The sequence below is a fragment of the Elephas maximus genome, chromosome 17 (genome assembly GCF_024166365.1).
Source record: "Elephas maximus indicus isolate mEleMax1 chromosome 17, mEleMax1 primary haplotype, whole genome shotgun sequence".
NCBI lineage: Eukaryota > Metazoa > Chordata > Mammalia > Proboscidea > Elephantidae > Elephas > Elephas maximus.
This window is the reverse complement of record NC_064835.1, coordinates 14,252,866-14,541,223: the sequence shown is the minus strand read 5'-3', so window position 1 is coordinate 14,541,223 and position 288,358 is coordinate 14,252,866. Positions and strand designations below refer to the sequence as shown.

At 43.4% G+C, this 288,358-nt stretch overlaps 1 protein-coding gene across 4 annotated transcripts; it reads right to left on the bottom strand.

Annotated features, from left to right (window-relative positions):
* Nucleotides 1-85,424: 85,424 nt before the first annotated feature.
* On the bottom strand, nucleotides 85,425-285,099 carry SORL1 (sortilin related receptor 1). Of its 4 annotated transcripts, none has more exons than XM_049856795.1 (48): nucleotides 284,286-285,099; nucleotides 262,932-263,048; nucleotides 254,525-254,650; nucleotides 247,082-247,243; nucleotides 245,471-245,538; nucleotides 237,821-238,001; nucleotides 224,889-224,990; nucleotides 223,492-223,661; nucleotides 214,366-214,558; nucleotides 211,432-211,549; nucleotides 209,543-209,616; nucleotides 201,039-201,127; nucleotides 191,147-191,325; nucleotides 189,479-189,665; nucleotides 186,493-186,621; nucleotides 183,375-183,460; nucleotides 179,151-179,323; nucleotides 178,507-178,638; nucleotides 175,799-175,890; nucleotides 174,381-174,627; nucleotides 173,518-173,656; nucleotides 163,344-163,517; nucleotides 160,857-160,970; nucleotides 157,244-157,366; nucleotides 154,372-154,491; nucleotides 147,697-147,822; nucleotides 145,167-145,274; nucleotides 143,871-144,002; nucleotides 143,022-143,153; nucleotides 142,096-142,230; nucleotides 141,152-141,307; nucleotides 136,327-136,476; nucleotides 124,720-124,851; nucleotides 124,066-124,189; nucleotides 123,738-123,907; nucleotides 121,307-121,419; nucleotides 120,551-120,655; nucleotides 119,219-119,291; nucleotides 114,935-115,017; nucleotides 113,303-113,399; nucleotides 110,555-110,739; nucleotides 104,418-104,537; nucleotides 102,909-103,073; nucleotides 101,516-101,690; nucleotides 100,426-100,532; nucleotides 97,235-97,427; nucleotides 91,491-91,703; nucleotides 85,425-89,664 (listed from the first exon to the last, which is right to left on the bottom strand). In XM_049856795.1, exons 1-48 carry the CDS (start codon nucleotides 284,973-284,975, stop codon nucleotides 89,597-89,599), a joined length of 7,047 nt encoding a protein of 2,348 aa, XP_049712752.1. In that variant the 5' UTR covers nucleotides 284,976-285,099; the 3' UTR covers nucleotides 85,425-89,596. The 4 variants fall into 4 exon arrangements, with proteins under 4 accessions (XP_049712752.1, XP_049712755.1, XP_049712753.1 ...); XM_049856798.1 differs by lacking the exon at nucleotides 284,286-285,099 and adding an exon at nucleotides 280,905-281,000; XM_049856796.1 differs by lacking the exon at nucleotides 160,857-160,970.
* Between the last annotated feature and the right edge of the window lie 3,259 nt (nucleotides 285,100-288,358).

Below are 288,358 nucleotides of genomic sequence, written 5' to 3'. Positions count from 1 at the left end.
CACACTCCTAAAATTGAATATGGCTGCCAAGTAATATTGCAAGAGCTAAATAGATGACATCTGGAAAGAATAATTTTAAAACCCGCTGTTTCATAACACCCTTCTATGTCTCTATAGGGAGGGTGAAAGGGAGAAGTGAGGCAGCAAAGGGAGCCTCTGAAACTTACTTTTGGAAGAAAATAATGGGGAGGATTGATGGTAAAAAATTATTTTCTGCATTTCCCTGACACACCAAATGCCCATTCAAACAATTAGGGTGAAGCAGAATGTTGTCTATTAAGCAGGGCTTCAAACCGGTTCTTGCCAGTTCAATCATGGCTGAGGAAGTGACACTGGAACAAACCTGAATTTTTAAAATTTGGGTGAACCAGAACCACAACCGAAACAGGAAAACTTATGTGTGGGAGCCTTGCTAGAATATCAATCTCCTTAGAAAACAAGGGCAGCATACGTGTTGCATAGCAACAAATCTCTTGCCTGTTGGATTTTGTGCAAAGTCGGAAACAGCGTTGCCCTGCTCAAAGATGGCACCTGACCATGCCACTTTGAATATGTGTTGCTGTCCTCAGTCCTGGCAATAATCCAACCTCATTCATCAGGCTTATGAACGAGCTCACTACACCTCTTCTGGGTCTCTCGTTCCAGGGCTTTGACCTGTAATTTTTCCTGTTCCGGTTATGGTTCCAGATTATCCAAATTTTAAAAATTTGGTTTTTTTCTGGTTTCACTTCATCAGCCATGATCTCTTGCACCCTCCTCTCTAGATACATCGAACAGATCACCAAGCCCCAAGTCTAGGGTTAGTTGTCTTTGCCTATGGTGCTCTATCTGCTTTGCTACCTCCCCCTAACAAACCTCCAATCATCCCATAAAGACCAACTTGGAAGTTACTTCTTCCGAGAATCTTCTCCAACCACGGCTCCCACCCTACACCCCGATTCGCTCCTCGACTTCATCAGCCTCACCCATACATTCCTGTGATAACACAGAGGATAATCACAATTATTTGCGCACATGTCTATGTAATCCCACTAGACTGAGTTCCTCCTGTGGTGGGGACTGTTTCCTTCACCTCTGTATCCCCAGTGCCGGTACACAAAGAGTGCTCACCAAATGTGTGGTGTGTGCTGGCTGGCATCATCCAAATGGGCTGTCCACTGTCATCAAATCCATGCCCCAAGCTCAGTTCCTCGCTTTGTCTTTGGGGCTGTGTTCTTTGCCTTCCTCATATTACATCTTGATACACTAACGAGGAACAAGAAACTGATGAAAGTGAGACAACAGGGATGAACAGCGAATACCAGGTCGTTATGGATCAGTTACTGTGATCAAAAAAGGTATTTCCAGATCAAGTCTATATGTCCTGCTTCATAGTTGTTGTTTTTTGTTTTCCTCTTCTCAACTAGTAAGCCACAGGTCTTACTGATTCCCTGTTGTCATGGATTGAATTGTATCCTCCCAAAATATGTGTCAACTTGGCTAGGCCATGATTCCCAGTATTGTATGATTGTCCACCATTTTGTCATCTGATGTATTTTCCTATGTGTTCTAAATCCTACCTCTATCATGTAATGAGGCAGGATTAGAGGCAGTTATGTTAATAGGTAGGACTCAATCTACATTGGGTTGTGTCTTAAGACAATCTCCTTTGAGCTATAAAAGAGAGAAGCCAGCAGAGACGGGGGAGCTCATATCACCAAGAAACAAGAACCAGGAGAACAGCACATCCTTTGGGCCCAGGGTCCCTGCGCTGAGAAGCTCTTTGAGTGGAGAAGATTGATGAGAAGGACCTTCCTCCAGAGCCGACAGAGAAAGAAAGCCTTTCCCCAGTGCTGACACCCTGAATTCAGACTTCTAGCCTCCTAGATTGTGAGAGAATAAATTTTTCTTTGTTAAAACCATCCACTTGTGGAATTTCTAGATGACTAAGATACGTATTTAAATGTCTCCCTCATCTATTCCCACTTTTAGATCACCTTTGGGCCCTAGTCATATCTTACCCGGGGAAAACTAGGAGAATTTCCCTGACCTGAAACTTCTAAAAATTTACTCAGATCCAAGGTTTTGGAAACCAGTACCTGGAACACTTCCTTCTTGTTAAGTCTTGTTAGGTCTCCTTAAACCTCATCATAGTAGCTTCAAGGCAATATGATAAGAGAGACAGAGAAAGAGAGACACTAGACTATCAATCAAGTCACATAACTGTTAGTTCTACCCCTACCACTAATTAGTGGTACGACTTCGATCAAGATACTTTACCCCTCTCTGGGCCTCAGTTTCCTTTCAGTTGTTAACTTGAAAAAAGGTCCCAGAAAAGCCTCCCAGAATAAATAAAATTTGAGCTGATCTTCTACCAGAAGATGGCCTCTAAGGAATTTCTAGCTATATAACACTTGGGTTCTGGAGTTCTCTATTTCTCACTTCCCTGCCTTCTTGCTTTCCCTCCCCTCCCCTCCCCTCCCCTCCCCTCCCCTCCCCTCCCCTCCCCTCCCCTCCCCTCCCCTCCCCTCCCCTCCCCTCCCCTCCCCTCCCCTCCCTTCTCCTCTCCCCTCCCCTCCCCTCTCCCCTCCCTTCCCCTCTCCCCTCCCCACCTCTTGTCTCCTCTCGTCTCCTCTCGTCTCCTCTCTTCTCCTCTCCTCCCATCCATACATGCCCAGACCAAGCCTGAGCAAAGCCTTGACATTTTATTGGAATTTATTTCAATTATTACCTTTATGTCAAGACCTCCTACTAGAAATAGGAACGGTGACTATAAAAGATCTGTTTCCTTTCCATTGTGTTTTCCCCTCCCCTTTTTAGTGAAAATGGCCTATTTGGAGAAGCCAAAATGCTTTTGACTTGAATTCACCAAAGTAATATACACAAGGTTTTAATTTACAGTTTTGGGTCTCCAGGCCCCTGCATATGAGTTCTATAAATGAGTCTTGTTGCTACAATGAGTCCCGCTGGGAGAGGCTGGACTTAGACTGAGAACAGCTGTAGAGCTATAATCCAACAAAGTCAGCTTCTGAATCAGATATGAATTATTGGTTCAGTCACAAAGTTATGGGTATGCTTTCCCCACAGGCACTCACATATGGCCTTTGGCAGAAATGAAAATATCTTTCCCCCCTTTACTGGGTTTGGTTAATCATGAATCTTTATTCTGCATATTTTCTTATGCCTAAACTTCCTTTCTCTTTGTTCTCTTTCAGATTTCCTCTTTAGGACCTCAGCACAGCCACCTGTACCAGGTGAGGGTAAGGGCTCTTTTAAAGTCATTCAAAGCTAATGGAAATCAAGGCATTTTAGAGAGTGGTTATCAGCCTCCTACACTAGAGTGTCTTTCAAAACTCCCAGTGCCCACTCTGCACCCCAGGCCAATTAAATTGGTAACTCTGGGAGTGGGACCAAGGCATCAGCATTTTCTAATCACCCAGGCAATTTCAGACTGCAGCCGACATTGAAACCACTGCATTAAAGTCAAGTATGTCTAACGTATAAACAGCCTTTTTCCCTAGCCTCAAACAACGTGTGGGAAACATGGGTACAAAACGCTTCCCTCTTGATGCTGACATTTCTGAAATCTTCATTCCTGAGACCAAGACTTGTCTTTTTAACCAAGGTGTGTCACCAAAATCTCCAAAAATTTACCCAGCTACTATAACTTTTGGAGCTTCCTGATCCATGAAGCATTTAGTTATGAGGCCTGGAGGTTTGCAGGAGACAATGAAATTTGTACAAGATAGGCTGGGACTCAGGGACTCTGCTTTGGATGCTACTGCCATTGGAAAAACATGTTTTCAAATGTGTGGCTTCAGTTCCTAATCTGTAATCTGATGGTTTCCTGCACCAACCATCTGGGGCTATCAGGTTGATCAAAAATGTATAAAGTGCTACCTTTGTAAATTCTGCCAATTAATGTACTGCAAATGTGCTCTTAAGTAATAAATAATAGTAATAAATTTTTAAAACTCTGTCCTTTCCAGAACTGCCAAATATTTGGTGAGACAATTGGAGGGAGTTTGAGGTGAATCATCCAGATATAGGATCTTCACCTTGATATTGGACAATAGAAAAATAAAACAACCACTCTCTTTGTCATTTCAGCCATTATAAGGCCCTAAATCCTTCTGACCCAGTTAACCAGTTACCTTCAAGTTGATTCCAACTCATGACAAACCCATGTCCATCAGAATAGAACTGTGCTCCACAGGGTTTTCAATGGCTGATTTTTGAAATTAGAGGGCCAAGCCTTTCTTCCAAGGTGCCTCTGTTGGACTTGAACTGCCGACCTTTTGGTTAGCAGCCAAGTGTGTTAACCTTTTCCATTACCTGGGGACTCCTCTGCTCTGGTAGGGAAGCCAAATCCCTCTGAGTCTCCTCTCCTTCCTCCTTTGTAAAGGACTGAGCTCAGCCATGAGTTCACTGAAGACCTCTAGTTTCTATATGATCACCTTTCAGCCCCTGTTGCTACACTGTTAGTTCCGAATCATTCATATTGGGTTGAACATGACCCACATTTTGTCAGTTTTCCCCTTTTGTGAACTGTAAATAGACTGTGTCAGAGTTGGACACAGTGCTTTCCTGCCTGACTCATTAGGATAATTCATGCTGGATTCTTTTTTCTGCCTTGACTGTCACATACAATTATCTCCCTTATGTTCTTTTTTAATAATCTCTGAAATCCATTCTTCACTTTCCATTCCCATTCCCACTGATCTGGTTCAGGCACTCACTACTAGGGAAAGTTGTGCTTCAGAAGAGATGTCTGCAACAAGTGAGTACGGGAGGTGATACCCCCTCAGGTAGCCAATCTATCAATGGAGGGGGGTAATTATAAGAGAAGTGGAAACCAGAACTCCTTTCCGACTTAATACAGACCTTCATCGCTTCTTTCCTGGACAACTGCAGCAGTTTCCTGATTGGCTCATCTCCTGATTAGCTCATGGCCCACCACCATCCTTAGTCCTTCTTGAACAAATGATACATATTAAGCACTGTGCTTGGTGCAAGGACTAGAGATAAATCACCCCGGTCCTGCCTCCATGGAGCTCCCAATCTAGCAGATGAAATACAAGTAGGAAAATCATTGCCACACATTGGTAAGTTTTTAGTTGTGGCATCAAAGAGAAGGATATGGCAAACTGTGAACAGGAAAATTATGGAGGGTTTCAGAGCACAGGTGGTATTTGAGTTGAGGGACATTTCAAAGACGACACAGCAGATGCAAAGGCCTGAGGGTAGGGAAGATGACAACTTATTATGGAACTGTAGCTAGCACAACACAGTAGGCATTCTGATAAAATACTGTGAGGACCAGGGGTTGAAAAAGTAGGCAGGGGCCAAAACACGAAGAGCCATGATGCCACATTGCAGTAAGGAAGTTAGATTTTGCCCATCATCCATTAGGTACATGGAAGGACTTTTAGCAGGGATGTCACATGATCATACTTTATTTTAGAATGCTGTCTTTGATACTTGACCGGAGGATATCTTGAAAGAGACAAAATTTAGGGGCAAAGAATGTTGCAAAAATCCATGTGAGAAAAAATGAGACCTAAATGAAGGTAATAACAGCAGGACTTGAGGGATATTAAGCTTTAAATTATGTGGATACTTGTTCTGATTTCCTCCCAGAGTTTGAGTGTTTTCTTTTTTATTGTTGTTGGCTTTTCTTTTTTTTTTTTTTAGCATGTATGGAGTCTCCCACGGTTTCATAGCTATCAATTAAATCCCACTACACCAACAAAAAACAGGTATTAGTATCTCAGTTTTACTGATGAGAAAACTGATTCAGAGGATTTAAGTAAGTTACCCAAAGCCACACAGCTAAATGGCCGCAGAGAGCCTAGTGCCCAGATTTTCTGTTTTACCCCAAGTGCTGTTTCAACTGTAACTCCACTAAGTTGCTCCAGACTTGTTCTATTTCTTCCCTATGCTAGGTTGAAGCGTGGCAGATAATTTGTCTGGACATAACTTCAGTGGCTCAGAAGGCAACTATAGCTAAGAGCCTGACTTTGGAGTCTGACCAACACGGGTCTGACTCCCAGCCTTGAGCAATGTAACCCTTCAGGCTCAGTCTCATCTGTAGCAAGAGGGTAATAACACCATGCAGAAGGTTGCTGGGAGGGTTCAATGAGATCAAAGCACCCAGTACAGTGTCTGGTACATAGTTTTCTCTCAAGAAACAGTCACATCCTCTCCCTCTCCAATAGTCAGCAGAGAGTAAAGCCATAACCAGAAGATAGTTCCTATATTTGACTCAGGAATATGCTCCTAGAGGGAGGAATACGCATAAATCAGGAACCGAGAAAAAAAAAAATTGCGTGGTTTTGATATCTCCCCCCTCTAAGACATTTTGTTTGCCATTCCATTTGTGTGGCTGAGGTAACTGGCAAAAACACCCCTCCACCCCCACCTCAAGCCAGCTTAATACTTAGCCCAGTAGATCCTTGCACTAAGTCACTTTGGTGGTGGGGGATTGTGTTCAATTTCTCTCTCTCTCTCTCTCTCTCTCTCTCTCTCTCTCTCTCGCCTTTCATGCTAGAGTTAAGAAACCTGTAACTTGCTGCTTATCTCATTATCTCCTGCCTTGCATTTTAATGCCTCGCCTCTAAAAAGACCTCATTGATATTCCAGTTATGCATGTGTTTGTTTGTGTCTCTTGGGAAAATTTGCTACCGATCTTCCAAGTTGAGCACCAGCATCCTTACAGCTCAAAGCTGGATCTCCCTTTTGTATGAGGAAAAAAAAAAAGAGATGGTTTGAATATTTTGCATCTACAAGAAGCTGTAAATAGAACAGTTCAAGAGTCTCAATCCAAATCTACGCACAAACAGGCAGGTGAAGGATTGGGAATCGTCCCAGGGTGCTGGCTTATGTCGATGAATAATTCAAGCCTAAAGGCTCTTAAAAGGACACAGTTACCTGGTTTTCCAGATAATTAGAGAGCCTGACAAAAAGGTTTTAACCTAATTTAACCAGATAATTAACCAGATCATCCAGAAAAGAGCAAGCCCTTTTTTCTGCCTGTTATCCAGAGTTTCATCATTATTAGGAACTGACAACCTTCTCTACTTCCTGCTATAAAGGGTCTACACTGCATGGAGCTGAATCGAGCCTCAGGTTAATAGGTGAGATGAACAGGAGAATCAGGGAATTATCTTAGAAAATCTCGGTGCTTTTTTCAAGTATTACAGATTATGGCTACCTCTATCCAAAATGTATGTGGAAGCTTAGGGAATTATCTGAAACAAAATTAAAAAATCCAACCATAAGAAAAACTAGATTTGATGGAGACCTGATTTTATTGGCTTTTTGCACAGATTGGGTCATTTAAATAATGGCTGGCTTTGTATTACTTTGCTCATTTATTAGCATTAGGAGATAGAAGTAGCATTTCTATGTGTCTGATATTATGACTATTACTGTCAATGATGAAATTTTGTCACTTTATTAACCAGCTCCTGCTTCCCCAAAACAACCAGTTGAGAAATTTAAGGAGTTAGTTGTTGCTAATACTAATAAAATATATTATTTACTGGACACCAAATATATGCTAGGTCTTTAACATTCATTACTTCGTTTAAAATGTCAAAAAGGCCCTTTAAGGTAGGCTTCATTATCCCCATTTTCCTGATGAGGACACTGAGACTTTGAGCAGTAATGGGACAGTGAGTGGCCGTGCTGGGCCATGAACCCAGATTGGATTGACTGCAGAATGGATGCTCTCTGCACCCTGCCCTGGGCCTACCCACAGGAACCACTGCCTATGTGAACATGAATCTTCGTCAACATTGCCTGGATCGGACTTTCAGAGGTATTGATGATGACACTAAGAACAATCATAAAAAGGATGGAATGCAACATTTGTCATCACTTTTCTCTCTTCAGAGGTAAACACAAGTAGGATAGCTTGGTGATTAAAACCAGGGTCCGTGGAGTCAACCTGGAGAGAATTCTAGCTCTGCTACTTATTAGCTGTGTAATTTTAAACTAGTTACTCTCTCTAATCTCAGTGCTCCCCTTTGTAAAATGCGGGGCCATTGAAAGTAGTAAGATAGTTAAGGCATACACAATATCTGGCAGGCAGTAAGTGCTTAATAATTGTTGGTAGTTGTCATTAAACATGGAGTAAAGCAACCACCCACCTCTCGTCTGTCAGTCTGTCATACTCTGGTGGCTTGTGTGTTGCTATAATGTTGGAAGCATGCCACTGGTATAACAAATACCAGTAGGGTTACCCATGGTGCACAGGTTTCAGCAGAACTTCCAAACTAAGAAAAACTAGGAAGAAAGATCTTACCACCTACTTTCAAAAATTAGTCAATGAAAACATTATGGATCACAACAGAATACTGTCTGATATAGACCTAGAAGATGAACCCCCTAGGTTGAAAAGCACTACAATGGACTGAAATATACCAACAACCATGACGATGGCCCAGGACGAGGCAACATTTCATTCTGTTATCAGAAGATCGCCATGAGTCAGAGCCAAGTCTCCAACAACTAACAACAACACAGCAATCATTCCTAGGGAATGCAATGAATGATTTAAACAATTCTTCATCAACAGCTAACGATCTGGATAACTTAACTGGTGACAACTACCATTTGTATAGTCAGGCAATGCTTAAAGCGTTTTTGCACATGTTAACTTGTTTAACGCTGACAATAACTTTCTGAGGTTGTGCACTATTATTATACCATTTTACAGATGAGAAAGTTAATTTAACTCTTGAAAATCAGAGAGGTTAAAAAGATAAAACAGGTCAAGGTCACAGCTAGTAAGTAACAGCTGCGATTTAAACCCAAGTGGTCTAGCTCCAAGTTGATAATCTTAGGCACTATATTCTATACCTCCCCCACAACTGACGAAAAACGGGATTTTCACTACAGTTACGAGTCATGTCATCATCATCACTGTTATCCTCTCTATGCTGAGTTGTTGGCCATAGCTTCCTTTATTCACCCAGCACTAAAGCTTCCCTCATTCTTCCAGGCTAATGAGGTTTATGGAAATTCTAACCGTAATGTCTTAGGACTGACCATTTTACATTTGCTCCATTGTACTAGTGGAATCAATAACAAGAGGTAAAAATTATTTCTACTTAACCACAGATTCTAGCCCTCCGTGTGGTTGCTACAGGCTATTAACGAGGGAACAAACTTTGCCTTGACAAAAAATAGTGGAAGAAAGCCAGATGTCCCATTAAAAGTCTTTTCTACCCTAAATGAGTTTGTGACCGTGTGTGTTTATACGTGTGAAGATAAAGCATAGTGTGAATGCCATCTCTCCTCGTGGATAAGCTGCTCTCTGAGAAAGGGGCCCTTCGGGAGGCTAATTGAGCGCTGGGGGCTGTCTACACAGGCAAAGCAAAGAGGAGAGATGGAGCTTTCCACCCTGCCCACGCACACATATGCACACACACGCACAACCAAGGAAAAGTCTGCTTAATTATTCAGGCAGGCAATATCATCTGATAGTGGATCCAAATAACCTTCATTTTGCCTCTATAGCAAAATATGTTTATGCTTGCAGGATCCTGGGCTTTCAGATGCCTGGGTAAGAGTCTCAGCTTCCCTATTGAGTAAAATGGTCCTCACAGTGCTTCTGAGAATCGGCTGTGCCCATTCAGCTCAGACCAACTTAGCCACCATACCCAGCACTGTCTTTTGGAGCCCTACTGCTCCAGCCCCTGCCATTTTGTCATTTAAAGGAGAGTATTTAAAAGGAAAAATAAAGGTGGTAAAGAATCACATAAAAGGTCAATCCCATATTCTGTATAAAGATGTTATTTTTTGTTGGTTATTTATTACCACTGGCCTTTTTGGATTAATTATGGTGCCATTTTTATAAGTGGCAGGAGCAATCTGTCATCCTGAATTACACAGAAGGCCACCCAAGCTCCGTGTTTCCTGTTGTCGTGCTGTAAATCAGTGTAACTTGCAGGAGAGCATGCCACAACGCACGATGGCCGGGCCGTCCTCCGTTACAATCAATGCAGTGCCCGGCACTCCCCTCCGCTCGCTCCCGAATGGGTCCTGAAAGAGGATTTGTCCAGGAACGCCACAACCCCACAGCACGCTGACTTCATAAAGGGGCGAGGTGAAGTAACACTTTTCTTTTTAATACCCCGTGGTGTTGAACTGAAATTGCAGCCTGCTTCTATTTTCAGAGGCCTCCTTGGTAAGAGAATGTTTTTTATCTGGAGATACAATGACTGTGCCCCGTACCCTGCAGTTCCCATGAAGCCCTTGCCAAAGTCCATGAATGCTTGCTTTATGAATCGGTCTTGCAGGTGTTCAGGGGGGTATGTAATCACTAATGAATAGTCGAAAAACACAGAGACTCTACGGAGCCTCTGGCACCGAGAGCTGCTGGGCTTTATAAATCTGTGAGAAAACACACACGCATCTAAAGCTTTCCCTAGGCGCCAGCGTTGCCTAAGGCCAAATATTCGTCACAGTCCATCCCTGGGCTGGTGGTACGTTCCAGAAAGGAAGGGATCTGTAGTAACCCTGTGGCCTGGAAGTTAGTGGCCCTTTCAGAATTCCACTGCCCTGACTTGGTACAGGCATTATTTTGGCCAAGTGGACCATCTTTATGCACAGGCCATTTATGTAACTCAGCAGGCTGACCATCTGGAGATTTGATGAAGATCTCACAGACCTAGGTCCAGGCAAGCTGCCTGCCCAGAGAAAGGAGGCACTGGAAGGTCAAGACCAAGTGACCTCAGACAATCTGCACATATTCCGGGACAGGGGAGGGAGCTAGAAATGTCAGGAGTTAAGTATAAAGTATTTTTCTCAAACGAGGCATTGGTGGTTCAGTGGTAGAATTCTCGCTTCTCATGCGGGAGACCCCGGTTTGATTCCCACCCAATGCATCTTATGCATGCCGTGCCAGTGACGGCTTGCATATTGCTGTGATACTGAACACGTTTTTGGTGGAGCTTCCAGACATAGGCAGACTAGGAAGAAAGCCCTGGCAATCTATTTTTGAAAATCAGCCAATAAAAACCCTATAAATCGTAACAATCCCGTCCCCAGTCGATCATGGAGATGGCACTGACCGGTCAGCATTTTGTTTCATTGTGTGTGGGGTCACTCTGAGTCAGAGGCTAACTCAATGGTAGCTAACAGCAACAAACTTTTTCTAGCAGGGTGGATAAAGAGGAGGAAGCTGTGAAAGAAAATATCGAGGTATTGGAGGCCTACAGAGCAAGAAGGCCTTAAATCTAAATAGAATCTGTCATATCTCCTCCCCGTAAGAAAAGCTGGCCGAGAATCAGTGATGGGGAGAAGAGTGACACTATTAGCTGATCTAGCTTTTCCTTCCCAGCCTCAGCCCTAAGGAGACAGCAGGGCTAAAACACCATAGATGTGAACAGAAATGTTTGTTGTTTTTCTCGCTTTCCTTACCTGCCTTTCTCTCTCTGAGCCAGTAACAGGAAAAATCTAAGAGTGGTACCTAGATCAGCTCTCCAGCCCTCCTTTGGGAACCCTGCTGAGAGACTTACCACTTCTCTGGCACTTTGGGGAGGTAGCCAGTTCCCTTTCCCATTACAGACTCCATCCCCAGTGTTGTCACCTTCAAAGCACACCAACAGCGCATGAGAAAGACCAGAGCCTAGGATGCGGAGACAGAATATTGGGCCTTAACATGCGGCACCTCCTAGCAGCCTCCCTAGACAGGACCACCCAGATCCTTGCAACCAGGAGCCTACAGAGGCACTGGTGAAGGGAAGTGGGGGGCTGACCATCATGGTGGGGGCTTGGCCTAGGGACACTGAGGACAAGTTCTTTTATCCAAAGCTACCAGGAGTGTCCCCAGAGGAGAACTAGAACTGGAATTCAGAAGTTGAACTGTTAAGGCTACTCATAAACACTGAAAAAATTAACTTTCTTGCTTTAGAGTTTGAAAGAATTTCAAAGTCTGGGAACTACACAGATAGCAGACTCTCACAAAATACCCCCCTTCCCTGGCTTTTCATACCCCTCTTTATACATAGTGCACTAACATTTCCCATCACCTACACTGACACCTGAGACGTCAAAACTATGTTGTGGGCCACCCTAACAGAGCTAAGTAGAAGCAAAAGTCTTTGAATTAGTTATATTTCAGAAACACAAAACAAAACATTCTATTTCCAAAAATATTTCCCGGGGTGGCTCCCCAAAACCAGAAATTCCACAATTAGAGATGTATTTCTTTGGCTTAACCCAGGCTTGAGCTACCATAAACATTAACTTAATCAGCAAATATCTATGGAACACTTTCTTTGTGCCATTCACTGTGCTGGATATGAGATAGACAGGGGAAAATAACGTAAGTATGGTATCTGCCCTCAGGGAACTTGTATTAATCTATATCAGTCATTTAAAAATGAATTCATTGGCAGAGCCAACATGGCACAGTAGACAGAAGCACCATGCCGTCCCTCTCCAGCAAAGACCCAAAAAACAGATACGAATGTCAATCCTAGAACCCTAAGCATCAAAGGAAGGGATGAAGAACTAGATCAAGCACCGAATGGAAGAAGAAACACAGAAAACAGAGAACAAGGAGAGATACAGAGTGGAGGTCTCCTGCTACCTAACACGGCGCAGCGTCACCATCTTGTAGCACAGCCAACAAGGACCCCGGACAGGGAGTACAGAAAGGCAACTTCATGGAACTCCCAACAGGAGACAGAGCACTTGGTAACGAAAGAAACACGCTTTCCCATCACTCACCTTTCTGCCCCATATACTATCTCTACCCATTCCCAACAAGCCACACCATGCCACTCAGCTAAAGAGCCACCCACCATACCAAGTCAACCCCGCCCCTACCCACCCACCCCCCCCCAGCTGCCATCACACCATTTTTTTCTTCCCTTTTTTTTCTTTCTCCTTCTCACCTAGCCCTATATGCTACTTCCACCCCTTCCTGATGGGCCATGCCACACTGTTTGGCTAGAGAGCCACTGACCAGCTGCACCCTAGGTCTGCCCCACCCGTACCTGCTGGCTCCCTCCACACCATTGTTTTTTTCTTCCCTTTCTTTTCTCTCTCCCACCTAGCCCCATACACCACTTCCACCCTTTTCCAACAGGCCATGCTCTGTCACTCGGGTAGAGCGCCATCAGCTTGCTGCTGCCCAGGATCAACCCTGCCTCCCTCTGCTGGCTCTCACTACCCCATTTTTTCCCCTTTCTTCCTTCTCTTTTTCCCTCCCATCTAGCCTTGTAAACCACCTCCCCCACCCTCACCATGGCTAGAGAGCCATTGGCCCACTGCTGCCCTGGGTCTGTCATGCTCCCGCCCACCAATTTGCCCCATGCAGCCATACATATTTTTGTTTTGTTTTGTTTTGACTTTTTGCTTTCTCTTCTTTCTTTTCTTTCTCCCTCCCACCTAGCCCAGAACTTTCACCTCTCCTTTCTTCTAATGGACCTTTGGGTTTACCCCACCCCCACAACATCACCAGTTTTTTTTTGTTAGTTTATTTATATAGTTTTATTTTATTACTTTTTTCTTTTATTTCTTCCTTTTCTTTCTCACTCCCACCTAGCCCCATAATCAAACTCTCCCTGCTGTCCCACACCACTGGGTTGATTCAGCTAGAAAGCCACTTGCCCACCACTGCTCCAGATTGGTACCACACCTAACCACCAACTCCTGCCATGCCACCATTTTTTTTTTTTAATTGTCCTTTAGGTGAAAGTTTACAGCTAGTTAGTTTCTCATATAAAAATTTATACAAACATTATTATGTGACCCTAGTTGCTATCCCTATAATGTGACAGCACATTCCACCTTTCCACACTGGATTTCCCATGTCCATTCAACCAGCTCCTATCCTTTTCTGCCTTCTCATCTCACCTCCAGACAGGAGCTACCCATTCAGTCTCATGTATCTACTTGAACTAAGAACCACACTCTTCACGAGTATCATTTTTTATCTTATAGTCCAGTCTAACCTTTGTCTGAAGAGTTGGCTTCAGGAATAGTTTTAGTTCTGGGTTAACAGAGAGTCTGGGACCATGTCTTCTGGGGTTCTTCTAGTCTTAGTCAGACCATTAAGTCTGGTTTTTACATGAACTTGAGTTCTGCACACCACTTTTCTTCTGCTCCATCAGGACTCTATTGTGTTCCCTGTCATTGGTGGTAGCTGGGCATACTTTAGTTCTGGTCTCAGGCTGATGGAATCTCTGGTTTATGTGGCCCTTTTTGTCCCTTGGCCTAATATTTTCCTTGTGTCTTTCATGTTCATTCTCCTTTGTTCTAGGTGGGTTGGGACCAATTGATGTATCTTAGGTGGCAATTTGCTAGCTTTTAAAACCCCAGCTGTAACTCACCAAAGTGGTTGCAAAACATTTTCTTAATAAACTTTGTTATGCCAATTTATCTAGATGTCCTCCAAAACCATGGTCCCCAGACCCCCACCCCTGCTACTCTGTTCCTTGAAGTGTCTGGTTGTGTTCAGAAACTGTCTTAGTTTTTGGTTTAGTCCAGTTGTGCTGACTTCCCCTGTATTGTGTGTTGTTCTTCCCTTCACCTAAGATAATTCTTGTCTACTAAATAGTTAATGAATTCCTCTCTCCCTCCCTCCTCACCCTCATGTCCATCAAAGAATGTTTTCTTCTGTGTTTAAACCTTTTCCTGAGTTCTTATAATAGTGGTATCATACAATATTTCTCATTTTGCGGCTGACTAATTTCACTCAGCATCATGCCTTCCAGATTCATCCATGTTATGAGATGTTTTACAGATTCATTGTTTTTCTTTATTGTTGCATAGCATTCCATTGTGTGACTATACCATAATTTGTTCATCCATTCATCTATGGGCACCTAGGTTGTTTCCATCTTTTTGCTATTGTGAACAATACTGCAATGTGATGGCTCTTATTTCTCTAAGATGTATTCCAAAGAGTGGAATTGCTGAATTGTATGGTAGTTCTATTTCTAGCTTTTTAAGGAAAAGGAAGCACCATTCAATTTCCAAAGTGGTTGTACCATTTTACATTCCCACCAGCAGTGTATAAGTGTTCCAGTCTCTCCACAACCTCTCCAACATTTAGTATTTTGTGTGTGTGGTTTTTGTTTTGTTTTGTTTTTGGATTAATACTAGTTTTTTTTGTTGTTGTTGTTGGGGTGAGATGGTATCTCATTGTAGTTTTGATTTGCACTTCTCTAATGCCTAATGATACTGAGCATTTCCTCATGTATCTGTTAGCCACCTGAATGTCTTCTTTGCTGAAGTGCCTGTTCATAGCCTTTGCCTATTTTTCAGTTGGGTTATTTGTCTTTTGTTGCTGAGGTTTTGCAGTATCTTGTAGACCTTAGAGATTAGAGCCTGATCAGATATGTCGTAACCAAAATTTTTTTTCCCAGTCTGTAGGTTGTCTTTTTACTCTTTTAGTGAAGTCTTTTGATGAGCTTAAGTGCTTGAAATTTAGAAGCTCCCAGTTATCTAGTTTCTCTTCTGGAGTTTATGCATGCCACCATTTTTTTATAATTATCTTTATTTTCTTTCATTTCTTATTTTACTTTCCCCCCTCCCACCTAGCTTCATACGCCACCTCCCTTTCATTCCCACCAGCCATTGGGTCCTCCTGCCCCCATTCACTGGCCTCCACCACGCAGCCAGATTTTTTAAATTTATTTTCTTTATCCCTCCCATCTAATCCTGTACACCTCCCCCCCCCCTTCCTGCTAGACTCCACTGAACCACTGGAGCTAGAAAGCACTGGCACACCAGCCCACCCTGTCCCAGGTCCACACCATCTCCATCCAAGGGCCCCAGCATGTCGCCAATTTTTTTCTTTCTTTTTAATCTTTTCTTTCTTCGTGCCACCTAGTCCTGTATGTAACCTCTCCCCCTTTCCCACTGATCTCTGAGTCTGCCCCACCCCCACTAGCAGACCCCAGCCACGCCATAATTTTTTCCTTCATTTTATTTTTCTCTTTTACTTGTCCTTTCTTCTTTTCTCTTTCTTCCCTTTTCTTTATTCCTCCAACCGAGCCCCATATGCCACCTCCACTTCCCGGCAGTACTCTGAACCTACACCAGTTCCACACTGCCCCTACCCACCTGCCATTCAACCAGCTACTGAACAGTGGGAAGTGAGCCTGTACCACCCCCAGTCTGACACACCCACCTGTCCAGGGAGGGGCTATGAATTTTCCCATACCGTAGGATAAGCATCAGGAGGCAGACAGTGCCTGCCCAATCCACCCTCAGCTGCCTCACCAAACCACTGTAGAATGAAGTAAGCTCATCCTGCCTGCTGCTGAACCTGCCTGCCCACACAAAGTGGTGAGAGCTATCATGCCCACAGGGGAGAAAGCAGCAAAGCATGTCTGGCTCACTCACCTTGACAAGTCAAAATAAAACAAAAAAGCAGGATGAAACAAATGAATATACTCTCAATAAATAAAGAAAATAATACCTTAATGTCTCAGAGACAGCAGACAATAACAAAACATATACATTAAAAAAAAAAAAAAAAAAAAAAAGCCAGGACAGGGTGACTTCCACAAGTGACAAAAAAAAGAATTAAAAGATCTTCCAGTAGAAGAAAAAGCAGTGGAACTACCTAACATGCAATTCAAAAGACTAATATTTAGGGCTCTCCAAGAGATTAGGAAAATAAGGATAAAACCAATGAAAAAGAGACAAAATAATGAAAAACACAAACAAAATGTAAACATAGCCAAAATCAAGGAAAACACAAAGCATATAGAAGAATTGAAGATAATAATACAAGAACAAAAGGTCAAAATAAACAATTAGAAAGCATAAGAAACAGCAACTAGAAATCCAAAACATAAACAAAAAATCTTCAGAAATGGACAACTCAAGAGATTTTAGGAGCAAATTTGAAAAAATGGAAGATAGAATCAGTGAGACTGAAAACAAATCAATGGGCACCACTTTGGGGAAAAATCAGAGAAAAGAATAAAGAAAAATTAAGAAAATGTAAGAACTATGTGGGACACAATTGAGAGCAAAAATTTGTGCATGATCACAGTTCCAGAACAGAGGGAGAAAATGGAAAACACAGGGAAGATTGTTGAAGATTTCCTGGCAAAAAATATCCCAAATGTCATGAAAGATGAAAAGCCAACCATCCAAGAAGCTCAATGGACCCCATGTAAGATAGACCTCAAAAGCAACTCACAAAGACATATCGTAATCACACTTGCCAAAACCAAGGACAAAGAAAAAATCCTGAGAGCAGCTCAAGAAAAACAAAAAGTCACTTACAAAGGGGAAACATTAAGACTAAACTCTGATTACTCAGCAGAAACTATGCAGGCAAGAAGGCGATGGGATGACACATATATAAAACCTTGAAAGAAAAATAAACTGCCAACCAAGAATAATATGTCCTGCAAAACTCTTTCACAAATGTCATCTCAAAATAGGACATTTACCACATAACCAGAAATTAAGAGAATTCATAAAAACCAAACCAAACATAAAAGTAATATTAAAAGGAATCCTTTGGTTAGAGAACAAATAACATCAGAAAATAGCTGGAGTCTAGGACACAGGACAGCATTAGCCAGATATGAACCTAGGTAAGGAACTCTCAATAATAAGCACAGTAGAAGACTTGAAACAGGGAAACAGAGATATCAATCTGTAAATGACAACAACATCAAAACAAAAAAAGGGGGGAATAAACAGTGCAAGTACAGAGCTTTCAAATGGAGAGAAAATGAAGATGATATCAAGTCATAAAAGACTGGTTCAAACTTAGGAAGATACAAGTAAATTTCAAGGTAGCCACAAAGAAAGTTGACAAATCTACTCATCAGAATAAAAAAGAATAAAGAATAAAAGCATAAAGACTCAGTAAACATAAACAAACTCAGCACAGGAAAGTAAAAGAAACAAAGAAAATGTCAGCACCACAAAAAAAGCACAACAATATAACAGCAATAAACTCATACCTATTGATAATCACACTGAATATAAATGGCTTAAATGCACCCATAAAGAGACTAAGAGTGGAAGAATGGATTAAAAAAAAAAAAAAAAGACCCATCACTATGTTGCCTACAAAAGACACACCTTAGACACAAAGACATAAATATACTAAAAATCAAAGGATGGAAAAAATATATCAAGCAAACAGTAACCAGACAAGGGTGGGAGTAGCAATAGTCATCTGAGATAAAATAGACTTTAAGGTAAAATCTACCATAAAAGACAAGGAAAGATATATAGTGATTAAACGGACAATCCACCAAGAAGACATAACCTTAAAAAATATTTAGGCACACAATGACAGGGCTCCCAATTACATAAAACAAACTCCAACAACACTGAAAAGAGAAATAGACAGTTCCACAATGATAGTAGGAGACTTCAACACACCACAGTTGCTAAAGGACAGAACATCTAGAAAGAAACTCAAGAAAGATACAGAAGATCTAAAGGCCAAAATCAACCGATTTGACCTCATAGATACATAGAACATTTAACCTAACAACAGAAAAGTATGTATTCTTTTCCAACATACATGGAACATTCTCCAGAAAAGGCCATATTTGAGGTCACAAAGCAACGCTCAATAAAATTCAAAACATCAAAATTATACAAAGTATTCTTTCTGATCACAACATCATAAAAGTAGAAATCAATTAACAGGAAAAGCAAGGGGGAAAAAATCAATTACATGGAAACTGAATAACACTTTGCTTAAAAACCACTGGGTAACAGAAGAAATCAAAGAGGGAATAAAAAAATTCCTAGAAACAAATGAGAATGAAAATGCATCATACCAAAACTCTTGGGACATAGCAAAGCCAGTGCTCAGAGTACAATTTTATTGCAAACTATGCACACACCAAAAAAGAAGAACAGGTAAGAGTGAAAACTTTAGCCTTACAACAAATAGAAAGAGAAGAGCGAGAAGCCCACAGCCGCCAGCAGAAAGGAAATAATAAAGGTTAGAGCAGAAATAAATGAAATAGAGGATAGAAAAACAATAGAAAGAATCAACAAGATCAAAAGTTAGCTCTTGGAAAAGATCAACAAACCATCATCCAAACTGACAAAAGAAAAACAGGAGAGGAAGCAAATAACCCATATAAGAAATGATACGGGGGATATTATAACAGACTCAACTGAAATAAAAAGGATCCTAACAGAATACTATAAGAAAAATTGTACTCCAATAAATTTGAGAACCTAGAGGAAATGGACAAATTTCTAGAAACACACTACCTACTTAAATTAACAAAAACTGTGATAGAAAATCTGAATAGACCCATAACAAGAGAAGAGATTTAAATGGTAATTAAAAACAAACAAACAAAAATAAAGCTTTGGCCAGGACAGCTTCACTGGAGAATTCTACCAAATATTCAGAGAATAGCATACACCAGTACTACTCAAAGCCAGCATAACCCTGATACCAAAGCCAGGCAAAAAAAAAAAAAGAAAGAAAGAAAAGAAAACTACAGACCAATATCTCTCATGAATACAGATGTAAAAATTCTCAAAAAGAAATTCTGGCCAGTAAAATTCAGCATCATATCAAATAATAATAATACAAGTGGGATTCATACCAGGTATGCAAATATGATTCAGCATTAGAAAATCAATGTAATCCACTACATAAATAAAATAAAAGAATCACATAATCATCTCAACACAAATAAGGGATTTGATAAAGTCCAACACCCATTCTTGATAAAAATTCTCCATAAAAAAGGAATAGAAGGGAAATTTCTCTACATAATAAAAGACTTCTCTGCAAAACCAATAGCCAACATCATTCCCAATGGAGAAATGCAGAAAGCGTTCCCCCTGAGAATGGGAAAAAGACAAGGATGCCCTTTAATACCACTCCTATATAACATTGTGCTGGAAGTCCTAGTTAGAGCAACAAGACAAAAAAAAAAAAAGAAACAAAGGGCATCCAAATTGGAAAGGAAGAAGCAAAATTACCCCTGTTTGAGGATGATATGATCCTATACATAGAGAACTCCAAAGATTTCGCAAGAAAACTACTGGAACTAATAGAAAGATACAGCAGAGTAACAGGATACAAGATCAACGTACAAAAATCAGTTGGATTCCCATGCACAATGAGAACTTCAAAAATGAAATCAGGAAAACAATATAATATATAATAGCCCCTATTTTTGTTGTTGTTGTTGTTGTTGGGTTTAAAGAGAGAAAATGCTGAGGAATAAATCTAACCAGGGACATAAAAGACCTATACAAGGAAAACTACAAAACACTATTGCAAGAAACCAAAAAGAGACCAACATCAATGGAAAAAATACCATGCTCATGGATAGGAAGAGTCAACATTGTAAAAATATCAATTCTACCCAAAGCAATGTACAGACATAAGCAGTCCCAATCCAAATACCAAAAGCACTCTTTAACAAGATGGAAAAACTAATCACCAACTTTATATGCAAAGGAAAGAGGCCCCAGGTGAGCAAAGCACTACCGAAGAAAAAGAACAAAGTAGGAGGCTTCACACTACGTGATCTCAGAACCCACTATGCAGCCACAGTAATGAAGACAGCCTAGTACTGGTACAATGACAGACACATTGACCAGTGGAACAGAACTGATCCACTTATGGTCAGCTATTCTTTGATGAAGGATCAAAGTCCATCAAATGGGGAAAAGGCAATCTTTTTAACAAATGGTGCTGGCAAAACTGAATGTCCATCTAGTAAAAAAAAAAAAAAAAAATGCAAAAGGACCCATACTTCACACCATTCACAAAAACTAACTTATGTTCATTCAAAAGACTTCACCAAAAGAGTAAAAAGAGAACCTACAGTCCGGGAAAAAAATTTATCTATGACAAATCTGATAAGGGTCTAATCTCTAAAATTTATAGAATACTTTGATGCCTTAACAACAAAAAGACAAATAATCCAATTAAAAAATGGGCAAAGGTTATGAACAGACACTTCACCAAAGAAGACATTCAGGCAGCTAACAGTCACATGAGGAAATGCTTGCAGTCATTAGCCATTAGAGAATGCAAGTCAAAACTATAATGAGACACCATCTCACCCTGTCATTACCGGCATGAATCAAAAAAACAGAAAATAACAAATGTTGGAGAGGCTGCTGGGAGCCTGGAACTCTTATGTGCTACTGGTGGCAACGTAAAAGGGTACAACCGTTTTCGAAAATGGTATGAAGCCTCCTTAAAAAGCTAGAAGTAGAAATACCATGCCCAAAAAACCCAATGCCGTCAAGTCGATTCCGACTCATAGCGACCCTATAGGCCAGAGTAGAACTGCCCCATAGAGTTTCCAAGGAGAGATACCATATGATCCAGCAATCCCACTCCTAGGAATACACCCTAGAGAAGTAAGAGCTGTCACACAAATAGACATATTCACACCCATGTTCATTGCAGCGTTATCTACAACAGCAAAAAGTGCCCATCAACAGATGAATGGATAAACAAATTGCAGTACATACACACAGTGGAATACTTTGCAACTATAAAGAACAATGCATCCAAGAAATATATCGCAACATGGATTAACCTGGAGGGCACTGTGCTGAATGAAATAAGTCAGTCACAAAAGGAAAAATATTGTATGAGACCACTATTGTAAAAACCCAAGAAAAGGTTTATACACAGGAAAAAAAAAAAAAAAAAACTTTGACAGTTACAAGGGACAGAAGGGTTGGGGAGGGGAAATCACTAACCAGATGGTAGACAAGTTAACTTTGGTGAAAGCAAAACGACTTGACCAAGATAAAGTCAAAGAAGCTTCCTAGACACATTAATACACCTTGAGGGACTGAGTTACTGGGGCTGAGGGCTGGGGACTATGGTTTCAGGGGAACATCTAGATCAATTGGCATAACATAGTCATAAAGAAAATGTTCTACACCCTGCTTTTTTGAGTAGCATCTGGGGTCTTAAAAGCTTGCGACCAGCCATCTAAAGTATATCTATTTGTCCCATCACGTTCGGAGAAAAGGAATATGAAGAAAACTAAAGACACACTGAAAATATCACTCTAAAGGAATAACAGACCACATGAACCACAGCCTCCACCAGCCTGCGCCCAGAAGAACTAATTGTGCCCGGCTACCACCACCACCAATTGTTCTGACAGGGATCACAATAGAGGAAGAAAAACATAAAACAAAATTCAAATTCACCAAAAAAGACCAGATTTACTGGTCTGACAGAGACTAAAGGAAGAAACCCCCAAGACTATGGCCCATGAACACCCTACTAACTCAAAACTGAAGCCACTCCTGAAGTCCACCCTTCACCAAAAGATTAGACAGGCCTATAAAACAAACAATAACACACACATGTGAGGAATGAGCTTCTTAGTTCAGTCAAGTATAGGAGACCAAATGGGCAACACCTGCCCAAAAGCAAAGATGAGAAGGGACAGGAAATCTGGAAGAATGGACACAGGGAACCCGGGGTGTAAAGGGGAAGGGGGAGAGTGTTGACACATCGTGGGGATTGCAGCCAATGTCACAAAACAATTTGTATAAATTTTTGAGTGGGAAACTAATTTGCGCTGTAAACGTTCACCTAAAACACAACAAAATAAACAAATAAACAAGCTTATCAAATTATTTCCTGAAAGGGTGGTGATGGGCTACCCATGAACAGAAAGGCAAAAGAACACAGAATGGCCAGACAGGGGCCACTGAGATAAATGTCATGTATCTCAAATGGATACCTGATGTCCTTTGGCAGCTTACTCGGGAATTCTAAAAGATAAATTATAATCTTTTATAAAAGATAAAAATGCTTTTTATTTTACAAATGAATATATCTGTTTTGGTACAAACAACTCTCATTCATTCATTCATTCACAGTGTACCATCAGTGCCAGGGACTGTGCCAGACTCTGAAGACAAAAAAGAGCAAAAAGCACAGGAAGGGGAGGGAGGGTATTTTATTTTCTTCTGTTTCTGGCTTAGTTGTTACTTCTCCTGTTGTTATTTGCAGCGAATGCTAAACATGCATTTTTTCCTCATTTCTTCTGCTTACTCCTTTGCTGGCTCACCAAACCCCTGTAAAGGGGAGATTGATGCCCAGCACATCACAGATACTCAATAGATGCTTACAGAGCGTGATCAATGCAGGCCCACTATTTGCACCTTTCCAGGCTGGGAGGGAGTGGCAGTGGCTCCGGCCAGGCACCATCCTGCCCAGTGACCTAGAAGCTCAGGAATCTGATCAGGCCACTGTGCAGAGACCTGCCACCCCACCAACTGACCATCAGTTTTCATCCAGCCGGCCAAGAACGAGAACAAAAGAAGTGAAATGCCAGCAGCTTTCAGTCTTTCCTTATCCAATTCGATGGCCTTTTTGTTTTCAACTCTCTGAATCTATTCTGGGAACTGTTAAGCAAAGGGCCATCTGATTTTCTCAAACTGCTATTCTTAATTCTCAGGAAGAAAAAGGCATTCACAGTTTCTCCTTCCACAGAGTGAAAAAAAAAAAAAAAAAGGATGACGGAAAATCCTAGATATAGCGTATCCTCTATTATGCTTTTGGCAGCTAGGTTTCTGGGTGGTGCAAAGAGTTTGTGCTTGGTTCAGAAAAGTTGCCTGTTCGAATCCACCCAGAGGCACCTCGGATGAAAAGTTTAGTGACCTACTTCCAAAAAATCAACCATTGAAAACTATGGAGCACAGTTCTATCCTGACACACGTAGGGTCTCCATGAGTCAGAGTCTACTGGACAGCAGGTTTTCTTTTGTTTTGTTTATTACCACCTAATATTAATTACACTTCCTTACAGCCAGTACCAAACAGGTTCAAACTGCTTCCTTCCACATACAAAATTTCCTGAGAGATGGATGACACAGGCAGAACTGTTAGCATTAGGTGAGGAATCTGAAACTAGGTATAGTCAGGCAACTTGCTGGAGATAACAAGACTAGCCATATGGGAACGAGGAGTTGAAGCCAGGTCTTTCAAACAAGTAACAGGAGCACAGGAGTGATCAGCATTTTGTTGTTGTTGCTGTGTTAGGTGCTGTTGAGTAGCCACTCATAGCGACCCTATGTGCAACAGTCTTCCAAATTTCTTGGCATAGACAAGTGAGCATTTCCATCACTGCATCAGTTTCTCATCAGTCTGTTGAAACATCTCAATTGGCATTCCATACATTCCCAAAGCCTTGCTTTTTTGCTAATGCCTTTAGCGCAGCTTGGACTTCTTCCTTCAGTACTAGGGGTTCTTGATCATATGCTACCTCCTGAAATAACTGAAAGTCAACCAATTCTTTTTGGTACATTTTAGAGAAAATAAATTAGTGCAGATCAGCACCGTACAACAGAAATACAGTGTGCAACACTGTACACTGAGCTACATATATAAGTTAAAAATTTTCCTGTAGTCATATTAAAAAAAGTAAAAGGAAAAAGGTGAAATTAATTTTCATGTTTTTAATTAATGCAACATATTTAAAAGTTAGTATTTCAACATGCAATGAAATTTAAAAATGTAATGAGCTATTTTACCTTCTTTTTTGAATTAAGCCTTCAAAATCTAGCGTGTATTTTATACGTACAAGACACCTGAATTCATACTAGTCACATTTCAAGTGTGTAATAGCCACACATGACTGGTGACTACCATATAGGACAGTATACAGGCATAAAGAAGGGAAGAATAAGAGAATAGATTTCATTTACAAATTTCCTTCAAAAAGGCAAGTGTGTTGTAGAAGTATTTTACCCAGAAAAGGAACTGAGGACAGCCACCATGGGCCCCTCCTCCACCCTCATGAGTCTGGAAGCTCCGCTGAATCACGGCAACATGCAAGCCTCTATTGACAGATGGGTGATAAGTGCACATGAGGCGCATTGGCCGGGAATTGAACCCGGGTCTCCTTTATGAAAGGTGATCATTCTACCATTGAACCACCACTGCCCTCTATGAGAAGACATACTAGGGGCTTATAAGGCTCCTGTCACTAAGAAACGAGGCGCCACCATAATTTTAACCACAGTAGACCTTGACAGGAAACCGACCTCATTAATCAGACAAATTACCTCCTGCAGCCAGACTAGCCTACCTCCCACTATATCCCCCAATTACACTCCAGCTTTTGAGAGACTTCTTCTTAGCTTTCTGGAGGGAAAGAGCGGGTAAGAGGGAAGGTACACAGAGAAGCCTTGAGTGCCCTGGATACCATAAGCCCTAAAGTTGTAAATCATTGTCAGTCAGTATGAAAACAAGTATACTCAGGAGTTAATCCTGACTTGCTGGGTGTGCCTGTGCCGGTTAGTTCCCCTCTCCGGCCTCTCACTTGCCCTATCAGAAAGTGGCCACAATAGTGCCTGCTCCTCTGTAACCACAGGTTGTGAGCTCCTTAGGTAGCAAAAGGCCATTGGTTGCCATAACATTCGAACTGCGTTTGAAGAAAGTGGTCTGTGATACTCACACTGGAATCCTTGCGACTTGATACCTGGCAAGGAGACCAGAGAGACCTAGAAGAAACCACTAGAAAACAAGAGTTATAATATACAAGTCTAAAGCTCAAGAAAGAGATCTTTTGTGAAAATAGATTTGGGAGGCCCAAGCGGGTAGGAAACACCCTCTTTTGGCCTCTGTCCCCTTTGTAGACAGGAAATCTGTGCTCCTGCTTGATAAACAGTAAACTGTAAGCTTGGGCAAAGGCAGTATCAAACCAAAGTCCATTAAAACGGAGCAGCACATGGGACTATTCAAATAGCAGTGGACTGGTTAGTTAGAAGACTGAAAGCACATCACAGCACCTCTCTGAGTTTGCATTTATGTGTCTAGCAAAACAAGTAAAGTGATTCGAACGTACCTTCCAACTCTGATGTTGACTGAATCTAAATCTGACTTCTCTGCACATTCTGCACATGTCACAGGCTCTTTGTTGTCAGCAGCTGCCATCGGGTCCGTCCCCAGCTCATGGCAACCCCATGGACAATGGAACAAAATGTTGCCTGGCCTGCGCCATCTTCACGGTTGGTTGCCCACTAGACCATTGCGATCCATAGGCTTCTCATTGGTTGATTCTTGGAGGTTGATCACCAGGCCTTTCTTCCTAGTCCCTCTTGGTCAGGAAGCTCCACTGAAACCGTGTTCAATATCATAGCAACAAGCAAGCCTCTAATGATGGACAGGCCGGAGCTGCACATGAGGTGCAAACCCAGGTCTCCTGTACAAAAGGTCAGAATTCTACCACGAAGCCACTAACATCCCCTTCACAGGCTCTTTATCACTCAGCAAGTGGACAAGTCAGTACATTTCCCCCGAGACAGCAAGGTAGCTCTATTAACATTTCCTCCTTACTCTCACTCAAAATGCCAAGGTGCTAGCAATCCATTCCATAGAAAGGACCAGAAAGGCAGGTGCATGCTGGAAAAGGGCAGAGGTGAAGATGAAGAAGTTTCCATTACTTGGGGAGCCCAGCATCTTGGCATCCCAGGCACGGCTCTCCTGCTTCCACCTGCACCTGTGCCCTGTGCGCCAGCTCTGGGCTATTTCCAGTCAATTTGTGTCCCCTCAATCTGTGGAATTTCTCCAACGCTCCAAATTTTCTGGCTGGTTTAACAGCCTTATGGAAGGGTTAAAATCTCACATTTAAACTGTCAAAGCTGTTTAAGGTCTAACAAAGCCTTACCCATCTAACTGAAACCAGGGTCTTTTCAAAGATGCTACTGAGCACCACAGTCACTAAGCTTTTGGAAACTCCACTTTTTTAAGAACCCTTGACATAATCCCAGGAGGCAACTAAACATACGGTGAAAATAAAGGCGATCTAATTTCTTGCTACTGTCTTGAGCTCTAGTTCATATCAGTCATAGAAGCTTAAAACGGTGATTCCTGGAGCAACTGCTCCATAACTTGCCAGCATCATGTGGGCACAGGCTGCCAAAAGACCCACATTTCTCTTGTCTTCACTCCGGTTTTTTATGTAAAATCGGGCCACTTGTTTGAATCTCCTGAACCTCAGTTTCACCATCTGTGTTATCTTCTACCTAGCAACCTATATTGAGAATATAATATTGGAGTGACTTGAATTGGAAGGAAAGAACAGCAAAATAGTAAGAAGGACGGTGGTAGCATTATAGGTAGTTTTTTTTTTTTCCTCCCTTTATTCTCCAACAGCTTTACAATGTGATTGCATTACTTAAGTAGAACAACTAATTTATTGCAAAATTTAAAATAAAGTAACTTGAAATTGATGAATCTCAATTCTGAATTATCCATGTGCCATTTAATTCATTAAGTGTTTTGTCTATAGCCATTTTGTAAAATCCAAATGGAATACCTCTGCTCACTATGAACACCTCTGAGACAACCTTAATCAGTCAATCAAAAAATATGAATATACATTTTTATTTTGAGCTCTGAACTGAGCACTGTGGAAAGGCACTTGGGAAATATGGAAGGCTCCCCTCCTGACCTGAAGGAGTTCTCAATGATAGTGGAAAAATAGGACTAACATCTGTGACAAAACACAAATGGAAAATCTGTGGCTATGATTAAGCAGCAAACTGTAGGGAACAAACTCTAGAGGTGAATGAGGGCTCAGAGTAGCCATGGACAATGTTATGGAAAGTTGGTATTAGGTGAAACCTTGAAAAATGGATAATATTATCAGGAGAGGCAGATGGAAGAAGGGGGAGCCCTGCCAAAGAAGAAACAATAAAGCAGGAAAAAGGAACGAATATTTGCTGACACCCACTACTCACCAGGCACTGTTCTAGGTGATATCACACATGTAATCTTGCTTAGCCTCACAACTACCCTGTGATGCGGGCATTTTTTAATATCTCCATTTGACAAATGAGGAAACTGGGCTTCAATTATTGTGGTGTGTTCACAGGACAATGCAGGAACCTTATAGGAGATAGGTGTGCTGGTAATAAAAATAAATTAGACTAAATAAAGAGCTGTTCTGTCTAATACGGTAGCCACAAACCAAGGTGCCTATTGAGTACTTGAAACATGGCTAATGCAATTAAGAAACTGAAGTGGCTTAAAATATTTTTCTGTTAAACACAACTTTATAGTTTTGGCAGGACAATTTTTTACTTTAACTATTGAAAAGTTAGCTTCCAAACTGAGATGTGCTGTATGTATAAAACATACCCTGAATTTTGAAAACTTAGAATGAAAAAGGAATGTAAAATATCTCACTAATATTTTTTAATATTGATTAAACACTGAAATAATATTTTGGATATACTGGGTGATATAAATATAAAAAAATATATAGCAATAGATTAATTTAACCTGTTCCTTTTTACATTTTTAATGTGGCTACCAGAAAATTTTAAATTAGGCTCACATTGTATTTCTCTTGGAGGGTGTTAATATAGACATCAGCTACTAGGAAATTTTAAATTACAGATGTGGCTCACATTGTATTTCTCTTGGAGGGTGTTAATATAGACATCAGTAAAATATGTTCTTAGATGCCACAAGATATTTTTTAGTATTTACCTGAACTAAAATTCCCTTGAACTATAAATTAAAATATATTCCCAATGATTTTAACCACTTGCTTTTTATAGGATCATCTATAATGATTTCATTTGTACTCTACACTTTGCAAAGCACTTCCACACATATTATGTGAAACTTACATCCCTGTTGTGTGAGGGGGAGGTTATCATTACCCCCATTTTACAGATGAGGACACCAAAGCTCAGTTAATCTGATAGCTAGTGGGAGGAAAAGAAGACGAGCCGTTTTTCAGCTTCAGTTTCTCACCCTTGCTTGGCCAGTCTGCCTTCGTGTCCCCATTCTCACTTCCAAATCCCTGTGAGACCTCCCCATGCAGCAATATTGCTCAACAAAGGAATCGAGAATGTTTTCCTACCAACGCACAAACTATTGCAACACACCAACCCTTTGTATACAAAACTATTGTTACTGCCTCTGCACCTCAGGCTCAGGCCTTCTGGATGCCTGGATATGTGGGTGCTGATCTAGCTGCACTCTAACCTCTTTTTCCATGTGGTTCCAGGAGCCATTTGTGAGCAGGCTGTTTGGCTCCAACAGGCCATTTGAGAATGAGATTGGATCAGCCAGGCAGCAGGAAACCACCTGCAAAATGTATCTGACCAAGCATATGCTGGATGCTCTTCTTCCAGGCCTGGGTACACGGGCTGCTTACTCAAGGGCCCACTAGTGTGTGCATCACCTTCCTGACTCCACCTGGAAGCTCCAATTGCTTGCTCAGCTCTCTTCCTCCCACAACCCCCTATGAATAGTCCCTTGCACAAGGTTGATGCTTAATCATGTATGCTTGGACAGCAAGGTACGGAGAAGTGAGCACCTTCTTATGATATAAATCCAAGGAGTCTTCCTGATTCAGACAAGGTGAAGAGTGGCTGTATGGCCCAGTGATGAGTGTACAGTGTCTAGAGTTAGATGGAGGCTTGGATCAACTTTCTGATTTACCCAGCTGGTACTTGCATGGCTTGGGCAAGCTGTATAGGCGTTCTGTTCTTCTGGACTGCCCCTTCCCTTCCTTCTTTCCCCAAAAGTCAACTTATCAGAGGAGTCACTCCCTGTCTTAGTTTCCTATGGCTGCCATTACAAATGGCCACAAACTGGGTATCTTAAAACAACAAGCATTTACTCTCTAATAGTTCTGGAGACCAAAACCAACCAACAAGCATTTACTCTCTAATAGTTCTGGAGACCAGAAGTGTGAAATCAAGGTGCCAGCAGGGTTATGCTCCCACCGGAGGCTCTAGGGGAATTTCTATTCCTTATTTCTTCCACCTGCTGGTGGCTATCAGAATTCCTTGACTTGTGGCTGTGCCACTCCAATCTTTCCCTCCATCTTCCCATGGGCTTCTCCTGTCTGTCCAATCTCCCATATGTGTCTTTTGTAAGGACACTTGTCATTGGATTTAGGCTCCACCTGAATAACTCAGGATGATCTTTTTATCTCAAAATCCTTAACTTAATTATATCTGCAAAGACCCTTTTTTCCAAATTAAGGTTGCATTCACAGGCTCCGGGAATTAGGATATGGACATTTGGGGGGGGGGCCGCCATTCTACCCACCACACCCTCAATTACCCTTCATACATAACGCACACCCCACCATCACACATTTACTCCTCGCTGTGGCTTTTGTCCTGCACCTACCACTGTTTGACATGTTATGTATTTGTTTATTATTGGTCTGTTGTTTCCTACTAGAATATAAACTCCGCGAGAGCAGAGATTTTCTTTCTGTTTTCTGCTGTATCCTCATACCTGTAACAGTGTCTGACATAGTGGATGCTCAATAAATTTTGGCTATGAAAGCTTGAAAGATTGGTGTCCTCTTTGTTTCCTTCCTCTCTACTGTATGCCATCTTTGATCAATCCCAACAGCTGTCATTTCTCATTTTGTGAGAGCTGTAATATCCAGGCCTTTTCTCCCTGTTCTCCAGCCTCATCTCACCCCACATACGTATGTCCTGGCTCCTAAATTTCCTGAATTGCTTCACAACAGGTTTCTCTGCCTCTGCCTCTGCCTCTCCCTCCTTTCAATACATTCTGCTCATCACTGCTAGATCAATCCTTAAACACTACTTTCATTTTCAAAGGTCTTTAGAGTAATGAGTCTTATAAATCTTGGTATAATCCATGTGTGGTACTTAGTACGTGCTTAAGAATTGTAAGAAATATTTGTGAATGTATCAAATTATTTATAATTCACCTTAGTCCACAAATACTATGGTTGTTTTATCCTGCAAGTTCCTGACTCATAACACTTTAAGGCTTTCCCCCACAAACTATAGGACAAAGTCTAAACTCATCCTGGCATTTATGACCCACCATGATCTGAATCTGCTTACCTTATGGTTTTCCCTCTTCTATATAATTATCCTTCTCTGCCTCAACCATGCCTTCCCCCTCTTTGCCTCTTCTTAGGATAACCTCCTTATGTCCATTTATCCAAATTCTACCTACCCTTCAAATCTGGGTCAAGCCCCACCTCTCCTTCAAGGAACTTCTAATCACTCCACCACAAGTGAGCATCTCCTCTCAGTCCTCTTGTAGGTCTTCCTGTTAGCATCAGTCATTTGGCATTTAGCACATCCTGACATTCATTCATCATTCATTCTATGGATATTTATCCTGGTGGCAGAGTAGTCAAGAGCTAACCAAAAGGTCGGCAGTTCGAGTCCACCAGGCCCTCCTTGGAAACTCTATGGGGCAGTTCTACTCTGTCCTGTAGGGTCGCTATGAGTCAGAATCTACTGACAGCAATAGATTTGGATTGGGTTTTTGCTTTATATTAGCAATAATTTCTTTCCATAATTGTACCTTATCTATTCAGTTATAAACTCTTTGGAAGAGAAAACTATGACTTAAACGTGTTTGAATGGTCTATGCACACTATATATATATGTGCGTGCATAGACCATTCAAACATAAAATATATAACTACAAAATATGAAAGTTTAAAAAGTTATACATAAATATTATATTACATATATAATGGTTTCAAGCTTTAAAAAAAAAGTCAAATCAAAGAGAATATGGTCTGTTTTGAGCTTCTGCGTTGCTATATATATATTGGCTTATTTGCCTAGAATGCCCTCTCTCCAACTTTTATCACTCCCATTTGTTAGGTAAATTCTTACTCATCTTTAAATAGATAGCCATGCTGGACTAACTCTCCTTCTTTGGGCCTCCTCTACCCTCTCTTGTTTGGCTGTTATCCTGGTGCTTTTATCAACTGTCTTGCTTGTTGAACAATTCTGCATACTAAAACCACTAACGATAGTATTCTATGTTATAGTTAAGTACTTTAAGTCGTTCTTCAGGGGAAAAGCATTAATTAAGTTCATGCAGGTGATACAGTGGTTGTCGTACCAAATATTTTTATGAACTTTAAACGCACATTCTCATTACTAGTACCTTAAGTAGCTAAAATGTTTCCACCCTCACAACATCCATGTGAAGTTGCATAGAACATCCTCCTACAGTATTCGAACCAATGAGTTCTGCAGTTTCATGCCCCTGTGTTGTTTGACATTGTGTTCCACTTGCCTGGAACAGCCTAAGAGTAGAAAGAGGTTACATGACTTAATCAGGAAAAAACACCTGATGCACAATAATGGTCTCATTATAGCTCATATTTGGCACTCCTTGGGTACTTCAAACTATATTTAAAAATAGAAACCGAGTATAAATGTCTGACTACACTACAAATTTTTTAAAAAATCATAAAGATTGAGAAAAGTGATACTAAGGATATCCCAGTGGCTAAACCAGTAATTGCTAATCAAGATGCCTTGACTCGAACTTCAGCCCCACCGTTTTTTAGTTGTGTGTCCTTCGGCATGTGACTTTATATCTCTAAATTTCAGTTTCTTCATCTATTAAATGGGCATAAAAAAAAGTACCTAACACATAGTATTGTGATGATTCAAAAAGATGATATATATAAAATATGTAGCATGCCATCTGGCACATAGTAACCACTCTATAAATTTAAAACATATCTATATATATTATTGTGTCAAAAGACCAGAAAGAGGCAAATACTTTCATATTTTTAAAAAGTCAAATTTTGAAACTGCTTAACTAGCAAACATATTATTCTCTGGTAGAATCCTAGAAGATATTATTAAACAGAAGGCTTATGAAGAGAAAGAGGTGATCCCTATAAGTTATCATAAATTCATTATGACCAAGTCAAATCCACTAATCATGTTTCCTGTTTGGAAAGGATTACTAGACAGGTGAATTAACATGATCATACACAGCTAGTGTATCTCATTTTATGTAAGGCTTTATGCCATTTTTGGTAACTTCTTTATAGATAAGCAGAAATATAGACCAGATGAGAATTCTGATATGTAAGCTGAGGGCCATGATGGGGTAACTGATACCAGGCTTGCCCTCTTGTGGTAAACAACTAGAAAACTGGACAAAATAAATGGAACTATTACTTTCAGACATTAGAAAACAGACAGTGCTGGATTGTGACACTTGAGAAAAGAGATGTAAGTTAGATGAGCCATATGATAGGTTAGAATTCTGTCTAGAGGCATTTTCAAGGCTACAGTACACACAGAAGCAGACGAAGAAAAGTACAGAAGACATACTGAGTTCAGGAAGTAGAGATCAGATTTTGAGGATGACACACAAGGCAGTTGGAATTTGTGGTACAGAATACCATAAAGGAGAGATTTACACAACAAAAGTTCCCCAGAAATCTGCATAAAGCTACCCTTTAGTCTTCCATTAGGTACTAAGATGCACACTCTTAGGAAGAAATTCTGTGAAGGTAGGCAAAGAACAACTACTGGAATCCAAAAGCTGAACTATTTCTACAGCTGGGAGAGAGTCAAGTTCCAACCACCCCGCACGAAAAGAGCTCATGGAACCTAAGGACATTCAGTAGAGACCCTAAAAGAGTCACATCTTAGTTGGATTTATCCCAGGATGCAAGGGTGGTTCAACGTTAGAAAATAAATCAATGCGATATACCACATTAATAGAAGAAAGAACTACATGATCATCTCAATCAATACAAAGAAGGCCTTTAACAAAATCCAGCACCCTTTCATGATAAGAACATTCAACAAGCCAAGAATAGAAGGGAAATAAAGGGTATTTGTGAAAAAAAAAAAAAAAACCCCACAGCTAACTTTACATTCAATGGAGAAAGACTGAGAAACTTCCCCTTAACATCAGGAAAAAGACAAGGATGTCCACTCTCACCACTGCTATTCGATATTGTACTGGAAGTCCTAGCCAGAGCAATTAAGCAAGACAAAAATAAATAAATAAAAGGTATTCATATTGGGAAGGAAGAAGTAAAACTATCTCTTTTTACAGATCCTACACAGAAAAACCCAAAGAATCCACAAGAAAGCTATTAGAGTTAATACATTAATTCAGCAAAATGGCAGTATACAAAGTCAACGCACCAAAAATCAGTCAGGTTTCTACACATCAGCAAAAATTCTCACGAAAGGAGAGACTGAAAGGGCTGACTCAAGACGGGGAGAGCAAGTGGGAGTACGGAGTAAGATGTATGTAAACTTATATGTGACAGACTGATTGGATTTGTAAACGTTCACTTGAAGCTTAATAAAAGTTAATAAAAAAAAAGCATTCTGAAATAGAAATTAAGGAAATAATTCCATTTACGACAGCATCCAAAAGAATAAAATACCTAGAAATAAATTAACTAAAGAAGTGAAAGACTTGTACAGTGAAAACAATAAAACATTACTGAAAGAAATTAAGACCTAAATGAAAAAACATCCTGTGTTTATGGAATAGAAGGTTTAATGTATTAAGATGTCAATACTACAAAAAGCTATCAATAGATTCAAAGCAATCATCATCAAAATTCCAACCACTTTCTTTGCAGAAATGAAAAAGCCACTCCTCAAATTTATATTTCAAGATCTGTGTTGAAGTACAACGCTGTCACTGGTAGGATAATATCCAAACGCCTACAAGGAATACCAGCTAATATGACTATTATTAAAATTTACTCACCAACCACTAAAGCCAAACATGAATAAATTGAAGATTTTTACCAAACTCTGCAGTCTGAAATTGATGGAACATGCAATCAGGCTACATTGATAATTACTGGTGATGGGAATGCAAAAGTTGGAAACAAAGAAGGATGATCAGTAGTTGGAAAATACAGCCTTGGTGATGGAAATGACGCCAGAGATCACACGACAGAGTCTTGCAATACCAACAACTTCTTCATTGCAAATACCTTTTTCACCAACATAAACAGTGACTATACACGTGGATCTCACCAAATGGAATGCACAGGAATCAAATCAACTGCATCTGTGGAAAGACACAATGGAAAAACTCAATATCATTAGTCAGAACAAGGCCAGGACCAATTTCTGACCAGACCATCAGTTGCTTCTATGCAAGTTAAAGTTGAAGCTGAAGAAATGAAAGCAAGTCCACAAGAGACAAAGTACTACCTTAAGTATATCCCACCTGAATTTAGAAACCATCTCAAGAATAGATTTGATTTGATGTGTTGAACACTAATGACCGAAGACCAGACAAGTTGTGGAATGACATCCAGGACATCACACATGAAGAAAGCAAGAGGTCATTAAAAAGACAGGAAGGAAAGAAAAGACCAAAATGGATGTCAGAAGTGAGTCTGAAACTTGCAAATGGAAGAAATGGTGAAGTAAAAGAGCTGAACAGAATATTTCAAAGGGCAGCTAGAGAAGACAAAGCAAAGTATTATAATGAAATGTGCGAAGACCTAGAGTTAGAAAATCAAAAAAGAAGAAAACACTTGGCATTTTTTAAAATGAAAGAACTGAAGAAAAAATTCAAGCCTCGAGTTGCAATATCCAAGGATTCTTTGGGGGAAAATATTAAAGGACGCAGGAAGAACCAAAACAAGATGGAAGGAATACAGAGTCACTATACCAAAAAGAATTGGTCGATGTTCAATTTCAGGATTTCAGGAGATCGCATATGATCAGGAACCAACGGTACTGAAGGAGAAGTCCAAGTTGCACTGAAGACACTGGCGAAAAACAAGGCTCCAGGAATTGACGGAACACTGATAGAGATGTTTTAACAAACGGATGCATCACTGGAGGTGCTCACTGATCTATGCCAAGAAATTTGGAAGACATCTACCTGGCCAACTGACGGGAAAAGATCCATATTTATGCCCATTCCCAAGAAAGGCGATCCAACTGAATGTAGAAATATCACACGCAAGTAAAATTTTGCTGAAGATCATTCAAAAGCAGTTGCAGCAGTATATCAACAGAGAGCTGCCAGAAATTCAAGCTGCATTCAGAAGAGGACATGGAACCAAAGACATCATTGCTGATGTCAGATGGATCCTGGCTGAAAGTAGAGAATACCAGAAGGGTGTTTACCTGTGTTCTATGACTATGCTAAGGCATTCGACTGTGTGGATCATAGCAAATTATGGATAACATTGCGAAGAATGGGAATTCCAAAGTCTTTCATTGTGCTCGTGAGGAATCTGTACATAATTCAAGAGGCAGTCTTGGAAACGAACAGGGATATACTGCATGGTTTAAAGTCAGGAAAGGTGTGCGTCAGAGTTGTATCCTTTCATCATACCTGTTCAGTCTGAATGCTGAGCAAATAATCTGAGAAGCTGGACTATATAAAGAAGAATGGAGCATGAGGATTGAGGGCAGATGACACAACCTTGCTTGCTGAAAGTGAAGAGGACTTGAAGCACTTACTAATGAAGATCAAAGACCATAGCCTTCAGTATGGATTACATCTCAACATAAAGAAAACAAAAATCCTCACAACTGAACCAATAAGCAACATCATGTTAAGTGCAGAAAATGTTAAAGTTGTGAACAGTTTCTTCTTACTTGGATCCACAAATAATGCCAGTGGAAGCAGCAGTCAAGAAATCAAAAGACGCATTGCATTGGGCAAATCTCCTGCAAAAGACCTTTTCAAAGTGTTGAAAAGCAAAGGTGTCACCTTGAAGACTAAGGTGTGCCTGACCCAAGCCTTGGTGTTTTCAATTACCTCATATGCATGTGAAAACTGGACAATGACTAAGGAAGACCTAAGAAGAATTGACGCCTTAGGATTGTAGTGTTGGTGAAGGATATTGAATATACCATGGACTGCCAAAAGAACGAACAAATCTGTCTTGGAAGAAGTGCAACCAGAGTGCTCCTGAGAAGCAAGGATGATAAGACTACATCTCACATACTTTGGACATCTTATCAGGAGGTATCAGTCCCTGAAGAAGGAAATCATGCTTGGTAAAGTAGAAGGTCAGAGAAAAAGAGGAAGATCCTCAACAAGATGGATTGATACAGTCGCTACAAAAATGGTGCTTAAGCATAACAACAATTGTGAGGATGGCACAGGACCAGGCAGTGTTTTGTTCTGTTGTACATAGGGTCATTATGAGTAGGAACCAACTCAACGGCACTGAACAACAACAACAGAATCTACAATGTAACATATATATTATATAGATAATATAATTTTTGATAAACAAGAACAAAGTTGGAGGAATTACCTGATTTTAGATTTACTATAAAGCTGCACTAAGCGAGAGAGGGAGTATGTGGGGTGGTGGGGACCAATCAAATCCTCTTTTTCTAACACCAATTTTGAGGATAATAATCAACATAAATCAAAATCTCCACTTTGAACTTCTCTGTTCAGACACCAGCTGCCATAAAGCACTTCTTCCTCTGACCTTAACCACTCAGAACTAGGTCAGAGTTCACAGTAAAATGACACAGTCCTCCAGACTACCAAATCAGCCCAAGACTTCAGACACCAGCCTCAAGCTTGGCAGTCTCCGGGGCTCTCCTCACTTCTGACCTGCTGACTATAATGTTGGGGTTTCCCCAAAACTCCCTCGGGATGGCAGCAGCAAGCTCAGAAATTCCCAGTCCCCCCTCATTTCTGACCGCTGGCTCCCACTACTCCTTTGGGTTTAATAATTTGCTAGAATGACTCACAGAACTCACAAAAAGTGCAATACTTAAAATTACAGCTTTGTTAAAAAGGACACATATCAGGATCAGCATAGAGAAGAGACGCCCAGGGCAAGGTGTGGGAGGGTTCCCAAAGCAAAGAGGGCCCATCACCCTCCCAAGAGCAGGTGTCTTCTGCCAACCAGGAAGCTCATGGATACGCAGCGCACAGAGTTTTTATTGAGGATTCTTTCCATGTCTTGTAAAGTGCTCATCATGATGTGGTCTTCATGAGATGGGTTCCTCTGGCCATGTCATTATGAGGAAATTATCATGAGGTGATTATCAAGAGGTAGGTTCCTCTGGCCTGGCCGGCTCCAACCCCAGTCACCCCTCCAGCATAACCTGTCAAGTCTGGAGTCTTTAAAAAGGACACTTAAACCATTAGGGAAATTCCTAGATTTGGGGATTATCTCTCAGGAATTAAAGACAAAGCCTAAATTCTTTGGGTAAAGTTAATGTAAACCCCACAGTGTGGTTTTGGTGGTATAAAGGGAGAGTATAGAGAATCCAAACCCACATATATTTGATCAGTTGATTTTTCAACATTTTGGTCAGTACATTCAAACAGTGAAATTGTCAAGGTAACTCAATAGAGAAAAGACAATCTTTTCCAAAAAAATGGTGTTGGAATAACTGAATATGGGGAAAAACCATAAATCTTGTCTTTTACTTCACATTATACACAAAACAATAACTCAAAATGGATCATCAACCTAAACCTAAAATTTACAACTACGAAACTTCTACAAGGAAACATAGGAGAAAATCTTACCAATCTTGGGTTAGGCAATGATTTCTTAGAGCAAATACAGCATTAACCTTCAAAGGAAAAAAAAATTATAGATTAAACTCCATCAAAATTAAAAAATCTGTTTCTGCTCTTTGGAATACACAGTCAAGAAAATGAAAAGGAAAGCCACATATTGGGAAAATATATATCAGATTATATACGTAAATATATGTATTTGAGTGTGTGTGTGTGTATATATATATATACCCATTGCCGTTGAGTCGATTTTGACTCATAACAACCCTATAAGACAAAGTAAAACTGCCTTGTAGGGTTTCCAAGGTATGCCTGGTGGATTCGAACTCCTGACTTTTTGGTTGCCAGCCATAGCTCTTAACCACTATGCCACCAAGGTTTCCATATATATATGTGTATATATATACATACATATGTATAAAAATATATACGATTATGCAGAATATGTGTGTGTGCGTGTGTGTAATCTGACTCGGGACTTGTATCCAGAATATAAAAAGAACTTTTACAACTTGAAAATAAGAATATGGATACAACCCAAATTAAAAATAGCACAGAAGATTTGAACAGGCACTACACAAATGAAGACATATGAACAACCAGTTAGCACATGAAAGAAACCCAACGTCATTATTCATCATGGAAATAAAAATTAATTGTACATTGAGATGCCACTACACCCAATAACAAGTGTTGGCAAGTATGTAGAACTGGAACTCTCAGATACGGCTGGTGGAAGTATAAAATGGGATAACCACTACTGGAAACTGTTTGACAGTTTCTAATAAAGTTAAGCATATACTCACCATATGACTCAAAATTTCCATTCTTAGATATTTATCCAAGAGAAATGAAAACCTATCTCCAAACAAAGACTTGTATACAAATGTTTGAGACATTTAATCACTGTAGCCCAAAACTAGAAGACAACCCAACAAGTGAATAAATAAATTGTGATAAATCCATACAATGGATTTATCCTCCTCAGCAATAAAAAAGAACAAACTAGTAACATATGCTTCTACATGAGTGAATCTCAAAAGCCAGATACAAAGAGTACATACTGTGTGATTCCACTCATATGAAATCCTAGAACAGGCAATACTGTACTAATCAATAGTGACAGAAAAAAGATTTGTGGTTGCCTGGGTCCAGGGAGGGTTGGAGATTGACTGCAAAGGGTCATCACAGCTGATGGAAATGCTCTATGTCCTGATTGTGATTGTGCTTACGTGGGTTCATACATTTGTCAAAACTCATCAAAGTGTACACTTAAAATGGGTCCATGTCATTGTATGTAATTTATTGGCAAATTCTACCTCAATAATGCTGATTTTAAGAAGTTAAAGAGTTGTATATTTTGTATTAAGAATATATAGCTTTGCTCTCAACTTTGCCCTATTTTATATTGTTATATAACAAGAAATAATGTTTATCAAATTTACTGGTGGCACATATCTGGGAGAGTTTCTTGTATTTGTTTAGTCAACAAATATTCTCTAAGCACTTATGACGTGCTAGCTGTACTAGACATTTAAGGCTATAATAACCGAAAAACCAACCCAGCTGCCATTGAATCCATTCCAACTCATGGCAATCATGTGTGCTTCAGAGTAGGACTGCACTCATAGGGTTTTCGGTGGCTATGACTTTTCACAAGTAGATTGCCAGACACTTCTGAGGAGACTCTGGGTGAATTTGAACCTCCAACCTTTTGGGCAGCAGCCAAGCACCTAACCATTTTCACCATCCAGGGACTCCTAAGGCTATAATGGTGAACATAAAAATAAGGTCTCTATTCTCATGGCATTATACTCTTATGGGTGAGGCAGGCTCTAATGGAATAAGTAAGAGGTACAATTTTAAGCCGAAAATAAGCTAAACAGCTCTATGAGACCATGTAAAGAGGATCCTGGCCTAGTCTAGAGGGTCAGGAGAAGCCTCCTGAGGAACTGACCACCCAGTTAGGAGCTTAAGAATGATTGGGTTGTTGTTGTTAGGTTCCCTCGAGTTGGTTCCTACACATAGCGACCCTATGCACAACAGAACGAAACACCGCCCGGTCCTGAGCCATCCTTAAAATCGTTGTTATGCTTGAGCTCATTGCTGCAGCCACTGTGTCAATACACCTTGTTGAGGACCTTCGTCTTTTCCGCTGACCCAGTACTCTGCCAAGCATGATGTCCTTCTCCAGGGACTGATCCCTCCTGACAATATGTCCAAAGTATGTAAGATGCAGTCTCCTCATCCTTGCTTCTAAGGAGCATTCTGGTTGTACTTCTTCTAAGACAGATTTGTTCCTTCTTTTGGCAGTCCATGGTATATTCAATGTTCTTCGCCAACACCACAATTCAAAGGCATCAATTCTTCTTCAGTCTTCCTTATTCATTGTCCAGCTTTCACATGCATATGATGTGATTGAAACTACCATGGCTTGGGTCAGGCGTACCTTAGTCTTCAAGGTGACATCTTCGCTCTTCAACACTTTAAAGAGGTCCTTTGCAGCAGATTTACCCAATGCAACGCGTCTTTTGATTTCTTGACTGCTGTTTCCATGGCTGTTGATTGTGGATTCAAGTAAAATGAAATCCTCGACAACTTCAATCTTTTCTCCGTTTATCGTGACGTTGCTCGTTGGTCCAGTTGTGAGGATTTTTGTTTTCTTTATGTTGAGGTGCAATCCATACTGAGGGCTGTGGTCTTGGATCTTCATTAGTAAGTGCTTCAAGTCCTCTTCACTTTCAGCAAGCAAGGTTGTGTCATCTGCATAACTCAGGTTGTTAATGAGTCTTCCTCCAATCCTGATGCCCCGTTTTTCTTCATATAGACCAGCTTCTCATATTATTTGCTCAGCATACAGATTGAATAGGTTATGGTGAAAGAATACAACCCTGACGCACACCTTTCCTGACTTTAAACCAATTGAGGGGGTGCGTTTTGCATTTACAAAGTCCCTTTGGTAGGAGAGGGAACCATTTTGAAGGGAGAGCGGTGTGGCTGGAACCCCAAGAGCAAAGGTGAAATGAAGCAAGCAAGATAAAGCATGAACTGCAGGAATCCATGCCAAAGCCACGCCCTGAGAGCAATGAAAAGCCATTGAAAGGTTCTAAGCCAGAGCGATGAGATCATTCTTGTGTGGCAGTGAGCCAGGATGGATGCCAGGAGACCAGCTAGGGGAAGAATAGTTCAACAATCCTGGTGAGAGAATTGACAACTTAAACTAGGTGATGGCAGTGGGCTGGTAAAAAGTAGATGAATTTGAGAAATGGTTAGGAAGTAAAATAGACGGTTTTGAAGGATTGGACATGGGGGCTGAGGGAGACAAGGGGTCAAGGATGAAGGGTCACGGTTTCTGCATTGGACCATTCTGTAGAAGGCAGCACTCTCCACCGAGATAAACGTACAAAAGTGAAGAAGCAAATTTGGGGGTGGGGAGGAGGAGATGAGGGACATACTGGCTCTAAAGTGCCTGAAGGTCACTGTCTAAGTTATCTAGTGCTGCTATAACAGAAATTCCACAAGTGGATGGCTTTAATAAACAGAAATTTATCTTCTCACAGTCTAGGAGGCTAGAAGTCTGAATTCAGTGCACTGCCTCTAGGGGAAGGTTTTCTTTCTCTGTCAGCTCTGAGGAAAGGTCCTTGTCTCTTCCGCTTCCGTGTCCTGGTTCCTTGGAGATTTCCATGTGTCTTGGCACCTATTTTCCCCCATCTCTGCTTGCTTCCTTGCTTGTTTAATCTCTTTCATATCTCAAAAGAGAATGACTTAGAATACACCCTCACTGATAAAAGGTCTCATTAACATAACAAAGAAAATCTATTCCCAAACGGGATTATAAACACAGATATAGGGGTTAGGATTTACAACACATAGTTTTTGGGAACACCATTAATTCAGTCCTTAACAGTCTATGTTCTGGAGAAGTCTGGATTACCAGACGCACTATCCTAAGGTTGGAGAGATCTGGGCTGGAGCTACAGGTAGGCAGTCATCAGGATAGAACAGATCATCACAACCTTTGGGAGGATGAGATCACCAAAGCAGAGAGTGTGAGGTGAGTAGTAGGGCCAAGACCAACCCAAAGGGGAACCTACATTTAAGGCCTGGTCAGAGGAAGCAGGGCTCACAAAGACATTGAAAAGGAGGGACGAGGAGGAGGAAGGAAAAATAGAAAAATGTTATTCCACAGAAGCCAAAGAAAGAAACAGCAATTCAAGGAGGATGGAGTCATGAACTGTGTCCCTTCCAACTCAAGTTTCCAGGCCCATCCAGAAGGCCAGCGGGAGATAGGGATGATACTGACTAAGGACTGGGGAGTTGCTCTGTATGTAGGACACTGTGTACATGCAAGTGCTGGATGTGAATCAGCTCATGGAATCACGATAACAGTAGCAATGGGTAGGAGAAGGGGTAGCACTATGGTGGAAATGACTCTCTAGATTGCCCTGCTAGAATCAGATTTAAAACAAGAGGTCCTGACTCCTATTCCAGCGTTCCTCCCTTTTTGCTGGCCTAGCCAGCCTGGCCATCTATTTCTCCAAAATACCCCCCGCAGGCATGGTGATCCAAATTCTCTGCACTGTTAGATATGGTATTCACCAAAGATATTTGAGCCTTTGGATGCCTTTCTGGCCCACCCTGGAGCCAGCTGACCCTGTAGAGCCAGGGCAAGAGGCAGCTGCCAAGTCTATTGCCGGGAAACAGCATCTACTCCTGCCGGCACGTGGTGCATCCTAACTTTATTATTCCTCGTACATCACACAGTTGGTCCAAGAACTTCTGCAGAAAAAGGGATTATCCCCTGCAACCTGCGGGGGATGGACAAGGGGAAGATCTCTAGCTCAGTCCCCAGGGTGGCCCCACACACGCTCTCCCCAGGCCCTCCCTCGCCATCCCATCCCTCAGATCGGCAGGGGTTCTCTTTCCTTCCCCCGCCTTATATAGTCATGCGGTTTCACAAGTACCAAGGCAGACTGTCTGCCAGCGCCTTGAACCACCCTGCTGCCAAGGCGATGGCTGAGGCGAGCTGCAAATCCCGCATCAGAGCAAGACACTGAGTGTATCCGTTTTCTGCCTCAGGAGCCAGGCACCCAGACAGCCTCAGGGTGCCCTGGACCCCTTCCCAGCTCATGCCACAGGCACCCCACAAATGCTGACAGGAAACCAAGATGCCAGCTTGTGTGGGCCTCCGTGCCTAGGCCTGGGGGTGGGGCGGGGGGGGGTAGTGCTGGCTGGCTGGAGGCATGCGCATGGACGTCCAGCAGGTGCCAGCCCCCGCCCTGCTGGTTCTCAGTGCGCAAGGCTGCAGTTCTTTGTGTCTGAGTTTCTGCTTGCTGTCTGCACTAGGCTGGGTGGGGTGGGCAAAACCGGAAGCAGCAAATCAGCGTCTGGGTCTTGAAAAATGCATAGAAAGGTGGACATTTTTATTAGAAACCTTTGCACATTTGGAGAGAGCAAGTCTGCCTGTGCAGCGGCCTTCCCCTCCCTGGCCCCCTTTCTTCCTCCACCCTCTACTCCCTATCACCTCACCTCCCCCTCCTGATTTCCCCACCAATCCTCCTCCCTCCCTGGTCATCTGGATCTCGTTTTTTCTTGCATTTCCCCAACTGCCTGTTTGCATTTTCAGTCCTGCAGAAGCAGGGACACACACGTGCTAACTAACGGCGCCTCCATCCTGTGTCCCTTTACCTCGACAACCCACCTTTCACACATTTACAACACAATTCTTTTCCTCGTTCCAGGACCCCTTTAAATAGAATGGGGTCCTTTATTCCAATGGGTATAGTTAACCAGAGGGAAGGAAGCCACCAGAAGAGCTACATCTTTGTATGGGAAAGTGGGTAGGATATTTTAATCCTTTTCCAAAGAACAGACTATATGAATAATCTATTTCTCCCCTCTGGGTGATTCCCTGAAGGAAGACTGTTAAAAGGCATGTGCAGAAAACACAATGCGCAAAATGCTTTCCCCTTTACTGCACCTAAAGACCTTTTGCTCCATCCCGTTACTGGTCATTATTTATTTTAGATATTAACCAATGTGCTGGGAAAGTTTAGCAAAAATTTAGGACATTGTCGCTTTAAGAATCGAGACTAAAACACCTCAAATGAACTCTGCAGCAGACAGATGAAAAAAAAAAAGAAAGAAAGTAAAGGCCCTTCCCTGGCCCTTGCTGCTTTTGCCATTATTCATGATGTAATTTTTCAGGTGTTAGTTTGGCAGAGAAAGATTGGAACATGGCTTGTTGCTAGGACATGAATGAAGAAGAGGAATCCTATTGGGTCTCTGGGACTTCGCAGGAGCCAATGAGCTAGAAGGGGATGGAGAGGAAAAAAGCCACCAAAAAAAAAAAAAAAAAAAACAGACTCTATCCGGTTAGACTATTATTGTGCTTGCCATGTTAAAGTGCAGTACTGTAAATTTATGGGGATTTTTCAGTCTATTTTTTTAAGGTGTAGGTGGGTAGTGGTGTCCGATGGACCAATGCTGAAGAAAGCAATGAAGAGGCAGCTTTGTTCAGACTGTCCTGGGTTCCCACTTAATAGCTCACTGTCACTGGCAGTCTGGAGCAGTATGCAAACGAAGCCGGGCACATTTCACACCCTTACCCTGCTGCTGCACACTGTTCAGAGAATGCAATTATGCTAGCATGGGAGGCGGGGTGTGGGTGGAGGGGTGGCCGGATTCCTCTTCTCATCTAGACCTCCATTAGGTGAACCCCAAACAACCTTTTGCAATGCAAGTGAAACAGCTCTGTGTGAGTGTAAACTACGGGTCAGCATGTTCCCTGCCCAAGGCTCAGGAGCCGCCTCCCAGCACACTGCCCTGGCCATCTCGGTGGGTCATAGTGAGATCTCGTCCAGCAAAACCTCCAGTTCTGATAACAACCATGTGTACACAGCTACAGCGCTGCAGGGAATGTCGTTGGGGTTTCCAGACCAAGGCTATAAAACATTCACCCACTTAAGCCATTTGAGTCTCGGCCTCCTGGCTAGCAAAGTCGGCGGTTTTGTGCACCAGTCATCCTGAACTGTTTGATTCTAGGCCGTTCCTTGCAAACCTGGGCAGGAAGAAAGGCCTCGGTCCCCTCACCCCCAGCTCTGCATTTTCCTCCATTGACTGTGTAGACTTGACAATCATGGCAGGGCCTCCCTTGCCATAGTCCATTGTCTCGGCTCCAGCTGTAACACACACCTTTTCCTTAATAAATGGCCAGGGTTTGGGCTAGGCGACTTGAAACACTCATGTAATAAATCGACTTCTATTGGGTTATAGACCTGGCCAGTTTATTTACACCCTGGAGGGGTTCAACCTCAGCCAGATTCCTAACTTCAGAGATTTTGTGGCTGGAATCCAGCAACATAAAAGGATTTCTCCTTGTAATCAGAGTACTTCCTAAGACCACAGGCAGTTTCAACCAATTAAAATCTCCGATTGCAACAAAAAATTTAGGAGACTCAGAAGGACCAGGAGGGTTTTCAACCCCAAGCCTTTGTTGGATCCACGGCAAGGATTGATCTAATTATTGATTTCTTGCTGATTTCTGTAACTTCTCAGGTTGTTGGAGATTTGGGGGGAATGGAGGGTGGGGCATGGGCAGAAAATGGGAGTTTTTTGTTTTTTTAAATTAAGCAGGGGGAGCTTTTTAAATAGGCTTTTTTTTCTTTCTTTCTTTCTTTCAGCCAAACAAATCCCAGGCTCTGCTCATGTCCACCCCTGATCATTGACAGAAAACACAACTCCAAGGGCAGCCCTGAGTACCTAATGGCACCCTTCGGGTGACAAGTAGTCTGTGTGCCTCAGTTCAAAGTCAAAGACAGTGGTGTGTAAATCTGATTTCAGACAGTCAGCATTTCAAACTAAAGAATTTCAACCTTGAGCCTCCTTACAGCCTCTGACCAGGAATCCTGAGAGGCACACTTCAGGCCAGGTCTCTGCTCGAGACTCACTTTGTTCTCCATTCTCAGAAAACCACAATCTGCTTCCAAAACTGCGAAGCCTGAACTGAGCTGAGGCTCCAGAGACCAGTGCCAGGGAACGTAGCATGTTCGGGAAGGACGGTGCAAGCAGCCAGCCTGAAGGGCAGCCACCAGAGGCGGACAAAAGGCCCCCCCAAAAGGAGGAAGGAGGGTGGCATGGTGTCTCTCTCACTGTATCTCAATCCATTCATTAATTCAGGGCCCTTTTACATTTACTAGGGAAAATGAGTGAGAATCGTAAGAGCTGAGTGCTCTCTTTCATGAACAAAAAGACAAAAAAAGAGGAATATGGGACCAGTTGACCAGCCTGTCATTTAAGCAACACAGACTGTATTCAAGGCCAGGCTCCAACTTCCAGCCTGTAAATATCCAACTTATGTATTATTAACTCAGTCTAAAAGCATTGGCATTCCCCAAAGTTTATCAGTGGTTACCAAGAGTGAGAGGAAAGGAGGGGAAAAGGCAAACTCCCTGCTTAGGGGAAGCGGAGCTGCTGTTCAGGGTAGTGGGAATATTTGGGAAGAGATAATATTAATGGTTGAACAACAGGATAAATATACGTCATGTCACTGAATTGTACACATGAAGAATGTTGAAAAGGTAAATGATTCGTTACATACGTATTTACCACCAAAACCAAACCCAGTGCTGTCGAGTCGATTCCAACCCATAGCGACCCTATAGGACAGAGTAGAACTGCCCCGTAGAGTTTCCAAGGAGCACCTGGCAGATTTGAACTGCCGACCATTTGGTTAGCAGCTGAAGCACTTAACCACTGTGCCACCGGGGTTTCCATATATACCACACACACACACACACACAAAGAGTTAACAAAGGCCCAGAAAGTTAAGAGATCTGCTTAGTGACACCCAGTAGGCCCTAGGTCAGAAGCCAGGAACGGACACCCCCACCCTGATCAGGAGAGGCGCCTTCCCCTGTGAACCAGCTTTAGAAACGAGCACAAGTTCATTGCCAATGCATGAACTATAAGCTAATTATGTTTTCCTGCAAGGGAAGCAAATTATATTGATTGTACAATAAAAGCTATTGTCATCCCCAGTATATTCATCATGACTCAGAAAGATGCAAAAATACCGATGTGCCCGAAATAGCATTTTAGCTTTGTCTCAAGCCAGCAGTTTTTAAGGCTCAGAAGGACCACAGACAATTTTGTTAACTGGTCCTGTGATGGGAACATACATAGCAGAAGAGATGGGACTTATGGGCCAGACCTGGCCCACTGTGTGTACACGGCAGAGCACTCCAGGGGAAAGGGTTAAACCTTTCAGACCTCATGAAAGAGTTAACCTCAGTTATTACATATATATATTTTTGAATTCCTTAAAACTCCCAACAGTACCTACAGTAACAATAACGAAGCCCACTGACATCTCTGAAAAGAAAGTGATTAATTAAAGTAGTTAGGCTGCACTGAATTATTAAGATATGAAGTCTTACGTGGGGACAACCAAAAAAGACAGAACATTTTTTGCAGCTCAAAAATTAAAACCATATCCTGGTTCATTAGCTGAGATGGAAACTCACACATTTTAGCCTACAATCTTATTCACAGATGCGTAAGTATCTACTATTTCACACCTTTGTAATGCCTCTTGTAAAATTAAAAAAAAAAAACTGACTTTATTTTATCACTTGTAGAGCAGAGGAGATGTTTGAAAGAATGACAATGAACCTTTCGGGTTTACTTTGGAAAGCCCCCAGCCTTTGAAATGCCAGGTGTGTTGGGGCCTGTGACGAGAGTCAGACTGGGGACAGTGAAGGCCAAAGAGGCACCTTTTAATATATTCCTCTGCTGTGTCTTCAAAGCAGTCGATGTTTCTTTTCCTTCCTACTAAATCAAATCTGACTTTTTGGCCTGACTTTAAAATCTCTCATCTTGTTGCTCTGTTTCAACCACCTCCACCGTTGGAAACCTATTCCCAAGTCAGTCAGACAAATCCCACTGTCTCCTGAACAAACCATATCCATTCCTACTTCTACATCCCTGGTCAGCTGGGTCCCTGCCTGGAATGTCCTGTATTTCTCTCCGATTAGCCAGAGCCTCTCCATCTCTCCAAACCCAGCTTCAGATCCTCTTCTTCACAGACTTTCTGCCCTTTTCTCTCAGATTTTCACACTCAGGACCTGGGATGTTTATTCTTCAGCGTCAGATCTGATTATGTCACTCCTCCTGCTTTAAAGCCTTCAATTTTACCCTCTGCCTTCAGAGTAAACGTCCAGGTCCACGAGCCCGGTGTTCATTGCTCTCTCATTGAAAAGACTATAGGTTGAGTCAGATAATAGTCTTTTCAATCATCTCACAGGCATGCAAAAGTTGGACGATGAAAAAGGAAGACAGAAGAAGAACTGATACATGCGAACTGTGTTGTTGGTGAAGAATACTGAATGTACTGTGGACTAGCAGAACAGTGAATGAAAGAAATATCATATTTGGAAAAGTAGAGGACCGAGGAAAACCCTCAATGAGCTATACTGACACAACAGCCTCAATGATCGTGAATATGGTACAGGACTGGAAAATTTTTCCTTCTGTTATACATAAGGTTGCCTAAGTCAGAGCCGACTCAACAGCGACTAACAACATATCCCTCTAGGATCTGGCCCTAGCCTCTAATCGGTGATTAACAGCACCCCTGTAGAGCCAGACTGCTTGGGGGAGAATCTCAACTCTGCCACATACTAGTATGGCCTTGGACAAGTAACTTCTTTGAGCCTCAGTTTCCACAAAAGATTATTGAGATGATTAAATGAATTAATACCTATGAAATACTTAGAACCACGCCTGGCATATGCTTAGCACTCAGTAGTTGTTGTTGTTAGGTGCCATTTAGTTGATTTTCATAGCGACCCCTTGTGACAGAGTAGAACTGCCCCATAGGGTTTTCTAGTCTGTAACCTTTATGGGAGCAGATCGTCAGGTCTTTCTCCCACAACGAGCCACTGGGTGGGTTCAAACTGTCACTCTTGGATACCAGCTGAGCACTTAACAGTTGCACCACCAATTTGCCTTCCAGAAAACTGAACCATTCACTGTTCTATGTTGCTTTTCCACCAACATGCCTATGTTCATAAAGTCTATCAAAACCCACTTCAAGGCCCACTCTAATGCTGTCCTCCAAAGTCCTGTCCGGAATTCAGTCCCACCAATCTGTCCTGCCCCTAAACTTCCACAGCCCTTCATTGGTATCTCACTGACGATGCTTAGCCCATCTGCTTTGAATCCTAATTTTGAACAGGAATTGAGGGTAGGAGCTATATCTATCTTGATATCCACTCGCCACCTGTAGCAGAAACAAATAGTGCTCATCAAATATTTTATGTGTTCTATATTATCCAGGCTTCCTTGAGTGACCTTGGGGTCAAGCGACTAGTTTAGGTCATGTGAGCAGAAGTGGCAGATGTGACTCCTGGGCAGAGAGTTAAAAGCCAGTATGCCTCCTCCATCCTCCTCTTCTCTTGCTTGGAAACCTTGAGGTCACAAATCCCAGAAAGTGCATTTACAAGATGGCAGAGTGTCCATCAATCAGTATGGGCCCCCAGGTGATTTTGTAGAGCAGACACTTCTGACAACCCTTTTTGGACTTGTTACCTGAGTAAGAAATAAACCTTTGTTGTGTTAAGGCTCTGAAATTTAGGGACTGTTGTTACTTTGGAGTCCTTGGTGGTGGTGCAGTTAACGTGCTCAGCTGCTAACCGGAAGGTTGGAGGTTCAAGTCCACCCAGAGGCTCTTCGAAAGAAAGGTCCATTGATCTACTTCTAAAAAATCAGCCATTGAAAACCCTAAGGGGCACAGTTCCACTCTGACACACATGAGATCACCGCGAGTTGGAGTCAACTTGACTGCTACTGGTTTGTTTGCTTGTTTTTGGTTGTTACTTCAGCATAGCCTAGCTTATCCTATTATACCACCCCAGCTTTTCAACACCTGATATGGGAAATTTAGTACATAGGAGATATTCAATGTTTAAATGCCAAATGGATGATATATCATTTTTTAATAAACATGTCTAATATCTTGTATTGTTCAATTCAACGTTGTCCATTTTATTTGGTCTCCTTATCTAGAACACGTACCCTTTGTGGGTTTTCTCCATTGCCCTAAGGACCTACCACAGTACTAGGCATGTGCTTAATGAGACTCATTGATTAACACAGAGTCAGCCCCAGTTGTCTCACCAGAAATCCACTCCATCTGAGATCACAGTTTGGTAGTGATTGTGGATTCCTCCAGAGCTACTTCTGACCCCAACCATGTCAGAGGTGGAGAGATGCTGGCTGTCCACTGCCCTGGTTGTCCCGGCTCCAGAGACCAGAGATCTCCTGTATATGGTACAGCTTTCTTCTCTCTTCATCCCAGATCACCAGGTCTCATATGAAACTCCTCCTGTCTCCAAAGAAACTCTTCCTGTGGTGGGAATCTGAAGACCCAGTTTCAAGTCCCAGATCCACCAAGGAGGTAACTAGATCCGTTTTTGCTTCAATTTTAATCCATAAAAGGGAAGGGTGGGGGGATTCCTCTCTCCTTCCTGCCCCCCATAGGATTGTTTTTGTTGTTAGCTGCTACGAAGTTGGTCCCTGACTCATGGTGACCCCATACACAGCAGGACAAAACACTATCTAGTCCTGCATCATCCCTATGATCAGTTGTGAATCAAACCATTGTGATTTATAAGGTTTTCACTGACTGAATTTTGGAATTAGATCACCAGGCCTTTCTTCCTTGTTTGCCTTAATCTGTTCGGCATCATACCAACATGAAAGCCTCCACTGACACACAGGTGGTGGCTATGCATGAGGTGCACTGGCCAGGACTTGAACCTGGCTCTCTCAGGTGGAAGGCAAGAATTCTACCACTGGGCCACCCATGTCTCAAGATTGTTGTAATGAAGATGAAGTAAGATACAGTGAAAAAACTGCTTTGAAATAAAAAGATGGGGATATTTTCCTTCTGGCTTTGTAATAAAAGCCCCTATCCTCTAGAACACACACATAAATGTGCCTGCACAAATCTACCTTTCAGGACTCTAACGTGTGTCTGCGGTGTACGGTCTACTTCTTAAAGAGAACACGACACTCAGAAATCTAGGTGCCATGCTACCCTTCACTGTCAGGGTCATAGAAAGTTGACACATGGGGAAACACTTGAAATACCTATTGGGTAAAAGCAACTCAATTCAAAAGGAGAAGGCTAAGCTGTGTGGTTTTCTCTATTGAGTAGAGTTTAAGAGAAAACATTGATTAAGGGGAGGTGAATTTTGTCACCTCAACCACGGAAAACACTCTGGGGTCATGCTCTGAATCAAGATGCCATAAACCCAAGACCACTGCACCTTCACCCTCTCAACAGAGAAAAAAAAAAAAGCTGAACTTCTTTAGAGGCAGGAGATTCAAGAACATCATTTGGGTGAGATGAACCAACTAAACTGGGCTTCTTCCCAGAATGTCAGAACCTTATACAGAGCATCCAGGGATTCCAGTAATCACCGTCCTACTGATTTAGAAATACCTGCCAATGGCAGATTATGTCACAGGTCCCCTGGCATCTATCAGCTGCCCTCTGGACTGGTTTTATCCTGTGCCAGCCAATCTCAGAGCCTCTAAGTGCCAGTTTGTCCTGTGGGGCATTGCCCCTAAGTGGACAGAACTAGCTCAGATCTGCCAGGACCATCAGGATCTCAAGCTGCCCTGAACCACTAAATGGGCAAGCGCAGGACATCACAGAGCAGAAGGGCTGGCTGAAGTTGACCCAAGGAAGCTGCAGCCAGGAGAGATGGGCTTTATCAGGTCACTGCTTAAAATGCAACAGGGAAGAAAGGCTGGTCTCTCAAGCCAGGTGGGAGCCAAGGCCGGTAATTAAGAGGTAAGTGACACTGAAGCCAGTGAGCTGGGAATCAACTAAGCAGATGGTGGAGGTGGAAGTGCAGTTGCTCCCCAGCCAAGTGCCCTTGTGCACAGATGACATTGTTGGTTAAGCATCCTAGCGAGGGCTCCAGTTCTTTGACACAGCAATGCGACTTTTCTGCCTCCTGCTGTATAGAGACGCATCATACCACACCTACTGCTGCACGTCCCCAACTGTTGGAAACAGTGCAGACCTCAGCTTCAGAAATCTCTGCTTTGAGGGCATTTTATTCTCCTGCTTGGAGAATTCATTAGACAACTAGCAGGTGCTTATTATCTGCCCAGATTTGTACTATGCTCTGGAAATTCTAAGACAAATAAGACGTGATTCCTGCACTCAAGACATTCAGTCTAACTGGGAAGACAGGCAAGTAAGTAAGTACACCAAGGGGATACAGTTCCTACTACAGAAACTTCACAGGGATGACCACTGCTTCCTTCTTATTGTCTTCTCTAGGTTTTGGGGACACCACACTGACCCTCCTAACTCAGTGACTCCTCCATCTCATTTTCCTTTGCTGGCTCTTCCCCCTCTATATCTCTACATTTCAGAAAGGTCCAGGGCTCATTCCCAGGCCCTCTCCTTCCTTGGGTAATAGCCAATCCAGTGGCCTCAGGTACTATCCATGCACTGACAGAGAAGCAAGGATGGCAAGCTTACATCTCACATACCTTGGACAGGTTATCAGGAAGGACCATTCCCTGGAGAAGGACATCATGCTTGGTAAAGTAGAAGGTCAGTGAAAAAGAAGAAGACACTCAATGAGATGGATTGACACAGTGGCTGCAACAATGGGCTCAAGCATAACAATGATTGTGATGATGGCACAGGACCAGGCAGTGTTTTGCTCTGTTGTACAAAGGCTTGCTATGAGTCAGAACCAACTTGATGGCACCTAACAACATAAACTGAGAATCTCAAATTTATATCTCCAGCCCACACTTCTCCCCTAAGCTATATTTCATATATCCAACTGCTCACCAACATCTATACTTGGATGCCTAATAGACATCCATCCTACCTCTACCCTGCTTGCCTTCCATTGAGTCTCTCCACCCTGAATTATCTGAGGTGAAAGAAAATACTTTAAATCAATACATAATTGAATGGATCCCTTTGAGAATCTCATAAGAGTTACATGATCCTCTCTACAGAAAATATACATACACCCACATATACAATCTTTTGCAAATACTTTTAGAGGTTTCACAGACTCATTCACAGACATTGGGGGAGAGGGTTGTCAATAGATTCCAAGTTAAGAAGCCAGGCCATTCATTGGCTGCTACAAATGAATGTTTATATCTGTTTAACAGTTTTAGATGTTAAGCTACTTAGGGACAGGGATCCTTCATGTAATTATCTCAGCAGGGCACCTGGCACAGTGCCTCATGCAGCTAATCCCTTAATTAAGCCTTTTTGAATATAATATGGAGAAGAAAATTAACCATTCATCCAATAAATATTTGTTAAACACACACCATGTGCACTGTTCTGTGCTGGTTGTCATGGGGGATACAAGGATTTAGACAAAACATACAGAATAGTGTGGATAGGCAGGAGATGTGGTGTTCTAGGTTCAGGGTCCAGCACTAGCAAAGATGCAGAAGAGGGAGAGGACAAGACAGGTTTGTTGAAAAGTGAGGCAACCCAGCCTGGATAGAAGTGAGAGACTGCACAGGGGCTCAGTGGCAGCCAAGATTGGGAGGGGAAGAGCAGTGGAAACAATGCTCAATACCTTCCTATGGCTGACTCAGCAGGAAGGATAAGGTGGTGCCATTCAAAAACCATTAAGTCATTGAAAGGTGCTGGGCAGGTTCCTTTATTGCCCCATTTTCACACTGAAAGATCGAAAATGGGTTGGGTCAATCTTCTTAGAGAGCACTGGGGCATTGGGGTACTTATAGGGAGCTCTGGGGTATTAGGGTAGTTATTGAGAGCACTGGGGCACTGGGGTACTTATACAGAGCTCTGCGGTATTCGGGTACTTATAGAGAGCACTGGGGCATTGGGGTACTTACAGAGAGCACTGGGGCGTTGCGGTGCTTATAGAGAGTACTGGAGCATGGGGTACTTAGTCACATATTATGTGTTTTAAGTAGTTCACAGGCATGTGTCATGGCTTCCTAGTATGACTGTAAGCTCTTTGAGGGTGGCTATAATAATAATTGCTATCACTACTGCAATACTTAAAAGCCTATGAAACACTTTAACATGCATTATCTTACTTAACCCTTAAAATTTCCCAGTGAAAAAAAAAGAGCTGTTATTACTATGCCCATTTAGCGAAAATTCAGAGAGGAAGGGAGAGAAAACTCATATTATTGAGTATTGATCTGCTTCTGAAAGGTCACAGTCATGAAAACTCCACAGAGCACAGTTCTCTACAGCATATGGAGTCGCCATGAGTCAGAGAGCAACTGGTTTGGTTTTTTGGTTTACCTGGGTAATACAAATGGTTAATGCATTCAGCTGCTAACTGAAAGGTTGAAGGTTCGAGTCCACCCAGAAGTGCCTTGGAAGAAAGAATCTACTTTCTGAAAAATCAGTTATTACAAACCCTATGAGGGAGAGAGCAGGATAAAAATGTAGAACAAAATTCAAATTCACAAAAAAAGACCAGACTTACTGGTCTGATGGAGACTAGAGGAACCCCTGAGGCTATGGCCCCGGACACCCTGTTAACTCAGAACTGAAACCACTCCCGAAGTCCACCTGTCCGCCGAAGATTAGACAGGCCTATAAAACAAAGAATAACACACGTGAGGAATGTGCTCTTAGATCAATCAGGTAGATGAGGCCAAATGGACAACACCTGCCCAAAAGCAATGGCAAGAAGGCAGGAAGGGACAGGAAAACTGGATGAATGGACACGGAGAACCCAGGGTGGAAAGGGAAAGGGGGAGAGGGCTGACACATTGCAGGATTGCAACCAATGTCACAAAACAATTTGTGTAAAAAAATTTTGAACGAGAAACTAACTTGCACTGTAAACCTTCACCTAAAGCGTGCGCAAACACACACACACTAACAACCCTATGAAGCACAGTTCTACTCTGAAACTCATGGGGTCGTCATAAGTCAGAATCAACTTGAAGTCAACTGTTTTCATTTTTTTCCACCAAATGCTGGAGTGTAACAAACATATTTCATTTATTCTTCACCAAAATGCCACAAAACAGTACAAATATTCCTGAGTAACAGGTACAGAAACTGAGGATCAGAAAAGTTAAGTAAATTGCTGATAAACAAGTAAGGGATACATCCAGTGTTTGAGGATGGGGTGGACCCCTTACCACTAGTACCGAGCACAGTGCTAGACACCAAGCGGATATTTAATAAACACATCCTGAATCAGTGGATTAATAGATGGTGGGATTGATAGATGGAAGAAGTGGCCTGCAAAGGCCTCCCCTCACTACAACATAGAACATAACACCGTTCAGACTCACGGGACTCAACAAAAGCCCCCTGTAAGAAGTAACTCTGGGACACAAGCAAAATTAATTTCAAACTTATCACTCCCTTTCATCTAGGGGTGCCTGAGCTCCCACAGAAAAAGCTTTATCTACCGTTTTCCTGCAGGCACTAAAAATCCTTCTTGTGAACATCTGTTGAGTCAATTCTGAATCATGGAGAAATCTGTCAGAGTTGACCTGTGCTCCATCGGGTAGTCAGTGGCTGATTTTTTTGGAAGTAGATCACCAGGCCTTGCTTCTAAGGTACTGCTGGGTAGACTCCAATTTCTAACTTGTGGGTAGTAGCTGAGTGTGTTAACTGTTTTCACCACCCAGGGACTTCAATCTCTCTTTTAGTGGGTCTTTACCCAGTGCCATATATCTTGAGGACAACCCACAGTTCTGACTTTCTGTTCTGATGACTGTGGACCCTTGGCACCAAAGTCAAGGGAAGAAGAGTGCCCCCAAGTTATGAAAGTAGACCATATATAGGCTTCTTATCACCAGTGTTCTGAATGGCAGGTAGAAGGATGGCTGTTTTCAAAGACAGAGAATTTAGAGATAATGTTTCTAAGTGAATGGGTCTTAGAAAATTGAATTTACAACCAGCCTATTTTTTTTCTTAGGAACTTGCATCTAAGACTCTCAGTTCAGTATAATCTCCCCCACTCCAGCCAGGCTGCTATTGCCTGGGATCTCCCATCTCTACATCCAATTTACCTAATTGAGTCTGAGGATGAAAGCAGTTCTGAGGTGCCACAAGAAGTTGAAGGTGGAGATGGGATATAGACCTAGAGACCCTTGAGGAGAAGATCAATGTCTAACTCATAATATTTATGTCCCCATAACATCTAGGGTAGTGCCTTATTCATAACAGTTGTTCAAAAAATAATCAGTGAATTTCACTGAGCTGGACTTAGCCAAAATGGCTCTGTAAATAATGGGATTCTGTGAATAGTGCTCAGCAGAAGGTGTACTATGTGATTCTTTGATGACAGGCTTAGTCATTTGTCAGGGGAGGATCCTGGTGCTTCTGGTTTAAGGAGACAGAATAAAGAGATGAGAATTCCTTAGGAGTCCCTAACGCCAACTTGGCTGCCAGAAGTCCATACTTGGTGAGTGCAGTCACCAAAGCCACTTCAAGTTGTCCTATGTGAGATTTGAGCTGCCATCTGACATAGCAGAAAACTTTTAGTTTCTACAAGCATCCCACAAACATGGTCAGCTTGGCCCTGAATTAAAAAGCAACCAGAGATTCATTTCCTGTCCTTCAGAGGTAAAGGCCTGGGGGTGAAAAACGGGGCAGGGACAGTGAGAATATTTTGAAAACAGAAATCAAGGAAACACTGCCAGGACAAAACCCACAAGCCAACACAATTACTCACCATCTGTTCTATGGACCAAGGGTGGTTAGTTAGTGATCAGAGCAGACCCCATGGTTCCTGGCCTGAGCTATTCACTTACACTGCTGTGTGTTCAGAAGTTGGTGCCCTCGTCCTTCTGCACAGAATTTACCAGCCTATGAAAAAGAGGTGAAAGGGCCATGTCCCTTAGACATGATGAGAATGCATTTTCCACACAGACTGGACAGGGGTATGACTCTAGGAGTCTACATATTTGAGGATCTGTTGATGAAAAGGACCTCATATAGGGGCAAAGTATGATTACTATAGTTTATGACTCAATTCTTTTCCCAAGCTCTGTGTTGATACATCTTGAAACCCCACTGTGATTTCAAAGCAAGATCCGATCTCCTACCTGCATTGGAAAAACAGCTTCCCAGAGGAATAACACTAGCAGCTCTCCCTGTCTCAGGGAATCACACTTAAGCTCACATCAATACAAATAAATGCAGAAATGGAGTTTCAATAAGGCCGACTCACCGTGACCTATTTATGGCTTTTGCTTTCTACACAATTGTCAATTCTCAATTATGCATTCAAATAAGGGGACTAATGGTGCAGAAATCTAAATAGATGGTATTGAAAAGGAATTTCTCTTTCTGTTCATTCACTCATCAGCTCATTCCTTTAATAAGCATTTATTGAGCACCTACTAGGTACCAGGGAGGGTATTAAGACCTGAAGAATTCAAGACGACTAAAACATTGGATTTGTCCCTTAGGAACTCATGGTCTAGTGGGGGAAATGGACAAAGGAAATAATCACAGTACAATGTAAGTATTATAAGTGATGAGGATACATGATATTTTTCTGGGAACATGGAGGAGGGATGCTCTCGTTCCACTGGTGAAAGCCCACAGACACCAATCTAGCTCGTGTGAGTCCCTGGGCCAGCAGCCAAGCCTCTTACCTGTAGTCCTGGATCCATGAGGCCAGCAAACCAAGCCTACCTGAAGAAACCAAAGAATCTTTTGAACTCAAGCAGAGCCGCAGGCAATTATGGGGAGCTGAGTTGTAGAGCCAAAATCCTGGAAATCTAAAATAGGGGTTAATTCTGGAGAAAGTAGCTGGGACTCATACCAGAACTGGCTGTCGTCAAGGTTGGCCTTATGTGCTCTCTACAACATGGGGAGTGATTGTGAGTTCAGTCCAAGAACAGGAACAGAAAAGGCCACGGTGACTAATTCTGTCCATGCAGGCTGGAGAAGACTTCAGAGAGGAATCGAGGAATCACATGCGCTCACTTTGAAGGAAGAATGGGAATTTGCCACAGAAAATTGATGAATTAGGTAACCAAGTGTTGACAGCTCTGTAGCAGACAGTTGCGGATGCAGGATGAAGTATGCATTTATCCAACTCACTGGCTTTCTGGTGGTGAGGAGAACTCAGGCAATGACTTGTCCAAGGTCACACAGCGAACCTTTGCCCTTGACTCCCTGTCCAACTTTCAACTTCACCTGTTTTTAAGCCATGACTATGTCTGGGCTCTTTATCTCTTTTGTTCCCAACAAATTTCCTCAACCTTCAGGCATCGAAGATCTCAAAGCATTCAAGATCTCTGTTCTCAGGAACAGAGAGACAAGCCAGTGACCACTTCCTTGTCCACACAGGATGAAGTCCATTTCTGAGGGTGTCATCTCCACTGGGGAAAAAGCCAACAGCATCTTGAGCAGCCCATAGGGAAGGGTAGTGAGAGTAAACCAGTGATCTACCACGGTGGGAGGTAGTATGCCTCCATATTCATTTTGCCTCTGCCATCCACTTACCCTGAACACATCATGGAATATTTTTAGGGCTCACTTGACTCATCCACAAAAGCAAATCGTTGCCAAGCAGTTATCACCGATGGTGACCATTTGCAGGTGTGAATCCCTTTTCAAAATGCAGGTGGTAGATGAGGAAAATCAGGGTGAAGGAGATTCTCTTTCTGTTTGAGTACTGGCATTTATTTAAAGCATCAGAACTGAAAATTCCTCAATAATTTTAAGGTATTTTTTTTCTTTCTAAATGTCTTACAGACAACAGCAACCCGGTTTGTGGCTTTTGCTATTTCATTGAACAGGGAATAGCAAGTGAAGAAACGCCAGTGTCTCAGGCATTAAGAGGTCTGAAGATTGGGGGAAAGCTTCAGTCATCACTGAGGAGCCAAGGGTCCTATGCAGACATTCCAGTCTTCGACTTGAACTTGTGTGACCTTGGGTGAGCCACTTAACTCTTAGGAACCTCATCTGAGGGAAGTTGTGTTAGAATTACAGTGATTGTCACCCCTGGCTGCTCTTTAGAATCACCTGGGAGGAGTAAAAATTGTGATATCCAGTCCCCTTGACTGGATTCTGCTTTCAATAGCTCTGGGGTGGGGTCAGCCAGGGGTGAGAACCTCTGGATTACAGGAGCTCCAAAGTCTGATTCCCAGAAAGGAAGAAACTAAATGTGGCATTGAAAAGGAAAACTGGAATTTCTCAGCTCTTCCTGGCACACAGGGGCCATAAATATTGTGCTAGCTTGTCTTCCTGACATGGTTATTTCCTAAGGCCGAGCACCTCCTAGGATCAAGGTAAGGCTTCGGCCGAGCACCTCCTAGGATCAAGGTAAGGCTTCGGCCACGGACAATCTGCATTTTCCCAGCAACCTGTGGGGACGCGTGTTTTTTTCAGACCCAAAGGAAGACGGCAGGAAGCCTGGATCTCTACAGACTGAGGGGGCTTAGCCTGCTGTGTAGAGGTCCCACCACCTTTCCTGTGCCTAATCCAGGCAGAGAGGAGGCTGCTGGGGCAGGGAGGAGGGGGCAGAGGCTCCACCACATCTAAAAAGATGGCCGTTCGGCCCGCCTGTCTGACTGACGCCAACGCCAGCCACTCGCTCCTACACGCAGAACTTGAAGCATCTGCCAGACGGGTGCCGGCTTTTGATCAGTACCATGTCGAGCCAGAGACCTGCAGGGAAACGGCCAGGCTCCCTGTAGCTGGCTAGCAGGAAAACGCCTGCAAACTTGAGAGAGGTGCTTGAAGAATTTGAGCGCAGATTTAAAAGTGGGGTGCTGGGAAGGGGGAGGGAGCCTGCATGGCGGAGGCTGTCTCTGGCAAAGTCAGGTTATTCCATCTCAGCTACAGCAGAGCAAGCCACCCTTTCTTGTCTGGTGGTTCGCACGGGAATCCTCAGCTGCCTTTGCAGAGTTCGCTGCTCTGCCCCAGGGCTCGGAAAGAAAGGCTCAGCTGACATATCTGTAAAGCCCTGAGACCACTGGAGTGGGTCTCTGGTCTCCCGTATCAAGCCCGGGGTGCTGCGGTGGCCGACTGTAGCAGGGCTGTTTACAAGACACTTGTGGACTCCAGCCGGTCCCCTTGTCCTCTCGCCAGAGGCCTGCGATAGCCTCTGTCTTCCACATGAGTCCTTCGGGGCCTTGCGCTGTGCCCTGAGGAAACCCAGTCGGCATCCTTAGTATGGCGATTCAGAGTGGGCCCAAAAGCTATGTGCTAAAATAGGGTACCCGCCTGCTCCCCGGCTCCCTTCCCGAGGACCCAAGCCAAGTCTTAAGCAGGGGCCCAGCCACAGACAGTGCGTGTTTTGTGTCTGACAAGAGTAGCTTTCGCGATTTGAAGGCTCTTGTCTTAGGAAACCAAAGGCCCACCAGTTTTGCTTATTTGCTCTAACCTTCAAAGAGCCCAGAGATCCCTTCCTAGTTCAACAAATAAATCCAGTTCCACTCTAGCAGGCTTCGGACGACAAAGTTTTATTGTTACGCCTTCCCTGAATTTCCCTGTTCGCTCTCTCTTGGGCACCCCAGCCCCATGCCCGCTCACCCCGCTTTGGTTTTTTGGATGAATCAACCTCCTTTTTTTTTTTTTTTAATCCTTTCAAAGGGTAAGGAATGTTGACACCCCCTGAAACATGCCTCTGATGTCTAGTTAGACTTCAGACGGCTGCATTTGAACGTGCACTGACGCAATCGGGCAGATTGGGTTAAACCAAATATTACAATTGCAAGAACTCATCTGGAACTAATAATTTTGAGGCCACCGAAAGTAAAAGGGCCCCGCTTTGGGGCTGGCCAGCGGCGGAGGCCAGCTCGGGCCAATGCTGCCACCTGCCGTGGGCGCGAGGAACAGGGCGCGCCTCCCCAGCCTTCCTGTTTTGTTCAAAACCCACTGGCTCCCACGCAGACATGTTCCCCAGCCAGCAGGACCAGGTCTATTTAAAAAGGCTAGCGCCTCTCTCCAGCCCTTGGTGTAAAGATAGCTGGTCTGACTGCCCTGACTCCTCTGGCTATAAAGGCAGATGCAGTCGGAGCTCGATTAAACATGTGCCTCTTGGATTAAACAGATCGTGTGTCAGTGGCTTAGAAGGAAGGCTCGTTTAAGTAAGAATTTTTAGTTTGCGGGGGATGAAGGGAACGCACAACTCTGGGTTATGTCGGCACATTGCTGAACTGCAAGTCACATGCCAGATCCAGAAATGATGAAAACATCTGTTTTTGCTTTAGACCAGCAAGGCTCTGGTGGCAGGGAGGGGTGGGGGAGGAAAGGGAAAGGCTTTGCTCGTGAGCGCCATCTGCTGAGACGGCTGTAGAAACGCATGTATCTTAAGCACAATGCAGGTTGCCACTCACCCAGGGAAGGGGGAGATCAACAGGTGGGGGTCTCTGACCCGGCGATCATTCTCCCTCCAGGACAACCCTGATTGTGCCCTGGGGACTGTGCAGTTCCATATTGTCTCAAAGTGTTCACAACAAAGAGCTTTGTCCCCGGGGACTGCTCTGGGGCCGAGGAGGAGGAGAAGGAGGAGGAGGGAGAAGCAGCAAATGAAGTCCCAGGTTGGGAAGGAAGGAGGTGAAGGGGGAGGGGAGTAGCTAGTTGGTGGTTTGCAGACAGTAAAATTTGCAGTTCCTTCTGGCTGAAATCTACCAGAACAAAGGAACCAGGGTCTCTAAGAAAACTCCCAGCTGCATCTCCCCCAGGCACCCCTGCTTTCTGCTACGGTGGCTTTTACTCAGGAGGCCTGAGAATTTTCCAGTGCTCACAGAGACCTTTCTGGTCAGGCAGGGCTTTACCAGCCCTTTAAGGTGAAATCTACCCAGCCTCCTATATGACTGGAGCTCTGGGAATGGGTTATGAATAGGCACCAAGTCATGGCATTCTTTCAGCGTTCGGCAAATGTTTAATGCCTGCCAACCAGGTGCCCAGCACCCACTCAGCACAACGACTTGTCATACAGTTTAAAAAACAATACAAATATGTCAGAGGAAAATGTATGTTTAGTGTCAAGGGAGTGTTTCAGACAGTGACAGCTGCGAGTTCAGAGGCAGGGAGAGGATTCCAGACCCTGAATCTACCTTTTCTCAGTGTTTGGAGCAATTCTGAGAAGGTTGACTCTCCCAATCATCAATTGTATAATCTAACTCCCTAAATACCTGTTTTCAATCAACCTGCTTCAGCCCTGACCTCTTTCCTCCAAGCTTTAAACATAAATCCTTCTCTGCAGTTCCTGGGGACTCATTGCCGCCAGATATCACTGCTAGAGGATGATCCAGATTACCCCCCATGGGGGCACCCTACTACCCCCAATCAGAAATGGGTGGAGACCTACACTCAACTCCCAGGAATCTCCCTGAGCCAGGAGCAAAATTCTTAGATGCAAGCACGTGAACAATGCTTCTCAGCAATACGCAGGCAGTAAGGAATTAATCAGAAGGAGAAAGAACTTTGGTCAAATGGAAAGGCCCAGGCTTGCAGACCTCATTAAGTAGTCAAATTCTCACCCTTCCATGAGGGAGACCCCGGTTCGATTCTCAGCGAACCGCCCTCATGTGCAGCCACCACGCATCTATCAGCGGAGACTTGTGTGTTGCTATGATGCTGAACAGGTTTCAGCGGAGCTTCCAGACTCACTAAGGTCTGGTGATCTACTTCTGAAAATCAACCAGGGAAAACCCTATGGATCACAATGGTCTGATTTCCAACAGCACATGAGGATGGCACAAGACCAGGCAGGATTCTGTTAAATTCTGTTGTGCTTGGGGTTGCCATGAGCCAGGGTGGCCATGAGTGGGAAGCTGACTGGCCAGCAACTAACAACAACAATTTCTACTGCCTCACTTCCCTCCGTGGATCTTGGTGTGATCGTGCTTCACACTGAGAAATAACCTTTGTTTGGTTGTTCTCATCTGTTGGACACATCCAGCAGGTATCTGCTGCCCACAAAAGAGGTTCCCAGAGGAGGTGCTAGTGTAGACTGGACTGAAGTCACTCGGCTCATTTTTGTCCATCTTGCCAATAAACTCCCCAGTTCAAAGGAAATGGAGGTTCTACACTGGGGACTGTCTTAGTTATCTAGTGCTGCTATAACAGAAATACCATATGGATGGCTTTAACAAAGAGAAATTTATTTTCTCACAGTCTAGTAGGCTTGAAGTCCAAATGCAGGGCATCAGCTCCAGGGGAAAGCTTTCTCTCTCTGTCATCTCTAGAGGAAGGTCCTTCTCCTCAATCTTCCCGTGGACTAGGAGCTTCTCAACACAGGAACCCTGGGTTTAAAGGACACGCTGTGCTCCCAATGCTTCTTTCTTGGTACTATGAGGTCCCCTGTTTCTCTGCTCGCTTCTTTCTTTTATATCTCAAATGAGATTGGCTCCAAATACTATCTAATCTTGTTGCTCTTATCAATATAACTGCCACTAATCCATCTCATTAACATTATAGTGATAGGATTTACAACACATAGGGAAATCACATCAGATGACAAAATGGTAAACAATCATACAATACCGGGAATCATGACCTAACCAAGTTGACACATATTTTGGGGGGACACAATTCAATTCATGACAGGGTTTAATCCTTCCCCTTCTTCAATTTCACCTCCAAATGGAGAAAGACTGCCCTCTGCTTGGGCCTGGGCACCTGACTACCGTCTAAGGGAGTCAGTAAAAGACTCATTGTTCCCATTTTTCAGCTGGACAAATAGTATGAGAACAAGCCCAGCCCTCACAGTATCACCATACACTGGCTGTATCCCCACTGGTCACATCTGTCTCCATAGGATTCAAGTTCTTAAATTGTTAGGGCCCAAACTGATCTTCGGAGCCACCTACAAATCAGCCTGTTGCCTGCAGCTGCTCTGCTTTGGGGCTGGAACTTTAGGAGTCAAGGGAAACCACGCAGATCCATACGATCTACTTCACTTTCTGTTTCAGGCCTTAAAACATTAGAACGTGAGATTTTATTTTAGTCCTTTTTGGTATTGGTCTGAAACGGAGAGTTTTAATAAATTTTCTTTTTTTTGCAAACTGTGGAAACCTGATCACTGACCCATATTTCTTTTCTGGGCTCTTTTCTTAACACCTTCTCTCATTTCTACCTGGTTTTGCAACGGGTCTGTGTTGTGATCAATCGAAGGCTGAATATGGATTTTTTTTTTTTTTTTTTTAATGCTGCTTTGGTACCTTTGATCTCAGAATTTAGGGTATTTAGACAACCAACATTCAGCAAAAGAAAATCTCTGGGCTGGACTCAAACAATAGGGTAGGAAAACTGCAGGAGAAAAAAAAAGTTGCATGACAATAAATATTGGTGATTTCTTGCTTTCTTAGACTCAGGATGCTGGCCTTCTAAACCGTTTTCCCAGCGCTAGCTAAGACTCTCTCTTCCTCATTATAAAAATCACTTCTATTGCCCCACTTCCCTCCACGCATTTTGCTGTCACTGTGCTTCACAAGGAGAAATAACCTTTGTTCGAAGCTTCGCTCTCCTAAGCTGTAGTGAATTCTGCAAGATCACTCTCCACATACAAGATTAGCACCTCCTTTCCAGCTCCAAATAGACTATAATCCAAAAGCTGCTCCTTTAAATAGAGGTTTCCTTTATGCTTAAATTCCTAAATAAAAGAAACATCAGTGCTACGGCTACTCTCCCCGGTGAAATCCGATTTGCAGGAAATGCCACACTCAGGAATCAGGGTGTGAGCTGGAGGCCGGTCTCAAGGATCACATTTGGAATTCTCCAGTCTTTCTCTAGCTGGAGGGCCCTCCAGTGGCCAAAATAATACCTGATACAAACAAAGACCACCAAAGCAAGTGGTTACAACAAAGACAGAGGACGGACAGATGGACGCCAGCCTACATCTAAAATGCCACAGCAGAGCTCCACAATCTGCTTCCATAGGGGTGTGTCTTATTTTGAAAAAGCCAAGACAGCACCTCAGCTCTCAGAACTGATACATTATTTGCATTACAAAAGGGCCCTTCACTTGACAAAAATAAGACTCAGGTTTGAACTCCATCAAATGACAACTCCCCTTAATTTCTTTAAGATCCTGTTGAATTTGCAAAAACGGATTGACAGACAAATTTCCAGAGTAGGTCTGTGGCATGTGACAAGGTACATTTGTACTCACTCTGAACTGCTTGACCCCCATTCCTTCTTTGGAAACCTCATGAGCATGCTGACCCTGAGACACAGGATCTAAAGGCTTGGATGTAAGTTCAAGGTCCTCTGAGCCCAGGGCTACCTTCCTGGAGTAGTACGAGGGTTGCTCAGATACTCTTCCCTGTGGAATTAGAAACCCTGGTGGCATAGTGGTTAAGAGCTACAGCTGCTAACTACAAAGGTCAGCAGTTCAAATCCACCAGGTGCTCCTTGGAAACCCTATGGGGCAGTTCTGCCTTGTCCTATAGAGTCACTAAGAGTCGGAACTGACGATGGCAACAGGTTTGGGTTTTTGTTCTGTTTTGTTTCCTTGATTTCCCAGAAGTAAGTTATAGCTGTGCTACATAGTAGCTTGTCATGTTCGGCAGGCATGCCTCAGTTTCTTCTGGAATGAAATGAAAGACTGGATCACACAAGCCAGATGTGAAGTTCCAGGATCTTTGACTTCTACCCATAGTCATGATCTGTTTCCTGAAAGATTTGTGGGGAGGGGGAGGAGACATTTCCCCACAAAGTCCCTTCAGTTTCTGCCTCAGCACTCTCCCAGCACGTGGCCTGCAAGTGGGGAGAACTGCTAAACCCTTCCCCAGACCACAGTCTTCACCATCCCACCCTCACTCATCCTCCATCCACTAGGTGAGCTCCTCCTCATGCCACATGGCCCAGGTCAAATGCCTTGCCCTGTTCCCCTTTATGTCCCCATACCTGTGTGCCTGCCTCTCTCACAGCACTTAGTACTGCTGCTTCCCTCTAGCCTGAGGGTTGGAGGGCGGCCTGATGCCTCCCAGGTCTTTTTGCACCATCCAGTCACCCTCATCCCCTCCCCACCCCCACAGCCCATGCTGAGGAAATGGCTGCTGAGTGAATGTTGAATGAAAGGGGGATGGTCCTGAGAGCAGGGCTTCTCTCCTTCCATTCCCTTGGGAAGACAGACAGGGGTCCAGAGCCAGCAATGCCTCCCAGGCCTGCCCAGACCCAGGACCTAGCATGCCACCACCTGAGGATTGAGAAAGAGAACAGGGGTCTCTCCCCCAGTAGAGCATGGTAGTGATGGAGAGGATGTACTATCTGCCCCATCTCTTGCTCCTAATCAGGCCCCCACCTGTCGTAATGACCAGGGACCTTGGTGTGTCAGTCAGGGTTCTCCAGACAAATGGAAGCAATAAAATGGATACATAAATGGTGATGATAGATGGATCAATGGAAGGACAGAAGCATGGTTGGATGGATAGGTAGATGGGTGGGTGGATGGGTAGACGGGTGGATGGATGGATGGATGGATGGATGGATGGATGGATGGATGGATGGATGGATGGATGGATGGATGGATGGATGGATGGATGGATGGATGGATGGATGGATGGATGGATGGATGGATGGATGGATGGATGGATGGATGGATGGATGGATGGATGGATGGATGGATGGATGGATGGATGGATGGATGGATGGATGGATGGATGGAGGTATTTAAGGAATTGGCTCATGGGATTGTGGAGGCTGGCAATTACAAAATCTGTAGGGGCAGGCCAGCAGGCTGGAAATTCAGCAAGATTCTGGAGGCAGAATTCCTTCTTTCTTCAGGAAATCTCATTTTTTTACTCTTAAGGCCTTCAAGTGGTTGGATGAGGCCCATCCAAATTATGGAGGGTAATCTGTTTTACTTAAGGCCAATTGATTGTAAATGTTAATTGCATCAACAAAATGCCTTCATAACAACATCTAGACCAGTGTTTCACCAAACAACTGGGCACCAGAGCCTAGCCAAATTGACACATAAAATTAACCATCATCACTGGGTTTTCTTTTTTGCACTTTCAGAAGCAGCAAACCTAGTTCAGGAGAAAGGATGTGTCTGAAAGAGGTAACCATAGCCTGAGGCAGACGAGTGGTGTGGGCAGTAGAGCTGTGAGTGCAGAGGTGGCAGGGAGCTGACTGATGATGAGAGGCTGCAGGGCCAGCCTCCCACCTCCTGGGAGCCATCCCCAGCTCTCCCAGGACATTCACACCTCCCCTATGCCCACCAAAGTGCCCACTTCTTTCCCAAACTAAAAGATTCCTCCCTGGATCTTTTTTTTTTTTCCCCACAATAAACCCATGTCTTGAAAGCAGAGCCTAAAGTCACTCCGCCTCTTCACCTCCTCTTCCATGCTTAACTTATACTAACCTAGCATCCACGTACGCCACGTCCCAAAAACCAAACTGCTGGACACACCGATGGTTTTTCTCTTCTGTGAAAACAGGACCAGCCTCCCAGGGCTGTAGAAAGGATAAAAAGTGTTCACATTCATAGATGACGTTGATTGAGTCATGGCATTACATACGTATTATCTAACTTATCTAATTTAATCTTCTCAACAACCCCATGAAGTAGATGCTAAACTATCCTTATATACAGGTGAGAAAACTCCCATACAAATAAGGTTAAGAGATCCACTCACAGTCACACAGCTCCAGAGTAGCAGAGACACTATTAGAACCCAGGTGGTCTGGCGCGAAAGCCAGGCTCTTGACTGCATGCTGTTCTGCATGAGAACTGCTCACAAGGGTGCCTTTGGATGGAGGAAGTGCATGTAGATGTCAGTCATCATCCTTTGAGCAACAGTGTGGTATTCGGCAGAATGGGTAGTCCCTCAGGAGCCCTGGTGGCACAGTGGTTAAAAGTTGGTCTGCTAGCTGAGGGGTTGATGGTTTGAACCCATCAGACACTCCAAGGGAGAAAGATGTGGCAGTCTGCTTCAGTAAATATTCACAGCCTTGGAAACCCTATGCAGCAGTTCTACTTGTCCTGTAGGGTCACTATGAAAAAAAAAAATATGAGTAGGAATCAACTCAATGGCAACGGGTTTGGGTACTCCTCCCTGGAGTCTCTGCTCTTGGCTCCTGAGTGCTCCTGGGGTCTACCACAGCTCTAGCCTTCCTAGCACAGCTTGTCCCAGGCTCCTTTACTGTGGAAACTTCCTTAAATGAGGTCTCTTCTCACTCCTAAGAGTCTCTCCACACTTTTTTCTCTACCCATCCCTCTAACCACCATTACAGATAAAATTCTCCTGCACGCCTCTCCAGCCTAGACCTGACTCTGAGTTCCAACAACTGTCTGAACTGCCTTCCCCACCCCTCCCACACATTCAGTTTTCCTTACGAAGCTATTTTTTTTCCCCGTGGCAGCACTTATCACCTTTGTACAGACTATGTCATTTATTAATCACTTTGTGTATATTGTTTATTTTGTCTCCCTCTGCTTGAGCCTAAGCTCCCCAAGGACAGGGATTTTTGTTTGTCCACTGCAGTATATCCAGTTCCTGGAGCGTGTCTGGCACAAAGCTGTTGTTATTGTTGTTTTTAGTTGCCATGGAGTCAGATCCAACTTACAGTGACCTTATGTGTAACAGAACATAAACAATGCCCTGTCCTGCAGGATCTTCATGATCATTGGTATGTTTCAGTCCATTTTTGTGGCTACTATGTCAATCTATCTCATTGAGGTTTTCCCTCATTTTTGTTGGGCCACTACCTTCCCAAACATGATGTTCTTTTGTAGCAATTGATCTTTGGCATCAAGACTAGAGGAAGACTCATTAACAATCTGCGATATGCAGATGACACAACCTTGCTTGCCTAAAACGAAGACTACTTGAAGCTAAATGAAGACTACTGATGATGGTCGAAGACTACAGTCTTCAGGATGAATTACACCTGAACATGAAGAAAGAAAAAGTTCTCACAACTGGACTGCTAAACATCATGATAAGTGGGGAAAAAAACTGAAGTTGTCAATGATTTAATTATATTTGGATCCACAATCAACGTCCATGGAAGCAGCAGTCAAGAAATCAAATTACATGAGGGCTGTGGAGACCATGGTCTTGGGGAATATCAAGCTCAAATGGCATAACATAGTTTATAAAGAAAATGCTCTACACGCTACTTTGGTGAGTAGTGTCTAGGGTCTTAAAAGCCTGTGAGCAGCCATCTAAGATACTCCACTGGTCTCACCCCATTGGGAGCAAGGGGGAATGAAGAAAACCAAAGATATGAGGGAAAGATTAGTCCAAAGGACCACATCTACCATGGCCTCCACCAGAATGAGTCCAGTACAACTAAATGGTGCCCAGTTACCACCACTGACTACTCTGACAGGGATCACAATAGACGGTCCTGGACAGAGCTGGAGAAAAATGTAGAACAAAATTCTAACCCACAAAAGAAGATCAGATTTACTGGCCTGACAGAGACTGGAGAAACCCAAGAGTATGGCCCCTGGTCACCCTTTTAGCTCAGTAATGAAGTCACTCCTGAGGTTCACCCTTCAGCCAAAGATTAGACAGGGCCATAAAACAAAACGAGACTAAAGGTGCACACCAGCCCAAGGTCAAGGAGTAGGAGGCAAGAGGGGACAGGAAAGCTGGTAGTACGGAACCCAAGGTCAAGAAGGGAGAATGCTGACATGTTGTAGGGTTGTTGACCAATGTCATAAAACAATATGTGTACTAACTGTTTAATGAGAAGTTAGTTTGTTCTGTAAACTTTCATCTAAAGTGCAATAGAAAAAAAAATTTTAATAATACATAAAAAGTTAAAAAAAAAAAAAGAAATCAAACAGCATATTGCATTGGACAAATCTGCTGCAAAAGACCTCTTTAAAGTTTTAAAAATCTAAGATGTCCCTTTGAGGACTAAGGTCCATCTGACCCAAGCACGGTCTTTTCTTTTTAATGGCACATAGTAGTCATTCAATAAGTGTTTGTTAAATAAATGAAAGCAGCTGTCAACTGGCCATTTCCGCTTGGATGTGCCTCTTGTCCTTCAAACACATGTCCAAAGCAGAACTCACCCTCTCTCCCCAGGACCTGTTCCCCACCTGCCTTCCCTATGCCACTTAAAGACACCTGCTCAGATTTATACAGGCTGGGGACATCCAAATCATCCTGAACTGGGCTCTCCCCTCCTGCCCCCTCTCTTAGAAGGTCAAGGCTAGCTACATTCACTACTTTGCAAATGCTGCAGCCCCTGGGGTTTTGCAAAGTAGTGAGTGACCCTGGCCCATGTGCTCAAGGAGACCCCTTCCTACCTTACTGGAGAGAAGAAGTGTTCACAGATGAAATAAGTAAGGAACAATGTGAGACTGGATAATGAAATGTGTGGTACAGCTAGTGTGGTATGTGTGGTAAAATCAGTCCCAAGAGAAATTTTCCCGCTGCTGTTGAGTCAATTCCAACTCATGGTGACCCCATTTGTGTTAGCCTAGAGCTGTGCTCCATAGGGTTTTCAGTGGCTGTGATCTTACAGAATTAGACTGCCAGGCCTTTCTTTTGTGGTGCCACTGGGTGGATGTGAACCACCAATCTTCCACTTAATAGTGGAGCACAAACTATTTATGCCACCCAAGGCTAAAATGATCATTCTGTGAACACTCTCTCCTTTCTCTGAACACCTATGGAAGCCAGTATACTGCTCTCCAGTTTAAAAGCACTTGTACTTATATTTCTTTCAGACCTCCCAACAACTTGTGGTATCGCTTTAGCATTATTCCATTACGTGGACAAGACGACTATGGCACTAGAGAGATTTGGTGAATCATCTCAGTGGCCACATAGCCAGGAAGCTTCAGAGTCACACTGAGACCAGGCCTGCTGCCTTGCCTCCATTCTCCCCTGCCCCTCCTCAGAGCTGGACCCATCTAACCCCGCCCTCTAAAGAAGTGGACTTGTTTTGTTTTCTAACTTTTCATTTGTTTTACTTTAATCTACCAATGACTCTGTGTGGCAGAGATTACTAGTTGCCTGGCCAATAGCTCCCCTCCCCTTCTTCTCTCCAACCAAAGCCCGGTCACTGGAAGTGGCAAGGGGCCCAGTGAAAGGAACTACATTTCCCAGACTTCCTTACAGAAAGGGGTGGCCAATGAAACATAAATGGAAGTTTTTAGGTGGAGATTCTGGAAAAGCTCTTTAAAAGGACCCAGCTCAGCTGTGAGACTCTTTTGCCCTCACCCCTTCCTCATTCTCCACACCTGAAACTTCGATGTGATGGCTAGAAGTACAATTACATGCAGACTGCAGACCATGAGGAGACCGAAAGGGAGAAAGCCATGCTAAGGATGGGCAGAACAGAAAGACAGACAAAAGCCTGAATTTCTAATAACTGAACAAACAAACCTACAATCCATCTGTTTTAAAACAGTTTCAAGAATAGGTTAATTTGGCCCTTTATTCATTCAACAAATTTACTAAGCATCAAGGATTGTTCTAGGCATGATGGAAATATGACAGATAAGGGACTCACAATCTAAACCATTCCTTGTTTTCTACTTCTTCACCCCCACCCTGTCCCAAACTTTACCCAGGATCCTGAGCTGATGGGTGACGGGGTTTTATTTCACAATTGCCTATCTGCATTTTAGGGAGATTGCCTGTCTTCATGTCTGTGCTATCCCTTCCTCGCTTACTGCTCCATGGACAGAGCTGACCTGTGCTCCTGAAATGGAGAGGTGGTGTTGTGTGCACCCATTGGGTGGCTATCAAAGCCACATCTGGTCACACAGTATGTGGTGAAGAGCAAAACTCACTTGAGGTTGGAATGCCTTTTAAAGAAAAGTGGGCCCCACAGGATTGCCTCAGTCTGGCCTTATTCAAAAAGCTTGCTACATCTTGGAAGTGGATCCATTCCTTCTAATATGTTCAGCATATTATTTTGGAGCAATAAGGGATATTAAAGGCCATATCACATACATCTCTCAATCTCTCTCTAGTTATAAGGATATAGGAGGTCAGATAAATCCCTCCACATCATGTCATCTCCTCAAAAACACAACTTCCGTATCTTCTCCTTTCTCTCTACCTTCCCTGGAGCCTCCAGGGCTCTGAACACAGGAAAGAAAGTCAAAAACATAAACGTTCATCTCACACACATCTGACCCTCCATTAACCAGTGTAGTGAGGCTAACCTCTGGATCAGAAAAACCTGGGCTTTAAAACTAGCTTTATCCCCTCTGATGTAAAATGCCAGTACTAATGACTACAGAAGACCCTCAGTGAGATGGATTGACAGTGGCTGACACAGTGGGCTCAAACATAGCAACGGCTGCGAGGATGGCACAGGACTGGGCAGCGTTTCGCTCTGTTGTACACAGGGTTACTATGAGTTGGAACAGACTTAACGGCACCTAACAACATCAATGAATATATTTAGAGTCCCTGGATGATGCAAATGGTAAACGTGCTTAGCTGCTTACTGAAAAGTTAGAGGTTCAAGTCTACCCAGAGGTGCCTTGGAAGAAAATCCTGGTGATCTAATTCCAAAAAATCAGCCACTGAAAATCCTGTGGAGCGCATTTCTACTCTGACACACATGGGGCCAGCATGAGTCCGAGTTGCTCCACGGAAACTGGTTTAATGACTATATTTACCTCACCAAACCAAACCAAACCCAGTGCCGTGGATTCCGACTTACAGCGACCCTATAGGACAGGGTAAAACTGCCCCCATAGAGTTTCCAAGGAGCGCCTGGCAGATTCGAACTGCCTACCCTTTGGTTAGCAGCCATAGCACTTAACCACTATGCCACCAGGGTTTCCATATTTACCTCAGAGGAGTTTTGATACTAAATGAAATGGCAGTGCTTGGCACAACATCAGTCCCCGCTTGATGGACGTTGTTATTAACCGTTCATCCATCTGTCCACTCAACAAGTAATTTCAAAATAATCTTAGATTTAGAGCAGTGTAATAAATGTGGGTGATATGAAAGAAATATACACTCTGGTCTTTAGAGAACTTTGTTTTGCCATCCAAATAAGAATTTATGGGAAAATCTGACCAGGTAAAAAGAAAAATCGATTTCCCTGCAAAGGGTTCCAATACCCATGGACCATGGATCCTTTGCCATCAGAATAATTTTCCAATGAGTCTTCCAGTGTGGTTTGTCCCAGTAATGAACCATATCCCTTGTCAGAATATATATATCTATGGGTGTCATTCCTTCACATAGCCCTACCTGGGAGACTAACAGAAGAGGGAAAAAAAAAAAAAGATGCCGTTGAGTCAACTCTGACTCACGCAGACCCTCCTGTGTGTCAAAGTAGAACTGTGCTCCATAGGGTTTTCAATGGCTGAATTTTTTGGAAGTAGATTGCCAGGCCTTTCTTCCAAGGTGCCTCTGGGTAGATTTGAACCTCCAACCTTTTGCTAGCAGCTGAACATGTTAAAATTTACATCACCCAGGGACTCAAAGAGAGCTGGGTTTAAATGAATGATGTGTGTGGCAAGGGGCTAGCCTGGGCTCACGGATACGTTCTTGTTTTCCATTCTATGATGACCTTGTTACAGAAGTTGACAGGAAGAAGTATTCAGGGAAGGACTCCATCACCTGCATTTACCTGGTTCCTTGGGGCATGATGCTATGTTCACATCAACAACCTTGTGGGTATTAGCATATAGCTGGTTGAGCCAGTGTTTCTAGAGCCGTCTAAAAAATGAGGCAGGGGACAAGAATCCCAGCCATCAGGTACAGGGTAAGAAGGAAAAAGCATCTTATTGATTTATGTTTTTGAGGCTGATTTTTAGTATGAATTACATTGCAGAGTTCAGGATGAATTCAATAAGATCTAAGTATTATCTGTGCTAAAAAAAAAAAAAAAAAAAAAAGGGAGCTGAGAAGCCCTGGAAAAATTTTAAGAAGTGGGTTATTAAAATTTTTGTTCTGTATGTGTGTTTTGTAAATTAAAAAAAAAATCACCAACTTCCATACATTTCACTGAGGTTATTACAATCAGCTTTCATTTCTCCAGGATAAAATAACTGAGTAGTGATAGAGATCAGGTAGTCCCCGACTTACTACTCCTACGACTCCATCCTAAGTCGGGCCTGACATGTTGAATACTTTTTTCTTTTTTAATTTTCATTATTATTGCACCTTTTATTATCAGTATCTTTATTAATCTGATCTTCATTTGTCCTTAGGAATTGGAGACATTACATACAAACTGACAGATATATTTTAATATATATATACATTAAAAAAATACACACTCCAGACAGTGACTAGACTGGACTATAAGACAGAAAATGATCCTGGTGAGGAGTGAACTATGTGGGCAGCTCCTGCCTGGAGGTGAGATGAGAAGGCAGAGGAGGACAGAAGCTGGCTGAATGGACACAGGGAATACAGGGTGGAGAGGAGGAGTGTGCTGTCTCATTACAGGAAGAGCAGCTAGGAGATCATAGCAAGGTGTATATAAGTTTTTGTAAGAGAGATTGACTTGATTTGTAAACTTTCACTTCGAGCACAATAAATAAAAAAAAATTTTTTTAAAGGAAACCTGCAATTAATAAAGGAAAAATATGGATATTTTTGACAAAAAAAATACATAAACCATAAAAATTTACTCCACTGATGAAAAAGAGTTGAACATGGGTATTTTGTCAGTTGCGGTAATAACTCCACTTGTGGAAAGTTCTGGATCACCTGGATTATCCCTCGGGGTGGGGATGGCGTCTGCAGTCAGAAAATTAGTGACAGTTGTCTGTATGCTCTTTTTTTTTTTTCCTTCATGCATTTCTTGGTGACATCTCACTGCTTCCTGAATCTGCCTATCGACTTTAGCAAAGTGTTTAGTGTCTTTGGCTCCATGTTTTCAAGCAACTGAAGCCCCTGATTTAGTTTAGAAAACAATCTATTTGGCAATATTTTGAACAGTAAATCATAAAATTGAGTATCTGTGAGTGAACATCTGAGACTAATAACGTCAGCAAATTATGGGCTGCAACGCTGTATGTAGTATACATTACTAACAATAAAATGGACCCCCCCCAAAAAAAATAACAGTTTTAAGTGTGGTTCAACGTAACTCGAATATGTCGTAAGACAGGGACTACCTGTATAAGACAGTAGTCACTGGGATTCTTCCATTCACGTCTCCTTCCGTCTTAGGGAGTGTACGTATATATATACATACACACACACGTATGTATGCATGTGTATATATGTGTGTGTGTGTGTATATATGCCAAAGAAAACAAGGACTCACTTTATTAATAAAAGCTGGGTGAACAGCCAGTGGCACGCTCTTCCACCCCAAAACAGGGCTTCTCTATGAAGCTGAGCTGGTGCCTGTGGCTTAGGCTGGAAATCAAACCAGAACCTCTTGTTGATAGTTGCCACAGAGCCAGCTTCGATTCACAATGATCCCCTGTACGACAGAATGAAACGTTGCCTGGTCCTGCGCTAGCTCCACCAGGGTTAGTCTGCTCAAGTCTATTGTTGCAGCCACTGTGTATTTTGAGTGCCTTCCAAACTAAGGGGCTTATCTTCTAGCACTATCCCAGATAATATGCTGTTGTGATTCATAAGGTTTTCACTGGCTAATTTATGGAAGTAAGTTGCCAGGCCTTTCTTCCTAGTCTGTTTTAGTCTGGAAGCTCCACTGACCTGTCCACCATGGGTGACCCTGCTGGTATTTGAAATAGTGGTGGCCTAGCTTCCTGCATCAGGGCAACACGGAAGCCACCACAGTACAAAACTGACAGACGGGTGGCGATGGAACCTCCTCCTCCCTGTAATGTAATCATGGGATCCCCAAGTACTAGCGACTTCAGGGCTTTAGGACTAAGACTGAACAGCTCACTAATTAGCTGAGATCTTAGGCAAGTCACTTAACATCCTTAGTCTCAGCTTGCTCTTTATAAACTCATTTATACCAGCTACATGTTGACTGGACCCAATGGCCTCGTAACCCTGAGGCTTACTCTGTGTTGACTCAGAGGGCAGAAACCATACCCGTCTTATTTCACCTATATCCCTGGTGGCTAATACAGGACCTGGTATAGACGAAACACTCAAAAAGTATTCTTGAATGAATGTTGCTATGGGGTCCATAAATCAGGTGCCCTACTGACCAGTGACTTTTGAGTCTTATCAGGCCAGAAGTTGATTAATTAATCTTTAATTCTTCCAAGAACTGCCCCAATCCTCAGGATTCTCTCTTCTTTCTACTTGATATCTCTTTATCCTAGAGGCCGCAGACATTTAAGTGACTCCAATATGGGGCTCAGCATATATTCAGGTATAATCCTCACTCCATACCCTCTAGCTCTGGCATTACAATCTCCATCACACCCTTGTGCTGCAAACCAACCACTCAGGGAAGCTGTGGTACCATGAACCCACTCCTTGCCCCGCTGAAATGGAGAACTTGTTCACCATCCAACACCGAATGCCTCCACAGTGTCAAGCTCTTCACACATCTTATTTTGGACCCCAAACAGCTTGACAGTTCCCAACACCCTCCAAAGAGGAAATCTTCTCCCCACTGAGATGAGTCAACAGAATGTGTTTAAGAGTCTGAAGGCAGTGCACCCAAAAGTTCCTGCTTCTGGAGAGAGACTGAAAAATAAGTTTTAATTATAAAACCTCTTCATTCCATCAGTCTTGAAGGCTTTAGGGACTGGGGTGCAACCCAAGGGCAAATTTCATAAAAGTCTGATTTACATTTAAATCTGAGTCTTTTTCTTCTGCAAAGTTTGCTGATGTTGAGTTTTAAGTATGAAATGTCATTGTTTTTATACAAATATTCCCAAACATTACCGGTTGTCATTTTGCCATTAAATAGGGTTACGACATTACAATTATAACATTAGCATTTTAAAAAGCGTAACATCATTGTTCTGCTGGAAATTGTTACAGACTCAAATTACCTTACACATAATCTTTAAAAAAGAAAGAATGGGGTACCAGAATCAAAGCCAGTTAGGGCTGGATGAAAAGAATGGCAGTCACCTCCTTTTGGGGGGAGCCTAATGGTCTCCTGCTAGCCCAATTATCATCCTAATAGAACACAGGGCAGCAGCTTGCCTCACTGTGTACTAAGTAAAGGTGAATGCAATGTGTGCTGAACATTCTTTTCCCAAGATGCAAAGGGTTTGGATGAAATCTAACTGGATTATGGCAAAGCGAAAGAATTGGTGTTTCTTCTTAATTACTGAATTCTTTACAAAAACACTGTCCAATTAAAAAAAAAAAAAAAGCTTCATTGATGCAGAATCAATAGGGAATATTGTGTTCCACATAAATGAGTCTGCAAAGAAATTTAAGCATATTTGTGTCTCCGAACTTCATTTTTAATCTCCTTGATGGGAATCCTTTAAAAAATGTATTACCTCTGCCCCTGAATTCCTTAAAGTGTGCCACTATTAAAAAAAAAAATTTTTTTTTTTTTTTTTACTATTATAAGCCTCTAATATTATAGCAAAATGGTGAAACAGTACAGTGATTAAAAACACAATCTTTAGAATGTACTGAATCTAAGTTCAAATCCTGACTCTCCCACTTAGTACTTGTTCAATCTTGGAGAAGTTACTCAACCTCTCTTAAGATTAATTTTCCTCATTTTTTTTTTTTTATTTGTGGTGGTCTTGAAAATATATACAACAGAACATACAGCAATTCAACAATTTCTACTTGTACAATTCAGTGACATTGATTACATCTTTCAAGTTTTGCAATCATTCTCACCTTCCTTTTCCGAGTTGTTTCTCGCCCACTAACATACTCAAAAAAATATATGCTGAATTTAATTGAAGTGAACGAATAGGAGATATATTATGTACAGGCCCTATAACTATCCCCAAGCTGAGGCCCAGATCTGCTTTCTTTCTTTCCTTTTTTTTTTAAATTTTGCTTTAAGTGAAAGTTTATAAATCAAGTCAGTCTCTCACACAAAAATTTATATACACTTTGCTATGTACTCCTAGTTGCTCTCCCCCTAAGACAGCACACTCCTCCTCTCCTGTATTCCCTGTGTCCATTCAGCCAGCTTCTATCACCCTCTGCCTTATCTCCCCTCCAGGCAGGAGCTGCCCAAATAGTTTCATGTGTCTACTTGAGCCAAGAAGCTCACTCCTCACCAGTATCATTTTCTATCTTATAGCCCAGTCCAATCCCTGTCTGAAGAGTTAGCTTTGGGAATGGTTCCAGTCTGGGCTAAGAGAAGGTCTGGGGACCCTGACCTCCGGGGTCCTTCTAGTCTCAGTCAGACCATTAAAGTCTGGTCTTTTTATGAGAATTTGAGTTCTGCATCCCACTGCTCTCCTGCTCCATCAGGGATTCTCTGTTGTGTTCCCTGTCAGGGCAGTCATCGGTTGTAGCAGGGCACCATCCAGTTCTTCTGATCTCAGGCTGATGTAGTCTCTGATTTACGTGGCCCTTTCTGTCTCCTGGGCTCATAATTACCTTGTGTCTTTGATGTTCTTCATTCTCCTTTGCCCCAGGTGGGCTGAGATCAATCGATGGCCACTTGCTAGCATGTAAGTCCCCAGATGCCACTCACCAAAGTGGGATGAAGAATGTTTTCTTAATAGATTATGCCAATTGACCTAGATATCCCCTGAGACCATGGTGCCCAAACTCCCGCCCCTGCTTCTTTGGACTTCAAAGTGTTCGGTTTATTCAGGGAACTTCTTTGTTTTTGGTTTAGTCCAGTTGTGCTGACCTCCTGTACTGTGTGTTGTCTTTCCCTTCGCCTAAAATAGTTCTTGTCTACTATCTAATTAGTGAAAACCCCTCTCCCTCCCTCCCTCACCACCCTTGTAACCATCAAAGAATATTTTCTTCTGTGTATAAACTATTAAGATCTTGAGTTCTTATAATAGCGGTCTCATACAATATTTGTCCTTTTGCAACTGACTAATTTCACTCAGCATAATGCCTTCCAGATTCCTCCATGTTATGAAATGTTTCATGGATTCATCATTTTTCTTTACCGATATGTAGTATTCCATTGTGTGACTATACCATAATTTATCCATTCATCCGTTGATGGGCACCTTGGTTGCTTCCATCTTTTTGCTATTGTAAATAGTGCTGCAATGAACATGGGTGTGCATTTATCTGTTCTTGTAAAGGCTCTTATTTCTCTAGGATATATTCCAAGGAGTGGGATTGCTGGATCATATGGCAGTTCTACTTCTAGTTTTTTGAGGAAGCACCAAATTGATTTCCAAAGTGGTTGTACCATTTTACATTCCCACCAGCAGTGTTTAAGTGTTCCGGTCTTTCCACAACCTCTCCAACATTTATTATTTTGTGTTTTTTGGATGAACGTCAGCCTTCTTGAAATGAGATGGTATCTCACTGCAGTTTTGATTTGCATTTCTCTAATGGCTAATGATCATGAGCATTTACTCATGTATCTGTTAGCTACCTGAATATCTTCTTTAGTGAAGAGCCTGTTCATTTTCTTTGCCCATTTTTTACTTGGGTTTTTTTTTTTTTCTTTTTGTTGTTGAGTTTTTGCAGTACCGTGTACATTTTAGAGATCACATGCTAATCGGAAATGTCATAGCTAAAAACGTTTTCCCAGTCTGTAAGTAATCTTTTTGGTGAAATCAGTGGATGAGCATACGTTTTTGATTTTTAGGAGTTCCCAATTGTCTAGTTTCTCTTCTGGTGTTTGTGCATTGTTAATAATGTTTTGTATACTCTTTATGCTATGTACTGGGGCTCCTAGTGTTGTCCCTATTTTTTCTTCCATGACCTTTATCGTTTTAGATTTTATATTTAGGTCTTTGATACATTTTGAGTTCATTTTTGTGCATGGTGTGAGGTATGGGTCTTGTTTCATTTTTTTGCTGATGGATATCCAGTTATGACAGCAGCAATTGTTAAACAGGCTATCTTTTCCCCAATTTAACTGACTTTGGGCCTTTGTCAAATATCAGCTGCTCATATGTGGATGGATTTATGTCTGGATTCTCAATTTTGTTCCATTGGTCTATGTATCTGTCATTGTACCAGTACCAGGCTGTTTTGACCACTGTGGTGGTATAACAGTTTCTAAAATCAGGTAGTGTGAGGCCTCCCACTTTGTTCTTTTTCAGTAACGCTTTACTTATCTGGGGCCTCTTTCCCTTCCATATAAAGTTGGTGATTTTTTTCTCCATCTCATTAAAAAATGTTGGAATTTGGATCAGGATTGTTTTGTATCTATAGATTGCTTTAGGTAGAATAGACATTTTTACAACGTTGAATCCTCCTATCCATTAGCAAGGTATGTTTTCCCACTTACGTAGGTCTCTTTTGGTTTCTTGTAGTAGCGTCTTGTAGTTTTCTTTGTACAGGTCTTTTGCGTCTCTGGTTATATTTATTCCTAAGTATTTTGTCTTCTTGGGGGCTACTGTAAATGGTAATGATTTGGTGGTTTCCTCTTTGATATTCTCTTTGTTGGTGTAGAGGAATCCAACTGATTTCTGTATGTTTATCTCGTATCCTGATACTCTTCTGAGCTCTTCTATCAGTTTCAGTAGTTTTCTTGAGGATTCTTTAGGGTTTTCTGTGTATAATATCATGTCATCTGCAAATAAAGATACTTTTACTTCGTCCTTACCAACCTGGATGCCCTCTATTTCTTTATCTAGCCTAATTGCTCTGGTTAGAACCTCCAGCACAATTTTGAATAAGAGTGGTGATAAAGGGCATCCTTGTCTGGTTCCCAGTCTCAGGCTGAATGCTTTCAGACTCTCTCCATTTAGGATGATGTTGGCTGTTGGCTTTGTATAAATGCCCTTTATTTTTATTTTTTTATTATGTTGAGGAATTTTCCTTCTATTCCTATTTTGCCAAGACTTTTTACCATGAATGGGTGTTGGACTTTGTCAAATGCCTCTTCTGCATCAATTGATAAGATCATGTGCTTCTTGTCTTTTGCTTTTTTTATATGATGGATTACATTGATTGTTTTTCTAATGTTGAACCATCCCTTCATACCTGGTATGAATCCCACTTGGTCATGGTGATTTTCTTTTTGATATGTTGTTGAGTTCTATTGGCTAGAATTTTGTTGAGGATTTTTGCATCTACGTTCATGAGGGATATAGGTCTGTAATTCTCTTTTATTGTGCTGTCTTTACTTGGCTTTGGTATCACGGATATGCTGGCTTCACAGAATGAGTTTGGAAGTATTCCATCCTTTTCTATGCCCTGAAATACCTTTAGTAGTAGTGGTGTTAACTCTTCTCTGAAAGTTTTGTAGAACTCTCCAGTGAAGCCAACCGGGCCAAGGCTTTTTTTGTTGGGAATTTTTTAATTACCTTTTCAATCTCTTCTTTTGTTATGTGTTTATTTAGTTGTTCTACTTCTGTGTTAGTTTAGGTAGGTAGTGTGTTTCTAGACATTCATCCATTTCTTCTAAGTTTTCAAATTTATTAGAGTACAATTTTTCTAGTAGTCTGGTATGGTTCTTTTAATTTCAGTTGGGTCTGTTGTGATACCGCCTATCTCATTTCTTATCCAGATTATTTGCTTCCTCTCCTGTTTTTCTTTTGTGAGTTTGGCCAATGGTTTATCAATTTTGTTAATTTTTTCAAAGAACCAGCTTTTGGTCTTGTTAAGTCAATTGCTTTTTTGTTCTCTATTTCATTTAATTATGCTCTAATTTTTATTTGCTTTCTTCTGGTGTGAGGCCCAGATCTGATGCATTAGCCAGGGAATTAGCGTGATAGTGCAGACTCCCAGGCAATGTGCAGATGGAAATGGCAAGCACGGATCCTCTCCCCACCTCTGCCCTCTGTTTTGCATGTAAAAATTATGGATAAAATAGAGCAAAATCATTTTTAATGATCTGTTGTTATAGTTGGTTGCCATTTAGTTACCTCTGACTCATGGCAACCCCACGTACAGAACAAAATGTTGCCCCGTTCTGTACTATCTTCATGATTGTTGGCATACTCGAGTCCATTGTTGCAGCCAGGATGTAGAGTGCCTTCCAACCTAGCGGCCTCACACTCCAGCACAATGTCAGTACTCTGCTACGATCCATAAAGTTTTTTTTGCTTTTTAATTTTTATTTTGTTGTCATTGTTGAGAACACACACAGCAAAACATACACCAATTCAACAGTTTCTATATGTCCAGTTTGGTGACAGATTACGTTCTTTGAGTTGTGCAACCATTTTCACCCTCCTTTTCTGAGTTATTCCTCCCCCATTAACATAAATTCACTGTCCCCTAAGGTTCCTATCTAATCTTCCTAGTTGCAGTTGTCAATTTGATTCCATCTAGTTCTTAAAAGAGCATAATGCTCAAGGCAGACAAGATTAACAAAATCACAGCATCACCTTTAGAATTAAAAAAATAAAGCATTTATAAAGAGTTTAAGCAGTGACTGGCAATATAACGAAATTCTCCTTATGCTAATCAAGTGAACTACTCAACATGTAGGACTCTTTGTCCCTACACTGAATGGTCCCAAGAAGTTGTGTTTTGTTGAGTTCCTGAAAAGCTAAGCATAGGGCTCTTTTGTCTTTTATTGTTATTGTGTTTGCCTTTAGCAGTCTCTATTTTTACCCTGGAAACCATGGTGGTGCAGTGGTTAAGAGCTACAGCTGCTAACCAAAAGGTCGGCAGTTCAAATCCATCAGGCGCTCCTTGGAAACCCTATGGGGCAGTTCTACTCGGTCCTATACGGTCACTATGAGTTGAACTCAAAAGCAATGGGTTTGGTTTTGGTTTTTCTATTTTTCTGAGTGCCTGGATGGTTAGACTATCAGGAACTCAACAAAACACAACTTCTTGGGACCATTTTGTATAAGGACAAAGAGTCCTACACGTTGAGTAGTTCACTCAATTAGAATAACAATTCCCTTCTATTGCCAGTCACTGCCCTGGTGGCGTGGAGGTTAAGAGCTACAGCTGCTAACCAAAATGTCGGCAAATGCAACAGCTGCTCCTTGGAAACTGTATGGGGCAGTTCTACTCTGTCCTACAGGGTCTTTATGAGTTGGAATCAACTCGACGACAATGGATTTGGGGGGGGGCGTGGTTTAAACAGTTAACGCACTCGACTGCTAACAAAAAGGTTGGAGACTCGAGTCCACCCAGAGGCACCTTGATGGAAATGCCTGGCAATTTACTTTAAAAAAACCAGCTATTGAAAACCCTATGGAGCACAATTCTACTGTAAAACACACGGGGTCGCCATGAGTTGGAATTGATGTGGTGGCACCTGGTTTTTCCATTTTTAATTTGCTGTGAGGTAGGGAACCAGAGAATTGACAGATGTGGTCACAATCCAAGGGCTCCATCCAGGAGTGCCCTAGAATCGAAGAGAGTGTTCTCCCAGAGTTAAGCTTTAAAAATCAACATGTAAGTTAGGCCAGAAAAAATCCTAGAGATAAAATGGCTCTTAGATTAGGAATATATGTCTGGATAAATTATTATTAGCTAAAAAATGTTTCAGTGAAGGGGAGGAGTTTGTTCAACCACAAAACACGGGAAAAGATAGGTTAGAATGGCAGACATAGGAAGTGCCTAAGCCCTGACCGAGGGAACCTTAGCCACCAGCAAGATTTTCTTACATATAAATGAATACAGGGAGTTGTAACCTGAAGGTTTCAAATACTAAGTTCATATTGAGTAGATTTTTCCTGTTGTAGAACATCAATCATTTGTTCATTCAATATTTATTGGGCAACTACCTTCCAGCACAGATCCCTCCTACTTTCTTTATCAGTGTACCCATGCTCACCCAGCAAACTTCTAGTAGTGACTCCCTTCATGGGTAGATGTCCCCATAGGATAGAATATAGTAGTCATGCCAGCATCTTATGTGACAGGACTATTTCCCATGAATTAACAAATGAACATAATGGTATTGCATATTAGTCTCAGGAGCTTGGTCAGAGTGTGTTTGCCTGTGAGAGAGGAATTTCCAATCATGTGTTGACATAACAAGGTATTTAAGGCTGAAAAATAAGGGCTAGGTCACAACTGCTCCCTGAGTAGTACAAACAGTTATCAAAAAGCTGGAAGTTTGAGTCCACCCAGAGTTACCTTGGAAGAAAGGCCTGGTGATCTACTTCCAAAAAATTAGCTACTGAAAATCCTACGAAGCACATTTCTGCTTTGACACACATGGGTTCACCATGTGTTGGAATCAACCAGCAACTGATTACTGGTAGGCCCAAACCAAAAAATCAAACCTGCCATGGAGTCAGTTCTGACTCATAGAACCCTATAGGACATAGTAGAGCTGCCCCATAGGGCTTTCAAGGAGCAACTGGTGAATTCGAAGTGCTGACCTTTTGGTTAGCAACCGTAGCTCTTAACCACTGCACCACCAGGGCTCCACCAGGTAAATTCACCCATGAGGTATAGTATCCTTTGTGAGTTCTCTTGAGAGATAGCTTTTAGTACAATGTGCTGGACTGTGTTCCTTCTGACACTGGTTTATGTGAGGCAGCGTGACACAATAATATAGAATACGATCGGGGTTAGTAATACCTAGAAGGTATTATTAGAAAGGCCTACTAACAGATGATAAATACCTAAAGGCTGGTTTTGCCATTTACTATCTGGTTTCCCCTAAGCAAATTACCTAACCTCTCTGAGTCTCTTTTTTTGCATCTATAAAACAGAATAATACCTCAGTTTTGTTTGGGGTAGTATCTAAACAAGAGTGGCACACGAGAGAAAAAAAAAAGTGTTAAATTCAAAAAGCCTGCCCCGCTCACCTAGTTCCACACTCTCCAATGTCAAATTCTAGGTCTACTTACCTTTCACATACTTATAGGTAAGTGCAGCACTCTTCATAAGACTTCATTTTCTATGGAAACCTACTGAACATGCTGTCTGACACACAGCTTCGTGCTACTGCTATGCTTTCTTCTTTTAGATGTGAAAACTGCCTTCTTAGCAAATTGTCTCTTAGCAAATGTAGTTACAGCTTTAAGGGAGCCACTTCAGTCACCGTCCCTGTGGAATACCTCTATTTACTTCTAAACAACCGCCATAACGTCTCCCCACTCCACAGCCAACACAAAGACATCGTGTTCTTCAAGGGTCCACCTTCTGAGACCAGCTTGTTAATAACAAAATGATTCCAGGTCTTAGTGCTCTCTCGTCTATGAAATAAACATCCTTTTAAGACAGACAAATCAAGTGGTGTTCAGAGACGGCATTCGCCATCTTTATTGCACTCCAAAGAACAACTCAAGACACGCATAAACTGGATGTTTTCCTGACCCAGTTAAATTTTTATTCAGTGAAAAAAGTTGACATGGAGACAAAAATCATCTTAAATTGTGCAACAATATAGTAAAATCTTCAGCAGAAATCAGTGACTTGGAAACTTATCAAGGCAATTGAAATTATAAATACCTAATTTCACTTTGGAGAGAAACAAGCACACAGTGTCTCACTTTAAATAAGAGCAGAGTAGGCCTTTATTTCGCTGCAAATACTTTTGATTTCGCCTAAAGTTTCTAATAATTCATAACAAGAGTCTCTTGATGAGAAGTGACATGGAATATCCGAGAATAATGTTCCACTCCTGCACTCATGCAGCTTCCATTTGAGCTATTACACATGAAACTAACACCATTCTTGGATTCCTTGGTTGTGATGATTTAATTTATAATATGGCTGCTCAAAATTAGTAGTGGGCAGAAACATACAACCTATCCTCTCTCAGTCCATGTTAGGTGGTGGTATCCTTTCTGAAAATGTACTTATTGTCCGTGTACCCAAGAACACATATCTCTTGCTATCTATTCCATATCGCAGTCTTGCATAGAAAGTAGTCTATATAAACTTAATGCACTGGCTTGTATTACACAAAAATTGTACCTGAAAGGCAGCACACACTCCAGTTAAGAAAAATAACATAATAGGAATATCCAGATACAATCCCAAAATAAGTGAAGAAGTGAAGGTTTTGCAGAGTTTTAAAGTCAATTCCTAAAATCAATGTGGGGTGGTATCCATTTTGGTTATATTCCTAGAACTCTTAAGGGACCCTCAGCTCTCTGCCAAAGTTAGAGAAAAATTTTCTTGGGGATTCACCATCACCCCTTCTATGCAAGTGACCAAGCAAACATGACAGGATGGAGCTCTTGCCCTTGAGGAAGTACTGAACATAATCTTACTAGGTGGAGTGACCACTGGGTGCACATTGAAGGCAGAATTCTCCAAAGGATAAATAGGTGCTTATCTATAAAGGTTTCACCATACCATGGCTCTCCCCAGTTCCCCTCAAGATGGCCACTGCTTTGAGAAAAGGTTACATTCCTAAATCATTAAGCATAGCTTCATCTATGGACCGTATAGGATGGACAGGCAAGAACATGAAGCTCTTATGCTCCACAGCTTTTCCATCCAAATGTCCCTAGTGACACCACCAGAGATGGAACCAGGCCCCAGGAACCACTTTTCCAAAAGTTAGGCATTTCAACAGGTTACCCAGCATCATAACTATTTTCCCATCTTGCCAGGGTACCAAATAGTTGCTGGAGCTTCTCATCTGTCTGGAAATAGGTCTGTGTAGACAGGGTTTCTCCCTGGAATCGTCTGGAGAATTCTACTCTGTCATTTTATCCAATGTACCCATGTCTCATAAAGCCCAAGGAGCATCAATACATAAAGGGGAAAACTCAGCTTCCAGTGAAAACCCACACACAGTTCCCTGCCCATGAAATTTGACTGGTCTGTTAATGGTCCATGAGGTCCACATGGATGTGGGCATCTGACATTCTGCTGTGCCCTGGAAAGAACAAAAGCTTCTCCCTGTACAGTTTACCCTGTAGAGATGGCATCTCCAACAAGGTACCAAAGCCCCTTCTTATGCATAAGTAACCAGGGGCTCCAATTGGTCACAATGAAAACAATTATCTGGTCCCTTCAAAGGCTGGGTGTAGTTTCTGTTCTCATTTCCTATTGCTGTTCCCACCTCTGGACTCTTGCAGACAGCATCTCTACATCAAAACTCCACAAAACTATACAGACGGAAAAAGAGTGCGTGCATCAGAAGTTCATAAAAATAGACAATTTACACATAGCTGCATCTAGCTAGTCTTCAGGAACTTAGCTCTTCTGTGTATATAAAATACTCTAGCCCTAAAAGGCTGCTTTGCTCAAACAGCACAGTGGCATTTTCCAAGGAGAGAGGTGATGGCCAGTCTACACAGTACTGTGCACAAAGCATCGCGAGGCACTGATAACTAGAACTTAATTCTCAAAAGCATCTCAAGTTGCCAGCGGGAGACATATGCTCTATAAGAAAAGCTCGCCTGTGGGAAAACTGAAAATAATGTCTCAGAGCCTTTTATACCAGCTTTTACAAACGCCATCAAGAAGTTGGCAGAAACAGAAGAAAATATAGTTTCTAGTGGTTCGATGAAATTACTTGCCTTCCACCAGATTTTCAGTCTTTCAGCTATTTAAGGAGCTTATTAAAGGAGAGGTGGCAGAGGCTGGAGCTTTAAAGAAAACTCCCAGGCTAGACATGATAAAGCCAAGGAACTTCCAGCTTTTAAACATATAAAAAAAGGAAAGCGAGAGGGAAGAAGGAAAATATGCTGGAAGTAGGCTCATCATGACCACCACTTATTTCAATTAAAAAAAAAAAAAAATAGCGCCCTACCCACACGGCATGCTAAATTTTGACAGGTTAAAATACTACTCACCTAAAAAAATAAAAATTAAAACAAAACCAAAAAATTTAATTGGCTTTTTTTGTTTTGTTTTGTTTCCCAAATAATCCCTAGGAAGAATGATACTTCTGGTTAAAATAAACCAGTCGCTGGGGAGAAGGTGATACATTGCAGCTCAAGGGAGATGAGGTTTACCAGGCTTGCATATAAAGGATGCTTCATTAGAAGCATGATTTTGGAATTTTCCCAGAGCTCCCTGCTTCTCAGCCGGGAAGAAGTTTTGCAGTGAGAGAGTCACAGTCCGGTCACAACGATGCTAGACTTGGGTACCTACAACACTACAGCTAAACAGTGGGCGCTGGCCCACAATGGATTCCACAGAACCAGCCGGCAAGTGGCCATGATTTGAATACAGGGGTGGCATTTTAAAGGCAGAAGAAAAAGCACAGCTCATTTTGCAAAGAGAATAAATGAACAAACTCTAGTGCTGTTGCTACTGTTAATTGGATTCAGTGGCCTCAAATTTGTCGATTTCTTGTATCTCTGTGATGATGAATAGCACTTTCTCTTTAGGTTGGATAGGGACAGGGGTAGAGAAGGTGAAAGAAAAGGAAAAAAATAGAGACAGAGAAGGCACTGACCCAATTCAAAAGGACTGCATATATCAGTATGGATTTTTAAGGACAAGAAGTGGCCACCTCAACACAAATATAAAATTTTACATTCGAGATTCTTCAGTGGTAAGTTAAAAAAAAAAGTAAAACAGATAACTTAGGTACTAGATTAGCCAGTGTATCTGTTAGTCACATTATGGCACAGATCTCAGAACTCTCTCCCCCAACCAGAGTGATTTTTTGCAATGACAATTAGACCAGTGTATAATAAAGCAGTGCTACAAAAAAAAAAAAAAAAAAAAAAAATTTTTTTTTTTTTTTTTTTGGTACCATTTTGTAGATTTCAAAGTTACATCTTGTACAGAGCCATATACAGAGATTCCATTAATGAACAGAAGAAAGAGGAAGCTGTTGGCTTGCAAGGCTTCCCAAGCTGCAGCTCTGCTGAACTACAATTGAGCAATGACTCAATGCTCCCTCCTATCAAATACCATTATGTGACACACAAGTGAAGGAAAGTGGGCTGCTTCCGGAATGGCAACAACAACCCTTCTGCGCCCCCGCCCCAATCCTATGGGCAAGAAGCTCATCACACGTGCAGTGTCAGATGACTACTAAAGCCTGGCCTTAAACAGAGTCCCAATAAATTAACAAAATAACACAAAAGAACCTTCCCCCATAATATACCCAAAACACTTTCATGTCAACTAAATCCGAACAAAACTTAAAAAGTTGATCACACCTTCAAGGAGAAGGGATTCCACCCATCATTCTCTCTTGAAGAGTTTATTAAATACATTTCTGCATCTTAGAAAAATAAAAGAAATGGCCAATTTACTGAACTAAAATGATCTCACAGACTTAAAAGCATGTCCAGCAAGCACAGCCCTGTAAGACTACGTTAATGTCAAATGAAAGCCATTTGGTTACTAAAATCAACCTGGTTTCAAGTTCACAGTTGATTACTACAAAGTTTATTCATTTGTTTCTTTCCTTTTTGTTTGTTTTGTTTTTGTTTTTGGCCCATATAAAAATAACAATATTGCAACTCAAAGTGCATCTTTTTAAAATAAACCATCGACTATCTTTATCAAATAAAATATTTACACCATTTGGTTTCTAGTGAGGAAAGCTCTTTCAGGCTATCACCATGGGGACGTCATCTGAAAATCCAGTTATCATAGGAGCATCTTCATCATCCTCCCCTAAAGGCGAAACAGTTTTTGGTGAGTTCCAGTACACATTTGCCAGATACCGCATCCCACCCTTTTGCCCCCTTCCTCCAACACCCTCCTCACAACTCTCAGCTAGGAAAGTCAATACCACAGCCAGCCAAGCACAGCTGTCAATTCTGAAACCTAGCCCAGCTTCCCTCCACTATTCTCGGGTCACCCTTCTCTCCATCATAATAACCAAGCCTATTCTTATGATAGCTTGAGCTTAGCAAAATAAGGGAAGCCAATCTTTTAGGAAGAAGAATCTCATTAACTTATCCCAAAAGCTAAAGGTGGGGTTTGGGTTCCCCAATGTGAGTGACCCACAGCCTACATCAGCAGTTAACTTCATAGTCTGCTTTCTCCTTTGAACTCACACTTCTCTTAGAAAAAGGATCTTGGAGGGGTTTAAGTTTTTTGAGGACAGCTTCCCAGGCTCATGGCCCCTGGTACAACACTGTAACAATCCATGTTCTGTCATTGCTATGTGGCACCTTTGACTCCTTTTGCCCCCAACAGAAGTAAACAACACCCCAGCCCCCAATTCACGTGAGGCAGTCCATGTGCTTGCTTCGTAAGGAAGGAAAGAAATCAAGAATAAAAGGGGACAGAGCGAATAGCAAATGATTGGTGAATGGGAATGCACAAATGTCTTTATATACAAAGCAAAAGTAATTACAACTAATTTTACTGAGGAAAGAGTTATGTAAACTCACATTCACCAAACTGAGCTTTGGGAAGTCTTTTAACACTCCCATTTTATTATATGAAGTGTTTAACAATCTGAACATACAGACATTTCTGAAAGGAATATGTCCTTTTTCCATGCTGTATGTTATTGATACATCAAATATGAATGCTTGGCGAGATTGCAGTAGCAATGTAAGAGAAAAAAGCCACACAGAAAGGACATCTACTGGTAGAAACTGAGTGGGAAAGCATTATTTTTTTCTTATCTAGGACCTCCAGAAGGAGCCCAGGTGGCACAATGGTTAAGGGCTCAGTTGCTAACCGAAAGGTTGGTGATTCAAACCCACCAGTCGCTCCATGGGAGAAACAACCTGGCAATCTGCTCCCGTAAAGATTACAGCCTAGGAAACTCTATGGGGCAGTTCTACTCCGTCGTATAGGGTCGCTATGAGTCAGAATCGACCCAATGGCAACAGATTTGGTTTTTAGTTTTTGTTACGGATTGAATCATGTCCCCCGCAAAATATGTGCTGAAATCCTAACCACTGTACCGTGAATGCGACCCTGTTTGGAAATAGGGGTTCTCTTTTACGTTAACGGTCATACCTGAGCAGGTGGGTCCTAAACCTAATCTCTGCTGAGCGGTATCTTATAAAGGGTAATACAGACAGAGAGACAGACACACACAGTAGGAAAAGACCATGTGAAGAAATGTCTACAAGACAAGGAACACCCAGGCCTACTGACAAGAAAGGACCCTCCCCTAGAACGGATGCCCAGATTTGGACTTCTAGCGTCCAAAACTGTGAGACAATAAATTTCTGCTCTTTAAAGCCACCTACTTTGTGTCATTTTGTTATGGCAGCACTATGTAATTAAGACACTCTCTCAGATCAGAATTAAGGTTACTGAAGAGAATACTGGTATTCTAATCTCAAGATAGTTAAAATCTAAGGGGTCTAACTGGTTTATCCCAAAGCAGCAGAATCACTGATTAATGAATAACTCATTTGAAGTAAAGGCTGAAGTGTCCACCGATGGGCTTAAGGTAGGTGTTTCCCATACTAGTCATTGGCTTTGTGTGGTCTGCTCGGAGAGGAAGAACCAACCTCCCCTGGCCCACTTACCCAGGTCATCCCCTGAGGAGAAGATGGCGGAGCCTAGCCTGGAGCTGTAGTGGCTATTGGCAAATGCAGTGAAGCTGCTTTGCAGCCTCCGATGCTTCATGTAGAGGATGGCAAACCCGACGCCCAGGCTCAGCAGTATCAGGAACAAGATGGGTACCACCACTGCAGCTACATCGGTAGATCTGGCACCCTGAATCGCTGATGCATCTGCACCTGCCAAGGCATGATTTCAACCAATAAGCCTCCTACCTATGGACAGGAGAATGAACAAGCACCCCACTCAACAAAAACACTAGGCATTTGCAATAACTACCCAAGCCAAGTCCTGGGTGACCCAAACAGTTAATATGGTCAGCTGCTAACCAAAAGGTTAGAGGTTCGAGTCCACCCACAGGTACCTCAGAAGAAACGTCTGGTGATCTACTTCTGAAAAATCAGCCATTGAAAACCCCGTGGAGCACATGACACACACGGAGCTGCCATGAATCAGAGTCGACTCAATGGCAAGTGGTTTTACCCGAGCCACCTGCCTGATGTGACACATTCCTGCACGTGATGCTTGGCTGTTTCCTGACTACTTGCCATGAGCTGAGAGTCCATGGGCCTTGTGCATGCAAATACGATAATTACATTAGACTCCTAATCACTGCCTTGTTGGTTATTTAGATAATCTCTTGGAAGGGAGACCTTTGTTGGGGCATCAACATTGATTTCATTAGCATTATTACTTAAGACCACTTGCTTGCCTTGCATAAGAGGATGTGAAATCAGACCACTAATTAACGAGATTGCAATTATTTTCCCCTACTTGGTGCCAAAGTCACTCTGAACTGCAATTACCTGAAGCTCCATTAAGTGATACAAATGAGATTTCCTTTACTAGAACACTGGCTTAACAGCTCATGAAGTTTTACGAGGTTTTTTACTTAAATAAAAGAGAAAGAGACAGAACCTTTCCTTAAACATTTAACATTTTGAAAGCTCTTTGCAAAGCCACTTAGGTGCTTATAACAGTGATGCCCCCTCCCCACTGTCTTACATGCTCACTTTATCATATGGTTTAGTGACAGATTTGTGCTACTGAGGCTGAAGGGCCAAGCCACACCCCGTTGGGTTGGGGGCCAGTCTCCTTGAAAGGGATATACTATTCGTGCCAAAAATCTTATGAAAAGGCTGAGCCTGAGGCAGAAAATGGAACTTAGGAGGCAGTTCTTTGCCGAGGAAGCGGAAGAGACTTTCCTGGATCTAGGTCTCCACGAGGAGGTTGTTCTCTGATGTGGGGGGAGGAGGTGTGGGCAGGCAGCGCCCTCACTACCCAGGAGCATTCTGGCAAGGAACTTGTAAAGACGGACAAGAGAGCAATCACTCTTTGTGAGCCTAATCAAATAATTCAACACTCATTTCTTTATTTAAATTTCCTTGGTTAAAGTACCTAAAAAAGAAAAACTCTAGAAAAATCATATCTAATGTGTCCCAACCTAACCTCATTCAGGCAATGGTAAATTAAGGGACCATTTTAGGCTGCAGTAACAAACTGGACACCAGCATGGCAGAAGCAACAGAAATTAGTGAGCTTCCACCCCCCACTTCCAAGGAGAAAGTGAATACCAAGGGCAAGATGTAGGCCACGAGGTCTAGCCAAGAGACTCTGCCTAACAATCTTGGTTTTATGAAGACAGTTGACCTCCCAACAGTTTTTCCCAAAGTTTATTTCATAGGTTGCTAACTGGTTTTACTTAAAGAAGGGATTCTTTTTGAGAAATGGAGTCCCTGGGTGGCACAAATATTTAAGCGCTGAACTGCTAACCCTAAGGTTGGCAGTTCAAACCCACCCAGAGGAGCCTTGGAAGAAAGGTTTGGTGATCTGCTTCTGAAAGGTCACAGCCTTGAAAACCCTATGGAGCACAGTTCTACTCTGCACACATGGGGTTGCCAGGAGTAGGACTCAGTCGATGGCAACAGGTTTTTTTGCTGTTGTTGTTTATTTGGAAAACACTAGGTTAACAACCATCTCAGTGTTTGTTTTTTGTAGGAGTTCTCAGTCTCTAATATGCTAATAAAAAACCAAGCCAAAACCACAGCAACACTATGGGACAGCACAGAACTGCCCCGTATGGTTTTCAAAGCTGTAAATGTTTACAGAAGCATGCGGCAAATTATTTTAAATTTATCTTTACACTCTTCTTCATTTTCTATACGTTCTATAATAGTCTTTATCACGGGGAACTAACAACAACACCTAACAACAATGGCACCTAACAACGACAACATTCACTGTCTAGATTTCACATGCATATGAGGAGACTTAAAATACCACGGCTTGAGTCAGCTGCACCTTAGTCCTCAAAGTGACAGCTTGGCTTTTTAACAAATCAAAGTGGTCCTCTGCAGCAGATTTGCCCAATGCAATACATCATTTGATTTCTTGACTGCTGCTTCCATGGGTTGTTGACTGTGGATCCAAGTAAAATGAAATCCTTGACAACTTCAATCTTTTCTCTGTTTATCATGATGTTGCTTATTGGTCCAGTAAGGATTTTTGTTTTTTTTCTGTTGAGGTGTAATCCATACTGAAGGCTGTGGTCTTCGACCTTCATCAGTAAATGCTTCGGGTTCACTTTCAGCAACCAAGGTTGTGTCATCTGCATATTGCAGGTTGTTAATGAGTCTTCTTACAATCCTGATGCCTCCTTCTTTCTCATATAGTACACTAGATAACCTGCTCAGCATACACACTAAGTATGATGAAAGGATACAACCCTGATGCACACCTTTCCTAATTTTAATCCACACAGTATCCCCTTCGACTGCCTCTTGGTCTATGTACAGGTTCCTCAGGAGCATGATTAAGTGTTCTGGAATTCTCATTGTTTGCAATATTATCCATAATTTGTTATGATCCACACAGTTGAATGCCTTTCCATAGTCAATAAAACACAGGTAAACATCTTTCTGGTATTCTCTGCTTCCAGCCAAAATTGGTTAGATATCAGCAATGATATCCTTTGTTCCACGTCCTTTTCTGAATTTGGCTTGAATTTCTGGTAGTTTCATGTTGATATACTGCTGCAACCACTTTTGAATGATCTTCAGTAAACTTTTACTTGTGTGTGATATTAATGATATTGTTCAATAATTTCCGCGTTCTGTTGGATCACCTTCTTTGGAATGGGCACAAATACAGATCTCTTCAAGTCGTTTGGCCAGGGGGCTGGCTGTCTTTCAAATTTCTTGACATAGATAAGTGAGTACCTCCAGCACTGCATCTGTTTGTTGGAACATCTCAATTGGTATTCCATCAATTCCTGGAACCTTACTTTTTGCTAATGTCTCCAGTGCAGTTTGGACTTCTTTCTTCAATACCATCGGTTCCTGATCATATGCTACCTCCTGAAATGGCTGAACTTCCACCAATTCTTTTTGGTACAGTGACTCTGTGTATTCCTTCCATCTTCTTTTGATGCTTCCTATGTCATTTAATATTTTGTCCATAGAGTCCTTCACTATTGCAACTAGAGGCTTGAATTTTTTCCTCAGTTCTTTCACCTTGAGAAATGCCAAGTGTGTTCGTCCCTTTTGGTTTTCTAACTCCAGATCTTAGCACATTTCATTGTAATACTTCACTTTGTCTTCTCGAGCTGCCCTTTGAAATCTTTTGTTTAGCTCTTTTGTGTGATCATTTCTTCCATTCCCTTTAGCTACTCCATGCTCAAGAGCAAGTTTCAGAGTCTCTTCTGACATCCATTTTGGTCTCTTCTTTCTTTCCTGTCTTTTTAATGATCTTTTGTTCTCGTCATGTATGATGTCCTTGATGTCATCCCACAACTTGTCTGGTTTTCGATCATTAGTATCCAGTGTGTCAAATCTATTCTTGGGATGGTCTCCAAATTCAGGTCGGAAATACTCAAGGTCGTATTTTGGTTCTAGTGGACTTAATTTTCTTCAGCTTCAGCTTGAACTTGCATATAAGCAATTGATGGTGTGTTCCGCAGTCGGCCCCTGGTCTTGTTATGACTGATGATATTGAGCTTCTTCATTGTCTCTTTCCACAGATGTAGTGGATTTGATTCCTGTGTATTCCATCTGGTGAGGTCCATGTGTAGAGTCGCCTTTTACTTTGTTGAAAAAAGGTATTTGCAATGAAGAAGTCGTCGGTCTTGCAAAATTCTAGAACATGATCTGTGGTGTCATTTCTATCATCAATGCCATATTTTCCAATTACTGATCCATCTTTGTTTCCAACTTTCGCATTCTAATCACCGGTAATTATCGATGCATCTCGATCACATGCTTGATTAATACCGGACTGCAGAAGTTGGTAAAGGTCTTCAATTTCTTCTTCTTTGGCATTAGTGATTGGTGCATAAATTTAAATAATAGTCATATTAACTGGTCTTACTTTCAGGCATATGGATATTATCCTATCACTGACTTGTACTTCAGGATAGATCTTAAAATTTTTTTTTTTTTTTTTTTACAACGAATGGGATGCTGCCCCTCTTCATTTTGTCAATCCTTTTTTTTTAGCATAGACCATATGGTTGTTTGATTCAAAATGGCCAATATCAGTGCATTTGTGATCTTTATGAGCTCCACTTCATTTCTGATGACTTTCAATTTTCCTAGACTCATACTTCATACATTCTACGTTCTGACTATTAATGGAAGTTTATAGCTGTTTCTTCTCATTTTGAGTCGTGCCACATGAGCAAACGAAGGTCCCAGAAGCTTTACTTCATCCACGTCATTAAGGTCAACTCTACTTTGTGGAAGCAGCCCTTTCCTAGTCATATTTTGAGTGTCTTCCAACCTGAGGGGCTCATCTTCTGGCACTATATCAGACAATGTTCCACTGCTATTCATAAGGTTTTCACTGGTCAATTTTTTTCAGAAGTAGACTTCCCTAGTTTATCTTAGGTCTGGAAGCTCCACTGAAGCCTGTCCACCTTTGGTGACCCTGCCACTATTTGAAATATCAGCGGCATAGCTTCCAACATCACAGCAACAAGCAAGCCAACGAAGTACGACAAACTGACAGATGAGTGGTGGAAATATGCTAATGGACCCAAAGAATCTCCAAAGGGGCTGTGGTCTGCAATGTTATCCTTTTATAGGGTGGCTCCAAGAGGAATTATTCCACCAGAACACACTGTGGGAAGCACTACACAATGGAACATTAAACTCTATGACAAAATGTGGACTTGACCACTGGTTAGTACTTGGCTCGGAGTAAACAGAACTAAAAAGACCTGTCGCATATTGTTGTTTCTGTTTTTGTTTTTTTTAATTCCTGGCCAAGCTATGATGATATAAGCAGACTAACTTTCTGTGTAAAAACAGTGTGGTTCCAACACAACGGCCCAAATCTGTGACTGTCTATAAGACAGAGATCCCAGGTCAAATTCAGGTCTTGATCTGAGGCCAGCAGTATGGGACTTATAGCTACTACGCAAGGATGGAGGAGGACATCGACTGACTTGTATCAGCCTTGCATTTCCTCCCCCCACAATGGTGCTTTACATTCAGAATATGGTCACCTTTGAAATCCCAGCTCCTCGGACCATGCCTGGCTCAGGACCGTTTTTTTGTTACATCAATTAGTGACTAATTAAAACGGTATACAAATGATTTTCTCTTGAGCTGAGAGAATATTTTAAATGCGTTTCAGAAAGATACATGTTCATCAAACCACATGCCTCCTTGCTACCTTCCCAGAACTGAAGACAGCAGTCACAGTGACTTACCAGTTCCCAAATCGTCAAAGAGCAGGACAGCAGGCTCCCCACAGATCTGGTTGCCAAAAAGGCATCTTGCTTGGACAGTGAAAGTGTAATTATGACCCATCTTCAGATTGGAAATTTTAAAGAAATTGTCAGTGGTATTCCCAAGGTAAGCTGAGATATTCATGGCACTATCAAACATGTGTACCTCGTACCCCTGCGAACAGACACACAGAGAGATGGCTCAGGAAGCTGAACAAGGAGCCTGACAGTGTCATTACCGGTTCAACTTTATGTGGACTCCTTATGCAGGATTTTATAGACACTAAAGCACTTTGGGTTTCTTCCCAGTTGTTTTTATATTACAACTAAGATACTGGACTCAGAAGATAGGAATTTTCCCACCCCAAATGTCTGAAATAACTGATACACCCACTTAGCAGCTGAATAGTGAAAAATGAAAAGTGTAGCCCTAAAAAAAGCCATTTTAGCAAATATTTTGGTACACACACACAAAGTTCCAGACAGCAGTCCACTTGTCTCAAGCAACATTGTTATTGTTGTTAGTTGCCACTGAGCCAGCCCCCAACTCATGGTGATCCCATTCCCAATGCAATGAAATACTGTCCAGTCCTGCACCTTCCCCATGATCAGCTGTAGATCAGACCATGTGATCCATAGGATTTCACCGGCTGATTTTTCACAAGTAAATCACCAGGCCCTTCTTCCTAGTCCATCTTAGTCTGGAAGCTCTGCTGAAACCTGCTGAGCATCATAGCAATAGGCAAGTCTCCCCTGACAGATGGGAGATGGCTGTGCATGAGACACACTGACAGGGAATCAAACCTGGGTGTCCCACATGGACGGTGAGAATTCTACCGCTGAAACACCAATACCCCTCACTCAAGCCATGTTAAATACCTCTAATGAATCTGGACAATTTAGTAACAATTTTTTGTATAGGGATTTGACTAATAATAAATCCAGGTCATGATGGTCTCAAGCATTAAAGCAGGGAAAGGGAACTTGTAATTAGAACAGACAGGGCATTTCTTTCTGAAACTACGTGCAGGGACACTACTGTCCGAGCACAGCTCACTTTCTGTCTCCTCTTCAAAGCAGATCTCAGGCCCCTATTCACTAGAGGAGAGTATTCAATCTCTTGCTAGTTAGACTGACTCAGGAAGAGCCCTAGGCTCCTGTGTTGAGATAGATTAACTCTGAGTACAGCCCTGACCCAGGATGTGGGCTGCAATCAGGGCTGACTACTGGACTTGTCTGCTGATCTCCAAGTACTTCAGTGACAAGACTACCAATCCTCCATCACCTTTCCTTCCCTCTCTCCCCTCCAAAAAAGACTTCATGCCTTATCTCCCAGTTACATATTGGGCCCTAGTTCACAGTTTTGGTCTCTTCATCCCCATTCCACTGACTTGCCCTATTATCTGACTCACAGTAAAGTCAGAAGAAGGATATGCTATGCTTATGCCAGGACCCTCTGCTAGGAATGGAATACTAACCTGCAATCTCCACTTAAAAGCTGGGCTTCCACCACCCAGAGAGGTCCTCTTATGTCAAACAGCTGCCAAACTGGGCCCTGCAATACCACCTGCCTGGAATCCCATTCCTCTGTGGTTTTAGGAACTAAAAAAAACTAGCATTTATTATTTTCTAGCTAATATGTATGCTGAGTAGAATATTTATAAAATACATAAAGGCATAAAGAAAAAAAATTAAATTACACAAACATCAACCACTCATAATTCATTTAACCAGTCACCTTCTGTTGGGCATTTAGGTTGTTTCCTATTTCTTGTTATTATAAAAAATGTTACACTGAACAGCCTTGTACATAAATTCTTTATGCACATTATTTTCTTAGAGTAAATTCCTAGAAGACTTGTGGAGATAAAGGATGTGAGCACGTTTAATGTTTTTGATACATATTACCAAAGGGTCTTACAGAAGTTTGAACCAATTTATATTCCCACAGTACTTATTTTGCTAACTATTCCCAATTCTGGTAATGTTCTTCCATCCCAAATCTTTGCCAATTTAATAAGAAAGTGCTCTCTCTTTGTTGTTAAAATTACTAATGAGGCTGAATGTTTTCTTCTTTTGCTTACTGCTGCTGAAATTTTTTACGTTGCTACCTGTTGCTTTTTGAGAATTAAGAATATTAGTGCTTTGAATTGATATGAAAGTTCTCTTTAAGTTTAAGGGTGCTAATTATTTATCCGTCAGAGTTGCGAGAGTGGAGAGAATTCTCACAGAGTTGTGAGAGCTTTCAAATGATAATTTAGCTTCGCATCTGGCATTAACCTGTGACTATATAGAACCCTAGGGCAGTCTGCCTACAGCACACCTTCAAGCAGAGACCTTGGGTGGTACAAAGGGTTAAGGCACTTGGTTGCTAACAGAAAAGTTGGACGCTGGAGTCCACTCAGAGGAACCTCGGAAGAAAAGGCCTGGTATCTTCACAAAAAATCAGCCACTGGAAACCATATGGAGCATAGTTCTACTCTGACACATGCCATGATTCGGAGTTGACTCAACGGCAGTTGGTTATGGGTTATACCTCCAGGAAGCCATAGTTCACTCGCTGGGTTTCTATTTAGCTAATGTTTTGATGTTAATCAGGCCAACCCAGTTCCACTCAAGAATCTGTCCACTCCTGGATGGCAAACCTACTCCCAAGTCTCGGCTCCCCTTCCCCTATCTCCTGTTATGAATACAGGAATTGGCTGTGTCTTGCTTACAACACACAAAACAACAAACAAGGTGGTTTTCTTATGTCAATGGAGTATCTTCAAGTTCTTGCTCCCTCTAATTTCTCTGAGATGACAAATCAGCTCCTGGCACTCAAGCCACAGCCTTTGGGAGTGATGAGATTCTTGGCTCAGATGCTGAACCCCAGCCCAGCTTCAGGAAGCACAGTGAGGGCTCCCTCACCCATTTCCCTTTCTTTCAGGGAAGACAAGTTCAGGATTAAAAAGTGCTTAGTGTAGAGATTCTCATCTTTAATGGGCAGTAGAAACGTTTCACTAATTAGCAATCCCACAGATAAAGGTCTTTTAACTCTCAAGTTCACTTCCTTGTCCTTATTCTTTTTTTTTTCTTCCTCTAGCTATGCCAGCATGCTGTTCACAGGCTCATCTCTAAAATCACGTTTCAATTAGATCTCGAAAGTCATGGAGAATGAGGGAGGAACTTACCCTGCTTTCATTAAAATGCTTTTCCTTTAAAGCTAGGCTCTTCCAAAATAGTAGAACGTGGTCATTTTCCGTTATGATTTTTAAGGCATCAGGTGCTGATAACGAAACTGAAAATTAAAGACAAAATAGGATGCAGTTAAAAGTTAACAGATACACATTCAAACCTCCATTTCCTTGTCTGTAAAAGGGAGATCAGTAATATTAACCTTGAAGGGCTGGGTGAGGAAACGCATATATACTGGTCAGTACAGAATCTAGCACATGGTTGATACTCTTTAACTAAAAAAAAAACTAGCACCTGTTTTTTTATTATTATAACACATTTAGCCAAGAAATTTGGAGAGGGCTTGGTTTGACAGCTTATGGACCCAAGGATGGCCAAAAGCAATGGAGGTGGGAAGGCTGGAGGTATGGGGACCTGGCTCCAAAGCCTCCTTGATACGGCACGCTGTACATCTGCCTGGATGTCTGCACTGGTTCCTGTCCACAGAGGATCCTCAGAACTACAGAGCTCTGCCTGAAGACGGAGCCTTGGAGTGACAGGGGATAGCCCAGGAACACTGCTCATACTGCCAGCTGTATGGGACACAGCCTCCATTACTGAAACTCCCGACACTATCTGCTGCCATCCGAATAACTGAATATGCTATATGTACTCTGGCTGCTGAGTCAGCCTTCTAATCTACTGCCCAGTTATTGGGGTCCCTCTCCATTTCTACATGTCACATTGCCACAAGAGACTACCGCGACTTCAGATCAGGTCCCCAGATGCAAGCTTGGCCTGACTGGCAAGTCTTCAGTTTTGTTTCCTAACTCTTGGGCTTTCCTCCTTTTCTCCCCTAGCAGTATCAAAAATAGCTAGGAGAGAGGAGACTAAAAGAATGTGGGAAGCACCAGCCATTCCCAGCCCATGGTGCCCTGGCCACCAGACTGCAGCCCAGACCACTTGCCCCCCTCACTGCCCTCTCCATTGGGCACAAAGAGGGCCTTTCCCATACAATTCCAAAAAGAAAGGGCCCATCTAGAGCTGTCCTAATGCTCCGTGGGAGCCTTCCACCGAGAGAAGGCCTCTAATCTCCCTGCGGCTTACCCGTGGTAATTTTTATACTGGAATCTTTGCTCATGTTCCCCAGTTGGACAATGACATGGTATTTCCCTCCAGGTTCCAACTTGTTAATGGTGTATTCCACGGTACTGTTGCGGGACCTGACTTTGTAGCTCCTGTCGGTCTTCCTTATTAGATCTTTAACTGCAATTGCATATAACTAAAAGAAGAAAAAAGCCACCTTAACGGTAATCAGAAGCTTTGCATTTTTTACTCTTTGAAGTTCAACAGTGCACAACGTCACCTAAGTATATCAGTGGCTGTGACCAATGGCAACATTATCTTGAGCTCCAAAGTCTGGCTTCGTCCTTTGGAAAGCCTTTGGACTGGCCAGATCCAACCTTATTAACAGGCATTCATCCACAGAACTGTGTATACAATTATCATTTAGATCTAGAAAAGGCCACATTAATTGTGACATCAGCAGATAGGCTGGAGTAGCCAAGAAAAACCCAAACTCAAAGTTGAGTATCTCCATCATGCCATGGCTTGGGAATATTGTCAGTAGAGAAGTAATGAATAATAATGTTTAGTCCTAGCTCTAATGAACAGAAAACTAGACTTGATTCTCATGTGTACGGGTAAGGGAAAAATAAAGAGGCATATCGTAGGTACCAGAAACTCAACCATAAGGAAGAAGTTGAGAGTCAAGAGGAGTCATAATATTGACGAGAGTAATCATGCATTTAAAATTAACCACCCCAGTGAGGGTGGAGTAAAAGCAGCCAAGAGCAATGGAAAATGGAAGCCATTTTCTAGAATCACTGTCCTTTCTTTGAGCAGAGGTCAGCAAACTTTTTCCGTAAGGGGCCAGACAGTAAGTATTTTAGACTTTGGTTGCCAGATGGTCTCCATCACAACGACTCAACTCTATTGTTTGTATCATAAAAGCAGCCATATACATTATGCAAAAAAATGGGTGTAGCTTGGTTCCAATAAAATTTTATTTACAAAAACAGGTGATGGGCTACACTTAGCCCACAGGCTACAGTGTGCTGACTCTGTTTTAGAAGGTCAGGGAGGGAATGCGAGAGAAGAGGGAGGAAGGAGGGACAAACCAAATGACAGCTGGGCATAATGGTGAAGAGCCAACTAAAAAGAGGCCCCTGTTCAGTTCACACAGAGATGAAAAGCCAGGTGATCTAATTCTAAAAAATCATCCATTGAAAACCCTATGGAGCACAGTTCTATCCTGACACATATAAGGTCACCATGAGTCAGGGTCGACTTGAAAAGTGGTCAGTTATAAAGACTCTGTATTTAGCCAGGTAGAACTGGGCAGGTGTTCCAATCACTAGGCCTATATTTCTTGCCCCATTATCGGATGTCTCCACCCATCCCAAGAACAAGCAAGGCTGCTGGATGCCTGTCCGCTTACCAGGTCCTGGTCAGGAGAATCATACGGTGACTCCCACTTGATGACAGCTGAGGTTTTGCCTGTATGCACCGCATGCAGGTGACGGGGTGGAAGCCTGCTGTCCGGGATCATCTTCACTACAACGTAGTCGGACGATGGCCCTTCATAGGGCTCCACCACACGGACCTAGGGCCCAAGCACATGCACAGGAAGTAAACACTGCATGAGTTTTAGACAATCTCTACTAGAATTTTTTTTTTTTAAACAAAATAGTGGCTCATGTATACAATATCAGTACAGAAAGATATAAGATGTAAAATAATTCCCTACCTACCCCAGGTCTCTAATTCATTTTCTCACAGTCAGCACTGGTAGCAGTTTCTTGTGCTTCCTTCCAGAATTATCCCATACATGCAGAAGCAGAGCTGTAAGAGTGGGTGTGTGCACATACATATACAAAGCGTGTGTATGGGTATAGGAGCCCTAGCGGCGCAGTGGTAAAGAGCTACGCCTGCCAACCAAAAGGCTGGCTGTTCAAATCTACCAGCTGCTCCTTGGAAGCCCTATGGGACAGTTCTTCTCTGTCCTATAGGTCGCTATGAGTCAGAATCAACTGGATGGCAATGGGTTTGGTTTTTTTTGGTATGTGTATAAATGTATATATACACATATATGAGCATGTACGTATAAACAGGAAACCCTGTTGGCATAGTAGTTAAGTGCTATGGCTGCTAACCAAAGGGTCGGCAGTTCGAATCTGCCAGGCGCTCCTTGGAAACTCTATGGTGCGGTTCTACTCTGTCCTATAGGGTCGCTGAGTCAGAATTGACTCAATGGCACTGGGTTTGGTTTTTTTTTTTTTTGGATGTATATATATATATATATATATATATATATACATACACATGCATGTGCATAAATGGATACGTGTATAAATGCATACATACGTGTGTGCATAAATGTGTACATATACATATATGCATGTGTGTGTATGTAGCTTATTTTATCTTTACACAAATGAAAAACAGTACCCATACTATTATGCTCTTTGATTCTTTCACTCAACAAAGCAGCTTAGAGATTTAGACTTGAACTTCTTTTGGATGGTTGCCCAATACTCCGTCCCATGGAGGACCATAGTATCTTTCACCAGTCCTCTCTCGACACTGGTTTCCGGTCTCTTGCTATCCCAAGTACTGCTGCCCCAAACATCTTTTCACATGTATCTCTGGACACACGTACAAGTATACAGGTTAAATTCCTTGAAATGGAATCCTACAAAAGCTTTTGATTTATGCATTCTTGTGACTCATTCGCCTAATTATCAATACTTTGCCATAGAGCTGCAGTTGATCAAGCTGCTGTCCTGTTTCAGGCAGGTGCTGGCGAAATGGGAGCAACTTCCCTCTCGTCACACACTCAGTGTCTGGACTCCAGGCCTCCAGATCCCCAGGCTCTGGGTCAGGGCTCAGGAGGCCGCCAAGTATGGCATCCCTCAAAAAACAGAAACTGCACAGACATGAAGCTTACCAGAAACAAATACTGCTCGTCCCCACTGACAATAACTGTCCCGTTGTGCAGTGAAGTCGTCAGGCTCTTCGGGTTGCCATAGAGGTCAAGAAAGGACGTAGCGTAGAAAATACCATAAACCTGACAAACGCAGAGAATGGAAAAGGACATCAGCTCACTAGTTAATGACCTCATCCTCTTGAAATCCCTAATTAAGCCCCTTCGAACTGCATCAATATTTACAGAGAAGGCACATTGAGCTAGGCACCATATCAGCACCTAAAAAGATAAAGATGAGGTGGTCTCTGTCCTCTAAGAGCCCAGTCTTGAGGAGAGATGGACGAGAGGAAAAACAGACATGATTATATCTGAGAAGGTTCACGTACAGAGCTTTCAATGCTATCCTAGCCAGCTAGGAGGGTTAGCAGGGAGGGTGGCCCTCTGCCCATCTGCAGCACAGATGGGGGAAATGAGTGGATTTGCTGAGTGAGGTAGAGGCTGTGGGAGTCTGCAGAGGGTAAACAGCACAGGAAGTATGTGTGTGGAGGGAGGCCAGGATGGATACTGCTAGCTGCCCAGACAATACCCATTCTCCTTTTCTTCCTTAGTATGACTCTGGTTGACAGTGAGAATCGCCATCTAGAAAAAAGATAACACCTGGAAGCCAGGAGAGGCCACATGACTAAGTGTTGGTCAATGTATCTACACAGAAGGGTAATGTGGGATCTTCATGATGGCTCATTAAAAGAGGGACAAGCCTTCCCCTTCCTTCCTGCTGCCTGGGTACAGACAGTAGTTGTGGCTCCTCTTGGACCACGAGGTGACCTTGAAGATAGACACCACATACTAAAGATGGCAGAGCCAGGGTCCGGGATCAAATTGTGCTGCTGCTACAGAAGCCCTGTGTCTAGTCACCTAGTGCTGCTATAACAGAAGTACCACAAACGGATGACTTTAAAAAGAGAAATATATTTTCTCACAGTTTAGGAGGCTAGAAATCTGAATTCAGAGTGCCAGCTCTAAGGGAAGGCTTTCTCTCTCTGTCAGCTCTGGAGGAAGGCCCTTATCTCTTTGAGCTTCTGCTCCTGGGTGATCTTCAGGTGGCTTGGCACCTCTCTTCCCCCATCTCTGCTTCTTTCCCTTGCTTATTTAATCTCTTTCACATCTTGAAAGCAACTGACTTAAGACACATCCTACACTAATCCAGTGTCATTAACATAACAAACACAATCCACTCCCAAATGGGATTATAACCACGGGCATAGAGGTTAGGATTTACAACACATAATTCTAGGGGACATAATTCAATCCATAACACCTTGGATGCTGATCTCCAAACTTCTTTTGATTGAGAGGGAAACAGACTGTATAAAGTTACTGTTACTTTAGGTTCCTTGATCCCAGGCAACCATTCTTAATGCTGACACAAGTGAGAAACTGGAAGAGCTGAAAACAGGGGAGTGGGGATTTGAAGGACCTGTAGCAGAAGGGAAAAAGCCGAGGGAGTTTATGACAGGAGGATGAGGAGCTAAGGAAGTTTCCTTTGTTAGATAGGATCACAGAGCATTTTCTCTGAGAGTAGATGAGTAGGTAAAAAAACAAACAAACAAAAAACTCGTTGCCATCGAGTCGATTCCGACTCACAGCAACCCTATTGGACAGAGTAGAACTGCCCCATAGGGTTTCTAAGGAGCGGCTGGTGGATTCAAATTACCAGTTAGCAGGCAAGCTCTTACCTACCAAGCAGGTAAGATGGGATTTAAAGGGAACTGTAGGAGTCCAAGGAAACCCTGGTGGTGCAGTGGTTAAGCGGTATGGCTGCTAACCAAAGGACAGCAGTTCGAATCTGCCAGGCGCTCCTTGGAAACTCTATGGGGCAGTTCTACTCTGTCCTATAGGGACAGCACTGGGTTTGGTTTGTTTTTTTTTTTTTTTTGTAGGAGTCCAGAAGAATGGTAAGAATGGAGAGGTGACTGATCAAGGGATAGGGATATATGCAAAGTTCCAGGCAATGGTGTAGTTCTTCTCCAGCATGGCTCAGAAGCCAGGAGAGGACTGGAGAGGGGACAGTGTGGATAGAAAAACAGGAAGAGAGGTGCTGAAGGGGGTGATAAGCTCAGAGACGGTGAGGAAAGAGAAGAACAGAGGACCAAGATGTCAGAAAGTAAATGCAAATGGACGGGAAGAGGGGAACAAGAGTGCAACAGAGCATGGGAGGGGTCAATGTGGCCAGAGTGGGAGCTTGGAGCTCAGAGCAGGCTTGAGCTCAGAAAAGACAGCCTGTGACTGCCATGGGCTGTAGGACTATGGGAAGGAAAGGGACCTACAGATAGAAGGGAGTCGGGGTAAGAACGGACCCCACATGGACACTGAAGATAACCAGATGACAGTGGCTACTGTGATGAAGAGGGATAGAAGCTGAGGGTTTCTTCTTCTTTTTCTTCTGTTTAATTGTGGTAAAATGCATATAACAAGAAATACCGTCATTTTAATCATTTTTAAGTGTGTTGTCGTTAGGTGCTGTGAAGTCAGTTTTGACTCACAGAAACCCTATGTGTAACAAAATGAAACACTCCCCGGTCATGTGCTATGTTTGAGCCCACCGTTGCAGTCACTGTGTCAATTCATCACGGTGAGGGGCTTCCTCTTTTTCGTGGACCCTCTACCAAGCACGATGTACTCCTCCAGGGACTGACCCCTCCTGACAACATGTCCAAAGTACATGAGACATGTCTCACCATCTTTGCTTCTAAATAACATGCTGGCTGTACTTCTTCCAAGACAGATTTGTTGGTTCTTTTAGCAGTCCATGGTATATTCAATATTCTTCATCAACATCATAATTTAAAGGCATCCATTCTTCTTCGGTTTTACTTATTCACTATCCAGCTTTCATACGCATATGAGGCGAGTGAAAACATCATGGCTCTGGCCAGGTGCACCTTGGTCCTTAAAGTGACATCTTTGCTTTGTAACACTTTAAAGAGGTCTTTTGCAGTACATCTGCCCAGTGCAATGCGACCTTTGATTTCTTGACTGCTGCTTCCATGAGCACTGATTATGGATCCAAGTAAAATGAAATCCTTGACAACTTCAATCTTTTCTCCATTTATCAAGATGCCACTTATTGGTCCAGTTGTGAGGATTTTTGTTTTATGTTGAGGTGTAATCCATACTAAAGGCTGTGGTCTTTGATCTTCATAAGTGCTTCAAGTCCTCTTCACTTTGAGCAAGGTGTGTCATCTGCATACTGCTGTTGTAAAATTTCATGTTACAGCATTTACGGAAACTATCCCTTATTCTTATGTACTTCTTGGTGTCTTCATTTACCTTGGTAAAGTTGTGCAGGTTTCACCCATATAGGGTATTGCTTTTCCCATCACCAAAAATAATAAGTATCCACTATATAGAAAATGATTCCCCCTTTCTCCCCCCTTATCCTTGGTAACCATCAAAGAACATCACTTTTTGTGGGTATACCTATCCTTGACTTTTTATAAAAATGATATCATACAATATTTGTCCTTTTGTGATTGACTTATTTCACTCAGCATAATGTCTTCCAGATTCATCCATGCTATAAGATACTTCATGTGCTCATCATTATTCTTTATCATTGTGTAGAATTTCATTGTGTGTATGTACCACAATTTATTTATTCATTCATCCATTGATGGGCACTTAGGTTGTTCCCATCTTTAGGCTATGCGAATAATGCTGCAAAGAACATAGGTGCACATTGTGTCTACTCATGTACAGCTCTTATATCTCTAGGGTATATACCTCGGAGTGGGATTGCTAGATCATAAGGTATTTCTCTTTCTAGCTTTCTGAGGAAGTGCCATACTGCTTTCCATAGTGGCTGTACCATTTTACAATCCAATTCCACCAGCAGTGTCTAAGAGTTCTAATTTCTCCACAACCTCGCCAGCATTTGTTGTTCTCCGTTTTTTTTGATTAGTGCCATTTTTGCAGGGTAAGATGGTATCTCATTGTAGTTTTGATCTGCATCTCTGATGGCTAAGGATCGCAAGCATCTTTTCATGTATTTGTTAGTTGCCTGAATGTCTTCTTCGGTAAAGGTTCTGTTCACGTCCTTTGACCATTTTTTTTATTGTATTGTTTGGTTTTTTTGTTGTTGCGTTGTTGAAGTTTTAGAGATTAGACCCTTATCAGATATGTTGTTGCCAAAGATTTTTTTTCCTAGTCTGTATGTTCTCCTTTTACTCTTTCATTAAAGTCTTTTAATGAGCATTGAGTATTTAATTTTTAGGAGGTCCCAGTTACCTAATTTGTCTTCTGTTGTTTGTGTATTTGTAGTTGTGTTTGATAGACTATTTATGCCAAAATTTAGATCCCCTAGTTTTATCCCTATGTTATCTTCCAGGAACTTTATAGTTTTAGCTGTAACATTTAGGTCTTCAAGCCATTCTGAACTAGTTTTTGTGCCTAGTGTGAGGTATGGATCCTATTTCATTTTTCTGCAAATTAATATCCAGTTTTGCCAGCACCATTTGTTACAGAGACAGTTTCTTTCCCATTAAATGGATTTTCACCCTTTGGCAAAGATCAGCTTCCCATAGATGGATGGATTTACTTCTGGTTTCCGATTCTGTCCCATTGGTCTATGTGTCTGTCACTGAACCAATACCAGGCTGTTTTGATTACTGTGGCTGTACAGTAACTTTTGAGAATAGGAAGTATGAGGTCTTCTCCTTTGTTCTTCTTTTTCACATTCCAGTGTTCTTTGCATTATTCTGTGAAGACAGTCGTGGGTGACAAGGTAGTTGGGTATACAAATGGAAAGACCCCCTTGTGGGCAGAATCTACTTCAAGGTAACAGGGAGTTCTGGGATGGTCCTGGACATTCTCCTCACCGCCTCTGCCTCAGAAGCAAGTTCTAGAGTATTCAAAGAGATTGTTAAACTGGTCAAACCTGAGCTCAAATGCAGAGTCTACTGTACACTAGAGCTTCAACTTTGTCACGTTGCTTAGCCTCTTTGAGCCTTAGTTTCCTCACTGGTTGAGAGGAGTTATTTACCACATAGAGTTGATGACAGGGTTAGCATGAGATTATATACAAAGGGGTTTTGCATTGTGCCTGGCACACAGCGGGTGCTCAGTAAATCTTAATTCTCCTTCCGTCTTCACCACTGACCTTACAGACAACTGCATGCAAACCTGCAAACTCTGGTTACTTCCCTGCAAATCAATACTATATCAAATGCACACTGGGGACATCCACGGAAGACAAGACATGAGCCGCTTCCTCTACTTATGTGCTTAGTTCTATATGCTTTTTCCATTTGGAAAACCCAGGAAACAATCCTTGCCTTCAAGGAGCTTACAAACTAGTTGGTAACAGACAAAAAGTATCAAAAAGGATAAAGCAGTGGCTAAAAAAGCACTGTGTCATATGTATGGCACAGACTAGAAACACTTTAGGAGTTCATAAAGGAAAGAGATCAGGATTTGATTGTAGGGAAGGAGGGAAGCACTCTGGGGAGGAGAAAGAGCCTAAGCCAAAGGTTAGAGGCAGGGGCGGGGAGTGGGATGTGCTAAGAACCTTGGCAAGGCACACCTTGGGCATAGGTGCGAAGTGAAAAATCAGAATCAAAAAGAAGCACAAAACTAATCACTATAAATATTTAGAAATAAAAGAGAACAAAGAGCTGTATACACATGCAGCGGGTATACTGGAATGAATGCAGGTGCACGCTTAGGAGGACCTGGTCACAGAAGGCCAGCTGGGGGGCAATCACACAGGTGCGAAGGGGCTGGGGAAGCGGAGGGCAAGATACTTTAGGACTTAGTTGCAGTACACATTGTCAGTACTGCTGACTTCTCACCAAGCCCATGAGCTAGCACAGTTCCTCAGCACAGGAATATGCCACCCTCTCGCCCTCGAGGTTCATTAAACAGCAAACATCACAGAGTGCTACCTCTCAGAAACCAGGCCAGAGTGTGGAAAGTCACGCTGGGGCTGGGATGTCACTTTCCTCTACAAGATAATCCAGAACCAACCAAGAGGGTAGCTTGTGTTCAGGGTGAGAAAAGGAAGCAGCAACAGCAGAGGAGAAAGCTCTGGGACTTTCCAGTGGCCTAGCATCAAAGGAGAGGCCAGACTTACTTTGTGATGGTCATCCTGGTCGACTTACCACATTCCTGGGGCCAGTCCAGGTGCATTCCACGGCAGTCTGATTGATGGCCTTGGCTTTGAGGCTAGGAGCGGGTGGGCGAGTCCCTTTGGTCATGACATGCTCAAATGCCAAAGGACTATCTCCCAAGTCAGTCTTGGCCCAGGCAGAAATCTCATAGGATGTATGAGCTGTCAGATTGCTGACTGGGAAAACATGGACAAGATGATGGGAGGAAGCTGAGGGTGTTAGTCAAAACTGAACATCCTAACATACACACCCCAGGTTAAAAAAAAAAAAAAGAAAGTCATCTCTCAATATAGGTAGTTCCACATGTTGTAGGGCTTCCATTATTCAATGTATGTATTGATGACTACTACATGTCATGGAAACCCTTGGTGGCATAGTGGTTAAGAGCTACGGCTGCTAACCAAAAGGCTGGCAGTTCAAATCTACCAGGTGCTCCTTGGAAATCCTATGGAGCATTTCTACTCAGTCCTACAGGGTCGCTACGAGTTGGAGTCAACTTGATGCCAACGGGTTTGACTTTGTTTTTTTTTTTGGACTACATGTAATGCTGTATGGAAACTAGGTAATTTCTTTTAGTTTACCACTTAGAGATATAAGTTGGTACAACACTCCCAGAAACCCATTTGTCCTTGTGTAACAGAGCTTTGAAAATCTTTATATTTTTCAATCCAGTCAGACGGTGAAATCAGAGAGGGACCCAAAAATTTGCATAATGAAGATATTCATCACAGTGTTAAGACAGAAAAAAACTGTACACAGCCTGACTGCCCAGTGACAGTTCAATAAACTTCGCTGCATGCATTCCATGCACTGGAAGTTGTGCTTTCAAAGAACATTTAACGTCATGGGAAATTCTCACAGTTGTGCACTATATGAAAAAGGTAAAATACAAAACCGTATATAATATTATTCCAATTTTATGAAAAAAAAAAAAAGGTCAATTCACAGAAAAAACAACAAAAATACATTAACTTAGTAGATAGCCACAATGTAACAGTGATTTCACCAGAATGTGAAATTACGGGAAATTTTCTTTTTGGGTGTGTTTTCTAAATTTTCTGTAATGAGCATGTGCTTTTATAATTAGGGTAGATGTTTAAAAAAATCAAAGAGCAGTGCGCAAAGGGAAAGATATATTAAGAGCATGGTCTTTAGAACCAGAAGGTTTTGGGTTCAAGGCGTAACTCTACAGTTGTATAACCTTGAGTAAAGTATTTAACTTCTTAAAGTCTATTTCCTTGTTTTTAAAGTAACAGCTGGCTGTTACACAGCTATAGTGGAGATTAAAAAGGAAAATGGCTGTAAAACACTTGGAGTGAGGATTAGCACGGAGCTAGCCCTTACCGTATTTCAGAGAGTAGCTGCTAAACCAAAACCTGTTGCTGTCAGGTCGATTCCAACTCATAGTGACCCTATAGGACAGAGTAGAACTGCTCCACAGGGTTTCCAAGGAGCGCCTGGTAGATTCCAACTGCTGACATTTTGGTTAGCAGCCAAGCTTTTAACCACTGCACCACCAGGGCTCCGATAGCCGCTAAGACCTGTGTTTTGTTCCTGATTCTGTGAATTTCTAGTGGTGTGACATTGAGGCAATGCCGGTCATAGGCTTTGACATAAAAAAGATGTGGGTTCCAGTCCTGGCTCATAAATTAATCTCTGAGCCTGCGTTTCTCATCTGTGAAATGATGTGACCCACAGAGTTGTTTTTATGGTTATCTAAAGCAATATAAATAAAACCCCTGGGTACGTGTCTGCACACAGTAAGTATGCAATGTTATTTTTACTTAGGCAAGTTACTTAACCCAGTGGACCCTCAGTTTAAAAAAAAAAAAAAAAGACAGTAAAAGGACACATGTGCTTTCTGTTTCATAAGGTTATATCTAGGACTGCAGGAAAATATAACTGAAAGTGCTTTACAAGCCGCTAGAAGAGTGTGCTGGTGAACGCCCCGGTGCCCCGTGCAACATTCAGAGGCAGCCTTGGCTGTTTGTTGAAGGCTTTGTCTTTGAAAAAAATTGAAATCCTGCCCTTAACATATTGGTAGATTTGGTAACTTTAACGGAGGCTCAGTCTTTCCACAAATGTAGAGGGACTGGACCACTTCCTCCCTTAGTTTGTCTGTGTGTTCATTCATTCAAAAACACGTACTGAATGCCAGCTATACACTACTAATTAGCAAAGCAGGAGCAAAGCAAGCTGGAAAAGACTGACAAAAATCATCTGAGGGCAGTTAATCTGGCCACTTTCCAGTTTTTCCTCCTTTTTACCCTCTGATGTCCATACAGAGCCATCAGGTTAAAAGGACCTTGAGCACCTGTCGGGTATATCCCTCTACCCTGAAGGCAGTCCCACAGACACTATCCTCAATGCATAAGGACTGTTCCATCCACAGTGACCGCAGGGAAGATCCCACCGCCTATCCCAGGCACTGCATACACACCAGGAAAAGGTAAAACCAGTTGCCATCCAAGCCAACCCCAACTCATGGTGACCCCATGTGTGTCAGTGTGTCAGAATAGAACTGTGCTTCATACGGTTTTCAATGGCTGATTTTTTGGAAGTACATGGCCAGGCATTTCTTCCAAGGAGACTCTGGGTGGACCTCAACTGTCAAGCTTTCAACGAGCAGCCAAGCTCATTAGCTGTTTGTACCACCCAGGGACTCCCCAGCCAGGAAAGCCCAGTCGGTCTTCCCCTTACTCCTTACTGTGAACACCCTGGCCAGCCCCCAGCTGTTACCTTTGTGTGACAAGATACTCCCTTGCAAGTTCAAAGTTCTCTTCTCTTGTTTGTGGGCATCAAATGCCCAGAGAAGGTTCACCACGTAGCCATTCACCTGCCAAGGACCAAGAAACATGTTACAGGGACAGCTCCAGAGCCACAGAGCACAGTGCCAGATGAAAAACACAGCCCTTTTTCTATAGTTTCCTTCTCATTTTCTCACAAGTGGGCTGTTTTCTTTCACTTTTTCAAGTAGCTCTCGTTGTGCTGCCAGTGAACACTGCTTAGGCAGGCTCCCCCTACTTCTAGAAACAAATGTGAAACCATCTATAACACAAAACACAGACTAAATAGAACAAAATGCAGAACAAAAGGACAAGAACCAATTAAGAAAGGGGAAACAGGGAACAGATAATTAGGCTGACAGAAGAGCGATGATAATTAAGGACAAACTTAGCTCAGGTTTTCCTGTAGTCAAGGCCGAAAGGGCACCACAAGGGGGCTGCTTGGTGCTCACTCTCTGACAGGAGTAAATAAGTCCGTACAACAGGGAAGACTGTCTTTTCCAAGTCCTAAACTTACAGAGGAAACCTTGCAGGCGTAGTGGTTAACAGCTACGGCTGCTAACCAGAAGGTTGGCAGTTCGAATCCACCAGGCACTCCTTGGAAACCCTGAGTTTCGGCTCAACGGCAATGGGTTTTTTATATGTATAGACAACACAAAATTTGAAACCTAACCCACTGTTGTTGAGTCAATTCCCACTCATAGCAACCCTATAGGACAGAGTAGAACTGCCTCATAGGGTTTCCAAGCAGTGGCTGGTGGATTCAAACTGCTGGCCTTTTGGTTAGCAGTTGAGCTCCTAACCACTGTGCCACCAGGGCTCCAACTCTATAAATAGGGAACAACAAACAAATGTTCTCAATTCCAAAGACTACAGATAAGATGCACATAAGGCCATTTCTTGCTTCGACCCTCTCTGAAGCCAAGGGTATGATATTAAATTGTACTTTAGCAAATGGAATTCAATAGTGGTGCCGTGGTATGGGCACAAGGACTCTGAAGGCTGCATGTGCCACCACGTCTTGATGGACGGAAGGGATTCAAGGAGGGACAGACAGACAAGATAGAACACTACGGGGGTGGGGGTGGACTTTCAATGTGAGAAACTACATGGACTGACATAGCTATGGTGAAACGGGCAATGCAGGTGGGCCAAGGGGAGGGGACAGTGCGCTGGAAGAGGGGGATATCAGATGGATATGTTTCCAAAGTATCCGAGCATCTCACAAGATGGTTGCTCTCCCCTGTGGGAACCTCTGCATTAGCGCTTAGCACCAGGAAATCCAATAAAGCTGAAAATTACAGGGCAAACGTATTCTGTTAACGCCAACTCTTTATTTGCACTGTAGCTGTGAACCATTTAATTATAGGGTTTAAAAAAAAAAACAGGGCAGCAGGCTGATGCAGAATAATTACGTGTGAAGACTCAAGTTGTTCTTCGCAGGGGGATGAGCCAACCTAGTTATGGTCTTTGAGCTTCCACTGTTCCAGTCATTCCTTTTTCTTAATCTCCCTGTACTATGTTGTCTCGGTTCCCATACAAAGGAATGCCCCACCCAGCTGCGACTTTGAAATTTTAACATTACCTGGATGTCACTATTCATGGTCAAGGTAAAGCTTAGAGAATTTTCACCGTAGCTGTCAATGTGGATATCTGGTGGTGGGATCACTGGAAACAAATAAGAGTTCAAAAAGAGAAAGCATGTGACGAAAAGTGAGGCAGGCAGGATTTAGGAGTTTTCAACTCAAGACACAAAGCGATCTTTCAGTTGGGGAAGAAAGCGCGTTTCTTTGGCTGTTTTGGCTCTTTTATCTCTTTTACCACTGTTTTCCTGAAGCTGAAGTTGGATCCTGAGTTATGCTGGCTTGCTCAGCTATCTTGGCAATTCGTCTGTGCAAAAAAGTTCCATGACGTAATACCCCAAACAGCCTGGCCATAGCCTGGACCTTAAGGGGCAGGGTCACAGTGAGTGTCAGCTTACTGACACTCACAAGGTCCTGGCGGGTTCAAGTCCTTTTCAAAGGTGGACAGGAGTGTAAATCGTAAATCACCAACTGTAAATACGTGGGTGGCAAATGGAAAGAACGTGGCCTTTGGAGTCTGACAAACTCAAGTTCAAATTTCTATTCTGACATCTGAGCAACGATAAAACCTTATTTATTCTCACTGAGCCCAGAGATAGTATCTACTCTTCACGACAGAACGGAACAGTTGTCATCAAGTAGACCCTGCCTCATGGTGATCCCATGTGTGTCAGAGTACAACTGTGCTCCACAGGGTTTTCAATGTCTGACTTTCCTGGAAGTAGATCACCAGGCCTTTCTTCAAAGGTACCTCTTCGTGGACTCAAACCTCCAAGCTTTTGGTTAGCAGCCTAGTGTGTTAATCGTTTCCACCACCCAGGAACCTCACAGAGCTGTGAAAATTAACTGAAATAATGTATGTAAAATGCCCAGCACTCAACTAATGTTCCTTTCCCCCTTTCTCCCCTGCCAATAAAGGCCCACCTTGAGTCACATGACAGGTTAAAGAACCAGTTTGCAACTGGCTCTCTCAAAAAGATCTGAACTCAAACTGAGAGTTGAGCGGACAAGGAGGAAGAGTAAGCAACAGAAGATTCCTCTCAGTTCAAATGATGGGTCTTGTACTTGTCACTTTGAAGGTCTGGCCACATGAAGGTTGGCAGTGCTCTGCCAGGCATAGTCTAAAAGGGCTCAGTGGAGTACATGTTATCAGAAGATAATGTTAAGCAATAGCTTGCATATTAGACCCTCAGGATACATGTCCCTTATACAGACAAGAGAGGCTCAAAGGGGTTGACTAAGATTTGGTGGCAAAAGAGAAGTGTTAAAATCTGAAGAAGCCCCTTCAGCTGATCAGCCACGTTGGGCTCAAGCAAAATTAAGTAACAGAAGAAGATAAACCCATTGCCATCGAGTTGATTTCAACTATAGCAACCCTATAGGACAGAGTAGAACTGCTCAAAAAGCAGTTGGTGGATTAGAACTGCCAACCTCTTGGTTAGCAGCTGTAGCTCTTAACCACTATACCACCAGGGTTTCCAACAGGAAGAAGACAGGGCACTAGAAGTTTCAGGCAGCCAGCTCAGAGCAGAAATGGCTTGGGGACTGCTATAAAGCAGACCTGAGTGAAAATCACAGTGACCTAGGGGCAAGCCACAAGTCTCTCCAAACCCCAGATTCCTCAGCTACAAAATGAGAATACTACTTAGCTCAAATGGCCTACAGGGATTAAAAGAGATCCATTTATATAAAACAACAAGCACAGCGCTTGGTGTACAAGCAGCGCCCAATAAACGGTCGCTTTCACGACTGTTGTTATTAATCCACTACATTAACTAATCAATTTGGTGCTTCTGACCGACAAAACTGCTGGTTCTGCCCAAGTCATCTTCTTATGCGTATTCTTACAGATTCAAGGTCACAGATAATTCACAACAAATATTTTGTAATGTAACACAGATACCTTCTGCATATACCATAACTAAAACATATGCAAGAAGATTCATCAAAAAAATCGTGTTAAAAGAAGCTTATGAGAAGCACATACTCACTGAGATGCAAATGCAGGTGTAACTTGTGCCTGGGGAATTCAAGGCTTTTTGTTGACCTTCCAATATCCCTTCTTTACAGCATGTATGGTCAGAATCCACCACCCATCTGTCAGTTTGTCATATTGTGGTAGATGGCATGTTGCTATGACGCTGGAAGCTATGCCACCATTATTTCAAATACCAGCAGGGTCACCCATGGTGACTTTCAAAAATCAGCCAGTGAAAACTCTATGGATCACAACAGAATACTGTCTGATATAGTACAGAAGATGAGCTCCATAGGCTGGAAGGCACAATGGCCACAACAACGGATTCAAAAATGCAAACGACCATGAAGATGGCACAGCACCTAGAAACATTTCGTGCTGTTACACATAAGGTCACCATGAGTCGGAGCCACCTCGATGGCAACTAACAACAACATGGTCAATATGCTTTGACCCTGATTTTGTGGAGGGAAACGATAAAGATAACTCCGGGAGAGTTATTCAGCGCACTTTTTCTACTACCAACAAATATTCTGCTCCAAAGACCGATTAGCTTCGCTCAGCTTAGCTGCCTCCTGCCTTGATTTCAGAATAAATCAGTGACTCCAGATATCAGAAACGACCAGACAGCGACTCTGCAGAACCCCAGACCCGTTTCTTGCAGAGCTCAGGTTCCCGTCAACTCCCCTAACAACATCCTATGCCACAAGCCCCCTTCTGATTTTAACACCTGCAGGCCCAGAAACACGTCTCAAGTTCCTCATCTGCAATAAGATCAGGATGATCACTCGGGAAGATGATATAGACTCTATCTCCCAAAGTGAGCCAAAACCTTTATTTTCATTTTTCAATTCACTCATTTAACAACTGTTTCGTTAGTTCTTACAAGTTCTTTACTAGATACCAGAGAAAGAGTGGAGAAAAGGAGACAGCCCCGATCTCTGCCCTGTGCAGCACACATGCGAGGAGCCAGCCACTTAGGCAGGGCAGGGCAGGGCAGGGCAGGGCAGGGCAGGGCTGGGTAGGCCAGGGCAAGGCAAGGCAGGGCAGGGCAGGCCAGGCCAGGCCAGGGTGGGCCAGGGCAGGGTAGGGCAGGGCAGGGTAGGGTAGGACAGGTCAGGGTGGGCCAGGGCAGGGTAGGGCAGGGCAGGGCAGGGCAGGGCAGGGCAGGGTGGGCCAGGGCAGCGCAGGGTAGAGTGGGCCAGGGCAGGGTAGCGGTACAGCTCAGGGGTGAAGAGCAAAGGCTTTGGAGTCAGGCATATCCAGTTCCAATCCCAGCTCTACCATGTACTCATTATGTGACCTGGGGCAGGGGGGCATAAGCTCTTTCTGTCTCCTTATCTGTTGCTGTTCTTTTTATGAGGGTTCAGTTAGATGAGCCAATGTATGCGAAGTAGTGAGCACCCATAATGGTTCACTTGTGTGTCAACCTGGCTAGCTTGGTGCCTAGTGGTTTGGCCAAACACTAGTCCAGATGTTGCTATGAAGTTCTTTATGTGCAATTAACATTTAAATCAGTTGACCTTAAATAAATCCCTAATGTGGGTGGGCCTCACCCAATCAGTTGAAAGCCTTATGAGCAAAAAAAACTGAAGCTGCCAAGAAGAAAAGGATTCTGGCTCAAGACTGTAAAATAGCTATTATGCCAGCTTCCAGCCCACCACCTGGAACTGCTGGAATTCCCAGTTTGTCTCATCTACAGATTTTGTACTTGCCAACCCCACAACTGCATGAGCCAATTCCTTAAAATAAATCAGTATCTCAATAGGTAGATAAATCTTACTGGTTCTATGTCTCTGCAGAACCCTGACTAATACGAACACCGAAGTGCTTGACCCCTGGCAAAGAGTGAGCGTTAACAGTATCAGCTCTAGCACTAGAAACCACAGCCTACACAGAGCGTTTCTGTGTCAGTGGGAGAAGTTAACGAACATCAGCAAGGCTGCTTTCTTCAAATCCCATAAATGAAACACGGACAAAATCATCTTTATTAAGAAGGAAGGACTCCTTCTGTTTGGAGTACAGTGAATGCTATGCAACCTGAGCATAAAGGGTTGGGCAGGATGACCTCTGGGAATCCTTTGTATGTTTGCATTATAAGAAACGCTCAGTTCCAAGGGGAGGAAGACATTCAACAGTCACCCCAAAGGACTTTGTACCCAAAGCACTGTAAATATCCCTAGAAATGTGTGTGTTTGGGGGAAAAGGGGAGTTTTCTAATCCATGCTTCTCCGCTTTCCAGTTGCACTCAAAGTAAGCTCCAAGGGGGTCTCTCTTCTCTAAATCTGCAAATGCTGGACTCATTTACCTTTTCCTTTTATGGTGGTAATGGATTTAGAATCGCTCCAGTTTCCTATCCCACGACTAGTCACCGCAGCCACCTTTTCAAAGCAGAGTGTGAATTAGTGTGAAATAAAGGCAATATACCATACAGCAAGAATTCTGAACGAGCTAAAGAGGGGAGACTTTGGCAATGAGGATGGAAAAAATTATATACAGAGTGATCCAGGGCATTCAGAGACCCCTGCAACCCCAATGAGAGGGGAAAGCTACAAAAGGGAGGGATCTGGGTCAAGGGAGGCATGACAGTGCTAGATAATGGACTTTCCATCGACCGACACGTCACAGTTTTTCTAAAGGGCAGAGGTACGTGTCTTTATCTATATATACACATACATACAGGATCTGTGTGTGTGTCTGTATATACACATACATACAGGATGTGTGTGTTTGTGTCTGTATATGCACATACATACATGATGTGTGTATGTGTGTCTGTATAGGCACACACAAACACACACACATGAAAAAGGCATTGCTGAGGTTCGGAGGGGAGAAGGGAAAGATGAAACGGCATTTTTAGGGTAGTGAAACTATTCAGCAGAATGCTAGCACAGTGGAATATGACATTATGCATTTGTCAAAGCTCACAGGGCTGTACAACACAAAGAAAAACCACCAGTGCAGCCTACGGACTTCAGTTAATAACCATGCGTCAATATCTGTTCACCGACTGTAGCAAATGTACCACAGAAATGCGAATATGTTAGTAATCGGACCAACTGTGTGTGTGGGATGCAGTATATGGGAACTCGCTCCTTCAGTGCAATTTTTCTGTAAACCTAAAACTGCTCTAAAATAAAGTGTTATTTAAAAAAAAAGGGTCCTGAGGCAATGATCAGTGTAAGGGAACCTCTTACATGCACATTTGATGGTCTCAATAAGCATGTTTTGCACAAAATCTATCTCCTTTCTGTTAGATAGTAATAATATATTTAATAGCTTCACAATATCCGTTTATAAATGCCACTTATTACAGCTCTGTATCACCTGCAGCCGAAGACAAGCAGAAAAGATGTGGGCACAGAAGTATAGGAGCTAGAAAGTTAGCAGAGTATCTGGGTGAAAAGCAGATAAAAGCTGCATGCTTTTTTAAGTTCCTGGTTATCTGGGGGCAGTCTGGTGTCAAGTTCTCTGTGGTATCCGTTTAAGAAACTGAAAGAAAGCCATGACTCCCAAGGTGAGGGGTTGGGGATTCTGTAGAGTACTAATATGCACCTCATGAAGTTCTCATGAAGTGACAACCACAACACTAAGTTCTATAGCTGCCCTGCTGGCTGAGAGGGATGTTCGCACTCACTCTGACAGTGTAGAGAGCATTGACCAGCAAGTCCTTTATTTCTGTGGAGTTACTATCAGCCCTCTGGGAGGTCCATATCTTGGAACCGCTCCTGCTGTACTCTACCTGAAGTGAGAAGAAGACATGTTAGCAAAAGGTAGCCAAAGGCTACGATTCCACCATAAAGAGAAATGACTTTCTCATACCTGCTACCACATGAACAGACCCTGAAAGCATCATGCTGAGCAGAATTCAGTCAGTCACAAATGGACAAATACCATATACACGAAACATGAAGACGAGGCAAATGCAGGGAGACAAAGTTTACTAGTGGTCCCCCGGGGCCCCAGCAGGTGGGAATGGGAGCTATCGCTGAGGAGGTCTTGAGTTTTTGTTTGGGGTGATGTAAAACTTTTGGAAATGAATAGTGGTGATGATAGGACAACTTGGAGAAAGCAATGTCATGGAAATGTAGACTTAAAAATGGTTACAATGGCAGACTTTTTGTTATATACATATACATATTTACATTTTACCACAGTAAAATTAAAACAAACAAAACGGTAAAAAAAAAAAAAGTCTGGGGTATCCTAATAGCTTCAAGGATGTAGGAAGACAGAGGGATGTAGGAGGAAGGATGGACATGACATGTTGTAACAGACGAGTCCTAATTTACAAGGCTGTGCCGTATCTGTACAGCTCCTCATCACAGACAGCACCACTTTGCTCTAACGTCAAAAATCTCTTGCTCCCCTAACACACATGGAAGATACTTACAATGTATTCTCGGACAAGGCCATGGGTGTGTGCAGGGGGAGTCCAGTGACCCACAATCACACCTTCGGCTTCGTTGTAGAGTGACAGCTGCAGATTTTGAGGGGCATCTGGCACTAGAAAAGAGTGAACCTGGTGTTAGCGCCCACCTACATACTATTGTCATTGTTTTGTGCCACTGAGTTGATTCTGACTCATAGCAACCCTACAGACTAGTTAACTAGAAATTTTCCTGAGCTTAAAACAAGAACAAGAAAGAATCTAGAACTGGCATTGGGACCATCCACTAGAAAAGGCTGTCGGCTTGTCCTCATGACGACACCAAACCCTTCCTCTTCCTCTAGAATGCAGGATGTACTATCTACACCCACCACGTGGATAGCCTATCACACTGTGGAGGCTTGTGTGTTGCTGTGATGCCGGAAGCTACACAACTGGTATTTCGAACACCAGCAGGGTCACCCATGGTGGGCAGGTTTCAGCAGAGCTTCCATACTAAAACAGTAGGAAGAAAGGCCTAGTGATCAACTTCTGAAAATTAGCCAAAGAAAACCTTATGGATCACAATGGAACACTGTTTGACTTACTTGCTTTGGACACATCATCAAGAAGGATCAATTGCTGGTGAAGGACATCACATTTAGGGAAGTAGATGGCTGGCAAAGATGAGGCAGATCTTAGGTAAGATGGATTAGCAAAATAGCCACAGAGATGGACTGGAATGTGCCAACAATCATGAGGACGACAAAGGACCGGACAATGTTTTTGTTCTATTGTACACAAGGTCATCATGAGTCACCACTGACAACGGCTATCTATCTCCCTATTGTCCACACATCAGATCATGGCTTCGTCTCTTTTGATATCAATTTGTGGCTCACACGGGCTGCAGGATGGAATCACCCAGGCAGGCTGACTCACCATTGCTTCTGGGTCTTCAATTCTGAGACCTTAATTGTCAAGGACAGCACCTGCTGACTCACCTTCTCATACAACAAAACAGAGAACCCTGAGAATGACCACAAAGGAATGAGACTTACTTCCTAACATTTCAGAACTACATCCACATGAATGTGATCACCTTCAAAGCAGACACGTTAATGAGCTTAGTGCTGGCATGTTCGAGATACTTCTGGATCTTCTCTTGTGGTTGTCTTCAGAGCCAGGTTAAAAGCCCACAATGGTTCATAGTCAAAATTCCTTTTGACCGCAAAGAGTATCTACCCATGTTGACAGCTCATAGAAGAAGAATATTCATGCACAATTAGTGGCCTGCAAGCCCTTTAAGGGCAGGGATCGTGTCTTATTTACCTCTGAATCTTTAACTCTTAACATAACACCTGGGAAACAGTGGGTGCTCAGCTAATAACAGTGGAAGGAAAATTAAGGATAGGGATATTTTAAAGATAGTTCCACAGGTTCTAATGGCAGTTGCAAATGAGGAGTTCACAAAAATATTTTAGGCAACGGAAAAACATCACTGGAATAAGCAGAAACTACCCAATATCAACTGCTTTGAAGAGGGCGAAGGGAGTAGGGACTTTCTTGGACACATGGGTTTCAGTATATTTCTTAAAAAGAGGCACAATATTTCTTGTTCTTCTTATTGCTAGCTGCCAGAAAGTCAGCTCCAATTCATGGCAACCCCATGTACAACAATGAAACACTGTCCGGTCCTGCGCTACCTTCGTGATCACTGGTGTGTTTGAGCTCACTGTGTTGTAGTCATTGTGTCTGTCCATCTCACTGAGGGTTTCTCTCGCCTTCATTGGTCCTCCACTTGACCAAACACGATATCCTTTTCCAGCGATCCGTCCCTCCTGATGATAAGTCCAAAGTAAGCAAGTCGAAGTCTTGGACAATAATCTGTGATTCATGGAGTTTTCACTGGTTAAATTACAAAAGTAGATTTAGGCCTTTCTTCCTAGTCTTAGTCTGGAAGCTCCGCTGAAACCTCTCTACCATGGAAGACCCTGCTGGTATGTGAAACACCTGTGGCATAACTGTCAGCACCACAGCAACACACAAGCCACCCACAGTACGATACCACAGTACAACCAGCTAACAGACGAGTGGTGGACAATACTTCTTAGACATGCCTTAGATGTTAGTGACGGTGAGCTCCTAAGTACCAAGTACTGGGAAGTATCTAAAGAAGGAAGGCAGGAGGCAGGAACTACCAAGAAGTGAAAAAGAGGGCAATGGTGGAGAGAATCTGAAATTAACTTCTTAAAATAGAAGAACATCATCTGAGCTAATACAGAGAATAAATGTTCAACAACTCAGGCAAGAACATGAAACTAAAAGAAAGCAAAGGCACACGCAAGTGGCTATGCTTCCACGCCTCTGAGCATCCTTTGGAAACTCTCTGAAGAATCTTTACTAGCCCACTTAGAGTTGCGCGTAGGCCATAAACGTAAACTATGTTACTTACATCCTTCCGGAGTCCTCAGGTTCACAAAGTCGTTGGTGTTGTGTACCTTGCTCAGACACTGGACCTGTACTTTAACCTGATAGGTGGTATCTGGTTTTAAGACTTTTAACACAGCGCTTGTTTTATTGCTGTGGGTCTCCAGAGCCTTCCATATGCTCTCTCCAACCACCCTGGCCAAAAGAATAGAGATGGAGTCAGACAGAAGCAACATGGGATGGCTCAGATGCATGACTCAGAGCCACACCAGCCACATCACCAGAGACTTTACGGAGCATCTGGTGGCAATGAAGATGCGATTTTCTTCTGCCACGGCAAAGATGAGACCCACCTGTAGTAGATGTTATAAACGCAAGAAGAAGGCATTTTTTTGGGCCGCATCCAGGTCAAAGTTACATCCCCTGAGAAGTCAGCTGTCCACTGGAGATTCTGCACTTTGTATACAGTTAGCTCGTCTATAGACAGAAGAGGAAAAGTAAAAGAAAGTCACACGCTACAAACCCTTGGATTTCAAGGCCAAAGGAAGATCCATGACTAAGGACTCTCCAGACAGAAGAACTGAGTTAACCTTCACCAGCGAGCTCAAGGCAGTGTGTGAGTCATGGGCATCAACTCGAGGTGGGAAGGCCATCTGAAACAAAGCTAAAGCCAGCTCTTCGCTACCAGGGTGAGTTGCCATCTAGTCAATTCTGAGTCATGGCGACACCGACACCATGTGCGAGGAGTAAAACTGTTCCATAAGGTTTTCAAGGTTGTGACCTTTCAGAAGGTCACCAGGCCTGTCTTTTGAGGATGAAGCTGCCTGGACGTTATATCAGAGTTGGGCCAAGCCTCACTTCTCCTGGTGGTCCAAAAGTCGGTCTCATTTTCAGATGTAGGAAAACCTAAAAAGGGTTCTAGCTAGAGGCCCACCCAGGAGCCTTCGGAACAAGCTCTGGAGTGGCTGAATGAAGCCATTCAGACTAGGCACTTGGGCGGTACCCACCACTGCAGGCCATCTCGTCGCTGCCGTCAGAGCAGTCCAGGAAGCCGTCGCAGCGCTCAGACAGCACGATGCAGGTCTCGCCATCCTCACACCTGAACTCCCTGCCCGTACAGGTCAACGTGCTGTGCGTGGCTGAAACACAAAGAACCTTCTTAAACTCACAGGCATGGGCCATGTTGAGAAACTCAAGGCCCAGTACTCAGGCTGGTCTGGTTTACTTGTGTTTAGGAAAAAAGGCTTGAATTCTTCTAAGTAGTCAACTCCTGCTTTAAAATAACAACTCTGGAATGAAGAATGGTAGAATCGAGGCTGAAAGGACGATACCCTGTTATTTAACACTAACAAATGGAATCTGTCTTCAGGAAGAGTGAGAGCTTTGGAGTCAAACAAACCTGGGTTTCAATCCTGGCTCTGTGTGAGCTTGAGCATGTTGCTTGATATCCCCAAGGTCCAGTTCCCCTACATAAGACTGGAGTGACGATTCCATCACTACTGTGATATGAGGATCTATACAGACCAAGCACCTGGAATAGTGCCCAGCTCTTTTTTCATAGCAGGGGTCAGCAAATTGTAGCTATTATTTGACAATACTACTATTTATTCTATTATTGTCATTATTTTGCAGCTTAGAGTGACAGTGATCACTGGGTTGAGCAATAGTAATAGTGAGATGAATAACAATAATACGAAGAGGCAGGCCTACTTTATGTGACACGGTTAATTGCATAGGTTTTTCAAAGCATTTTACATACAATGAAATAATGCCAACAAAAAGCACTGATAAAAATTAAGTTATGCAAATCTATGCCTGGATTATTAACCATAATTTGATGTTCTCTCCAGTTCTGAAAGGAGATTTGAATTGCATGGGAGGCTCTAAATACAAAGCAGTGACAATATGATTGTAAATGACCCTAAAAAAGTGGGAGGAAGGAAAGGGCTAAAGAAATCAAAGCTATTGCCCCCATGCCATCTGGGCTGGCCCAGGTATAAATACTTCAGGTCTTCATCATACAGACTCACACCTGCCTGCCCAATTCCTGAGCCAGTCCTGGACAAGGGAAGTGCTACCATAGAAACCCTGTGAGTAGGGTCTAAAGTTAGTCTGGCTACTCCAAGCCAAAGGTGCCCAGGTCACAATCCCTGGAACTTCTCACTATGTTACTTTGCTCGGCAAAGGGACTCTGATACTAAGCTAAGGACCCTGAGATGGGGAGGGCCTCCTAAATTATCCAGGTGGGCCCAATCTAATCATATAGGTTCTTCAAAGCATTGAACCTTTCCCAGTTGTGGTCAGAAAGAACGATGTGAAGACAGATGAGCGGTCAGAGAGATGCGATGTTGCTGGCTTTGAAAATGAAAGAAGGCGTCGCGAGCCAAGACATGTGGGCAGTCTGTAGAAGCTGGACAAGGCAAGGAAACAGATTCCCTTCTATAACCCCCAGAAGGAAGGAGTACTGCTGACACCTTGATTTTAGCCCAGTGAGACCCATAAGATCATAAATACAAAACTCTAAGATAATAAGTCTGTGTTGTTTAAGCCAGTTAAGTGTCTGGTAATTTGTCACAGCAGTCACAGGAAGAGAGCCTACACTCTAAGGTGCGCATTCCTCAGGCCTCACTTTGGGAATTCCGTCTTGGTTTCCTAAGTTTAAATAATACTTTCCTCACTGGGACTCGGGCCCTAAGCCCCTCCTTCCTCTTGCCCCCCTCCCCATGCACACATAGTTTTTCATACAATAATTATACCATCTCATACCAATACTGTGAGCAATGCATGAACCCCAGCTTAAAAACCCTTGACCCCAAATACACTCATTTAACCAGGGCTTCAAAGTGACGTCCCAGGAAATGAATACTAAAAGAAATCACTAAAGAGATCCCTGATCCTTTGTCATAATCTGAGAGTAATCTACAATAATGAATCTTAGTCAGGTGTTCTGGGGAACTTAAAAAAACACAGATTCCTAGGGCCTGCCCCCAGCCTACTAGACAGAAACATGGGGCTGAGCGTGCGTGGTTTCTGCAGGCTCCACACTGGTGCATTAGAATCAGCCACATCAGAGAAACTCCATTCTAGGATAAAGAACAGGCAGTTCCCTTTTCTATCTGAAGCACTGCATCCATTTCTGGGTATGACATTTTGAGACAAAGATGGATAAACTAGATAATGTTCACATGAGAGCAACCAGGATGGTCAGGGACTAGATAAAGGATCCAGAGATATCTTCCTAGAGATGAAAAGGTGTGAGGATGTAGGGAGTGCGGAATGCGGTAATGACTGTCCTCATCCGTATAGACACCAAAGAATTAAAACTCCTCTGCGTGAGTCTCTAGGATGGAGGCACACACTTCAGATCAATTTTTTTTTTTTTAATTGTCTCTAATACAGTGATTCTCAATGGAGAGAGGGGTGGTATCAAAGTCACCTGTTAGGCTTTTTACAAACTGTAATCCCTCATCTCACGAAAAGCAATGCATCCCGGAGTTCCGTTACATGCTGTTCTATAATGTACTGTTCAGTGCCCATGGTACTGAAGGAAGAAGTCCAAGCTGCACTGAAGGCATTGACGAAAAACAAGGCTCCAAGAATTGACAGAATATCAACTGAGATGCTTCAACAAAGAGGTGCAACGCTGGAAGCGTTCATCCATCTATGCCAAGAAATATGGAAGACAGCTACCTGGCCAACAGACTGGAAGAGATCCATATTGGTGTGCATTCCAAAGACATGTGATCCAATGGAATACAGAAATTATCAAACAATATCATTAATATCACATGCAAGCAAAATTTTGCTGAGGATATCTTAAAAATGGCTACAGCCTTACATCAACAGGAAACTGCCAAAATTCAAGCTGGATTCAGAAGAAGACGTGGAATGAGGGCTATCACTACTGATGTCAGGTGGATGTTGGCTGAAAGCAGAGAATACCAGAAAGATGTTTACCTGTATTTTACTGACTATGCAAAGGCATTGGGCTTAGTAGATCATAACAAATTACAGATAACATTGCAAAGAATGGGAGCTCTAGAGCATGTAATTGTGCTCATGAGGAACCTATACGTAGACCAGGAGGCAGTTGTTGGAACAGAACAAGGGAATACTACATGGTTTAAAATCAGGAAAGGTGTATGTCAGGGTTGTATTCTCTCATACTTATTCAGTCTGTATGCTGAGCAAATAATCTGAGAAGCTGGACTATATGAAGAATGGGGTATCAGAAAGCAAAGAGGACTTGAAGCACTTACTAATGAAGATCAAAGACCACAGTCTTTAGTACGGATTACACCTCAACATAAGGGAAACAAAAATCCTCACAACTGGACCAAAAAGCTACATCATGATAAACAGAGAAAAGGCTGAAGTTGTCAAGGATTTCATTTTACTTGAATCCACGATCAACACCCATGGAAGCAGTAGTCAAGAAATCAATGCACTGCATTTGGCGAAGCCACTGCAAAAGATACCTTTAAAGTATTAAAAAGCAAAGATGTCACTTTGAGGACAAGGTGCACCTGACCTAAGCCGTGATATTTACAATTGCCTCATATGCATCTGAAAGCTGGACAATGAATAAGGAAGACCAAAGAATTGATGCCTTTGAATTATGATGTTGGACGTGTTATCCGAAGGGATGAGTCCCTGGAGAAGGACACCATGCTTGGTAAAGTAGCGGGTCAGCAAAAAAAAGGAAGACTCTCAACAGGATGGACTGACAGAGGGGCTGCAACAATGGGCTCAAACACAGTAACAACTGTGAGCATGACTCAGAACCTGGCAGTGTTTCGTTTTGTTGTACACAGGGTCACTATGAATCAGAACCAACTCAGTGGTACCTAATAACAACAAGACTATGAATCAAAGGAGCTCTGGTCGCACAATGGTTAAGCATTCAGCACGAGCTGCTCTGCAGGAAAAACAACCTGGCGATTTGCTCCTGTAAAGGTTACAGCCTAGGAAACCCTATAGGGCAGTTCTACTCTGTCACATGAGGACACTACGAGTCGAAAGAAACTCGATAGCAAACAACACTATGAACCAAATACCATACCAGAAGCTGAGAACACGGTGATGTATAAAACAAAGGGCCTGCCTTCATGGAACTTACCTTCTGTCAAGAGAAAGAGTCGGCAAATAAGCAAACACACAAATGTATGATTTCAAATGGGGATAAGGACTGAAATGGAACATAAAGAGAGTGAGGGAGAGGGGAGAGGCTGCCATTTTATACAGGAGAGTCAGATGGGCCTTTCTGCTCAGAGAGGATTAGTTTCAAAAACACTCGGCTCCCCAACACAGAAGTATTTAACTTGGTACAAATGTGGTAAACTATACTCAAACTTCAGCTGAGTAATAAAGCAGGAGGTCGTTCAAGTTTTTTGTCAACAATATGGAACCTGTCTCAATATTTGGAAAGCAGGAAAACATGGGTTTTAGAAACTAGGAATAAGCTTGCTGTTAATCTCTGAAAATTCTTAAAATGATCATTAAACAGATGATTAATGGGCACCTAGAAGAGAACACAGTAGCCCCCAGGGACAGAATCAGGCCGCAGTAACTGTTCCCTCTTCTGATAGGCTTACAGATTAACGGGTTGGCAAACATTGTGGATGTAGCACGTTCTGATTTTAAGACCCCATAACCAAGCAACAGGAGCCCTGGTGGTGCAGTGGTTAAGGCACTTGGCTGTGAACCAAAAAAGGTGGGCAGTGTGAACCCACCAGTTGCTTCGCAGGGGAAATGGGCGGCAGTCTGCTTCCACAGAGATTTACAGCCTTGGAAATCCCAGTGGCATTGCTATGAGTCAGAACTGACTTGACAGCACTGGGTTTGGTTTTTGGTTTGGAACCAAGCAACACCTTTGTGAATAAGATAAAGTTGAAACAGGCTGAAGAAACTGACTTAAAGAATGCCAATTAGTGAGTTAATTGGCAGTGAGGCGCTCTTGGTGATAATGCTCATTTCCGCTTTGTTAAACTTATTGCACTGTTGCTTATTTGGCTCGATGTTCCTATTATAATTTTGGGGAGTTTGGGGTCAATATGCCCTTATTTTAATGCCCCAGAGGTCACTACCAGTTCCAGCTGCCATCAAGTGGATCCTGACTCAGGAGGATCCATGTGCGTTAAAGCAGAACTGTGCTCCACAGGGGTTTCAATAGCTGATTTTTTGAAGTAGATCACCAGGTCTTTCTTCTGAGGTGCCTCTGGGTGACCTTGACCCTCTGACCTCTCGGTTAGCAGCTAAGAGCTGAGTTAGCCATTTGCACCACCCAGGGACTCAAAATTTACACTAATCCCTATTTAATTTCTGTTAGTTTTTATGTATTCTGCCCTGATATGACCTTTCAACATGGTATAACAGAAAGACCATAACTTTGTATAAAGAAAACATCATGGATTGAATTGTGTCCCCCCAAAGTGTGTGTCAACTTGGCTAGGCCATGATTCCCAGTATTGTGTGACTGTCCACCATTTTGTCATCTGATAGGATTTTCCTATGTGTTGTATATCCTACCTCTGTGATGTTAATGAGGTGGGATTAATGGCAGTTACGTTAATGAAGCAGGACTCAATCTACAAGATTAGGTTGTGTTTTAAGTCAATCTCTTTTGAGATGCAAAAGAGAGAAGTGAGCAGAGAGATACCGGGACTCCACACCACCAAGAAATAAGAGCCAGGAGAACAGCAGGTCCTTCGGACCTGGGGTCCTGAGAAGCTCCTCAAACAGGGAAGATTGATGACAAGGACCTTTCCCTAGAGCTGACAGAGAGAGAAAGCCTTCCCCTAGAGCTGGAGCCTGAATTCAGACTTCTAGCCTCCTAGATCGTGAGACAACACATTTCTCTTTGTTAAAGCCATCCACCTGTAATATTTCTGTTATAGCAGCACTAGATGACTAAGATAGAAACCTAAATAAATATCCCATTCTCTTACTGATCAGGTGATCCTCCTTGAGCCTTAATTTTCCTATCTCTAAAATGAAGATAACACCAACACCACAATGTTATTATGAGAATTAAATGTGCCTGAGAATGGCGTATTAAATCCATCCACGAATGTTAGTTTCCGTTTCTGAATCCTGATCGTTTCACTCAGAATAAGAGCTCTCTCTCTCACATTGTATTATCTGCAAATGCAGCAAGATCCCTTCCAAGTTTCCATCCAAGTCACTGGAGACATTTTGAAATAGGACAGGGCCACTTAAAAGGCATCTGAGAATATCATAACAGCAAATAAAGAGAGTAAAGTAGGAGCAGTCTGGAGAAGACGGCTTATGATTAAGAGAACAATATCAAAAACTAACAGTATACGAGAGGGGGGCGGGAGGGAGAGTGGGAGAGGGTTATTTACTGATTAGTTACTAGATAAGAACTACTTTAGGTAAAGGGAAGGACAATACTCAATACATGGAAGGTCAGCTCAACTGGACTGGACCAAAAGCAAAGAAGTTTCCGGGATAAACTGAATGCTTCGAAGGTCAGCGGAGCAAGGGCGGGGGTTTGGGGACTATGGCTTAAGGGGACTTCTAAGCCAATTGGCAAAATAATTCTATTATGAAAACATTCTGCATCCGACTTTGAAGTGTGGCGTCTGGGGTCTTAAATGCTAACAAGCGGCCATCTAAGATGCATCAATTGGTTTCAACCCACCTGGATCAAAGGAGAATGAAGAACACCAAGGTCACACGGTAACTATGAGCCCGAGACAGAAAGGGCCACATGAACTAGAGACTTATATCATCCTGAGACCAGAAGAACTAGATGGTGCCCGGCCACAACCGATGACTGCCCTGACAGGGAGCACAACAGAGAACCCCTGAGGGAGCAGGAAAACAGTGTGATGCAAACCCCAAATTCTCATAAAAAGACCAGACTTAATGGGCTGACTGAGACTAGAAGAATCCCAGTGGTCATGGTCCCCAAACCTTCCATTGGCCCAGGACAGGAACCGTTCCCGAAGACAACTCATCAGATATGGAAGGGAGTGGACAATGGGTTGGAGAGAGATGCTGATGAAGAGTGAGCTACTTGTATCAGCTGGACACTTGAGACTATATTGGCATCTCCTGTCTGGAGGGGAGATGGGAGGGTAGAGAGGTTTAGAAACTGGCAGAATGGTCACAAAAGGAGAGACTGGAAGGAGGGAGCAGCCTGACTCATTAGGGGGTGAGTAAATGGGAGTATTTTTTAAATGGGAGTATGCAGTAAGGTGTATATAAGCTTATATGTGACAGACTGACTTGATTTGTAAACTTCCACTTAAAGCACAATAAAAATTATTTAAAAAAAAAAAGAAAAAGAGGAAAACCCTCAAAAAACAAAAAAAAAAACTACAGTGGCCAAAGAAAGGAAGAAAGCAGGCAGGCATAACATTGAGAAAAAAAAACAAAAAAACAGTTGCCTTCGAGTTGATTCCAACTCATAGCGACCCTATAGGACAGAGTAGAACTGCCCTGTAGGGTTTCCAAGGAGCAGCTGGTGGATTCAAACTGTGGACCTCCTGGTCGGCAGCCAAGTTCTTAAGCACTGCGTCACCAGGCTCCATAACTATGAGAGAAGCACACAAAGCAACAGAAGCAGAAGGAAGGATCTGTTAAGGCTTACCAAAGCTTGCCACACCCTGCTAAATGCTGACAAGCTTTAAAAATATAAATTGACACAGCAGACAAATTAATGATATTGAAAACAAACTCCACCTGCAAATCCAAAACACAATAACAGCGCAAAACAAAACCTTCATTGATTTTGAAAATAAAAAAGCTCAACCCTACAAATTATAGAAATAAGAAAGGTATGAGAAGAGGCGTAACACAGAAACACTAACTGAGAAAATAAAAAATACTCTTCACTATTTGAATTGATTTGGTTTACTTATTTTTATGAATGGCAAATACAAATATCAAGAGATACCAAATTATCTGAGTCCTTTTGGTTTCTAAGTTTCCAGATAACAAGTAGTGAGTGTCCCAATCGAGAGAGACTCATCAAAAAATGCCTCTGAATCTGTTCAGTTTCTGATTTCGGAAAGCCAGGTTTTAGTAATGAGGGATTCCTGTACAATTTTCCTAAATTGAAAACAAGGGAACAAAACGAACAACAACAACAAAATCACCTTAGCCTGGAAACTGAGGAAGTAGAAAGATTCAAAGACTCTCCAGGGGTACATCTTGGAAAAAAGCAACCTAGCAAATCTCCCAACTTCCAAAGGATCCTTCAGACAGCCAACACAAAAGCAGAAGTGACTTCTCTCATCAAGGACATGAGAGGAGGCAAGGATTCTGAGGGGCCCCTTGTGCACTGTAGAAAAAGTAAACATGAGGAGAAAAACTTACAGGTTGTGGAAATCAGTGAGTTTCACCTCTTGTATTAAGGACTGGTTTTTCTCTCAGTTCAGAGCATACCACATTTGTCACTAAAAGCCCATGACTACAGAGATCATTATAAAGAACAGGGAGTGTGAAACTGGCAGAGGCTCGTTAAAGAAGTAAGCAGAGAAAAATGAAAAAGAAAATGCATCCTACAGTGTCTGGCCCTTTTAACTTTCTACCAGAATGCCTCACACCACCTCAGACTCCCATGTGAATGAATAACCCTTTATTGCCCAGCCCCACCCACTGAAACCTGCGAATCTTCACCCTCTATCTCCCACCTCAGCTGGTAGCAACAGCACTCACTCAGCATGGGATGCTGTTAACATTATCTCCAAGATGCCAGGAAGCTACTCTTCCCCGCCCACCTCCACTGTCCTTCCAGAGCAGCACCCAATCTCCCCTCCCCTCTCTCCACACCCATTCCTCACAATGAAGTCCCTAAAATGGGCTCCCTCTGCCAGGAGGATAAAGTCCGAGCATGGCCGCCCTACACAAGTCCCCTGCCCAGCTCTCTGCACTCATCTTCTGCCCATCCACAGCCACTCTACAGACTTATCTTCTGAGCCTTTATATGTGCTTTTGCTCGTTTCTAAGATGCCTGTCATCTTCCACCTTGTCCTGCCATTTGCCATTACAACCCCTCCAGGTATCATCAGCTCTGATGCCTTTCCTGACGACCCTCCTCCACCTCTCCAGAAAGTTGGGCATGTCCACCTCTGAGCAACTTCACCTCCTTGGAAGAACTTCTGTTAATGCCTATCGCATTGCGAGGAAAAGGACCTAGCTTTACCCTAAGTAAGGTGGCCTTTGTTCTGGCTCCAGAGAAATTACCCTTGGAGCAACTGAGGTGCACTGGTCTGGATTTCCAGGCCAAACCTACAATCTGTGCTGGCAAGTGGGAGTTGGCCGCACTAGAAAAGATCCACCTGGGAGGCCAGTCTATGATGCAGAACTGGCCAAGCAAGGCCTGGAACGTGAAGTCTCGGAGAGCTTCCTGGTTGGTGAGGGGAGGGTGACGTGCCCTCTCTGAGACATGCAGCTCTGCACTGGGAACCTTCCCAGACCTCACCTATGCATCTCTTCCTTACGATGGTCCTAATTTATATCATTTTACCACGATAAAACCAGTAGTTGTAAGTGTATCTTCCATGAGTCATTCCAGTGAATTAATGAACTCAAAGACTGTGTTCTCTAAACTTGCAATGCCTGACCTAGCCGTGAGTGGCTAGGGTCAGAGAGAATGCCATGTGGGACGCTGGTGTCAAAAATGATGGAGAAGTGGGAGAGCAGGGACACGATCAAGCTCTACCTCTGTGGATTCTCATCCACGAAGCTATGATTGTACACACTGTATCACACTTACTGACTCAATTGTTCCTCCCACTAGAATTTGTACCCCTAGCAACCTGATTAATGCCTGCCACATCACGTATAATAAGAATCTGCTCATCAAGTTAAAAGATGTTATGGGGCATATGCCCTTGCCTCTTAACCAACTCTCTTCAGCAACAGCCCAGCTGGGACCCGGAGAGAACAAAGTGATGGACTGAGAAGGGAGGGCCAATTATCTCCCCTCCCTTCCTCCCTGAGTCTCACTGGGTGAAACACTCAGGACACAGAAGCATTCCCCAAGTTTGCCTGGTCCTAACAATCGGCCAAGGCACTTTTTTAGAAGTATGGATTCTGAAGCAGTCCCTTCTTCATTGCATCTGATTTAGCAGGTCTGAGGCTAAGTATGTAAATTTTCATTTTTATAAGCACTTCCCATGTGATCCTTCCAAATTACGAAAATTCCGTAACTACTGAGTTAGAGGAATTTAGACATTACTAACCCTGGTGGCACAGTGGTTAAGAGCTTGGTGGCTAACCAAAAGGTCAGCTGTTCAAATTTACCAGCTGATCCTTGTAAACCCTATGGGGCAGCTCTACTCTGTCCTACAGGGTCACTATGAGTCGGACTCAACTTGACAGCAACGGGTTTCTAACACTCTCTGCCGTTTCTAAATGGTAAGATTTGATAGGGTTCCATTTGAGGCTCAGTTTTTCATTTGTTTGGCTGAGTATCTTAAGAGGAACAAGCAGCACCAGGACAGGGATCAGAGAAGAAACATCGAGGTTCTTGCTGACCGGGGTCTGGACAGAGGCAAAGGGATGTTGTGGCTCTCCTCCACATTCACCAGGCAGAAATCAAACAAGCAGGAAAGGAACACACGTCTTGGCAATAAAGAGTACGTAACAGGCTGGAACATGTGCTGTCTCTTTTATGAGGCTGAACAAATCAGCAGGTGACTGGATGGAGGGGAGACCCCACAAAGCAGTGAACCCCACAACAGCAGTGGTCCTCTCTCAGCAAGCACCGCACCAGCCACATCCTCCCAGTACTGATGAGGCCAGAGAGCGGATCAGTCGATAGCCAAGGACCAAAAAGTGCTGCCTAGTCTACGTGGGGATCAGATGCACGCCCTGGTTTCTGTGTCCTAACATACAGGCCATCTGCTTTCATCCCTGCCTCATGCCAGTCACTCAGAGACATCCTTTCTGAGCTGATGTTGCCATGATCACCCTCTGTCACGCTGCAAAAGCCAGCATCTCCCTCCAACACACTGGAGCACGTCCTGCTCCAAGGTCCCTCCCTGGGACACCAGAAGAGCAGGTACTGGGATCTTTACCCATTATGTGTGAAAACTTCCAGCTCCTAACAAGTCTGTGATGTACACATCCTCTCACACTTGGCTCCAATTACCTTGTCATTATCCTCTGTGTACTTTAAGCATGGTACCCTAGCTCACCAACTACAATCACCCTAAGAGCAGAGACTGAATTTATTTAATGGGGTACTGGAAGCAATCCTCCAATAATATGGTCTCTGTGCCCAGGGGTGCAGGCTAAATACTTGTGGAAGAACAGGCGTACATACAGAAGGTTATGGTTTTACCCACGGGTGTTTTACAACATACCTATTTAAGATCTCTCAGTCATTCAGCGAGTATTTAAGCTAAAATGCTCCTGATATTTAATATCTAGCCAACTTCTTAAAAAGAATGTGACTATGGCAATGACATGGGTCCAGGTGCAAAGCCCATGTGTGAGAATATAGTAAAAATGTGGTTATATGCCAGTGGTTACATGTCACACGCCTGGGCATGCTGGTTCAGAAAAGAAGCACGTGAGATGCGATACCATGCTCTCTGCAGTCTGGCCTGGGGGTAAACTGCTCTCTAACTACTCACGGCAGTTGGCCTCATCCTGGCCATCCTGGCAGTCTTGATGACCATCGCAGCGCTTCCAGTTGGGGATGCACTTCTTTGGCTGCCGGCACTCGAACTCAAATCGGTCACATCGCCCAAGCTGGGTGGTAGTGGAGGTGGCCATGACATTTGCTAGAAAAAGAAGATTTTTAAAAATTTACTTTTTAGCATTGATGATGCTGGCCAGCAAAAGCAACCAGTTCAATATATAGGTGAGTACAGCACTTTAGGAATTATGATGGGGACCTGACGACCAGCATAGTTCTGGATCAAGACTGCAGATTGGATACCATACCTGATTCTGCCGTCCCACAAAACCCCATTAACGCCACAGTTAAGAGACTGCTTTCAAAGACAAACTCACAAAAACAGGAAAAGAGAGAAAAAGTAATGCAACTTTGGAAGCTGGGAAGCAGAAGGACAAGTGATAAGTGATTAAACAGACTAGAGAAGGCTGTATGTTATCCTACACTGTCAAGAAGGAAAGCTAAGAACCAACATGATCTATGCCACGCAATCCTTGAGAAGCTCAGAAACAGAAAGTGAAGTGGGAGAAACTGATGTCTAAGAAGCAGTTAGGTTCCCCACATCTTCTTCCCCTCCAAATACCACTGGACAACTGCCCCTCCGTCACCCCAGAGGGAGACTGGAGAACTATTATTTGGAGATGATCAAAACAAAGGCTTTTTTAGCCAGGCATAGTTGAGAATATGAATATCGTACTGAAAAAAAGCAGATTAAATCTACTGAATGTGAAGACCCCAGCCTTCTTTCTCAAGAACCCTAGCCATGAGACCTTTATTCTCCACGCAGGAGATTGTAAGAAACTTCTCTGGGGAAACTGACCGGCCTCAGAGACAAGCCCTAAAGTTACCAAGATCAAGAGTTCCCCAACAAACAGGCCATCGACAAAACTCAAAGTTGATAACTGCTACCCCGTGTTTGAATTTCTTCACATCGTTTTAGTCCCCCAGCCTTAAACATGAGCAGCCACTCAGGATTATCTGAGGAAAACTTCTGACATGAAAGATAGAGACCAAAACAGATTTTTTTAAAAAAGACAATTTAGAGGTAATAGAGACTTTGTAAGCGGAAAACAAAAACAAATAATCCTTATTAGGCTGAGGAGAAGAGAGCAAATATTTAGCCATGAAAAAAGAAGAGGGTGCCATAAAAAAGGAATATTCACAGTACCAAAGAATAAAAAAAGGTTTTAAAATTGAAACCGCAATAGCAGAATTGAAACAATTAATAGAAGAGCTGGAAGATAATGTTTAGTCAGACTCTCAAAAAGTGAAACAGAAAGTTAAAGAGATAAAAATACAATAAAACAAAATAAAATAAAAAGTAAAAGGACAAGACGGGGAGAGTAAATGTACTAATGACAAACGCAACAAAAAGAAAACAGGGAAGAAAAATCATCAATGAAATAATTCAAGAAAATTTCCTAGAACTAAAATACATGAGTTTCCAGAATAAAAGAGCCCATGGGTGTCAACACACTGGATGGAAACAGATACACACTAAAACACATCGTTGTGAAAGAGCCGAAGGGAAGATTCTACAAGCTTCCAGAGAGAAAAAACAGCTTATACAGGCAGTCCCCAGGTTACAAAGTGTGTCTTGAAGGACTTGTAGGTACGTTGGAATAGGTGCATGCGGCTTTTAACTGGCCTTCCTTTAGTGCTAAAGTAAGCCTTTTCGACGATTTAAAAAGCTGCCCATGCGGCATGTGAAGATGATTGTGATGAAGAGTTTGTTGAGAGTACGGGGTTGGCTCAATGGTTTCAGTGAGGACAAGTTCACAAAACATTAAAGGGCAAGCCCCGTACCACTTGTCCTGACATTTATAACCCGGGGACTGCCTGCATACAAAAGATCAAAACTGAGCTGGCTTTAGATTTCTCAAGAACTTCCTGAAGACAGTGGAGCAATGCCTTCAACATTCTGAAGGAAGACCATTTACCACCCAGAATTCCAAACTCAGCCAAACCAACAATCGAGTCTGAAGACAGAATAAAAACACTTTCAGACAAGCAAGACCTCAAAAATGTAACTTCCATTCACCCTTTCTCAGGCACTTTCTGGAAAATGTGCTCTACCAAAACATGGGATCAAACTTAAAAAGAGGACACCTTGGGATACAGAAAACAGAAGTGCCGACATAACAGAGAGGTAAGACATGTCCTTAGGATGGTGGTGAAGCAACATCCTGGGAGACAAGGGTGGCATGGAAAGCTGCTGGTCCAAAACAGAGCAGCAAAGGTCAAGAGAGAAACGGTAAGACACAGCAAACAGTGAATCTAAGTCAGGAGAAAGACAAAGAGAATTCCGAGGACGTCAGTGCAAGTCCCAGGGTAATAGCCAGGCAGCAGGCTGAAAGAACAACCAGCCCAGAGAGGAGAACCCATGTGATGAGAAGACCTATCTCCAGGGGGAAAACTAGAACTGAGGAATCACCTAATTACAGTGACTCTGTAGAAAAGTACGTTAAGAAGCTACTGATAGATGGAAAAAATTAGCCATCAGTACAAAATAACCTGAGCAAACGAAAATAAAGGCAATGATTAACTTCAGGATATTATGCACATTCAGTATTTTTCACTGGATTTTCAAATGGGCCTTCCCCGAACCACCAAAAGGTTTAGGAACGATTGTGCTAACATGTAAGGTACCTGGAAAAAAATGTTAAGAAATGGGGGCTAGAAAGCTAGGCCAACACAAATCGTGGCACTCACTCTGGGGCCACAGGGGAGGCGTCAGTGGGCTCAGTGTTGTAAAGGATATGATCATGAATCAACACGTGGCTTTACTGGAAGATAAACTGAAAAGGGGAGAGAGATGAGGCACAGTAAATATTTAGGAAATGTTTATGCTGAAGAAATCCAAGAGCTACAGGCAACTCCAAGATTAATTTGCACCAACAATATACATAAAAGGGAAGGCAAAAAAGTAGAATGCGATGTGTACATAAGGGTTTGCTTAGTCAGAACTGCTCACAGGGTTAGTCAGAATTTAGTAGAGTCTGAATGTCCTGGTCAGAGTTTCTATCACCAGAAAACAACACAAGAGAAGAATAACCAAGCTACTAAACAGATAGTTGGACCTTAGGGGTAAAACACAGATAGAGACAAAAGATCTTTTTTTTGCTCCTCTTTATCATTCATTTTAATTTGAGAAGCATTTATGGGACACCTACTCTTTGCCTGTTATTGTGGTAGGCACGGTGAGGGAATCAAAAGTGGTAAGCAACATGATCCCAAAACACGAGGGCCACACAATCACTATGGAAAGAAAATATTTATACACATAAAATAATTATGACATAATATGCTGCAAATTGGAGTCCCTGGGTGGTGTAAATACTTAATGTGCTGAGTTGTTAACCTAAAGGTTGAAAGTTCTACTCCACCCTGAGGCACTTGAGAAGAAAGGTCAAGTGATCTACTTCTGAGAAATCAGCGACTGAAAACTCTATGGAGCACAGTTCTACTCTGACACATATGGGGTTGCCATGAGTTGGAATCACCTCAATAACTGGTTTTTATACAGCAAATTACAGTTAAGGATCAAAAAAACAATGGATGAGTTCAATGAGACATGAAAAGAGATCAACATTAGTTATAGCAGTCTCGAAAGCTTCATGGAGGTGGGGCTTTAGAGGGTAGTGATACCCTACTTGTTTGAGGCAGGACTCTCAAACGTTACCGCACCTAAGAATCATACGGGGTGCTCCCAGGCTCCACCTAGAAATTCTGATTCTATAGTTTTGAGAAAAACTCCAAGTGATTTCATACTTTGAGAAATATTGATGCTACTTCAAGGTTTCTCATACTATAAAATCCATGCTTCTGTTTGCCCTGATAGATGGTGGGTTTCACAAGTAGTAGAGAAGGAGGAAAAGGTCAAGGGGATGAGTTTCTTACAGAGGAAAAAGCCCTGCTGGAGGAGTACATCGTGGACACGGAGCCCAGCTTGGCTGAGGTAAGAAGTCATGGGTGACAAGGGGTGGTCAGCTCACACAGGGCCTTGAAAATCAAAATGAAGGGTCAACATTTGATCTTCTGGACAAAAGGAAACCACTGATGATTTTAAACAGGGAAGTGATGGGGTGGAAATAGACTTAAAGGAGAAAAACCAAACTATTGACCTAGAAATTTGCTTGGAAAAGGATTATGTAAAGCGTGATAAACAATTTTCTGTTCTCTTCCTATAATTGAGTTCAAAATAGAATTCTCTTTAGAGAAGGACACAGCATCCTCACCTCTGTTCTGCCTGCAGTTAAGGGCATGAACTGAATGGGGTCTCTGGGTCTACCCAGGCCTCCTGCAATATGGTTCCTACACAGACCTTCAGCTGCACCTGTGTTGAACCGCTAGATGGCAGCGCTTACCCGTCTTTTAGTAGGACTGGGCGGGCAAGGAGCAAGCAGGAAAATTGGGATCTCTCCTGAGAGTTCAATACACACTCAAAAAAACCTCCCCATAATTCTAATTGTAATTTTCTGCCAGGGAGGAAGCAAAGGTGACCCAATTGCAGCTGGGGAGAAAAGCAGGATGGCTAGCTTTTTCTTACAGGAAAACCAGAGGACAGTTATAGAAGATGAGACATTCCAGTTGCCACTTGCCATGTGTCTGGGATCCAGGGAGAAGCCCCGAAGTCTAGAGGTGCTTTCGGTGAGCCTGACTGCAGAGCTCTGTGCCCCAGAGCTCCTTTTTGTACTAAGCCCAACCGTGGCCCCAGGGTACACAGGAAGGTCCTCCCCACCAGCAGGGGGTGCTGTGAGAGAGGCGGGGCCAGGACTCACCAGGAGAGGGGCAGGCTTCCTCATCTGAGCCGTCTGCACAGTCGCGGTACCCATCGCACACCCAGCTGTCCATAACGCAGGCCCCACTGCTGCAGCGGTAGTAATTGGGCAGACATGTGGTAGGCCCAGGAGTCGGGGAAGGAAGAATATGTGAATCTAGGGAAACACCAAGCAAGGAAACCCAGTGTTATAAGAACCTTGATCCCTGACTAAAACATGCCCCAAACGTAGGGCAGACATCTCAGCATCAGCTGCACCTGCCAAGGGTGGCAAGTGACTGTGTTTCGCACCACACCTCACCTGAAAATCGTTTGTCCTGGGGCTTTACCCTGGATGGCACTCTTTTCCCTTACCTATGCTATCTGCTTAGAGCTGACATTAAGACGAGTTTGCCTTTGCAGGGGCTCATGCAGGCTGATGGAAAGGAATGGGAGACTCTGAAAGGCACAGGGTGGCTGGTAGAATTTCTACTGAGGCTAAACAGACCTGGCATTGAGGTGAGAATACCAAAAAGGAAAAGCCCAAGCCTGCATTCCACATCGGGGCTTCTCAGACATACAGACGTATCCTTGCTCACCCTCTGCCTGGGGAGCTTGTGAAAATGCAGGTTCTGACTCAGGAGGCCTGGGCAGGGGCGTTGAGATGCTGCATTTCCAACCAGCTCCCCAGGAGATGCAGGTACTACTGGTCTGCAGACTACCCTTTGGGAAGCTAGGCTCTAGAGTTCTCACTGTGCTCTGCAAAACACGGCAACAGGAGAAGCCAATCACCCTGATTTTCAAAACTGCGATGGGGGCGGGGATTAGAAAAGAACTCAGAGACTTACCACCCAAAGAGCTAAAGAATAAGCCAGGCACTGAAGAAACAAAATGAAATCTGTTTCTGTACACAGGTGTGTCCTGGCTGTGGGTGTCGGGGTAAGCCCAGGCCCCCAAGCCTCTTACCTCCACAGTCCTTTTCGTCAGACCAGTCCCCACAGTCATTCTCCTGGTCACACTTCCACCTGTTGGGGATGCAGTGGCCATTCTCACACTGGAACCGGAAGTAGCGGGAGCAGTTGGGGGCTTCTGTGGGGTTTTCTGGTGAGATCAACCACACCACAGTCATTCTGCTTGCACAATGTGATCATGAAGCTCCAACTCTACTCAACCTCCTTAACACTAAAATCCCAGAGCAACCTGCCCTTCCCTATCAGAGAAAGCTAAGTCAGCTTCCTTGACCCACTGGGCAATAAATAAAAAACCACCACAGACACACACAAAGAAAACCCTCTTCCAAGCTGCCAGCTCATGTTTCTCTGAACTAAACCATATCCTGTGAATCACTGGAGTTCAATACTGACACTTCCTGAAGGAACTACCTGATAACCTGATGGTGATAACTCTTACGTTGTGGCATCCATAACTTTCAGGGGAATAAAAAATTCACTCCAAAATATTTACCACAACTTCTTACCTACCATAGCCCTTCTATATAATATGATCTGCTCAATCAGGGAAAGAAGAGAAAATGGAATAAACATGTTCCTAGCACCTACTATGTGTCAGGTTCCAGCTTCAAGACTTAACCCCATACATGAAGATTCAAGAATTGGCTGAGGAGGAGTCCCTGGGTAGTGTACATGGCTAAGGACTTAGCTGCTAACTGATAGGTTGGAGGTTCCAGTCCACCAGAGGTGCCTCAGCAAAAAAGGCCTGGTTGCCTACTTCTGAAAAATCACCCATTGAAAACCCAATAGTGCATAGCTCTACTCTGACACACACGGAGTTGCCACGAGTCACAGGTGACTTGACGGCAACGGGGATGGTCTGGGTATGGTGGAAACCTGAAGATGAGGGATTAGCATGACACAGATCTAAAATCTTTTTACCACAGTTGGCTTCATCAGAGTAATCGCCGCAGTCGTCCATGCCGTCACATTTCCAAATCAAACTGATGCACACGCCATTCTGACACTGGAAACTGAACTGGTCGCAAACCTTGTGGAACTCAGTGTCCTGGGCTAGATAAGGAACAAACATTCATGGAACCCAGATCACTGCCAAACTGAAGAGTTCAAAACGAGCGCTGCTCAGAACCAAGAAGAAAGAGCAAGTGTCCTCTCCCGGGAGATTTTTCTAGATTAAGGATTTCTTGAAAGCAAAGGCCAAACTTAATCTCCACAGAGCTCACGTTTTACGAACACCAGGCACCTGCTCTATGCAGGACACTGTGCTAAGAATGGGGCTATAAACCAAAAAAAAAAAAAACTAAACCCATTGCCATTGAGTCAATTCTGACTCACAATGACCCTATAGGACAGTAGGACAGAGTAGAACTGCCCCATAGGATTTCCAAGGAGTGGATCGTGGATTTGAACGGCCAACCTTTTGGTTAGCAGCCATAGCTCTTAACCACTGGGCCACCAGGGCTCCAGGAATGGGGCTATAGCCCTGAATAAAACAAAGCCTCTGCTCTGGTGAAGTTTATGCTGTGGACGGGGGATACAGTGAAATAAATCTAGAGTATAAGAAGGGGTGATAAGCACTGTAAGACCCCTAAAGCAAGGTGAGGGGGGGAGAGGGTAGTGAGGGGTGCTATTTAATACAACACTCAGATAAGGGGACACCTGGGGCAAGCAAGAGCCACCCTCCCCTTTATGCAAGTACAAACAGTCAAGGCCTGTAAACTATACGGAGGTGTATCCTCCGAGAGGCCCACCCCGGCCTGTCCCACTTACAGCATCCCGCAAAGTTCGCATCCTCATCCGACCCGTCGCGACACTGGACGATTCCGTCACACACCATGGAGTGGAACAGGCACTGCTGGCGGTTCTTGCACACAAAGTCCATGAAGCGTGTGCACAGGGGCTCTGGAAGGGTCCCGGCAGGGAGAAAACAGCCATGAGCGTGCTCTGGGCTGGCTGGGCACATGCACGCTGGTACACATGTGCACCAGACAAACAGTAACAACTGCCACAGTTTACTGCCAAGCCCTGGGCTAAAGCACTTGACATAAAGTGTGCTGGTAAACCTCCAAGACACCATATGTTTCCAAGATGAGAGAAATCAAGGGTTTGGCAGCGTTCACTGGTGCGCCAAGGGCACACAGCTGGTAAGGGTGGAGCCAAAACTGGAATCCAGAGCTGACTGACATCAAAGCCCATGCTCTTAATCACTAAAAGAAACTGACTCGATAATGCAAGGGCTGGCAAACATTTTTTTTATAAAGGGCAGACAGTATACAGTTTAGGCTTTGTGGGCCATAATGTCTCTTCCACAGCTCCTCAAGTCTGCTATGGAAGCATGAAAGCAGCTGTAGATAATATGTCAACAAATGAGCAGAGCTGAGTTCCAATAAAATTTTATTGACAAAAACAGGCCATCAGCCAGATTTGGCCCAGAGGCCACAATTTTCTGACCTTTGCATCAATACATTGTTTCTCAGCCTGGACTGTGGATTACTATTACCTGGAGACTTAAAAAAAAAAAAAATTCCAACGCCCAAGCTACACTTCAGACTAATTAAATCAGAGTCTCGGGGTAAGACCCAGGAACCGGCAGCTTTTCAAGCCCACCAGGTAATTCAAACATACAGCCAAGGTTGGGCACCACTGACCAAGACAGTCCTTCCAGGTCTAACAAAAACTAGGGGTTAGAAGGGTCACGTGGCCTAAAAATGTTACCCGAGTGATAATCAGCCACACTCCTAAAACCAATAAAGTCAGAGAAATAAGTGTGCAATTCAGACAACGACTCAAGTCACAGAACATGTCACCACTAAACACTAAAGTTCCCTAAAGTATAAACAAATTCCACAGTGGCCCCACCCCGCCCTCTGCCTGCTCGCCTTTCCCCAAACCACATCTGTCTGCCATGATCAGCCTCTCAGAGCCCTGGCCAAGCACTCAGGGGTCAATGTGGTGAACAGCTACCACAAGCAGGTATTGAGGAAATGAAAGCATCCCGCCCAATACATGTTGTGCACTCCTATCCGCCAAGGCTGGGGGCCTCCCTGGGGCAGGCGGGGGACTCACCACAGTGCTGCTCATCTGAGCCATCGGAGCAGTCATGCAGACCATCGCAATGTTTGCTGGAAGGGATGCAAACACCATCTGGGCAGCGGAATCCATTGCACTTCTTCTCTGAAATCCAAGCAGAGAGAAGAAATATCGAGAATGCTGACACAAACTGAAGCATGTAACCAATGGCACTGAACATTTGTGGGTAGAAACTGGTGAATGGGAACCTGTTTTGCTATGTATACTTTCACCAAAGGTACAATAAAGTATTTTTTTAAAAAAATGACTATGAGGAAACAGGCAGGCGCATACATTGCTGGTGGGGTACAAATGATGACCACCCCTAGGCTGGGCAAGATGGTGAGAGCTATCCAAATGACAATGTATACATACTTTGACCCAGCAATTCCACTTCAGGAAATGTACTCTACTTACAAAGTAAAAAAAATATGTATGTACAAGGTTCTTTGTTGCAACACCACAACAGATTTGAAACCACCTACGTGTCCATCTTTAATAAGTTACTGTACACAGAATGCTATAAAGACACCGGAGGAGTTCTCTATGTAAAATATGTCGTAGATAAACAGTTATGTGAAAAAACAAGGTGCAGAACCACACGCACAGTATAATACTATTTGTGTAAAATGGGACAACGCATGGTATATTTAAACATGCTTGTACAGGCACAGTGGAAACCCTGGTTACACAGTAGTTAAGTGTTAACACTGCTAACCAAAAGGTTGGCAGTTCGAATCCACCAGGCGCTTCTTGGAAACTTTACAGGGCAGTTCTACCCTGTCCTATAGGGTCGTTATGAGTTAAAATCGACTCGACAGCAACGGGTCGGGTCGGGTCGGGTCTGGTTTGGTTGTGTAGGCACAAAAAAGTCCCTGAAAGGATACACAGCTGTGGTTTGCTATAAAGAGTGGGTGGGAACTAGGCAAGTGGGGAGAAAATTTTTACTGTATACCTTTTTCTACTTTTTCTGTTCTGAACCACGTGTATGTATTACCTCTCCAGAAAAAAAAAAAGTATACCTCATTTTTTTAAAAGAGAAGAAAAAGAAAAGCTTCAGTGAATGTAAAAAGGAGGACATGAATCCTGGTTATGAAAACCACCCCTTGGTTTTATAAAGTCCTTTTACTCAATTGCCACCTCAATCCTTTAGGAATTCTAAGCTGAAGCCTCTTCGGACAAAGTGAGTTCTAGAAACATTAAAAAATGGAAGTTTCACAACTAGGTCCTGGGGAAATTAAACCAGAACTAAGTTATCTTGATGCTTGTCTCAAGATTCTTAGCACTAGGTCATCCTTCCTCCCGAACAGTGTTACTGCCAGACATTAGGCTTAGAAATCAGTCCTTACTGATTTCTGCAAAGGCAGTGGTAGCCTTTGCAAACCCAACTCTCGGTAGAATAGTTTCATGAGGATCAGGCATAAGACGACTACTGTATTTTTACACAAATAACGTGCACCTTCTACGTTTGTTTGCCAATCATGCCCTCCACCCACGAAGTATTTTCATAAGCTTCACTATGCCAATTTATTTTCACATGCTGCTGTAAAAAAAAAAAAATTACCATAGCGTGCTTATGCAAATACCTTGCAGGGTGAGGGAGCGGTTGGCAAACAAATGTAGAAGATGCACGTTATTTATGTAAAAATACAGTATATAGCTTCCATAAAAATGCTAAATACAGATATCCACAGATATATGGGAACATCTACATTTAATATTGTGACATAATAGGAGTGGAATATATAACAAAATTCTGACAATGACTACAATCTCATGAAAATTTGGGGTATATGACAAGGGGATAAGAAAAAGAGAATCTTACAAATATTTGCAGTAAAGAGAGATCTTGGATACGTTGTTTGTGTGGCTACTGTTTTATGATTATTTTCTACTGGAAAGGCGATTAAATATCTCAGAATTTTTTAGATCAGTTACACTAAAAAGACTCTACCTTAGGAGTATTAAAGTATTTTCCCAAAGGATCATAACAGAGTACTCCTAGTCATAAAATATGCTATTTATAAAGGAATTTTTGGCTAATTTCTGGCAGAACAATGGAAATGTGACTGTGGTTAGCAGTCTGGGTCCTTTCTTCAATGTTGTAATGAAAAAATTGTTACGGAAAAGCAGTGAGACAAACTGCTTGTTTGAGAATTAGGACTATATAATGCACCCCTACATATTACAGAGAATCAGAGGGAGTCAGAGAATGAGGGAAGCCCTTACTGAGATGGACGGACACACCAGCCACAACAATGAGCTCAAACACAATCAAAGATCGTGGAAATGGCACAGGACTGGGCAATGCTTTGTTCTGTTATACATAAGGTTGCCTAAGCCAGAGCTGACTCAACAGCGACCAACGACAACATACACAGCAATGCAACATAGAGCTGGCCGGTTCGTCAGCTTAGGGACAGAGCTGTACAGAAAAGTGTCAGTTTCCTGGCCCATCTGTTGTCTCTTTCCCTGAACAGCAGATGCTGGAGAAACCCTGGGCTAGGGCAGAAGCATCTGTATTTACCACAGTTGACTGGATCCTCATCAGAACCATCCTGGCAATCCATGTCCCCGTCACAGGCCCACCGCTGGGGGATGCAGTGCCCATTGTGGCACTGGAAGTTGGAGGCCTCGCAGGTGTGATAGACGGCTGCAAGCAGAATAGGAGAAAGAAACTGTCATGCCTCCTTCATCTCTGCTCCCCTCATCAACCACCCAAGGGTCTAGCTGAAAAAGAAAGACTGTTATTGGTAATACCACTACCCATCTGTCAGTTTGTCATACTGCGGTGGCCTGTGTGTAGCTATGATGCTGGAAGCTATGCCACCAGTATTTCAAATACCAGTAGAGCCAACCATGGTAGACAGGTTTCAGTAGAGCTGGCAGGCTAAGACAGACTATGAAAAGCCTAGCAATCTACTTCTGAAGATTAGCCAACGAATTACAACAGATCATGAATTACAATAGAATATTGTCCAATATAACGCTAGGTGAAAGGCATTCAAAATACAACGGGGCTGTAACAATGGACTCAAGCATACCAATGATCATGTAGATGGAGCAAGACTGGGCAGGGTTTTGTTCTCTTGTACATGAGGTCGCCATGAGTCACAGCTGACTCGATGGCAACTACCAACAACAACTAGGTACTAAGGTGTGAACTGAAGAGTCTGAGTTTCTCCTCGGCCAACAGAGGGGCACCTGGGGCTGACCTTAAGGCAGAATGCAGCTTTCTAAATGGGCGATGACTTAAGTTTCAGCGAGTTTAGAAATGTTGCACAAGTCATTGCAAAGGCACAGATAGATATATGTGTTAAAAAGGCAGCTGAGAAAAATCACTCGTACTTCACAACAACCTAGAAGGTCAGTACTATACACCTTTTACAAATGAGAAACGGGCTCAGAGAGATGAAGAAACGTGCCCGCATTTACAGAGACAATTAAGTAGTAAAGCCAAGGCTGTCCAATTCCAAAGCCTGAGCTTTTTCTACTGCGTCTTGCTACTTTATCTTCTCACATAACACCTCTCATTCATTTAGAGTCTGAGGAATCAGGAGAGGTGACATGGCTCAGGAGGCTGGCTTCTAGATCTAGCTCGGACACTGTTTGGGGACCTTGATTTCCTCATCTATATATTGATATCGAAGGACCCTTCTGGAGCCCTGGTGGTGCAGTGGTTAAGAGCTCAGGCTGCTAGCCAAAACGTTGGCAATTTGAATCCACCAGGTGCTCCTTGGAAACCCTACAGGGAGGTTCTACTCTGTCCTATAGGGTCACTATGAATCACAATTGACTCAACGGGGGTGGGTTTGGTTTTTTAAGGCCCCTTCTAAGCTCTAAAAGGCCATGACTTTATAATTCTAAATAAGTTTCGAATTTAAAATGTGGAAAACCTCAGCTCCAAAGAACAACAAAAAAAAAAAGATTTATTCAAAATTGCAAAATAAACAAAGCCTCAGGACCCAGAATTTCCTAACTTTCTGTCCAGTCAAGAGCAACATCTATCAGCCAACAATACATGGCATTCATTACAATCATTAAAAGAAAAAAAGGAGCGGTGAAACAGAGGGTCATTGTTATAAACGAACAGCCTCATTTGTACACAAGGGCTGGGGCCACCTGGAAGTCATTTAGAAACATCTCAAAACCTCAGTCAAAGACTAGTTCAAATGCATAATATCTGCCTCAGACCTAACCAATACTAGCCCCCTTTTCCATTTGATTTCCCCCTACTCCTCTTAAACAGAAAGCTGTTTGTGTCTGTTCTTTGCTGAGTGAAAGCCAGGAACTGATCTTGTTTACAAGTGGCATAAAATAGTATAACCGAGATAGATGGGCTCTCCGCTAGTTTACTGTGGACTGGACATCTTCACAACAGAAAGAGGCAAACCAAACAAAAGTGGGTTGCTGAGTGCAAACTACAGTTATTTATTCAATTGAGACAGTTGGCAATAAGCTACACAAGGTTTGGGGAAATTGGCTTCACTGCCCTCTAGAATTTCTACTGAATTGGAAGCTATTTTTGAAATACTCAAAAGTGGGAAGAACCTGATTTTTCAAACCACTTCAGGACAAGTGGCTGTGCGTTACCTCTGTCTTCTTAGCTCTCTGGAGACGGAGACTATCCTTGATAATATCGCATGCAAATAAGACTATGAGAAGTTTCAATATTTTACAACCTTTGGCACTCAGGACCCATTAAACATCTTTTTTAAATACATTTGCCTCTGATTAGAAGAATAAGTGCATCATCCATGTTACATGAGCTTTTGCCCAAGTAACAGCCAGCATCCGGAATACCTGTGATTAATTGGTTTCACAAGTCTGAAAGCCTTTAAAAAAATTCTTCATCAAAGCCTTGCTCAATTTTATAAAATATAAAATTGCCTAAACCTATTGCCATGCTAATCTACTTGTTATTATTCAGCCTATACATTTCATTTTTAATTGAAAACAATTTCAGAGTGCTAACAAAGTTTCCAAATGATTCTAGAACGCAGAATCTGAACACTGAGTTCAGAAAGACTAATCAGTTTATACAATTTCACATAAGCAGCAAAGTATGACCGGAATGTATAACTCTGAGGTTTTTCTTTTTACCATAGGTCTTTTTTCCTGATCTGTCTACTGAACAACTAACTAGCTATAACTTATACCCACCCACGGCCGTCGAGTGGATTCCGACTTACAGTGACCCTATACGACAGAGTAGAACTGCCCCATAGAGTTTCCAAGGAGCGCCTGGCAGATTCAAACTGCCGACCTCTTGGTTAGCAGCCATAGTACTTAACCACTGTGCTGCCAGAGTTTCATTCCTTGGTAAATGATACACGCTTAATTTTTTTTTTTTTTTTTAATTTCAGGAATGGAAGAGACTGATGTTAATCTAGACTAAATTTGGGCAAGAAAAGGAAGAATTCTTTGCATGGTACTGTAACTATAACAGCACTAATTGGGTAAACAGTGATGGAGCTGGAATATCAGGGTTTCTAACAAAGATCATTATCCTATAACTTGCTCTTTTTTGTGGACTCAGCAAGCCCACTGGAACACCTAATCGAAAGCATTAACCAAATATAAGTAGCAAAGAATTGATGAATTAGTTATTAAAAGGTGGAAAGCACTGCGTTTCTTAGAGAACATAGAACTGTTAAAGAGTGCATGAAGGAAAAGAAATGTTAATATCAACACAGTTTGAATGATTAATGTCCTAAAAAAAGAAACATAAGGCATAAAGAAAGGACACTGAAAAATAAAAGATAGATTAGAAAAGCAGCCACACAGAAATTCCAGATATTAAAAATACAGTCATGGAAATAAAAGTATCTCAGTGTGGATGTGTTAAATAGCGGACAGATTCAGCTGAAAAGGGAATTATTGAACTGGAAGATAAATCTGAGAAAGTAACTCAGACTCTAGCACAGAGTAATAAAGAGACAGTAAATGTAAAAACAGCTAGGAGACATAAGCAACAAAACGAGACAGTCCAACAAATGGCTGAGAGTAAATACAGAAGGCAAGACTGGAAAAAGTAGCAAATAGGCATAGCTGAAGAGATAAAAAAAAAGAAGAGATAGTGGCTGTAATTTCCAAGAATTGATGAAAAACATAAATCCTCAGATTTTAGAAGGAAAATAAGTCTCATGCAGGATTAAAAAAAAAAATTCACAACTAGGTAGTTGGACTGTATCACAAAAAGAAACCAAAAATATCAGAAAGATAACTACAGAGTAAAGAATGTCTAATTGTTATTCTTCTAGTCTGACAGGAGAATTAAAATCAGCACAAAAGAGGCTAGAAAGAGACGGAATAATTCCATCAAAATAGTTGTGGAAAATAACAAAACTAGAATCCCAAGCCCATTTGGATTCAGGGTTGAGGATGAAATAAAGACATGTTTATACTAACAAAGCCTTGGAACAGTTTATCACTCAAAGACTCCTACAAGAACTACTGAAGGATTTATATAAAAAGGAGGCATCGGACCCAAGATGCAAAAGTAGCTGCTACATAAGTACCACAAAAAACCCGTTGCCATCAAGCTGATTCCAACTCATAGCAACCCCACAGGACAGAGCAGAACTACTCCATAGGGTTTCCAAGGAGCGGCTAGTGGGTTCGAACCGTTGACGTTTTGGTTAGCAGCTGTAGCTCTTAACCAGATTATTAAAAAAAAAGTTAACAACAATGACTAATTTCAGGATCTTTAAAAATGTAAAACTAAAATATTAAATAGTAATAATGTGGAGATGCAGGCAGAGATTGGCTTCAAAGCACTATAAAGTCCTTGTTTTGTCTAGGTGAGGGAAAAAGATATTAAGAATATATATATATATGGTATATACATACAACAGAATATCACTCAGCCATAAAGAGGAATGAAGTCCTGATACATGCCACAACATGGATGAACTTAGAGGACACTATACTGAGCAAAATTAGACACAAAAGGACAAATACTGTGTGATAGCACTTACAGGCTATAAGCAGCTATACAGAAACCCAAAGTAATTAGTGGTCACCTGGGGCAAGACAGAAAGGGGAAGTGTTTTTTGTTTTTTTTTTTTTTTTTTGCTAAGAATGCAGTGAACCTATGTTAAAGGTGGTGGGACAATTTGGATAAAGATAGCAAGAATGGCGGCACAACTCAAAGAATGTAATCAAAGTCACTGAAGTGTACTGGTATAAATTGAAGAAATACTGCATGTTTTGTCGTACGTTCATCACTATAATAAAAAATACACATAAAATGTTTAACAGCTGAAAGAACAGAAACAAATGTGTGACTTCAAAAGCAATGGCGGGGAGAGGAGGAAAGAAAACTCAAACAACTCAACAGAAAGCAGAAAGGGGGAGAGAGGAGCAAAGAAAAGGCAAGGTGCAGAGGGGCTCCCAGAAAACTGAGGTCAACTGGAGGTCAGCTGGTCCCAACCTATTGTCTTTGGCTTCGTGGTAACAGCTTAATTTATTAGGACGGGAAGTGAAGTGTCACGCCACACATCTTAATGAGCTCACATCTGACCTCTGACTATTTTCGGAGGACAGAGAAGGAGAATCATCTCTAAAAGGTCTGGGAGACCAGCCATCAGAACAAGGCTACAGTTAAGCAGCGAGGACTATAAATTTGCCCCAGTTAGCCCTGCCAGAAGAAACCCAGAGATAAAACCAGGAGTTTTTATAACAAATGCGCCCAGAGAAGGGCCGGCACATGCTGCTGGAATGCAAGTTTGACTATTACAGTTGTGCTAACGAGATGGTCAATCACACTGCAATTTACTAACTGCAACACTCAAGTGCTTCCCTCTAATTTATTAACTAATTATCTATCCGAACCCCAAATTCCAACAGCATTCATGTGTTTCCTGGTCTCATAGCAGTTCCTTTATGGACCTCAGTTTTTCCTCCCTCTGCAGGACATGCTTGTAGACAAACATTTTCTCCGTCAGAAGCAGAGGTGCTGATGCTGAGACTGAACCAGCTAAGATGTGGGTGGTGCTTACAAGGACACAGAATTTGGTAGCATCATAAAACATCCTGTGAGATGTAAACGGCATTTGAGGAGATCCATTTACTCTTTAAGGCCACCTAAGATCACCTCTAAACCAAAATGAATGGAATAAAATGGCTGAATAAAATCACCTGATCAACAAAGGTTCCTTGAGCCTGTATTTATGTGCACTGCAGAGAAAGCAAAGGACTAAAAGACAAGGTCACCTCTGCCTTCAGGAACCAAATCGAAGCCAGAGCATAATCCCAATTTATTTATACTTGAGTTTGGGGTATGATTTTTTTTTTCCCTTTGGTAGCAGATACATCTTCTTTATTATATGTGTTTACAAATTGGTTGGCATGCTTTGAACTCCTAGATGCCCGGCAGTATGGGAACCTTTGGGGTGTTCTGCCGCAAGGGGGAATAAGACATGGGATTTATATGTCATTCCAATAATTCACGAGATTAATAATTCACACCAGACAATTGAGAAGTTGACTCTAACACTGAATTGCAAAATGAAACCTGAATTAGGGTATCAAAGCAGATCTGCCCAGTCCATACAATGGTTGAACTAAACATCTTTATCTCCACCACTGCAAGAACTGAATGACAAGTTCTAGAGGAGGCTGCAGAGAGAATTTACTCATTAGGTAGTCACATTTGTTGTTTTTCCTCCGCACACCCCAAGTCCTTGTTTCCCCCAGCCTACCATATGTAAATGGCCCCCATCCATCCATTCATAATAATAATGTAGTGATCATAAGTGACCTTACCATCCAACAGAAGAATTAGGGCATTACCCGTAACTTACATCCACCTAGCACTGCTCTCTTATGCTTATCAGTAGTTTCAGTGCTACTCAAAGTATGATCCCCAGACCAGGCACAAGTCTGTGAAATGTCTATTATTGGTCCAAAGAAGCTTGAGCCAAAATGTCAATCAACTATATCACTCAGGATACTATTTAGCTCAGCTGGCATTTTCCCATAGCAAGACTTTCTCGATGAAGGAAGCAGTGTGTTGAATTACATTCTGGCACAAGCTCCTTATCTCATCGTAGACCAGCTCTTTGAGAAACACTGAACTTGTTGATTTCTAAGGTCTGAGATAATTCTCAGAGCCTACATTCTAAAATCATTTAGGGCTGTGATGCTAACCAGAACATGAACAGATGAATGCTCTTAACTGAGTTCAGGAAGTACTGACCAGTGCAGTTGGCTTCGTCAGACCAGTCCCTGCAGTCATTGTCCCCATCACACACCCAGGAGGAGCGGATGCACATGCCAGAGCTGCAATTGTATTCGTCGCTCCTACACTGGTGAGTTTCTGTAGGAGAGACCATAAATACAGAGATATGAAGACAAAACCTTTGGCATCGAACCAGTGACCCCTGCAGCTCAGAATTCTGTCTCTGGTATCAAAGCTCATAAGGGTTAGAGACGGACCCATTATCATTGATTATCCAGAGAAAACATGGACAAAGAAAGCTTTAAGCAGGGATGTAAGGTCACCTAGCATAGTTTCCCAAATGGGCTACAGTATCCAGAGATATCAATACCCTCAGACTCTCACAGCTGGTTGTCTCTAGAAAAGGCCATCTTTGTTCATTTAGCTCAGTGTACTCCACAAATATTATCAGTTTCTCTGCCTGCTATAGGAAGAAAGTCCGGGTGATCCACTTGAAAAAATCAGCCAATAAAAACCCTATAGAAATCAATGGTCGACCCCATTGTACATGGGTCTCCATGAGTAGGGGGCCAACCTGATGGCCGCTAACAACAACGACATGCTTGTTGTGATGGGAAGCGATTGGAAGCTGAGTGACCTAAGAGGTCAGTGACCCCCGGGTAAACAGGCAAAAACAGAAGACCTCTAGACTCAGAGAGAGAGCCTGTGGTTTCAGAAAAGGAGCAACGAGAGCACCAGGTGTGCCAATCAATGGGAGAAGCTCGGCTCGGGCAAAGCGAGATTAGTGCTGAGCTTCCAAAGAGAGGACACACAAGTGAGGGACTTTCTGTGGGCAAAGCTCCAGGGATGTTGGTGCCTCTGCTGTTTCTGGAAGGTTGGGGGCTCGGGGCAAATGAAGCAGTGCAGCCTGACCAAGACTTGAAAGGAGCCTGCACTGGCAGCATCTTTTGTAGGCCCTTGGGATATCATCACCACAGAATTTTCAGAGTGAATTTTAAAGACCCTCAGAAAACAGGAGCAGTGAAGCATGGGGCCCAGGGCTGCTGCCCAAGTTGCCTTACCCAAGAGACAGATGACGGTTAAGCTGTGATTCAGGTATTTATGAGGAAAGAATCTAGAGACTAAGGAAGTGGACTAGATCTGAGAAGGGGACTAACTAGGACCTTGGGATGGCTTCAGGATAAACTGGCAAGAATGGGCCATGAATGAAAGATCTGAGGACTGACACTGAAGATCAAGCCTGTGCCCGGTGCAGAGCTGGATGACACCAGGGACATGTAACTACGCAGACTTGCCTTCCTACTATGGCAAACCTAGCTGTGCACTATAATAGTATGTGTGCGCTGTGCTGGGAAGGAAATGGAAAAGGAAACAGTTGTGAATCCAAGGACATACTTTCAGGTACTTCACATTTTTACTAAGATGAAGGAAATGGTGTAACCCCCGAAAAGTTCCTCTGAGACCCAGGCTAGGAGAATCTTCTGTATGAAAGAGGCCCTGGATGTGCTCTATTAGATTAACCATGTGAAAGTAGGATGAGCAGCCCCTGCTTCCCTATCTCAGTGACTATGAGTTAAGTGCCTGCTCACCATACAGCTGCCCCGTCCACATGCCCGAGCACAGCTTGACCTTCCCTGCCTCCGTGGACAGGAGAGGGAGGCCAGCTTATCACCATGTCTGGGTCAGTGTCTGGACTCCGTCTTCACTTCCCTTTAATGCCTGTGGTTCCCCCAATCTGGGGCAACATGATGCATAACATTTCCTCCATAGACAGTCAGCAGCTACACATTAGGACCCGAGCCTATCGATAAGGGTGGGCCCAAGTGGAACCGATGGGGCAGTATGTGCCACAGAAAGGGCCCAGAATCAGAAAACAAGACAAATGGGTTCCGGTTTCCCATTGTGCCAGGGACTAATTGTGTCACCTTGAGTAAGTCCCCTGACCTTAAGGACTTCAGTCACTTAATCTCAAAATTAAAAGAATTACAGAATCTCTATTATTTCTTGCAACTGTATTTCTAAATGTAAAATACTTCCATTCAGAAAACAGATGCTTAATCAATGCTTGTATCACCTACTGACTCCAAACAGTTTACTGAATTAGATTAGCTAAAGGCAGTTCACAAAAGTACAGATATTTGTCTTTGGAAGGCTAAAATCAGCCATTCAGGGGTTTGGGCATCGTCCACACACCCATTAATAACTACCTGAATTCATCTGGAAACCTTCCTTACTATTATATTTCATCCTTATAGCATCTCTGAAAGGTAAAACAACAACAACAAAAAAAGCCCAAAACACAAAAAACCAAGCCAGCTGCTGTTTAGTCAACCCCAACTCATGGCGACCCTGTGTGTGTCAGAGTAGAGCTGTGTTCCATCATGTTTTCAGTGGCTGGTTTCTGGGAAGTAGATCTCCAGGCCTTTTTTCCAAGGTGCCTCTAAAAACCAAAACCAAACCTGTTGCCATTGAGTTGATTCTGTCTCATAGCAACCCTATGAGACAGAGTAGAACTGCCCTATAAAGTTTCCAAAGAATGCCTGGTGGATTCGAATTGCTGACCTTTTGGTTAGCAGTCCCCGTAGCTCTTAACCACTACGCCACCAGGGTTTAGCAGCTGAGTGTCTTAACCATTTACACCACCCAGAGACTCCCTGAAAGATAAAGCAAGGTCCCTTTCCTTGTTTTACAGATTAGGAAACAAAGGCTAATCAAGAAGCAAATAAATGACAGGAGCTAAAAGCTAGGCGCCATCTTTTCGTCCAGGAATCCAGTGTCCCGTTTACTCTCGATCAAACCTTTCCAGTGGAACGGAACCCTCATGAAAAAGAGCAAACGTCAAGCACCACTGGGTACACGCGGTGTCCCATCTGGAACAGTGTCCCCTTACCACAGTGACTTTCATCGCTGTTGTCGCCACAGTCATCCTCCAGGTCACATTTATAGGAGAGTGGAATACAGGTCCCAGACTCCTGGCAACGGAACTGGGTGTCCAGATCACAAACGGTGGTAGCTAAAATGGGAAAGAGATAAGACATGTCAGTTAGGTACAACTAATTCTTCCCAAACACAAACACACTGCCGGAAAACAAATTAAAAAACAGTAGCTACAGAAATTAAATCAAGACTTATGGTAGAAATGAACTGCATGAGAACTTGGAATTCACAACTAAGGGAGATAAGGGTTCATCTTTCCATGGACAGCTTCCAGGTCTGAACAGGGCTGGGAAAAGTGAGAAACTGTCACTGGCTGAGAGAGAGAGTGATGGGCTAGATTACCTCCCAAGAGCCCTTCAGATATGAAGGCTTGCAAACATGAAGGTTGCTTCCTAAGTGGCAGAAATACCTTTATCTAGAAAACTACCACTAAGGAAGCCCAAGTTCACACGAGACGCTGGCGCTTCATCGTATATATGATAAAGGTAGCATGGAGACAGATTCTGTAGCAAAGACATGGATTCTGCAGGTAGTCAAGAGTGGGTTTCAAACCTGGACTCTGCCTCTTTCAGAGGCAATTAATTTTAACCTCCCTGAGCCTCAGTCTTCTCAACAGTAAAACAAGGATAATACTTATAGTCGCCAAGCATTTGTGACCCGTCAGAGAAAGTAGATCTGAGTCTTCATTCTACACCTAAAACTTAACCCTAACCATCTGTACTTCCGTTTCCTCCACCATAAAATGGAGAAAACACCTGCCTCGTAGCATTCTTATGAAGATAAATAAGATGGCAAAGTTGAGAACAGAGCCTATGAAAGAAGAGATAAACATAATGGCTTGAAACAAACGCAGTTCTCTTCCTCAGCACCCTTCTGGCACCAGGATGCCAGGGTGAGTACAGAATTAGATTTGTTCACTCTTCTACAGGGAAATTTCCTGGGCTCAAGCACAATCCCTAGGAACTGGGGAAAAGCCTGCCAGGAAAGTTGTAGGGAAGAAAGCCTGTTCTCAGGAGCAGCTGAAGGGTGGTATGACAAAAGAGAACCCTGGGATGGAGGGTGTGGGTGGACGGTGAAATGAAAAGCCAAACAGTATCACTGCTGTTAGACGTCCCCAGCAGCTCTTAATTGAGGCTCCATTTCTCTCTGTAATTGAGCTCTTGCTGGGAGGAAGGGGATGAATGCAAAAAATGACAAGGCTGCAGGGGATTCACGTCAAAACCCTGAGTGCCTGGCAACTACCCAGCTGGAGGAGTCTGTTCAGGAGGGAGGGGAATCTACTGACAACACCCCTCCCGCGTCTCCCTTCACCTCCCCTCAGCTTCTCCCTGGCAGCTTACGGGATGCCCCACTTCACTTCCAACACAGTTCCCCATGGCAGCCCATGCCTCTCCAGCAGCCCTGCCCCGCACAGGGAGTACCCCTCGCCAACTTGATAAGCACCGCTCTCCCTGGTGCTGACTTCCTTCATAAGGGAAGCTGGGAAGGTAAGTGCCATCTCGTGTTCCCAGCCACTGCTTTCTAAGCCCCTGCACTCCTCATCTCCTCACGTCTGCCACATCTGACTTGCCAGGACCTGAGTCAGGTAGAGCTGGGAAAGAGCAAGGGAGAAAGCTAGAGTCAGGGGCTCGGGAATGTCAAAGTCAGCTGATGTATACACCAAACCAGGAAAAGGTCACAGCCAGCTCCACACTTCACAGTTCTACTCTGACACACATGGGGCTGCCATGAGTCGAAATCGACTTGATGGCAACTGGTTTGCTTTTTTTTTGTTTGTTTTTGCTTTTGCAAGCCTGCCATTCGTTAAGCTCCCTCCATGTAAAAGACATTCACTGAAGCCAAAGAAAAATGATTAAGGAAAGTTTTCGGTAAAAAACCTCCAAAAAGCTAAAAATGGCAGGACACAGTATTGGCAGGGCCCAGAGGAGTCTCATGAACTAATTCCTTCTAAGTTATTTTCTGGGTTAAGTGGCCTGTTGGACCTGGTGCAGGCTCCATGGATGGCTGGCTAAAGACATCCGCCAGAGGCCAGGTGACTATCTGGGGCCCCCCATTAATCTGTCCTCACAGTACAAACTGGCAAATGACCTTCTGGATTTCCAAAGGTAAAATATCTGAAAGAGAAGCCTTGTGCCTGGTTTTTGACTTCCCCCGCCCACTGCTTATCTTCCCAAAACCAAAATCTTATCTGTCACCTCAATGGCTCCCAAATATTCTGATAAAGTTCAAACTTCTTTCCCAGGTCACAAAGCCTTTGCCCATCTGGGCCCTGCCCGCCCACCCTTACCAGGCCCCATTGGCCTCACCCACATTCTCTGGTAACCCACAGCAAACCTCTTCAGGTACCTGTCCAGGCAACACTGACTCTGACCTCTGGGCGGCCACAGGTGCTGCTCCCCTGCCTAAGGTTTCTTCCCTCTACCTCTGCCTGGCTCACCCTACGTACTCTTTGGGGCTCTTCACTAAATCCCCAGCACGGAATTCATCACGCTACTGTAACTGCCAATTTACTTCTCTGACTTATGAGGACAGGGACTGTGTCTACCTTGGTCACCATGACATCCCCTAGCCCCCAGCCTAGGACCTGAAACAAAGGGTACTCAATAAATACTTGTCAACTGGATAGATGTATTGCTAACTGAGAGAAGGGCAAAGTACCTCCTTATGAGTTGATGTTGAAGCTATTAAAAATTAAGTGAAGAAAGATGGATAGGTAAAAGTTTTGGCAAATAAATTATCCATTATAACTAGTTGTTTGTTTGCCTTCCACTCCTACTAAACCAAATCATCGACTTTAATAGCTAAACCAAACTAGTTGTTGACTCATGGTGAACCCATGTGTCAGAGTAGCACTGTGCCACATAAGGTTTTCAATGGCTTGTTTTTCAGAAGTAGATTGCCAGGTCTTTTTTTCCAAGGCATCTCTGGGTAGGTTCGAACCTCTAACTTCTCAGTTAGTGGGAGAATGCATTAACTGTCTACAGCACCCAGGACTCTAGTAGTTAGGACCTCAGAAAGCATCCAGTCCAAGGACGACATTCCCAGCCCAGGCCACGCTAGTTATCGCCAATCAATTAGAATGCTCTCTCCCAAGCCTGGCAGGCAGCTGGCATGCTTGGAGCGGCATTCAAAATAAAACTTGCTCGCCAACTCTGAAAAGGCTCAATATCGAATTTACAAATCAAAGAACTTCATCCGGTCACCTAACCAGGGCAACCTGCTTTATTAGTGATAGGGCCAAGATTAGAGCTCAGATTGCCCAACTCAAACCCAGCTCAGTTTCAGCCATGTGATGCTTACGTATAAATCTCTTGTTATGAGTAATTACTCAGGTGGTTTTTTTTTTTTTTTGTCTTAAAAAAATAGAATAATAACATATTTCTGAGAAAAAGTGCAATTGCTTATGGAAACTTTTTTTTCTCTGTTATCCAAGCCCCATGGCCTTCATCAATCACTAGTGACCAGCACCCTAAGCTGCAGGTCCCCTGCCATGAGGAGCCGACCAGTCTTCTGAGTAAGGTTAAATGCTCAACATGCTGGTGACTCCGCCAGGCCACAAGACTCACGGCAGTTTCTCTCATCGCTCATGTCTCCACAGTCGTTGTCGAAATCGCACCACCAGATGCTGTTGATGCAGTTCCCATTGCTGCAGCGGTACTGGTTGCGCAGACAGGTGTTTTCTAGCCGTCAGGAGTCAGGGGGAGGAAATGAAACCAGTCTTATTCTTACTGCTGGGCCGTAGGACTTTCCCTTTTGAGTTTCCTCAGATAATGCATCTTATATGGTAAAGGGGAAGGAGGGGGTCAAGCACACATGCACACAGGGAAGGAATCATCTGATAGTAGCCTCTTTCTTTCGACTTTCAATGAAAATTAATGGAGAAGAGGCAGGCTGAGGTGGTTATGACGACGAAAAAGGACGCTGATGATGCCAGTGGGGTCTACTGGGTAGAAAATACCACATATCAACAATATAAAATACTAATTACACAAGCAATTTATTATTGGGCTGTGTTTACACAGTATTGAAACATGTCCAAAAAAACAAAACAACCCACTGCCATTGAGTCAATTCCGACTCATAGCAACCCTATAGGACAGAATAGAACTGCCTCATAGGGTTTCCAAAGCTATAAATCTTAATGGAAGCAGACTGCCACATCTGTCTCCCACGGAGTGGCTGGTGCGTTCAAACCGCCAACCTTTTGGTTAGTAGATGAGCGCTTAACCACCATACCCCCATGGCTCCTCATTAAAACATATACACACACACACACACATATATATTCAGTATACCTATATTCAATCCATATACAGTGAAACCTGTGAGAGCTGGAACTTGACAGGACTGCCTTCTTTTTCCGGGTCTTGCAAGTTTTCCACCTTTGACAGACTGCAGTCCTACTACTTTTCTCTATTAGTGGAAAATATTTTAGTTTTCCTTCTCTGGCAGGTTTCTGCCTTACACGGGTTCCAGCTTTCGTAGATTTTACCGTATATACATACACATTCGATTCTCAACCAAGTGGGTTCCTAAGATTTTCTCTGTGTACTCTGAGGTGTTTTTCTGCCCCATGACTACTCTAAAGCAAGCAGTTCTAATTCCTCACACAGGAAAACATGCATTGTTTAGTAAACTGGGTCAAGGACACCTGACAATTGGCCTCTTTGTCTGAAGAGCCAAAGACATTCCAATGGAGCATATGGAAAAGCCTTTCCCCTCCTCTTGGAACTTAGTGTTGACTCTGACTGTTGCATTCCAAATAGCTTTAAGGTGACAGTCAGAGCCTGAAAAAAAGTGTCCTGTTTCCAAGAAGGGAAAGGTCACCTCTTTTTCCATTTATATTTCTTAAGGAAGATAGGCTATAAGTGTGATAGTTGTGTACTTTGCTGCCCTGGACTCAGAGGCTGCTGTGAGAAGGGAGGGTATGATTACAAACTAAACAGAACCTTGGAGACAAGGAAAAAGAAGGAATTCTGGACACTGATCTAAGCACTTCATAGCAAAGACCCCTCCCAGGGGTTCACCTCAATGACAGAAATAGGAGGCTGGGGCCTGGGGAAGTGATAGGAGTGATAACTAGAAAAGAAAAATGAAACAAGTTTTCTGAAGAAGAATTTTAAAGCCCATGTATTCACATTCAAAGGGAGAGTGGGATAAGGCTAGAAGGGCCATTTAGTCACAGCCTGGAAGTAAAGACTTCAGTTGTACAGACTCAAAGCCCTTTGCAAACATTGCTCCAAACATCAGGACATTTCGAGCGAGGGAGTGGGCGGTACTGTGGTAATTGCTATGTGAGACTGGGTAACTCAGAAGGAGCAAAACCGATTATTTTCCATGTCACGTTGGTTCAACTTACAGGAAGCAGGAGAGAACAGAGAACCTAGATGTGGGGGATGCTGAGGAGAGGAATGAGGAAAAGAATAAAAGAAGGGTGGACCCCAAGGACACCTGTATCATCTGACATTAAGCTGAAAAACATGACTATGATTTCTGTATGAACAGCTCAGGCCTATTCAGGATAAATGCTCAGCTACCACAGGCCTTAGTACCTGAACCAGGATGGCTATAGGAATCTGTTGATATTGTTGTCAGCTGCTTTCAAGCCAGCCCCCAACACGTGGCGACCCCACACACAATGGAATGAAATGTTGCCCAGTCCTGCATCATCCCCATGATCGACTACGGATCCACCCATTGTGATCCATAAGATTTTCACTGGCTGATTCTGGCAGTATATAACGAGGCCTTTCTTCCTAGTCTCAATCTGGAAACTCCACTGAAACCTGTTCAGCATCACAGCAAGTCTCCACTGACAGGGAGTGGTGGCTGCACTTGAGGTGCACCAGCCGGGGATCGAACCTGGGAGTCTCCTGCATGGAAGGTGAGAATTCTACCACTGAACTACAACAGCCTCATACAGGAATATAGTGGATTTTATTTTTACCTTGGACTTTTTTCAGTAACCCAAAAAGGTTAAGGAACAGAGAACACCAGGAGGGAAGAGGGGAAGAAGGGAAGGAGAAGATGGGCAGAAAAGGAAAAGCACGAACCTTCTTTAACACAGGTGTTGTTCTCCAACTGATAGCCCTGAGGGCAGTCACACATCAGGTCCCCAGATGGAAGCACCTTGCTCGACACACCCTCTGGGCACTGGCAGATTCTACTGTGATTGGCCTTGGGCAAGCAGAGCAGGCTGCAAGGCTTGGACACACAGGCATTGCTTCCTGGAGTGAAGACAAACAAAAATGTGAGTTAATGAACAACACGACGAAGCCCTGAGTGGGAGAATAAGGCCCAGTGCAACCTCTTCATTTTACAGACACGGAAGCACGAAGCTCTGAGAGGTCAAAAGGCAAGGTCTGGGCTCTTACTGTGTCGATAACCTCTGCTCAGAGGCCTGACCAACAGGTTCACCAACCACTTGCCTTCCGACCTCAGCTAGATCAAATTGCCCCAGAGTCAAGCAGGGCAATCAGATGTTTCTTCTGGGAATTTGGAACTGGAATACTGAGAGACTAAGAAAGTAGCCAAGGGCAGTGGTGTCCCTAAGGGGGTGCATGGTATACAAACCACACCAGGTGATACTGTCCAAGGGGGGGTAACACTAAAATGACTGTCTATAAAATTTTTGTGCAGTGTTTCAGCAGTAATTTATTATTTTTTATAAAAACATCCCCGCAGTTAGTTATAACAACAAAAACATTTCCATAAACTCAGCTTACATGTATCAATATACCGATTGTTGTTATTTGTTGTTAGGTGCCACTGAGTCGGTTATGACTCATAGCAACCCTACGTACAACAGAACGAAACACTGCCCGGTCCTGCACCATCCTCACAATCGCTGTTATGCCTAGTCCACTGTTGCAGACACTCTGTCAACCCATCTCGTTGAGTGCCTTCCTCTTTGTCGATGACCCTCTACTTTACGAAGCACGATGTCCTTCTCCAGGGACTAGTCCCTTCTCATAACATGTCCAAGGTACATGAGATGAAGTCTTGCCATCCTTACTTCTAAGCAGCATTGTCTATACTTCTTCCAAGACCCATAAAACCATTGCTGTCAAGTCAATTCCAACCCATAGCGACCCTACAGGACAGAGCAGTATTGCCCCATAGGTTTTCCAAGGAGCACCTGGTGGATTCAAACTGCTGACCTTTTGGTTAGCAGCCATAGCTCTTAGCCACTATGCCACCAGGGTTTCCTCTTCTAAGACAGATTTGCTTATTCTTCTGGCAGTCCATGGTATATTCAATATTCTTTGCCAACACCATAATTCAAAGGCATCAATAATTCTTCAGTCTTCTTTATTCATTGTCCAGCTTTAGCACGCACATGAGGCAGATGAAAATACCATGGCTTGGGTTAGGCATACCTTGGTCCTCAAAGTGACATCCTTGCTTTTGGACACTTTAAAGTGGTCTTTTATAGCACATTTGCTCAATGCAACGGGTTGTTTGATTTCTTGAGTGCTGCTTCCATGGGTGTTGATTGTGGATCCAAGTAAAATGAAATCCTTGACAACTTAAATATTTTTTACGTTTATCACAATGTTGCTTACTGGTTCACTTGTAAGGATTTTTGTTTTCTTTATGTTGAGGTACAATCCATACTGAAGACTGTAGTCTTTGATCTTCATCAGTAAGTCCTTAAACTCCTCTTCACTTTCAGCAAGCAAGGTAGTGTCATCTGCATAACGTAGGTTAGTCTTCCTCCAATCCTGATGCCCCATTCTTCATATAGTCCAGCTTCTCAGGTCATTTGCTCAGCATACAGATTGAATAAGTATGGTGAAAGGATAAAACTCTGGCACGCATCTTTCCTGATATTAAACCAAGCAGTATCCCCTTGTTCTGTTCCAGTGACTGCCTCTTGGTCTATGAACAGGCTCCTCATGAACACAATTAAGTGTTCTGGAATTCCCATTCTTCACAGTGTTATCCATAATTTGTTATGATCTCCACAGCTGAATGCCTTTGAATAGTCAATAAAACACAGGTAAACATCTTTCTGGTACTATCTGCTTTCAGCCAAGATCTAGCTGACATCAGCAATGATATCCCTCGTTCCACATCCTCTTCTGAATCCAGCTTGAATTACTAGCAGTTCTGTCAATGCATGATCTTCAGTGAAATTTTACTTGTGTGGGATATTCATGATATTGTTGGATCACTTCCTCATTCTGCTGGATCACCTTTCTTTGGAATGGGCACAAAGTACCTCCAGCACTGTATCCATTTGTTGAAACATCTCAGTTGGTATTCCATCAATTCCTGGAGCCTTGTTTTTTGCCAACGCCTTCAGAGCAGCTTTAGACTTCTTCTTCTGTACCATGGGTTCTTGATCATATGCCGTCTCCTGAAACAGTTGAACTATGATCAATTCTTTTTGGTACAGTGTCTCTGTGTATTCTTTTCATCTTCTTTTGATGCTTCCTGTCTCATTTAATATTCTCCTTGTAGAATCCTTCAATATTGCAACTTGGAGCTTGAATTTTTTCTCAGTTCTTTCAGCTTGAGAAATGCTGAGTGTGTTCTTCACTTTGAATTTTTTAACTCTAGGTGTTTGCACATTTCATTATAACAGTTTGCTTTGTCTCCTTGAGCCATCCTTTGAGATCTGTTCAGCTCTTTTACTTCATCATTTCTTCTATTTGCTTTAGCTACTCTACGTTCAACAGCAAGTTTCAGAGCCTCTTCTCACATCCACTTTGGTTTTTCTTTCCTGTCTTTTTAATGAACTTTTGCTTTCCTTATGTTTGATATCCTTGATGTCATCCTGCAACTCATCTGGTTTTTGATTATTTGTGTTAAATGCCTCAAATCTATTCTTGAGATGTTCTCTCAATTTAGGTGGGACAGACTCAAGGTCATATTTTGACTTTCATGGACTTCTTTTAGTTTTCTTCAGCTTTAGCTTGAACTTGCACATGAGCAATTGATGGTGTGTTCCATCGGCTCCTGGTCTTGTTCTGACTGATGATATTGAGCTTCTCCATCATTTCTTTCCACCGATGTAGTCGATTTGATTCATGTGTATTCCATCTGGCATAGTCTATGTGTATAGTCACCATTTATGTTGTTGAAAAGAGGTATTTGCAATAAAGAAGTTGTTGGTCTTGCAAAATTCTTGAACGTGATCACTGGCATCGTATCTATCACCAAGGCCCTATTTTCTAACTACATATCCTTCTTGGTTTCCAACTTTACCATTCCAATCACCAGTAATTACCAATGCATCTCAACTGCATGTTTGATCAATTTCAGACTGCAGAAGTTTTAACCTTGTAGCTGTATTTTTCAATATACCTATGAGGTTAAAACTCTATGCTAATTTACTTTTTGAACCTTCTAATGTGCTCCAGTCAGAGCTGTCATTATTACCCAATTACAATGATGCTTAGAATCACCTGGTTTCATCTGCACGCCCTACAAGCATGTGTTTTTTTCAACGCTGTGGATGTTTTTATAGTTGCTGATTTTTTTCTAATTTTCTGGTGTCTCAGCTACAAATTGTGGTAATTAGTACTTGTGAACCTATTATCAATATTTTTTTTTTTTTGAGAATGAAGTAGTAATTAAAGGAAAAGAAGGTGAAAAACAAAAAAACACATTCAGTTACTAATAATGTAATTTAAAGCAGAAAGATTTTACAGATTTGTTGTTAGTATTCATATAATGTAAGAAATATTACATTTAAGCCATTTACAACTATATCACATATTATTCTATGATTAAAATTGACAATAAACATTACTAAGGATTCTATATGGTCTGGTATGGGAGGAGGTCCATGGGGGTGGGGTGACATCATGAATTACCGCACTGGGTGACACCAATCCCAGCGATGCCACTGGCCAGGGGAGCAGGAGCTGGGAGAAGGGTTATGCTCCATGGGTGTCAAAGGTGTTACATATCAAAGGTATAGCCAAAAACACTGCAAGTCAAAGGTGTAGAGAAACTAACTCCAACAGTGCAGCTCAAGTCAGGTTGCAGAGAGAGTCAGAGGATGAAAACAAATTTATGGAGAGAAGAAAGGACAAGACTATGGCCCCAGAAGGCTCACCTACGCTTCCTATTCCTGAGTTCCTTACCACCTCCCTTTATGCTTTCAACAGCACTTCTTACTTGCACTAGCTTGAGTGGGTTTCTGTTCCCTGTGACCCAAAAGCCCTTAATTAGAGCATATGACTGGGTAATGGCTGGGCCAGGATAATAACCTCGGTCTTTCCTCCTTGATTCCTTTATGTTAGAGGATGGCTGCTGAGCTAAATGAGGAGCCATAGGACTCATCAGCCACCATCATGAGATAGCTCCACATAAGGGCTAGTTAATGTTGCTCTATCCCACTACTTTTTCTCTGGTCCAACTAATCACAGACAGTGCCAGGTAAAGTCCATAAGATCCATCACTGCACTCCTGAGAAAGAGCATTTGTGGAGGAACAAAAATGGAGGCGGTGCCTTCCTCTCTCACATCTTCCCCACGGTGGAGGGGAGGGATGCACACACCATTTTGAAACAACTGAAAACAGGATACAACTATTAACAGAAAAACCATATAAATGGTGAAATGCATGTTCTTCCTTTTGTCTGTGACTATTAATTATTAAAATTGAAAATAATAACAAAAAGTTTTCAGAAAACCGAACTGATGATGATTCGTCAATCTCATGGACACAGCTAAATTTGTATCATAAAACATTCAAGAAGGTTCAGTAAATAACTGAATTAACCATAAAGGCTTGATTAGAGTAGTGGAATAGCCAGCTGACCAGAGCAGTAATGCCAATATCCCCTGGTTGTCAGTTCACCCTGACCTGCTCCATGGGCAGAGACTGTTCTTTTATCTCAAACATGCATGCCAATAGCTCCAGAGGGAATGCAGCATCAACGCCGAGCCACCACTCATGAAAAACAACTCAAAGAGGATCTGGAACACAATCTTTGTATTCAAGGGACGGCACATCACTCAGTGTTCCGAGAAATTAACAATAATAGAATATGTTATTTCCAAATGCTAAATTACAAGATGACATTTTCACATGAGCGTGCCCATAAAATAATGTGACTACCGTTTTCACACAAACAGCAAAACGTTCTACCCAAGCAAGCAAGAGCCGAGAGTTCAGGGCCCAAAATGGGGTGCAGAATTTCAGGGAGCTGATCTAGGCAAAGATGTGAAAATGCTGTTGTGATAGGCAGCATCGAGGGGCAAATCCCAGACCAACCCAGCCAAGTCATTGATCCCAAGTGGGCAGGCAAAGCAGAAGCTTGCAGACTGGCGTGAATCCACAGTACAGAAAATCAAAATGAAAGCACTGCATCAGAGAGAACCTGGAAGGGTTAGGAGGAGACTTCAGCAGAGTTGACAGAGACACCAGAACATGGCCATAGACCCTTTCTATAAACAGGGTGCTAATAGTTCTGTGTGGGAACCAAGGACAGCATGAAGAACACCATGCCAATCTGAAGAAGACACAAGTGACAGCTATCATCTTCACAGATGTTACCAAACTCTTAGTCCCGTGATCTCTTCACTGGGCATAGTTGAAATATCTTCAGAATTCTTCCTTGGAAAATACTTCCAGAACCGGTTCGGGAGTCCAAAAACTCATATCTAGCTTAATTATCCTGACAGTCAGCAAAATCAATTCAAGCCCAAATAATGAATTCTTCCCCCTCATGACAGATACGCAAAAGCATGCACTTGGTGTAGGCTCTGAAAGAGAATTTCAAGAGCTCAACAGTATTTTAAGTCATTGCAGTACCAACTGGATGCACTGATAGCCTTGCAAAGTAACCTCTTTAAAGGAAAAAAAAAAAAAAACCTCTTGACGAAGAATACATTCTAGTAATATTAAAAATCAGTCAGGTATAAAGTCAAGAAACATATCCATTTGTAACTAAGTAGCCCAAACTGATAAATGCTCTAAGAGAACAAATTATTTTTATCAGAAACAGCTACTCAAAATCTAGTGCTTCTAAATCAGTGTCCTATCACTGCTGTCGTTACCTGCCATCAAGTTGGCCCTGGACTCATGGCAGCCCCACACATAATAGAATGAAATGCTGCCCAGTCTTGCTCCATCCCCGTGATCCATCACAGATCAGATCGCTGTGATCCATTGGGTTTTCGCTGGCTGATTTTCAGAAGTAGATGGCCAGGCCTTTCTTCCTAGTCCATCTTAGTCTGGAAGCTCCACTGAAACCTGTTCAGCATCTGTGATGGTTAAGGTTATGTGTCAACTTGGCTGGGCCATGATTCTCAGTGGTTTGGCAGTCTTATGATGTTGAGATCACTTCCATGACAAGATCTGATACAATGTGATTGCCTCCATGATGGGATCTGCTGTGAATAGCCAATCAGTTGGCAGGGAGTTTCTCTGAGCGTGTGGCCCGCATCTAATGTAAGTGGATGTTCTGGCAAGGCTCGCAGGCTTTTCCTTGCTATGGATTCTGCAGCTGGCTCCTGTTCGTCTGACCTCCCGTTCCTGGGACTTGAGCCAGCAGCTTACCTGTGGTCTTGCCTGTTGATCCTGGGATTTGTCAATCTTTGCAGCTTGTGAGCAAGAGCCCTGCTCTCTGATTATCGATTTTGGGTTCACCAACCCCTGTGGCTACATGAATCAGGAGAAGCCTCTATTCTGACCCACAGACTTGGGACGTTTCAGTCTCTACAACCACATGAGCCACTTCTTTGATATAAACCTCTACATATATTTATACACTTTAGCGGTTTTGCTTCTCTAGAGAACCCAGCCTAAGACAGCATCATAACAACAAGCAAGCCTCCACTGACAGATGGGTGATGGGTGAGCATGAGGTGTACTGTCCATGAAACAAACCAGGATTTCCTACATGGAAGGAGAGAATTCTACCACTGAGCCACCAACGACCTCATCAGATCACCAGGAGACTGCAATTCTAACAAAATATGGTTATAGAGGGAGTGGAGCCTAAAGGTTTTATTAAAGTTCAAGCTTTGAAGTCAGCTAGGCCAGGACTGAAATTTTTACCACTTACTAAATGTGTGGCCTAAACAATTTAGTTAATCTGACTTTCATGTTCTCATCTATAAAATGGGAATAATAATAGCATGCACAAGTTCTGGGAAGACTAACTGAGATTATGCATGTCCATAAAGCACACTTATATGGTGCTTATGACATAGAATTCCCTTAATAAAAACAGTTATTGTCATCATTAGTAGCATTTTACAGCTGGCTAATACAAAGTCCTGTCTGGGTCAGGAGCAGATAAAAAAAGAATAAAGAATGACTGGCATCAAGGGTTGCCAACATGCATCATGAATTTGTAACACCCTTTCACGTCCAGAAAAGCAGGAAGATTCAAGCAAAGAAGTGCAAGCCCAAGAGGCGTGCGGCACACACAAGTAGTGGCGGCTACCAGATACCACTGCAGATGCTTTGAGTTAACCAGAACAGACCCGTCCCAGAGATTACTAACTGGCTTTTCTGGCCCTGTGGACATGGGCAGGAGGTCTTGGCTTTGGAATTATGCTGTTCGCAACCACAGGAGAAAAAGAAAGAACCCCAGAGGCAAATGGAGGAAGGCACAAAGAGAGGGCAATAAGGAGGCCTGGGCCAAAGGGAGAGTGTGGCCTGGTCCTGCAGAGCCCAGAGTCTGTGCTCTCCCCACCAGGGCACACTTCCCTTGAGACCAGCCTTTCCTCTAACCAGACTCCACCCGAGCCCCAGAGCTGCTCTGGTGCGTTTGAAAGAAGATGATTCTTTTCATGCATGAAGGGGAATCACACCAGGAGACCATGTACACACATGCTCAGGCCATAAACCCCCTCCTGCGCCACTGCCCAAGCACAGCGTGATTACACGTAGCCGTGCTCCTGCTGTTGGGAACAGCGATCAGTAAAAGCTGGGAGGCAAGAGCCCCCGACTTCATCTGAACACAAGTGCGTCTGAAGCAGCTGGCTGCTACATGCTCATCACACACGTGCTACGGACTGGGTGGCAGCTTAGAAAAACCTGTTGCCATCCAGTCAATTCCAATTCACGGTGTCCTCATGTGTGTCAAAGCAGAACTGGGCTCCATAGGGTTCTCAATGGCTGGTTTTTCAGAAGTAGATCGCCAGGCCTTTCTTCTGGGGTACTACCTCTGGGTAGACTCGAACCTCCAACCTTTCAGTTAGCAGCTGAGCACATGAACCTTTTGCACCACCCAGGGACTCCGGTAACTTAGAGAGCTGCTAAAAATTCACCCTGCCAGCAGGGCAGATGGGTAGGGTTGGGTGTCCTCCGTCAAACGAAAGACCCTGAGATTTGGGTCACTGGTGCTGAGCATAATTCTTTTACCTCTCCCTGTTTATAAAAGAAGCACCTGCTCTGAGATAGAATGTGGTTTCCCCAGTTAGCAACAGAATGGGAACAAAAGCCCAGCTCCTACACTAGTGAGGGTACTTTGGGGAAGCTAATTAATGACTGAGATTCTGTTCTCTCACCTGGAAGCCGTGGCTCGTAATACCAGCCCTCCCTACCTGGTGAAGACCTAGCAATAATACAGCTTTACATTTGGAGGACACTCCACAGTTTTTGAAGGGTGTTCTCATGCTATCTTCACTGATCCCCAAAGAAATCACTATGGTATCAAGAACTGTATTATTTCCTCTGTCAATTTTTTCTTACCACAGAGCCAGCCAAAAACCACAAAACAATATCGACATTCACATTCAAAACAGGAAACCTAGCCGTTTGTCAATACAGGGGGGTCAGCAGACCCAGGATGTGATTCAATCCTGTGGAAATAAAGAGGGCACTTCTGAAAGGGACTATTCTTCTTGGGAGAACCCCAATCTCCCTCCTCTAGAAAAAATAGTACGGTTGGGAGATGAACAAAGGTAAAAAACGGAGCAAGGAAGAAGGCTTCCTACAGAATAGTCTAGGGTTTCACCAACAGCAGGTTAAAAGCTCCTGGGAATTCTTGCGGATTCACCCACAGACCCTTCAGACATCTACTACCTACACCCACCTGCCACTTTTCCCCTTCCTTTTCATCCCTTCTTTCAACAAACATGAGCTGAACAGCTACTAGGTACTAATTAGGAAGAGCCCTAGGGGTGCAGTGGCCAAAGCACTCAGCTGCCAACCTAAAGGTCAGCGGTTCAAACCCATCAGCTGCTCCGCAGGAGAAAGATGTGGCAGTCCGCTTCTGTAAAGATTACAGCCTTAACCCTATGGGGGAGTTCTACTCTGTGGGACAGGGTCACTATGAGTCAGAATCAACTCAACAGCAATGGGTCTGGGGTTTTTTTGGAAGTGCTAATTGCTTGTTGTTGTTGTTAGCTATTGTTAAGATGGCCCCCTGCTCATGATGACCCCATGTACAATACAACAAAACACTGTCCAGTCCTGTGCCATCCCATGACTGGCTGTGGATCAGAGGGTTATGATCCATGGGGTCCTCACTGGCTGATTTTGGGAGTAATCACCAGCCCTTTCTTCCTAGTCCATATCTTAGTCTGGAAGCTTCGCTGAAACCCGTTCAGCATCATAGCAGCACACAAGCCTCTACAGACAGACAGGCGGTAGCCATGTATGAGCTGCACTGGCCAGGACTTGAACCCAGGTCTCCCACGTGGAAGCTGAGAATTCTACCACTGAACCACCAATGCCCTTACTAAGTGCTAGGCACTGGTGAAATGTGGTGAGCCAAAAGAGCGTACACAGATTCCTCTTTCACGGGATTTGGAGCTTCCTTTTGGGATAAGTTAATTAAATCACTGCATAAATACATGTCGGGTTAACAGGGGCAGGTGCTTCGAGCACTGGGTCATCTGGGCAACCAGAAACGAGAGCAGAGTCCTGTTGGGGAGCAATAGCTGTGTGAGCACCCAGCACAGCCACAATGTCGTAGTCTGTAAGTATGCCCGGCAAGGATTAAGCACACGCTGGGACTCTCCCAGCTGTAGCAGAAGCCACACCGCCAATCAAGAAGGGACCAAGGGCAGGAGGCGGGTATAATTATCCACTGAGCACCAACACTCTAGGCAGGCAAAAACACGCTGTCTTCCAGCTGTTTGTGTATCATTAGAAAAGAAATTAAGATGTCATTAGGAAGAAATTAAATAATGCGCATGTTGTCGTGACAACAAAGATGCCAGCTGCCAGATCCTGCTCTAGCAGGGATTGCCCACACCCAGCCACTTTGCCCAAACCAAGTCTGCAGAGATTAAGGAGACTTTGCCTTACCAGTGGTCTTTCCCTTGTAGAAAATCTTCATGTCCATCAGCCCGGTGAGCTGGCTTGCCAGAATCTCCATCTGAGACCCGCTGTGTTTGGAAGCTCGGAATATGCTGAGCTGTGACCAGTCATCCCAGTAGATTTCGTTCTAAAAAAAATGTTGTTCTTCAGTGCAGCTTTTTGGTCCTATATTCTGAACCCAACCCCCATAAGGACAAGAGTTCACCCGTGCAGTGGACACCAGTGATTGGCCTGACCCAGATTCCACTGAAATGTTAAGCGTCCGTGATTTTACCCAAATCTCACCTAGTATCAACATAGAAGGAAATAACCAAAAGAAACTCTATCTGATAAACATTCAAGTTTAAGCTCAACCCCTCAGTTCAAAATCTGCTTTCCAATATTGGGAAGAATCATTTTGTCCTCTAGAAGCGAAACAGAAGTGAAAGGTGATAGAGGTGGAGTTCACTTGAGGTCGTCAGGGACGGAACTCAGCAAACCTCACAAGAGACGACGAAACGGAGCCAAGATGAGGTTATCAACACTGAGGGCCAACTAGGAATTTCCATGCGAAGTAATCTCAACCTCTAACCTTTTGAAATGCGGAGAGTGGTAGAAGACTGGTCCCCTGGCACCTCTGCCTGCCCTCATTCCCTTATTAATTATCTAAATTATTAATTTGTTGTTCAGATAATTATTATAAGGATAATGCTGAAATAAACTAGATAAATTATCTAAATAATAAATTATCTCAAATTCAGAAACGAGCCAATTTTCTAGAAGTCAACCAAGCATCCCTTGCAAAAACCCAGAGAGAGCAGGCTTTTAATCTCAACACGCACTTCACACGCTCTGACAGCCTGAGGACTGACCTTAAAGACAGCAATAGCATAGGGGTGTGGGAGGCTGCTCAGGATTACTGAGCGCTGCTGGCCACTGAAGCGGATACGCTCAATACAGTCCAGGTAGGCGTCTGTCCAGTAGACCCACTGGTCGTCCACAGAGATGCCATTGGGCCACTTCACATCCTCTGACACGAGGCGATGGACAGCAGAGCCATCCATGTTGCTACGATAAATCCCAGGCCTCAGGTCTCCCCAATCAGTCCAGAACATTATCCTGGTCAACACCGTGAAACAACACACATCCCATCAGAACGGTGGAAATGAGAGCTCAAACACTACCCCAAATAAGGAACCCTTCCAGAACAATCAGGCTGCTTAATTCAGAATTATCGTTATAATCTATAATCGTAATATTTAAAACCACTTAACTCCTTGATCCAAAAACTCCTCTGGTGGAATTTATCGCATGGATATAACAATTTATGCAATGATAATGTACAAAGATATTCACCACAGTATTGTTTATACTAGCAAAAAAGTATACATACAGTAACCTAAATATAACTCTGTAGAAGAAATGGTAAGTGATTGTGTGGACAACAGAATGCTACGAAGGCTAAAAATCTACATGTATCCACATGAAGCTACCACCAAGAAAAAAGACGTGGAATAATAATACACTATTATTCTATTTGGCGCATCTGTGTGTTTTAAGGAAATACGCTTGTATACAAGTAAAAAAAAAATGTGTTAAAAGCTCTGAAAGATACACAAGAAACTAATAACACTGATTACCCCTAGGAAACGTGAGTATAAATGCCTACATGTGAGAAAAGAGGGGACAAATGTTTTTCACGTCATAAAACCCAGTGCTCTTTTAATATTTTTATAAAGTGCGTATCTTACTTATACAATTTTCTTTTAAAATACAGTTCTAACTTTCAATCAGAAATGCTCTGAAAGAGATCAGGGCAGAAAGGCTAATCCAGAATGTCCCTCTTAGTTATACTTCCCTCTGTTAATATGTTAATTAAAAAGGGCCTCTGCATTGCCCAAGTGCACACCAACTGCTAGTAAGAAAAAGAAACTCTGACTTCCTGGGAATGGACTAAAGGTTTATGTTGAGAATGAACCTTCCATCATCTAACCAGGACAGACTATGCCTACAGAAACACTTTGTTTAATGTTACCTTTTCAGGAGAAACATCCCACAGATGCAAGACATCTGGATGCTTAAAGAGATTCTGATGCTTGCTAATGAAAAGGGCATGGACTTACCTGACCAAGAAGACTAAACTCTGGTTTAAAAAAATCTCAGTGAATAGATTATTTCAACCACAAATCATGGGAAACAGAGTTTTTGTTCAGCGGTTTGCATTTTCACGAGAACCTGGCTGTTGCAGCATTTGACACAGTGCTGATTTCCTTTTCTAGGCCACACTCACCCCTCCTGGGGAATGAGGACCAGAGCCCTGGGTCGGTCAAGCACAGAAGAATTGACGATCGTGAGTCGGAAGTCACCATCTGGATTAGCTACCTGACAAAAAGAAGAAAAAAGCCAAAATGGAGCCGAGCTCCTTAAACGGTCCACATTACAAGTCTCCCACTTGTCTCCTGCTTACAGACACATTCCCTCTAAGCCTGCCTGACTCCCCTGCCAGACACGTCAGAGAAACCTTCCCTGATTTCCAATCAGAACACGCTGTTCCCTCCTCTGGCTCATGTGGTGATTTTCATACGGTCTAGCATCTTGGGGACATGACGATTTAGACAGAACCAACCCACTGCCGTCAAGTAGATTTTGACTCATAGAGACTCCGTAGGGTTTCCAAGGCTGTAAATCGCTACAGAAGCAGACTGTCACATCTTTCTTCCGGGGAGCCACTGGTGGTTTCAAACTACATACCCAAAAACCCACTGCCATCGAGTCAATTTCAACTCATTGCTACCCTATAGGACAGAGAAGAACTGCTTCATAGGGTTTCCAAGGCTGTAAATCTTTACGGAAGCAGACTGCCACATCTTTCTCCTGCAGAGAGACTGGTGGGCTCGAACTGCCCACCTTTCGGTTAGCAGCCGAGCACTTTCACCACTGTGCCACCAGACCTCCTCTGCACAAAGTAAGTGCTCAATTGTTTACTTATTTAGCCCGCCCATGTTACTCCATGCTAAAGAGCCACCAATGGTGCTACATTTTCTACAGAATAAGTCCTCCATGTCACAGCCTTGTGATTCAGAGTCTCCACAGACTGGTCCCACATCTCTCTCCAACCTCACCTCCCACAGCTTCAGCCAGGCTGCCTTTCTCCTGCTACTCCAAGTCTGGTGCATACTCTCTGCCTTCTGCATTTGCCATAGCCCCACGCCCAGCCTGCCTTCTCTACTGCACTCTCTAATCAAATCTCATCTTCCCTTCAAAACTCACCTCCAGGCCCACCTCCTTCCCTAAGTCTTCCGACCCACCTTGACCAATTAGTATCCGTAAGACTTGTTGACTCATCTTACACTATTCTGTACATATAGTATGAGCTGTAACTTGTCTCATCACAAGTCTGTGAGAGGGTAGAGACTTAAGCTTCGCCTGCATGCTGCTAGCACCTAGCAAAGTGCTGGCCACACTTACGGGAGAGAAATAGCAGTAAAGAGACCACCCATGCATGTTCAGGACGTGCCAGGCGCTATGCACCTTTTCACTCACTTCTTTAAACAGCACGAGGTGAATGCTACCATCATCCTCTCCTCATCAGGGCTCAGCAGGATGTCACACCCTCAGAGTGTGGCTGCCTTCTCTAATGCTGCCCCCACTCACCAATCACACAATCACGCTGCCTTATGTTCACTTTATGCAGCACTTCTCACCAACAGAACCAATGTGTTCATTTCTTTACTACCTTGCTTTGCCCACTGAAACCTAACTCCAACAGGGCAGGAATTCATCTGTCTTGCCTACTGCTGCATCACCAAAGCATAGAACAATACTTGGCACATAGCATATATTCAAAAGGCACTTGCTGAATGACTGCATAAAAGAATCTTCACTTTATAGACAAAGAAGCAGAAGCTGAGAGAGGATAAGGAACTTGTCTGAAGTCGCACAGCTAGCAGGGAATAGCCCAAACCCAGATTCATCTTTCAAGTTTGTGCCTTTGGTCTTGTAACTTCTCTTGGCTCTCCATGTCTCCTTGCTTCTTACATGCTTTCTACTTAGCCCAGCTTGCCGTCCCTCCAGGTAGGGTCAGCCGAAGAGACAGTGCCTCAGCACCTCAACAGTCACTTGCGGAAGCTGAGTATACCTACACTACTTGAGACAACAATTTTGGTGGTTTAGAGGCCATTTACTACCCTCCGCTTACCTCAGGAATGCAAGGGAGAAGTGGTTACTAGGTAGCTAATCTCCATATAAGTGAGGTAGGAATGAGAGTGCCCACCTCACAGAGTTGTTATAAAGACTGAATCAGGGAACTGATGTAAAGTAGAACCAAGTGGGCTTAACACAGTAAATGCCCAGCAGCATCATTAATAATAATGACAATATTGTCATTATTACTCTAATAGATTATAACAATACTACAGTATTACTGCTACAGCATTATAATACTACTACAGTAGTATTGTTAGAGCATTATAATACAATGGTATTATGTATAAATTTTATGGGTCATAATACTATGGTATTATTATCATTATTGGTATTACTCTATCCTTCTAGTAGCCAAACAAATAAAGTTCCAGTTATCTTAATGCAATCTGTTTGATGGATTTAGGCATCCTGTTCTCACGTGGGACTCACCAGCTACTCCGAAGGAGAAAGATGTGGCAGTCTGCTTCTGTAAAGATTTACAGCCTTGGAAACCCTATGGGACAGTTTTACTCTGTCTTACAGGGTCACTATGAGCCGGGATCGACTTGACAGCAGTGGGTTTGGTTTTTTGGTTGGTTCTCATGAGGGACCTTCTTGGCCGTGAGCAATCATTTTGACACTATGTCCCCTTCCTCCCTTCTCCAGAGGCTCAGCTGGTTCCTGCTCTGGGAATTCCCTGAGATTTGCAGAGTCATCTGACACACTGGCTATTGCCTCTTGTGCCAGATCTGGCTTAAAGCCCAGGTGCTCCATTTGTCTACTTCATTCAGGACAGCACAGGAATGCACATACCTCAATCTTTTTAAAGCCAGCATCCACCCAGTAAAGCAACTGGCTGAGGGGTTCAAAAGCCAAAGCCTCTACCGTCTCCAGGCCAGAGTTGATGATCACCTCTTGCCCCGTACTCCCATTCAAGCAGAGGCGCTGAGGAGAGAAACAGAATAATAACGATGTGAAGCAGGGAGATGACCTCCTGCCAAATCAGTCCTACGCACGGTTAACACTTTACTTAACTGGCCTATCTGGCAAAGGATGAAATGTTTTATATTAGCAAATTTCCAGATAAATGAAGCCAGTTTTAAACAAAAGCATTTCTAAAATGTACTATGGTTTCCTGTTTTAAGTAAAATAACAAAACAGAATTTAACCATTTCTACTGCTCTGCACTATCGCGATAAACACAGGTTACTGGACAGCAGAAGACGCAAGTCTTCCTTTGTCCTTGCCACACGGACAGAGTTAGAGAGGGAAAGAAAAACAGGAAGACAGGAAAGTGAAAAACCGCATTAGCAAGTCCCGAGATGGGTCACAATTTACAAATGTCTTTAGCTCTCAGCTTCCTTAGGTCCTTCTGAATAACGTTTATCAGGACCAGATACTCAGTACAGGACAGTCAGAAGGCACAGCCCTCAGGGTCAGACCAAGGGCTGACTCACCTGGATGATGTCCAAGGCCAGGTCAGACCAATACAAGCAGTTGTGCTCATAGTCAAAGTCCAGGGCCACCGCTGCCCGCAAGCCTGTGAGAGGCAACTCCTCGGTGGCTCCTGAGGCTAAGTCATAGCGGTAGATGGACTTCCGCGTGGCATACAGGATGAACTCGTTCTCCTCTGTGCAGACAGAAAGACAACAGGGAGGTTGGACCCAGGCGTGCTTACAGGGCCCTAGCATGTGTGACCTATTTTTCCTCACATACAAACCTCAGACCCATTGGCTTAGCTCACCGACCACGTGATAGATCACAGGAATCAAGAATCAGAGACATGTAATGGAATCCCATTTCTTGAGCAAGTTACTCAAACTTTTGCGGATCGCACTCTAGTGCTCCTCTATATAATGTGTCACTCGTTACATGTCTTTTATCTAAATCCCCCAGTAGGCATGCTCCAACATCCAAATTTCTGACCTCGGCCTAAAAGTCATCAGCGTCACACTTGTCAAAACAAGCACACCAATCAGCATGTTCTCCCTCACCTTAGGGCTGCATCACGTAGCACCATAATCCATTCCTTCCCAAGCTGTGGTCTATCTTGTTGACTGGGGACCATATTCAATATCGTTCACAATGACATGGCAATTATATCGACATCAGAGTTTCACTACAGTAGTACTACATTCGTCCTAGACTACTTACAAAATATTTTACAGACATAAGCTTCGTAAAGATCCTAGCTCTATTTAACAAATACAATTGTCCCTCAGTATCCACAGGGGATTGGTTCTAGGACCCCCCAGGACACCAAAATTCTCAGATGCTCAAGTCCCTTACATAAAATATATAACCTACATGCATCCTCCTGTGTACTTTAAATCATCTCTGGATTACTTACAATACCTAATACAACATAAACGCTAAGTAAATAGCTGTTATACAGTATTGTTTAGGGAATGATGACAAGACTTGAGGAGAACAACGCTCAAACGGCCAGTGCTGGAGGGAGACTGAGGGTCTGCGGAGGCTGCAGCAGGGGGCGCCAACACAGCGCTTCACACGCGTGGATTCTGCGTGGTGCTCAGCACACAGCAAACTCAAGTTTTGCTTTTTGGAACTTTCTTCCCCCCGCCCCCCGCTCCCCCGCCCCCGAATATTTTCAATCTGCAGTTGGTTGTATCCAGGGATGCAGAACTTGAGGGTACAGAGGGCTGCCTGTACTTACATAGTGCACTTACTATGTACCCCGCACTGTTTAATCCTCATAACAACTATATGATGCAGAAATTATTACACATGAGAAAAGTGAGACCAGAGAGGTTAAATAAGTCACCCAAGGTCACACAGCTAGTAAGTGGCATGACCTAGATTTGAATTCAGGCAGTCTGGATCCAGAGTCTTTTTTTAACCACTACATATGTTGGTTGGTTCCTGTGACATAGATACTAATGTTACCATTTTTAAAAAGGTATAAATAGAGGCCCAGAATCTTAAAAGACTTATCTAATGTCACACAACTAGACTCTTGTTCTCTTTCTTCTACTTAGGGAACAGCCTGGAAAACATCCAGATTCTTCCAAGAGAGCGAAGAGCGTCACACCAGCACCCGTTTCCAAAGCACCCATTTTGACAAGATGTTGCATGTGGAACCAGATGCAGATCTGAATCTCTTTGCTGCATGCCTGGATGAGTTTGATTTCCACCCCCTCGCCCCCTTAATCTATACATTCAACGAGTCCACACACCCTAGCCACCTACTTTATAAAGGCTTCAGCACAGATAATGCATCAAACATAAATCCACCTGAAATTTTTAGTGAAGATTGGCTTTCTCTTCCTCTGGTCTCACTTCTCTTCAAGAAGACCTAAGCTACCATCACATGATAATGAATTGTCTCCTTTAAAAATACCTGTCTTAGGACTAGGCCTAGAGTGGAGTCCTTAGGTGGTACAATTAATGGTTGGTGGTTCAAATCCATCCAGAGGCACCTGGAAGAAAGGCCTAGCAATCTACTTCCCAAAAATCAGCCACTGAAAATTCTATGGAGCGCAGTTCAGCTATGACACACATGGGGTCACCATGAGTCAGAACCAAGTCAATGGCACAGTGTGAAAAAGTACAATCTAGAAAAGGCACAGGAGTCTAGGCCAACCCCGGCCATACGTGAGCACAGCCTGGAAATCTGTGCTATTATGGTAATCATTACGGAAGAAAAATGACTGCATTTTAAGAATCCTTCCAGACGCCTAGATGACCTCATCTTTGCAAAGACGTTATGGTTCCTATTAGTCCTACCAAACCACCTTTTTCTTTCTTGCTGCATCCAAGCCTTCTCTTCCATGCTTTTTTTTTTTCTTTTTTCTTCTTTTTTTACACTTAGGAGATGGCCTATGCTGCAAACAAGATTTTTCCACTTCATTCCCTGTTCTACGTTCTCCTATCAGAGGAGAAAACACTTTCCCTGCCACTTCTGACTGCTTTAAACAAAGTTTTGTCCCTAGCTGAATTACCTTCAGAAATATTTATCACAGAAGTACACATTCCAGCCTCTGAAGAGCAATCACTCAAACCCTACTAACCCAAGTCCTCGTCAATAACAGCTCTTGTGAGGGGAGTATTTGACTATTATCTGCTCATTTGTAGGAATCTGCTGAAGCTGTGTTCTTTTTAAGTCTCCACAGTGAGGTGTGTTAATTACTCTGGTAATGATGGAAGATTAAATTAAGGGACTAATGAGCTTAGCATGAAAACCACCAGGAAAAGCTGGCAAGCCGTAAGCAGATGAGAGGGCTGGTCTGCCCTGCCTACAAGAAAGATGCACCGCTTCCATGATTCGTTTGGCACTTGTGGCTATTCCACTAGACACCACCTTCGCCTCATGGAAGTCAGCACCAATCTGTTCACCTGCTCGGAGAGGTGTGAGCAGGAGGAAATGCTCAGGGGAAATAGAGAAGCCCTAAATGAATAAGCACTAGAAACAGTGACGGAGGAAAAGATGCTAAGAGTTTAACAATTGTTTCATTATCAGAATTTCATGCCCCTATTGCGATTGCCTCAACATGTTACATCATCCCTAAATCATCTTAAAATACATTTTGGAACACAACAGTCTCCACTTTTAAAGCAGCCATTTTGACGAGATGCTGCATATGGGATCCACTGCATGCCTGGATTAGTCCCTTCCCCTCCAATTCCATATATTCAATGAGTCAGCATACACTGAAGAGAAAAAAAAGTTACCATCTAGTCAACTCGGACTGATGGAGAACCCTTGTGTTGCAGAGTAGACCTGTGCTCCACAGGGATTCCATGGCCGTGACCTTTCTGAAGCAGATCGCCAAGGCTTACCTGCTTTATTAAGACCTCAGTATAGATTTTTTTATGCATCAAACCATAAATCCACCTGAAATTTTTAATAAAGACAAGTTTGCCTTCTTTTCCTCTGGTTTCATTTCACATCAAAAGGTTCCAGCTACCACCACAACTAATTGCCCCTTTTATCATGCATGATCACTCCGGAGAATTTTCTTTTTCTTAATTAGCGAGCATAATGCTAATCTAAAATAATAGAAATGACACTTGCCATTTGGGTGATGTCCAACTAAGAGAGCTTCGCCTTAGAATCTGAATTTTAACTTTGTCACTTACCAGATGTGTGACCTTAAGAAAATTGTCTAACCCACTCCTCTGAACAGGTTTCTTCATGGGGAAAAAAAAAATTGAAGCTGATAATAATATCTGCTTCACTGGGTTGTTTGAAAGATTAAACTGGCAATGCATGTAAAAGTACATTAAAACCTGTAAAATTCCACTAAAATATTAGTTGTTACTATAAAATTAAGATAGACCACTTGGCTACTTCTTAAGAAGCTACAAGCCTCTTTATATTCACCTTTGACAAAAAGATCAAGGACCATACAACAGACCTTTAGCAACCCTCAGTCCCCAGTGCCAAGCACACAACAGATGTTAAAAGAATGTTTTCAATGAACAAAGGGATTTTCTTCAAAAAATTGACAAAAAACATTTTCTATTCCTATAAAGGTTTAGAGCTATACATAAATTTAATTTGAATACCAAGCTATAGGAGAAAATGGAGCTCTGTGATGTTTCTTTCATTATTTTTTTTCCATTAAGTTAGAAGAGCCGCCAGCCTGGACTTGGGTGAAACCATGATAACGCTTCGATGACATCTGAAGAAGTCAAAGGGAAGAAACAACCTGTCTTACCTGCTAGGGGACAGGGGACCAGCTCTCCTTCCAGTCTTGCTTCAACATCTCCACCACTACAAGTATCCCCAGAAATCTTCCGGTAACTGTCACCCCCCAACCAAAAAAAAAAAAAGAGGTCAGAGACAGCAAAGAACAGTCATCCTTGAAGGCATCCCGGCTGGGCACATACTTCCTATCCGTGGAAAAGAGATTCATCTATTACTTTCTGTATAAAACTAGAAGTAGGTTAGTCATTCTGAGCAGTACCACTTACAATTAGATTAAGCAGGCGCAGGCAATTTGGGGCATTGTCCTAGGTAAGACTTTTAACTCTCTCTCTTCAACAAATTCCTCTGAAGATGTGTCCTTGCTGAAGTTTATGACTTAAGATAGAGTTAAGATAGTCTTAAGTTTGTGACTTAAGACAGAGTTGCAAAGAAGCTTATAGATTTGCAATTTTTTCTCCCTCACTGGGCGGGGGGTGGGTAGGAAAGTTTGCAAACATCAGAATTTAAAAAGTTGCCCAAGATACTTGAAACCCGATGTTATTGACTGAATTGTGCCCCCGCAAAAATGTGTGTCAACTTGGCTTGTCCACGATCCCCAGTATTATGTGACTGTCCACCATTCTGTCATCTGATATGATTTTCCTTTCCTATGTGTTGTAAATTCACTCTCTATAACGTTAATGAGGTGGGATTAGGGGCAGTTATGTTAAGGATTAGGCTGTGTCTTAAGTCAATCTTTTTTAAGATATAAAAGAGAGAAGGGAGCAGAGAGACAGGGGGACCTCATGCCACCAAAAAAAAAAAAAAAAGAGCCAGGAGAATGGACTCCGAATCCCTGCACTGAGAAGCTCCTCAATCAGGGAAGATTGATGACAAGGACCTTCCCCCAGAGCTGACAGAAAGAGAAGGAATTCTCCTGGAGCTCACACCCTGAATTTGGACTTTTAGCCTGCTAGACTGTGAGGGAATAAATTTTTGTTTGTTAAAGCCATCCACTATGGTACTTCTGTTATAGCAGCACTAGATAACTAAGACACCTGCTAACTTGGAATTCTAGAATTTAGAGTAGGGAGGCAACCCAGGTGTCACTGGACTCTCTCATCCCATGTGCAGATCTATCCCTGCCTACTGGTCATTCTGTATCCCCTTTAAATACCTCCATCGGCAGGCATTAAAGGCTGCCCATTGTATCGTTAAAAATCTGCCCAGGAGAGAATTCTGCCTTCTAGAACAACACATTAGTTCCATCTGGAGTGAGAGGACAAAGAAATAGCTCAAAACCTAGTTTTCAGGTCCCAGGATGCCTTCAACTCTACCAGGGAAAATCAAGTGGCAGCAATCGGCTACTCAGGTAGATACTGCAAGGTCATCCAGGAGGTCACACCAAGTGCATCTGGGATAAATGGACTCAGCTGTCACGTGAATGGAACAGCCTCCTCCCAGTACCATATCCCACTAACGACCTAAAGATATAGTGGCCTAGGAAGAGGAGGTAGAAAAGCCTACAGTGGAGATAAAAACTAATTCCTTCCCTTCTCTAACTAAGAATATGTTGCTGGGTACAACAGGCATATACAAGGTAGAAAATAAAAAGGAATGAAGACTGATTCCCTGAAAATCAGCCTTAATCCTTACAGCAGCATCACAAAATCTGAGACAGCTGCAAATTTACTAAGTAACCTGAAATCATCAGTGAACAGTGCTGAAGTACAACTTGGCTCTGACTTTCCAGTATACCGGAAAAATTCCTGAGCAAGAAAATCCAGATGTCAACTCCTCCATGATTACAGAGAGGTCCTGGGCAAGTTATATACCCTCAGTGGACTTCAGTGTTAAGAGGGGCATTCCTGCCTGGCCTGCCACCCCTCCTTCCCTTCCCACACTAAGGGTCTCTTTAAAAATAAAACTCAATATATAGAGCAGCCACTTATAAAGTAAAAGGACAATAAAATTAAAAGGGGTCATTAGCAAGGACGAAGTCAAGGATTTCATTTTACTTGGATCCACAATCAATGCCCATGGAAGCAGCAGTCAAGACGCCAAACAACACATTGCATTGGGCAAAAATCTGCTGCAAAAGAATCTCTTTAAAATGTTAAAAAGCAAAAATGTCATTTTGAGGACTAAGGTGCACCTGATCCAAGCCACGGTATTTTCAATCACCTCATATGCATGTGAAAGCTGGACAATGAACAAGGAAGATGAAGAAGAATTGACACTTCAAATTATGGTGCTGGTGAAGAATATCAAATATACCATGGACTGCCAGAAGAACAAACAAATCTGTCTTAGAAGCACAGCCAGGATGCTCCTTAGAAATAAGGATGGCAAAACTCTTCCGACAGAAAATGATACTGGTGAGGAGTGAGCTCCTTGGTTCAAGTAGACACATGAGACTATGTGGGCAGCTCCTGTCTGGAGGCAAGATGAGAAGGCAGAGGGGGACAGAAGCTGGCTGAATGGACACAGGGAATACAGGGAGCAGAGGAGGAGTGTGCTGTCTTATTAGGGGAAGAGCAACTAGGAGTACATAGCAAGGTATACATAAATTTTTGTATGAGAAACTGATTTGTAAACTTTCACTTAAAGCACAATAAAAAAAAAAAAAAAGAAGGATGGCAAAGACTTCATCTCACATACTTTAGACCTGTTATCAGGAAGGACCAGTCCTGGAGAAGGATATCATTGTTGGTAAAGTAGAGGGTCAGTGAAAGAAAAGACCCTAAATGATATGGACTGACACAGTGGCTACAATGATGGGCTCAAGCATAGCAACGACTGTGAGGATGGCACAGGACCAGGCAGTGTTTTGTTCTGTCATACATGGGATTGCTACGAGTCAGAACTGACTCAATGGCACCTAACAACAACAACAACAACAACTTTAGCAATGTTGTTATAATAACAGCAATGCTGCTACATCTGCTAAGTATAATGGGCTTTGCAAGGTGAAAGAAGGCACATCTTATAGGCAACTTAAAAAAAAAAAATTATTTTATTTTATTTAAAGGCAACTTTAGAGACGATTATATCTAGGACATCAGGAAAATAAAGACTAACACTGAATAATAGGAAAAAAAATATATGGGGTGAAAACAATGAGACTTGGGGGCTTTTGTGATACGCACCCTCTTGTTCTCCTGTAAGTTGAGCCCACAGGACAAGGCACAGGAGCGGAGTACGATTTCCCAGGGAACTCGGGATCTGGAACACAAACCTCTAATGACAAGTCTTCACTCATCTTGAAGCCAAAGTCACTGAAAAGGCAATGGAAGTGTGTTAAGACATTGTCTTACATGCTTCAGAGACTTGAGTACCAACCCTTGGGCTTTCACTCTAGTGCATACCACCTGTATTTTAAGTTACTTAACTTGTCCCTTTAAAGTATGCTCACTTTTTACACTCAGATAAATACATTTTCAGAGGGAATTTGACATCAGAGCTACAAGAGCAAGACCTCTATCCTATGCCGTAAATGGCCAGCGAGGGTAAGGGGGGCCCTCAGTGGGAGGCACTGGCCCAACAGCCACAATAATGGACTCCAACATGCCAGTGACCATGAGGATGACACAGGGCTGGGCAATGTTTCACTCTGTTGTACAGAAGTTATTTTCTTTAATTTCTCTTTTAAGTCTTCTGATTATATCAAGGAGAAAGTCTTACTGAGCCAAAAAAAAAAAAAAAAAACCATTGCCATCGAGTTGATTCCCATTCAAGGTCACCGTGACTCAGAGTCGATGCGACAGCAGCTATCTAGGTTATCTACCTATGCCATACCAAAAAAAAAAAAAAAGAAAAACCAAACCCATTGCCGTTGAGTCAATTCCGACTCATAACGACCCATAGGACAAAGTAGAACTGCCCAGTAGGGTTTCCATGGGGCAGCTGGTAGATTCGAACTACCAATCTTTTGGCTAGCAGCCGAGCTCTTCACCACTATGCCACCAGAGCTCCACCTATGCCATAAATAGACAAAAATGATAAAGCATTATGCCATCTGTTAAACAAAATGTTAAATTTTAGCTAGATGCAGTTTCCTATACAAAGACTCTGGGCCTTCCCTCCCTGTTAAAAAGGGATTAGCAAGTGATACAGTTAAAGAATTAACAGCACAAAATGAGACTTAGGAAACCCTGGTGGCATAGTGGTTAAGAGCTACGGCTGTTAACCAAAGGGTTGGCAGTTCAAATCCACCAAGCACTCCTTGGAAGCCTTATGGGGCAGCTCTACTCTGTCCTATAGGGTCACTAATAGTCAGAATTGACTTAACAATAACAGGTTTTGTTTGTTTGTTTAATGAGGCTTTCCCATAATGAGAAAACTTAAAAGAGAAATTAAAGAAAATAATTTTTTTATTTTTAAACTAAGGATTCAATGTTATATAGTACCATGTCCACATACTATTTAAAATCACCTGGGATGCCTGCATGTTGAGTCGTACTGCTTGGTCCACATGAGACCTTCTGCGATCTGGGGGCAATGTCGCTGCCAAAGTTCACAGCTCAGCAGCCAGTGCCCTGAGTAGGAAGCAGGAGGCCTGGGTCTAGTCTCAGCTCTGCCCTTCACTGCATGACTTCTCTAGGCCACACCCAAGAACTCTAAAACAAGGCCACTCTAATGTATTTGTCCCAAGGTCCTGCACAGGCCATGAATTCTGTCACTCAAAGGGACTTTCCTCACTGAGGTGCTCCACTAGAAAGCCTTCATTTACTCTATTTAACGCAATTCAACGAATATTTATTAAATGGGAACTGTAAGAAAAGTTTCATATCATAATCCACATTTAACAATTTTTAGAGACTTGTCCAAAGGAAGCAGTTTTATTCCAGAATCAAACAGGTCTCGTTCATTAGATCAGTTCATTTTTACTGAATGTCAGCTTTAAATCCTCTTGGGAGAACAGGTGGCGCATTAGCTAATTACTGATTTGCCTCCCCTAGCAAAGCACCATTCTTAGGAAGGTTTCTGCAAAGGCAGGTCATGACCTAGTGGAATGTGAAAGTCATTTGGAGGGTCAAGACCCGAGTCTCCCACCGCCCCTCCAAAGAACAGGATACGGCAAAATGCATCACACTTAAGAATAAACACTGTTTCATAATACTTTTGTTTCAACTGTGTGTGTGTCTAGTGTAGGTACAGGGTCATGATGTAAAATGTATTCTTCCTGGGGGCTGCAGTCAAGTGTTCGAAGCCATGCTTCTTTGCAACATAGGAAAAGACAAAAAGATGTAAAAGCAACCACCCCTGCAATCAGGGAATGTATGGTCATGCATATGGTTAACACATTCAGCTGCTAAACAAAAAGGTGAAGACTTCAGTCCACCCGGAGGTGCCTCAGAAGAAAGGCCTGGCAATCTACTGCAGAAAAATCAACCACCTTATGAACCACAGTTCTACTCTAACACACACGAGTGGGAATCGATTCCTGGTTATGTGCTAATAGTTGGGCTCACAGTGTGGTCTGAAAGGATTGTCAGAAGTAACCTTACTTTCAGACATTAATTATCATTCAGGAACTGAACTAATGGATAGACATGACACGTCCACTTGTTCTCCTTTTCTCTCCTGCTCCCCATCTTTGGACCATGTCTTTCTCACTGCTATAGTCCAATCCTGCCTAGTATTTCCAAGAGCAAAGCAGTGAGGCTGGCTCCTCTCTAGCAGCTACAGCAAACAGAGAATCAGTAAGAAGACGGCCTGAAATCAGTACAGCCCTTCACCACCTTCAAAGTGCTATAGCCTCGTGAGCTCACCTGGCCTGCAGCCCAAAGCCATGAAAGGCAGGGCAGGTGGTTTTCCTGCTCTACAGTAAGCAAGACTCATCACACACAGCAGGGACAAGCACCCTGGGGGTTTCAGAGAGTCAGATGGGGTGTGGCATAGTAGACCAAGTAGGAGCCAGGCCACAGAAAAAATTCTAATGTCTTATTTTTTAAAAAAAAGGAAAGACATAATAGTGGTCATCAAGAAAAAGCCCAAAGGTTTGTTAGATTTTCTAACATACTTTTTATTTAAGTTTATTTGCATTTGGAAGTACTTATTGCGGGCAGAAAGCTGGGTGAGAAGGCACCAACAGTGCTGAATGAATAAAGCCCAAGCCATCAAAGAACTAACCATTCATAGTCCTCCCGGGTACAGGAGCAGTTGGACACTATCACTGGCCTATCAAAGTCTTCTCCGTTAAAGCACGTTGCATGGGGGGTCCTCCGTTTGAAAACCGTCTTGTGTCCCAGCAAGCACTCATTCCCCCGCTCATCAGAGGGGGACCACAGCTTGTAGTCGTTCTCTGTGCAGGGGACCCCTGAGGAAAAAGGAACACAGCAAGAAGCATTAGAGGCAGGGGCTTCCTGTCCTACCCACCATCCTCAGCCCAGGCCCCACTTCCTGTTCCTTCTGCTTCTGCCCTGCAAGGGCACCGACCTAATCTAGCTAGAGGGGTCTCGGAGCCATCCCAAGCCTCTCAGATGAGCTTGCATTTCAGCTGGAAGCACCCATGCAGATGAAAATGAAACCACCTGAAGCACAGAAGTTCGTCTGAGAAAACCGAGAAGGAGCAAGCCACTTTTCAGCAATATTGAAATACCTGAAATATTTTAGGAGATTCAGCAGTTCCCTTCAAAAATAGGTACCAGAGGTATTTCTGTCCTAGGGAATTAGGGAAAAGTTGACTCCTTGATATACGTAGCATTCCAGGGTGTTGTTCCCTGCCTGTTCCCTCAGGCAGTTTGGGCACCTCTGGTAGTAAGGCACCAGGAGAGCAATAAAGAATTCACTCTCACGACTTGGCAAGGACAGGATCTTCATGGAAGGAGGCTGAGAAATGGTCAGGCAACCTGGACGACGGCTCCATAAACCCACATTAGAAGTCTACATAGAGTGGTTTCCACAGGAGTTCCAAAGTGTACCTGTGTTTCTATTGATACTTTATGTCATTTTTATATATGTGTCTCCAGTCGGATTAAATACTACCTGGAGCTGATGAACAACGCTCAGGATGTCCAGTGGGTGACATATAAATACCCAGAAGACAGGTTCTTGTTTTTGAGGACCCTACAATGGAGCTGATGGGAGATGGCACAGACACACAGACACACACACACACTCTTACCGTCCAAGGCAGGGCATGATGAGTATGCACATGCTAGACACACAAAGGAGGGAAACACCTTCTGGCTGGGATATCAGCAGCATCTGCCTCGGATGCTGAAACCTGGGGAAGATTTCAACGAGTGGCGATGGAATGGGTGGGGACGAGAGGGCACAGGGAGCCTTCCAGACAGCTGAAATCATGTCAGCCCAGCCAGAGAAGTACACAGAGGGAGGGTATCAAAAAGGGGGGTGCTGAGTAGTTCTACTTCTCCCTGCTTCCTCACAGGTCTTGTGTGTAACTAGGAGGTGGTGACTAGATCCCAGACGGCTTTGAGAGGACCTGCGTCACCAGGCACACTGCCTCATATACAGCAGATACTCGCCAAACTGGTCAACTTGGGTCTGCTGATTCGGAAGAATGTTTTTTCATTCATTCATTCACATATTCAACAGCCATATATTTAAACATACCTGTACCAGGGACTGGACATCTTCTTTGAAGATGCAAAGAATACCACAGAGTCTTTGTGAGAAGAATGGCTTAAATAAGCCTTCATCGACCTGCCTGGGTTTCTTGCATCTTCCCCAATGAATCAAACTCTTTTGAGCTCATAGTACCTTTGCTGGTACTTTGCACGTAACAAGAAGTCAATAAACGTGTACATGAAAAGAGCCAAGGGGGCAGCAGCTTACCCAGGGCATCAGTAGCATTGACCTGGAGGATCAGCCAGCTGTGGACATTCTCTTTGTTTGATCCAAAGATGGTGAAGACAGTGCTCTTCTCCCCAGGCTCCGTGAGGAGGCCGTACACGAACACTGGCCTCTCGGAGAAGAGGAATGTTTTCCAGGTCTCCCCTTCGTTGGTACTATACCTGTCCGAACGCACACAAGAAGACCCTTGAGTTAAAGTTTCCAGGTAACATTCACCAGTAACAGGAGCCAGGGCTCCTTGGAGAAATGGCTGATCCTGGACTAAAGTGGGGAAACATCTCAGGTTGTACAGAAAGCACGGATGTGCTGAGAGACCAGTGGACTTATTTCAGAGGACACAGGAGCCAGCTTGATGGGGCTCCAACCACCAAACTTAGGGAAACATGAGCATAAAAAAGAAAAACGATGGTGCTGTATTACACACTGAATAAAAGTAGGGTATTTCTCTCAAATGATGCTGAGAGAGAGGTGGGGGAGGGACATTTTTTCCTTGTATTAGAATGTTACCTAATAAATACTGAAAAATTGACAGAATAAGAAAAATCACGCCTTTGTAATCCACATTGTAATCACTGAGTCAGCCAAGGGTCATCATCAGATGCTAGAACACTGGGTCGAAGATTACTGGGGACCAGAACATGCACCTAGTCTAATGCTATCATCCCTCAGGCTAATTATTCACTATGAAGGGGGATTGTAATTTTGCAGAGGAAAGATCTGAGCATCACATTCTTAACCAAATTTAGCATCACCAATAGCGGGACAACCTGACATTACATGCCTCCTGGATAAAGCACTGATAATAATATATTATACACGTAATATTCTATACAACTGGACAAAACCAGAACGTGGAACATTCTACATGACAACTGGCCTGGATTCTTAAAAAAAGTCAAGGCCATGAAAACTAACCAACCTAACAAAAAAAGGCTCATTATAGATTAATAGAGATTAAACAGGTGTAAGAACCAAATGCAACATACAAACTCGGACTGAATCCTGGATCAGGGGAAAAAAGATGGCAGTTATAAATACTATGAGACAATCAAGAAAATAAAATTTGTTTTATAAATAATATTCATGAGTTCATATTAATTTTCTTAGGTGTGATAATAGTCTTGTGATTATGTAGGGAAATGCTCTTATTCATAGAAGATACATGTGTAAGTATTTAGCTGTACAAGGCATGATGTCTGCAATTTTCAAAAAATTCTGCAAAGACAGATGATAGATAAATAGAACAGATGGAGGGAGGGCAGGAGGGAGGGAGGAATGGATGGATAGATATCAAATTAGCAAAATGTTAACAACTGATGATTCTAGCTGAAGGTTACCTGGGTGTTCGTTATACAATTCTTCCAACGTAAAGAGGAGACTGACTGTTGCCTCCTTGCCCTGTGAGCTGGCGAGATGCTCAGCACAAGAGACCGCTCGACCAGAGGGTTCCTGAGGATCACAGAGCTACCACGTTGCTCGTAAATCCTGATTATTTACAACACTCCTTTTCTTCCACCCTCCCATGCTTCTGAGATTTTAGTTTTACTCTCCCAGGATTCCAATACTTGACATAAATCCTTCCAACATCACTCCACCCAAATACTTCCTCCCATACTGAGGTTACTAAAATCAATAATACTTCTGCAAGAAGGCTGTGGTTAAACCAAGTGGTGGGGTTAAAAGGCAACAACTGAAAAATTCTCATCTGACTGGTATGCTTTTGGTTTATGAAGAAAATTATGAAGCTAGTTATGAAGAAGATATGGGATAAGTTGACTCATCCACCATTCTTCTCCTTGTGACTGTGTGACGAGATAAAGGCTTAGTACCACTTTTAGGCCAAGTGATCCAGCAGTGTGGGCCTATTAATCAGACATGAGGAGAACTACCCATCTGCTCTGTGACGATGCTGGAAGTCCAGCTATTGCACATGGCCTAGTTAATGCTATTTAAGAGCCCCTCAAATCTAAGATAACCCAGGAAATGAGTCATACCATTTCTTGAGAAGTTCCCAGAGGACCCTGACAATAATGCGTTAATGAGACTAGCAAGCAGGTGCAAGGCCAAGCACACCCTTGTTTCTGATAAATAAACTGCTCGTTTAGAAAATGGTGCTTTTTCAGAATTTCAGGGAAAAGGCAGTCACAGTATCAAATGTAACAGTTAAAGGAACATCTATTCTGGACCATATTCTGTCCCCTAAAAGAGAACTTGTGTTGGTTAAGTAAAAGTGTCAAGAACCTTGAAAGAAAACAAACAAGTACAGTATGATGGATCGCTTTTATATGACCTTTCTTGTCATGGTCTTCTAACTCCCACAAATGATTAGGGGAGACTATGCAAATAAGTTGCTTGTGCCTCACCAAGGGGATTAAACAGCTTACTAATAATGCAAACAAGGTGCATGGGACCCCTGGGGCAGGGGGTTGGACCCTGCAAATTAGGTGTATGGAACCCTAATGAGGGGATGGGTTAACTTTGCCATCCCACTAAGCTTAAAAGAGAGCCAACCCTACAACAGAGGAGGACCTCACTGCCACCAAGAAAGAGTAGCTAGGAGTGTAGCACGTCCTTTAGACCTGAGATCCCTGCATTGAGAGCCTCCTAGACCCAGGAGACAGAGAGAGAAAGCTGCAACACCAGGGACAGCAAGAGACAGCGAGAAACAGTAGAAGCAGAGGTAGTGGAACCAGGTGACTGGCAGGAGACAGCGCTGTGGGCTTCTTCGCTCATGGAGTGAGGAAGCTAAGTGCCTCTGGGCAGAAGGATTGCTAGTGGAGTGGGATGCCTCTAGGCCAGTGGCAGATTATCCAACAGGCAAGGTAAGCACGGTGCTTACCTTACGTACCACATCATCTGCAGTGAACAAATTCGCATCTTTTTTTTTTTACAACATCAAAGATTCTGCTTCTAGGTATGACTGGCATCTGTCTCTCTCCCAACTCCACAGCACCTTCCTACAGAGCCAAAGCCATCTTTTCAAATTTACAGTCCCTGACAGGGATCTATTACCTAGTAAGCAAGGTAAGCACAAGCTTACTTGTATTTACTAATCTGCAGTGACCAATTTCAAACTACAGATTAGTAAGTAAGCACAAGTAAGCCTGTGCTTACCTTGTTTATTGGGTAATCTGCCCCTGTCCAGACATGTGGCAGAGCTAGGCTTGTAGACCTACAGAGCAAGAAAGCTGAGCGCCTTCAAGCAGAAGGTTTCATGGCAGAGTGGGGTGCTTCCAGGCATTTGGTGGAGCTAGGTTTGCCAGCCCACAGATCTAGAGAGCTGAGCGCCTCCGGGGCCAAGGCATACTGGCAGAGTGGGGTGCCCCTGGACACTTATCTGTGGAGCTAAAGAGCTTTGTAACACTTGCCTGAGCAGGGCAGAAGCCGGGCCAGCCCAAGAGGCTCCAGAGGCCCAAGAGGCCGGAGGGAAGAGGAGGGGCTGAGGGGCGGAGGACCAGGGAGAGGCCTGCCTGTGGGGATGGCTGAGAAATTGTCCTGACTGAAGAACTGCATCCTGAGTTGCTCCTGATCCTGCACTGTAACCTATTACTTCCCTAATAAACCCCATAATCACGAGTATTGTCTATGAGTTCAGTGTACCCATTGCAAAGAATTATCAAACCTAGCAGACAAGTAGAGAATGCCATGGGAGAGACAGCTGGTGTCAGAACTGGTAAAAAGGTTGGAGAGAGGATGTATGTCTGACCTCTGCTTCACAGGAATTAGCCTTGGGCCGTTGATCTTGATTCTTGATTTTCTCTCCTCCCTGTCCTGAAGTCTGAGGAGGTCACATGCCCCCATCATGCCACCATTTTTATACCAAGTCATGTTCGTATTCCTACTGGTCATGAGACAAGATATTGGGCTCTAGACTTTAAGAAAGGTGAGTTCAAAATGCTCAGATAAAAATCAAAACATAATCACATGGCCAAGAAAACCCCAGGAGGAAAGGAAATGTCTCAGCTTAAGTTTCATCTCCTCTCAGAAGACTTCTCACTTGCCTCCCAGATAGCACTACCAGGCCCTCATTTTGTGCTCCCAACTGTGGTGGCTTGAGTATGGCTATGATGCTAAAAGCTACGCCACTGGTATTTCAAATACCCGTAGAGGTCACCCATGGCAGGCAGATTTCAGTGGAGCTTCCAGACTAAGACCAACTAGGAAGAAAGGCCTGGCAATCTACTTCTGAAAATTAGTCAGTGAAAACCCTATGGATCACCACAGAATACTGTCCCACATACTGCTGGAAGATGAGCCCCCTAGGTTGGAAAACAAGGCACTCAAAATACACAGGAGCTGTAACAACAGACTCGAGCACACCAGTGATCCTGAAGATGGCATAGGGCTGAGCAACATTTCATTTTGTTGTGCATGGGGTTGCCACGAGTCAGAGCCAACTGAAGAGCAACTAATAACAAAAACAACGGCATCCTGCACTCACTTCCATCGTCTGTCCAATTATATTTAAATTACCTGTTCCTGTGAGTTTTTACTACTCGATGGCCATTCATAAGGAACAAGAGCCCTCTGACTCACTTTTCTTCTTCTGTCCCTGGCACCCAGCCCCTTCCCTGGCCCACAGGAGGGACTTTAAATAAATGTTTACTGAATGAAATTAAATAAACTATACTACGCATTTTTTACCCAATGCCTCAGTTTCATAATAGTCAAAAAGCAACAATGAGAACACGTGCTCCTCTATGCGTAAAAGGGCAGGAGGAGGGGAGAGTGAAGGGAGGGAGTTTCTCTCCGCAAATGCACCAGAAAGCTTCACTACTGACATTAAGTGCTGCTATCAAATGAATACCCTCACTGCTGCCTCCCACATTCTAGAACTTACAGGGTTGCTTACAGAACTCCGGGCCAGAAAAGACAGCTATTGTGCTGGGTGTAGCTTTTGCAGGGGCTGCTCAGGCATCCCAGAGGGAACCCCTGTGAAATCTGCATTCTCCTTAGAGCTAAGATGTATTGGAGCAGGAGAAGAACTAGATGGTGCCCAGTACCACCAATGACTGCCCTGACAGGGAACACAACACAGAGTCCATGATGGAGCTGGAGTAAAGTGGGGTGGAGACCTCAAATTCTAGTAAAAAGACCAGACTTGATGGTCTGATTGAGACTGGAGGGTCCCCAGAAGACATGGCCCCCAGACTTTCTGTTAGCCCAGAATTAAGAACATTCCCAAAGCCAACTCTTTAGACAAAGATTAGACTGGACTGTAAGACAAAATGATACTGGTGAAGAGTGTGCTTCTTGGCTCAAGTAGACACACGAGTCTACATGGTCAGCTCCTGTCCAGAGGCGAGATGAGAAGGCAGGGGGGACAGGAACTGGTTGAATGGACACGGGAAATACAGGGTAGAGAGGAGGAGTGTGCTGTCACATTGTAGGGAGAGCAACTAGGGTCACATAACGTGTGTGTAAGTTTTTGTATGAGAAACTGACTTGAATTGTAAACTTTCACTTAAAGCACAACAAAAAATTTTAAAAAAAGAAAAAGATGCTTCAGAGCAAGTACGAAGTATTTTTGCTAACTATCAATAAAATCATTATGCGGAGAGGCAAACTGCCAAGAAGAAACAGACATTGATCTCATCCTTCATGATCAGGCCAGCAAACGTGTGATCAGGTCTTTTGCGTTTTGGTCAGAGTGCAAAAACACAACAGCCCCTTCTCCAAAGAACACTGATTACACACAAGAGAAAGAAACAGCCCCTGAACAGCCATGGGCAGGTTCACAGTGATCGAGTGAATCCAGCCCAGGCTCACATTCACTCCTCCCAGATACATACACACAACAAAACAGCAGTTCCATTTCTTGCTCTCAGTTTCAATTAACAATAACAAAGGTAATTGTCTCCGTGGAGCATCAAAGTGGAAGCTGCAGCAGTGAACAGTCAACTCAGTTATCTGTGCTCATCAGGGACAGAAAGGTATGAGTAATTTAAATGAAGCATCACCAAAAGAACAAAACCCTAACTCTTACTTTAAGCAATGTTCTTTCTTCATTAAACCTCATATGAGAGTCACTGCTGTGACTCTACTTGGCTTTTCTCCCTAAGTTGGTTAAGTCCCAAGTCAGGAAGCTCTTCCCCTGCCTCTCCCTCCCGCTGCCTCAGAAACCTGAGAGACCTCCACAGCCAAGGGCAGCTCCCAAGCTCTGCCTCACCCGCCTTGGCCTCCTCAGTACCTAGCACAACATCTGATTTCCAGTAGATGTTCAGTGAATGTCTGTTTCTGAAACAGAAGGATGCCCTAGTTTCAGCTTGCGCCCTAACAACTGAAAAACTGCCTTATTTCCTCATGTGAAAATTGAGGAGGAGATTAGATAATCTCTGGTACCTCATCAGCGCCCGCCAGATGGCACACCGCCAGGGAGCACCCACTTATGGCTGTGCTCCGGAGGTGGTCCTTCACAGAAAGCACAACCAGAGCGCTTCCCCTGAGCTGTGCAGCTGGCAGGAACAGTTCCCTTCCAGTTCCCCAAATCAGTCAAAAATAATAATACAAAAGAAAGCAATCTCAGAAGACAAAGTGTACCTGACCTATTTGTTGACCAATCAAATACTTACTATGTGCCTGCTAGCCTGTGTAAAAGAGACATATCTGCCTACAAAGATCTTAATAATGAGCTGAGGAACTCAAACACATAGTCAAAAGGTAACTAACAAAAGCAGTCAGTAGGTGATCAACGTCAAATGAATGGGAGAGCCAATAAATGCTAGGAGACTCAGACAGAGACCATTGGTTGGGGAGGCCAGGCTTCGAAGGGGCCTGAAGCCTCCGACCAACAATAGAAATCCAGTTTTACCCAAAGCAGTCTCCACTCAGGCATGGGTTATCACAGAGAGCCACAATTATGGTTTGAGGATCTGAACTAACTAACTTCAATAACATTTCTTACTTCTCTTCTGATGACGCTGACAGTGGCCAGTGACAAGTCAAAAGCAGAGCAGAAGAAGAAGCAAAAAAAAATCTCTGTGGGCAACATACTGAGCAAATGCCAGGTGGCTACCCCAATTTAGGCCAAGCTCAGACTGATATTTGGGGCACATGCACTTGAGAATAGAAAGCCTGTACTTATTTACATACTTGCAAATGCTTTATTTAAACCTTACAGATACCCCCAAATGACCTTTAGAAATAGAGGAACACGACGGCTTCCATAATCCCCAAAATCGCTGGGCTCAGAGTCATTTTAAGTGTTTGTGGAAGGCATGGCGATTTCCTGGCAGCAGGTCTATTTTCCTGGTCCTGCTCTGCTCCAGCTAGGACAGCAATGACGCTGCATTCCATGAGCACATATGCACCAACAGATGGTGTCAGAGGGCTAGAATCAAGCTAACTAAAGAAGCCAACTTGGAAGGCAAATGTTAACCTATAGAAAAGTTAAACAGAGAAAATTGAGAATCGATTTTAAAATCTGAATGCAGTATAAAGAATGAAATGTATTCCTAGGAAGCCAGGCTGTGTTCCCTATCTGTATTTCACAGATAGTAGCACCCCACCAAGAGGAACCCTGGTGGCATAGTGGCTGAAGCGCTCAGCTGCTAACCAAAAGGTCAGCGGTTTGAACCCACCAGCTGCTCCAAGGGAGAAAGATGTGGCAGTCTGCTTGCAAAAAGATTACAGCCTTGGAAAACCCTACGGGGCCGTTCTACTCTGTCCTACAGGGTTGTTATGAATCAGAATCAACTCGACGGCAATGGGTCTGGTTTGGTGTGTCTCACGCAATATAACTGTTTGCATGTCTATCTTACTACTAGAGTGTGCAATACTTAAAGAGCAGAGAGCAATATCCTATTTGTTTTTAGATATATAGTACCTGGCACACATTGTTATTAGCTGTTATGAAGCTGGCTCCTGACTCATGGCACCCCATGCACAATTCTGCACCATTTCCATGATCAGCTGTCACTCCGGGTATTTAAAAAAAAAAAAAAAAAAAACCCGTTGCTGTCAAGTCGATTCCGACTCATAGCAACTCTAAAGGACAGAGTAGAATTGCCCCATAGAGTTTCGAAGGAGCACTTGGTGGATATGAACTGTTGACCTTTTAGTTAGCAGCCACAGCACTTAACCACTACACCACCAGGGTTTCCACTCCGAATATACGGAGTGTTATATACAAACAGGGCCCACCTCTGACTCTTAGCTTAAAAGGAGAAGCTACCCAGCATCATACAGAGCACAGAACAGCCACATGTCACACAAGGCGTGGTACTTCATTTCTCTGCGCTTCTTTGAGGCCAGGCTGCTTGGCACATGTCAAATTAACCACAAGGGGGGGAAAAAAACTGCTCAGATCTCCTTTTTCAAACCACCCCCCTCTCTCTTGCTGCTAGTCCTGTTTCTAAAAGGAACAAAGAAATAGAAAGCTTTCTCCTTGCATTAAACAAGATGATTACAGAGGTCCTCTCCACCTCCTTCAATAATCCAGCTGGCCGGTTCGGTTGAAAAACAGGGAGAAGTGAGGGCCAGTCTTCCTCACCTAACATAACCAACTGCCATCAAGTCAATTCCAACTTATGGCAACCCTGTGTGTGTGAGAGAGCAGAACTGTGCTCCGCTGGGTTTTCAATGGCTGATTTTCAGAAGTAGATCACCAGATCTCTTCTCAGAGGTGCCTCTGGGTGGACTTGAACCTCCAACCTTTCAGTCAGCAGCCAAACTCTTTAACCACACACACCACACAGGTACTCTGGCCTAACATTAACCACTCAGCAACTCAGAAAAAAATGACTTGGGAAAGTAGAGGTTACAAACTCTTGACATTTTTGCTTCTCAGAGCAACACACCGCAAAGACTGCTGAACCATGATCTACAGACCTGCGTGCAAGTCCTACCTCAGCCAATGACAAATCGGAAGACTTTGGGCAAATCACTTCAACTTGCTGGGCCTCAGTGTTCTCGTTTACAAAATGAAAGTTAAAACCCAAATATTGCCTCCAGCTCTAACTCCCAAAACCTAATATATTTCACCAAAAGTCAACTGGATATCAAATAATAGTCATTCTGTCAGCTCTGTAAGTTTCCATTTGTGTGACTCACACACAAGACAAAGAAAGAGTCTCGTAATTTTTAACAATTATTAATTTTTTATATTTCTATATAGGTATACTTTTTCAAATCAATGAAATTAATTATTTCATTTAATCCTCACAATAGCTCTGAGAAAAGAAGGGCACGTTATTATTCCTATTTCATAGACATGGAAAATTTAAGTAATTTCCTAAGATCACAAATTATGCTAATGTTGGGGGCAGGAACTGAAACCTAATATTGTAGAGAGAAAAGGTACTTATAATCACAGACTTAAATTTCTGGGTAAACAGTTTGATGTTAAAAGAAAAAGCTTACTGCCTACCATGACCGAAAGTTTTGATCAAAGATTCTGTAGAAGAATCTTGATCAAAATAGGGAAAATGCAGAACAGAATTTCAAATTCCCATGGAATCCAGACTTTCTGGAGCCATAGTGGCTGATGAACCCCCAAAACTATTGCCCTGAGATAATTTTGAAACCTTAAACCAAAAATATCCCCCTGAAATCTTCTGAAAAGCAAACAATAGTTTAGCTTAACTAGTAAAGAGTGTCTGCCTTGAGCACTGTACTCTTTTAAGAACTATCTATCTGGGATCAAAATGACAAAAGAAACTCGAAAGATTAGATAAGAAACTTAAGGGGCAGTGAGTTTATGTTAATGTGCAAAGAACAATCTGGAAAAGGAGAGGGAATGGTTATACAACTTGAAGAATGTAATCACTGTCACTGAATTGTACATGCAGAAATTGTTGAATTAGTGTATGTGCTGTTGTGTATATTCTCAACAACAACAAAAAAGAAAAGAAAAAGCTTAATCAGAGACACTTACTTCAGTTCATTGGTTTCCGTCCCCTGGGCAATAGCCACGATGATGCCGCCATGATCTCCCCACGTATAGTAGTGAGGTCCAGGGAGTGCCTGAAGAGGAAAGGCCAACAGTGATGCCACTGCTGGGGATGTCCCTGGGTAAAAGCCACACACACACACACACACACACACACACACACACACGGCAGGAATACCAACCACTTCAATATAATTTTTCAGTTTACAGAGCACAGTCATATCCCTTATCTTATCTGCTCCGTACAACCCTGGGGGGTAGGCAGAGCAAGTTCTTGTATCCCACCTTTTTTTTCCAAATGAAAAAACTAGGGTACAGGTTAAAGTAGTAGACTGTCAACAGCAGAGGTGGGAATCAAACTCACATCTCTGACTCTCACCAACCAGGGATGAAAAATTAACCAATTGGAGTTCAAGTTCTACTATAGCAGTGTAAGCTCACTACAGCCCATCCTCTCTGTAGATGACAGCAAAAAACTCTGGACAAAATACAAAAACCAACTACCTGAGGACGCTGAAGAATAAACAAAAGCAGGCAGTTTGTGGAAGTGATTCAAAACCTGGAGAAGCTACTCTCACAGTTGTGGGTTTGCTGGTGTGGCTTGGCCCTGAGAGAAAACCACAGTCGTGGAGTGGATTGGACCCAGCAGGCACATAAAACTCCAATAGAAACTATTGCTGTCAAAGGAGCCAGGAAAGAAGCCCCATACCTCAGGCTCTGAAACCAATAGGACATACCTCCCGGGGAGTAAGATCGAGTCTCTCTGCTCCCCCTTTCAGTTGGTGCAGAGGACTGCTGACTGAGGCTGCTGTGTGCTAGGAAGCAAACATGTTTAGTGGAGGCTATTCCCACAGCCAACATACTGCAGGGTGGGCACTGATGTCAATAAGACAGACCTTCCCAGGGGTCCATTTGGAGTGTGCCAGCACCTCCTCCACCTGGACACTGTCAGCTATAAGCCTATTGCAGATTGCTACAAAAGGCTCATGTGGTAGAGTATGCTCCCATAGTAAACACTCTACTGGCCTCCCTGTGTACCCCATAGCTCAGGCTCTGAAACCAACAGGGCAGACCTTCCAAGGAGTCAGCTCAAGTCTGTCTGCTTCCCCTTTCAGTTGGTGTTTACGACTGCTGACTGAGGCTGCCGTATGCTAGGCAACAGGCATCTTTAGTGAAGGACACACTCACAGCCAACATACTATGAGGTAGGCAGGTCTCCCAGGGGGTCCAAATTGTATATGATACGAAACCCCTCCCCTACCCAGACACTGTCACCTACAAACCTGCTGTGAATTGATACAGAAGGCCCCTGCAGTGGAGTCTGTTCCCACAGTCAGCAGTCTACTGCCTCCTTGTGCACCCCATAGCTCTGGCCTCTGAAACCAACAGGATAAACCTTCCTGGGGGTCAATTAGGGTTAGTCTTCCCCACCTCCAGCTGGCACTGAGGACTGCTGACTGAGGCTAGGAAGCAGGAGTCTTGAGTGGAGGCTGCATTCACAGCCAACAATCTAATGGGGGGACTCTGACAGCAACAAGGTACACCTACATGGGGATCTGACCACAACAGGACACCTCTCCCCTACCTGGTAGTTGTTGGTTGCCAGGCTATTGCAGACTGCTACAGAAGGCCTCCGCAGTGGAGTCTGCTCCCACAGTCAGCATTGTACCTGTCTCCCTGTGTACCCCATAGCTCAGGCCTCTAAAAACAATAGGACAGGCCTCCCTGGGGATCAGTTTGGGTCTGTCCACTCCCCTTTCCAGTTGGCACTGAGGACTGCTGACTAAGGCTGCTGTGTGTTAGGAAGCAGGCATATTTAGTGGAGGCTACGCCCACAGCCAACATATTACAGGGGAGGGACTCTTACAGCAACTAGGCAGGCCTCCCTAAGAGTCTGTTTGGAGTGTGACAACCCCTCCCACAACTAATAACTGTTGGCTGCTGAAATGATAGGAACTCCTCCAGAAGGTTCTCTACAGTGGAGTCAGGAGGTGGGTCACAAGTGGAGAATATTTCCCCCAACCACCATAGGGCTCACTCAAAGGTCCTCCTGGGGACTGCCAGCCCTCATCCTCTTGAAACAGAGGAAAGTGCTTGTGCTTCTCCTGGGTCCCAGCTCAGATATAAGCAGCCCCCACAGAGCAGGGAAGGAAGCCTGAGGCAAAGCCAGAGGGCAAAAGTCAAATACAAAAGATCCCCAGTAAGATTAAGTGCTGATTTCTCCTCAGAACCACTGGAAGACAGAAGACAATGGAATGACATACTTAAAATGCTGGGGGGAAAAAAAAACTGTCAACCAAGAATATTACTTCAAGAATGAGGGTGAAATTAAAAACATTCCCAGGATACAAGCAGAAGCTGAGAGAGTTCGTTACCAACATGGCAGCCCTACAAAGAAATACTAATGGGAGTTCTGTAGGTGGAAGGGAAAAGACAACAGAAAGTAATTCAAAGCTATACATAAAAAGAAAGATGCCTAATAAAGAGAAATGCATGGACAAGAGCTAGTAATAAGCTATTCATGCTTGATAATTCTGAATGTTTTGTCTTTTGTGTTTTGTGTTTTTTTTTTTTTTTCATAAAAAATATATAAAAAGCAAGGATAAAATTATGTTACAGGACACAAGAAGTATATAATTTTAGTGATAACAACAACAGGAGGGTGAGTGCAAGGTAGAGATATTATATACAATTTCTTGTATGTTGTTGACATTAAGGTGGTAACAACTTAACCCTAGAATGTTACAAATACAACTTACTAAATGTAATATTGATGATAATCACTAATAAAATATATTTTAAAAAAATATACACAGAAGAAAAGGAGAAGGAAACCAAAAACCAATAAGACACAAAAGCAAGCAGTAGTAAAGGACAAAAACATAGAAGGTTTAAGGCACACAAAAAACAAACAAGAAAATGGTGAAGTAAGTCACTCCTTCTCAGTAATTACAATGAACGCCAGAGGACTAAATGCTTCAATCAAAAGCAGAATGGATAAAAAAAACAAGATCCAACTACATGCAGTTTACAAGAGACACACCTTTATGGTTCAGGGGCTTGTTTTCTTGGTTTGGAGGTTGAAGGTCATGGTTTCATGGAACATCCCAGGCTACTGGCCTAATAACATGTTTGTGACTCTGTTATACCTCCTAGTCCATTGTGTAGTGCCAAGAGTCTTAAAAGCTTACAAGTGGCCACCTAAGGCACAAAAATTTGTCTCTATTTACCTGGTACAACAAGTGAAGAAAGAGAGTAAGGAATAGGAGGAGGGTGTGGAATATGTGGCTAACTGCCTCCATGAACTGCCCCCTTTGCATGAGACTAGAGCTGGATGGTGCCCGGCTATCATCACTGAAAGTTTTGATCAGGATTCGAATCCTGATCAAAAGGGAAAAAATGCAGAACAGAATATTCAATTCTTATGTACTCCAGACTTCCTGGAGCCATGAAGGTTGGATAAACCCCTGAAAATATTGCCCTGAGATAATCTTTAAACCTTAAACCAAAAATATCCCCTGAAATCTTCTTAAAAACAATAATTTAGCTTAACTAATAAAAAATGTCTGCCTTGAGCATTATGCTGTTTTAAGAACTGTATGGGATCAAACTGACCAGAGCTACTCGAGAGATTAGATAGGAACCTTAGGGGTCAGTGAGTTTATGTTAATGGGGGGAGGTACGACTCAGAAAAGGAGGGTGAGAATGTTGTAAAACTCGAAGAATGTAATCAGTATCACCAAATAGTACATGTAGAAACTGTTGAATTGGTGTATGTTACGCTATGCATATTCCCAACAACAACAAAATAAATTTAAAAATGTTTAAAAGGGAGAGCTAGGTAGAATGTAAGTGGATGGAAAAAGATACACTATGTAAAAAACAAGCATACAAAAGCTGCAGTGGCTATTTTAATATCAGATAAAACAGATTTCCAGACAAAGGGTATTACCACAGGTAAGGAGAGAAATTTCACAATACTAAAAGGACAATTCTTCAGAATGAAATAATTATAAACACGCATGTGCTTATTAACAAGAGTCTCAAAAATACATAAAACAAAAATAGACAAATTTAAAGGAGAAATAGGTAATTTCACAACCACAGGAGGATATTTTGCCACTCTTCTCGGGGCTCTCAGTATATTAGAAAACTAGACAATAAAAATAAGTAAGGACATAGAACACCTAAACAATACCACCAACCACCTTCGTACCAACAACCTCTACCAAACACTACATGCAATAACTGCAGAGTACACGTCTTTTTAGTGTACATGTTACGTTCACCAAGATAAGCCATGTGCTGGCTAGATCACAAAAGCAGTTTCAAAAAAACATACATGGATTGAAACCATTCAAAGTGTACTCTCTGCCTACAAGGGAATTAAATCAGCAATCAATAATATGAAGATTGCCTATGAAAATGCCAAATACCTGAAAATTAAACAACACCTTTCTAAATAACTTACCAGTCAAAGACAAAAATCAAAAAGAGACATTATGGAGTGATGGAAATGTTCTGGAATTAGATAGTGGTAGGGACTGGCATAGCCTTGCAAATATACTAAAACCCACTGAATTGTATACTTTAACATGGTAACATTTTAGTATGCAAATTATATCACAATTTTCAAAGCAGGAACATTAAAAAATGTTCTGACCTGAATAACAAACAAAAATACAACATATGTAAATCTCTGGCTTTAAAAGCTTAAATCATAAAGGCTTATATTAGAAAAAGACCTAAAATCAATGACCTAAGATAGTATATTAAGCTACAGAAAGAAGAGCAAAGCAAATCCAAAATAATGTGAAAGAAAAAATAATAATAATGAGTAGAAATCAACAAAATGGAAAACAGTAGAGAAGATGAGTGAAGCAAAAAGTAGGTTCTTTTAGAAAGATCAACAATACTGCCAAATCACTAACCAAACTAGTCAAGAAAAAAGAACACGAACAATGTTAGGAATAAAAATGTAACATCTACAGATTCTACAGACATTAAAAAGATAGTATGAAAATACCATGAATCACTTTTTGCCAACAAATTGAACGACTTAAATGAAGAACAATTTTTTTTTTTTAAATATCCAACTCATCAAAATTGACACAAGAGGCAGAAAATCTAAGTAGTTTTATATGAACCAAGGAAAATGGATCTGTTACCAAAAACGTTCCCAAGAAAATGCCAAATCTAGAGTGTTTCACTGGTGAAAAAATAACACCAACCTTACACAAACTTGGTTAGAAAATAAAGGAGGTGGGATCCCTGCTCAGCTTGTTTTTATTACACCAGCCTAAGCCTAATACCAAAACTTGACAAAGACATTACCAAAAAAAAAATTACAATCTCTCTCATGAATAATGCAAAAAATCCTTAAAGTATTAGCAAATCAAACCCAACTATAGATAATGACCAAGTAATTTATCCCAGTAATTCAAGGTTGGTTTAATATTCAAAAAACAATGAATGGCTGTGGAAAACAGTTTGGTGGCTCCTCAAAAAGTTAAACATAGAATTACATGATCCAGCAATTCCACTCCTAGGTATATACCCAAAAGAATTGAAAGCAGGAACAATGACATTTTCACATCAATGTTCATTGCAGCACTATTCACAATACCCAAAATGTGGAAACAGCCAAAATGTCTATCAATAAATGACTGGACAAATAAAATGTAGTATATATATATGTACATGGAATATTGTTCAGCCATAAAGAGAAATGAAGTCCTGATACATATTAAATGTGGACGAACCCTGAAAACATGCTGAATGAAATATGTCAGTCATAAAAGGACTAATATTATATGATCTCACTTATATAACATACCTAGAATAAAAAAAAAATAGGCAAGTATAAAGGCATCAAAGCTCACTGGCGGTTGTAAGGGCCACACGGGAGGGAGGGGAAAAGAGGACTCAATGCTTATGGGACACTGAGCTGTTATAGGTGAGTGAAAAATTTGGGGATGGATAAGGGTGATGGTTGGACAACATGATAACCATAATTAATGTCACTCAACTGTACATGGGAAGAGTATTGAAATGGCAAATGTTTTGTTGCATGTACATATGTACCATAATAAAAAAAATCACTTAATGCAAAATACCATATTAACAGAATAATAAGAACATCCACATCATGATTTTAACAGTGTAGATAGAAATAGCAAAACTTTATACCTGATCCTAATTAAAAACTGTCAACAGACTCAGAATAACAACCAACTTCCCACACTGACAAAGTGCTTCCAAAAATAAGGTCCCTTGGAAGTGGCCATCTAACATGCATCAACTGGTCTCAACCCACCTGGAGCAAAGGAGAATGAAGAACATCAAAGACACACGGTAAATATGAGCCCAAGAGACAGAAAGGGCCACATAAACCAGAGACTACATCAGACTGAGAGGGGAAGAACTAGATGGTGCCTGGCTACCACCAACGACTGCTCTGACAGGGAACACAACAGAGAATCCCGGATGGAGCAAGAGAACAGTGAGAGGCAGACCTCAAATTCTCATAAAAAGACCAGACTTAATGGTCTGATTGAGACTGGAGAGACCTCGGAGGTCATGGTTCCCAGACCTTCTGTTAGCCCAAGACTGGAACCATTCCCAAAGCCAATCTTCAGACAGGGATTGGACTGGACTATAAGACAGAAAATGATACTGGTGAGAAGTGAGCTTCTTGGCTCAGGTAGACACACGAGACTATGCGGGCAGCTCCTGTCTGGAGGGGAGATGAGAAGGCAGAGGGGGACGGGAGTTGGTTGAATGGTCACAGGGAATACAGGGTGGAGAGGAGGAGTGTGCTGTCTTATTAGGAGGAGAGCAGCTAGGAGTACATGACAAGGTGTGTCTAAGTTTTTGTATGAGAGACCGGCTTGATTTGTAAAGTTTCACTTAAAGCAGAATAAATAAATATACATATATATATATATATACACACACACACACATATATATATACACACACACACACGATGCAAAAAGTAAGGTCCCTTGTGCAGTGGCTGCTTCTTGGCAGGCACTGAGCACGACTGCAGGGAGGCACTGACAGCTGCCCGGCAACACCCCATGATCCCACTTCACTGGAGGAAGAACAAGATACCGCTTCCATCCAGAAGGAAATCGCTTGCAGATGTCCAGTTCCCAGGTTACACCAGCATCAGAAGGTACAGCAAATCACAGGCTTATCCGCAGAGGAGCGAACAACCCATTTCTAAAACAACATCCAGCTCCAAGGAAGGAGAAAGCAGCTGCTTAATCTTTCCCAGGGGGGCAGGACAAGGGTTGACGTGAAAAGTCCCAACTTTTCATACTTTTTGACATTCTGGCCTTCAGCCAGCCTCCTTCATCTGAATGTGTACTTACACCCTCTACCACAACATAGCCCTTACTTCTCTCTCTCTCTCTCTCACACACACACACGCACGCACGCACGCACGCACGCAGTGTCTGAGTCTGGAGATAAGGTATGTGACAGGTCTCCGCAAACTGCAAAGAGTAAATGAATGTTAAGCATCATCACTGCCTTATATCGCACACATTTCAATGTGAATGAGTACATACTGCCATCTCAACAAGATGCACCATGAGGATGAGAGTGCTGTCCGCTAGCTCTCCTGAGACCCCCACGCCACACCTGACATGGTGCTCAGCCTGCCCGGGTGCTCAAAAAATTCTTGTTGTGTCATCTGCTGAATTTTTCCCCAGGGGCTCTCTGTACATGCAGAAGCATGCCACTGATGGCAAGCCCTCCACACTGCGAGCAGACGTACTTCCCTGGACATTAATAAGTCACAGGAGACAGGTAAAAAATGTGTTTTTACAAGTTGGGGAATTCTCCAATGTCCAAGGCCACGTCAGCATTTCAGGACCAAAGAACCAGCTCCACCTTCAGAACCGGTATAATGAGTGCCCGAGGTGCCAGACGGTTACACAACCTTAAGGGCAAACGCTGTCTCCTTCTACAGCACAGGATGAGATGAAACAACCTACACAGCACAGCACAGAGAGGAATAGCAGGACTTCAACCTCGATAATGTTAAAAGAAAAAAAAAAAATTTCAGGATCTGACAGCACTCCAACTACAATATAATTTGCTGATATACATGGCAAATATTAACAAGTACCCTCTCCATGCCAGGCACTGTTAGGTCCTGGGGGTAAAAGATACGAGCAAAATAGACATCATCCTCTTTGCCCTCATGGAACCTATAATCTTGGATCATTTACCAAAATTCAGTTGTTTCCAAAAAAAGTCTGTGATTTAAGGTAACATTTTTACCAGCATCATAAGCCACCATGAGGTGTAAATACAAATCCGTGCACCTGACTCTCATGTGTGGCTCCAGGCATGTCTCGTTGCTTCATGGTCATACTTTGTACCACTGGGCTCTTCACCACAGGCTACACATGTCCCTGAAATGCCAGGCACAATCCATGTTCTCATACAAACAAGAACAAAGGGGGGCCACTGACCTCTCGCCACCTGGCTCCGGCACTGCTAGAGATGTAAACATTCGTCTTGCTTGCCAAGTTCTTTCCCACGGAACCTACAATGTAAGAGAGATAATTGTTTTTAATGTCAAGAATGTGTCACGTATTCCCATTGCCCAACTAGATATATGGAGTTGTAAGTTGTAGGAAACCCTGGTGGTGTAGTGGTTAAGTGCTACGGGTGCTAGCCAAAGGGTCAGCAGTTCGCATCCACCAGGTGGTCCTTGGAAACTCTATGGGGCAGTTCTACTTTGTCCTATAGGGTTGCTATGAGTCGGAAATGACTCAATGGCACTGGGTTTGGTTTGGTTTGGTTTGGTTTGGTTTGGTTTGGTTTGGTTTGGTTTGGTAGCTGTTGTAAGGTGCCGTCGTGTTGGTTCCAACTCACAGCAACCCTATGTATGACAGAACAAAACACTGTCCGGACCTGTGCCATCCTCACAATCATTGTTATACCTGAGCCCATTGTTGCAGCAACAGTGCCAATCCATCTCGTTGAGGGTCTTCCTCTTTGCTGATCCTCTACTCTACCAAGTATGATGTCCTTCTCCAGGGACTGGTCCTTCCTGATAACACGTCCAAATATGTGAGATGAAGTCTTGCCATCCTCGCTTTTAATGAGCATTCTGGCTGTGCTTCTTTCAAAATGGATTTATTCATTCTTCTGGCAGTCCATGGTATATTCAATATTCTTCGCCAACACGGTAACTCTAAGGCATCATTCGTTGCCCAGCTTTCGCAAGCATATGAGACAAATGAAACACCATGGCTTGGGTCAGGCGCACCTTAGTCCTTAAAGTGACATCTTTGCTTTTTAAAACTTTAAAGAGGTGTTTAACAGCAGATTGCCCAATGCAATGCCTCTTTTGATCTCTTGAGTGCTGCTTCCATGAGCATTGATTGTGGATCCAAGTAAAATGAAATCCTTGACAACTTCAATCTTTTCTCCATTTATCGGCCCAGTTGTGAAGATTTCCTTTTTCTTTATGTTGAGGTGTAATCCGTACTGAAGGTTGTGGTCTTTGATCTTCATCAGTAACTGCTTCAAGTCCTCTTCACTTTCAGCAAGCAAGGTTGTGTCCATCTGCATATGGCACTTTTAATGAGTCTTCCTCCAATCCTGATGCCGAGTTCTTCTTCATATAGTCCAGCCTCTTGGATTATTTGCTCAGCATACAGATCGAATGCTTATGGTGAAAGGATACAACCCTGACGTACATTTTTCCTGATTTTAAACCATACAGTATCCCCTTGTTCTGTTGACTCTTGATCTACGTACAGGTTCTTCCTGAGAACAATTAAGTTCTGGAATTCCCATTTTTCGCAATGTTATCCATAATTTGCTATGATTCACACACATCTTTCTGGTATTTGGAGTACTATGTAACAACTATGAGTGCATTGGTAGCTCATTGGTAGAATTTTTGCCTTCCATACACGAGACCCAGGCTCGATTCCCAGCCAACACACCTTATGTGCAGCCACCGTCTATCAGGGAAGGCTTGCATGTGGTGTGGCTACGATACTGAACAGGTTTCAACAGCACTTCCAGACTAAGACAGGCTAGGAACAAAGGCCTGGCAGTCTACTTTCAAAAATCAGCCAATGAAAACTCTAGGGATCACAATAGTTTGATATGCAATGGATCACGGGCATGGTGCAGGACAGGGCAGCCTTCTGTTCCATGTGCATGGCGTTGCCATGAGTCAGGGGCCAACTCGACAGCAGCCAACAACAAGCACATGTAACAATTAACGATGTCTCACCACCACAAACAGAGGTTACTCAAGGAGACATTGGCAGTGACTCTATCTGGCTGCACACACCCACACAGCTTAGCCCTAAAGTCAGATGAGGCAAAGCAAACTCACCAGTGGCAATGATGAGGCCTGGAGCTGACTCCTTGGAGAGGATGGGCATTCTCCGGAGCTGGAAGTTGAGCAGCTGACTAAGGCGCTGGGCCAGGTGAAGTGAACAGCCCTGGGAAAGCTACAGAACAAACGTTCCAGACACTGTCAGCAAGAGATACAATGCCGAGATATCCCTTTAAACACTGAGGCCTGTGTGAGGATACTGCCACTAGACACAGAGGAAAGAAACCTGGCCTGGAGGGAACCAGACTCAAAGCCCGACTGTCTCCACAGTCTGCCAGATGGAGATGATAATGTGAACCCACATAAATGTTTCCCATTGAAGGGAATAAAAATAATAATTATAATAATTTAAAAAATCCTTCTGAGACTCTCAAAGAATAGCCACTAGAAATCAGTGTCAATTCAAGTAAATAGGAAAGGCTATCATTCTCTCTTTATCACCCAAAGATCCTCTCAAGTGACTCAGAACTAAAGGGAAATAAAAAAGTTTCTCGGTTATTTATTTTCTGAGTCAGTGCAGATGTGTTTCAAATATGTTTTAAGCAATTCTGTCAGAAGAAAAACCAAGAATCAAAAGTCATAAAGTCTCTTTGATAAGCTCTCAGATAACAGCCTATGACACACAGACAGCAAAACACCACTATTTTCAAAGGATTCGCGTTCAACTTTTTAAAAAGTAGTCTACAGGGTGAACATATCTAATGTCACTGAACTGTACATGTGAAGACTGCTGAAATGGCAAAGGTTTTGTCACCTATATATTTATCACAATATAAATAAATAAAGCAAGTAGGTAGGTAGGTGGTCTGCATTTGTACAAAGGTGTGGGTGTCCAATGCAAGGCTTCAGGATACTCAAACTTGTCGTTCTCCCTTATGTTCGGATTCTCAGGACACAGCCTGTTGCTATGTGGTCACGCCTAATTCTCCTAGCCACAGAGTGACCATCAATTGTTATCTGGCTGTGTCCAGCGTTCTAGACAAGGGAACTCTGTGTGTGTTTATGGTCCAGGTGACAACTGTGGTACGGCTTGCTAGATGCACTTATTTCTGTCACAGAAGGAACTCTGTAATAAATACTCATCTTCCACCATCACAGTTTGGTAAATGAAAACTGGAGAAAATTTAAAGGTGGGTGTCAATGAAATATTTATTCCTCAAGTCTCCTTTTCTGACTTAGGTTTCTTTGCCTGTAAGGAAGCCTGTATATTTAAGTTTTTCTGTTTCCTCAGACAATCAGATTTTAAACGTGCCTAGTCCCTGGGTGGTGCAAACAGTTAACCACTCAACTGCTAACTGAAAAAGGTTGGGGGTTTGTGTGTGCCCAGAAGTGCCTTGGAAGAAAGGCCTGGCAATCTACTTCCAAAAGGTCACAGCCATGAAAAGCCTATGGAGCACAGTTCTACTTTGAAATACATGGGTTTACCTTGGGTCAGAAATGTTTTTTTATTTTGTTTGCCTGTTTTTTTTTAATCACTCTTTTCACTACCCAAAATCTCAAATAGAAACTGAAAACTGATTAACCATCCTACAATTAACAAACTCATCTGTCAAGGAAACAAAAACCTGAATTTTAACAATATCACTAATTACATTTAACCCCCACATCATGTTCGACCACTCTATCTATAACAGGATCACGTAGGAGTCCCTGAGGCCCAGAAGACTCTACTGAGCAAAGAAGATGCATCTCAGTATTTATATCTATTTATATCCTCCCTCCTTCCAAAAATAGATTTGATGTGATAAATCGAAACCTGCTGCCAAAGAGAGAAGAAAAATCAAGAAGAACATTCTAGGGCAAAGGTCTCCAAAAGAATTTCCCCGAGAGCCACAGATATAGCATATAGGAGAGTCAACATATCTTATCACAGACAAACAAAATTCAAAACTCCGGAAGGCCAGGTAATTGTCTAATTAAAACGCTACAGTTTCACTGAAAATGAGTACAGCTTGTTTTCTGAGTTCCTTCTGCCCATCGACTTCACGTGTCCTAGATGCCACAGATGAAACAGGAAGAGAGGTGGGGAGAGTTATATAAAGACAGGAACCAACAGACCACAGATGATTCTTCCAAAGAAGGCTGACGATGGGAACAAATAATACTTGTTAGTATTCTGGGCTTTTTAGGTGGGGCCACAGGCAGGGAAAACTGTAGAATTCTGAATTATATTCAAAGAGAAATTGTGAAAGAACAACTTACGGCACAGGTTCCCAAACTTCCTTGGTTCACAATACAATTGGTGTCTCGGTAATTTTTTACAGCACCCTCAAGCCAAATGAAATATCAACATTTGCTTTTTTTATATAGTTAAGTCCAAACAAATAAATAAGTATGTATGTCCTAATAACTTAGTCATGCTTTGAAAAAATAATATATATAAATTGAAAGAAAAATTGTAATTCTTATTTCATTCTTAAATACCCATAATTACTTACAAACAGGATGTGTATACCTCTTGGGCACTGTACAACTTCTCAAACCTTGGACTCATATTGAACACAGTCGCCCTCATTTCCTATTCCACCCTGATTTGCTCGTTTGCTTTCCATCACATCAACCACTGAAAACTCAGCTTCACGAGGATATGATATCGTTAGAGGGAATATAGCACAATGTAAGGTTAAACTCATGAACTACCTCAAGCTAGTAATTCACATGGTGTCCAACACATGTAAGTATCATGGTATTCCCCTCCAAATTTTAAAATGTCCCATGGTGCCCCTGTGAGTTCACCATGGCACCCCAGGGCACCTTGGTCCTGAGTTTGGGAACTACAAGGATAGAACTACAGATCAAAGTTTATTCCATGTGATATTAACGGAATACTAGGTGATCCCGCGTTTTCCAGCAAATAGTTGTCGGAAACTCCTGCAGACCATAGCTGTTTTCCTTCTATTAAAAGCTCAAGCAAGATTAAAGCATCTATACCTCACAATTGATTTTCTCTCCATATCCTGTGAAGGCTGGAGCCTGAAGAAATTCCCAGGTTCCTCCTTTGTCAAAGGTGATGACTGATCTCATGTTCTCCTCCTTCATAGAGCCGTTAATCAGAGTAGCAATGTATACACCTTGTAACCCTTCCACTCGGTGGAAGTCAGCAAATGGCTCATTTGCAAAATACCTACAATAAGAGAAAGTAAACAGCTATGAATTTGAATTGATATTTGCTTGGTATTTTTAAAAAGTGATTTTTTTTTTTTTTTAATTTGGAGGGTCAAGATGCTTACCTGATTAATAACTCCTAGAAGAGGGGTTAGAATAACAAATATAATATATGAAAGTTGACCTGGGAGTTATATCTATTTCTCCACTATCAAAACTGACCCCAGATCCTCCAAAGAGCCCTGACAATCAGGAAATGTTAAGCCAGGCTTGTAAGACACTAATAATACTGCTAAGGCTGACGATTTAACCCAATCCATAGAAATACAGCTAAGGGTTAGATAGGCACCTACGGCCTAAAGATAAAATCCCACAGGGTTTCTGTCGGGGAGCCCAGCAGAATTCATCAATTCCTTCCCAAAGACGCAGCGCACACTGCAAGGACAGTTCTAGAAAGCTCAAGATTCTCCTTATTAACAGTGAAGCAGAGAAGAAAGCCCTCCCAGACTTGACCTGCTATGCTAGGGTACTGTAATCTCTCTGGAAAGTAGTTTTATACTAAAATAGTACACCCATGATAAACAGAACGAATCTCTGAGAAAATGTTACCATAGTTCACACATGGCTTTTAAAACTGGAAGCGTGCCTCTTACTTAGGGGTTCTGAGCCCATGGACTGAGCAATAAACCAGGGAAGTGGGAATTTCTCCATTATCTGCCAATACGAATCTCTTAAGCTGAGCAACTACTCTGCCGCCTCAGACAGAAAGATGCATACGACAGGCTCTGAGGCAGGGAAAGAAAAAAAAGCAGCCCTGACAGAGACAGTGCCTACTTCAGACTGAGCAAAATCCCAACTAAAATACGGGAGTCGAGATCCAATTTTCTGACATGTGGTTTCCTTAAGACTATCCTAGTTATTTTCAGTTACTTCCTTAGGCACCTGCTCAAGGTCTATGACCCTCCTACTCTCTGTTTACCTCAACTCTGCTGCTTTTGATTCTATCATCAGGAAAGCTGCCATTCTCAGGTAGGTATATTAACTTTATACATCTGGTAGGTCTGAGTTTCTGGCATGCAAGCAAGCCCAGGTCAGATCCCTGACGTTCTACCTTGTCCTTCCAAGCAGAAGCCTGTCTTCCTGCACCTCACTCCTCTTCCTTGGTTTCCCAGCTCATCTCTCCTTTCACCCTCCCTCCTTGACCTGCCCTGCAACAATCTACCTTACCCTCAGTACTCTCTGAAAGTCCATTTTCTTCCATTTATCTTCCACTGGCCCTCACCACCATGCTTCAGCCCTGCTTCCCGGAGTCCCCTGGGCCTAGGTTTCCTGGCCTGCTCACCAGGCTCCCCTCACCCACATTAAATGTAGAAACCAAGCTTCATAGCCATTCCCGGGCAACGAAGCCAGTCCTCTTCCCCACCACATGGCCTCTCATCAGGACATTCGTGCCCCCAACACATCCAACATCTGAGCCCTGCTTTCCACAGGCTTTCTACTTGGCACAACACCACCAATACCAGGTTCATCCCCTATTAAAAGTTCTTTCTCCAGTTCTCTAATTAGAACTAGTTCCTTGGTACCATGCTTTCCTATTTCTTTCAAAGAAACGCTCATTTCAAATACCACACAGGTTTATTTTCAACCAGATTTTCCACATAATCTAATTCACCCTTATCCTGTTTCATCATCTAGCTGAGTTCAAGATGCGGATGACAAAGGTCACTCAGCTGTGCTAACGTGAACACCTTTAGCCCCAAGATAAAACCTGAGGAAAAAATAAGAAAGCTGAGAAGGGATGTTGGTCTGTAACTTCTCACGTGAATCTATTTTCAGTTCCCTGACTGGACTGCATGCTCACGCAGGGTGAGGAGGAACATTTGTAACCACGTAAAGGGCTTTATCTGTGGGGTGGCCCAATGGCCTCATAACCTGAGGTCACTGCTTCCTGGACAGCCTCTCTCTCTCTCTCTCTCTCTCTCTCTCCCTCTAGGCCCTGCTCTGCCCTACCACAAGATATTCAACCTGAATATCTGACCAAATGAGGAAGAAGAGGAAAACTCTGGCAAGCTGTGACTTACCCACCCTATAACCAGAGACTCTCAGAAGGTGAAAAAAAATAAATAAACAAGAATCAGTTAAAAGCCTGAGGGATAATCATTTATGATTTTAACTATTAAAAAAAAAACAAAACTATGGAATAAAAGATAACATCATCTAATTAGAGAACAGAAAAACAATTGAAAGAATTAACAAAGCCAAAAGCTGGTTCTTTGAAAAAATTAACAAAATTGATAAACCATTGGCTAGACTGACTAAAGAAATACAGGAAAGGAAACAAATAACCCGAATAAGAAACGAGAAGGGCCACATCACAACAGACCCAACTGAAATTAAATGAATCATATCAGATTATTACGAAAAATTGTACTCTAACAAATTTGCAAACCTAGAAGAAATGGATGAATTCCTGGAAAAACACTACCTACCTAAACTAACACAATCAGAAGGAGAACAACTAAATAGGCCCATAACAAAAAAAGAGATTGAAACGGTAATCAAAAAACTCCCAAGAAAAAAAGCCCTGGCCCGGATGGCTATGCTGCAGAGTTTTACCAAACTTTCAGAGAAGAGTTAACACCACTACTACTAAAGGTATTTCAAAGCATAGAAAATGACGGAATACTACCCAACTCATTCTATAAAGCCACCATATCCCTGATACCAAAACCAGGTAAAGACATTACAAAAAAAGAAAATTACAGACCTATATCCCTCATGAACATAGATGCAAAAATCCTCAACAAAATTCTAGCCAATAGAATTCAACAACATATCAAAAAAATAATTCACCATGACCAAGTGGAATTTATTGGTATGCAAGGCTGGTTTAATATTAGAAAAACCATTAATGTAATCCACCATATAAATAAAACAAAAGACAAAAACCACATGATCTTCTCAATTGATGCAGAAAAGGCATTTGACAAAGTCCAACACCCATTTATGATAAAAACTCTCAGCAAAATAGGAATTGAAGGAAAATTCCTCAACATAATAAAGGGCATCTATGCAAAGCCAACAGCCAACATCACTCTAAATGGAGAGAGCCTGAAAGCATTTCCCTTGAGAACGGGAACCAGACAAGGATGCCCTTTATCACTGCTCTTATTCAACATTGTGCTATAAGTCCTAGCCAGAGCAATTAGGCTAGACTAAGAAATAAAGGGCATCCAGATTGGCAAAGAGGAAGTAAAATTATCTCTATTTGCAGATGGCATGATCTTATACACAGAAAACCCCAAGGAATCCTCCAGAAAACTAATGAAACTAATAGAAGAGTTTGACAGAGTCTCAGGTTATAAGATAAACATACAAAAATCACTTGGATTCCTCTACATCAACAAAAAGAACATCGAAGAGGAAATAACCAAATCAATACCATTCACAGTAGCCCCCAAGAAGATAAGATACTTAGGAATAAATCTTACCAAAGATGTAAAAGACCTATACAAAGAAAACTACAAAGCTCTACTACAAGAAATTCAAAAGGACATACTTAAGTAGAAAAACATACCTTGCTCATGGATAGGAAGACTTAACATAGTAAAATGTCTATTCTACCAAAAGCCATCTGTACATACAATGCACTTCCGATCCAAATTCCAATGTCATTTTTTAAGGTGATAGAGAAACAAATCACCAACTTCATATGGAAGGGAAAGAAGCCTCGGATAAGCAAAGCATTACTGAAAAAGAAGAAGAAAGTGGGAGGCCTCACTCTACCTGATTTCAGAACCTATTATACAGCCACAGTAGTCAAAACAGCCTGGTACTGGTACAACAACAGACACATAGACCAGTGGAACAGAATTGAGAACCCAGATATAAATCCATCCACATATGAGCAGCTGATATTTGACAAAGGACCAGTGTCAGTTAATTGGGGAAAAGATAGTCTTTTTAACAAATGGTGCTGGCATAACTGGATATCCATTTGCAAAAAAATAAAACAGGACCCATACCTCACACCATGCACAAAAACTAACTCCAAGTGGATCAAAGACCTAAACATAAAGACTAAAACGATAAAGATCATGGAAGAAAAAACAGGATCAACCCTAGAAGCCCTAATACAAGGCATAAACAGAATACAAAACATTACCAAAAATGACGAAGAGAAACCAGATAACTGGGAGCTCCTAAAAATCAAACACCTATGCTCATCTAAAGACTTCACCAAAAGAGTAAAAAGACCACCTACAGACTGGGAAAGAATTTTCAGCTATAACATCTCCGACCAGCGCCTGAGCTCTAAAATCTATATGATTCTGTCAAAACTCAACCACAAAAAGACAAACAACCCAATCAAGAAGTGGGCAAAGGATATGAACACACACTTCACTAAAGAAGATATTCGGGCAGCTAACAGATACATGAGAAAATGCTCTCGATCATTAGCCATTAGAGAAATGCAAATTAAAACTACAATGAGATTCCATCTCACTCCAACAAGGGTGGCATTAATCCAAAAAACACAAAATAATCAATGTTGGAGAGGCTGCGGAGAGATTGGAACTCTTATACACTGCTGGTGGGAATGTAAAATGGTACAACCATTTTGGAAATCTATCTGGCGTTATCTTAAACAGTTAGAAATAGAACTATCATACAACCCAGAAATCCCACTCCTCGGAATATGCCCTAGAGAAATAAGAGCCTTCACACAAAAAGATATATGCACACCCATGTTTATTGCAGCTCTGTTTACAATAGCAAAAAGCTGGAAGCAACCAAGGTGTCCATCAACGGATGAATGGGTAAATAAATTGTGGTACATTCACACAATGGAATACTACGCATCGATAAAGAACAGTGACGAATCTGTGAAACATTTCATAACATGGAGGAACCTGGAAGGCATTATGCTGAGCAAAATTAGTCAGAGGCAAAAGGACAAATATTGTATAAGACCACTATTATAAGATCTTGAGAAATAGTATAAACTGAGAAGAACACATACTTTTGTGGTTACGAGGCGGGGAGGGAGGGAGGGTGGGAGAGGGTTTTTTACTGATTAATTAGTAGATAAGAACTGCTTTAGGTGAAGGGAAGGACAATACTCAATACATGGAAGGCTCAACTGGACTGGACCAAAAGCAAAGAAGTTTCCGGGATAAACTGAATGCTTCAAAGCTCAGCGGAGCAAGGGCGGGGGTTTGGGGACCATGGTTTAAGGGGACTTCTAAGTCAATTGGCAAAATAATTCTATTATGAAAACATTCTGCATCCGACTTTGAAATGTGGCATCTGGGGTCTTAAATGCCAACAAGCGGCCATCTAAGATGCATCAATTGGTTTCAACCCACCTGGAGCAAAGGAGAATGAAGAACACCAAGGTCACACGATAACTAAGAGCCCAAGAGACAGAAAGGGCCACATGAACCAGAGACCTACATCATCCTGAGACCAGAAGAACTAGATGGTGCCCAGCCACAATCGATGACTGCCCTGACAGGGAGCACAACAGAGAACCCCTGAGGGAGCAGGAGATCAGTGGGATGCAGACCCCAAATTCTCATTAAAAGACCAGACTTAATGGTCTGACTGAGACTAGAAGAATCCCAGTGGTCATGGTCCCCAAACCTTCTGTTGGCACAGGACAGGAACCATTCCCGAAGACAACTCATCAGACATGAAAGGGACTGGACAGTGGGTAGAAGAGAGATGCTGATGAAGAGTGAGCTAATGATATCAGGTGGACACTTGAGACTGTGTTGGCATCTCCTGTCTGGAGGGGGGATGGGAGGATAGAGAGAGTTGGAAGTTGGCAAAATTGTCACGAAAGGAGAGACTGGAAGGGCTGACTCATTAGGGGGAGAGCAAGTGGGAGTACGGAGTAAGGTGTATATAAACTTATATGTGACAGTCTGACTTGATTTGTAAACATTCACTTGAAGCTCAATAAAAGCTAATAAAAAAAAAGATAACATCATTTGTGAAGGAGAAGAAATAGGAAGTGGAAATCCCGATCAGGGATCAGTAAGAAAGTTCTCCACTCAGACATCTAACAGGCATCTCCAACCGAATAAAACCAGACTAACTGCTGGGGAGTCAACTCTGGCTCATGGCAACCATGTGCTCCACGGGGTTTTCAATGGCTGATTTTTTTTATACGTAATTTGTCAGGCCTTTCTTTCAAGTTGCCTCTGGGAAGATTTGAACCTTTAACCTTTCACATAGCAGTGGGTACATTAACCATTTGTACCATCCAAGGACTCACTCCCAAACCTAGAAAGTCCAAAACCAACTCTTGATCTTTTCCCCTACACCTGCTCCTCACCCATCCCTGCCTGCCTCAGTGGCAATCACTCTACCGGCTGCTCAGGCCAACCCGCAGTGGGTAGGCCCCTTGATTCCTGCTTCTCTCATGCCCCTCCCACTGCTGTTCAACCCATCAGCAAATCTTGTGTGCTCTACGTTTAAAATACATTCAGAATCTGACCACTTCTAGCATCTCTACTGCTACCACTGGGGCCCAGCCCACAACAATCCCCTCCAGCCTGGACTGCTGAAAACTTTCACAATTGGGTCTTCCTATTTCCACCCTTACCCCACTAACCAAGAGTAGTCTAATTTGCAGACACCATCAAGGATAACTTCTTTAAAAGGTAAGTCACACAGGTGTTTGCTTGTAATTACATGTAACACTATGGATTTATGTTTTATGTATTTTTCTATAAATAATGCAATCCACAAGTTTTTTAATAGTAAAAAAAGAATTAAAAAGTTACGTCAAATGCTGCCTATCTTCTGGTCAAAACCCTCGATCACACTTAAAAGAGAAAATAAAGTTCTTTCTACATCCTAGCAGACCCTATACAATCTGAGCCCTGCACTCTCGGATCTTGTCTCTGACTTCTCTTTCTCCGCTCCTTCAGCTGTCCCAACCATCTTAGTCACCTCCCTGCTCCCTAAACACACTAATGCAGACCCGCCTCGAAGGCACTGTGCTCGCTGCTCCCTCTGCCTGGAGTGCTCCTACCCGGGGTGTCTGCACGACTCCCTCCGTCACCTAATTCAGGCACCTGCTCAAACGTCACTCTCTTGGAATAACTTTCCACGACCAGTGTACAGACGATAATACCTTCTTAATCCCCTGCCTCCTCATCTTTATTTCTCTTTGCGGCACTCACCTAGCAGAATACTTATTTGTTATACCCTGTCTTCTCCTAATGAGAATACACATTCCATAGAACAGGAAGCTTGTTGGGATTTTACATTGTTACACACATTATGGAAAAGCTGGTGGCTCAGTGGTTAAGAGCTACAGCTGCTAACCAAAATCTCGGCAGTTCGAATCCACCAGGCTCTCCTTGGAAACCATGTGGGGCAGTTCTACTCTGTTCTTTAGGGTCGCTATGAGTCAGAATCAACTCGATGGCAGCAGGTGCAGTTTGGTTTTAGTATATACACTATATTGACACAGAACTGACACAGTGGCTCCAACAATGGCTTTAAGTATAACAACAATTGTGGGGATGGGGCAAGACCAGGTAGTGTTTCGTTCTGTTGTACACAGGGTCATTATGAGTTGTAATCGACTGGATGGCACTTAACAACAATGTATACATTACCGGAGCCTTGGCGGAGTAGTAGTTAAGAGCTCAGCTGCTAACCAAAAGACTGGCAGTTTGAATCCACCAGCTACTCTTTGGAAACCCTATGGGACAGTTCTACTCTGTCCTATAGGGTTGCTAAGAGTCAGAGCACCTAACAACAGTAACGTATACATTATTACAATGCTATGCCTAGAACCCCACCTGGCACATGGCAGTAGCATACATTTGAATGAACTAGTGGCTGAATGAATTCCAGCATGGGGAGAGACAGCCAGGCAGCAAGGGCATCCCCTGTGAGCTGGTGATGACCAGTGCCAGACCTGCACCCACACCAGTCAGCTGACTGCACCCAGACTGCTCTCTCCACAGGCACAGGGTAAGCCTACTCACAGTCACATGTTTCACCAATAGTCTGATCTGTCACATGACAAATGAGAATAAGTGGACTCGAGGCACTGGAAGGACCCTTACAATGTACCCATCCCTCCTGCACACCCGACTCCTCACAGTCCCCTTGACAGCTGTGGTGGCTCAGGAAGCCCATCACTGGGTTTGAAAACAACTCCCAACATGTGATTTACTGATGAAGGATCAATGATGGCCGTGTCTTCCCACAGGACCAACACCTTGCAATTACTTACCAGAAAAGAGTCATGTTGTAGATTAACCCGAGCCACCTGGAGGCAAGGCCCTGGTCACACACACACCAGCTTGCCCTGGTATTTTCCAAGTGCTCTTTCAGATTGGCTCAGAGACCACAGAACCAGATAACTGAATGAAGGGAGCCCCAGGGGGTGGTTCCAGGGTGAATGTGATCCTAAATATCACCTAGAGCAGCACTTCTCAGCCTTGGCTGCCCCTAAGGATCACCAGAGGTGCTTTTTAAATCCCGATGCCCAGGCTACACTCAAAAAAACAAACCGTAATCCCTGGACGTACGACCCAGACACCAGGGCTTCTGAAAGCCCACCATGAAAAACCACTGCTATCGAGTCAATTCCTACTCCTAGCAACCCCATATGTTACAAAGTAGAACTGCTCCATAGGGGTTTTTTTTTTGGCTGTAGTCTTAACACAAGATCGCCAGGTCTTTCTTCCGAAGCACTGCTGGGTAGGTTCAAACTGCCAACCATTAGGCTAGCAGCCAAGTGCAAAGTGCTGGCACCACCCAGGGACATGAAAGCTTACCAGGTGAGTTCGAATGAGCAGTTAATGTTGGAAACCAGTGAAGTAGAAGCGTGTGATTGTGCTGACCTACAAAGACGGGGGAGGGGTTCGCTTTGGCAGAACAGATACTAAACGCGGGTAGAGGGAGGCATTTTCTCCTTACCTCACCAAGGTGTCACTGCCAGCTCCCCCTGGACTGTAATACAGCACGTTCTCCAAGGACAGGGAGAATTTCAGCCCCTCTGCCTCCGAGATGTATAAATTGGTACGGTTGTTACTATGGCTGACGCACACGAACACCTGGTCCTCCGAGGCATCTGCGATGTAATATTCCTTTGGAACCAAAAGTCAAAAATTGAGTAAGTCAAAAAAACTCCTATGCCCTGTGAGCTCTCCCTATACACACGAAAGCAACGACTTCCAAACGCCCTGGTGAGGGATGTGGATCTGAAGCCCACAGGAAGCTTCCAAATCTTGACAAGGAAGCTTGGAAGATTCTTCTCTTCAGGGAACCGGAGGCTGGTCTGCAGATGCAGCAGGCTCTCAAGTTGGCAAATGGGGTCACTGAACTCTGTAAATGATCTAAAACCTCTTTTTAGTTAATAATGTCCCTCTCTTTCATCCATGATACCTCTTATTAGTGCAAAGTACAGTATAGGCTGATTTGCATTTCATTTCCTTTCTTTTCCCTAAAACAACAAAGCAAGGTAGAACCTAGAGAAAGCAGAGAATGGCCCCAAGGCTGTCCTGTCACACACCCTCTGAGCTACTCTGCTAATGCCAAGGCCTTCAAATGCTACCTTCTCCCTGCCTCACTCTTCTGATGACCCCTTGTCCATGATGATATTACTTATCAATCTCTATTAGCTATAATATAGACTGCATATTCAAACATTTAACTACATAAGTTCTTTTTTGTTTTGTTTTGTTTTTTTTAATGTAGTTATATCTTCTGTTCAGGTTTTGGTCTCTCCCATCTGTCTGTTTTTAAAAGGAGGACCCAAATCTTCTTCCCTTTTGGAACCCAAATACCTATGAGCCATATTAAAAAAAAAAAAAAAGCAAAGCCCATTGCCATCAGTTCAACTCCAACTCACAGTGACTCTACAGGACAGAGTAGAGCTGCCCCATAGGGTTTCCAAGGAGTGGCTGGTGGATTCGAACTGCTGACCTTTGGTTAGCAGCCGAGCTCTTAACCACTACGCCACCTGGGCTCCGTGAGCAATACAGCAGGTACTTAATAAAAAACTGCTGTTGTGCCCTGCCTTCCTAGTCCTTTAGTGTTGGCATGCTAAGCCTACTGACTGCCTCCAAACCTCTCTGCCCATCCTCTCCACTTAAACGCTCCCTGTTCAGATGCACTCCAACCAGTAAAGCAGGAAAACAACAGGCCAAGATGCCTAAAATAGAATGGCTCTCTCTAGAGACCTACCTGGAAAATGACTTCAGGGTGCCTCGCTCAATTATCCACCCCAGCAGGACATCCCAGGGAAACCCTTCCTCTGGCCTCCACCTGAGGACAATAACATTTCTTCCCACCCCCAAGCCAACCCCACTTACATTAATAGGATGCCTTGTGACAAACTGGGCTGCTCGCATGGGCTTCCGGCCAAAGGAGACCCAGAGCTGGACAGAAGACTGCTGCTGATTGCCTGAGAGACGCTGCCAAGGAGAAGAAGAGAAAAATTAATTCTGCCAGATTACAGCCACTCAAAACAAGCGAAAGGGGAAACGGAAAAGTCAGACTCCTGCGATGCTACTAAATACACAAAATAGAGAGTATGACTTCAAATTCACATTTCTGCAATGTCTGCCTGTCATCATTCGACAGCCAAGGGTTTTGGGTTTGGGTTTTTGGTCATCACTAGATAGCTAAGGCTGTGCTGTTTTATCCTAGATGCCTGGTCTTCAATAACCCATAAAACTCGTTGCCATTGAGTCGGGTCTGACACACAGTGACCCTGTAGTACAGAGTAGAACAGCCCCATAGGGTTTCCTAGTCTGTAAATCTTTATGGAAGCAGACTGCCACATCTTTCCCCTGCACAGCGACTGGTAGGTTCAAATCGCCAACCTTTCAGTTAGCAGCCAAGCTCTTAACCATTGCGCCACCAGGGCACTGTGCCACCAAGGCTCCTTTGGTCTCCAATAGATACTAGGTACTCCACGGATATTAGATGAGGCAGAAAGACGATGGTGTGGTGGGAGCACATGGAGAGGGGCATGGAACTGCCAAAGGCTGAGCAGGATGACCAAGGGGAGCATGTTGTCCGATGCGGCTGGAAAGACTGGCCAGGAGAGCCTTACCCGACGACCTCCATAACTCGGTGAGATCAGCCTTTCTAACCACACACCATGCATACAAAACTCTCTCTCTTCTCTCTTCTACTCCCATTTCAAGATCACAAGGATAATCAAGTCACAAGTCTTTAGTTTGCAGCAAATTTTCAAAAGCCCTCCTTAGTCAATAAAATGTTTTACTATGTATAAAGGTCAGATGATTAGTTTGAGTCACCTTATACACATATAGGAGCCCTGGTTGCACAGTGGTTAAGAACTCAGCTGTTAACCAAAAGGTCAGCAGTTCAAATCTACTAGCCGCTCCTTGGAAACCCTATAGGGCAGTTCTACTCTGTCCTATAGGGAGACTATGAGTCAGAATCCACTTGATGGCAATGAGTTTGGCTTTGGTTTATACACATATAAATCCTTATGAGTATCTCTGAATATACAGATATCAATGACATACCGATTCTTAAGTTTCTTCACTGCTTACAACTACGATTATAGCTTAGAAAGGAGCCATTTCTCAATGACACCCAGAGGTCCACCGCTAATCAAAAGTTCTTAATGATTGCTGCCGGGAGGCCAGAGAGTTGAGAATGTATTCCAAGATAAGTCTTAGCGTAAACACACAAAAATCACAGAATATCAACGTCATTTCAAAAACCTGAAATCTCATCCAACCCACTATCTTCTGGGAGAATTATTTTTAAACCTGGACAGCTATTGTATTTTACTACCACCAAGATAAAAATTAACAATGGCACGCTACTGATCATAAGATATTGTAAGGCTCTGGGACTTTTCTTAATAAAGCATTGATGGGTTTTTTAAAATTATTATTACTCTTATAAAAGTAAAACATGCTCATTAAAAAAAGAAAAATAGTAAGAAAGGCCATAAGGTAAAAGTGCTGAAGATTTGCTAACTTCAAACCCCTCTTCCCACTCTACTCCCCATGGGACCCACTGGCTAAGAGGCTCCCAGGCACTCTTTTACAAACATCTGCGCCAGCTTATACAAGTGTATCTATAGTGACAAGCATTGCTAGTACCCATCCCAACATCCTTTATTCCTAGCTTCCTTAGCAACAGGATCCTGAAACTGCCACTCAAAATGCTACTCAAACCATAGGATACAAGAGCACAGTCCCCTACATTTTTTGCAGCTACGCATGGTCAGGTAATGACTAAGTACTAGTCAATAAGATGCAAAGAGAGGTGCTGCATGGGGATTCTAGGATGGCTGCTTACAGGGACTAAGTCATCTGCAAAGGGTTCTATTTTTGCCCTTGTCTTTCCTTGGTCTTCCTAACTGCAATGTGGACACAAAGGCTCTGGCAGACACCTTAGACCACAGTAATCCAGAGAATAAAAATCACTAGTTAGGATGGTAGACCAAAAAGATAGGAGCCTGGGTCCCAAATGAAACCAGGGAACTAATGTACCAGCCCTAGGCTGCCTACCTCCAGGCTTCTTTTTCATAGAAGAAAATAAAATTTCATCTTGGTTAAGCCATTTTTATTTCTAGCCTGTTACCAGTAGCCTAGCACAATCCCAAATTGATAACACAGTTTTATTTTTCACATACAAATAAAATCATGATATACATGCTGTTCTGCAACTTAACCTTTCTTCATTAACAATATATCTTAGACATCTCTCCATTTAACAATTAGGTGGTTTCCAGAAGCAATGCTTCAATTAACATACTTGTGTATATGACCTTTTTTGCAACTATCCTAACATATTTATAGGATAATTCTTAAAAAGTCCTAGGTTAAAATTTTTATTTTTGTATGTTCTGCTGTGTATTTTCAATAACAAATATAAATTTTTTTTTTAATTTTATTTTTGATATATATTGCTAAATCATACTCCTGCAAGTTGCACCAGCTGACACACCCACTAGTACACACACCATCAGGAACAACTGGGAATTAGTTAAATGTTTTCATCTTTGCCAATCTTACAGAGTCTGAGAGTTTGTAATAATAATTTTCCTTTCATTTTACATTTCTATTTCTTGATAATTAAAAATAAACTAAGATAAATATCTGCATAATCTTAATTCCAGTATGGACATTAACATTCAGGTTAATGTCAGCAACAAAAAGAAATGAGGGGTCATGGCACATCCCCGCCACGTGAAGACCACAGGCTGCTGCAGCGAGCTATCCCACTGGAAGTCCCAGAGGAGTTCAGTTAGGGAAACTCAGAGGGAGAACTCAGGCATCCCAAGGAACCTGGTGGCACAGAGACGCCAGCTCAGAAGCCCCTGGGCCGTAGCATTCACTGCCACATTCTCCTTGGGAGCAGTAATGAAGGCTCAGCAAAACATCATCATCCACATCAATGTTGCTTATGCTGAAATATTTATAGACAAAATGATATATGACATCTATAATTTGCTTTAAAATATCCCAGGGTGGGGGGAAGCAGTGGGGAAGAGAGCTGAAAAGAGGCTGGCAAATGTAGATAATGTTGAAGCTGGATGAGGGGACATGGGAGGATCACAATAATATTAACTTCTCTTTTGTGTATATTTAAAAATGTCTATAATAACAAGTTTACAACGTTAATATTAATTGGGAAGCACTTGCAGACTTCCAGAACGGCAGAGTAAGGAATTGTGAAAATCTGCTCAGCTATCAAAGCAACAAGAACGTCGACGTAAACCCTCAAAATCAACTTTTCTGGAACTCTGAAAATTAAATAAAGACTTGCAACAATCTGAGGAGTGTATATTCAAGAAAAACAGCTGAATCCCAGCAAGAACAGCCAACTTCGCGGTATTTTAACCTACCCTAGTCTCGTCCCCCTTTCTTTAGCTCTGAAGTAGCCTTGAAAATCAACAGCTTTATAGCCACAGAAAACTACAGACCAATATCCCTTATGAACATAGATAGAAAATTCCTCAACGAGATACAGCAAATCGAATCCAGCAACACATAAAAAGAATTAAACACCAGGACCAAGTGAGATTTATCCCAGGAATGCAAAGTTGGTTTAATATAGGAAAATCAATCAATAGAATACACCATATTAATAAAGAGGGGAAAATATATGATCATCTCAATTGACACTGACAAATATAACACTTTCATGATCAAAATACTCAACAAACTATAAACAGAAAGGAACTTCTACAATCTGATAAAAGCCATCAACAAAAAAACTCACAGCTGACATCATACATAACTGTGAAAAGTCTTAATAATTTTCACCTAAGCTCAGAAACAAGACAAGACTGTGCCCTCCACTTCTGTCCAACATTGTACTGGACGTCGTAGCCAAGGCATTAGGCAACAAAATGAAACAAAAGGCATCCAGATTGAAAAGGAAGAAGTAAAATGATCTCTGTTTGCAGATGGCATGATCTGTATATAGAAAAGTCTAGGGAATGCATGCACGCAAAAGAAAAAAAAAATATTAGAGCTAACGGGGAAATCAGCAAGGTTGCGGGATACAAAATCAATGTACAATGTACAACATACAAAAAGCAACTATTTCTATACCAATAATAAGGAATCTGAAATTGAAATTAAGAAAACAATTCTATTTACAATAGTATAAATAAGAATAAAATTTTTAGGGATAAATTCAACAAACAAGTGCAAGACTTGTATACTGAAAACCACAAAACATCCTTGAAAGAAATTAAAGACCTAAATAAATAGAAATTCCATGCTCATGGCCTGGAAAACTTGATATTTTTAAGGTGGCTTTACTGCTGCAGGTTGCCGATGAGTTGGCTCCCATTCACGACGACCTTATGAATAACAGAATGAAACGTTTGCCCAGTCCTGCACCATTCTCACAATTGTTCATGTGTTTGAGCCCATTGTTGCGACAATTGTGTCAATCCATCTCATGAAGGGTTACCCTCGATTTCGCAGACCCTCTACTTTACCAAGAATGGGCGACTGGTCTTTACTGATGACATGTCCAAAGTAAACAATAAGACTAAGTTTCACCCTCCTCATTTCTAAGGGGCATCCTGGCTGTGCTTCTTCCAAAACCGATTTGTTTGTTCTTCTGGCAGTCCATGGTATACATTCAACATGCTTAACCAACACCACAATTCAAATGTATCAATTCTTCTTCGCTCTTCCTTTTCCATTGCAGCAATGGGTAGCATTGCTCCCCAAATTGATCTACAGATTCAGCACAGTCACGATCAAAATTCCTGCTCCTTTTTTGTAAAAAATTGACAAGCTGATCCTAAAACATATATGGAAATACAAAAGCCAAAAAAACCAAACCTGTTGCTGTCGAGTCGATTCTGACTCACAGTGACCCTGCAGGACTGAGAACTGCCCCACAGGGTTTCCAAGGAGTGGCTGGTGGATTCGAACTGCCCACCTTTAAATTAGCAGCTCCAGCTCGTAGCTACTGCGCCACCAGGGCTCCACGAAAATGCACGGGAACCTGAAATAGCCAAAACATCCTTGAAAAAGAAAAACAACGTTGGAGGGCTCCGGCCTCCCAATTTCAAAACCTACTACAAATCTACAGTAATAAAAACTGTATGGTGCTACATAAGGATAGACAGATTAATGCAATAGAAATGTGAGCTCAGAACTAAACCCCTACATTTCAGGTCCATTAATTTTGAACAAGGATGCCATGACAAATTTTATGGGGAAAGTATAGCCTAAGAAATATTGCTGGGACAATTACCATAAATATCCACATGTAAAAGAGTGAGATTGGATCCCTACTTCACAACACATATAAAAATTAACTCAAAATGAATCCATAAACTAAATATAAGCTACAACCATAAAACTATTAGTAGAAAACATAAATCTTCAAGACCTTGTATTGACAAAACAGATAAAATTGATCTTCATCAAAGTTAAAAACTTTTGTGGCTCAGAGGACGTTACCAACAAAGTGAAAGATGACCCACAGAATGAGAGAAAATCTTTAGTAGCCATAAATCTGATAAGGGTTTAATATCCATAATATATTTTTAAAAAACTACAACTCAACAACAAAAAGATAAACAATCCAATTACAAATGGACAAAGGACTTGAAATAGACATTTCTCCAAAGAAGATATACAAATGGCCAATAAGCAAATGAAAAGATGATCAACATCATTAGCCATTAGGGATATGCAAACTAAAGCCAAAATTATATGCCACTTCATGCCCATTAAGATGACTACAATCAAAAAGACAGATAATAAGAAGCCATGAAAAAAACACCAATACACTGCAGGTTGGAATATAAAACGATGCAGCCACTGTGGAAAACAGTTTGGCAGCTTCTCAAAAGGTTACACACAAAATTACCATATGAACCAGTAATTCTACTCCTAGATACATACCAAAGAGAACTGAAAAATAAACGTCCACACAGACACTTGCATGTGGATGTTCACAGCTGCATCATTCATGACAGCTAATATGCAGACGAAACAGCCTACACGCCCATCAACTGATGAACGGATAAATGAATTATGTATAACCATACGAAGGAATATTATTTAGCCATAAAAATGAATGAAATAATGATACATGCTACAGCATGGATGAATCAGAAAACATTATGCTATGTGAAAGAAACCAGCTGCAAAGGCCACATATTGTATGATTCTGTTTACATAAAATATCTAGAATACGCAGTTCATAGAGACAGAAAGACAGTAGTTGCCAGGGACTCAGAGGAGAGGAGAATGGTGAGTTATTAACAATGGGTATGGGGTTTTTGGTGGGGGATGAGGAAAATGTTCTGGACTTAGGCTATGCTGATGAGTGCATAATTCTGTAAACATACTCAAAACCAGTGAACTATTTCAAAAGATTAAATTGTTATGATATGTAAATTATATCTAAATACAGCTATTCCAAAAAAATATGAATTTAAATTTTATTTGTTTTATAGTTTTATTTTTAATATGTAGATTTCTTTGGGTTTTATTGCTGTATATGAGAATTATAAGCATTAGGCACTGATACCTAGCTTTATTTTTACATGTATTCAGTTTGAGTCTATTATCCTAATTATGAATTCACATTGCAGCGTGGTCAGCTCATCAGAAAGCTCAGAATGCTGAGGCAGTTACTATGCTTTTTCTGCTATTTCTGATCAACAATAGAGACTTTTAGTTAGCATAATGAAAGTCAGAAATCAGTTTTCAATAGTGAAATTACTGGTTGGTTAGTCAGAATAGTGAAAGTAAAAATGGGCTCCCGCTTGGGAGAGCAGAAGCATTCAAGATACTTGAACTGGCCATAATATTTTAAAGGTAGTACAATGACACGAACAGGTACAACAATTTAAGAAGGCCTATAAGCAAAAAAAAAAAAAATACGGAAACCCTGGTGGCGTAGTGGTTAAGTGCTATGGCTGCTAACCAAAAGGTGGCAGTTCAGATCCACCAGGCGTTCCTTGGAAACTCTACGGGGCAGCTCTATTCTGTCCTATAGGGTTACTACGAGTCAAAATCGACTCAACAGCAACGGGTTCTTGGTTTATAGGCTGTACGGAGACCTGGTGCCACAGTGGTTAACAGCTCAGCTGCTAACCAAAACTTCGGCAGTTCAAACCTACCAGCTACTCCTTGGAAACCCTATGGGGCAGTTAGTTCTACTCTGTGCTACAGCGTCACTGTGAGTCAGAAGTGACTCAACTGCAATCAGTCTGATTTTGGTTACAGCCAGTACAGTACACTGGTGGCACAATGGTTAACCACTTGGCTACTAACCAAAAGGTCAGCAGTTTGTAACCACCAGCGGCTCTGGGGGAGAAAAGATGTGGCAATCTGCTCCCATAAAGATTTACAGCCTTGGAAGCCCTACGGGGCAGTTTTACTCTGTACTACAGGTCACTCTGAGTGGGAATTGACTCAACAGCACACAACAACAACAACATAGCCAGTGGTAGAAGTCTCACCTTCCATGTGGGAGACCTGGGTTCAATTCCCAGCCAATGTGCCTCACGCACAGCCACCACCGATCTGTCAGTGGAGGCATGCATGTTACTGTAACGTTGAACAGGTGTCGGTGGTGCTTCCACACTAAGATGGACTGAGAAGAAAGGCCTGGCAATCTACTTCCAGAAATCAGCCAGTGAAAACCCTGAAGAGCACAATGGTCTGATCTGGAACCAGTCATGTGGATGGCACAGGACGGGGCAGCATTTCATCTGCTTGTACACAGGGTTGCCATGAGAAGGGGGCCGACTCAACAGCAGCTAACAGCAACAACATAGTCTGCACCTTTAGAGATAATACCTGGGACCTGTCAAGCGCTGACACTAGGAGGATTCTGGCTGCCTGGTGCTAACTGTCCGAGTAACAGAATTCTTCTACAACAGAGGTTGGCAAACTTTTTATGTAAAGGGCCAAATAGTAAATATTTTAGGCTTTGTGGGCTTTGCAGTCTCTGTCACAACTTAAACTCTGCCTCTGTAGCAAGAAAGCAGCCAGTGACAATACATAAACAAGCAAATGAACATGCTGTGTTCCAATAAAACTTTATTTACAAAAACAAGTGGTGGGCCGTGGTTTACCAATCTCAGTTGGAGATTGTTTGGGCTGCATCATACAAGGTATGGTTGAATCATCTGTAAAGACGGTGAGGAGACTTAAGTAAGCCCACAGATCAGGTCCTTGCTTAATGAGACACATTGTGCAAGAATTGTCTGAGGCCGGTTTTCATGAGAATCTGGGTGTGAGGTTGTAGGGAAATGGCTAACCCTGTACCACAAACTTTTTGGTCAGTTTGCAACGGTACCTCATTATTGCTTTAAGGGTCCTATCATTTAGAGTGGACTATAAAGACAAATATGTGAACTTCATGTTAAAGAACAAGGAATAAAAATTAAACTTAGGTTAAAAAAAAAATCAAACGGCCTCAGATGCAAAGCACATATGAAGTCAGAAGAGCCAGGCCAACAGGGCACCAAAAGGTTCTCAAAACTTGGACACCAGCTCCGGCCCAGAACCCAAATGGCTCTCTGTTCTCTGCATGTGCTCTTAAAAAAGTAACCTGCAAAGAACTGTCATCATTCATGGGTACAATCATTCATGATGCTGGAAGGAAGCAAAAGAATTAATGACCCAAAACCAATTTTCTATGGGTTTCAAAATCAGTTCCTTGACTTTCCTGATTTTGCCTGAATCCATTTAACACTAAAGCCATTTGGGACTCCCTAAACCACAAGCATCCTTAGAGCTAGGTAGACCCTATGTAAAAAGTTACACTTAAAGGCCTCAAAACTCCTACTGGGAGGGTTAACCAACCGAGGCCAGTTTTGTTTATCCTTGTGGCTTAGTATTCTCATGTAGCAGAAAGGGGGAAAACACCCACTGAATCAGCCACTGCCACTTGTGTTTCTTCTCTCATCAATCTATCCTTTAGAAATATATTTTTTAAATAATACAATTGGCTATTATGTGAAGCTCCTGCATGCAGGGTAGACTTTCTCAAACTTTGATGATTCTTAGGCACTCCAGGGACGCTCATGAAAAATGATCCGGGTGGTATAGTCTGCATTTGTAACAAGTGCCCTTAAGTTATTCTGCTCTAAACCCAGACCCAGTGCCATCGAGGTGCTCCTTAAACAACAATTTGGGAAACACTTCCAGGTGGTGGTCTAGCTCATCCTACCTACAGCCTCTAACACCAACTGACCTTGGAAGCTGGTGACCCATCCATGTGCTAAAGGGAGAACCAACGCTCAAGTACAATTTTGCCACTAACAACATGTAAGTAAATAAGCCAACTCTCTACGGAGAGTTGACAATAACAGTACCAATAATTTAGAACACCCACTGAAATATCATCTAGTAGGCTATGCTTTTTAAATCAGATGTGTGGAGATGGCATTCATTCAACTATTGTTATTTCTGCACTGTACCAGGCATTGTGCAAGATACTGAGTTCTGTTATCAGTGATCATCAAAACAGACATCATACACTGGTCAGGAATAATGGAAAACTCATCACATAATCTTTAAACTTCGAACCAAAAATAGCCCCTGAAGTCTTCTTAAAATCAAATGATAGTTTAGCTTAACTACTAAAAAAAGGGCTGCCTTGAGCATTACGCTCTTTTAATAACTATCCACATGGGATCAAATTGACAACTGCAACTCAAAAGATTAGCCAGGAACCTTAGGGGGCAGTGAGTTTATGTTAATGGGGGAGGAACAACTAAAAATGGAGGGTGAGAATGGTTGCACAACTCGAAGAATAAAATCAACGTCACTAAATGGTACACACAGAAACTGCTGAATTGGTGTATGGTTTGCAGTGTATATTCTCGACAATAGCAAAATAAAATTATATTAAAAAAAGGAAGAAAAGCTCATCACAGACACACTGTAAATCAGCTCTGTCTTAAGAACAAACATGGCTATTAGATGGAAATGGTGGGCACAGAAAGCTCTTACCATGGTATAGCTTACATTATTGGGTGTGAGATACAGGAAGAGGGTTAAAAGAAATGCACAAGGGCTATCTCAGCCTAGAATCAGTCAAAAAGTAGGGCAAATATGAGGGTCAGTCACTGTGCCTTAGAATGCGGAAATTAAAACCATACAAATACAGACATCCCCCACTTTTCAAAAGTTCTCTGTACACCACTTTGCTTTTACGAAAGACGACCGTTAGTGCCTGTTTTCTCTAACCGAAAGAAACCCAAAGAGGGTTTTCACTTTTACTAAAAAAGGCAAAAATCAGAAATAGCATTCAGCATTTGCTTTGTAGCAAGCCGTTAAAAAGGCAGTGTGCACCCCAAGCAAGAGGGTGACGTCGCCAAGCTCCTTCCCCAGGCACTATACTCAGCATCTCAGCATCAAGCGGCCATAGCTTTGAACTGTGACTATGAGCATCTGTGTTTCATCTTGATTTATTTTGTGCATCTATTAGCAAGATGTGTCCTAAGGTATTTTTTGGGTCTGGAACGCTCAAAAATTTTTCCCATATAAATTAATGGTAACTGCTTCTTCAATTTACGTCATTTCATAAGAACACTCTATTTTCTGATAGTGGGGAAAACCTGTAAATCTAGGCCTGAGGAACTAAAACAGACTAGAACATGAAAACTGCAGAACTGAAGACAAAGGTTTTACTTATACCGTAATTCCGCATTTCCCAACTTGATGTCATAATGCACTAATGCTTGGGTCATCTTCTCACCTGTGTTTTCCCATCAGCCCTCATCCCTGCCCGAGGCAATTAAAAGATGCTTATGTTCTTGGGATGCTCTGAGGGCATACGTGTGTGGGGGAGAGAGAGAGACAGGCAGAGAGAGGCAAGGCAGAAGGGAGCAATGCAGTCAATACAAGTAGTCCGAGAGATTGCCACAGGTTAGTGATTTCAAAAAACATCTTGCAGAGAAGCCAGAGAAAGAACCAGTACTTATATCCGTAAGAATCACCTAGGGATCTTGTTAAAATGCATAAGTAGGGTGGAAATGCAAATTCTCAGCAGGGGTTTGAACTGGAATGCACCGGTCTGAAGCCCTGATTTCTCTCTTCATTTAAACCTTACTCCCTGCTTTCCCTGGTGGGGGAGGTCACCTCTCTACCCTAGAATTCTACCGAAAGGGCTGGCCTGCTACCAATCACATAAATGACAACCCAGAGGAAAACATTACATCTGATTTCAGTCCCTAAAGCTAACAGTGACAGAAAGCAGAGTAGCCTCTAGGTTACCCGAGGCCTTCAAGAGCCCAGGTCAAGGAGGGAATGGCTGCCATTAAGAACGCCCCCAGGGCCTGGAGACCATGGTTTCAGGGGACATCGAGATCAAATGGCAAAACAAAATGTATTAACAAAACATTCTGCATTCCACTTTGGAGAGAGGCGTCTGGGGTCTTAAACACTAGCAAGCAGCCATCTAAGATGCATCAATGGGTCTCAACCCACCTGGAGCAAAGGAGAATGAAGAACACCAAAGACACAAGGAAATTATGAGCCCAAGAGACAGAGAGGGCCACATAAATCAGAGACTACATCAGTCTGAGACTAGAAGAGCTAGATGGTGCCTGGCTACAACAGATGACTGCCATGACAGGGAACACAACAGAGAACCCCTGAGGGAGCAGGAGAACAGTAGGACGGAGACCTCAAATTCTCATAAAAAGACCAGACTTAATGGTCTGATTGAGACTAGAAAGACCTAGGAGGTCATGGTCCCCAGACCTCCCGTTAGCCAAGACTGGAACCATTCCCAAAGCCAACTCTTCAGACAGGGATTGGACTAGACAATAAGACAGAAAACGATACTGATGAGGAATGAGCTTCTTGGCTCAAGTAGGCACATGAGACTATGTGGGCAGCTGCTGTCTGGAGGGGAGATGAGAAGGCAGAGGGGGACAGGAGCTGGCTGACTAGACATGGGGCATACAGAATGGAGAGGAGGAGTGTGCTGTCTCATTAGGAGAGCAGCTAGGAGTACATAGCAAGGTGTGTATAAATTTTTGTACGAAAGACTGACTTGATTTGTAAACTTTCACTTAAAGCACAATATTAAAAAAAAAAAAAAAAGCCCCCAGAATGGCAGCCAACCTGCTCTTGGCCAGGCCTAGTTTTTTTCCTTTACACAAAGGCAATAAAGAGTGAACTTGATAGTTCTGAGGTGAGTCCTCTTGTATAATCAACACTGGCTCTAAACGAGCAAGCCCTCCGTTTCAGCATTTGCCTCCAACGCATCAAATCAAGGGGAAGATTTCCCAAAGGCTGAGAGTTAAGCTACTTACTGACAGCTGGAAGCTTAATTACTGCTTTTCTGAGAGCATTAACTCTCACTGGCCAATGACTACACATCCTATTAGCCTTGTAAATTAACATGTGCCCAAAAATCTCAAAGAAATCGGCCTAAGTTTAAAGGAAATCAGGCAGTTAGATTAAAAGAAAAAAAAAAAAACTGCTTTCCACCTCTCCTTTCTGTGTTCTTTTAATTGGGATTTTAAAGAAATAGGGAGATTGCCTGGCTACAAGGGACAACCCAATTCCTAAAGCCTCGAGACACCGTGAGAGGTTACCCCAAGGTTCTCCACTCCTCCAGCCTCCCAGAACCCCCCAGACCCTTTGGGAATGTTCATAAGTAGCCAAGGAACCCTTAGGTCAAACTCCCCCAGGCATGGTGATCAATCCTGCTTGTAGAGACTCACCTGGTTTATTCACAGAGTGCCAAAACTCAAAAAGGAAAATCAAAAGCAGCTTATTCCTTAGCTCGCTCAACTTACCACCACTTTTGTGGCAAACATGTACTTGTCCCGAAGCTGAAAGTCTTTCACTTCCTCGAGAATCACTTCCTGGTTTTCCCAGGACTGGAAGAAGTCTGTACTTCGGAAAACTGTGGAGTAACCAAAGGGTTCATGCCGTTCAACGTAGATGGTGTTTGGCTTGTCATAGGGATCAATTCCCCTGCAAGAAAATTAAAAGTGGTTAATATTTCTATATTGAATAATTTGAGGTATGGAGGTTTTGCCATACAACCAACTAGATGTCGGACCATGATGGTATGACCTCCAAATGATTCTACGGTTCAAGAATGTCCTGATTTTAGTGCCTCCTTAGCCTGGTAGATCTGTTGCCATAAGTCAATTCCAACTCACAGCGACCCTACAGAGCAGAGTAGAACTGGCCCCTAGGGTTTCCAAGGCTGTAACCTTTACGGAAGCAGACTTTCACATCTTTCGCTCCTTGGCTTGGTAGAGAGAGGGAGAAACTGCCATTTGTAAAGTGCTTTTTATTGTTATTGTGGTTGTTCAAAGCATCCTCGGTTTAGCTGAAGGTAAATTCTGGCCCTGATTGAGAAGAACGAACAACAGAAAAAGTCCAAGGTGCAGTGTTGCAGAGTAAATAAACAAGATGACTTCAAAAATGGATTGAAGGAGGCTTCAGCAAGTTTCAGAGAAATAGAGAGTATTTCCTCCAGATACTTCACTCTCGGAGGAACAGCACTGGAGGAAACTAGGTTATGTCTCTGCGCCTGATTCTTCGAACGGGACTTGTTCTTTTCTCTTATCATTCGTCCCCTGCTGATGTCACAGATGGATTCGTGTAATCTGGTGTCACACCACCAGTGCAATTTCATCTCCCAGGAGGCACCTGCAGAAACTCTTTCTCCTTGACACCCTTCAGACTTAGAGGGCTCATTTCTTTCTTGGTGCTTTTGTCAACACTGCACCCTGTGCAGGGTTTCCCTCTCAGGCACTCTGATCCATCCAGCTAAGTCCTAATCAGCCTGCATACAAACGTTTGTAGCAGTTTATTCACAATTGCCAAAAACTGAAAGCAACCAAGACGTCCTTAAATAGGTGAATGGATAAACAAACTGGAGTACATCCATACCAAAAACTAAACCCAAATGCCGGCGCGACCCAATAGGACAGAGTAGAACTGCCCCATAGAGTTTCCAAGGCGCAGCTGGGGGATTCGAACTGCTGACCTTTTGGTTCACAGCAATGGAGTATTCAGCAATAGAAAAGAAATGAGTTATCAAGCCACAAAAGGACATACAAGAGCTTTAAATGCATATTGCTAAGTGAAAGAAACCAGTCTGAAAGAGCTACATGCTGTCTGATTGCAACTGCACGACGTTCTGGAAAACGCAAAACCAGACAGACAGTGAAAAGATCAGTGGTTGCCTCTGGGTCAGGGCGGGGGGGGTTGGTGGAGCATGGGGCATTTTTAGGGAAGTGACACTATTCTGTAGGATACTATAATAGTAGGCACATGATAGTGAACATCTGTCAAAATCCACAGAACTGTACAACGCAAAGAGCAAACCCTACTGCAAGTTACGGACCTTAGTTAATAATAACGTATCAATGTTGGCTCATCAATTATAACAAGTGTACCACAGGAATGCAAAATGTTAACAGGAGGTGTGACGTGCAGGGGTGAGGGGGCGTATGGGACGTCTGTCCTTCCTGTACAGTTTTTCTGTGCACTGAAAACTGCTCTGAAAAATAAAGCCTGTGAAATCTAAGTCCTACTTATCCTCTGAGGTCAAGGCCAAGTCTCCCTCTTCTAGGAAGCCATCCCCGATGTTCTCCTCTTTCTCCCAATACTAGCAACACTTCTCTGCGGCACTCAATTTCATGCCTCTTCTATGCATTTTAACTCCAAAGGAAGTTATGAAACTGCTCTGGTTGGGTAGAACTTTGGAATCGGTCTCGTTACTCTATGCAGCAGTTTCTTATACACTGTATTATATTGTTCGCCATGATGTGTTTGAGCTCTGAGAGAGTGCAGATGCCTTTACAAGCCTTGTCTTATATTTCTTTTATACCCTACAAGGTTCCTAGCTGAATCCATACTTGCTGCACTAGACTCATGGACCATAATAAGAGAGGCTACTCCAAGCTTAAAATGGAGAGTGACTACATCAAACTGCCTCAGAGGTTAATCTCTGAGCTTTAGGCCCCAAACAGCAGCTGTGAGGATGACTAATCCACCCCAGGTTTTCTAACATTCCCAAGAACACCAAGGCCAGAGTGGATCATTCAGGCAAGTGGGAGAAACCATTGGGAAATAAACAGGGAAGAGAGCAACAGAGTGAAGGTGCACAGGGAGGAACACCTGCGAAAAAGTGGAAGGACTCGCTTGGTGGAACTGTCTTTGTACAGGTCCATATGCACAATGGCATTCGGGATAATGCCGGTAATGACACAAAACTCCTTCCAAGATGTACTGTCAAAAACATTTTCTCAAAAAAGGGGGATGGAGGAATGAAAGGAGGGCAGGAGATGAGAATAAGAGCAGAAAAAAAGAGAGTGAGCCAGGCGCTTTACACAATGGGGAAAGACTTGACTTCGGCCCTGCAGTCTGACATCTTACGAGGCCGCGGTGAAACCAGCACCTTGGCCCTAGCGTGGGAGACAACCACGCTTCATCATCTGATCTTCTCTGTGTGTGGGGGTGGTTGGTTGCGTGTTCTCTTCTTTTCCACAATTAGAAGTACTGATTAAAGTACTTCCTCTAGCCTGGGGGTATGCAAATTAAAGTGAAGCTGCTAGGTATTTTTAACATGGTGGAGAGGAAGAAACCTTTATTCAGCTATTTTGAGACCCGGTTCACCTCTATTATCCCTTCCTAGCAAAAAGCAGGTACAAACATCTAAAGACAGAACTGTGACTTTCATCCCCATTCTCTTTCATAATTTGTATTAAAAAATGCAATCGCCATCAAGTTTATTCCAACTCATGGTAACTCCACATGTGTCAGGGTGGAACAGTCCTCTAAAGGGTTTTCAATGGCTGATTTTTCAGGAGCAGATCACTAAGCCTTTTTTCCAAGGTCCCTCTGAGAGGAGTAGATTCAAACCTCTATCTAACCATTCGGTTAGCAGCCAAACATGTTAACCCTTGGTGCTGCCCAAAGACTCCCGTAAACCATACAGAAGTCCAGTAAGTGGGCCTCCCCTTTGTGAAGGCCACTACACCTACAAGTTCTTTGCAGTCACCTGGCCTTCCACTCCTAAGCTCCCTCACACCTACTTCTTGTTCTCCTTGCCTTCACTCGGAAATTCCAATCCTTCTTCTACCTCCAGGCGCAGTCATCAGTCTGCACCTGGACTTACCTGCCTCACCTACTGGGAATCCCTCACTCCACAGCTCTTCCACGACCTGTCTGTCTTACACTCTCAAGCCTCGGACATAAGTTACTGGCTTTCCTCACTCACTCTGCTCCCAGGCTGCCAAGCATTACTGAACAAACTTAGCCATTATTATGTGAGAGGTTAGCTCACAGTCTCATTTATTATGGGGGACCCTAGGGGAACCCCCCAAATGGCATAAAATCCCTTTACGAGGGGCATGCAACTATTTTAAATAAGATTGGCCAGTCTTTCCCCCTAAGATATCTGTGTGTCTGCACTCAGGCAGAAGGTATAACCCGCAAATTGTCAAACTTGAAGTTTCTTCATCTAATAATCCTGCTGGTTTGCCCCTTCAATACACAGGGTCGCTATGGGTCAGAACTGACTCAATGGCAACAGGTTTGTTTTTTTTCTGGCTTTAAACAGATAAAAGAAGCCCTGGTGGTGCAATGGTTAAGTGCTTGGCTGCTAAACCAAAGTTCAAGGGTTCAAACCCACCAGACACTCCTCAAGAGAAAGATGAGGCAGTCTGCTTCCAAAAGATTTCCCTTAAGGCCATGGAAAGCCTGTGGGGCAGTTCTACTCTGTCCTATAGTCGCTCTGAGTCGGAACTGACTTGATAGCAATGGATTTGGTTTTGGTTTAAACAGACAGAAAAGTAATTTGTTCCTTTAAAATTCAAATAAAGCAAAAGAAAGTTACAATGGTATTCCCTGGGTGGAATACCATTGATGGGACTGTGGTTGTAATTTCAGTAAGGCCCCACAACCTCTGCCCAAATAACAACAAAAAAAAGAGGGTCACAAACAGCTGGCCCCTATGACAAGGAAGCCCACTGGAGCTACAAATACTCTGCTGTAAGGCACTTACTCCCTTCATCTTCACAGCCCTCAATTACTAAGGAAGCAATACCAACTGAAGACACTTCCCCTCAAACAGAGAGCTAAAGGAAGCATAAAAATTATCTAAATTTTATTTGATCATTACATCTAATGAGGATTAAAAGTGCATATAAAAGTCAAATGACAAACAGAACTACACATACATACACATATACAACATATTTCGTATCACTGAAGGTTAATCTCAAATATATAAAGAGCTTCCGGAAATCAGGAAGAAAAAGACTGACAATCAAAAGAAAAATGGCAATGAACATGAGCGGGCATTTCGCAGAAAATAAATATAAATGATTCTTGAATGGATAACTATATGTTCAAATTCATTCATAATAAGAAAAACAAATTAAAACTACGCTAAATATTATTTTTTACCTAACAGATTGGCTGTGGAGAGAGGTACTATTCTATGTTGCTGAAAAAAAAAAAAGGAGAGTGCAAATTTTGACACATTCTATAGAAAATCTGACAATATCCACAAAAGTCAGAAATCCAATGGTTCCTTTATTGAGAATAAATCGGTGCACCAAACTGACTAAAATCCCTGCCTTTACGGAGCTTTCGTTCCCTTAAAGAGGGAGGGCTAGAAAATAAGCATGATAATAATATATTAGAATGTGATTCCCAGTGGCCATCAAGTCAACCCTGACTGATGGAAACCTCCTGTGTGAGTGGAACTATGCTCCATGGAGTTGTCAATGGCTGATTTTTCAGAAATAGATTTCCAGCCTTTCTTCCGAGGCAGCCCTGGGTGGACTCAAACCTCCAACCTTTCAGTTAGCAGCCGAGCATGTTAACTGTTTGCAACACCCAGGGACCCCATAAGTACAGTAAATCCTTATGATTTGCAGATTCCCTATTTGCAAATTCACTTACTTGCTAAAATTTATTTGAAAACCAAAAATCAATACTTGTGGTGCTTTCCCAGTCATGTGCCACCACGTGCAGAGCAGTGAAAAATCTGAGTCACCCAACGTGCACATTTCCAGCTGAGGATGAACAAGGAGACGATGCTCCACCTTCTTGTTTCAGCTCTCATACTATGAGCACGCGTCCTTCACCTGCCCTATTTAGTACCCTGTTTTTTGCATTTTTGTGCTTTGTTTTGTTTTTATCTTTTTATTGTACTTTACATAAAGGTTTACAGAACTAGTTTCTCATTAAACAGTTAGTACACATATTGTTTTATGACACTGGTTAACTATCCCACGACATGTCAACACTCTCCCTCCTCAACCTTGGGTTCCCTATTACCAGCTTTCCTACCCCTCCTGCCTTCTAGCCCTCACCCCAGAGCTAGTGCACCCCTTTATTCTTGTTTTGTTCCGGGGGCCTGTCCAATCTTCGGCTGAAGGGTGAACCTCAGGAGTGACTTCATTACTCTCAGGGTTTCTCCAGTTGTCTCTGTCAGGCCAGCAAGTCTGGTCTTCCTTTTTGAGTTAGAATTTTGTTCTGCATTTTTCTCCAGCTCTGGCATTTTTGTGCTTTTTTGTTGATGATTTCACTGTTTAAAGTGGCCCCCAAGCACAGTGCTGAGGTGCTGCCTAGTGTCCCAAAGCCCAAGAAGGCTGTGATGCGCCTTACTGGAAAAATACGTGTGTTAGAGAAGCTTCCTTCAGGCATGAGTTATAAAGTTGGCCATAAGTTCAATGCTAATGAGTCGACAATATATATTAACTAAGGTGTCTTTAAAAGAAACACAATTATGTGTTTACACATATCACACATTGTGTACAATAAGTATCACATGCATTAGTTCCCAGGAACCTATCCTTGTTATTTGCTCTTAGTAACAATTGTGCAGTATTTGCTAATTCACTGTTTGCAACAACTTCGTAGAACATAAATAAATAATTTTCACTAATAATGAAAATCGACTGCATGTCTGTGTACATGCATTCCAGGAAAAGGGAACAGCAAGTACAAAGGCCCTGCGGTAGGAACGTGCCTAGTATTTCACCTGAGACAAACAACGCATTAGTGGTTCTGAGCTGAGAAGTGACATTTGACTTGCTTTGAATAGGATCAGCCTGGCTACGTTCTGAGAATAGACTGTGGAAAGCCAAAAGCGCAGGTAGAAAGACCAGGTGGAGACTAAGGAGCAACAATGGTACCTTGGAGTAAAGTGGTAGGTGAGTAGTAGGTTCTGGATGTATTTTAAAGGTAGAGCCAACCTGATAGGTTGACTGTAAAGCACAAAAACAGGTGGGATCAATGATGACTCCCAAGTTTTTGGCCTGAGCAACTAGGAAAAAGGGTTTTCCATCGGTGAAATGGGGATGATTATGGGTAAAGGTGGTTTAGGGCAGTGAAGACAGAGTCAGTTTGGGAAGTATCAAGTTTGTGACATCTCTTAGTCATCCATGCACAAGGGTCAAGTGAACAGTCAGATATACCCACTGACTCAGCAATCCCACTCGTGGGAATTTGTCCTGTGCATTCGTCCAACCATGTACAAGTTCACGTATTCAAGATTATCTACTGTATCACTGCAACAACAAAAGATCAGAAACAACTGTGACTAGAAACAAATGCACCTCCTGAAATATGGCCCGGTTTTTTTCATCCCCCTTCTCAAAAACCTACAATGGCTTCCCATTGCCTTCAGAGTTCAGTCCAAATTCCTTTATCAAGCCCTGTAGATTCTGATGCCAAATTCTTTTTCCAAACTTCACCCAACATTGTCCCAGATAAGACTCAATGTTCTCCCTCCAAATGCCACAACGCCTCATCTCTGAGCATTTAGCCGTTCTGTTCCTCTACCTAGAATTCCTCTCCCCCACACCTCTGCATGCTACATCTCACCTGTTGTGCACGTCCTGATCGATAGCAACCTCCTCCAAGAAGCTATCTATGATCTTCCACCAGGAAGGAGTACAAGCCCCCTCCGGCTTTTTGTACTGTACCTTTCACTTCTGTGCTTCTTTGAGGTATGTTATTTACATGAATGTCTTTTCTTACCTCCTAACCTGTAATCTCCCCAATGAGTATATCCATACATTATCCAACTTCTTATGCCCAAAAGCACCAACACGCTTTATTTTAGAGATATTAAGTATATACCTAATGAATGAACAAGCGACAGAATTTTATACAGAGAAAAATCCCCATTTCTGATACAACACTATAAAAGCAAAAGTCTTCAGAATCGTTAATTCATGCAAGAGCTTCAAGGTTCCCTGACAGACAGAGAAATGCAAAAGCTCTAACCCTCTCTCACAAACAGCCCTTCTTTCTGAAACCCCTGGTGAGCCAGGGATACTTGACGCCTTAACTCCCGGATCTGGAAAATTTCCTTCCTAAACCCAATGTTTAACATTTCAGGGGGGGGCAGAAGGTTTGTCCACAATGAAGGAGGCAGCACTGAGACAGGAGGTGGCCCAACTTACCAAGAAAATGACTTCACGTGTTCCTGAATCATGATCCAGGTCTGGCCAAAATCATCTGATCTCCATAGCTGCAAAGATCGAAGCAACAAGAAGTGGTTGCGATGTAACGGACGTGTGCAGCCTGAATCCCACCACAAGCTGAAGTCTGCCTTATGTAACACGCTGGCCATGAAAACAGATCACTAAACCCGTTCAGTGACTCCCAAAGCAAATAAAGGCGAGAAGGAAGGACAAACCTACACCTTTGCATTCCTCTCCATAGTTACAACTGGAAGGAAAAATGATGTGACTTGTCTCTCATTTTTGGATTACCAGAAATCATCCTTTACTCAACACTAGCTCCTAAGTGACTGTAAGAACAAGAGGATTATACTTGGTGCTTCTAGCCTGAGAATCAGTGTCTTAAAAAGCCCATGATGGGCCACAGTGATTACAGTGGAATGGAGAGGACTAAGTTCAGCGTCTAAAAAGGGAACCACCTAAATACGTAGGGTGCAGTCATGAGTAATTAACTTATCCATCTGTGCCAAAGTCCCACGACTTCTGAAGACACATCCTGAGAAGGCTCCTCTGGCCCTAACCAGGTGCTGTCAAGCCGATCCTGACTCACGGTGACCCCACGTGTGTCAGAACAGAACCGTGCTCTGTAGGGTTTTCAGTGGTTGATTTTGCAGAAGTAGATCACCAGGCCTTTCTTCTGAGGTACATTTGGGTAGATCTGAACCTTCAACTTTTCAGTGAGTAGCTGAGCAGGTTAACTGTACTACCTTGGAACTCTTTCCTCTGGCCCTAGCAATTGTGTACTAAGAGGTATAAGGCCAAAATTAACAATAAACCACCTACACTGGTAAACTGACCCAGCCCATGCTTAGGTTACTCCCTAAGGCAATCAAAGGTAAACAGATCGTGTTTTGGTTAAACAACCTGAAAGAAAAAGAAATGTTCTAAGGTTCCATGGAGCGGAACACATTCAAAACTCATAAATGCAATCACACAGGATCTGCAGGTTTCAAAGATTTAGGCCACATGAGTATTGCTGACTTGACAAATTTCAGCCTTGAGGCATACATCTTACTCAGGTTCTCTCCCCACCTCTCACCTTTTCTTCTAACCTGGATTAAAGGAGGAAAATATACACATTTATATTACACGCACACAAAGGCTAAATGTTAAAGTCAATGGCCACATCAAACAAATTTATCAAAAGCAGTATGTGCAAGGTGGAGGATGGGGAACGTAGAACAGAAAGCTGAAAGGAGGTGCAGAGCTCAGATGCCAGGCTTTTCTACCCGGCTCTCGCCAATTAAATTCCAGGGCCTCAGTTTACACCAAAAGCAACAAAGGTGCATCTACACTTAGAAGGGCAAGATGTTTAAGGAACAAGCCTGCCAAGTGCAGGGTGTTGATCCCTGGCTTGGATGCAGACTTAGAGTGCCAAGGGGATATATTTTTTCTTAGCCATGGTAAGTGATACAGTAGCTACAAAGGCTAAGCCTGAGAGAGAGGGAGTGAGGAGCCTCAGGGAGGTCCCTCAAAGGACATGCAGTCCACACAGGCAGAGTAGAAAGCTGGAGGTGCCCCACACCACCGTGTCCCAGCAAGCTCTCTTACCTGCTTGTTGGGGTGAGACCTGTCGAATCCCAGGAGAAGGTTCGAGGCCTTGCTGTGTAGGAGGAGATCAGCTGCTCGGAATGGGATGGAAAAGCCTTGGAGAGTGTTGCAGAAGTCAAACGTGATCCAGAGGTACTGGGCATACGCGTCAACAAAGATGTACTACAAGAGAAGGGAGGTGACCTCAGAGCAGGACTTGGCCAAAGCCACCCAACACCTTCTCCAAACACTGTGAGCAGGGGGCAGAGCGACACCAAGGGACCAGGAGCTTGGGGTGCCTTCACGCGGCTTTCTCACCATGCCCGGGAAATGAAAAGATGCTGGCACACACAAGGCTCAGTGAGAGAAGGGCTGGAGCAGGGCCACAGACTGGTCTTGCTTAAGCAAGTAATGAAGCTAATCAAAGCCTTTCTATTTTTTTTTTTTTTTTCTTTCAACTGACTTGGCCATTCTACTCCCTGGCCAGTTACTCAATTCCAATTAGAGGGTTGCTACTGGCAGCTGGGACAAAGGAGGCCTGCCCTTCAGATTGGCTAAACTGAGAAAACAGTAAGAGACAAGCCTGCAAAGATGGGACTGCTGTCTCGCAGCCTCTGAGCAGCTCAAGCCATGCCTTTCCAGAAAAATCCTTAAAGTCACATCTACCCAGGGCAATAAGCTTCTCCTTCTTACTATTATACCAGGTGCCAGGGCAGCTGTGGGGACCAGGTCACCCTGTGGCTGGCACACTCACTCTGGGCAGAGCAGGAAATGGCCCTGGTGAGCAGAGGCCCCGCCTTGTTTTGCTGCTGCCTGGGTGAGTGACTTTGAACCAGTTCAGCTGAACAGTGACTATCAGCCTAAGGAGTTCTCTGGGGGAAAGGCTCAAGTCCATTCAATTTAACAAGTGTGTGTTGATGATTCACCACTGGGGATGCCACAATGGAAAACCAGGGTCCTTCCCCTCAGCTGGCTTGCAATCCAAAGAGGGAGAAAGACATGTCCTCTGCTAACCATGATTCAAGGGCAATGTGGTCAAATGAGAAATGGTGGGCAGAGTCCCATCAAAGCCCCAATGACAGCAGGTTAGTTCTGGCTTGGGAAGTGAGAATGGGACTCCAAGGAACAGGTAGATCTTGAAAGGCAGGTAAGACTTCCATAGAGAAAGAACATTTCAAGCCTAGGGCAGTTTGAGTTTGGGCACAAAGGAAAAAAAAAATACAGCATGGGTTTGAGGATAGAAAATAAGGCTGCACGGGAGAAATCCCGAGGGCTGCCCTTGCACCCAGAAGAACTAGGGAGGCTCGGGGACTACTTTGTGAACCAGAAACTAGAATAAGCGGGACCCAGCTACTCCAACAATCAGGCATTTAAACCCTAGAGATAAAGCAATACAAAAGAATCCATCAAGGCACTTTGCATAATTGATTCCACCTGACCCAGATCAATCTTCTGCTCTGAGCCTTTTCAGCACACACAGCCTTGGCCAGAGCTAATACTTGGCACTTGTTTGCACGTTGCTTTCATATGTTAAGTCTTTTTCACTTGCACTCTTTTCCCCCAACATTCAGACCTTCCCAGGAGCATATTTTGTGTGTTGTCTTTCTCTTGTGTTTCCTCTATGGCATCTAGCGAAGAACTCCAAACTCTGTAGAACCCTAACTGAATCTAAATGGAAGTGGAAGGTGGTCAATGTTTTGAAAGCAAAAACTGCTATAAGCAAATACAATGTTATAACAATGGTTACGATCATAAGAGTGTCGTCATAATTTTTGGCACAAAAACATCCCTTAGGAATAACTTAGTCCGTCTCCCTGCTCCCAATCCATCATGGATACTGAAGGGAGTGTTCTCAATTTGAGAAGATTTCTCCAGAAATCTATTCCATAGCTTCCTGTAGCCTCACATTTGAGAAGCTAAAAATCATGGACCCAGTCACAGAATCTGTCGTTGCTCGTGACAATAGCTAAAATGTTCACAAGCACTTACCAGGTACCAGGCACTAAGTAAAACTTTTGCTCGTCTGATCTCATTTGGTCCTCACAGCAAATCAACGCTTTAGGTATTATTACTATCCTCTCTTTTACTAATAAGGAAACTGATGCTCACGCTAGTTAAGCGCCCAAGGTGACGCAGCTAGCCACAGCATTTACATCAGTGTCTGCCTACTCCAGAGCCCATCTTAACAGTTCATCAACCCTTATCTCTCTTCTTCAGATGAAGAGGCTGCACTTCCTGAATTTAATTCATAGGACTCACGTTGTACCACTGGACTCATTTATGTGCCTCCTCACTTAATCCTCTCCTTAAATACTCAGAACTCTCTCTTCCTTTGCCTTCTGTGACACCTCAACCTTCCACCCACCGATCTCGGACCATCTCTGTCCTTCCATCACCTTTGCCCGCTCTTGTCTTCATCCACCCACTACCCTCAGGTAACCTCAGCAGTCACTCCTCCATCCTTGGCTCTCCTAACTTGGCCTACCCTTCCACACAGCTTCAACTCCTGCCTCAACGAATGAGAACGCCATGACTTCCGAATCTATAGCCCAACCCAGGCTTCTCGCCCAGACTCTGCTTTCATTACCCTCTTTATCTTCTCAGCCTCTCCACTCTGATGTGTCAAGATGTTCCACCACCTCTGCAAGTGAAGTTTTCAGTACCTTCCTACCAAAACCCAATTCTCCCTCCCCACTTCTCAATTTCTGTCCATGCCACACCATTCTCCCAGGCCTACCATTCACAATTAGAGTTTGCTTTTTGCTCCATTCCCTTCCTTTAACCCTCACTTTGAATCACTCACCTACCCTACTGCATTTTCCTTCCAAAGTATTTTCAAAATCTGTACCTTCCTTTTTATTCCCAGGGCTACCGGCTTGGCCCATGTCCCTACTAGAGGCTGTCAGTAGCTTGGGGACAGGCACTGGTTTTATTCACCCTCGAGTTCCTAGGACCTAGCAGGATGTGAAATACTTAGACAGTGATACCAAGTTTTAGCTGAGTGACCGAGCAAAGTCATCCCTAGATTGCCACAATGGTTCCCTCTCTAGACTCTCCTCCATCTTTCTCTTCCAACCCATCATGCACAATGCTAGATGATGTTGTTACTTGCTGTGAGTAGGCTCCGACTCGTGGCAACCTTACATATAACAGAACAAAGCATTGCCCAGTTCATTTGTTGTACCTATTAGTGCCTTCCAACCTAAGGGGCTCATCTTCCAGCACTGTATCTGACAATATTCCGTTGTGATTCGTAAGGTTTATATTGGCTAACTTTCAGAAGCAGATTACCAGGCCTTTCTTCCTAGTCTATCTGAGTCTGGAAGCTCCACTGAAACCTGTTCAGCCTCATAGCAACATGCAAACCACCCAGACAGGTGGCGGCTGCATATGAGGTGCTTTGGCAGGAAACCAAACCATGGTCTCCTGAATGGATCCAACAGTCCCACCATGGAACCACCATTGCCCCGGGCCAGGGGATACATTTCCCTAAAAGACACTACTCACAGTTACTTCCTACTCGGAAATTCTTCCCTGGCTGCCACAGCCCTTGAAGCAAAAGAATCTCCTCCATCTTCAAAAGAGAGGCCTGACTGATCTGCCCAAGCACCTAGCTGCTAACCTCCACCTCTGAGAAGCTAATGTCCCACTGTCCGGCAAGAAACCGCCTATTAGCACCACAGAGCCTCTGCCCACACCTTTCTCCTCCTAGAGGGCTCCCACCAATTCTGCCCTACCTATTGAAATCAGGTCAACCCCTGAATCTCCATTTCTGACTCTAACAACTCCACAAAGCCTTGACTTCCCTAATCTACCTCATCTAACTCCCACAGCTCTGGCTGTTTATAGGTTCCATCCATCACCAAGCCAGTGCTCCGTGCTGTTGTGTGACTGTGTCATGAATGCACACCTTAGGAAGGCACAGGATGTCCAACTCTGTTTTTACGTCCTCTCTACTATAATTTTTTTTTTTTCCTACTATCTAGCTGTCCAGTTTACTTGAGGACGACCACAGATTTGCCCACAGAGTCGTTCTTCTGGGGGCTACCTAAAACAACAAAACCAGTTGTCCTCGAGTTGATCTGACTCACGGCACCCCACATGTGTCAGAGTAGAACGGCACTCCGTAGGGTTTTCAATGGCTCGTTTTTCAGAAGTAGATTGCCAGGTTTTCTTCCGAGGCACCTCTGGGTAGACTCAAACCTCCAGCCTTTTAGCAGCTGAGCGTGTTAACTATTTGCACCACCCAGGGACTTAAGCTATGTGATTTCAGGAGAGTGCTCATGTACCCCAGCCTCTCCAACCCTGTTTGCAATCATTTACGTTCCAGAGGAGCTTCATCTCTGCCTAAAACTTTGTTTCCTCTTAACATACAAGCATAGCAAACTAAGCTACAGAACTTATCTATTTGGTAGCATAAGTCATTTTTCCAGTTTTGAGACGAGAAGCCAAGAGAGCAGCAAGAGGAGGAAGGGCAGGGGAAGAAACGAAGGAACTTATCTCTAGGATATGGGAACAAAGGGACAACGAGGGGAATTCATTAGTTTTACTTTGGACCAAGCTCTGCCTGGAAAAGGCCGAATCAGCTCTCCCTTCTGCTGAGGTTGTGAAGCTTAACTGTATATTCTGTGACTTGGCGACCTTTTTAAAAGATCCCCAGACATATTTAGATCGTGCCTGACTGATGGTGGAGGTCCCACAAGTGGCTAGGGCTGCATACTGGTTCAGGGAGTTACCACACAGAGGAACGAGAAGGAAGTAGCACTGCTGGTTAGTGCTAAAATAGACTCAATTACGCACATGACCCCAAGAGTGACAATCACCACTCCATCTTACCACAAAGCACAGCCACCAGACCAGAAGTGGCTGCCTAACAAGCACCTTCTTCCTCCCTCCTCAGGCACACGCCCTTAGATTTCCTTGTGGTCCTTTCAGGACCCCTTAGCCTTTCAGAGCTGCTGCTGCCACTCACTCCAGCCACTGCGCATCACACTCTGCAGCCCACCCAACCTTTCTACAGGGGTGGCTTGCCTGGGCCCTGCACCCAGGTACTGAGAGCAAGGCACCCAACCTTGTGCAATGTTTCTCAGGAAGTGGTAGGTCTGGTGGGGTCATTTGCCTTCCAGGGGACAAAGGCAAGCGTAACAAAAGCAATCAGCACAGTGAGAGTCATCATTTCCTTCCTGAGAAGTCTGGGGAGGAGTAACAGCCTTCTCTGGGGAATCGGTAACTTCACAGAACCCTAACCTCACTCAGCCCACGGTCTATCAGGACGTTCTTCACACGGCAGCCCTCTTCATGCCCGACTCTTCACCTCACCAGCTCAGTCTAATATGAACAGACAGCACTTAGGCTGCAAGCTCGCTGCACCCATCTCACCTCGCAGCACCTAAAACTCCCTTACTGCAATCATCCAGGAGATTCTCCTTCCTTCTTGCCCCAACGCCATGGCCCCTGGCCTGCTCCTTTTCCAGCCCTACTGCCCAAAGGCCCCTTGTTCCCTCCCTGCACTAAAACTCCTCCTGCAAGTCCACAGCACCACCTTCCTTAACTTCTCACTCCTCGGGCTTAGGGTATTGGCAGTTGCTCACCACAACCCACGAGAAGCAGGAAGGAAGGCAGAATCTGCTTAGACCTCTATGCACACTGGTTGACAGGGGCGTCTGTTGGAGGTGGGGGTGGGAGACTAGATTAAGCTAAAAAGGTAGACTCCAGAGGGACATCAGGGCCATTCAAAGGTCCAGTGTCCCAGCCACCAACACAGTCTCAGCTACAACTTCAGCAAGAGTTAGCTCTGAGACAGTGTGTAAAAATTACCAATAGTAACAATCATGAGAGAGGCAGAGCATAATAAAGTGAACAATCCAAGTGTTTCTTAATTCTTGCCAGGTGAGGCACACAGAGCTACCCACAGAAGGGACAGCACAGCCAGCAAGCTGGACACTGAGGCGAGGCTTGTCACCTCAAAAGAGCCAAGAGCAAACAGGGCAGCAGGGCCTACCCAACTCGGGGAGCCCCAGCAGCAGGCCTGGCTGACCACAGTGCAGTGGACGGAAAGGGCACTGATACCCAGCACTCCTGTGCATGCAGCCAAATCCTTCCAACACCTTCTCCTTGCTTTTCATTTGGTGGGGACTGGGGACTGCTCTGTGACCCCACAGATAGGTGGGAGAGGAGAGTTTGCTCTTAACTGAAGCTCCGCTTAGAGATCATTAGGCAGGGTTGATATCTAACAGGTATACACCAGTAGTGACTATTCTAATTGTTTAAAAAAAAAAAAAAACTTCTGTACTAGTTGGTAAATTAGCCACTGGCCTGAAAACCATGTGCGCCCCCCCCCCTACAGCCCCAATGGCCTGCACCCTTCCCCAGGTCCTCCCCACAACCCAGCAACTAAAAGGTTAATGCCTGGCCCAGCATGGAGGGGGAGCCTCCAGGGCCCAGCTCCCTTCTGGACAGGGTCTGCTCTGATTGGCCAGTGCCCAGGACATTTCGCTCAGGAAATATTCTGAATACAGCCCCTGCAACAGACCAGAGGCAACCTGAGAAGCCAGTACTGCGGCCACCAAAAGGACTGAGCAGAGCTTGCTCTCTTATTCCTTCTGGAGGCACAGGGAGCAGCAGCTACCATGGAGTTTCTCAGCATCCTTAGAAGTCATCCGACTCTGGAAATGAGCTAGGCAGCACATGAGCAGGAAAGAAAGCCAGCAAATAACTATCAAAGAGCGATCTAAATGGCAAGAAAGCTTTGTAGGGTCTTATTCCTGCCCCTCCCCCCTCCAGCTCCCTGCAGCCAGCGGAGGGCAATCTCATCAATACTTCCTCCAAATCAAGACTGCCAGCTTCTACTGCAGAAACAAAGCCCCCCCAAGGCCAGCCAGCTGGAAAAACAAATGAAAAGCACAGCAATTACTGTTGCTTTGGTTTTCTTTCCTACACGAGTACAGGTTCAGAGACACGGGAAAGAAGAGTGCGTAAACGTATAAGCACACCCTCACACACACACAAACACACTCACATACATACACACACGTACACACACACACATACCTACACATATACAAACACACACACTCAAATACACACATACATACACAAACACGCACACACAAACCTACACATACACAAACACACACACTCATGTACACACACACACACACACAAAGGAGATGCTAGTGAAACCAAGAGGTAAGCAGCTGCTCTGGAGGACCTGTACTAGAGGAGGTAACTTTTCCCACCTGTCCTCAGGCTGGTTGCCTGGGGTTGAACCTCCCACTGTGTGTGCTAGAAATCCCACCTGGCCATTACCTGGCCTGCCTGCTTCTGCATAGTCCCACCCTGAGAACTGTATCCTGTCACAAACCCCCAGGTTAGCTACTAGTCCTCCAAAGGGCATAAACAGATCTTCAGTGCAGGCAACGTCCCAAAATCCAGCCCCACAAAGTCACGGAGCTGCTTCCTTACGCGCTTGTTGTCCGCAGGACTGTGGTAGAACTGGGCGATCACAGACTCGCTGCTATTTCCCAGGCCAAAGTTTAACTTCTCTGAAATTTTCTTGAATGATTTTCCATAGTCATAAGACACATACACCTGGGATATAGAGGGGAGGAAAAAGAAAAGAGTTTGTCAGAAAACAGAAAGCTCTCTTTCTGCCTCCACTTTCAAGTGCCCCACCCTGGACCCTGAACATGGTTCCTCTTAAAAAAAAAAGTTGCCATCAAGTTGACTCCAACTCTGGCAACCCCATGTGTGTCAGGGTAGACCTGCTCCATCGGGTTTTCTTAGCTGTAATCTTTGTGGAAGAAGATTGCCAGGGCTTTCTTCTGTGGTGCTACTGGGTGAGTTTGAACCGCCAAACTTTAGCTCAGCAGTTGGGCGCAAACCATCTGTATCAAATGTTACCAGGTAACCCACCAAGGGTGAAACAGGACACCTCTATGCCTGTCCTCAGGGAACAGAAGGCAGGACAGTACTGCAACCACAGCTGCCTGGAACCCAGTGGCCTCTTTTCTGAGGCCCAGGCGAGTCCCTGGAGCAGGAGACAAGTGGACAGAAACAGTGATAACCTCCTCTCCAGGGGCGGGTTAAGCGTTTAACAAATCACACCCAGGGGCAGAGAGACTGTGGTTGTCTGCAAGGAAAGGGATGGAGAATATGTTTTGCCATCTGTTGAAATGTCCCCAAAAAGTAAGCTAATCCTTCATCCCTCTGCTAGGGACATCTGTTCTTAAAACATTCTATAAGATGGGGGAAAAAAAACCTTCATAGGCCACTACCAAGTGCAAAAGAAAGAGTGATAAATGATTAAATGTACACAAAGGTTAAGTATACCCGGATTCAAATCCCTTCTCTGGCGCTACATTTTATGAGGCTTAGTGGGGGAGAAACAGCAGTAGGCTCCACACACAGGCCAGCAGGATCTACTTTACTTCTCTACTGCATCCTATCCGGCTATTGTTCCTGGCTATCCAGCACCCACAGTAATAAAACAAAAGAATAACTGCCATTCACCAAGTGCTGTCTATGTGCCAAACACTGGACCAACCTCTTCAAAAGAAGACACTCAGGTAACTCCATGCAATTCTTAAAATCGACCCAAATGCAATTGTTAAATCAACCCAAATGTAATTATGACAGTTATTGAAATTATTTTACAAATAAGACAGAGGCTTATGAGATTAGTTACTTACCCAAAGTAACACAGAAAGAAAGTAGCTGCATGAGTTTCTGACCCAGGCTGCCTGCCACCAAAGCCAACAATCTCAAAAGCTATTCTATCCCCAGTAATGGGTGGTAGAATGGAAGCTGTCAGATATTTTGTACCTAGACTTTATTACCTGTGAGATGTGAAATATAATTAATATACTCAGTGGGTTAAAAAAAAAAAAAAAGCCTGATGGATAAATCTAATAATAACTTATTACTTATTTTTCAAATGATTTATGGGAGAGAAAATTGGGGTAAGCATTAAAGAAAAATGACAGGTGAATGCCAAAAAGAATGGAAACTATTAGACTAATTCCAAAAAGTTTATTACTATTCTTCCCATTGATTCAACAACATGTTTTCAGAGTTTCAGATGAGGTAGGTACTAGGCTAAACCCACTGCCGTGGAGTCAATTCCAACTCATAGCGGCCCTACGGGACACAGCAGAACTGCCCCCACAGGGTTTCCAAGGTTGTAAGTCTTTATGGAAGCAAACTGCCGCATCTTTCTCCAGCAGAGCAGCTGGTGGGTTTGAACCACCGACCTTTTGGTTAGCAGCTTTCTCCACTGCACCATCAGGGCTCCTTAGGTACTATGCTAGGCACCAGACATACAAAGACTAACAAATGATGTGGTCTTTAGCCACAATGGGCAGGAAACACTCCCACGTAACAACAAACCGCACAACATATATACAACAGAAACTGGGAGCCCTCTGCCTTCATCTGGGTCACAGTTGAAGAACCACTGTTATAAACACACATGCTGAAACACGGTGTGCGCTCCTGTTATGCACTGAATTGTGTCCCCCAAAAATGTGTGACAACTCGGCTAGGCCATGATTCCCAGTATTGTGTGACTGTCCATCATTTTGTCATCTGATGGGATTGTCCAAAGTGTTGTAAATCCTACCCCTATGATGTTAATGAGGCAGGATTAGAGGCAGTTATGTTAATGAGGCAGGACTCAATCTACAAGTTTAGGTTGTATCTTGAGTCAATCTCTGTTGAGATATAAAAGACATAAGCAAGTAGCAGAAAGACAGGGGACATCCTATCACCAAGAAACAAGAGCCAGGAGAACAGCATGTCCTTTGGACCTGGGGTCCCTGTGCTTAGAAGCTCCTAGGTTGGGGAAGACTGATGACAAGGACCTTCCCCCAGAGCTGACAGAGAGAGAAGGCCTTCCTCTGGAGGTGGTGCCCTAAATTTGGACTTGTTGCCTCCTCGACTGTGAGAGAATAAATTTCTGTTTGTTAAAGCCATCCACTTGTGATATTTCTGTTACGCAGCACTAGATGACTAAGACAGTTCCCAACCACCAAACAAGCAGTAAGGGTCTGCCACAAAAGCAACTTCAGAACTTAGGTCGGTTGCAAGTTCACAGACTAACCCAAGTGGGTAAAAAACGGAAGGAGAGCTTTTTTACCTTCCCTCCTCTGGCGAAGAGTGGACATTGAGAGTCCCTGTTAGATTTAGAAGTCACATGGCTTCTCAAAAAGGGAACTCAGGCCTCTTCCAGAGCCAACATCCTATCAACTGATAATCCACCATGATTAACCCCCTCGGAGGCACAAATAGGATATTAAGTTTACCTTAAGGTAGCATTTTTCAGTATACAATACTCTTGTGTACATTATCTCCATGAACTTTAAAAACCCTGCGAGTTAGTCTCACCTTTGTCTCCTTTGGTGTACCTGGAACAGAGGAGGTACTCAAAAAAAGATTTCTGGAATGACTAAATGTCATGATAAACCATCGAGAGACTAAATGAATGTGCTAAATAAGTGAACAAATGACAGTGATCTGAATGAGTGTGTGAGTGAGTAAGTGACTGAGTACTTAATTATTTCCATTTAAGAGACAAAAAACTGACTCAGGGAAGTTAATGACTAGCCCATTTTCACAGTGCCATTAAGTAACAAAACTAGGGTGGGTTCTTCTATGTCCAGTTATCTTCCCACCCTTACAAGTTACCTGCTAGGAAAACGTTCTCCTCTACGTACTCAGGTCTCTCTGTTAATGAAGAGACTCATACCCCAAAAGTACAGGCCAGGCACTGGAAGGAGCACTGGACAGTAGGGAGAAATGGCCTGCTTAACAAAGGACAGAGGCTTTCAGAGATTCTCAACCATACTTCTGCCACCCGGCACTCAGAGGAAAAACCCTTCCTAACAAAAAGCTCTTCCTTAATTCTAACCTGTATATAAAACCTATCTCTTTGTATCTTATATACAATGGAAATTAAGAGGAAGTTTTTTATGTAAGGTTTCTGAGGTTTGAGTCCCAGCCAGTGCACCTTACGCACAGCTACCATCTGTCTGTCGGTGGAGGCTGGTCTGTCCGTGGAGGCTGGTCTGTCCGTAGAGGCTAGAGTTGCTACGATGCTGAATACGTTTCAGCAGAGCTTCTAGACTGAGACGGACTAGGACAAAAGCCCTGGTGATCTGGCCATTGAAAACCCTAGGGATCACAACAGTCCATTCCACAGGATTACGGTGATGTCTCAGGACCAGGCAGCATTTCATCCTTTTGCCCACGGGGCCACCATGAGTCAGGGCCGACTTGATGAAAGCTGACAACAACATATAAAGGTTCACTCTGCCTGAAGGCTATTAAACCTTGATGATTGACTTTCCTTCCCTTCTCCAAGGTGAACAACACAGTAGTTTTATCCTCTCCTTCTAATTGTGATTTCCATGGGATCGGAACATCAGCTCCATAGGGCAAAGACCATGCGCAGGCCTGGCACACGGTTACCCACTTTCCTTTATATTAAACAGGCCAGGGAAGGCCTCTGCCAGCGTTCAAACCTGCCAAGCAGGTTGATGATCTCATGCTTTTCGTACTGCACCCCACTTGCACATGTCCTTTTTCATGGTAGTACTTTGCTGCTGACTCGCTGTCCCCCAGAACTTCCAGTTAAATTGGGGTAAACACTCTGTGCTCACTTCTCATGTACTTCTACCATTTGCCCGCCATTTCCAGACACAAGACCTCAAAATAACACTACTACCTGAAGAACAAAAAAGCAAGGAGAGGGGCTACTAAACCACCAAACGTTGTTAACTAGATCCTTTTCTCACCGATAAAGATGGCTCTTCAAAGTGGATGGTCTTAAATTTTCTCCACTGTAACTTCAAAAAAAAATAAAATAAAATGCCACAGAGCCGACTTCCAACTCATGGCGACCCTGAGTCTGAGTAGAACGGTAATCCACTGGGTTTTCGATGGCTGACTTTTCACAAGTAGATTGTCAGGCCTTTCTTCCAGTGTGCCTCCGGAGGGATTCACACCATCAACCTCTTGTTTAGCAGCCGAGCACATTAACCATTTGCCATGTAATAAGAGTTAAAGAGGAGGAGGAGGTGAATAAGACCTAAAATGTTCAGATAGTATCTCTGTGTCTGGCACTGTTCTAAGTACTTTACACCAGTGCCCAACATGCTTTAATATGCATACAAACTCCATACAAACTTTACCAGGCGTACAAGAGAAAGAACATCTACCACCTTCTCCTCAACTATTGACACGGTTAGGTTCCAAAGACCAGGTCGTTCTTCGAAATCAGCATTATCACAAAATGGAGGATGACTATATCAAAACACTGACTACTGCCAAACCACTGAGAGTCACGGCCCAGGCAAGGTGACACATAATTTTAAACCATCACAGCCAATGTTACTCTCGCCTCACACGATGGCAATTGTTACTGCCAGACCTATGCTGTTATTGTACAAAATAGTCAGATAGTAGATTTTTGACGACTGTCGTAAATGCAAAATGTTGGATAACAAGATAGCCCGTAAGTGAGGAGAAGGCATATTGTTTTCTTACTTCTACCAGACTTATCACAGAAAACGAACAGTCCTGCAGGAGCTGTTCTTCATGGAATCACACCACACCAGTTGCCATTGAGTTGACGCTGACTCATGAGGACCCCATATGTGTCAGAGAAGAACTGTGTTCCACAGGGTTTTCCAGGGCTGATTTTTTTAGCATTAGATTGCCAGGCCTTTCTTCCAAGGCACCTCTGGGTAGACCTGAACTTCCGACCTTTCGGCTGGCAGCTGAGTGCATTAGCCATTTACACCACCTAGAAACTCACCTGGCTATAAGTTCATCAGTTGGTGATGAGCTTTTTTTTCTGTTTAAGAACGAACCTTCCTGGATTTCAGCTTCCAGATCCATTCCTTTTTATACACTGAATATGTATGGCCTTGGCCATCCTCCAACACTCACACATTTCATTATTTGTATAGGTCCTTTTCCCTTGGACTGCTGAAGGGGACTTATAAGCTATGCTTCCAGGCTTCTTTCAAGAAAACTTGCTTTGTTACTACTTCAGCACCACCAACTCCTGCCTGTGGGTCATAATTTAATTTGCATTAATTTTTCACATCAGAACACCTCATTTTCATCTGCCAATTCTTTAATGTAGCTTGTGTACAGATGGAGGAAATTTCTGCTATCCTGATTTACTACATCTGGGCATTAAGTTACTTTACAATATAATCTTAACACATATTTCACTCCGGAAAAGCTTTCCACTTCAAATGTTCAATGGACTCCTGGTAAGACACACCCAAATATTCAGACACTGAGTACAGGATAGGGTCTTAAATCTCATTAGCACCAAGTCTTCCACAGACAGGCAGAGTGGAATCTCATGGAAAGTCACTTAACGTCTCTAAGCTCGTTTTTCCAGCAAAACTGTAAAACAGTGGTTAAGGTCTTTTACCAATCTCAGAAAAAATACTATCTGGGCAAAGAATTTTTAAAATGTATTTAAGTCCCAAGGAGGATTTCTCAACACAGTATAGCACACCTCCTCCTCACTTACACTATCTCATTATCTGACATTTTGCGTTTATGTAATGATGTAGTCATCCTCCATTTTGTGATCTGATGTGGTTGTCTTCCATTTTTGCATAACAATGATACTGCATAACAACCTAGTCTTTGGAACCTAACCATGTCTATAAGTGACAAAAGGGTGTATAAAGCTATCTCCTGTCTACTGATAAGTAACTCTTCTGAAAGTGCTATTATAGATTATGTGTCTCCCCCAAAATATGTGTTGGAGTCCTAACCCCTACACCTGAGGATATAATTCTGTCTGGAATAGGCTTTTCTTTGTTGTATTAAACAGATCATGCTCAACTAGGGTGGGTTCTAAACCCAATCACTTTGAGTTATAATAAGAGCAAGAGACACACAAACACGGGGGCAGACAGACGCATGTGAGGAATGTCTACAAACCACAGAACCAACGGACACTCAGGACCACCTACAAGGAAGACCTTGATTTGAACTTTTAGCCTCCAGAGCTGTGAGAAAATAAATTTCTGTTTTTTTAAGCCACCCACTTGTAGTATATGTGTTATAGAACCACTAGGTAACTGAGACAGGCAGTACCTACAGAGACCCTCATAGGGCAAACAGGCACTCATAGGCTGCGGTCTGTGGCCACAGCCGTTTGCGAACCTTGAGGACATTTATAAAGGGGCCCAAGTCTTTGCCCAAAACAAGTCTACCCCACTCCGAAGCACTATGCCTAGACTGTCTGTTGGCTGTGGTGGTTTCCTACATGCCATGCATGGCACCCACCATGGGCAAAGCTATGCATCTTTCTAGCTAGCCCTTTCTCTGCCCTCCCTGTTCGTGGCTACCATAGTTCGACTCACCAGAAAACAGCCCTGGGGCTTCCTCCTGTCACCTACCTCTGAATGCATCCAAACCAGACAGGGAATACACACAGAGGGACCTCACAGAAAGCCAACCTATATTCAAGAGTTACAAATTTATCCCTAAGGCTGGTGTGCAAACGTGCTAGCAAGTTCATCAGTTTCCTCTGGCCAGACTACAGAGGGACAGAAGCTCCACAGTGTGTCTTCCTACCCACAGCCTCACCCTCTCACCACGTCAGACCCCTGATCCAAGGCAGGGACTGATTCTCTTCCCCCCACAAAGAAAGTCAGGAGCAAGGTCACAGACTTGGGACCCAAGGGCCAGCTCTGGCCCTCGCATATGTTATACTTGGCCCACACGGTATTTATAAAAACTATACCTTGGCTGTCAACTTTTAAGACACAGCAGTGTTCACTAAAAACTCAGACTTCTGGGATTCTCTGAAAACATCAGCAGACCTGGCAACACTGGGCCCTCATTCCTGCAGGCCAACAAGAGTCTAGAATATTCAGCAAGTATTCTCCGGTTTGCCAAAGTCACTTCTACTTCCTGCGTCTCCCTGACACTGAGATCAAGTATCAATCACCACATTCAAATTAAGATAATGGTGAAATATTTCTTGAACTTCTGTCACTATCCAAAGTGGGAAAATGATATATTGCCCAACAGAGCCACATGCTTTAAGAAAACTGGGAAGGACCATTTTTCTTCGTTGAAGTAAAGGGCGTTATTAACTTGGAGGTTGCTTCAATCCTTTCTGTTACCTGCCTGGCCTCCGGCAGACCTCTGAGTTTGTAACCCTTGGTCTAACAAGGGAGCCCTGATGGTGCAGTGGTTAAGACCTTGGCTGCTAACCAAAAGGTCAGCAGTTCGAATTCACCAGCTGCTCCATGGAAACCCTATGGGGCACTTCTATTCTGTCCTATAGGGTGGCTATAAGTTGGAATTGACTTGACGGCAACAGGTTTGGTTTCTTTTTTTGGGGGGGCGGGGGGCCAGTTTGGTCTAACAAAGAATCTAACTATTAAACATTGTAAAAAAAATAATAATAATAACTCTGAAAATTAGGACTATGAGAAAATCAGATCCCACAACTCACCCAACTGGAACAGTTTAGGAGAAATCAGCACGTGGGAAAGACCAATTAGATTCCACCCAGCACTGCTAGTGGCTGGCAGCTCTGCCCAGAAATGCATTATGGCATTTTGTTGAGCAGGTACAATGATCCAGATCCTACCCTATCACTTCACAAAAGTAATCACACATCACCCGGATCTATTTGCAACACTGACGGCACCACCCTGTGCTCAGCAAACAAAAGGTATATTATTTTCTAGATTCTCTTCCCTATCATATAACTCATCCAGGCCATTCTCCGTTTACCCACTATTTTTTCTGGCGCGGTCATCCCAGAGGATCAGAAAAGGGCATGTTAACGGCACAGAGGAGTGGCCAGAGCCACACAAATACTTACATCACTGCTCTTGGGCCTCGCCAATGACAGGCTGTCTCGGGCTAAGGCCACGATGACATTGCTTTTCTCCCCGGCCCAGTGCACCACCATCTGATTGTGGGAATCATTCAGACGAACCTGTAAGAGACCAAACCAACACAGGAATTAGGAATTCCGTGGAGGGAAGCAGTGTGCTGTCTCATTAGAGGGAGAGCAATTAGGAGTATATAGCAAGGTGTATATAAATTTTTGTTTGAGAGACTGACTCAATTTGTAAACTTTCACTTAAAGCACAATAAAAACTAAAAAAAAAAAAAAAAAGACGCTCTCTCCTTTGTCACTCAGAAATGGCCCAGATTCTAGACCAGACTTGCTGGCCTGACAGAGACTGGAGAAACCCTGAGAGTATGGCTGCCAGACACCATTTCAGCTCAGTAATGAGGTCACTCCTGAGCTTCACCTTTCACCCAAAGATTAAACAGGCCCATGGAACAAAACAAGACTAATGGGGTGCACCAGCCCTGGGACAGGGACTGGAAGGCAGGAAGGAACAGGAAAGCTGGTAATAGGGAACCCAGGGTTGAGAAGGGAGTGTTGACATACGGTGGGGTTGTTAACCAGTGTCATAGAACAAAGTGTGTACTAACTGATGAGAAACTAGTTCATTCTGTAAACCTTCATTTAAAGTACAATAAAAAATAAATAAAAGAAAGAAATGGCCCAGATTCTTACATCTGCAGGGCTGGGCAGAGATGGCCTATTTCTCCCTGCTGAGCACAGCCCACCAGCCTCAACTTCCCCAAGAAGGGACACTAGTTCCCCGCTATTCCAGATATAACTGAGTTGCAGAAAATCCTCTTTCCAGGCTCTCATTAGTTTGCTTATTTTTGACCATTGGGACATTGCAATCTCTAGTTACCTTCATCCTTATTCAATATGTGTAACACACACTTAAGGTTTTAAACCAAAATACTGAAATGTCTCCCTCATTCAAAAAACAACAACAAAAAAATGCACAGACCAGAAAGACCACACACTTCTGAAACCTCTGTTCAGATGGGTGCTTTCTCCGGCCTAAAGGCAACGCTGCTGACCCTTAGCTCACAACGAGGAACAAGAGGAAAACATCACTGGGCAGTTTTTATTTATTTCTGAAGTGTCTCAAGTAAGGAAATCTTTTCCAGGGTTGAAGAGAAATTTCCTTTGGATTACTGCTAACTACTATTGTAATTCCCAGACTTTGGTATTTTTTAGATCAGTGAAATATTAAAATAAATGAGAAGGCCAACAGAGGATTTGTTGACAATTTCTATCTCGCCACATAAGGACATTAAGGAGAACCACTGTGTTGGAACTTGACCAGCTCTTCTCCAGCTCTGCTTCCTCTTCTTCCCGGTGTCTTCCTAATGACAGCCAGACTCATCGCCCAGGCTGCACTGCAGTGAGGGGTGGCCCTGAGGCTGAGCTCCAGCTAATGACCAGGGAAGGAAAGGTATCAGTGCCACTACCAGTCCTGGCCCCACATAGACCCAGCCCACCAGCTGTTTTCTTTCCCTATCTACAAGCCCAGAGGACAGCAAAGCCTCGAGGCAGAAGGAGCCTGGCTCCCTGAAAAGGTCCTCCACTAATCAGTAACACTCATTTTGAACTTCCCGTGGTTGCAAGATGCATTTCTGTTGGGTTACATGGCAGAGCTTCTGGGATTCATCTATTACACAGCTAATCCCAAATCCATTGCCATCGAGTCAATTCTGACTCATAGCAACCCCACAGGACAGAGTAAAACTGCCCCATAGGGTTTCCAAAGCTATAATCTTTACGTCTTTACAGAAGCAGGCTGCCGGAGCAGCTGGTGGTTTCAAACCACTGACCTTTCAATTAGAGCCGAGCACTTAACCACTGCGTCACCAGGGCTCCTTCATGACATAGCTAGGTAATGCAAATGGTTAGTGTGCTCAGGTGCTAACCAAAAGGTTGGGGGCTCCAGTCTAACCAGAGATGCCTTGGGAGAAAGCCCTGGTGATCTGCTTCTGAAATTTCGGCCACTGAAAGCCCTATGGAGCACAGTTCTACTCTGACACACGCGGGGTTGCCACGAGTGGGGCCAACTCAGTGGCGACTGGCGGTGGTGGTTGCCCTGCTAACTGATACAGCCATCATCAAAAATCACCATCATTTTTTTTTAAACAAAGGGCATTTGACACCTAAAATTGAGGAAGGATATAACCCTAGAATAAGGAAGAGTTGTTTATTTTAAATAAATTTTGCTTTATGAAAAACTAACTGCATTACTTTTATTTTTCTCATCTCCCCATTCTCTGACGGATGCCAGTTCAAGCATCCGCATTTCAGAGCAACAAAGCCACACACTTCACCCTCTGTGAAGACAGCAAAGTGTTGACCATAATTTCAAAATTCCTGAAAGCCAGTGTAACATTCAGAATCAGGACAAAACCCCCCAAATCAAGGGCAAGCGCTCTCTCTTGCAGAGCAATGTCTGAGAGACGCCTATTCCACCGGCCTCCCCAACCTCAAGCAGTCTCTGGCACGTGTAAAAGGAGATCAAGCTTCTGACGTTCCGAGTAGCCTCCGCACATCTCAAGCTGCACGTTCCACCTCCCAGTCTCACCTCTTGGACTGATGCAAGTGCAAGCCTATGCTGACCTGCCCTCTTAGCAGCCGTCCGTCTGTCCGTCTTATCAAGACTCAGCAGCAGAAAGTCCTCCCCTCCCACGGTGCCCTTTCTCCTCCTCTCCCTTCCTCACCCCACCAGGCCCTAACTTTCCCCACCCACTCCTTGAGTGTTCTCAGGTGTCACCAGGGAGAAGATAAACACCTGTGCCCAAAACTGGCAGCCAGGATAACAACGGAGCTAATCCTTAACTCTTCAGCTTTGAGTCTCAAGCACCTGCATCTAATTTGATCCTGCAACTGAATTCCTTAGAGAAATATTTGAAATGCGACCTCTTTGAAGAAAAAGACCCTTGATATTTTTCAGGAAAATAGGTCATTCCCATTGCTGGGCTGAAGGCTGTGGGGACCATGGTCTCGGGGAACATGTAGCTCAACTGGCATTACATAGTTTATTAAGAAAATGTTCTACATTCTACTTTGGTGAGTGGTGTCTGGGGTCTTAAAAGCCTGTGAACGGTCATCTAGGATACTGCACTGGTCTCATTCCTTCGGGAGCAAGGAAGAATGAAGAAAACCAAAGACACAAGGGAAAGATTAGTCCAAAGGACTAATGGACCACATCTACCACGGCCTCCACCAGACTGAGTCCAGCACAACTAAATGGTGCCCAGCTACCACCACTGACTGCTCTGAGAGAGATCACAACAGAGGGTCCCAGACAGAGCTGGAGAAAAACGCTGAACAAAATTATAACTCAAAAAGAAAGACCAGACTTGCTGGCCTGACAGAGACTGGAAAAACCGTGGGAGTATGGCCCCCCGACACCCTTTCAGCTCAGTAATAAAGTCACTCCTGAGGTTCACTCTTCAGTCAAAGATTGGACAGGCCCATAAAACAAAACGAGACTGTAAGGGGCACACCAGCCCAGGGGCAAGGACTAGAAGGCAGGAGGGAACAGGAAAGCTGGTGATGGAGAACCCAAGGCTGAGGAGGGAGAGTGTTGACATGTCACGGGGTTGTTAACCAGTATCATAAAACAATATGTGTACTAACTGTTTAATGAGAAACTTGTTTGTTCTGTAAACCTCCATCTAAAGTACAATAAAAAAAAAAAAAAAAGGCATTCCCAAATGTCCCTTCCCATTCCCAGGTATATAATCCCAGGCAAGCATCACCAGAGAAGTGAAAATAAAACAATAAACTACTTAACCCAAAGAGCTACAGACAGAAAACAGCTAAGGTGCTCCACCAGCCTTCCCTTTGCCCCTCTCTCCTTCCAGCCAAGCTTTGTGGAAGAATCTGCAAGCACATGAGGACCAGAAGCCCACTGGCACTGACACCCAGGAGTTCAGGCTAGAAGTCTTCTCTCTCCAAAAGCATCCTCACCCTTGGAGCCTTAAAAAAAAAAAAAAGAAAAAAACCTGTTGCCTTCCAGTTGATTCTGCCTTGTGGCAACCCCATGTGTTATACAGTAGAACCATTTCATGGGGTTTTCTTGACTAAAATCTTTACAGAAGCAGATTTCCAGGCCTTTCTTCCAAGGTACCACTGGGCGGGTTCAAACCACCAACCTTAGCTTAGTAAAAACCAAAACCAAACCTGTTGCCATTGAGTTGATTCCAACTCACAGTGGCCCAACAGGACAGAGTAAGATTGCCCCATAGGGTTTCCAAGGAGCAGCTGGTGGATTCAAACTGCCAACCTTCTGGTTAGCAGCCAAGCTCTTAACCACTGTGCCCCCAGTCGAACACAAATCATTTGCGCCACCCAGAGACCTCCTTTGGAGCCAGGGGAATGGACAGAGAGCTATACAAACAATAACACAATAAAGGAGCAAGAACTAAAAGAACTGCCCAAGTTCAACCAGGACCTGGAATGAAAAAGTCCACCAATATTCAACTTGGACATCCTCAAAGACGGCCTGTCAAAACTGGCCCCTCTGGCAGGTAACCATCAGATAATACTTTGAACTGGTTAGAAAGCTTTCAGTGAGTGATCAGAGAAGGAAAGGGGTCTGCAAACAACTCAGTGAAGTCTTTCTACTGGGAGAAAAGAGATTTACGAGACCCCTCAACCAATCCAAAGAGAGGTGAAGGGGTGAGGAGAGCACAGAGGACAAGCATCGAAATAACCGAAGCCTTTTTCTTTTTAACAAAGAAAGCCTAGGAGGCCAGCTTGGCGAAAACACTTAAAAAAAAGATTTTTTTATTAGATACCCTTTGTATTCCAAACAGCAAACTAAAAAAGAGCAGCCTAGTGGGGGGTAAAAAATCCCTGGCAAGAAATGGCTTGTAAAAGGGTCACTAGGCACTGACACAAACAGTCCTGCTCCTTAGACTCCCAAATGGGCACATCCTGATCATGTGAGTAACTTCCCGGTGAGCCACTATGGGTCACAGCTGATCCCCAAAGCAGGCCAGGTGTCCATCCCTCCAAAGCACAAGCCCAAAGTCAGCCACAGGAGATCCCTGTGCCCAGAGGAAGCAGACCAGCAGGCAGGATGGCGGGCCATACAACTTGTAAACGCAAAGAAATGAGTTCTACCGTCACCATCACCCTGGGCCTCCAGCACCATCCCCCCAGGGGACAGAGAGAAAAAAAAAAATGGTGTCAAATCAGGAGTCTCCTGCTAGCTCTCCACAGAATGTGACCAAGAAACCAGAGGCCCAGGGCAGCCCCCACAATCACGAACAGCCTACAGGTCCCTGGGATCACGCCCATGCCCTTATCGGTGATTTCGGGTTTGTTTGTTGCCTCTCCTGTTCCCAAAGATTTCCCTTTTGCCTCCTCTCCCTAGCCACCAGCCCTCTCGGGACTGCTGCAGGCTTCCAGATCACTCTTATCAGCTTCGCCTGCTCCACCAACAGCCTTGTGGAGGTGGCATAACCCGAAGACGCTGGCCTGGGAGGGTGTGGGAGGGTGGCCTTTCCAGTAATATAACCTTGACGTGCAGTCAGTTATAATCACAACCCTGGGCGGAAACAACCTTTCCTCTCCCACCCCCAGCTCACAGAGAGCAGAAGCTGGAGTTTGATAAATGAGACACAATTAATTGGAACTGTAAAAGCAGCAGGGAGGGGGCCAAGAGCCTCCCCTCAGAAGGCAAATGGGAGAAAAACTGTAAACCATGGAAATCTTCAAACCTAGACATCACCAACAACAAGCAGCATCTCTGGGGTGCTTCGGGTCTCTGCCAGGCTCACAGTCAGGTCATTAAGAGTCAAGGTAATCCTGGGTGGTAGAAGGGCCTCCCCAGAAGTCGCCTGGTCCAGAGGCTCCCAAGCCTGGTTCCCAGTCGTCTGTGAGGATCCACCTCAGACCTACTGACTCAGAATCCCGCTGACTGGAGCCCAGGAATCTGTATTTTTGGAGGACACACTCCAAGACTCCATGTGTCTCTATTGTCCCGTTATTTAGGGGAATAATGAACCCAGTCCACCTAGGGGCCTCCTGGTAAGACCTGACTGAAACCAAACCACAGTGGCTAGGAGAGACTTACTCCCTTTTTTTTTGTGGGGGCGGGGGGTGTCTTCTGGTACTTTGTTGTTCTTAGCTGCTAAAGGCTCCCAAAGCATAACAAACACATACACAACGAAACTAAACGCTGCCTGGTCCTGCACCATCCCCATGATCAGTTACAGATCAGACCGTGAGGTTTTCACTTCACTGGCTGATTGATTCATTAGAAGTAGATTGCCAGGCCTTTCCTCTTAGTCTGTCTTAGTCTGGAAGCTACACTGAAACCTGCTCAGCATCCTAACAACGGGCAAGCCTCGACTGACCAGGGGTGGCTACACATGAAGTGCACTGGCTGGGAACAGAACCCAGGTCTCCCACATGGAAGACAAGAATTCTACTAGTGAACCACCACTGCCTCTCTGGCACTCTAAGTTGATGTTAAAACTCTATGACCTGACACTGCTACAGAGTAGATGAACCTCAAAAATATTATGTTAAGTGAAAGAAGCCAGACACAAAAGGTCACACATTGTATGATTCCATTTATAGGAAATATCCAAAATTGTTAAATGTTTAGAAGCAAAAAGCAGACTGGAAGTTGCCAGGGGCTAAGAGAGTGGACAGTGACTGCTTAGTGGGCACAGGGTTTTATTTTGGAGTAATGAAAATATCTTGGGACTAGACAGAGGTGGTGGTAGCATAACACTGTGAATGTATTAAATGCCACTGAATTGTGTACTTTAAAACGGGAATGTTATATGGATTTCCCCTCAATGAATTAAAAAAAAAAAAAAAGACCTGCACAGAACAGTATGATTCTCCAGTGTTGATCCAGTCCCTACAAGCTCCTAGTCTTAAGAATTGCCTCTTTCATCTCATCTAGACCCTTCATGCTACCAAACTATGCAGCTAGAATGAGTCACAGAGAAGGCAGGCTGAGGACTGAGTCTCTGGCCAAAGCAATCCTTCAAGAGCTGTCGGGGAAGCTGCAGGGCCTCTGCGCCGGCACAGGCCTCCCAGTCCCAGCCAGAGAAGCCACTGGCTCTGGCCAGTGTCACCTCCCAGCTCACAATAATCGCCGCCACCCACACCTTCACATATCTCCGTGTCTCTTTTCAAACAGGTCCAAATCACCCTGTATGTTGTCTCTGAGTCTCCCAGCAGGTCCTGGTGATCCAAAGAGTTTAAATATCTGCCTCCAGTTATTCAGAGTGAAGGAAGAATCTGCCGCTACCCAATTCCCAAGCCCTGGGTTGTTATCAATAGAAAGAAAGCAAATAAATTGCTTGTTTTATGAAGACACTGATTCCTCATGCATTCTCCTACCAACTGAGGCCTGCTATGTGCCAAGCACCCTTTGAGGCTCTTCAATCATTTCTTACCTGTTATAGCCATCCCTGGGTGGTACAAATGGTTAAGCGCTTGGCTACTAAACGAAAGGGTAGCGGTTCAAATCCACCCAGAGGTACCGTGGGAGAACGGCCCGATGATCTACTTTGAAAAAAATCAGTGACTGAAAACCCTACAGAGCAGTTCTACTCCGACACACGTGGGGTCGCCGTGAGTCAGAATCAACTCAACAGCAACTGGTTTGGTTTTGGTTTTACGGTGCACAGGGAAATCAGTGGTGCGAGTCTGAACCAATACTGAATTTACAATAAAACCACCAAAACCTGTACAGTCATGGAAGCTTATTCAGGGGGATGGGAATCCTTAAAGGGAGCGGGTCACACATCATCTCCATTCACTTCTCCTGCCATTACCTTTTCAAATTGTTCCAATCTGAAGATCAGGCTGTCCTAGACACCCACAGCTCATAATCCTCACTGCTCCCACACAGCTTCTTGGGAGAAAACAGCACAAGGAGGAGAAATAAGGCCGGCTGGTTCATTTCTCTGTTTCATTCACAGTGAATTACAAAGAAGCATTTTTAAAATTCTACAATGAAGCATAAAGCAAATATCCTGTCCTTCAACTGTGAGGACAGAGGCAGCAGCTAAACCTCCCGAACTATACAACCTGCCTGAGGAAACCAAAGACAGATTTTCAAGGTCCAAGAATAACAAGGTTTTCTCAAAGCACTCATTTGCTTGACCTAAATGCTAGGTATGTAAATTACCCCACAGTGTCACCCCTCGGAAGACTGTGTTCTCACTATATTTAGTAGGCTCGTTATCCTCCCTGGACTCCACCTCAGGAGAGCCGAAATCCAGTTTCTGAGCTCCCTGTAGACAGGCCCTGTTCGTGTTCTCTCAGCTCACGCATCTGGCTTTTGTGTCTGGGCAGGAGGCTTCCCCCACAGAACTCAGTAACTACTCTGCTGATAAATGCAGGCTGCCCATTTTGCAGATGGGAAAATAAAGTGATGGAGAAGAGACTTCTCTGAGATAAAATATCAAGTCCAAGAATGACCCTGAACTAAAACCTCAGCATTTCACAACAGTCTCCTTCACTGAAGCCAGCGGCTCCCTATGGATAAAAAATTAGGCCTTTTCCTTTCTCTTTGCCGAGGGTGTGATAATTACACTGTCCCCGATTTACAGTATCAGTAGAGAGAGACATATCTTCATTTCTGATTGACCACTGGCAGGGAGAACCTGTTCACCGTTTCCTGGTCAACACACTCTGTCATTTAGCAAATGTGCTTTGCTGTCCCAGGAGGGTTCCTTACCAAAAAAAGCCTGTGAAAAATCTCTTTATCATGAAAATAATCACCCCTTAATGTACCTGTTGGTAAGTAAGAAAAAGCACAAAGTGTCAGAGCCAGAAGGAAACGCAGAGAACATCTAAACCAATTTCCACATTTTGCAGACGAGATTAAGGTCACAGTGGGATTTCAACGTGAGCACCCTAAGCCAGGACTCGCCAACGTAAGTATCGATTGTGGACCCAAAGCTTTTTCTATGAGCTCTTCAGGCTGGTCCGGACCACCCACTTTCCCTGACTCCACTGGTTCACTCAATAAATATGTATTGAGCACTAACTATGTACCAGACCCTATGCTAAAACCAAACAAAAACCAAACCCAGTGCCGTCCAGTCGATTCCGACTTATAGCGACCCTATAGGACAGAGTAGAACTGCCCCATAGAGTTTCCAAGGAGCACCTGACAGATTCCTACTGGTGACCCTTTGGTTAGCAGCCGTTGCACTTAACCGCTACACCACGAGGGTTTCCGGCCCTGTGCTCGGTGCGAGGAAAACAGCAGACAGACCTAGGTGCTAAAGCCTCGCGCTCAGAAAGTAGTAGAGGAAACAAGTATTAGACAAGTCATTCCACAAATAATTATTAAATTGAAGCTGTTTAACACAGGACATGATCTCTCATGTGGGAAGTGAGGCTTCCCTGAAGACAAGACATACAAAAGAGGCTGGAGAGAAGGGCACAGAGACAAGACCAGGGACAAGAGCAAAGGCCAGGAATGGGAAGGGCCTGTCACATTTGAAAAGTTAAAAGACAATCAGTGTAGCCAGAACATTGAGAGCCAATGAGAAGGCAGAATTATACATAATCTCTAAGTTGTTTTTTTTTTTTTTTTTTTGGGAGTGGGGAGCAGGAGGAGAGAAATCTTCACAGCAAAAGGCCGTGGGTCCCTGCATGAAAGCAAGGCTTTCACTATTACTTGAGAGGAAGTACGGCAGAGTAAATCTGAAACAAGTCAGAACGCTTGGGTTTAAGTCTTGATCGCTACATTTACTAGCTGTATAACTCTGAGGGAGGACAGTTGTGGTTCAGTGGTGGAAGTCTCGTCGTCCATGCAGAAGACCTGGGTTCAATTCCCAGCCAACGCATCTTGTGCACTGTCACCGCCCGTCTGTTAGAGGAGGCTTATGTGTTGCTATGATGCTGAACAGGTTTCAGTAGAGCTTCCTGACTAAGACAGTGTAGGAAGAAAAGCCTGGTGATCTGCTTCCAAAAAATCAGCCAATGAAAACCCTGTGAATCACAATAGTCGGATCTGCCACCGATCACAGGGATGGCCAGGACTGGGCAGCATTTCTCTCCATTGTGAATGGGATCACCATGAGTTGGGGTCTGACTCGAGGGCAGCTAACAACCACCACACGACTTCGAATAATAATAATTCTTATCTTCCCAATTTGACAGAAGTATTGTATGAATCAAATGAGATTTTATACATAAACATATTTTATAAACTTCAAAATGCTAAAATCTGATTTCTCATTATCATCAAGTTGCTCTTTGCCAAAATAAGCCATTCTTCACAAAACGGCTCCAGGTAAACAATTATTACTAGCATCCCTGGGGTTGGAGCTATGAGGCCTAAGAGCAAGCAATGACGTATGTAAAATGAAAAGACACCATGAGCCCGAGTCAAGCTCAGACCTCATTCCACAGCCGAGCACGGAGACCGGAGGGAAACTCAACCTTGGGTCCCAAGGCTCCAATGGAAAGGTTACACTGTCTTCTAGCACTTTCTTCACCCCGAAGAAAAAAAACTGCAACATTACAACCTGCAACCAAAGGCTTCAAGATGTTATCAGTGGCTTCTTTACCACTCTATGAAAGAAGCTGTGAACAAGGCTAGTGGAGCAGGGTGCGTTTCTTGGTAATACAAGACGCTCTCCTGCGCTACCAGGAGGGCAGGGTGGGCAAGGCGACGGGCAGAAGCCCCACAGGCACCACTCCACTAGCCTGACTCCCCTGCTTCGTTCTTTTGCCTGTATCCAACCCTCCACACCCACTCCTTGATTTTTCTTCTCTAAACACTCAAGGCCTCGGCCTTGTTTTTTCGGTAATCCTATCACCACGGCACCAGCAGCACACCTTGCCAAACTCAGCAAACCACGTGCACAGTCAACCGCCTGGTTTATTTGTTTTTTACTCTGCAGTGAGAGAATTTCAGAGAACAAAATATATACAGATGAAGGGAACCGCAGGTACACAGTCTCGTGTCACTCAATTCATTGAGCACGAGCTTAAAACACTCACGTCTCTGCCAAACACTTCCAGTTTCAAAGGCCACTCGTCCATCTCCACTCTGTCCCACGCCCTCACATCAGCAGGTTCCTCGGCTGGGATCCTTGGACCTGTAAGTACTACCCTTTCTCCCCAGGTTCCCCTGGGCAAACCCACATTGGACTGTCTCCCATGCAACCCCTGGGCTCATAGAAAAAGAGTTCTTTACTATTTAGACTCCAAGCCCCACAGCTTCAGGCAAAACTTCTCGTCTCTGAGGCACCGACCTGATGTCTCCCTGAACTAGCCTTGCTCCTGAGACTGCTTTTAACCCAGGCTGGCCAAGCTCAACCAGATCATCCCAGTTCCTTCTGGGCACCACCACCACCTCCCGTTGCCATCCAGTCGATTCCCACTCGTGGAGACTCCATGTATGTCAGAGTAGAACTGTACTCCAGAGGATTTTCAGTGGCTGATTTTTCAGAAGTAGATCACCAGACCTTTCTTCCAAGGTATCACTGGGTGGACTTGAATCTCCAACCTTTCCCTTTGCAGCTGAGCTCGTTAACCGTTTGTACCACCTAGGGAATCCCCTTCTGGCCATAGAGGCTTCCTAAGAACTAAAAATTTCATATGACACTTCCTCAGCTCCCCAGGACACCAAAGTGGGATGGAATTCCCCTCAGTACACAAGCATATTAAAATCCCAGTGCAGGACCCGCTCAATGGTCAAACCCTACGTTTATTCCACATAACAATCACCTTAGCCATCTTTCCCTCAAGTCCCTCTTCAATCCACAGTTATTTGGGGGAAGAGGGTTTCTACTCCATAAGCTGATCTCTTTTCTAAATAACAGAAGGATTACCAGTTACCTAGTCCACTTAAAAAAAAAAGGACAACAAACAGCACACTGGCCCTCACCCATCACACAACACATTTGATAGACGTACATCTTTTATTGCCCTTGTCTGCCACTCAGATTTGGGATATAATCACATCAGGCTGCCTTTCTGAGAATTCGTAGCTGTGTTTTTAATCTAATTCAGGGGACTGGAGCTAAATCATCGTGAAGGGTCCTGATTTTCCAAGCCAAAAGCCTGCAGCGGCAGCAACAGCAATGGCATGCTAAGTTAAAGGGCCAGTCTGCAAGTGGGGAGGTGTATGTGCAATGATGAACACCACACGCCTGTGCTGTTTGTCTTCATGCCCGCCTGAAGGGTAGGAGGGATGCAAGACAGACCCAGCTACACTGAGGTAAGTCAACAAGAGCACAGGAAGCAGAGGGCAGGGGTGGGAAGACGGTCCCACAGTTAAGTCGCTACTTACATCTTTCATTGGTAAACAGAAGGCAAAGGATTTGCACATCACCTCAGCAGAGCCAGGATACAGGCAGGCTGTTTGTGCAAGGCCTGGTCAGAAGTGAGCGCACAGAGGTTCGGTTAGCCCTTGTGAATGGTCGGCCTTCATCACCTCAGTTACTGAGGGAGGGAGATTCCTTTCTTTGGTTCCCTGATATAGTTCTACCTAGAGAAGAAAGGCTGTTGTCTCCAGCATTCAACTTGCAGTCAGTGGCCACCAAAACCTGGGGTTAACCTACAGCCCTCAACTCTTGCTCTCCTTCCCTCAGTCTGTGCCACCAAAACAAACAGAGGCCTTTGCTGTAACCGCAGCTTCTCTCTTGGGTGAGGTGGAGGTTGCCTTAGCACTGGGAAAAGGAGACTTCCCACAACCTGCCCCATCTAATACACTAATCCACTGCCACCTATGGCTCTTCAAACTTCAATTTAAATTAATTAAAATTAAGTGAAAGAAAATTCAGTTCCTCAGGCACACTGGCCACATTTCAAGTGTTCAGTAGCCACATATGGCTCGTGGCTATAGACAGCACAGACATAGAACGCTTCCACCATCACAGAAAGATCTGTTGGGCAGCTCTGTGTTATAGGATCCACGAGGCCAGGAAGCTAAGACCTGCCACCTCTTGGCTACAGCAGTAATATGGGATGGGCCATTACCAGTACGGAATCCTGATGGCACAGTGGTTAAGAACTTGACTGTTAACCAACATGTCGGCAGTTCAAATCCACCACCCACTCCTTGGAAACCCTATGGGGCAGTTCTACTCTGTCCTATAGGGTCACTATGAGTTGGAATTGACTCAACAGCAACAGATTTGGTTTGTCTTTGGTTACTATTATAATTAACAATTGCCCAGTGGATAATAAAATTTTGTAATTATTTTTAAGTGCTCAACTACTAACAGGAAGTTTGGCAGTTCAAACCCACCCAGAGGTGCCTCAGAAGACAGGTCTGGCAATCTGCTTCTGACAGGGCTGGGACCATAGTCTCGGGGGCACATCTAGGTCAACTGGCATAACATAGTTCACCAAGAAATGCTCTACCTCCTACTTTGGTGAGTAACCTCTGGAGTCTTAAGAGCTTGCAAGAGAGAATGAAGAAAACCAAAGACACAAGGAAAATACTAGTCCAAAGGACTAAAGGACCACGTGAACCGCAGCCTCCACCAGCCTGAGCCCAGAAGAACTAGATGGTGCCTGCCTATCACCACTGACCACTCTGACAGGAATCACAATAGAGGGTTTCAGACAGAGTGAAAGAAAAATGTAGAAAAAAATTCATATTCACAAAAAAGACCGGACTTACTCGTCTGACAGAGACTGGAGAAACCCCTGAGACTATGGTCCCCAATACCCTTCTAACTCAGAACTGAAGCCAATCCCTAGAACACAAAAAATAACACAGGTGAGGAACATGCTTCTTAGATCAATCAAGTATACGAGACCAAATGGGCAATATCTGCCCAAAAGCAAAGACGAGAAGGCAGGAAGGGACAGGAAAACTGAAAGAATGGACAAGGAGAACCCGAGGGGGAAGGACAGAAAGTGCTGACACATTGCAGGGCCTGCAACCAATGTCAGGAAACAATTTGTGCATAAATTTTTGAACAAGAAATTAATTCGCTCTGTAAACTTTCACCCACAGAACAATTTAAAAAAAAAGAAAAAACACTACGGAGCAGTTCTACTCTGCACACACACGGTTGCCATGAGTTGGAATCAACTTAAGGGCAATGAACAACAACATTATGGTCATTACTGTCATGAAGTCCTATTTTTATGAAACCCACCCCAAAATGCACAAAGCATTCCCCACATTCCAATACAAAAATGGCTTTGGAGGATCAGGGTTTCACAGTAATACAGGAAGAAGCCCAGGATGCTGACCTTCCAGCCCTGAAAGGTATCCCCATCATCAGTTCCTGGTTTCAGCATGATCAGCCACTTCAAAGCTAGAAGGCTGCCCACACCACTTCTTCGAAGACCCAAGGTTTACAGGTCGATAAACCAATAAATTAGGTTGAAATTAACTGTGGCTCATTTCAAACTGAGCGAAATTGATTTCCACATCTACGTGGCCGGACTAAATATGTCATCTGCCAACGAATTCCGGCACACCTTGAGAATGCATAGGAAGGCCCTGTGTGTATCAAGAAACTACCTCACACACCTACTGCCCAAACCACTTCCAGATAAATTCTTTTAGTAAGTTGTCATTGAGCCGATTTTGACTCATGGCAACCCAAGGATGTCAGAATAGAACCATGCCCCATAAGATTTTCAATCGTTGATTTTTCAGAAGTAGATCACCAGGCCTTTCTTTCAAGGTGCCTCTGGGTGGATTCAAATGTCCAGCCTTTCAGTTAGTAGCAGCTCAGCACTTTAACCATTGGCACCACCCAGGGGCTCCTCTAGAGAAACACTGATCCCCAAATATTCAAATCAATATGGTCTCTCGTTTACTTTCCATCACAGCTAAATCTAATTAAACAGAAGAAAGGTCAGTGTGATAGAAGATACTCAGCTTCTAATCTTTGGTCTTGGGCAGCTTTAACACATTTTTATGTAGTCAGCTCTCAATTACCTGAATATGAATTATTGCCAAAAATTCTAAACTCCCAACTGGCTTTCCCCAAGCACATTTATGCCAGCCTGCTCCCCCATCAGCTGGCTTCTGCTCAAATAATGCATATTCATTTTAATATTGCCCTAAACAACATTTAATTAGGAAGCTAAACTGATGCTTTAAAAAAAAAAAAAAAAGAATAAATAAATACACAGCGAAGGCACATACTTTATTTTTGGATTATCTGCTCTGGGGATTATTAGAATGTCCCTGTGTCCCCTCAATACAGTGGACTGTACAAGGCTGGCTTCATCTCTCTCTGCCCTGGGATTCAACAATGACAACACAAAGATGGCTGTCACAGACCACAATCTGACAATAAAATGTCCCCACGACATACACCTTTTGCTTTGAGATGTCAGTTGCTATTAGGATCTGCCTCCTGGATCCCAGGTGTCAGAGCAATTTATTAAGCATACTATTAACTTCATTTTACAGCATATAAAGAGAACATTCTTGAAAAGAACACAAGTGAAAACCAAGATCCATGATCCCTGCACTCTGGTATTCTCCCAAACTTGAGCTCTACATCTCCAGAGAACTGTTCTCCAGCAGCGTTCCGAGTTATAAGGCTGCTCTCCTGGCCCTCAGGAGCCCTTGAAAGGAGAACGAGTTTTCTTTCATCTGGCCTTAGGGAAGAGTAACACTCTATTTCATATATGACACTTCAGGTAACTCCCTGACTATTCACTGTCATAATACCATAAATATATTCTAGAACTAAAGTTAATCTCGTTACCCGTACAAGGTCTACAGACAACAACAACAACAAAAAAAAACCTGTTGCCATTGAGTCTTTTCTACTCACAGTCCCACTACAGGACAGAGTAGAACTGTCCCATAGGGCTTCCAAGGAGTGGCTAGTGGATTTGAACTGCTGACCTTTTGGTTAGCAGCCATATCACTTAACTATACCACCAGGGCTCCATGGAGAACAAAAAGCCACTGATAATGCAAGCTTCAAATTTCATGTTGTAATATACATATAAAAAACCTGCTGCCATAGAGTCGATTCTGACTCATAGCGACCCTATGGGACAGGGCAGAACTGCCCCACAGAGTTTCCAAGGAGCGCCTGGTGGATTCAAACTGCTGACCTTTTGGTTAACAGTCGTAGCTCTTAACCACTACATCACCAGGGTTTCCCCATATAAATATGCATAGTGTATATGCATAGATTATGTCTGACAGGATGTACAAAAAATTAACGACAGTAGTTGCCAAGTGGGAAGGGGTACTGGGTGAACGCGAGACATGAGAGGCAGGGTGGTGCAAATGGTTCAAGAAAGGTTAGCGGTTTGAATCCACCCAGTGGCACCACGGAAGGCCTGGTGAGCTACTTCTGAAGAACCAGCCACTATAAAACCCTACAGAGCACAATTTCTACTCTGACACACAGGGGAACATCATGAGTTGCAGTCAACTTAACAGCAACCGTTTTTATACATACGCTTTTGTACAAATTTTGTTCTGTAAATATGTATTACCCACAAAAAGCTAAATAACTGGACTGAATAGCTTTTCATTTCACCCCGTTAATTCTCCATCCCCTCACTCCTCTCACTGTCTCCTTTCCTCTCATTCCTTCCACCTCTCAAAGCCTCCATCCCCCCAGACATACGAGCTGCTGATGAACTAAATAGTGGCCAGAGACCGAGCGTGGAACTACGGGCAATAAGGAGAGATGTCAAGGGGAATCAGGAGGAGTTTTTCAAGTCACTTCCCCTCCCAAGCCAACTCAACAGTCCAAGCAACTCTTCACCTACAAAGAACTTGAAACAGCAAATGCTTTGCCTTTTCTTTTTCTTTTGGAAGCTTACAGGTCACACAGCCTAACTTCAGAATCAACCAGCCAATTCTTTCCCATGCAAGTGTATCCTGCAAACATCTACTAAAAAGAGATCTAAAGCTAAACAATATTCCACCCCAAAGGAGGCTCTTTGTCCCAGTGCCTTGTGCTGTAACAGACACTTTATTTTCAGTCTCAAATCAAGACACTGAATACTCCCTGGCCTCTAAAATGCTGGAATTATGAACAGAGAGTTTGTTGGAAGGAAAATAAACCTGTAAATCCTGTTAGGCTTTGTGCTACATTCCATAAGATTTTTCCCCCAAAACTGTATCATTAGCACAAGTCAGTATGATAGTCCTAAAAGGGAAGATTCTGTAAAATAGAACCCCAATTCTTCATTCCATATAACTTCCAGGAGAGCACAGGAAAATCAGGGCTCCACCACCCACAAGACGTTCCATTTACGTCCTCACCACCAAGCCAACTAATTTTCACTATCCATCTATGCATTCACCACTGCCCTCCTACGTAAAAAAAAAAAAAAATTTTATATAGCTATAATGCTCTTCCTACCCTGCAGGGCTCTCTTCTCCCAGGTGTGCAATCAGTCCACAAATATTCATTACGGGCCCACCAAGTGCCAGGGAAACAGAGAATGGCTTGATCTATGCCCGCAAGGAGCAAACAGGGAGATGAGGCAGTTAAACAAGTAATTATAACACAAGGCAGTAAGTGCTGTGACCTGCTCAAAAAAACCCCTTCCCCACCGAGTCTGGGCATACAAGGAGGTTACCCTGGAAGTGGAGGTTGAAAAATGGAACAGGTTTTCCAGGCAAGAACAGCAGTGGGGAAGACCATTCTAGGTAAAGGAAAAAGCAAGTATAATGGCACAGAGGAATGGACCTGACGTGAAATCAGGAATAAATTCAGCTTGGCAAAATAGTACGTAATCCCCCTTGTTGGACTTGGTCTTTTTTAGAAGATACTCAACTTCTAATCTTTGGCCTTGGACAGAGAAGTCTTGATATCTGATATTAATTATTTTTATCACAATGACCACAGTTATTACAGACATCCCTCTAAGCTACCACGGCAAAAATCAGTCTCCCCCACATTACAGAACCTGAGGACAAATGCAGTCAAAATAACTAAGTCAAGTTTACTCCATATGAAAGAACTGCTGGCTCAGTGGTAGAATTCTCACCTTCTACGCGGGAGACTTCGGTTCAATTCCCAGCCATCGTACTTCGTGTGCAGTCACCATCCACCCACCTGTCCATGGAGGCTTATGTGTTGCTATGATGCTAGACAGGTTTCAAAGGAGCTTGCAGACTAAGACAGACTAGAAAGAAAGCTCCAGTGATCTACTTTTCAAAATCAGCCATTGAAAACTTTACGGATGAAGACAACTGGGCAGCATTTTACTCCATAAACTAAAATGAGAAAAAGCAACACAGCACAGGGCATGTTAATTCAGATGCAGGTGTCTTCCTGCAAAAGCCTTCCTTTCTCCCTTCCCTGAAGCTGGTGGCTTATAAGTCATTTCTAGGGCTTCTCTGGTCAGACAGCTTCTGCTTGTAGCCCTAACGTACGCCATGAGGCATCCTCTTCACCTCGGTCAACGGGTGAGAGGGCAAGAAGCTGCAGAGTATCTGAGTCCACCTGACCCCCTATAACTCCATTTCCCCAGGCCCTCGCCTATCACACAGCCCACTAATAAACTACCCTAGAGTTGTGGCTAAACCCTGGTGGTGCAGTGGTTAAGTGCTACAGCTGCTAACCAAAGGGTCCGCAGTTCAAATCTGCCAGGGGTTCCTTGGAAACTCTATGGGGCAGTTCTACTCTGTCCTATAGGGTTGCTATGAGTTGGAATCGACTCGACAGCAGTGGGTTTGGTTTTTTTTTTTTTCAGCTTAGAGTTGTGGCTGGTTTATCGGTTCAAGTCCAGTACATTTACAAGCCTGTATCTGTATCTGCTTTACCTCCTCCTTAAATTCCAAGTTTTCTGAAAGTGTGGATTAAATCTTATCCCCTACCCCCATCTGCACACTCAACTCCCCTCTTAAAAGGGGAGAGGAAATAGAGTGGAGCTTGCCTTAGGGCTAGAAGTAGAATGACCCTATATTGTATAGCCCGCATCCTGACACTCTGGAGAGCACAGGGGGCGCTATTCAAACTGGGCCTGCCCCAGGGAAAACAGAGGCGAAAGGTCACCTTTGCTAGAAAGGTCATTCCAAGTAGATGTGAGCTACACAGGAGCTGCAGGAGGGGCATCCAAGCTCCTTCTGTTCCTGAGAGGTCTGCACCAGATAGAGCTTGTGACAGAAAGCCCAGTACCAGGAAATTTTTTTATCTAACCAAACCCCTAGGTATCCAAGTCGATCCCACTCAGGACAACAGGGAACAATGGCTCAGGAAGACGGCCACAGAAATGAAAAACGCAGCCCCAAATTGTCAGCTTAGGTAGGGATTCTTCATTAAAGAGTTCCACTGCTAGCTCTCCTTCTTTCACAACTGAACCAAAATCAATCTGGCTGGCCCGGAAACAGAAAAGCCGAGGATTTTGGAGTCTCTCCCAATGAGAGCAGAGTTAATCTCTAACTTGTCCCAAATTCCCAGACGCTTTCACAAACCCAACCCAAGGAAGAAATGGCACCTGTGTGCATACTCTGGAGACCAGGAAGCTCTTCCCTCTGCCAACACTAGAGCTGGGGGTTCCCAAGCCCTTGGAGGGGTTGTCTTCCACCTCTGGCCACTCCCAGCCCCCCAGAAAGCTGAGTCAAGCCCCCAGCAGCGCTGGGCTGACTGGGAAGACTCAGGGAACAAGGGAACCTCTCTTCCTCCCTTCCCCACTCTCCATGAGCGGGTGTTCCTGTGGAGACCAAAGAGCTTGCTGACTTCTTTTCAATACAAAAAACAAGTTTCTGATAGGAAACAGAGGGATCTGGGGGAAAGGGAACAAGGATCTGGGCTCAAGGGGGACTAGCAGTCCCTGCCACCTGCACTTTCTCTTGCCTTAGGGCTGATGGCGGAAGAAGTCAAACACTCCCACACACTACCGTCACCCCTCCCCCTTGCTTAACTATATACATTTTATTTTAGAAAGGAGCATAAGCACTGGATAAAGACAGGGTGACTCTCTAACCACCTAAAGGTCACTGAGACTTCAGACAATGCACACAAGAACTGAAAAGCACCTCACCTTGACAAGCGTCGGTTTCTACATCAACAAAATGACACAAGAGGACCAGGTGGTTTATAAGGTACTTCCTGGCCCCAGGGTTTATCATTTGACTCCACACATTTCCTGAAGAAATGGCTAAGGGAAAGCCGCTGAAGAGAAGCAGAGCTCAGCCCAATCTTTTAATTTCTACTTCAAAAAGGAACAATTTGACTCTAGGGATGTTTATACCACCCCCACTGGTCCCCCTCTTCCTCCCCCACCGACCTTCCAGTTTTGCTGATGTCAACCTCAACCACAGGGCCAGGAACCTCATGAGGCAATAAAATGGCCAAATTAATTTTGCTAATGCTGATTAAAAAAAAAAAAATGCTGATACTAACCGCTAATTCAGTTTGCAATACCTAGCAATAAGTCTGGCCATAAAAGTGAAATTCATGTTACTTGAATTAGTGCAATCCTTGTTACTTATGACCTAATAACAGGAGCCCTGGTGGCGCAGTCGTTCAAGCGCACGGCTGCTAACCAAAAGATCAGCTGTTCAAATTCACCAGCCTCTCTGCAGAAGAAAGATGTGGCAGCCTGCTTCTGTGAAGATTTATAGCTTTGGAAACCCTATGAGGTAGTTCTACTCTGTCCTATAGGGCCGCTATAAGTTGGAATCCACTGAATGGCAGTGGGTTTGGTTTGGTTTGGTTACAAGCTAATAAACCCATTGCCTGGATGAAAATAAATCTCTTCCTCAATAATCATGCCTCCCAAATTCTTGCAGTCTTTGCAGTCAAATTCCCAAGTGCCATGGGGGATATTTCTGGCCAAAATAAAGTCCTTATGGTGAAGAGAGGAGAGAGGGAGGAATGTATAGAACCCCACACACACACACACACACACACACACACACACCCCTCTGGCTTTTACTATATACCAGGATAGCCGGCATGCTTTTCGGTTTGCCCACCTATGATTGCGGTTGGAAATGGTTAGTGTAGAAACCCCTGCTCTTGCTGGTCTGTGTAAGCGTACCGCAACTGCAGGGTGCTCGCTCCCACTGCCAACTGATGATACACTAAAGAAAGCCGTTTTTATCCAGATGTAAAATGAAGCTGCACTCCTATACCTGCCGGCAAGTAGACCGGTCTGCACACACCCTGGGGAAATATGCATTGCACCCCGCAAGCGACCTGGAATACGTTTCGCTAAAATCGACAGGAAGAAGGTAAGATCAATGTAATTCAAGGGCTGGCGGTTGTACTCCTGTGGCGGGCGGGGGGGGAAAACAAATGCAAGCCGGGAAGTCCCCAGTGGTGCCTGCACCTGAGAGGCGACTGCAAAGGATGGGTGCGGGGGAGAGGAAGTGCGGGGTGAGGGAAGAGCTGGAGGAAGGCGGGTTGCAAAGCTGCTCACCTGTCCATACACCTTGATGGGTTCCGGCTGCAGGGCAGCGCTCCGTCTCCTCCGGAGCGGCTTCTCGTCAGCCGGGCTCGCCCCCCAGGCATCCCCGCGCGCCCACAGCTGCAGCTCGCGCGGGTCGCCCCGCACCACGAGGAAGCCCCGGTCCTGGGGCGAGGGCGCGCGGCCGCCGTGCAGTGTCTGCGTCCAGACCTCGCAGAGAGCCCCGGGCGGCAGCAGCGCGACCAGGGTGAAGAGGAAGGGGAGTCTCGACTCCCTCCTGCTGCTCCCTGTCGCCATGTTCAGGCGAACGCTACTGCAGGTGGCGCCGCCGCCAGGAGAGAATGTGCAGCGCGAGGCCGGCAGAGCGGACTGGGCCCGGGCCGCGCGCACCGCTCCTGGGGCTCGAGGCCGCCGCGCCGCTCCGGGCCGCCCGCTGCGCCCGCCGCTGCCGCCGCAGCCGCCGAGTCCCGCTCGGCGCGGCGCCGTCACGTGTGAGGCTCGCCGCCGCGTCCCCTTCGCGCACTTTCTCCGCTCGGCGGCCTCCGCGGCTCTCGGGCCCCTCCCCCGCCGAGGGATGGGGAAGTCAAGGCAGAGAGTGCCCGTGAGGTGCGTGCCCTTTCCCGGGCACACCTCGTTGTTCCCACTGCGGGAATGAAGACTTGCGCAGGGCTCGCTCGGTTTCCCTGGAGTTAGTTGCCGCATATACGGGGTCGTGACGAGGTCGTCCTAAACCGTGGCAAGTCGCTCTTTCTGACTGCACAGCCCTTATCCCGCCACACCGCTACCTTTACCGCCCCCCCTGCTGTACCCATCTCCACCTCCCAGTGAGAGCCGGGAGAAGAAAAAAAAATCACCTCCGGGAACACAATGGGCAAATTAGAATCCAGATGAACCCGCCCCATTGTGAAACACACATAGTTTCGATTACTCTGGGCACCAAAGCTTATTTGAAGTGGCCACAGCGAAAAACTACCCCTGACCAACATAAACTGCCACCACCCGGGCACAGTAAATATAAACTCTGCTCAGAGGCAGTAAACGCAAGGGTAGGTATATCTGAGAAGGGCTTGGCCAGACCTGGACAATTAATTATAAACAGGGCCCAGAACAATGGCTGTTTGTGACTCTTCCAATGGAGCCAAGCACTGAGCGCTGTGCCTCAGCAGTAATAGGGGAATAGTTACCAGTCCCTTCAGCCAGCAGGCAACGCTGCTGTAAATCCTCTGCCCAATGGCGTAAAGCTGGTCAGTGGTGGCAGGAGGGGGCAGACTTCAAAGCTGAAAAGGGGGGTCATACTTTAAATTAACTCTAAATTTGGCTGAAGATCCAGACTATCTTTGAACCACAAGGAGATAAAACTTCTGCCATCGAAACTGCTGAGGCATACCCAAGGAAAATATTTTTTTGCAGGCTCGTGGGAGCTGGCCAAGGCCCATCTACTGCAGACTTCCCTGTTTCGTTGCATGTTTATTGAGCTCTGGATGCAAATCCCGCTTATTAATAAGACTAAAAACAGAAAGGCTGAAGGAGAGACTACTTCTATAGTTGCATACAAGCCCTCAACAAACCACAGTAGCTTGATTCCTACTCCTGCTCATTCTAGCATTTTCTAGTAAACAGAGCCCCCTTCCCCTGCCCACCACCACCCACAACCTGCCAAAGGAGGAACAGATGGCCTCCCCTTACTCCCTAATCCAGCATTCTACTCCAATACCCCACTCCATGCCAGACTTGCTGGGGACCTCAGCTCAGCTTCTGCAAAGTACCCCGCTTTACCTCACCCCTACTTCCCACCGCCCCCCCCCCAGTCAGATCACATCTTTCTGCCCATCACAACATGGCTGCAAAACCACCTGATTCTCCCCACCAGGCAAATGGCCCATCCTCTAGGAAACCCACTGAACCACTCCCCATCTAGACCAGCTCTGTCTTATCAACATCCCGTTACAGGGAGTGAACCATCCAGTGGTCTCCTAGGAACAGTGGCTGAAAGACATCTCCACCCATGTTTAACCCCTGAGGGAAAATAAGGGGAACATGGCTGGAGTCAGAACACCCGGTACCCAATGCCTCCAGTCAATTCCAACTCATAGCAACCCTATACGACGTAGAACTGCCCCATAGCATTCCCAAGGCTGTGATCTTTTTGGAAGCAGATTGTCACATTTTTCGCCTGAGGAATGGCTGGCTGGTGGGTTCAAACTGTCAACGTTTTGGTTAATAGCAGAGCACTTAACCACTGTGCCACCAGGGCTCCTTCAGAACATCCTGTAGGCAATTCAGTTGTCATTGTCAACATAAAAAAAAAAAAATTCAGTTGTCATTTTCAGCATATATTTAACTAAAACCTTCTCTGTAAGAGCAAGTGTCAGAGACCCAGTAGAAGACAGAGATATGTGTCCTTTGAGGATTCAAAGATAGGAAGGCACTTTTCCCCATCTTCTGGTTTGATGACCATTTGCATGGAAAAATTAGTTAGTCAGGGTTAGCTGCTTACTGATTTAAAAAAAAAAAAATCAAACCCATTGCCATCGAATCAATCCCGACTCATAACAACCCTATAGGACAGAGTAGAACTGCCCCATGGATACTGACATCTATTTTTATTTGCAACTTGGATACTGGAGAACGGGCAAGAATGCTGAAATATGGTTAATTCTGAGGACTACTTGAAAGCCCGCCTCTCTAATCATTATCTATATTCTAAGCCATTCTCAGATGGTTAATCGACAAACCCCAAAGTTGTATGTGCCTCATAACCACAGGGCACAGTGAAAAACACCCTGAATTCTGACTCAGAAGTTCTACTTCCTAGTCATGGCGACTTGGCCTGATAACTTCTGTGAGCTTCAGTTTTCTCATCTATGAACGAGAATGTCATGTGTGATTTTGCTCTGGTCATCTCACTTCTCTGGGGGTTGGTTTCTTCATCTGTGAAATGAAAAAACACCTTGCAGTGGTGATCACTTCCCTCCCTCCTTGGGAACCCCACCAGAGCATGAGATCAGCAGGGCAATACAGTCACTAAGGAGCAGCCACAGGCAAGGTCGCCCAGGACAGAGGCTGGAGCTGAGTTGTGCAATATGTGTGGGTGCTCCTTCCAGTTTCGAAACTGGCTCTGGGTTGTAAACAAGTCACCCCCTCCTCCACCGCTCCAAAACAGCATCAGAGCTGGGGTGGGGGATGTAAACAGAGGGGAGGAGGTACTCCCATTCCCCTTCACCCCAACTTGCATGGCCTGGCTCTTGACGCTGTCTACCACCATGATGAAATCAATATGCGTGGTAATTTAGTGATGTATGCATACCAAAAAAAAAAAAACATTGCTGTTGAGTCAATTCTGACTCAAAGGAACCCTATAGAACAGAGTAGAACTGCCCCACAGGATTTCCAAGGCTGTAATCTTTACAGAAACAGACTGCTACATGCTTCTCCCAGGAAGCAGCAGATCTTTTGGTTAGCAGCTGAGCACTTAACCATTGCACCACCAGGGTTCCCGTGATAGACACATAGCTGGGTATCAAAAAGCCTTGAGCCTAGTAGGGCCAGACTCGTCTTTAAACTGCCCTCTTCTGACCTACTGCCTGTCCTAGGCCACCCTAGGCTAGGGCTAGAGATGAGGCTAGGGAAAAGCCACACAGAGGTCACAGCACCCCACGTTTTTACCCAGATAGAATCAGTTTTAAAATAACGACAGGGACAGCCATGAAGAGAAGGGGGAAAAAATCCCCAATCCTAACTTGATTTATTTTTGTTTTCTCTCACCTGGTGGCCTTCCCACATGCTGAGATCTGGCTATTTACCCTCCTGTCCAGCCCCTGCCTGGTCAACTTCTAGACAGCCCTCAGGTTTCAGAGAGGTCTCCCTTAGCCCTTAGGCTGAGTTATACTACCTCCTGGTTCTAAGTCCAAGTGTCAGTAGCCTTTGACACTTGCTCTCTCATAATATTACTTAACTCTATCTTCCATTAAACCAGGCCTGTCTTGTTCATGTCCATATCTCCCACGCCCAGCATAATCCCCGCACAATAATATTTACATAATGTAGTCTAAACTGTATAAAAGGGAGTGTTGGCACCCCTCCAC

Bases quoted from the DNA above. Each gene is read 5' to 3' on its own strand.
- SORL1 (XM_049856795.1), bottom strand. From the start codon at position 284,975: ATGCGGCAACTAACTCCAGGGAAACCGAGCGAGCCCTGCGCAAGTCTT. The intron at 263,049-284,285 runs GTGAGCAGCTTT...GGTCTCTTACAG, and splicing joins CCATCAAGGTGTATGGACAG to GTTCGTCTGAATGATTCCCA. The intron at 142,231-143,021 runs GTAAAAAGATTT...TGATCTCACCAG, and splicing joins CTCTGATGAAGCCAACTGTG to AAAACCCCACAGAAGCCCCC.